Source organism: Balaenoptera acutorostrata, chromosome 9 (genome assembly GCF_949987535.1).
Source record: "Balaenoptera acutorostrata chromosome 9, mBalAcu1.1, whole genome shotgun sequence".
NCBI classification, from domain to species: domain Eukaryota; kingdom Metazoa; phylum Chordata; class Mammalia; order Artiodactyla; family Balaenopteridae; genus Balaenoptera; species Balaenoptera acutorostrata.
The window spans coordinates 101,255,727-101,544,084 of record NC_080072.1 but is presented as its reverse complement, the minus strand read 5'-3'; the positions used below and the strand labels follow the sequence as shown (position 1 = coordinate 101,544,084).

At 44.9% G+C, this 288,358-nt stretch overlaps 1 protein-coding gene across 3 annotated transcripts; it reads right to left on the bottom strand.

The window, feature by feature from the left end:
- Window positions 1–93,788: 93,788 nt before the first annotated feature.
- Window positions 93,789–255,924, bottom strand: SORL1 (sortilin related receptor 1). 3 transcript variants are annotated; one of them, XM_057553490.1, is made up of 48 exons: window positions 255,584–255,924; window positions 239,145–239,261; window positions 232,858–232,983; window positions 225,377–225,538; window positions 223,906–223,973; window positions 218,110–218,290; window positions 208,655–208,756; window positions 207,457–207,626; window positions 201,606–201,798; window positions 198,538–198,655; window positions 198,254–198,327; window positions 184,658–184,746; window positions 175,028–175,206; window positions 173,348–173,534; window positions 169,533–169,661; window positions 168,610–168,695; window positions 164,876–165,048; window positions 163,662–163,793; window positions 161,722–161,813; window positions 160,239–160,485; window positions 159,104–159,242; window positions 153,876–154,049; window positions 152,395–152,508; window positions 148,138–148,260; window positions 145,712–145,831; window positions 139,905–140,030; window positions 136,678–136,785; window positions 135,288–135,419; window positions 134,137–134,268; window positions 133,393–133,527; window positions 132,401–132,556; window positions 128,878–129,027; window positions 124,149–124,280; window positions 122,663–122,789; window positions 122,333–122,502; window positions 118,797–118,909; window positions 118,452–118,556; window positions 117,697–117,769; window positions 114,872–114,954; window positions 113,420–113,516; window positions 111,186–111,370; window positions 108,062–108,181; window positions 107,000–107,164; window positions 105,720–105,894; window positions 104,588–104,694; window positions 101,825–102,017; window positions 99,374–99,586; window positions 93,789–97,959 (listed from the first exon to the last, which is right to left on the bottom strand). In XM_057553490.1, the coding sequence occupies exons 1-48, from the start codon at window positions 255,857–255,859 to the stop codon at window positions 97,892–97,894; spliced, it is 6,636 nt and encodes a 2,211-aa protein (XP_057409473.1). In that variant the 5' UTR covers window positions 255,860–255,924; the 3' UTR covers window positions 93,789–97,891. The 3 variants fall into 3 exon arrangements, with proteins under 3 accessions (XP_057409473.1, XP_007196759.2, XP_007196760.2); XM_007196697.3 differs by lacking the exon at window positions 255,584–255,924 and adding an exon at window positions 241,927–241,975; XM_007196698.2 differs by lacking the exon at window positions 169,533–169,661.
- Window positions 255,925–288,358: the final 32,434 nt, after the last annotated feature.

Genomic DNA, 288,358 nt, shown 5'->3' with positions numbered 1-288,358 from the left:
GAGTGTACTTTGAAAAACTGGGAGAATTGTAATCAGTGGAGACACAAGGGAAGGCAATTTCATAAGGGGGATCATAATCAAAGGTGCAGAATCAGAAAAGCACCAAGCATGTTGGGGAAATAAAAAGGATGAATGATAACTACTATTTGAATATCTTTGCTTTGCCACCAATAGATGTAAGCAGTTATTTCCTTCTGTAAACTTCAGGACAACTCGTCATTACACAGATGAGAAGAGGAGGACAGAGGGGAACCAGGGAACTTCCTCAACAAATGCAGAGTTGGACTTTGACTCCTGGTTCATAGCTCACGTACATGCAAACTACACCAAAACGCCATTGCCTGGGTCCATGGAGATGAGGCTGCAATAGGGGTCTTCAGGCCTTTGTAGTAAAAGGAAGGATATCAATTAACTAGTTAATTAAAACAGTGCTGAGAGGTTGTTTAGAAATATTTAGATGCTATAGATTGAAAAGTTGGGGGACCAGAACATAGAAAACCTTGAGTAACGAGTTTAGGAGTATCCATTTTCTTACAGGTACAGAGAAATCATTTAAGTTCTTGGAGCAAAACCATGAGAATGTGGAAGAAGATGGTTCTGGCTGCGATGAACAGGTCGAGCTAGGCAGGACCAACAGCAGGAAAAACAGGTAAGAGGATATCAGAATACTGTGCTAGTTCAAACAAGGGACCATTTCATGGTCTATATTAAGGGACAGTAATGAGAAGGGGAAAAAAAAGTATTCAAGAGACATCATAAAAGAAATATGGTCAAGGCCTGGTGTCTAATAGGATGAAGGGCTGAGCAAAATGAGCTAGGAAAAGAGAAGAGGGGTCTAGGGGTCAAGCCTTGGTCCCAGGAAAATATCATCTCTGTTACGGAAATCAGGAAGGAGAGCTGCACGGAGGGGAGAGTGATCAGCTCATCAGGAAATTTAGGGTTTGAGATCTGGTGGGACCCACAGACAAGGTGAGGTTTGCCTGTCAGTGGTAGACGAAGGGGGATTGAGATCAGAAAACCAAGCCTTGGGCCTTAGAGCCACCTGCTTAAGTGCTCAGACTCAAGTCAGACAGAGCAGACCAGGATTTGACACCTACCAGCTCTCTTAGCCTCAGTTCTTCCTATAACAATGAAATAATGAATGTACCTGTTTCACAGGGTTGATGGGAGGATTAAAATGCATAATAAGGGGACTTCCCTCGTGGTGCAGTGGTTGGGAATCCACCTGCCAAGGCAGGGGACATGGGTTCAATCCCTGAGCTGGGAAGATCCCACATGCCGTGGAGCAACTAAGCCCGTGCGCCACAACTAGTGATCCTGCGCTCTAGAGCCCACGAGCCACAACTACTGAGCCCATGTGCTGCAACTACTGAAGCCCGCATGCCTAGAGCCCATGGTCTGCAACAAGAGAAGCCACCCAATGAGAAGCCCGCGCACCGCAACGAAGAGTAATCCCTGCTTGCCGCAACTAGAGAAAGCCTGCGCGCAGCAACAAAGACCCAACGCGGGCAAAAAAAAAAAAAAAGCATAGTAAGTACTCCATAAATGTCAGCTCTGGTTATGGAGGCATGCATATATTTGGGGAGAAAGAAGAGGAAGGGAGGCCTGGAAGACCCAGAGGAGGAAGAAATCAGAGAAATTTGGAAAAGACTTAGCGCCATGTGACATATGCCCAGAGGGTCTTAAGGAGAGGTTGATAAACAAAGGAGGGTGGGGTCAGAATGGACTACTGACACTGGCAATCAGGAGACTGAAGGAAGCAAAAATCAGGCTTCAGGGGATTCAAAGGACACTGGATAATGTCCCAGTGGAGACAAATCAGAAGGGCAGGAAAAGGAAAGAGAGACCTAGAAAAGATACTAGAAAAAGAGCAAAGTCAAGTGAAGATTTATTTTCAATATCAAGAAGACTGGACTATGAATGAAAGCAGAAGTAAACCAAGTAAAGTCCAGTAAAAAAGGAATATAAAATATACTTAGGAGAGGGACTTCCCTGGTGGTCCAGTGGCTAAGACTCCGCACTCCCAATGCAGAGGGCCCGGGTTCGATCCGTGGTCAGGGAACTAGATCCCACACGCCGCAACTAAAAGATCCTACGCACCACAACTAAAGAGCTTGCATGTGGCAACAAATATCCTGCATGCTGCAACTAAGACCCGGTGCAGGCAAATATTAAATATATATATATATATATATATACACACACACACACACACACACACACACACACACTTAGGAGAAAAATGATAATGAAGGGACAAAACTCCAGATAGAGGCAGAGTGTAATGCAGTCAAGAAGAGACATGGGTGAATTAGCCTGGGAGATAAAGAGGGAAATCTCTTATCTGCAGAGGATGTAGAAGAGACAAAGAGAGAATGAGGTGTAAGAAGGAAAAAAGACTTTGGTGCTCTGGGGTTGTGTGGATGGTGGAAGAAGATTTGACCCCAAGGTTAAACCACACCAGTCCTTTGGATTCCCCTGTGATAAGCAAAGCTAGTGGCTTCAGGCCACACGGAAGGAAGCCAGCCACACTCCTCATTCCCACTGGACCCCAACTTGAATACATACGCATGGTCTTACTGTCTAAGGGAGAACATATTTGTTCCATACCAGTGCATGGAATCCACACAGGCTGTTGTTCTAGGAGCTTCTCTCCATTGTCACCTCTCTAAAGTATTGTTCCAGATGCCTAACAACAAGGATTGCCAAGCAGTCCCATAACACCACAGTAGAAGTTGAAAAGTGGAGATTGTAGACTTGGTGAGGGATCTGCCTCCAATGAGCTCCCTCTGGATCAATGATTTCTGTGGAAATTGTAAATGCCCCCGTTCTCTGATGTATGTGGCTTTGAAGCCTTAGTCTCACAGGGGCCTAATTCAACATTTGGCAATCCATTGGAGTATGTGGTACTTGGCATTTTCATGGCTTCATTATTTAAAGGGCAATTCATTATGTGCAATGGAAACAAATAAAACTCTATTTCTGACATTTCTAAATCTGAACCCTGAACTCTCAATAAACCTTCCAGTTTAAAAATAATTATTTAAGCAAAGCCCTGGTGTATTCACTCTAAACCATTGAGCAGTGCTCCTAATGGCTGGTGATGCAGTCTCCAATGCAGAGACTTGAGTATTGGAACTTCCCTGAAGAATATTAAATAGTCCCCTTCTCTGCAACCCATTAAAGGCAATCTTGTCCTCACAGGCCTCAATCAAATTTGCACAGCAATTAGTCCTGCACAGGGTCTGATACATTTCTTAATTATAAAACAACTTTGTACCCTATTGGCCCTTTCAGATGGGTTAAGAGAACGTTAATTACCTCCTCCTGAGACATCAAAGAGGTTTTTTTCCCTTAAATTCCCATCTTGGGGATGAATAAAGCAAGATGTAGAGAGGAGCTAACATCCATTGAACACCTACTACGTGTTAGGCTCTATTTGGGGTGATTTACACATGTGTGAATAAGCCCACGGGTAAACTATTAACCCTGTTTTGCCAATGAGAAAACACATTTAGAAAAGTTAGATTACCTGTCGTGGTCACACTGCTAGTAAGTCTGCCAGCCTGAAAGTCCAGTTGGGGATCATGGTGCCTCTGGAGGGTGATTCCCCTGATCTTTTCTTTCTTTTTTTTAAATTATTACCCATCAGGCACTTTTGAGAACCTTCTGTATACCAGACCGTGTGCTAGGTGCAGCGAAAAATAAATTAACTGGGTCCCAGAGCAAACAAGAAACAAACAACTGCTCTATGGTGCTTATGTGATCAAACCAGCCAGAGAGCTGGGGGCGGACAGAGCAGGGAGCCACGAGCTCAGCCTGGTGGGTGCAGCCCCGAGAGTTCACACGCTCCAAGGTGGGGCTCCTCGGGAGGGACCCAAATCCTCTGGGAATCGCCGCCTCTCCCTTTCTTCCCAGTCTTAGGCATCACACAGGGAAGGAAGTTGAAACACATAAAGAACCAGCCCCGCCAGCAAAAGCATCTAGGCATTCTCAGGCCACTGGCCTTGGCATCAGAACATGCCAATCGCTTTCTTCTCCTCCTCTGACTCAGGCAACCAACCCAGCCCCATGCCCTCCGCAGCCTCCCTCCCCCACCCTCCAGCCGATCTAGATTTTTTTCATCATAATCTTCCTAAATTGCACATTTCATAAGACCTTCAGGAAAAAGTCAGGAAATGAGGTTTAGAGGAAGACGGAGGAGGAGAGTAGGGGGCCTGGGGGGCGGAGGGAGGAGGGAAGCAAACTCTAGGAGAGCAAGTCTTTCATTATCACGACCTGTTAGGCGACGTCCTCCCCCTCGCCCTGCGGCACCCTCTTGCTGGATGCGCGCCATCCACGGGGCTAATGAGCAGAGCGCAGGAGATAACTAATCCTAATGCAATTACCGCTCGCTAGTACACTGATAGGTTTGAGGTGCTCCCCGCGTGCCCCACAGCCGGAGACAGGCTCGTGCAGATGTGCCTGAACCTCCCGTCTGAGACGCTTTGACAGCTGTATACAGTCGCGGGCCCCCTCCCCCCTGACAGCATCCCGGGAGAGTGATCTTTTCCCAGCGAGTCCCCAAGCAGCCTGTCGGAGGTGAAATGAAATCTTAGCAGCTTGGGGGAAGCCCGGGTCGGGCCGTGCACAATCGCTGCTATTTCCAGGGCGGTGATGGAAAGAGCCAGAGACGCAGGCCCCTGCTCTCGGCCGCTCCTCCACCGGCGCCGCTTCCTAAGAGCGTACGGGGAGTTTCAACTGCAGTGAAAAATTATAGCGCGCGGGCCGGGCCCTCTCCTGGCTGAGTTCCCGCTCCCGTGATAGGGGGATGGTGTGCAGCACACATGTTCCTTTGTTTGGCCCGACCACGTGCTCTGTTTGCACAGCAGCATGTGGTACCACTGGAGGAAATCGAACCAACACTGAAAGTTCAAGGAACAGCCAAGCTCTGCTGGGAAGCGGCTGGGCCGGGGCCGGGGTGAAATGATGGAGCAGGAGACAGGCCCGACTCTCTCCCCCTCCCCGGAGAAGCACCGGCCAGAGGCTGCGGAGGGGGGGGGGGGGGGCGGGTAAAGGCTCTTCTGGAAAAAAGGGACTGCAGGTTTCAGCGGACTCTGACGATGATAAGAATCTCTTGTATTTGAAAGAGCTTCATACTTGATAAAGCTTTCTCAGAACTTTTATCTCATTTAATCCTTACAAAAACATATGATGCTAAAGTGCCTCTCCTAATTGGGGTAAAGAGGGAGAAAGGAAGGGCTGGTGCCCCTGAACCCTTGACCGAGTGGTCTGAACTTCCACAAGGCCCAGCAGGGCAGCTCCAAACATGGCTGATGGCAAAATGCATGAAACAGAAACCGTCTCTCTGGCTGGCTGGCTGTCTCTCTCTCTTTCTCCATCCCTCTCACGCCCTCTCTCTATCCCATTTTTTTAAATTACAGAACAATACACACTTGTGGTTTTTAAAAAAAGCCAAACAACACAGAAACGTATGAAACATACATGTAGGATGCAGAAAGAGAATGTTTTCCAAAATCCAGGTTCCCAGATATAGACATGGTTAAGAATTTCAGTCATTTCCTTATTTTTTCATGCCTACCTGAACATATTTGTACAATTTATAAATACTTGCATCTTTATTTTTTTAAGGGGGGAATCTTAATACACATACCACTCAATTAAATCTGTTCAATTTAACAATATATCAAAGGATATCTTTACGAAACAGGATATACAAATCTACACCATTGTTCTTTTTAACAGCTGCATACTATTTCTTTGTATGAGTGTACGTTATTTAATTGCAAAATCAGATGGTTTCCAGTTTTTGTTTCTTAAAACAATGCCAAAATAAACATAAGCTATATGAATATACATCATATATTAATATATGAATATATTTTATATCCTTATGTAAATATATACTGTACATTGTGAAAGTATTATTTTAGGATGAATTCCTAAAATTGCTAATTCAAAGCAGTGTTGGGTCAAAGGTAAAGCACATTTTAAATTTCAATAGATATGGCCAAATTGTTCAACAAAAATGTTACACTAATTTACAACACATGTAAGAAAGTTAACTGTTAGTGTAGGACATTAATGTATAAAAGTTAACTGTTTCCACACACACCTGACCTGGGTATTTGTAAATCTTTGTAATTCTTGCTAATTCAACGGGATGAAAATCTCATGTTTTTAAGAGTAAGGTTGAGCATATTATGATATTTTTACTGACCATTTGTTATTTTGCTTTTATAAATCGTGTTTTTTTACGCATTTTTCTGTTGGTTTACTGATCTTTTCTTACTGATTTGAAGAAATTCCTTTGAGTAATTGATAAAAGATTTTTCTCAGTTTGTTTTCTACCTGTTAGTTCTGTAATACAAAAGTGCTAAATGCTAATGTAGATAAATCTGTCAATCTTTATAATTTCTTGGTTTCTTGTTATGCTTAGAAAAACTTTTTCAAACTTCCAGAAAAATCTAAATATTCTGCTATATTTTCTTCTAACACTTTCATGATTATTTATTATTATTATTATTATTAAGTAGATTTTTATTGAGCAGGTATCATGCCAGACACTATTTTAGAAGCTGGATATGTAGACACAGTTCCTGAATTCATGGAGCTTATTTTCTAGGGTGGGAGATAGACAATAAACAAACAAATGAATGAATAAGTAATTACAATTCAAAATACTCTGAAGAATTAATGGAAAATAACAGAGAAAACCTAGTTAGGGAGAATGATTACAGAAGGTGAGATTTAAACTAAGCTCTGAGGGATGAGAAATAGCCAGTCATGGAGGTAAAGAACATTCCAGGCAGAATGAACAGTATATTCAAAGGCCCTGAGAAGGAAAGTAATTTGGAGTATTTGAGAAACTTAAAGGAGATCAGTGTGACTGGAATATGGTGAGGAATGCAGTGAATCAGAAGATAAAGAGCCTTATAGACCAGGATGAGGGAGAACTTGGTAGGTGCCTTAACAGACACAGTGAGGTATCGATTTTACCCTAAATGCAGTGTGACACCACTGACTGTTTAAGGGAAAAAATTAATGATCTAATTTCTGTTTTTATGTTTTGAGTCATTTAAAAGAATGATCTGGCCTCCTTGAGAATAATGTAAAGAGGGTCATAGGGGGAGGATACCAGGAAGGATTCTGGGAAACAGTATGGTAGCTTGCTGGATAGCGGTCATGGGAGACAGAGAGAAGGGAAGTTCAAGATTCTTTCGGGAGGACATTGACATGATTTGCTGTTGGAGTGGATGTGGGTGATGAGGGAGAAGTAGGAATCCACATGATGTCTAGGCTCTAGTTTGAGTAACTGGGTGGATTATGGTATCATTTCCTGAGAAGTGCAGACTAGAGAGGATGTGGGGTAAGGGAGACTCTAGGAATCCTGTTCAACCCATTGAGTTTGAGATAATCATGAGATATCCAAGTAGGTAGCTGGCAGTACAAAACTGGAGCTCGGGGAGAAGACTAGGGTAGGAGGTAAAAATTCGGGAATGGCTGGCCATTAGCTATTTAAATCCAGGAAAAGAGTATACAGAGAAGAGCAGGGGGCCTGGCTACAAGCCATATTTCCATATAGAAACTTCCATATTTGGAGTTGAAAAGAGGAGGAGAAGTCAGCAAAGGAGACTGAGAAGCAGTCAAGGACATAAGGCAGAAAACTAGGAGAGATTGATATCTCAGAGATTAAGAGAGGGGGAAGAGTAAACAGCATCAAATGCTGAGGAGAGATGCCATAATATATGAAGACCAAAAAGAATCCATTAGAGTTGACAACAAAGAGTTTACTGATGATATGGACCGGAACAGTTTTAGTAGAAGGGGGAAATAGAAGCTATAATTTGAGAACCATGGCAACCTCCTGAAAGAAAACTTGAAATTTAATAGGGACTTCTGTAGATATAATGCCTTGATCTGGTGTTTTCAAGCTTTGTTGTGCATTAGACTCACCTAGTTAAAAATACAGCTGCCTGAGCCCCAACCTCAAAGAGTCTGACTCAGTAGTTCCAGGGTCAATATTTTATATAAATTCTTTAGGCGATTCTGATACATAGTAAAGTTTGAGAATCAGTGCCTTACCCATGGAGAGGTTTCTCAGAATGGAAATTCAGAGTCTATGTTTGAAAGAGGAAAGATGTGAGGAGGCCTTTCCATGCCTTTCAAATCCTGTCACATAAGCAGCTGCCTAGACTTTTATGAAAAGAGCGGCTGTACAGAAAAATACCTCCCTTGGCCTTATAGGCAAGTGTTTTTAACCTGAGCATAAATTGGATTTGCTGAATTTAAGCTGAACTCCCTACTTTTCCTGCCTGTTTGTATATAACCACAAGTAGGCTCAAATAACATTTCACAGGTGAAATTCATTTTTTTTTCCAGAAAAGGTCTCCCCAGAATTCAAAAATGCCTCTTTTCCATTGTTCTTCTAATTGACTAGATGGTCTAAGACTGAGACCATGTCCTTAAAAGCAAAACAACTCCTGGATTGGGAATTCAGAGGCAACTCCCTTTTATTTGATAACCACACTCTAGGCAAGCACTTTTACATACATTATCTCAGTGAATCCTCACATGACCCTTTTGAGGCAATGAGTTTTATTTCTATTTTATGTATGAGAAACTGTGACTGGCATAAGTCGTGGTGAAATAAGTCATTACAGATGTCTCAAAAATAGCATTCCTTGGCTATGTATAGATTTGACTGTATTATCCCAACTATAGAAAGAAAAATGGCTGGTTCATTGCCCAAATGGTTCTGACATTTGCTTTATCTTACCCTCCTGGCCTTGCTGTGTAGATCAGGTTGTTAACAGCCCAGGCTCCACTACCAGCTGGATATTTATTTTTTCCCAGCTTGGACGTGGAGCACAATGTAGTGGGATGTATATGCATGAGCTCTGGGGTTCAAATTCTGGCCCTGCCCCTTAGTAACTCTGTTGCCTTGGACAAGTTATTTAGCCTTTCTAAGCTTCATTTTCCTCATGTGTAAATCAAGGAGCTCTCAAACATATGTTCTATTACATGATACATGTTACAAACACAGTATGCTCAATACTCAGTAACTATTATTACTTTTACCAAACCCCATTACACCCCTCATTCAAATCTCAATTCCACCCCAAATCTCCTGTAAGATATATTTCTAAAATCCTTTTTTGAGAGGTACTACTAGTTCTTATTTTTCTTTAACCCCTGAAGGGGTTATTTCAACCACATCTGCCCCTCTCCTGAGTTCTACATAGCCACCACCCCTTCATAAGATCTTCTTTTGGATCCTGAGAGAGATGCTGTGTTCAGATTCATACTCTCTATTTCTTTCTAAATCCAGCATTAACATGGTCACAGTTACCCAGGAAAATTGAGGAAAGTGAAGAGCTTTGCCAAAATTAACAATTTCATAATGAATACATAGTCAAGTCTCTAGTATCTACAAATACAATATTTTCAAACAAAATGAGAAGACACAGGAATTTGTTTCAAATGAAAGAACAAGAAAACAAAACCCTGAAAAAACAGCTAATGAAACAGAGATAAATAGTTTACCAGATAAAGAGGTCAAAGAATTAGTAGTAAGAATGGTAAAGAAACAGACTCACAGATACAAAGAACAAGCTAGTGGTTACCAGTGGGAAGAAGGAAGAGGGGAGGGGCAAGATAGGCATAGGGGATTAAAAGGTACAAACTACTATGTATAAAATAAATGAACTACAAGAATATATTATACAATGCAGAGAACATAGCTAATTTTATAACAACTATAAATGGATAACCTTTATAAATTTTAAATCACTATGTTGTACACCTGAAACTTATATAATATTGTATATCAACTATACCTCTATAAAAAATAAAAAGAATGCTAACTGAACTTGAGTAAAGAATAGATGAGCCCAATGAGAATTTTAGCAAGGAACTAGAAAATATTAAAAAGAACCAGAGAGCTGAAGAATATATTAACTGAAATGAAAAACAAACTAGAAGGAATTAACAGCAGACTAGGTGATACAGAAGAATGCATAAGTGATCTGGAAGATAGAATAATGGAAATCACCCAATCAAAATGAAAAAACAAATTTTAAAAAATAAGGAGAGTTTAAGGAACCTCTGGGACAACATAATAGTACTCATATTCATAGAACACGCCCTCTCATCATACACAAAAATAAACTCAAATGGCTTAAGGACTTAAACATAAGACATGACACCATAAAACTCCTAGAAGAAAACATAGGCAAACCATTCTCTGACATAAATCGTACCAATGTTTTCTTAGGTCAGTCTCCCAAGGCAATAGAAATAAAAATGAAAATAAACAAATGGGACCTAATCAAACTTACAAGCTTCTGCACAGCAAAGGAAACCATAAACAAAATGAAAAGACAGGGAGCTTCCCTGGTGGCGCAGTGGTTGAGAATCTGCCTGCCAATGCAGGGGACACGGGTTCGAGCCCTGGTCTGGGAAGATCCCACATGCCGTGGAGCAACTAGGCCCATGAGCCACAACTACTGAGCCTGCACGTCTGGAGCCTGTGCTCCGCAACAAGAGAGGCCACGATAGTGAGAGTCCCGCGCACGCGATGAAGAGTGGCCCCCGCTTGCCGCAACTAGAGAAAGCCCTCGCACAGAAATGAAGACCCAACACAGCCATAAATTAATTAATTAATTAATTAATTATTTTAAAAAATGAAAAGACAACCTACAGAATGGGAGAAAATATTTGCAAATGAAACGACCAACAAGGGCTTAACTTCCAAAATATACAAACAGCTCATACAACTTGACAGCAAAAAAACAAACCCAATCAAAGAGTGGGCAGAAGACCCAAAGAGACATTTATGCAAAGAAGAAATACAGCTGGCCAACAGGCACATGAAAAGAAGTTCAACATCGTTAATTATTAGAGAAATGCTCATCAAAAGTACAATGAGGTACCACCTCACACCAGTCAGAACAGCCACCACTAAAAAGTCTACAAATAACAAATGCTGGAGAGGGTGTGGAGAAAAGGGAACCTTCCTACACTGTTGGTGGGAATGTAAGTTGGTGCAGCCACTGTGGAAAACAGTGTAGAGGTTCCTCAGAAAACTAAAAAGAGAATTACCATATGATCCAGCAACACCCGCCCTGGGCATATATCCAGACACAACTATAATTCAAAAAGATATGTGCACCCCTATGTTCATAGCAGTACTATTCACAATAGCCAAGACAGGGAAACAACCTAAATGTCCACTGACACATGAATAGATAAAGAAGATGTGGTACATACATACAATGGAATACTACTCAGCCATAAAAAAAGAACAAAATAATGCCATTTGCAGCAACATGGATGCAACTAGAGATTATCATACTAAGTGAAGTAAGTCAGGAAGACAAAGATAAATACCATATGATATCACTTATATGTGGAATCTAAAATATGACACAAATGAACCTATCTATGAAACAGAAACAAAATCAGGGGCATAGAGAATAGACTGGTTGTGGCCAAGGGGGAGAGGGGTAGGAGAGGGATGGATTGGGAGTTTGGTATTAGCAGATGCAAACCGGTATATATAGAATGGATAAACAACAAGGTCCTACTTGTTGGGAACTATATTCAATATCCTGTGATTAAACCAATGGAAAACAACATGAAAAAGAATGTGTATATATATATATATAACTGAGTCACTTTGCTGTACAGCAGTAATTAACACATCACTGTAATTCAACTATACTTCAATTAAAAAAATTTTTTTAAATAGTACTAACATTCGCATTATAGGGGTCCCATAAGGAGAAGAGGGAGACAAAGGGGTCAAAAATGTATCTGATGAAATTACGGCTGAGAACTTCCTAAACATAAAGAAGCAAACAGATATTCAGGTACAAGAACGACAGAGTCCCAAAGAAGATGAACCCAGACACACACCAAGACATGCCATAATTAAAATGGCAAAAGTTAAAGATAAAGAGAGAATTCTAAGTTAATTGGTCCAAGATGGCAGAGTAGAAGGACATGCTCTCACTCCCTCTTGCAAGAGCACCAGAATCACAATTAACTGCTGAACAATCATTGACAGGAAGACACTGAACTCACCAAAAAAGATACCCCACATCCAAAGACAAAGACAAAGCCACAATGAGATGGTAGGAGGGGCGCAATCACAATAAAATCAAATCCCATAACTGCTAAGTGGGTGACTCACAAACTGGAGAACACTTATACCACAGAAGTCCACTCACTGGAGTGAAAGTTCTGAGCCCCACATCAGGCTTCCCAACCTGGGGGTCCGGCAACGGGAGGAGGAATTCCCAGAGAATCAGACTTTGAAGGCTAGCGGGATTTGACTGCAGGACTTCAACAGGACTGAGGGAAACAGATACTCCACTCTTGGAGGGCACAGACAAAGTAGTGTGCACACTGGGACCCAGGGGAAGGAGCAGTGACCCCATAGGAGACTGAACCAGACCTACCTGCTAGGGTTGGAGGGTCTCCTGCAGAGGCGCGGTGTGGCTGTGTCCCACCATGAGGACAAGGACACTGGCAGCAGAAATTCTGGGAAGTACACCTTGGCATGAGCCTTCCCAGAGTCCACCATTAGCCCCACCAAAGAGCCCAGTAGGCTCCAGTGTTGGGTCGCCTCAGACCAAACAACCAACAGGGAGGGAACCCAGCCCCACCCATCAGCAGTCAAATGGATTAAAGTTTTACTGAGCTCTGCCCACTTGAGGAACAGCCAGCTCTACCCACCACCCGTCCCTCCCATCAGGAAACTTGCTCAAGCCTCTTAGATAGCCTAATCCACCAGAGGGCAGACAGCAGAAGCAAGAAGAACTACAATCCTGCAGCCTGTGGAACAAAAACCAAATTCACAGAAAGATAGACAAGATGAAAAGGCAGAGGGCTATGTACCAGATGAAGGAACAAGATAAAACCCCAGAAAAACAGCCAAACGAAATGGAGATAGGCAACCTTCCAGAAAAATAATTCAGAATAATGATAGTGAAGATGATCCAGGACCTCAGAAAAAGAATGGAGGCAAAGATCGAGAAGATGCAAGAAATGTTTAACAAAGACCTAGAAGAATTAAAGAACAAACAAACAGAGATGAACAATACAATAACTGAAATGAAAACTACACTAGAAGGAATCAATAGCAGAATAACTGAGGCAGAAGAACAGAGAAGTGACCTGGAAGACAGAATGGTGGACTATACTGTTGCGGAACAGAATAAAGAAAAAAGAATGAAAAGAAATGAAGACAGCCTAAGAGACTTCTGGGACAACATTAAACGCAACAACATTCACATTATAGGGGTCCCAGAAGGAGAAGAGAGAGAGAGAAAGGACCCGAGAAAGTATTAGAAGAGATTATAGTCGAAAACTTCCCTAACATGGGAAAGGAAATAGCCACCCAAGTCCAGGAAGCACAGAGAGTCCCATACAGGATAAACCCAAGGAGAAACACGCCGAGACACATAGTAATCAAATTGGCAAAAATTAAAGACAAAGAAAAATTATTGAAAGCAGCAAGGGAAAAACGACAAATAAAATACAAGGGAACTCCCATAAGGTTAACAGCTGATTTCTCAGCAGAAACTCTACAAGCCAAAAGGGAGTGGCATGACATATTTAAAGTGATGAAAGGGAAGAACCTGCAACCAAGATTACTCTACCCAGCAAGGATCTCATTCAGATTCGATGGAGAAATCAAAAGCTTTACAGACAAGCAAAAGCTAAGAGAATTCAGCACCACCAAACCAGCTCTACAACAAATGCTAAAGGAACTTCTCTAAGTGGGAAACACAAAAGAAAAGGACCTACAAAAACAAACCCAAAACAATTAAGAAAATGGTAATAGGAACATACATATCGATAATTACCTTAAACGTAAATGGATTAAATGCTCTAACCAAAAGACACGGGCTCGCTGAATGGATACAAAAACAAGACCCATATATATGCTGTCTACAGGAGACCCACTTCAGACCTAGGCACACATACAGACTGAAAGTGAGGGGATGAAAAAAGATATTCCATGCAAATGGAAATTAAAAGAAAGCTGGAGTAGCAATACTCATAGCAGATAAAATACGTATATACAATGGAATATTACTCAGCCATATACAGGAACGAAATTTGGTCATTTGTAGAGATATGGATGAATCTAGAGACTGTCATACAGAGTGAAGTAAGTCAGAAAGAGAAAAACAAATATCGTATATTAATGCATATATGTGGAACCTAGAAAAATGGTACAGTTGAACCGGTTTGCAGGGCAGAAATTGAGACACAGATGTAGTGAACAAACGTATGGACACCAAGGGGGGAAAGCAGCAGGGGGCGGTGGTGGTGCTGTGGTGAATTGGAAGATTGGGATTGACATATATACACTAATGTGTATAAAATGGATAACTAATAAGAACCTGCTCTATAAAAAAATAAAATTAAATTAAGAAAAGCAGAGATAATTCTAAAAACAAGAGAAAAACAAAGAGTCACATACAAGGGAACCCTCATAAGGCTATCAGCTGATTTTTCTACAGAAACTTTGTAGGTCAGAAGTGAGTGGAATGATATATTTAAAGTGCTGAAAGGGAAAAACCTATAACCTAGGATTCTCTACCCAGCAAATTTACCATTCAGAATTGAAAGAAAAAGAACTTTTCAGACAAACAAACAAACAAACAACTAAGAGTTCATCAATATTAAACTGACCCTAAACATGTGTTAAAGGTGTTCTCTAAGTGGAAGAGAAAAGCCTACAACAAAAAGGAAGAATTTACAGGAAAGGAATAATCCCATTAGTAAAGGCAAATACAGTATACAGTAAAGGCTGTGGATCAACCACTTAAATAAACTAGTACAAAGATTAAAAGACAAAAATTTTGTAAAATCAGGGGCTTCCCTGGTGGCGCAGTGGTTGAGAATCTGCCTGCTAATGCAGGAGACACGGGTTCGAGCCCTGGTCTGGGAAGATCCCACATGCCACGGAGCAGCTGGGCCCGTGAGCCACAACTGCTGAGCCTGCGCGTCTGGAGCCTGTGCCCCGCAACGGGAGGGGCCGCGATAGTGAAAGGCCCGCGCACCGCGATGAAGAGCGGTCCCCGCACCGCGATGAAGAGTGGCCCCCACTTGCCGCAACTAGAGAAAGCCCTCGCACGAACCGAAGACCCAGCACAGCCAAAAATAAATAAATAAAATAAATTTAAAATAAATAAATAAATAAAAGGCTAAAAAAAAAAAAAAAAAGAAAGAAAAAAAAAAAAAAAAAAAATTTTGTAAAATCAACTATAACTACAATAAACAGTTCAGGGATAAACATGAAGATGTAACATATGACATCAAAAATACAAAATGTGGGGGATTTCCCTGGTGGCGCAGTGGTTAAGCATCTGCCTGCCAATGCAGGGGACACGGGTTCGGGCCCTGGTCCAGGAAGATCCCACATGCCACGGAGCAACTAAGCTCTAGAGCCCGCAAGCCACAACTACTGAAGCCTGTGCGCCTAGGGCCCATGCTCCGCAACAAAGAGAAGCCAGCACAATGAGAAGCCCTTGCACCGCAACGAAGAGTAGCCCCGGCTCGCTGCAACTAGAGAAAGCCTGTGCACAGCAACGAAGACCCAACACAGCCAAAAATTAATTAATTAATTAATGTAAAAAAATACAAAATGTGGGGGAGGGGAGTAAAAATACAATATTTTCCGCAACATTCCTATCACCTGGTCATGTAAACGATGGTTGGGTACTTCAAGAGATGGAGCACTCCAGAGCAGCCCAATCATTCCATAGATTTTATTAGTAGAAGCTTTTTCCTTTGTCCATTAAAATCTAACTCCTATAGCTTTCATCCTACCCTTAAGGACCATAAAGAACTAGGCTTTCAAATACCTAGCAAAACTTGGCAGAACCTTTTCTCTCCTAGCTACATATTCCCAGATCCTTCAGTTATTCCTTACATAATATATTTTTTGGTTTCTTCATCCTCATGTCCACCATCTCCCAAATACATTATTTATCTTTTTCCCTTTTGGGGAGGCAGGAGAGTACCCAAAACTAAATGCAAAGATGAGGTTTAACCAGCACAGACAGCAAGCTTATCCCCACCTCTGTTCTAAACACTGTTCCTTTCACCCAATTAACATTGTATGCATTTAGATACACCCAAGATTTGGAAGGTGGAAGCGAGATGAAGTCCACTTCCCTGAATTCTGCTACTGCCACTGGTAAGTCCAATTGTGGAGACTTTGCTTTTTCCACAGCAGATGAAAGTTTCCGAATCACCGGCTTTATGGGCGATTAAAGACAATTGTGGAGACCTCCGAAGTGGCTTCCCGATTCCTGTTTTGAAGTCAGTGGTTCCAGAGTGGCCTCCCAATACCTCTCCTTGCTGATCCCGGCAGAAGTAGAAGCTCCCCTGGCAGAGCAATTCCACCGTGTTGTTCTAAGAGGCATTCCTAGAGGCCCAACCTACAGTCCGCTGCTCCAGCGCATGCGCCAACTGTGTAATTACCTCATTCCTTACATTAAATCTCTTGCTGCTTAAAACAGATAGAGTGCTTTCTATTCCCTGCAACTGTATGCTAACCATTTTGAACAATGAGTAGGATTTCACAACACAGAAAACTTCTAGCAATTGAAAGTATTGCTGTATATTCACATGTATGTAACATCCGTGGGGCTGGAGTCTGGATGGACAGATGGATGGACTCGTGGATGGATGGACGCGGGAAACACTATCTTCCTGTCTCCGTATGTTTAACCCACAGAGTCACAGTGTAGACACACTGGCTGGCGTCTATATTCCTGATCAAAATATGTAGTTTGGCTACAATTATAAATCCCACTGTATTGATCAGGATTCTTGGTTACAAGGGACAGAAACACACCTCAAAACAATTCAAGCAAAAGAGGGGGATTAATAATAACTGAACAGCAGAAAGGGCAGGAATGGATATGGTCTTAGGGACAACGAAACCAAGCATCCAATGTTGTTAAGGAGTCTCTTTCTTCACCTCTCATCTCTGCATCTCTCTAAATGTTAGATATATTCTCCCAAACTAGCTTACCTAACAGAGTGGGGTACATGGCTGCCAGTTACTCCAGATTTATATCCCAAATGCTCCAAAACCATAGAGGAAAATGAAGGCCCGCTTCTCTCAACTGAAATTTGGGGAAAAAAAATAGATAAAAATTCTGAACATGGTTTGAATCTTATGCCCATCCCTTGGACCAAGCACTATGGCCTGGGAGTGAGGCACTATCACTAGCCCAGCCTGGACCACAGATCATCCCCGAGCCTGGGGAGTGGAGTCTATTAGCAGGATGAGGCAGGAGAACAGACACTGAGCACACAGAGCAAGACTCACCCCCAAACATGAAGATGTTCTGAATGATTCACTAATTGTAGCTGTTAGGCTTTTAGATGTTCACTCTTCTCAGAGGATTTAAAACCACTCACATGACCCCTACACTGAGAAATCTGCCTCAGTATTATTACTCTGGTGAACATGTTTCTGAAAGATTTCATCCGTGGAGGATTATTGTCATAAGGTACTTATCTCAAGGTTAGCTATTTGTCTACATCAACCGTTTAGAATCTAGAAATAAGAAAAAGTAGCCTTTGAATAGGTAGAAGTGGCATTTAAAAAATCAAATTATAGGGATGATGAAAAAGTCTGGAAATAAACACTAGTCATGGTTACACAACATTATGAATATACTTAATGCTACTGAATTGTACACTTAAAAATGGTTGAAATATTAAATCTTATGCATATCTTACCATAATAAAAAATTTTTAATAAAGCTATGCATCTTATTTATCCATTTATGAATTCATTTATTTTACTTTAATCTCAAAGGAAATCTAGAATGTACAGACATATCCATGGAATAATGGGATCCAAAATGCTAGCACTGGAAAGATCTCAATGCACTCAGCTCTGCAGGTGGAAATCCATGATGCCATAGAATTCTTGGGCTAAAAGTGTTAGCAGAGATCATCTAGTTAATTCTCCACTTGTCACTAAAGAGCATTTCACTCCATCCATCCAGGACACCTAATTCATCCTAGACACAGATGCTCAACTGGTTTAGAAATACCACTGATGGTAATTGCCCTCTCTAGGCTTCATAAGCAAAACTTAGGTACAGCCCAGACTGGAAAGAAATTCTTATGGGGAGGATGCTGGTACAATGCCCCCACCCCCTGCCACGTCATCATGAGCCAGTAGGCGTTTTCCTCCCAACCCACAGAAACATTATTAGAAGAAAAATGGAGCCTTCCATGTTCTGAACCTTAAGGACGTGAGACTGTTCTATAAGAGGAAAGAGGAGGCATAATGTTTTTCTTCCCTAAATAACAGGGAATGACGAGCTCAGAGAAGGCTGAACTGACCTGGTGAAGTTGTCTGTGATCATTTGAGGTTGTAGAAACAGAGAGATTAAAAATTCAATGCTATGGTCCTATTTCCCTCTGTCAGGGCATTAGGCTTTTAGATAACTATTCATGTCTCCAATGAGACAAAGGCTGTTATGGAGAAGCCAGCCTTCCAGAAAGAATTAAGGACATCTACAGAATTGGGTTAAGTCAGACATACTCTCTGGTCAATTGGCCATAATGTGTCATCTTTCATGTCCTTCTCATTTTTAGCTCTCCTGGAACCTCTTTCTTTTGTAAAAAAATTTTTTTTGGTTTATTATTTATACACATTACATTACAGAGAACTAAGAAAGTAACTAGGAAAAAAAGAAAAAGAAAGTAAAAATTCCCATTACGCATTCCTTTGACAGATACTTATTGAAGGCTCACTACATGCCAGGCTGATATTACAGTTACCTATCACTGTAACAAACTACCTCAAAACTTAGTTGCTTAAACAACCATTTAATCTTGCTCATAAATTTTGTGGGTCAAGAACTGGGGAATGACTCAGCTGGATACACTTGGTGCTTGTTGGGCTGGTGGGCTGGACAGGTGACTTTCAAGATGTCTAGAACCTCAGCGCTCCTTGGCCATTCTGCCTCTCTGTCTCTCTCTTCCCTTCCCTCCCTCCCTCTCTCCCTCCCCATAATGTCCCGTTCTCTGGGCCTCCTCCACTTTGTTTGGATTTCTCACAGCGTGGTTGTCTCTCAGTAGTCGTACTCCTTAGGTGATGACTACCTTCTCCACAGGTAGTATTCTAAGAAACCCAAGTGAAAGCCTTAGTACTCTCTGAACCTCACTTCTGCCACATTTTATTGGTCAAAGTGAGTCATTAAGACCAACCCAGATCCAAGGTGAGAGAAGGAACAGACTCTACCTCTCTGTGGGGCTGTGGAATGCAGACCCAGGGAGGGAAGGACTTTATGGTGGCCATCTTGGAGAGAGGCTACCACACAGGGTGCTGTAAGAACCTAGATATAGTCTCTTCTCACAGAAAAAACAGGCGACGCAAACAAGTCAACAGGTCATCCCAGGGATACAAGAGGTAAGCCGTGGAATAGGAGCACATGGAAGGAGAACCCAACACCGACTTGAGAGGTCAAGAAAGAATTTCTGGAGTAGAAAATACTGAACATGAGACCTGGGCCAAACTTGAAGGGATTGTGTGACTAGGAGAACAGCAGAGACAGTGTTCTAAAAGTTGGGAACAATATTCTATAAGACCCAGGAGAAAAAGAGAGAGAAAGAGCATTTGCATCCAAAAACCTGAAATAATTCCAATGTCAGAATAGTAGGGTGAAAGGGTATGAATGTTGAGAGATGACATTGAAGAGAAGAGACCAGAACATAAATCCCCACTCTTTTCTATGTAAGGGTAGATGTGCATTAAAAAAATATTTTGTGTAGAAAGGTGGGTTCATGCCATTCATAAGGTTTTGTGGTCCACATTTCATCACTTTATGTTGTTAACATCTTTTCCTTCTCAATAAATGCACTTCTAAAATATCACTTTAAATAAATGTATAGTATTCCTTTATTAGCTCTATGTTACTTTATTTAACCAATCTCTTATTGCAGGATATTTAGAGTATTTCCAGTTTCTTTTTACACTTATCCTCATAGCTAAATCTTAACATTTTTTTTTTTAATTTATTTATTTATGGCTGTGTTGGGTCTTCGTTTCTGTGCGAGGGCTTTCTCTAGTTGCGGCAAGTGGGGGCCACTCTTCATCGCGGTGCGCGGGCCTCTCACTATCGCGGCCTCTCTTGTTGCGGAGCACAGGCTCCAGACGCGCAAGCTCAGTAATTGTGGCTCACGGGCCCAGTTGCTCTGCGGCATGTGGGATCTTCCCAGACCAGGGCTCGAACCCGTGTCCCCTGCATTGGCAGGCAGACTCTCAACCACTGCGCCACCAGGGAAGCCCAATCTTAACATTTTTAATGATAACTTCCTAGATACAGAATTTCTGGTTCAACATATATGAATACTTTTTAAAGGTTTTTGATACATGGTTCCAACTCATTTTCCAGAAATTTATTAATGTTTAAAATCCCACCAGAAATGTAAGAGAGTACCTATTTCCCTATATGCTTTCCATCAATAGGAAAAGTCATTTTGTTTCCATTTTTTTACCAATTTGATAAGTTTCCGTCTACATTTCTGTAATTACTGAGGAAATGGAATTTTTTGTATGCGGGTAGTTCTTTTTTTGTAGACTTCTGAAGATAATAAACTTATCAAAAATAGATAAGTGGCTAGACTTCAAACTTTAAAATGTTATGAAAAATTTAATCTGCTAGTAAATTTAAACTGTAGTTTGACAACACCTCTGTCTTTCTTTCCTCTTAAGAACTTCTCTGTTTGACCTGTTCTGAAATTGTCCCAGTGACTTGGTGTAGAAGGAGGAGAGAAAGTCAAGGGTTGTGACAGATCAGAGACCCAGGCTAAGTTCAATTCCAGTTAAATAGGTGAAGTGGGGTGAGTGGGGGGCCTTATTTCATTCACAATAACTCACTGGCTCCCTCTTTTAATGCATTTAATGATCCTGTGAGCTTAATGACTGTTGCAATTAAAGTCACCCTACTTAAGCATTGTGAATTACATTATGCTTGTCAGAGGCTGCCTTTGATAAAACATAATAGCAAGTCATCTCTTTTACATCATAACTCATTTTAAATATTGCTTTTCCATATCTGTCCTTGCCCAGTTGATTTATTACCCAGTACTCCCAAGAAGTGTAATAAAAAGAAAGTTAGGATTTGAGCGATTCTTCCAGTGTCTGGATAAGGAGGCAGCTAAGGGGGAGTGGCCTTCTGATTGGTTAGCCTGAAAATGGGGATGGAAGTGAGAGTGGCAATCAGGAATTAAAGTAGACTAGTTACACAAAAGGAAAATATTAGCTTTCTGTGGCCTCTTTGCCCTTCCTCCCTTTGGATAGAAAATCAACAAAAGCCAGGTCTCCACTAGGAAGACTTGAGAGATTTACTTATCCAGATAAACCAGGGGAATACATCTAAGAGCCAGGACAGGGGACAGGGGCTGGGAAATATTGCAGGTCTCCTTTTGTCTACTTAACTTTACCAAGGAAAATTTTAACATGGATATTTGAAATCAAAATAATAATCTGGTGAAATTGACCAGTGTTGATTATTTGAGGCAAAGAAAAAAAAAAAAAACTCAAAATCTTCGTAATGCCTTTTCAGTTACCCTCCGCCCTCATCCCCAAATCACAGGAATTGTTGTTCTCATGCATTTCTTCATTTTGCTGCAGAAAGCCAAGAACCAGCCCCCCGGCCATTCAGTCCAAATTTTTCTTAGAGACAAGCCAACTAATGCTAATGTTATTTTAATGTGAATCCACAACCTTTTATCCAACATCTTTGTCCTTACTTGTAACATTCACAAAGGATGCATTTGGAGTTGGTATTAGTTGTATTAGCTATAACAAAGCTCAATGATTCACCATGATTTCACTCTGATTAGGCTCCAAAGACAACATATATAGGTGGAAAAAATGTCGACTGGGGTACACCACCAAGTTCTTGGGAACCAGTGGAGTATTCTCCCCTTGAATTGTTTTGGTGCTTCCTTGTCAACTACAGCTCTCTCCTCTGTGATGTCTCCATAAATAATAGAATAAAAGATGATCCATTTCACACACCCAGCACAAGTTCTTGAGCCGACAGATAGAAAGAAGAGTTCACAAATCTCTGTGCAATTCCATCTGCTGACAAAATTACTTTTTGAGACACAGAGTGGTTTAGTAGAAAATGCACTAAACCAGGGCTTCCCTGGTGGCGCAGTGGTTGAGAATCTGCCTGCTAATGCAGGGGACACGGGTTCGAGCCCTGGTCTGGGAAGATCGCACATGCCGCGGAGCAACTGGGCCCGTGAGCCACAACTACTGAGCCTGCGCGTCTGGAGCCTGTGCTCCGCAACAAGAGAGGCCGCGATAGTGAGAGGCCCGCGCACCATGATGAAGAATGGCCCCCACTTGCCGCAACTGGAGAGAGCCCTCGCACAGAAACGAAGACCCAACACAACCATAAATTAATTAATTAATTAATTAATTAATTTTTAAGAATGCACTAAACCACAAACAAGACCTGTATTGGAGACCCATTTCTGGCACCGCCCTGCTATCTCTCCTTAGAATTATTTTAACTTCAACAAACCTCAGTTTCCTCATCTATAAAAAGGAAGACTCAACTATAACATCTCTAATCCCTTTGAGCTCTTAATGACTGATTCCACCCTGCTGTTCTGATCACTTCTGATGGGTTTTGTAATATATATTTAGTCATTTTTCCTTTCAAGATATTCTCCCATGAAGACACTCATTCTGAAAGTATTTGTCCTCTTACTACCTTAGAAAAAGAAAAGCTGTAAAAGCTTTAGAAGAAAGTCAAATAATAATAATGTATGTGTATGTATTCTCACCCGCACACGTGCGTGCACACACACACACACACACACACACATTTAACTTAGCTTTGAGTTTCTCATTCACCTCAGGAACAAAAAAATTGGTAATATAGTAACACACTGGACCTAGATTTCCTTTTCCATTTAAATGTAAACTTGACTTATTCTTCAGTTTCAATATATCAATACTTCCTTACATTACTGTGGTCTGCAGAAGACTATTTCTCTCTTAAATTGCTGTAGTAGACATCTTAGATATGTCAGTTGCCTAAATCCTATTGTTTCTTGGGAAATAATAGTAATAATAACAACAGCTCACACTTTTATACCACTTGTAGTTTGTATGATTTAAAATTAATGTCATTGTCATCAGGATTATATTAGTGGCACTAGATCATCCTTTCAGAGTATAGCACCTCTAATTTCATTGCACCAAAACCTCTAGAAATAAGTTACTAACATTAAATAAGTATCTGTGTCAAAATAAGGTTGATCCAAAAACACCTTCTGTAGAAAAAAGTAAAATCAGCCAAACAGTTTAAGTTATAAAATTTAGAGTGAATACAAAGGGCACTCTAATACTCATTAATGAAAATATATATAATTGGTATAATCATTCCGGAAATAAATTTGGGAAAATGCATCCAGAGCCTTAAAAATATTTGTACCTTAGTGATTCCTCTTTTATTAATATATCCTAAGGAAAAATCTGAAATGCAAATAATATTTTAAATAAAGATCTTCATGTATGAATTCTTTATAATAAAGGAAAATTAGATCCAATCTAAATGACCAGTACAAGATAATGGTTTAGTAAATTATGATGTATCCATATGATGGAACACTTTGTAGTCGCTAAAAATGTATTTCGTCAGAATTTTTTTTTTTTTTTTTTTTTTTTTAATAGCTACTTTATTTATTTATTTATTTATTTTTTTGGCTGTGTTGGGTCTTCGGTTCGTGCGAGGGCTTTCTCTGGTTACGGCAAGTGGGGGCCACTCTTCATTGCGGTGCGGGGACCGCTCTTCATCGCGGTGCGCGGGCCTTTCACTATCGCGGCCCTTCCCGTTGCGGGGCACAGGCTCCAGACGCGCAGGCTCAGTAGTTGTGGTTCACGGGCCCAGCTGCTCCGTGGCATGTGGGATCTTCCCAGACCAGGGCTCGAACCCGTGTCCCCTGCATTAGCAGGCAGATTCTCAACCACTGCGCCACCAGGGAAGCCCCAGAATTTTTAATGACATGGAAAATGCCTCTGATGTTCCATTAAGTGAAAAATGTCATAAAGTTATATGCTAAAATTTAATCTCAAAATTATATACCCAATAAAAATAGAACAAAGTATCTCAATATTGTATTATTATTATTTTCTTCTTTAATTTTTTTGCAGTTTCCAAATTTTCCACAGTGGGCATCTGCTACTTTTCAAATCAGAAAAAAAGCACCCATAGAAATAAAAAACTAAAATTAAAAACAGCTTGTACGGTGAGACCTTGAGTAGCCAAAATGCTCAGAGGGCTGAAATGTTTCAGTGGATTTCATGTTGTGACAAACTAGAGATTAATTAGGAATACTTTCTGAATCTCTTTGCTGAAAATCAAGTCATCAGCCAACAGTTATTTTCCAAATACCTATTACATACTTCCTTCAGGGCCCTGCAGGCTATTCTTGCTCAGCTCAACCCAGGCACCTTGGGGAGATTCCAGACCACTACTACTCAGTGAGTGCAAACATGTATCTGTGCAACGGAGAAACCAGGGGAAATACACCAGGTACCCTGCCTGGCAGGACTACAATTCTAGAAGAAGAGGTCTATGAAAATTCACTCTGAAATATAGGTGCAAATGTTTAAAAAAGGGGGATGAGTTTCTGAAGAATAATTGCAGAAGAAGTAACTTTCCCTGGAGAGCTCAAGAAATGACGTCACAGGACAAGAGAAAAGGGAGCCTTGCAGAATGGGCAGGATTCTAACAGAAAATAAGAGAACCACCCCCATCCCCTCCCCAGGCTGGAGAGCCAAGATGGACAAAAGCACAGGGGCAGAAAGAAAGTCAGGGCATGTCTGGGCTCAAGAAGAGGTCTTCGTAGCAAGAGCAAGGGGTATCTTGGGGAGTGGTGGGGCATGACTTCTCAAGGGCATTTAATTCACCTTCTAAATAGGTAACTGATGGACACAACTGAGTCTTTGCTCAATTATTATAGACGTTTTGGTGCCTCAAGCATCCATGGGAACATTAAAAACCACGATACACTTCCATAAATGCACATGTCAAAGGCATAAGATACTGTTCTAAATAATAACTGTAATCCTTTACCTTTGTATAGCACCTTTCAATTTACAAAGCTTTTCCCTATGGTTTATCTCATTTGCTCTTCACAGCCACCCAGTGAGACAAGCATTATTATCACCACTTTACCGATAAGGAAACACTCAAAGAGATCTGATGAGTCATCCCCAGTGGGTGACAGAAGCAGTAAGTGACAGTTGGGTGGTTTCAAACCTTCCAGCTCCATTGCATTGCTTTCCGTACTGCAGCTGCCTTTGAACCAGAGACACAGCCTAGAAGTCCAGTTCTCTTTTACCTCATTCGGAACTTCACCGTAATCACTGTCATCATCTTCTTACTTCTTGGATTATAGAGTACAGAGAGTTCTGTTTAGACTGGGTTTGGATTCTTCAAAGCAATTCTCTACTTTCAAAGTGCTTTCACACCTCATTTATCCTTACAACTTTTCAGGTAATTCAGACAAATTGAAAACTTTAGTCTAAATACACTAACGACAGAATGGGACGCAGAGGAGGTAGGAACCAGGAGGGAGAGGAGTTGCAAGCAGGAAGGAGCAGCCCATCTACTCAACTTTTTGACTCACTCTGTGCTACACAGACTTGGGCAGAAAAAGGCCTTACCCCCACTGAGGATGTTAAAAAGTACTTGTACTTTTGTCCTTCCCAGGTTGACAGACTCCCGGAAATATAAGAGATACAAAATCCCTCTTTACGAGTTCCATTTCTGTTGCACCACTTTCATTACTGAAACCTTTTTCAACGTTTGGCTCCATAAGAAAAACAGTTCTGTCACGTGGTTTCAAGTAATCCTCACACTTCGAAAATTGAATATGGCTGCCAATATCACAAGAACTAAATAGATGACATCTGGAAAGGAGGAGTTTAAAACCCACTGTTTCATTACCCCCACCTGTGCCTTTATAGGCAGCGTGAAAAGGAGAGGTGAGGCCGCAAAGGGATTCTCTGAAACTTACTTTGGAGGAAAATATCAGGGAAGGGTACATGTTAAAAATCAGATTTATCATCTGTCCACGTTGTCCTGATTTACCAAATGCATTTCCACCAGGGTGGATGAAGCAGAAGGTTGCATATTAAGCCAGTGAGTTCAGGATGTCTTTACAGCCAATCATCTCCCCCCAGTACAAATCCTATCGCTCAAAACATCAGGCTGGCTGTGGAATTGAGCTGGAATTTAATGAACAGATAAATCAACGATACTTGCTAAGCATCTCCAATGTCCCTGCTCTGTGAAAATCATGGTTCAGTGTAACTTTGGGAAAGCCATTTAATATTTCTTACACCAGATCTCCCCATGTGAGAAATTAGGATACTAATAATACCAGGTCTTCCAAACTGACAGCATTATTGTGAAGCTTAAATAAGGTAATATATGTGGAAGGGATTTATAAGTGCTAATGCGCCAGGGAGATGCAAAGTCACGTGATAATACGATGAAGCATGTGATCTGAGCTTTGCTCATGAGGAGCTCGCTGCCGATTTGGAGGAACAAAGCATAAACATATCAAATGTAAGTAACAGTGTAAGGATTAAACTATAGAAAAGACAACATGACAAGTAGTTTGGCAAGATAATGTGTAATTATTTGCAAGGGAGAGGTACAGACGATGAGATTTATGAATGTAAAACAGGTAACAATCTCAGCGAGCTGGAGCGATGTGGACAGGCTTTGTGGAAGAAGCAACTCTGGATCTGGCCTTGGAGGGTGGGTAGGTTGAGCAAGAAGCATAGAATACCATCCCCACAGTGAACTTCCCCAGAACCAGGGGGGAAGAACACACTGAGATGGTATTCACAAACCACTCCCGCAAGTGGTCTACTCTCTGAGAGCAATCAAGTAAGGTTCCATCATCATCAAGACCCAGAGTGAGCTTTAAAAGAAGCCCCTACGAGTTACCATAGAGGTCCAACTTGGAATTATTTGGCTGCCCCATAACCAAAAACCACCCAGACCCTCAAGCTCCTCTTCACCGTGCCCCTCCCGCCTTTTTTTTAATGAATACAGCTGTGATTTTTCTTTAGTTTTTTAAACTTTTTATTTTATATTGGAGTATAGTTGATTAACAATATTGTGTTACTTTCAGGTGTACGACAAAGTGATTCAGTTATACATATACATGTATCTATTCTTTTTCAAATTCTTTTCCCAGTTAGGTTGTCACATAATATTGAGCAGTGTTCCCTGTGCTATACAGTAGGTCTTTGTTTGTTATCCATTTTAAATATAGCAATGTGTATATGTCAATCCCATCACTGCGCCCTTATTCACACTCACCTCACCCTGTTAAACTGTAGAGTGTCTTCCAGGAAGAGAATATAGTCACCCAGCATGGCATTCCCTACCTGAGGCAATCACAGCGTGTTCCACTGTGGTTAGCAAACTAAATTCCAAGTGGGAAACACAGAAGCAAAGACAAAGAGAGAGAAAACAAAAGATGTGTCTCCTTTCAAAACCATTCACTTAGCGACGGCTGTGTTAGAAAAGTCTTCTTATTTATCAAGAGAGGTACTAGGTCACAGGCTGAAGTGAGGAGGCTGGGAGTGTCTCTGAGTTGCCTAGGGCAAGGCGCTAATGCGGCCGAGTTCAGAGGCTCAATCTCCTGCCCATTTCATTTCACAGACCAAAAAGCAGTTAACTGTCAGCGTTTGCTGGACACCATCAGTAGAATCCCATCCAATCATCCCACTGGTGCAAAGTGTGGGTCATGACACAGTTCAGAACAAGGTGCAAATGGCTTCGTCCAACACGTGGCCGTGCCTAGATGCCTGGAAAGCAAGTCGAAGTCCAGGACACGATTCAATCCCTCCTTCCTCCCTCCCAAACGCTTTTCACCGCTGGTCTAGTCACTGTCACCCAATATGTCAAAGATGTATCCACTCCACATCTTCACTCAAGCTCTGCACCCCCCCCCCCACCCTTTTGGCCTTGCATCTCTCACACAGAGCATTGGTTCAAACCTGCTCCATTCTTCAGGACTTGAATAGTAACTCTGGACTCCTCTGCGGGGCTGGCCTGACGCCCCAGTCCCCGTGGTGCCCCACTATCTGAACTCTTGACGCACCCACACTGCCTTTCCTTTGTGCCCTGGGATGACTCCCTTGAATTGGCACAGTGCTTTGTACACAGTAAGCTCTTTTTAAATGTTTAAGAAATAAATTCCGATTGCAAATGGTAGGAATAGGGGGTGGCTAGAAAGAGCAGAATACAACTTTGTTTTGAGCTTATCTGTTTGGGGTATAACTGCCTTACCGCCCCGAATAGTACATCAGTAGCAGCGTCAGTAATAGTAGTGGTAGTGGTAACAGTAGGAGGTGGCAGAGTAATAGCGTGTTAGCCCTTGGTTTCTTAATAATACTAGACAGGAGGAAAACACCTGGCTTTACCAGTACAGAGAAGGAGAACTAGCTATGGAACTGAAGCCCTTACCTAAGAAATTTGAATAAACACACTGGACAGGGAAACATAGATCTTCGAGGCATAAAAGTGAAAGAATCATCATTTCCTCACATATTTTTTTCTCTTCTCCAAGATCCAGTTAGTCACAGGTCTTGTTGATTCTCCCTTTAAAATGTCCCCCACATCTATCCCCAATCTTAGATCATCCTCAGCCCTTACTCTACCTTCTCTGGACTATTCCAGAAACTCTTGCCTGGTCTCCACCCCTCTAGCTTTTCGTCTTGCTTAATACATCATTTCAAGGCTGACGATGACTTTATAACTCTCCTGTCTGAGCACGTCACTCTGGGCTTCTAAACCATGAATGCTTCCCCTCCCAATCCCCTAAGGATAAAGGCTGTACTCCTTAACACGGCTTCCTAACTTGGCCCCAAACCACATTTCCAGTTTTATTTCTCCCAATGGTCCCTCACATCCTACTTTCTAGACACATCCAACTGGTCCCCAAGCCCCAAACATAGGGTATTTTTTTTTTAATCCCCTTGTCTTTGTATATGGTGCTTTCTCTGCTTTGCTACCTCCCAACAAACTCCCAATCATCCAGGGAAGATCAGCTTAAAAGTTACTTCTCCTGGGATGCTTCTCCAACCACGGCTCCATCCTGCCCCCTGACTCCTTCCTCAGCTTCCTCACAGAAGACGATCACGGTTGTCTGCTCATATGACTGTACAATCCCACCAGACTGAGCTCCTGCAGAGGTGGGGCTGGGTTTTATTTCTCTCCACATCCCGAGTGCCTGGTATACAGAAGGTGCTCAACAAAATGCTTGTTGTGTATTAAATGAATTAACCCAGGTGGGCTGTCCACTCCCATCAAATCCATATCCTACTCTGCTTTGTCCCTGCAACTGTATTCTTTGCCTTCCCCGTATTTCACTGTGATGCATTAATAAGGAATGAGAAACGAATGAAAGTTAGACAGTGGGTATGAACAGAGAGTACCAGGTCATTAGCAATCATTTTTTTGCAGTCAAAGCATTTCTAGATCAAATCTATGTGTTCTGATTCATTGTCCTTTTTCCTCTTTTCCAAAAATCCAATAAGTCCCAGACCTTATTGGTTCTCCCTCTAAAATGTCTCCCACGTTTTAGATCACTCTCAAGCCCCAGCCATATCTTCTCTGGGACAAACCAGGAGAACTCTTTTAGCCTGAAACTCCTGGAAATGTATTCTGATTCATAGTCTTCCATATTTTAGAAACAGTACCTGGAATACTTTCTTGCCTCTTAGGTCTCTTTTAATGTCCCCACGGTACCTTCAAGGCAACAGGATAAGAGAGAGGGACACCGATTATGTATCCAGACAAAGCACTTTTAAGTTCCGCCTCATCTGCTAATTCACTGTGTGACTTTGGTCAACACATTTTCCCTCTCTGGGCCTCAGTTTCCTTTTCCAGTGTCTACTTGAAAAAAAGCCTCCAAACTAAGCAAACTTTGAGCTGGTCTTCTACCAGAAGGCGCTCTCTGAGGAGTTTTCTAGCTCAAACACTCGGGCTCCCAAATTCTGTCCCTCTCCCTTTCCTGCTTGCTTGCTTTCTTCCTCTGCCCCACACTTGCCAGTACCAAGTCTGACCAAGGCCTCAACATTTTATTAGACTTTATTTCCATGATTACCTTTGTGTCAAGACCTCCTACCAGAAATAGGAAGGGTGAATATAAAAGACCTATTTCCTTCCCATTGTGTTTCCTCCTCCCCTCTGTAGTGAAAATGACCTATGTGGACAAGCCAAAATGCTTTTGAATTGAATTCACCAAAGTAATATACACAAGGTTTTAATTTACAGTTTGGGGTCTCCAGGCCCCTGCATATGAGTTCTATAAATGAGACATGTTGCTACAATAAGTCCCATTGGGAGAGGCTGGCCTTAGAATGAGAACAGCTGTAGAGCTATAATCCAACAAAGTCAGCTTCTGAATCAGATATGAATTATTGGTTCAGTCACAAAGCTATGGGTACGCTTTCCCTCACAAGCATTCACATATGGCCTTTGGCAGAAATGAAAATATCTTTCCCTCCATTACTGGGTTTGGTTAATAATGAACCTTTATTCTGAATACTTTCTTTTGCCTTAACTTCCTTTCTCTTTGTTCTCATTCTAATTTCCTCTAAGACCTCCAATAACCAGCTACACAAGGTGAGGCTGAGAGCTCCTGGGAACATTTTAGAGCTAAGGGAAGCCAAGGCAGCTGAGAGAATTGTTCTCAGCCTTGTTTGTACACCGGGAACACATGAGGATCTTTCAAAAATCCCAGCACTAAAGTGATTCCAGTGTGTAGTCAACATTGAAACCACTATTTTAAAGTCAATTATGTCTAAAACCACCAGAGCCTTTCTCCCCATCCCCAAACAATATGTAGGAAATATGGGTACGAAAGACTTCCTTCTTGAAGCCGACACGTCTGAAAGCTTCAGGTCCGAAGGCAAAGGCTTGTCTTCTAAACCAAGGTATGTAGCCAAAACTGCAAAAAAATTTACCCAACTACCATAACTTCTGGAGTGTCAGCTTTCTGATCCTTGAAGCATTTGGTTGTGAAGTCCCAAGGCTAACAGGGAACAATAAAAAATGTAAAAGAGCAAAAAGGGTTAGGAATGGGAACGTGTGTTTCTAATACTACTGCTACGGAAGGGTGTGCTTCAGAAGAGATGTCTGAGGACAGGCAAGCAAGGGAGGGGGTACCCACTTAGCCAGCCAGTCAATTTATGCGGAGAGGGGAAAACCACATCTCCTTTACATCATTGTCCAGACGTTTGTCATGTCTTCCCTGGACAGCTGCAGCAGGCTCCTGATTGGCCCATTGTCCACTACCACCCCCTGTCCTTCTTGAACAAATGATGTACGTGAAGCACCGTGCTTGGTGCCAGGACTCAGAGAGAAATCACCCTGGTCCTCCCTTCAAGGAACTCTGAATCTAGCAGATGAGATACAAGTAAGGACCTCATTTGCCACAGTTAGGTAAGTTTTTTGGCTAGGGTATCCAAGGAGAGGATGCAGCAACTTCTGGCTAGAAAAATCAGAGAAGGTTCCAGAACAGAGGTGATGTCTGAGTTGAGAGACATTCCAGAAAAAAGGCATAGCATGTGCAAAGACCCAGAGGTAGGAAAGATTCCGATTTATTATTGAAATCGAAAGGACTTCAGTGCAGATAACAAAGTAGCTGGCAGGCAGATAAAAGCCTGTCAGGACCAAGGGCTGAAAAATGAGGCAGGAACCTAATCGTGAAAAGCTACAGATCCACGGTGCAGTGAGGAATTTGGATTTCGTCCCATAGTCGATGAAGTACCATTGGAGGAATCTGAGCAGGGAACTCGCATGATTGTCCCTTAGTTTTAGAAGGCTCTCTTCGATAGCAGGCTGGAGGATGCCCTGAAAGAGACCAACCTTGGAGGCAGGTGAAGTTGATAGAGAACGTTGCCAAAGTCCAGGTGAGAAGATGAGGCCCAAATTCAGGTGGTAACAGTGGGACTAGAGAGGGAGGAAACTTTAAATGATTTGAATATTTATCCTGATTTCCTCCTGGACGTTGAATCTTGGTTTTTGCTTGTTTGGTTAGCTGTTACGTTGGGTTTTCTTTCTTAAACATGAATTGAGTACTCCCATGCTTCCCCTTGTATCAAGCCTCACCACACCCCCTGAAATATAGGTATCAGTATCTCACTTTTACCAAAGAGGAAACTGACTCAGAGAGGCTAAGTAACTTGCCCAAAGCCACACAGCTAAAGGCAGCAGCTAGCCTGGTGCCCAGATTTTCTGGCTCCAAGTCAAGTGCTCTTCCAACTGCACCTCCACAAAGTAGCCCCAGACTCATTCTTGTTCTATTTCTTTCCTATGTCAGACTGAAGGCTGGCAGACAGACAATTTGTCCGGGCGTAACTTCAGTGGCTCAGAAGGCAGCTGAAGTAGAGCCTGGCTTTGTAGTCTGAGCAACCTGGGTCTGATTCCCGGCCTTGAACAAGAACACTGGAGCCTCGGTCTCCCCATCGGTCACAGCACCGTCCTGCAGGGCTGCTGTAAGATTGTTGTAAATAAGATCAGAGCCGCCAGTACTATGCCTAGTACATAGTTTGTTCTCAAGAAATGGTACCAATTTTTCCCCAGAATAGTCAGGAAAGAGTCAAGCCATCACCAGAAAAGATGTCATATATTTGATTTAGGAATATGGTAGTAAGGGCAGGAAAGAGACATAAACTAGGTTATGAAAAAAAATTTTTTTGTGTGGTTTTACTATCTCTCCTGTCACCTCTAAGGCAATTCTTTCCCCTTCCATTTGTGTCACTGAGGTAGCTGGTGAAAACACCCCGTAACCCCCTCCCCAAGCAAGCATACTAGCAAGCCCAGGAGATTCTTGTGCTGCTAAGCTACTTTACAGGGGTTTTCTGTTCTCTTTTTTTCCTCTCTCCTTTCACGCTAGAATTAAGGAACCTGTAACTTGCTGCTTATCTCATTATCTCCCGCCTTGCATTTTAATGTGTCGCTTCTAAAAAGACCTCATTGATATTCCAGTTATGCATGTGTTTGTTTGTGTCTCTTGGGAAAATTTGCTACCCATCTTCCAAGTTGAGCACCCGTGTACTCACAGCTCAAAGGTGGAGCTCTCTTTTGTAAAAGAATAAATAAATAAATAAATAAATAAATAAATAAATAAATAAATAAATAAATAAAATGGAGACCGTTTGACGATTCTGCATCTACAAGAAGCTGCAAATAGAGCAGCTCAAGAGTCTCTCAATCCAAAACCATGCACAAAAAGGCAGGTGAAGAATTGGGTGTCTTCCCGGGATGCTGGGTTATGCTGATGAATAATTCAAGCCTAAAGGCTCTTAAAAGGACACAGTTACCTGGTTTTCCAGATAATTAGAGACCACCCCTGACAAAAAAGGTTTTAACTTAATTTAACCAGATAATTAACCAGATCATCCAGAAAAGAGCAAGCTTTTTATCCTGCCTGAATTATCCTGAGTTTCATCGTTATTAGGTAACCGACAACCTTCTCCACTTGGGGCTATGCTGAGTCTACGCTGTGGACGGAGCTAAATCAAGCCTCGAGTTAGCAGGTGACATGAACAGGATAATAAGAAATCATCTTACAAAATCTAGTTGTCCTTTTCAAGCATTACAGATCCCGGCTACCTCCACACAAATTACAATGGGAGGCTTAGGGAATTATCTGTAACAAAACAAAAAAAATCCTACCATGAGGACAACCTAGACGGGGTTGAGACCTGGTTTTACTGACTTTTGGCACAGATCGAATTACTTAAATAATGGCTTGCTTCCTATTACTTTGCTATGTATTATCATTAGGAGATAGAAGTCGATGTAGCATTTTTGTGATGTTACTGCAACCGATGAAATTTTCTCATTTTATTCATCAGCTTCTTCTTCCCCAGGACAATGCATTGAGATCTTCAAGGAGCTGGCCACTGCTGATACTAATGACATATTTACTGAATGCCAAACATGTGCATTTATTCAGCATTTATTATTTCATTTAAACATGGAAAAGGCCCTTCAAGGTAGGTTAAGCTTCCCCCACCTTTCAGGGCAGTGATATATACGGAAATTCTGACTGTAATTTCTTAGGTTCAACCATTTGCTGTTGCTTCCCTTGTGCTAGTTGAATCGATAGCAAGAGACAAAAAAATTTTTCTACGTAACCACGGATTCTAGCCACCCATGGGGTTGAGACAGGATATTCACAAGGGAACTTACTTTGCCTTGACAAGAAGTCGTGGAACAGAGCCAGATGTCCCATTAAAAGTCCTTTCGAACCTAAATGAGTTTGTGACGATGTGTGTTTATACGTGTGAGGATAAAACATACTGTGAGCATCCCTTCTCCTAGCGTATAAGCTGTTATCTGAGAATGAGGCACTTCAGGAGGCTAATTGAGCACTGGAGGCTGTCTACACAGGCAGAGCAGAGGGGAGATCTGGAACCCTCCCGATTCCCCACCTCACACGCACACATAAGCAAAACCCTGACAAATTATCCAGGAGAGCCAATTTCATCTGATAACGCATCAACATCAACTTCATGTTGCCTCTATAGACAAAATATTTTTACATTTTTGGGAGCCTGGGCTTGCAGATGCCCAGATACATCTTAGCTTATTCTGTGAAATGGTCCTCACGGTACTTCCGAGCGTACCTCTGGCTCTGCCTGGTCTGCTCAGACAGACTCAGCCACGATGTTCCAGCACTGATTTTCAGAGCCTTCCTGTGCTGGCCGCAGCCACTGTGTCATTTAATAACAAGCATTTAAAAGAAAAAATAAAGGTGAAAAAGAATCACGTTAAAAGTCGACTCCGTATTTTATATAAAGATGTTATTTTTTTTTAATGGTTACTTATGATCGTTGGCCTTTTCAGATTAATTATGACACCGTTTTTGCGAGTCGCAGAAGCAATCTGTCCCCCAGAATTACACAGAAGGCCACCCAAGCTCCGTGTTTCCTGTTATCCGGCTGTAAATCAGTGTAACTTGCGGGAAAGCATGCCACAACACACGGATGGCCGGCCCGGCCTCTGTCACAATCAATGCCGTGCCCACCACTCCCCTCTTCTCGCTCCCCAAAGGGTCCTGAAAGAGGATTTGTCCAGGACCGCCGCAGCCCCGCAGCCTGCTGACTTTATAAAGAGACGAGGTGAAGTAACACTTTTCTTTTTAATACCCCGCGGTGTGGAACTGAAATTGCAGCCTGCTTCTATTTTCAGAGGCCTCCTTGGTAAGAGAATGTTTTTATCTGGAGATACAATGACCGTGGCCCATACTCTGCCGTTCCCATGAAGGCCTTGCCAAAGTCCATGAATGCTCGCTTTATGAATTGGTCTTGCAGGTGTTCAGGGGGGTATGTAATCACGAATGAATGGTCGAAAAACACAGAAAGTCTCGGCAGCCTCTGGCACCGAGAGCTGCTGGGCTTTATAATTCTGTGAGAAAACACACATGCGTCGAGAGCATTCCCTGGGCTCCAGTGTTGCCTCAGGCCAAGTATTCGCCACAGTCCATCCCTGGGCTGGTGGTACATTCCAGAAGAGAAGGGATCTGTATAAGTCGCCCTGTGGACCAAGAAGCTGGTAGCTCTTAATACGATTTTCCTGCTCTGACTTGCTACCGGCATGATTTGGGCCAAGGTACTATTTTTCTGCACACATGTAACCCAGCAGGCTAGAGTGTCTGGAGATTTTATGAAGACCTCATGGATGCCGGCACAGGTGGGCTGGTCGCCCAGGCAAAGAAGGCATCAGGAGGTGGAGACCAAATGCCCTCGGATAACCTGCACATATCCTCGGGCAGGGGCAGGCCTAAAACTGCGGTGAGGAGTCAAGAATAGAGTGTTTTCTCAAGCAGGCTGCCTAAGGGGGAGGGGACTGGGAAAGACAGTCCTGCTATTGGAGGTCCAGAGAGCCCTTAGGCCTTAATTCTAAGTTGAATCTACTGTATCCCCTCCACCCAAGAAAAGCTACCTGAGAATCAGTGATGATGGAAAGAGGGTCACTATTAGCTAATCTAGCTTGTCCTTCCCAGCCTCAGCCCCAGGAAGATAGCAAAGATGTGGAAGAAAATCTTTGTCCTTTTTCTCACTCTCCCCACCTGCCCTTCCTCTCTACCCTGGGCTCCCTCCGAGCTGGTAAGTGGAAAAAAATCTCTGAGGGGGAACTCCATCAGCTCTCCAGCACTCTGGAAGGATGCAAAACATGCAAGGGCTTTGCTGAGAGATTTCCAACTTTTTACCAGTACAGACTCAGGGCCATAGAGAAAGACAGGAGCCCAGCCTGGGAAAAACAGGACATTGGGTGGTAATAGGTGATACCTCCCAGAGGCCCTCATGGCCAGGAGCAGCCCAAACCCCTGGCACCAAGTGCCTCCAGAGGTGCTGGTGATGCTGAGAAAGAAAGTGGGAGCTGACAGCATGACAAGGTGCTAGCCCGGAGAGGGAGGCTGCTATTGTTCCAGCACCTGGAACTGAGAGCTCTCTCATATCCAGAGCTGACAGGAGTGGCCCCAGAGCACAGCTACAATTGGAGTTCAGAAGCTGAGCTGTCAAGGCCACTCATAAACATTGGGAAAAAGAAAACCTCCTGTACTTCAGGGATTAAAGAATTTTCAGGGCTTCCCTGGTGGCGCAGTGGTTGAGAATCTGCCTGCCAATGCAGGGGACACGGGTTCGAGCCCTGGTCTGGGAAGATCCCACATGCCGCGGAGCAACTGGGCCCGTGAGCCACAGTTACTGAGCCTGCGCGTCTGGAGTCTGTGCTCCGCAACAAGAGAGGCCGCGATAGTGAGAGGCCCGCGCACTGCCATGAAGAGTGGCCCCCACTTGCTGCAACTAGAGAAAGCCCTCGTACAGAAACGAAGACCCAACACAGCCAAAAAAAAAAAAAAAAATCAATCAATCAATCAGTAAATAATTTAAAAAAAAAAAGAATTTTCAGATGTGGGAGCTACAAAGATAGTAGGCTCTCACCAAATACCCACCTTCCCTGGCTCTTCATACCTCTCCTAATTCATGTAACACCAGCATTTCCTATCACCTACACTGACACCCAAGATGCCAAAAGTATCCCATAGGTTAGCCTACTAGCTATAGTTAAGTGGAAGAGGAAGTCTTTGAATTAGTTAAATTTCAGAGGCACAAATGAAGACATTCTATTTCCAAAAATATTCCCAACTTGGCTCCCTGACACCAGAAATTCCACAATTTGAAATGTATTCCTTTGGTTTAATCCAACGTTAAGCTACCATAAACATTAATTTATTCAGCAAATATCTACTGAATACCTTCTTCATTGCCATGCCCTTTACTGGGCATTAGATAAATGGGGGAAATAACATAGACAAAGTTTCTGCTCTCATGGCACTTAATCTCCATCAGTCATTTAAGAATGAGTTTATCTAATCATTTCCTGAAAGCACATTTCAATAGAAGAAGGTGACTAAGTGAGACCACCTAAAGGAGAGCAAGATGGAGATGGGCTACCCCTGAACAGAAAGGTAAAAGGATGAAAAAGTGGTGGAACAAGAGCCACTGAGAATAAATTTCATTCATTCATTCATTCATCCATTCCACAAATACATTTTAAGCATCTCCTTAGAGCCAGATACTGAGGGCAGATAACTGAACAAGGACACAGCCCCTGCCCTCAGGGAGCTTATGTCGGGTGTAGTCAGACACAAATCTGACTAGTGCTAGTCAGGGTGGGCACAGGGCACTAAAAGGGCACACATTCGGGGCACATAAAGCAGACTCGGAGAAAGGGGTGGATCAGGGAAAGCTTCTTGAAGGGGGTGAAATCCCAGGAGTGAGGGTGGGGCTTCAGTATTCCTGAGAAAGGGAATTCCTTATGCAAAGTCCCTAGAGAGAACCACTGTGCTCCCTGCTCCACTGTTGAAAGGTGGAACATCAAAGTATAGGTGAGGTGAGAGTGCAGGTCACCTGCGGGTCTAAGGCAGAAGTTGGCTATGTTTCCTGTAAAGGGCCAGATAGTAAATATTGCAGGCTCTGTGGCCCATGTGGTCTGTTGCAACTACTCAACTCTGCCATTGGAAGACGAATTCGCCACAGGTAGGCGATATGCAAAAAAACGAATGCAACAGTGTTTCAATGATTAATTTATAAGATGAGGCATCCTTATAAGTTTGGTCCACGAGCCATAGTCTTTCAACCCCTGGTTTAACCAGGACTTGGAGCCAAACAGAGGCAGCTAAGGAAGCTTCACCCACTGGGGTGGGCCTCTCTGCAGAGGGTAAAATTTCTGGCAAAAGAGTAACCAGGCAGGGAGCTGGGACATCTGAACTTGGGTCTTAGTCAGCGCACAAACTCTAGGATAATGTCTTCCTCATCTGTAAAATGAAAGAGTAGAATAAGGTGGTCTTTAGGGCCTCTTCTCTGAAAGTACTTAACCTGGGGCACAGGGATACCCCAAGGAGTCTATGGATAATACTGAACAATCCATGAACTTAGATGAAAAAAAAACCCCACATTTTTAGTTTCATTATTTTCCAACTGAAATGCAGTGTTTGTTTCAATGACAAGTGTAGTCAACCAACCACAGTCATGTTAGCAGTACCTATGATTTTGTGTCCAAGAGGAATCACAGCGATTTTCCTATCATGCTACGGTTGTAGCATATATATTGAAATATCATCTGTATCCATCACTTCTTTGAATTTAGGGTAGCTACTGGATCTGCAACTAAACTGTGTTATTTAAAATGTGAGTAGATATACATATAATATCTATGGGGTTTTTTGATATTTAAAAACTATATTTCAATATAATTAGTTTTCTTTGTAATCTTATGTAATTTATTTTGCCCTTCAGAAAACAGTGTTCTGAGGAGTACATCTTCCCCAAAATAGTTAACAACTCCTAGTCTAGAGTTAATGAATTATATTAATTTATATCCATCCTGCTGGCAAAATATTCTTTCTAAAAAAGCACCCTTTTCAGGGGAAGATGTGGCAAAGGAGTACATTCTCAAGTAGTTGAAAAAAAATGAGAATTGTAACAGCCTTTTTAGAAAGTAATGTGGCAATATTTCTTAAAAATTTCAAAATGCATATATACACTGTAATCTCATTCCTGGGAATTTAGCTAATATAAATAAAAACACCCATACAAAAAAAAAGTAGAGGGCTTCCCTGGTGGCGCAGTGGTTGAGAATCTGCCTGCCAATGCAGGGGACATGGGTTCGAGCCCTGGTCTGGGAAGATCCCACATGCCGCGGAGCAACTAGGCCCGTGAGCCACAATTACTGAGTCTGCGTGTCTGGAGCGTGTGCTCCGCAAGAGAGGCCACGATAGTGAGAGGCCCGCGCACCACGATGAAGAGTGGCCCCCACTTGCCGCAACTAGAGAAAGCCCTTGCACAGAAACGAAGACCCAACACAGCCATAAAATAAAAATAAATAAATAAATAAATAAATAAATAAGCAAATATGGTTAAGAAAAAAAAAAAAAGTAGATTGGCAAGTATTGTTCAAAAGGCCAAAAATAAGCAAACAAACCTGGAAACAAAGTGAATGCCTATTGCTAAGGGGAAAGTTAGGAAGTGATGATCTATCCACACTCTGGAATATTATATAGTCATTCAAAAGAATGATTCAGAGCTCTAAGAGCTGCCCTGGCGGGATTTCCTGGAAGAATCATTGAATGAGGAAAGTGATACAATTTTATTTCATTTAAGTAAAATCCACCCTGACAAAGGAATGTTGTATGTGTATGATGTGTGTGTGATTACATGAGCATGGAGAAAAGAAAAGTGAGGAAAGAAAGATAGTAGGGTATTCACGTGAGTTACGTGGGAGAAGGTGATATGAATGGAGGCGGGGTGGGGAGGAAGGAGCTAAGAAAAACGGAAAAGAAAGACCACACAACAAAGTGTATTATAATTGCATTTTGTGTTTATATAAAATTATGTTTGTAGGGTTAAAAGAGAGATCATTCCATCCACCCCTCTGAAAAATCTATGATATCAGATAAATGTAGGCTGAGTTCAGCCTCTCTGGTTAACTGTCAACATACTGAGTATCTTTTGAATCCTGCTTTGCTCTCAGCCGATGCCTGACATCTTCTGGCCGCGTACTCGGGGGTTGAAAAGATAAATCGCAACACCCAACATGGTTTTATTTCACAAAGGAATACGTCTATTTCGATACAAACAACTCATTCACTCACTCATTCATTCACTTACAGAGAACCATTAATAAGCGCCAGGGACGATGCTACACTCTGAGGATAAAAAGGATGGAAAGGACAGGAAGGGAGGAATCTTTGATATTCTTTTCTGTTTCTAGTTTGTTTCTTTATTGTTGTTGTTCACTAAGGTCAAACATGTATTTTTTTCTCATTTCCTCTCCTTATGCCTTTGCCGGCTCACCAAACTCTCATAAAGATATAAGATTGATGCCCACGATATCACAGATACCAGCAGAGGCTCGCAGAGCAATGAATGCAAGTCCACTTGTGGCTCCTTTCAAGGTCAGGAGGGCGTGGTGTTGGCTCCGGCCAGTCGCCATGCTGCCCAGTGACCTACAAGCTCAGGAATCTGATCAGGCCACTTTGCAGAGGCCGTCCACGCCACCGACTGCCCATCACTTTCTGTTCTGACGGCCAAGAGGGAGAACAAAAGAAGTGAAATGCCAGCAGCTTTCGGTCTCCTCACTCAATTCGATGGCCTTTTTGTTTTTTTACCTCCCCAGATCTATTCTGGGAACTGTTAACCAAAAGATAGACCGACTCTCTCAAACTGCCTCTTCTTAACTCTTAGGAAGACAAAGGCTCTCACCGTCTTCTCCTTGCACAGAGTGGAGGATGAGAAATAACTCGAGACATCCTGGGTTCTCTAGTACAGGTGGCAGGCACTACCGCCTAATAATCATTACAATTCCTTACGGCCAGGGCCACACATTTCAAAGTGTTTCCATCTGCACATAACATTTCACAAGAGACAGGAAGCACAGGCGGTATAATTGGCAGGAGGCGAAGACGCTGAATCTAGGTATAGATAAGCAACTTGCAGGAGATGATAAACTAGGAATACTGGAATTAGGGGTCCAACCCAGGTGTTTCAAACAGCGACACGGGCGCAATCAACACTTTCCAGAAATTGGTGTAGATCAGTACTGCCCAGCAGGAATAGAATGTGAGGCGCACGTGTAAGTTACACATTTTCCAGTAGCCACATAACAAACTAAAAAGAAACAGGGGAAATTAATTTTAATGTTTTTATGTAACCCAGTATCCTTTCAATATTGTCATTTCATCATGCAATCAATATAAAAATTTTGATGAGCTTTTTTTGTACTAAGTCTTAGAAATCTAGTGTATATTTTATACTTAGAAGACATCTGAATTCGGACTAGCCCCATTTCAAGTATGTAATAACCACATGTGTCTGATGACTACCATATAGGACATACGGCTCGTAGACATAGAAAAAGGGAGAAAACTAAGACGATAGGTTGTATTGCAAATCCAGCCCTCCCTGCCTACTTCCCACTCCAAACCCCCTCCTCAGACCCATGAAACTTGAGCTGTTTGGAAGCTTGTGCTCAGCTCTCTGGAGAGTAAGAGAGGGAAGACACACAGAGAGGCCGTGAGAGCTCTGACAGCCCAAGCCACAAGCCCTAGGTCACCTGTCTGAGAGCAAGTACCGGCGTGTGCACTCGGCAGCGGGGGTTAATCCTGATTTGCTGCGTGTCTCTGAGCTGGTTGGTTCCCCTCTCTGACCTCTTAGCTGCCCAATCAGAAAATGGCCATCATAATGCCTGGTCACCTGGGACTACATCCGTTCAGGTGGCGATTTCCTCAGGTAGCGGAAGTCCATTCGTTGCCATAATATGTAAACTACCTTTGGATAAAGTGGCCTGCGGTGGTCACGCTGGAATCCTTGGCACTTGATTCCTGGCAAGGAGGCCAGAGGGACCCAGGAAGAATGACTGGGAAATGAAAATCATAATATAAAAGTCTAAAGCTTGGGACCTTCTGGGAAAATAGATTTGGGAGGCCTCAGCAAGCCAAGTGGGTGAGAAATAGCCTCTGGGGCTGGAATTTACTCCACCTCCATCTTCTGTGTAGACAGGAAGCCTGTGCTCCTGCTTGAGGGTTATAAACAACACACCGTAAACTCAGACAAAAGTGGTGTCAAATCAGTCTTGAAATAGGGCACTTGGAATTATTGAAACAGCATGAACCTGCTTAGCCTGGAGCGGTCCCAGCACCTCTCTGAGCCCCATTATGTATCTACAACACAAGTCAAGACGTCTTCAGCCTCCAGTGTCATCTGAGTCTTTTTCTGAGCCCTCTGTACATTCTGCCTGTACCACATGCTCTTAAACACGCACCGAAAGGATAAGTCAGTGCTTTCCATGCAGGACAATAAGGGGGCTCTGTTATCACTCCGTCCTTATGCTCGCTCAAAACGCCAAGGTGCTAGAGATCCATCCTGTGGGAAGGACCCGGAAGGCAGGCGCATGTTGGGGCAGCGCAGAGCCGAAGAGGAGCCCCATCATTTAGGGAGCTCCCGAGCCTTTGCCAACCCAGGTATGGCTCCCCCACTTCTACCTGCACCTGTGTCCTAAGCGCCAGCGCTGGGCCCCTTCCAGTCAATTTTTGTCCCCTCAGTCTGCAGACTTTCTCAAATGCTCCAGATTTTCTGGCTGGTTTAACAGCCTTATGGAGGGGTTAAAATCTCAAATTTAAACTGTCAAAGCTGTTTACGGTCAAACAAAGCCTCAGTGATCTAACTGAATCCAGGTTCCTCTCAAAGATGCAACTGAACGCCATCATCATTTGGTTTTTGCAAATTCCCCCTTTTCTACTGATGTTAAGAAACCTCGACATCATCCTAGAAGACAACTCAACATGCAATGAAAATAAAGGCAATTTCTTCGCAATACCTTACGCTCTAATTCATATCAGTCAGGGAAACTCAAACCAGTGATTTCTAAAGAGAGCGGCTCTAACATAAACTGCTGGTACCAGGCTGGGAGAGGCTGTCAAGACACCCGCATTTCTCCTGTGTCTTCACCCTGATTTCTGATATAAAACTGAGCAGTTTTCTTGAATCTCTGAGCCTCAGTTTCACTACCTGTAAAATGGAGATAGCCACTAATTTTCTACCTAACAACATGTATCAATAACATAATATTGGAAAAACTTGAATTGAGAGGAAAAAAACAGCAGAATAATAAAAAGGACTGTGTTATACATATATATATGTTCTTTTTAATATTCTTTTCTATTATGGTTTATCACAGGATATTGAATATAGTTCCCTGTACTGTACAGTAGGATCTTGTTCATCCATCCTATATAGGATAGTTTGTACCTGCTAATCCCAACTCCCAATCTTTGCTGTACAGCAGAATTTAAACACTACATTGTAAATCAACTCTACTTCACTAAAATGTTAAATAAATAAATAAATAAAAATAATAAGAAGGACTGTGTTAGGATTACAGATGGATTTTTTTCTATCCCTTATTTTCCAACAGTTTTGAAATCTGATTACGTTAAAGAAAAAATTTTAATTTATTGTAACATTTAACATAATGTAACTTGAAATTGATGAACTCCATGTGAGGGCAAATCGAAGTCAATTCTTAATTATCCATGTGCCACTGAATTCACAAAGTATTTTGTCTACACTCATTTTTTAAAATCCAAATGGGACTCCCCTGGTCACTAAGAACCCCTCTGTGGCTACCTCGATCAATCCATCCATCAAAAAATGTAAATGTATGTGTTTATTTGGAACTGTGGATTCAGCATTGTGGAAAACGCTTGGGTGATATGAAGGGCTCCGGTCCTGCCCTGTCACAATGATGTTAGGAAAACAAGACTAACATGTGACAAAATACAAGTGACAAAACTGTGGCTATGACTAAAGGGCCAAACTGTAGGGAACAAACTCTAGAGATGAACGAATACCCAGGGTGACCAGTGACAATGTTATAGCAAATTGGGACTAAGTGAAACCTTGAAAAATGGATAACATCTCTCTGTGAGATAGAAGGGAGAAAGGAGAGCCCTGCAGGAGCAGAAACAACAAAGCAGGAAAGAGAAACTAATATTTCCTGACACCTACTATTCAAAGGGCATTGTTGTAGGTACTTCACTAAGTAATCTTCTGGACTCCTTACAGCCAGCATGGGAGGGAGTCATTCTTAGTAACCCCATTGGACAGACAAGCAAACTGAGCCTCCACTATTGTGCTGTGTTCATGGGGTAATACAGGAACCTGTCTGATTATAGGTGGCAGGAGTGGCTGGTGACATAATGAAGCATGACCTAGAATAAAGAGGGACCAGATGATAGAGTTATGCCTTTCAATACGGCAGCCACAAGCCAATATGCCTATTGACGACTGGAGACGTATCTGCTGTGACTAAGGAATTGAAACAGGGCGAAACATTTTTCTGTTAAACAAAACTTTACTGTCTGGTACGACTACATTTTCCTTTAACCACTGAAAATGTAGCTTCCAAATTGAGATGTGTAATAAGTATAAAATACATGCTGAATTTCAAACACTTCATGTGAAAAAGGAATGTAAAATAATTCATGAATAATTTTTAAGATAGATTAAATGTTAAAATGAGAATGTTTTATATATATATAGGTAAAATAATATATGGTAATAAAAATATTTCATTTATTTCTTTTCATGTTTTTAATGTGGCTGCTAGAAAATTTTAAGTTACAAATGGGGCTCTCATATGTCATTGGGCAGTATGGATGTAGAGCTTTGAAACTCTGGGCATCGGTAAAATATAAGTTAGATGCCACAAGACATTCTTTTCTAATGTTAGCCTGAACTAATATTCCCTTGGATTATAAATTAAAATATATTCCCAGTGATTTAATTGCCTGATGTTTAGGATCATATATAATCTTTTTCATACATTACACTTTGCAAAGCACTTTCACATATATTATGTGAACCCCTACATCTCTGTGATGAGACAGAGTGAGTGTAATTACCCCATTTTACAGAGCAGGACACCAAGGCCAGTTAATCCAATTGCTAGTTAGGGGCAGAGAGGGTTTCAGCCAGTTTTTCAGCTCCAATCTCTCATCCTTCCTTGGCCAGAGGCTGCCTCAGTACACCCTTGTCCCTGTCACTCTTGCTTGCACATCCCTGGGAGGCCTCCCCATGCAGCAATATTGCTCAACAAAGAAGTCCAGATGGATCTCTAGGACGTCTTCTATCGACACACAACCATAGCACTATATCAACTCTTGGTACACAAGAATAGTGTTACAGCCTCTGTGACCCCGGTGCAGGCCTTCTGGATGCTTGTATGTGGATATATATCCAGCTGCACTCCCATCCCCTTTTCCAGCAGGCGTTGGGAACTGGCTGTATGGCTCCAACAGGCTGTTCAAGCAAGTATCTCCAGACAGCAAGAAACCACCAGCAAAACATGTCTCTGCTCTCGCGCTAAGTAAATTGGCTACTTACCCAAGGCCCACTCAGCTATGTGCACCAGCTTCCTGAGTACGGAAGCACTGCTTGCTTGCTCAGCTCTCTGCCTCGACAGCACCCTATCAGTAATTCCTGGCACAAGGGACAGGCTTAACAAAGGTCCACCTTGACAGGTAGACAGAGTCAGCAGCTTCTTTCTAATGTTAACCCAGAGAAGGTTAAGAGTGGCCGTGTTGCCTGGTGCTAAGTGTGTGTGTTCTGAAGCTAGACAGAGGCTTGAGGCAAGGTTCTGATTCAGCTGTTTGGTGCATATGTGACCTTGGGCAGGTTGCATAACCTTTCTGAGCTTCATTTCCCCGTTTTTAAAATGGGGATGATGGTAATGGTGGGAGTTGGTACCTATGGCTGAGGAGGTGAGGTGGGGCTCCAGTCTAGCTGGTACTCTTATCACCAGGCCACAAAACATGGTTTGAGGCAGTGTGTGCCAGAAAAGAGGGCCACCATTCTCGAAACCACACAGAGATGCTATCTACCCACCGAGCCTGTGCCCGCAAAGCCAAGTCTGCCCAGACAGGAGGTCTTTTCTTGTTGTAAAGATTCATTGTGCTAGATAATGCATGGAGTACTCAGTCAGAAATGACGGTCTTTCCGCATGCCATCGTTTAGGATCTGACGAAGCATTTTCTATCTTCATGGAACTTTCTGTACTTGATGTCATGGAAAGATGACAGCCTGGGCTCATAGCCTGGTTCACCCCTTTCATTTGTGTCTGCTGAGCCTCCGTTTCTCATTTGTAAAACCAGAACAAGAATAACAGGACTTTCGTGAGAAATCAAGGAAAGGGTATACGGTACAGTGGTGGGCATGTGGCAGTCTCATGATAATTCTGAATGACCTTCACACTTGCTGAGAGAGAGGGAGAGAGAAGGCACATAAGGAGAGGGGCCTGAACATCACACTGATTTCCCTGACTTTGTCTCCTTTACTGATTCTCAGTTCCTACCCTACACCCCAGCTATGGACAGCGGAGAGGCCTACCACCTTGTATTTGTCTATTAGAGAATTCATCCACTAGCAGGGCTTCAATCTCCACGTCTTTGCACATGACACCCAACTTTTTCCTTGACTGTAACCACCCAAGTTGTAATCACATTGCTCTAACTGCCTGCTAGGTATTTTCATCTGTGAGATCAATCAGTTCATTAAGTTCAACTCAGGCAGAAACAAACTGACCATCTTTCCTTCCAAAACCTCCAACATCTTCTCCCCTCTTCTCTATCCACTGGTGACCTTGCTCCTTATTTCACTGAGGTAGCAGCGATCAGAAGAGAACTTCTACGAGGCCCACCACCAAATCTAATAACCTAGTTGTACCTGTATCCACATCACTGCCTTGACAGCAGTTCCCCCCTTATCTGCAGGGTACACTTTCCAAGACTCACAGTGGATGCCTGAAACCATGAATTCTACCAAACCCTATATATACTATGTTTTTTCCTATACATACATACCAATGATAAAATTTAATTTACAGATTAGGCACAGTAAGAGATGAACAACAATAACTAATAATAAAATAGAAAACGTATAACAATATACTACAATAAAAGTTATGTGAATGTAGTCTCTCTCTCTCTCTCAGAATATCTTATTGGACTGTACTCACCCTTCCTGTGATGATGTGAGATGATAAAACGCCTATGTGATGAGATGAAGTGAGGTGAATGATGTAGGTGTTGTGAAGTAGCATTAGGCTGCTCCTGACCTGAGGATACATCAGAAGAAGGACCATCTCCTTGGATCATCAGCCATGACAATGCTGAGTTTGGATGTCAAGAGCAGACTGTGTCAATGGTCGGGGATCCCAGGCGGGATGGAGTAGGATAACATGAGATTCCATCAAACTACTCAGAACAGTGTGCAACTTAAAACTTATGAATTGTTTATTTCTGGAATTTTTCCATTTAATATTTCCAGACCATGGTTGACTGGGGATAACTAAAACCATGAAAAGCAAAACCACAGATAAGGGGGGCCTCCGGTATCCCTATTACCATAGTGAACTGCCTCTGCTCCTGTCTCCCAGGCCAACCCCTTCAGTTCTCATCCTCACTTAATCAATCCTGTCCTCTCTCCTTAATATTTCCTTCTCAAATGGACTATTCTCATCCCATCAACCTACAAACTTACCAACAAATCCCCTTCCCATTAAAAAATTCCCTTGACACCCACATCACCCCCATTCCTCTGCTTACTTTCCTAACAGACATCCTCAGAATAATTATGATACTTGTTGTCTCTATTCTTCTCTCATTTTTCCCAGGATCAACTTCTGTTAGGCTTTTCGGTCACTATCAGCCAAAGGAAATATTCTTGTCACCAGAGACCTCCAGGTTGTCAAATCTAGTAGCTACTTCTGGTCCTCATATTAATCAATTTAAGATCAGCATTTGACGTGGTTCATTGCTCTTTCTTGAAACACTTTTTTCATCTGGCTTCTACCATGGTCATCTTCCTTGGATCTCTCCCCAGCTATTGCCTATTCTTACCCAATCTCCTTTGCTGGTTCTTTATCATCTTCTCAACCTCTAAATCTTGGAACATATGGTCCTTTTTCTCTTCTCACTCCCCTGGTGTTCTCACCCAGTCTCATGGATTTAAAGGATATCCAGACACTGAAAACTCCAAAAACTACATCTTCAGGCAAGAGTGCTTCTCTAAACTTCACAGATCCATATATACAACTGCCTACTTGATATTTCTTCTTACAAGTCTCAAATTTAATATGTCCATTTTAGACACAACTTCCAGCACACACACATACACCAGCCTGCTTTTCCCTGAAATATCTCCATTTCAGTTTCTCAGGCCAAAAATCTTAGAGACAACCTTGACATCTCTCTATCTCTTATACTTCAAATCCAAATCATCAGGTCTACCTTCAAAACAGGTAATTCAGAAGGTAATTCGCACCACTTCTTCCATTATCACCCTAATCTAAGCCACCATCCTGTCTTCCTGTCTGCACATTAGTGTAATAATTTCCAATAAGATCCCCTGCTTCTCCCACTAAAGTTTATCCTCTACACAGTGGGCAGAGTGATACTGTCAAAATAAGTCAGCTCATAACACTTTTCCATTCAAACCTTCCAATGGCTTCCCATTTCAGAGCAAAATTGAAGGCCCTTTCCATGACTTACTGGCTCCCACCTCATCTCCAGAAGAGTCCCTGCCCCACCTCTCTGATCTCATTGCCATGACTATTCCCTTGCCCACTCTACAACTTCCTTGCCACATATATGATCTCCTTGCTGTTCTACAAATTTGCCATACCCACTCCTACCTCAGATCCATCCTATTTGCAGTTCTCACTCCCTGCATGGTCCCCAGAAAGTTGTATGGCCTGTCCCCTCCCTGATTTCTCTTCCCAAATGCCAAGTTGTCAGAGAGGTCCCCCTTGATTACTTTATACAAATAACACCATCTCACCATCACTCTTTTATGCCTTACTGAGCTTTATTCTCCATCACACACCCACCACCATTTGACATGTTATATATGTATGTGTTTATTGTCAGTCGGTCTTCTCCTACTAGAATATAAGCTCCATGAGAGTAGAGGCTTTGTTTCTGTTCACTGCTGTATCCTCACACCTATTAACTAACTAACTAATTAGTAATTAATTAGAATTGTAGGGACTTCCCTGGTGGCACAGTGGTTAAGAATCTGTCGAGAAATTGTTTCTGGGGTTCAAGATGGCGGAGTACAAGGACATGTGCTCACTCCCTCTTGTGAGAGCACTGGAATCACAACTGCTGAACAGTCATCAACAGGAAGACACTGGAACTCACCAAAAAAGATACCCCACATCCAAAGACAAAGGAGAAGCCGCAGTGAGACGGTAGGAGGGGTGCAATCACAATAAAATCAAATCCCATAACCACTGGGTAGGTGGCTCACAAACTGGAGAACACTTATACCACAGAAGTCCACCCACTGGAGTGAAGGTTCTGAGCCCCACGTCAGGCTTCCCAACCTGGGGGTCTGGCAACGGGAGGAGGAATTCCCAGAGAATCAGATTATGAAGGCTAGCGTTATTTGACTGCAGGACTTCAACAGGACTGGGGGAAACAGAGACTCCACTCTTGGAGGGCACACACAAAGTAGTGTGTGCATCAGGACCCAGGGGGAAGGAGTAGTGACTCCATAGGAGACTGAACCAGACGTACCTGCTAGTGTTGGAGGGTCTCCTGTAGAGGTGGGGGGGTGCCTGTGGCTCACCGTGCGGACAAGGACACTGGCAGCAGAAGTTCTGGGAAGTACTCCTTGGCATGAGGCCTCCTGGAGTCTGCCATTAGCCCCACCAAAGAGCCTGTAGACTCCAGTGCTGGGTGGTCTCAGGCCACACAACCAGCAGGTAGGGAACTCAGCCCCACCCATCAGCAGACAGGCAGATTAAAGTTTTACTGAGCTCTGCTCACCAGAGCAACACCCAGCTCTACCCACCATCCGTCCCTCCCATCAGGCAGCTTCCATAAGCCTCTTAGATAGCCTCATCCACCAGAGGGCAGACAGCAGAAGCAAGAAGAACTACAATTTTGCAGCCTGTGGAACGAAAACCACATTCACAGAAAGATAGACAAAATGAAAAGGCAGAGGGCTATGTATGAGATGAAGGAACAAGATAAAACCCCAGAAAAACAATTAAATGAAGTGGAGATACGCAACCTTCCAGAAAAAGAATTCAGAATAATGATAGTGAAGATGATCCAGGACCTCAGAAAAAGAACACAGGCAAAGATTGAGAAGATGCAAGAAATGTTTAACAAAGACCTAGAAGAATGAAAGAACAAAACACCTAGAAGAATTAAAGAACAGACAAACAGAGATGAACAATACAATAACTGAAATGAAAAATACACTAGAAGGAATCAATAGCAGAATAACTGAGGAAGAAGAACAGAGAAGTGACCTGGAAAACAGAATGGTGGAATTCACTGCCATGGAACAGAATAAAGAAAAAAGAATGAAAAGAAATGAAGACAGCCTAAGAGACCTCTGGGACAACATTAAATGCTACAACATTCGCATTATACAGATCCAAGAAGGAGAAGAGAGAGAAAGGACCCAAGAAAATATCTGAAGAGATTATAGTCGAAAACTTCCCTAACATGGGAAAGGAAACAGCCACCCAAGTCCAGGAAGCACAGAGAGTCCCAGACAGGAAAAATCCAAGGAGAAACACACCAGGACACAAAGTAATCAAATAGACAAAAATGAAAGACAAAGAAAAATTATTAAAAACAACAAGGGAAAAATGACAAATAACATACAAGGGAACTCCCATAAGGTTAACAGCTGATTTCTCAGCAGAAACTCTACAAGCCAAAATGGAGTGGCATGATACATTTAAAGTGATGAAAGGGAAGAACCTACAACCAAGATTACTCTACCTGGCAAGGGTCCCATTCAGATTTGATGGAGAAATCAAAAGCTTTACAGACAAGCAAAAGCTAAGAGAATTCAGCACCACAAAACCAGCTCTACAACAAATGCTAAAGGAACTTCTCTAAGTGGGAAACACATGAGAAGAAAAGGACCTACAAAAACAAACCCAAACAATTAAGAAAATGGTAATAGGGACATACATATCGATAATTACCTTAAACGTGAATGGATTAAATGCTCCAACCAAAAGACATAGGCTCGCTGAATGGATACAAAAACAAGACCTATGTATATGCTGTCTACAAGACACCCACTTCAGACCTAGGGACACATACAGACTGAAAGTGAGGGGATGGAAAAAGATATTCCATGCAAATGGAAATCAAAAGAAAGCTGTAGTAGCAATACTCATAGCAGATAAAATAGACTTTAAAATAAAGACTGTTACAAGAGACAAGGAAGGACACTACATAATGATCAAGGGATCAATCCAAGAAGAAGTAGCAATTATAAATATATATGCACCCAACATAAAGCACCTCAATACATAAGGCAAATGCTAACAGCTATAAAAGAGGAAACCGACAGTAACACAATAATAGTGGGGGAATTTAACACCTCACTTACACCAATGGACAGATCATCCAGACAGAAAATTACTAAGGAAAAACAAGCTTTAAATGATACAATAGACCACATAGATTTAATTGATATTTATAGGACATTCCATCCAAAAACAGCAGATTATACTTTCTTCTCAAGTGCACACAAAACATTCTCCAGGATAGATCACATCTTGGGTCACAAATCAAGCCTCGGTAAATTTAAGAAAATTGAAATCATATCAAGCATCTTTTCCAACCACAATGCTATGATATTAGAAATAAATTAGAGGGGAAAAAATGTAAAAAACACAAACACATGGAGGCTAAACAGTACGTTACCAAATAAGCAAGAGATCACTGAAGAAATCAAAGAGGAAATCAAAAAATACCTAGAGACAAATGAGAATTAAAACACGATGATCCAAAACCTACGGGGCACAGCAAAAGGAGTTCTAAGAGGGAAGTTTATAGCAATACAATCTTTCCTCAAGAAACAAGAAAAATCTCAAATCTAAACTTACATCTAAAGGAAAGAAAGAAAGAAGAACAAACAAAGCCCAAAGTTAGTAGAAGGAAAGAAATCATCAAGATCAGAGCAGAAATAAGTGAAATACAAAGAAAGAAAACATAGCAAAGAACAATAAAACTAAAAGCCGGTTCTTTGAGAAGATAAACAAAATTGATAAACCTTTAGCCAGGCTCAACAAGAAAAAGAGAGGGAGGACTCAAATCAATAAAATCAGAAATGAAACAGGAGAAGTTACAATGGACGCGGCAGAAATACAAAGCATCATAAGAGACTACCACAAGCAACTCTATGCAAATAAAATGGACAACCTGGAAGAAATGGACAAATTCTTAGAAAGGTATAAGCTTCCAAGACTGAACCAGGAAGAAATAGAAAATATGAACAGACAAATCACAAGTAATGAAATTGAAACTGTGATTAAAAATCTCCCAAAAAACAAAAGTCCAGGACCAGTTGGCTTCACAGGTCAATTCTATCAAACATTTAGAGAAGAGCTAACACCCATCCTTCTCAAACTCTTCCAAAAAATTGCAGAGGAAGGAACACTCCCAAACTCATTGTACAAGGCCACCATCACCCTGATACCAAAACCAGACAAAGATACTACAAAAAAAGAAAATTACAACCAATATCACTGATGAAAATAGATGCAGAAATCCTCAACAAAATACTAGCAAACAGAATCCAACAACACATTAAAAGGATCATACACCATGATCAAGTGGGATTTATCCCAGGGATACAAGGATTATTCAATATCCTCAAATCAATCAGTGTGATACACCACATTAACAAACTAAAGAATAAAAACTATATGATCATCTCAACAGATGCAGAAAAAGCTTTTGACACAATTCAACACCCATTTATGATAAAAACTCTCCAGAAAGTGGGCATAGAGGGAACCTACCTCAACATAATAAAGATCATATATGAGAAACCCACAGCAAACATCATTCTCAATGGTGAAAAACTGAAAGCATTTCCTCTAAGATCAGGAACAAGACAAGGATGTCCACTCTCACCATTATTATTCAACATAGTTTTGGAAGTCCTAGCCACAGCAATCAGAGAAGAAAGAGAAATAAAAAGAATATAAACTGGAAAAGAGGTAAAACTGTCACTGTTTGCAGATGACATGATACTATACATAGAGAATCCTAAAGATGTCACCAGAAAACTTCTAGAGTTCTTCAATGAATTTGGGTAAAGTTGCAGGATACAAAATTAATGCACAGAAATCTCTTGCATTCCTATACACTAACAATGAAAGATCAGAAATAAGGAAACAATCTCATTCACCATTGCAACAAAAAGAATAAAATACCTAGGGGTAAACCTGTCTAAGGAGGTAAAAGACCTGTACTCAGAAAACTATAAGACACTGATGAAAGAAATCAAAGATGACACAAACGGATGGAGAGATATACCATGTTTTTGGATTGGAAGAATCAATATTGTGAAAATGACTATACTACTCAAAGCAATCTGCAGATTCAATGCAATCCCTATCAAATTACCAATGGCATTTTTTAGAGAACTAGAACAAAAAATCTTAAAATTTGTATGGAGATACAAAAGACCCCGAATGGCCAAAGCAATCTTGAGGGGAAAAAACGAAGCAGGAGGAATCAGACTCCTTGACTTCAGATTATACTACAAAGCTACAGTAATAAAGACAATATGGTATTGGCACAAAAATAGAAATATAGCTCAATGGAACAGAATAGAAAGCCCAGAGATAAAACCACACACCTATGGTCAACTAATCTATGACAAAGAAGGCAAGGATATACAATGGAGAAAAGACAGTCTCTTCAATAAGTGGTGCTGGGAAAACTGGACAGCTACATGTAAAAGAATGAAATTAGGGCTTCCCTGGTGACACAGTGGTTAAGAATCTGCCTGCCAATGCAGGGGACATGGGCTCAACCCTGGTCTGGGAAGATCCCACGTGCTACGGAGCAACTAAGCCAGTGCACCACAACTACTGAGCCTGCACTCTAGAGCCTGCCAACCACAACTACTGAAGCCCATGTACCCAGAGCCTGTGCTCTGCAACAAGAGAAGCCACCGCAATAAGAAGCCCACGCACTGCAACAAAGAGTAGCCCCCACTGGCTGCAACTAGAGAAAGCCTGCATGCAGCAACAAAGACCCAACACAGCCAAAAATAAAATAATAAATAAATGTATTTTAAAAAAAAGAATGAAATTAAAACACTCCCTAACACCATACACAAAAATAAACTCAAAATGTGTTAAAGACCCAAATGTAAGACTGGACACTATAAAACTCTTAGAGGAAAACATAGGAAGAACGCTCTTTGACATAAATTACAGCAAGATCTTTTATGATCCACCTCCTAGAGTGATGGAAATAAAAACAAAAATAAACAAATGGGACCTACTGAAACTTAAAAGCTTTTCCACAGCAAAGGAAACTATAAACATGACGAAAAGACAACCCTCAGAATGGGAGAAAATATTTGCAAATGAATCAACGGACAAAGGATTAATCTCCAAAATATATAAACAGCTCATGCAGCTCAGTATCAAAAAAACAAACAACCTAATCAAAAAATGGGCAGAAGATCTAAATAGACATTTCTCCAAAGAAGACATACAGATGGCCAAGAGGCACATGAAAAGCTGCTCAACATCACTAATTATTAGAGAAATGCAAATCAAAACTACAATGAGGTATCACCTCACACCAGTTAGAATGGGCATCAATCAGAAAATCCACAAACAACAAAGCCTGGAGAGGGTGTGGAGAAAAGGGAACCCTCTTGCACTGTTGGTGGGAATGTAAATTGATACAGCCACCATGGAGAACAGCATGGAGGGTCCTTAAAAAACTAAAAATAGAATTACCATATGACCCAGCAATCCCACTACTGGGCATATACCTAGAGAAAACCGTAATTCAAAAAGACACATGCACCCCAATGTTCATTGCAGCACTATTTACAATAGCCAGGTCATGAAGCAACCTAAATGCCCATTGACAGACAAATGGATAAAGAAGATGTGGTACGTATACACAATGGAATATTACTCAGCCATAAAAAGGAACGAAATTGGGTCATTTGTAGAGACGTCAATGGACCCAGAGACATCGATGGACCCAGAGACTGTCATACAGAGTGAAGTACGTCAGAAAAAGAAAAACAAATATCATATATTAACGCATATACGTGGAATCTAGAAAAATGGTACAGATGAACCAGTTTGCTGAAATTGAGACACAGATGTAGAGAATGAACGTATGGACACCAAGGAGTGATAAAGGGGGGGTGGTGGTGGCGGGATGAATTGAGAGATTGGGATTGACATATATACACTAATATGTATAAAATAGATAACTAATAAGAACCTGCTGTATAAAAAAAGTAAAATAAAATAAAATTTTTTAAAAAATTGTTTCGAATTTTGCCTTTATCACCAATGGTCACATAAACTTGTTTTGTAATTATGTCAGGATGATGTAAAGATTAATCTGTTTTTGATGATAAAAAAAGTGAAGTAGAACTTTAAAAAAAAAAAAGAATCTGCCTATCAATGCAGGGGACACGGGTTCAATCCCTGGTCCGGGAAGATCCCACATGCTGTGGAGCAACTAAGCCCGTGCGCCACAACTACTGAGCCCGCGCTCTAGAGTCCATGAGTCACAACTACTAAGACCACGTGCCACAACTACTGAAGCCCGCATGCTCTGGGGACCACGTGCCACAACAAGAGAAGTCACTGCAATGAGAAGCCCGTGTACCTCAACAAAGAGTAGCACCCACTCACCACAAATAGAGAGAGCCTGCACACAGCAATGGAGACCCAGCACAGCCATAAATAAATAAATAATTTTAATATTTTAAAAAATAAATAAAAGTACAACTTGGGCCTTTAAAAAAAATTGTAAGAGATCTTTTTTGATGTGTCTAATTATTTATAACTCACCCTAATCCATGAATGCTAAGGTTGCTTTTATCCTTGCCCATAACCCTTTAAGGATCCCCCACAAACTACAGGACAAAGTCCAAGCTCAACTTGGCATTCATGCCCCACCATCATCTGGTGATTCCTACCTCATGGTCTCCCCCTTCTCTACATGCATCCCTCCCTATGAATATGCCTTTCTCCTGCTTGCTTCTGCTTATACTGTTCTTCACCCTCCTGGGATACCTTCTCTCATCTATTTACCAAACTCTACTCACCCTTCAAAATCTGGATCAAGACCCACTTCTCCTTCAAGGACTCTCCTAATCATGCCACCCAAAAATGAACATCCTCTGCTCTGTCTTCCCATAGGTCTCACTGTTGGTGTTAGTCATTTGGCATGTAGCACACCCTGATATTTATTGATCATTCATTCATTCATTTTACAGATATTTATCTCATCAGGCCTCTATCATATATTAGCAATATTCTCTTTCCATACTTACACTTGATCTATTTGTTTATGTTATAAATTCTTCAGGGGAGAAAACTAAGATTTTAACCTTATTTCAATGGTCTACCAAAAAATATATATATAACAATCAAAGAAAATGTGGCCTGTTTCATGCCTCTGTATTGTTAAACATATTGTCCCATTAGCCTGGAATGCCCTCTCCCCAGCTCTTATTATTCTCATCTGTCAGGCAAATTCTTCCTACTCTTTAAATAGAAGACCTAGGCTGATCTGTCCTTCCTCTGGGTCTCCTCTACCTCTAACATATTGCTCTTATCTGGCTCTCATGGTTTTCTTGTCTGTCTTGTTTGGTGAATGATTTCCCCTCCTAAAACCACTAACAATGATATCCATGGTATATTTAAGTACTTATGCACAAGAAAAGCACTAATTAAATCCATGCAGGTGTTATAGTCATTGTTTTGCCCAATATATCTATGAACTTTAAATGCACATTCTCATGATTAGTTCCTTATGTATCTAAAATGTGTTTCTTCCTTTTTTACCCTCACAACATCCATGTGAAGTTGCTATAAAACATCCCCATATTGCATTTGAATTAACGAGTCCCACAGTTTTGTGTCTCTATTTTGTTTTACATTTTGTTCCACTTGCCCACAATGCCCTAAGAGTAGAAAGAGATGAAGTGAATTAATCAGTAGAACATACTCAATACACACTGAAGGTCCCTATATTATTGCTCATATCTCCCATTCCTTGGGTATCACAAGTGATATTTAGAAGCAAAGAGGAATTAAGAAGCTTGATTATAATACAAATTCTGAGAAATCTTGAAGATTGAGAAAGGTGATGCTAAGGATAGATAGCCTATAGTGGTTAAACTGGCATTTTCTAAGCAAACTACCTTGACTCAAATTCCAGCTCCACCTTTTTCTAGTTGAGTGTCCTTAGGTGTTATTTTATATCTTTTATTCTCAATTCCTTCGTCTATCTAGTGAAGATAATAGAAGAAACTAACTGATAGTATTGTGATGACTCAAAAAGAAACATACATAAAATAATTAGCATGCTGCCTGGCACAAAGTAAGCATTCTATAAGTAACTAGATGCTATTTATAAATATTATTGCGTCAAAAGACCAGAAATAGACATATATCTTCATACTTAAAAAGAAAAATAAATTCTGGAAACAGCTTAATAGTGAACATGATATAGACAGAATCCTAGAAAATATTATTAAACAATGACTTATGAAAAGAAAGAAGTGATCCCTTTAGGTTAGTATGTGTTCATTATGACTAAGTCAAATCCACCAATCTTATTTCCTATTTGAAAAGGATTATTAGAGTGATTATACCTAATGAAGGTAGTGTATCTTCATTTTTTTTTTTAAGATTTTTTATTCATTGATTGATTGATTGCTATGTTGGGTCTTCGTTTCTGTGCAAGGGCTTTCTCTAGTTGCGGCAAGTGGGGGCCACTCTTCATCGCGGTGCGCGGGCCTCTCACCATCGTGGCCTCTCTTGTTGCGGAGCACAGGCTCCAGACGCGCAGGCTCAGTAGTTGTGGCTCACGGGCCTAGTTGCTCCGCGGCATGTGGGATCTTCCCAGACCAGGGCTCGAACCCGTGTCCCCTGCATTAGCAGGCAGATTCTCAACCACTGTGCCACCAGGGAAGCCCCTGTATCTTCATTTTTTGTAATGTTTTATACTCTTTGGTAATTTCTTTAGAAGAATATATACAAAATGATAATTCTGTTAGGTAAGCTGGTTAAAAATATATCACTGGCCATGATATCAGGTTTGTCCTCCTACAGTAAATAACTAGGAAACTAGACAAAAGCAGTGAAACTATCATTTTCAGACATTAGAAAACAGGCAGTGCTTGATTGTGATCCCTAAGAGATGCAAACTAGATGAGACCTGTGGTAGGTGAGGCATTCTGTCTGAAAGCATTTCCAAGGCCATGGTACAGAGAGAAGCAGCCCAACCAAAGCATAGTAGTCTTGCTGAATTGAGGAGGTAGAGATCAGTGTTTGAGTAGGCTGAGGCAGCTGGAATTTGTGGAATAGAATACCATAGAAAAGGAATCTACACAAGAAAAGAGATCCAGAAATTTGCATAGTGATCCTCGAGTCTTTGATTAAGTACTAAGCTTCATATCCTCAAGAAGAAGTGCTATGAGGCCAGGCAAAGAACAAATACCGAGGAGACGTAAACTAAACATTTCTAGAGCTCACATGAGGCTGGGAGACAGTCAAGTTCCAACCAGCCCCCATGGAGAGAATTTGTTGATCCTTGGGGCATTCAACAGAGACTGAGAAGGGTCACACCTTAAAAATATGGTAAAACTATCCCATGGGTAAATTTAGTTTAAAATAAATAAACCTACTTTTTAAAATTATTGAAGCAAGTCTCAAAAGGATCAGGCTGTTCCACAAGTAACCTAACAGCTTGCCACAAGAAAATTCATCACTCCTTAAAAGAAAACAACACAATCTAGACACTAAACTAATGTTATAATCACAATCTCCAACACCAATTGGACACCCAACACCAAGAATTGCTTGATATGTAACCCATAACCAGTAAAAAGTTTTAAAATAATACAAGAAAAACAACAACAGAACACATAGAAACAATGAAGGTAGCAGATGAAGACTTTTAAATAGCTAATATAAATATGTTTGAAGATTTAAAGGAAAACATAAAAGGAATGAAATAAATTAAAGAGATGAAAAAGAAGCATAATGAAACTTCCAGAGCTGAAAAATATTATATCTGAAATTAAAAATTTACTAAATGTACTTACTTAATAGCAGATTAAGTACCACAGGGAAAAAAAACAAGCAAACAAAAGAAAACAGTGAGCTTTTAGGCAAGCAACAGAAAGAGAAAAAAAATTGAAAACAAATGCTCAACTCTTAAGACAATATAAATCAGTCTAATACGTGTGTTAAGTGGAGCCCCAGAAAGGGAAGCATAAAAGAATATTTAAATGAATAAGTCAAAAATTTATCCAACTTGGTAAAAATTATAAACCCACAGATCGAAAACACCCAACAGAGGGCAAGTAGAAAGAAAAAAATTAGAATCATCATAGTGAAACTGCTATAAATCATAGGTAAAGAGAAAACTGTAAACATATCCAGAGGAAAAAGACATATCCAAAGAAGTAAAGTAAAAATGACTGCAGACTTCCCCCAGAAATAATGCAAGCTAGAAGGGAATTGAATGACACCGTTAAAGAAAAACAGTCAACCCCAAATTCTATATTTATTGAGAATATTCCTCAAAAATAGAAGCAAAATAAAGACATTTTTAAAAAAGCTGAAAGAATGTCACCAGCATATCTGCACTCCAAAAGAAAAAAAATGTTAATGAAATTCAGGCTGAAGAAAAATGACACCAGATGGGAACTCAGATCTACATGAAGAAATGAAGAACGCCGAAATAGTAAATGTATGAGTAAATACAAAATATATTTAAATATATTGAATTTGTAAATTAAAACATTCCTCCAAATAAACTCCAACCTCAGATGATTTCACTGGTGAGTTCTAACAAACCTATAAGGAAGAAATAATATCCATCTCACAAAAACTTTTTCAGAAAACAGAAAAATGCCAACTCATTTCACAGGACAGCAATATTATGATACCAAAACCAAATAATGAAATTACAAGAAAAGAAAATTTCAAACCAATATCCTTCAAAAATATAGACACAAAAATCTTAAAATATTAGCAAATTAAATTCAGCAATGTATAAAAATAACAGTGCATCATTACTAAATGAGGTTTATACCAAGAATGCAATATTGGTTTAACATTTTAAATTCAACCACTGAAATATACCTTAGTAGCAAAATAAAGGAGAAAATTTTATAATTATCTACATTTCTTATAGAATTTGACAAGCAGATTCTAAAATTTATATGGAAATGCCAAGGGTCTTTAATATATATAGTGTAATTTTAGATAAAGAACAAAATTGGAAGATTTATACTATCTGATTTCAGATTCACTATAAAGCTACACTAACAATGCAGTGTGGGATTGGTGTGAGGGTAGCTATACAAATCAGTGGAGAGTACAGAGGGTCCAGAAACAGACCCACACATTATTTGGTCTGTTGGTTGTTCAACCTTTTGGTCAGTTAATTCAAACAGTTGAATTACCAAGGTAATTCAATGGAGGAAACAAACAGACTTTTCAAAAAAGTGGTGTTAGAATAACTGGAATTTGTGGGGGAAGCCATAAATCTTGACTTTTACTTTACATCACACACAAAAAGTAACTCAAAATCAATCATCAAACTGAACCTAAATTTACAACTACAAAACTTCTAGGAGGAAACATGGGAGAAAAATCCTATCAACCTTTGGGCAGCAAAAATTTCTTAGGGCAAATAAAGCATTAACCATAAAAGAAAAAATGATAAATTAAACCCATCAATATTTAAAACTTCTGTTCTGTTCTTTGAAAGACACTGTTAAGAAAATAAAAAGGAAAGCCACACACTGGGAGGAAGAAAGGAAAGGAGGGAGGGAGGGAGGGAGGAATAGATTTCTCTTTCTCTCTCTCTCTCTTACAATTTGATTATGAGAAGATGAATACAAACAACCCAATTTAAAAATGGAGAGAAGTCAGGTCAAGCCACATGTGACAAAGCAAAGCAGAAACTGTGGCAGAGGGAATAGGGGATGGGTTTTTTTTCTTTGGGGGTTCTGCTCTACAACATCAGTGATAGAAAAAAATTTTTTTAAATAAAAATGAACACAAAAGATTTGAACAGCCACTTCACAAATGATGATATATAAATGGCCAGTAAGCTTATGAAAAAAAGCTCAAAATTATTAGTCATCATCAAAATAAAAATCCATTGCACAATGAGATACCACTACACACAATAACAGGTGTTGGTAAGTATGCAGAACAACTAGAACTCTCATACATCCCTGATGGAAGGACAAAATAGGACAACTCTCTGGAAAACCGTTTGACAGTTTCAAATAAAGTTAGCATATATTTAACTTATACCCTAACAATTCCACTCTTAGGCATTTACCCAAGAGAAGTGCAAGATAATGTTCATACAAAGACTTGTACAGAAATGTCTGAGACTGATTTAACCACAATACCCAAATGTGGTAATGAGATAACCCAAATGTCCATCAACAGATGAATGAATAAAGGAATTGTGATAGATTCATATAATGGAATACTCCTCAGCAATAAGAAGAACAAACTACCAAACTACTAATATAGGCTGTCACATGAATGAATCTCAAATATATAACACTGAGTAAAAATAGCCAGACACAAACAGTACACACTGGATGATTCCATTTATATGAAATTCTAGAAAAGGCAACACTGTACTAATCAATAGTGACAGAAAACAGGGTTGTGGTTGCCTGGGTCCAAAAGCAGTGAAGATTGCCTGCAAAGAGACATGTTAGGTAATGAAAATGTTCTATATCTTGATTGTGGTGGTGCTACATGGGTCCATACATATGTCAAAACTCATAAAAGTGTCCACTTAAAATGAGTTCATTTTAATGTATGTAATGTATATGTAAGTTATACCTCAATAATGTTGATTTTAAGTAATAAGATTATATAAATTGGATTAAAAGTATTGGGTTTTGTCCTCAACCTTGCCTGCTTCTGCACTCTTATATAGCAAGGTATCATGTTTTGTTTTGTTTTCTCCAAATTTGTATTGTGAAAAATTTAAATACACTGGAAAGTTGACAAAAAATCCAGTACAGTGAGTACCAGTATAACACCTAGCTTATGTACTGTCCTTTTTTTCTTTTTTTTCTTTGGATAGAACACTTGAAAGTAAGTTGTAGACATTTTTTCATTTCACCCCTAAAGGCTTCAGCATACATCTCTTACCAATAAAGATTCTCTCCTACATAAGCACAATGCCAATAAAGAAATCATGTTTACCAGATGGATTGGTGACACATAGTTGGGGGAATGTCTTATTTGTTTATTCAGCAAATATTCTTTAAGCACCTACTGTGTGCTAAGTATTTAAGGCTATAATGGTGAAGAAAAAAAGTGAGGTCTCTATTCTCATGGCATAATCGTCTTATGGGTGAGACAGATATTAATCAAATAAGTGGAATGCACAATTCTAAGATGAAGGAAACCAAACAGCTCTGTGAGATAGATCATATAGAAAGGAATCCTACTGGGTGCCTAATGATGAGTGGGTAGGATTTATCTAATGGAGGGGTCCATTTTGCATTAGGAAGTCTGAGTTGGGGTGGGAAGCATTTTGAAGAGGCTAAAGGAATATCCGAGTTCGGAGCTCTAAGAACAAGGCAGAGAGTGCAACAAGATGAAGCATGAAAGACAGGAAGCCATGTCCAAGTACATCCTGAGAGCAACGAGAGCCCCCAGAGGGGTCCTGGGCAGGAGCGATGAGGTCAGACCCTCTGGTGGTGGTCCAGCGCTGATACAACCGTCCAGGTGAGAAGATTGGCTGCTTATACTAGGCCAATGGCCATGGAGAGGCAGAGAAGTGGATGTATTTGTTAAATAGGAGGTAAAATGGGTAGCTCTTGGTGAAGGTTGGACATGGGGGATGAGGGAGAAGGAGGGGTCCAGGATTCCAGCCAGGTTTCCGCCTGGGACACCTCCATGGGTGGAAGCATTCTTCACTGAGACAACTACACAAAGGTGTAAAAGCAAATTGAGAGGAGGGTGGAGAAGATGGGAGATGTATGGAATCTAAAGTACCTGGAGGACCCTGATACGGGAAGTCCCAATTACAGGCACCACCTGAAGTTTGGGAGAGCTGGGCTGGAGCTGTACTACAGTCACCATCAGGACAGAACAAATCTTCAAAACCTCTGGGAGTAACACATATACATGGAATCTAAAAAAAAAAGGTTCTGAAGAACCTAGGGGCAGGACAGGAATAAAGACACAGATGTAGAGCATGGACTTGAGGACCCGGGGAGGTGGAAGGGGAAGCTGGGGCGAAGTGAGAGAGTGGCATGGATTTATAAATACTACCAAATGTAAAACAGATAGCTAGTGGGAAGCAGCCGCATAGCACAGGGAGATCAGCTCGGTGCTTTGTGACCACCTGGAGGGGTGGGATAGGGAGGGTGGGAGGGAGACACAAGAGGGAGGAGATATGGGGATATATGTATACATATAGCTGACTCACTTTGTTATAAAGCAGCAACTAACACAACATTGTAAAGCAATTATACTCCAATAAAGATGTTAAAAAAAAAAAAACCTCTGGGAGGATGAGATCACAAAAGCACATCTGCGCAGGGAGTAGGGCCCAGGACAGAGCCCAGAAGAGAACCGGTAGATAAGGCCCCGCCAGAGGAAGCAGGTTCCACAAAGAACAGTGATAGAAGGAGAGCCCAAGAGGTGGGAGAACAGGCAAATGTTATACCACAGGGGCCAAGGGAGGGAAGAGAGCATTTCAAACAGGATACAACTGCAGACGGCACCCCTTCTAACTCAATGTTCCAGACCCACGCAGGAGGCCAGTGGGAGGGTAGTGATAACGTCTCACCCGATCGAGTACTTACTGTACGTTCTAGACACTGTTCTAAGCACCTTCCGAGAATCCTCCTCTGATTTGATCTCTGCAACAGCCGCAGTGGGTAAGAACGGAAATAGCACTGCTCTAGCTCTCCTGCCAGAGCCGGAACTAATACAGGACTCCTGGCTCCCATTCCAGTGCCCCTTCCCCTACGCCTTTTCCTTGGCCCAGACCATCTAGCCATCGATTTCTCCCAACTGCTCCCCTCCCCCCACCCATTCTCTGCACCACGGAACGTGGTGTGCACCAAGATAGCTGAGACTTTGGACCTCTGGGTCTCCGTCCTGGCCCACCCTGAAGCCAGCTCACTCTCAGGCCAGAAGAAGAGGCAGCTGTCGAGTAGCTTCCAGGGGAAGAGCATCTATTCCTGCAGACACCGGCGCAGCGCCCCTCCCAGCCCCACCTCCATGATGCAGTTATTATTCCACAGCTGGTGGCAGAACTTCTGCAGGAGTTATTATCTCTGCAACCTGAGGCGGGGGGGTGGGGGGAGGGATGGACAAGGGGGGCAGCTCTAGCTCTGTCCCCTGCACTTCTTCCTCTCCCTCGCCATCCCATCCCTCAGATTGGCATCTTTCTCTTTCCTTCCCGGGCCTTATATAGTCATGCGCTTTCACAAGTCCCAAGGCAGACTGTCTGCCAACCCCTCTAACCACTCCGCTGCCAAGGCGATGGCAGAGGCGAGTTGCAAACTCCGCGTCGGAGCCAGACACCGAATGTATCTATTTTCTGCTTCTCCAGCAAGGCACCCGAGACGGCCTGGGGACCCTGGGTCCCTTCCCAGCTCGTGCCACAGGCACTCCACAGATGCTTACAGGGACACCAGGATGTCGGGGGCGGGGGGGGGGGCGCGGGCAGGGGCCTTGGTGCCCAGGACTGAGGGAGTCGGGGGCGGGCTGGCTCTGCCCGGTGCACTGGGACGCGGGCAGGTGCGAACCACCGCGCGGCTCTCTCTCCCCGCAGTGCGCGCAGGGCTGCGGCTCTTTGTGTCTGCGGCTCGGCTCGCAGTCTGCGCTAGACTGGGTGGGGTGGGGAAGCCGGAAGCGGCAAATCAGCATCTGGGTCTTGAAAAATGCCTAGAAGTGTGGACATTTTCATTAGAAACCCTCGCACATTTGGGGAGAACAAGTCTGCCTGGCCAGCGGCCTTCCCTTCCCGGGCCCCCTCCCTCCCCCACGCCCACTCCCTATCGCCCGGCCTCCCCCCTCCCCGGTCATCTGGATCTCGTTGTTCTTGCACTTCCCCAGCTGCCCTTCTGCATTTGCAGCCCTGCACGTGCACAGACACACCCGTGCTCATGGCCCCCACCCTGCGGCCCCCTTTACCGCGACCACCTCACGCTGCCACTCACAGATCCGTAAGGCAAGGATTCCTTCCCTGGCTCCAATCCCCTTAACAGAATGAGCCCTTTATTCCAAACGAGGAAGAGAAAGGGCCTTGGGTGTAGTTAACAGGAGCAAGAGAAGCTACCAGGAAGGCTTTTTATATGGGAGAGTGCGTGGGCAGTTCCTGTGGTTTGGGATGTTTTAATCATTTCTCCCCAAAATATACTATATGAGCAATCTATTTCTCCACTTTGGGGGCTTCCCTGAAAGAAGACTGTTAAAAGGAAAGTTCAGAGAACACAGTTAATAGTATGTTTTCCCCTCACTTCACGTAAAGGCCTTTTGCTACATTCAGTTACTGTTCATTTTTTATTTTATAAATGTTAACCGATGTGCTGAAAAAACAGAGGCAAAAAATCTAGGACATTGTCGCTTTAAGAATCTAGACTAAAACACCTTAAATGAACTCTGCAGCAGACAGATGAAAAAAAAAAAAAAAAAAAGGCCCTTCTCTGGTCCTTGCTGCTTTTGCCATTATTCATGATGTAATTTTTCAGGTGTTAGTTTGGCAGAGAAAGATTGGAACAGGGCTTGTTGCTAGGACATGAATGAAGGAGAGGAACCCCATTGGTTCTCTGGGACTTCACGGGAGCCAATGGGAATGAAGGGGATGTAGGTGGAGGGGGCGGGGAGTCAAAAACAAAAAAGACTCTCAGGCTGGACTGTTCTTGTATTTGCTAGGCTGAAGTGGGGTACTGTAAATTTATGGGGGTTTTTTTAGGTCTGTGTGTAAGGTGTGGGTGGGTAGTGTTGTCCGAGGGACTAATGCTGAAGAGTGAGCAATTCAGAGGCAGCTTTGTTCACACGGTCCTGCGTTTCACTAATAGCTCACTGTCACCAGCAGTCTGGAGCAGTCTGCAAACGAGGTTGGGCACATTTCACACCCTTACCCTGCAGAGCCACACACCGTTCTGGGGATGCAATTATGCTACAGCTGAGTTGGGAGGTGGGAGTGTGGGTGGAGCGGGGCCGGAAGATTTCCCTGGTCTTAATCACCATACGTGAACCCCAAACAACCTTTGGCAACGTAAGTGAAACAGTTTTGTGTAACGTAAACCGGGGGCTCATCACGTTCCCTGCCCAAGGCTTCAGAACCGCCTCCCGACTCGCTTCCCCTGGCCTCTCAAGGGGTCACGGCAAGATCTGGCCCAGCAAAAGCTCCAGTTCTGATAACAACCACGTGTAGGCACAGTTCGGCCGAGAATGTCACCCGGCTGCCAGACCCGGGCTATAAAACATTCACCCACTTAAGCCGTTTGAGTCTCAGTCTCCTGGCTAGCAAAGTAAGCAGTTTTGTGTGCCAGTCATGGTCAGCGGCTCGATTCTAGGCAGTTCCTTGCAAACCTAGGCAGGAAGAGAAGCTTTGATCCCTGCAGGGCCCCTTCTTTCCCTCCATTGACTGCATAGACTTGACAAGCATCCACCTTCCTTGCCATATTCCATTGTCTGGGCTCCGGTTGTAGCCCACACCTTTTCTTTAATAAACGTGCGGTGTGTGTGCTGTTGGGTGACTTGAAACACGCATGCAATAAATTCACTTCTTATTGGGTTATAGACCTAGCCAGTTTATTTACACCCTGGAGGGGGCCCTACCTCTGCCAGATTCCTAACTTCAGAGATTCTGTGGCTGGAATCCAGCAATATAAAAGGATTTCTCCTTGTAATCAGAGCACTTCCTAAGACCACAGGCAGTTTCAACCAATTAACATCTCTGATTGCAACAGAACATTTTAGGAGACTCAGAAGGACCAGGAGGGTTTTCAACCATAAGCCTTTATTGGATCCATGGCAGGAATTGATCTGATTATTGATTTCTTTCTTGTGGATTTCTACGACTTCTCACGATTTGGGGGGAAAGAGGGTGGGACATGAGCGGTAAATGGGAAGAGACAAAAAACAAAAAGGGAGATTTTTAGATAGGTCTTTCTTATTCTTTCAGTCGCACAAAGCCCAGGCTCCGCTCACATCCACCCCTCCGCATTGATAGAGAACACAACTCCAAGTGCAGACCCTAATTGCAGTCCTTCAGGTGACAGGTAGCTTGTGTGCTTCAGTTCAAAGCCAAAGTGGAGGTTGAGTAAATCTGATTTCAGACAGTCAGCATTTCAAAATAAAAGCATTCAACCTTAAGCCCCAAACAGGAGGCCTCCTTGCAGCCTTTTACCAGGAATCCTGTGAGATGTACTTCAGTCAAGGTCTCCACTCAAACCTCACTTTGTTCTCAGTCCTCGTAAAACCTCAGACTGCTTACAAAGCTGCCCCGCCTGAACCAAGCAGAGGCTCCAGAGACTAGTGCCAGGGAGTGTGAAATGCATGGGAACGATGTTGCAGCCAGCCCGCTCTGAGGGGTGGGGGGCCGGCAGCCTCTGAGGGGGACAAGGAAGGTTACATGGTGTCTTCCTTCCCTATATCTCAATGCATTAATTAATCAGGGGCCCTTTTATGTATATTAGGGAAACGGGTAAAAATCATAAGATCTGAGCTCTCCCTTTCATGGAAAAAAGAGAGAGAGAAAAATATGGGTCCAGTTAAACAATCAATATTAGAGCTCTCTCATTTAAGTAATACAGATTGTATTCAAGGCCGGGCTCCAACTTCAAGCCTCTAACATAACCAGTTTATGTATTATTAACCCTGTACAAAAGCATTGTCATTCCTTGGTGCAAAGAACTAACAAAGGCCCCCGAAAGTTAAGAGATCTGCTTGGTGATCCCCAGGCTGCCGGGGTCAGAGCCAGGAGGGGACACCTCCACTCTGAGCAGGAAAGGACCCTCCACCCACAAACTTCAGAAAGGAACACATTTTCATTGTCTCTGTGTGAACTGTAAGCTAATTATGTTTTCCTGCAAGGGAAGCAAATTATATTGATTGTACAATAAAAGCTATTGTCATTCTCAGTATATTCACCATGACTCAGAAAGATGCAAAAATATTGACTTGCTCTAAATAGCATTTTACTTTTCTCTCCACACAGCAGTTTTTAAGACACAGAATGACCAGAGATAGTTTTGTTAACCAGTCACAGGGAGGGAATGTGTCAGCAGAGATGGGAGTTATGGGTATAACCTAAGCCACCATTTGTGAATGACAGAGCACCCTCGGGGGAAGGATACACATCTCAGACTTCCCGAAAGAGTTAACCTGGACTATTCCATATATTTTTTTTAAATTCCTTAAAACTCTCAGTAGTACCTACAGTAACAAGAAATTAACAAAGCCCACTGACATGTCTGAAAGGAAGGTGATTAATTAAAGTAATTAGGCTGCACTGAATTATTAAAATATGAAATCTTCTGTACGGATGACCAAAAAAGGCAGAACATTTTTGCAGTTCAGAAATTAAAACCATACTCCGATTCATTAGCTGAGATGGGAACTCACACGTTTTAGCCTACAGTCTTATTCACAGATGTGTAAGTGACTAATATTGCACACCTTTGTAATGGTTCTTGTAAAAAGAAAAAAAAAGGGAAAGAAAAGAAGAAAAACAACAACCTGACTTCAATTATTTGATTGCTTGTAGGACAGAGGAGATCTTTTGAAAGAATGACAACCAGCCTTTCGGGTTTACTTTGAAAATGCCCCCAGGCTTTGAAATGCCAGGTGTGTTGGGGCTTGTGACAAAAGTCAGGCTGGGGACAGTGAAGGGCAGAGAAGCACCTCTTGACACATTCCTCAGCTGTGTCTTCAAAGCAGTCGATGTCTCCTTCCTTCATACTAAATCAAATCGAACTCCTTGGCTTGACATTAAAATCCCTAACTGTGATGCTCTTCCCCAGCCGTCCTGACCGTAGGAGACCAGCTCCAGGTCAGTCAGGCAAATCCCACTCCCTTGTTCCAAACCATACTCACTTCTTCTACATCCCCAGGCAGCTTGTCCCCTGCCTGGAATATCCTTTATTTCTCTCTGATCCACCCTAGTCGCCCCACCTCTCAGAACCCAGCTTCAGATCCCCACAAAGCCTTCTGCTTTCTTCTCCCAGATCTTCACATGCAGGACCTAAGCTGTCTATGATTTAATTGCAAATCTGATCATGTCTCTCCCTGCTTTAAAACCTTCTATGGCACTCTCTGCCTTCAGAATAGATGCTCAGACAAATTCGCTCCTCTGGAATCTGGCCCTAGCCTGTTCCCCCAACCAGTGGGTAGTGGTGGTTAACCCACTTTGGAGCCAGACCGCCTGGGTGAGAACCCAGCTTTGCCATACCCGGGTGCGACCTTGGGCGATTACTTCACGTCCCTGAGCCTCAGTTTTGACAAAGGATTATTGAGATGATTACAGAGTTAATATATGTGAAGCACTTAGAATGGTGCCTGGCATATTCTTGGCACTGGATGTGTATTTCTTATTACCATTATCATTAATATTATTTCTCCTCATCACAATCCTGCCCTCCAGCAAACTATTCACTATTCTATTTGGCTTTTCCACCAACATCCATTGTTTAAAGTCCATCAAAACCTACTAATCCCCAGGCCCCACTCTAATACCACATTCTCCAAAATTCTGTCCTGGATTCAGCCCCACTAATCTACCCAGGGCTAGACTTCCTTAGCACATGATCTGTTTCTCTGATGAGGCTTAACATCTCCTGCTTTATAACACAGCTTTGCACAGTAATTGAGGGGAGGGGCTATATCTATCTTTATATCTACTCTCCACTTGTAGCAGAAACTGTTAGTGCTCAAACATTCCAGGTGTTCTATATTTTCCAGCCTCTCTTGCATGACTTTGGGGTCATATGACTAGTTTAGGTCAACAGACTATAAGCAAAAGTGGTAGATGTCACTTCTGGGCTGCAGGTTGAAAGCCAATGTGCCTCATCCATCCTTCTCTTCCCTTCTTTGGAAACCTTAGAGGTCACATGTCTCCCCAGAGTGCAACTAGAAGATGGCAAGCTGCCATCCATATGGATCCCTGAATGACTGCGTGGAGGTGATCCTCCTGACGACCCTTGTTGGTTGTGTTACCTGAGCTAGAAATGTGTTGTGTTAAAGCTCTGAAATGTGTGCACTGTTGTTACTTCAGCATAGCCTAGCTTATCCTATTATACCCCACCCACCACTTTTCAACACTCAGGGAACTTAGCACATAGGGAGTATTAAATATTCAAATGCTGAATGAATAATGTACAAAATAACTCTTTGAAAAATGTCTTTTAGTTTAATGTTGCTCAATCCAACTTCAAGCATTTTATTTTGACTCCTTACTTAGAATGCATACCCTTTGTGGGTTTTCTCTATTGGCCAAAGGACCTACCATAGCACTGAACATGTGCTCAGTAGGACCTGGTGATTAATGAAGGGTCAGCTTCTGTTCACCAGCTCACAAGAATCCACTCCATCTGAGACCAGGGCTTGGTAGTAAGAGCTGTTTCCTCCAGAGCTACTTCTGACTCTATGCCCTACCAGGGTTTAGTGTGATGATGACCTCCAGAGCTACTTCTGACTCTATGCCCTACCAGGGTTTAGTGAGATGATGACCTCCAGAGCTACTTCTGACTCTATGCCCCACCAGGGTTTAGTGAGATGATGACCTCCACAGCTACTTCTGACTCTATGCCCTACCAGGGTTTAGTGAGATGATGACCTCCAGAGCTACTTCTGACTCTACGCCCTACCAGGGTTTAGTGAGATGATGACTGAGCCGTGCAGTGACTGCCCAGCTCCAGGGACCACAGTTCTTCAGTTGAGAGGACAAAAGAGATAAAGCTGTTTTTCAACACTTTTTAACCCATACCTCATTAAGCCAAGATTTTATTAGGGCTTTTGCTAAGCAGTTTATAGTATAAACATTCACTTTCTAAACATGAAAGTATAAGGAATATATTTCTGAAGAGTACCCCTTTTTTCCCCTCCTCTGTCTACTCTAAAGATTCTGATACACACTGGATGGGTAGAGATGTAGCTCAGCCCCTGTAACAGTGCAGTTTTCTACCATCTTCATCCCAGAAGGATGAACCGGGAATCACATGTGATTCCCTCACCCTCAAAGAGCCTCTGACTTTGGTGGAATCTAAAGAACCAGGTTCAAGTCCCAGATCCACCCAGTGGGTAACTCATCACTTCTATGTCTCAGTTACCATCTGTAAAAAGGGAGGGGGGAAAAAAAGGGTCCTCTTTCCTTCCCTCCCCCTTAGGATAGCAAGGGATGCAATGAGAAAATGTGTTTTCCTGTTGGTTTCTTAATAAAAGCCCCTATTCCCTAGAACATTCATGTAACTATACGGGACAAAATCTACCTTTTAGGGCTGTCACATATATCTGGAGTGTATGTTTTAGCTGTCAATGAGAATACAACACTCAGAAATCTAGGCATCAAGCTCCTCTTCACTGTCAGGGTCATGGGAAGTTTTCCCACACAAGGAAAGACTGAAATAAAATAGAATAGAGGCAACTCAATTCAGAAGAAGGGTAAACTTTGGGGTTTCTCTATTGACTGGGGTTTAAGAAAAAGCATTAGTTAAGAGGAGGAATATTTGGTCAACTCAGCTGGGGAAAGCTTTCCACTCTGGGGTCACGCCATAAAACCAAGATGCCATAAACTCAAAGCCACCTCTTACACTTGAAAAAGAAAAAACAATCTGAAATTCTTTAGAGGGAGGATAATTCAAGAATAGACATCATCTGGGGTGAGATAACCCAACTAAACCTGGCTCCCTTCCAGAATATCAGAAGCTTATACAGAGCATCCAGGATTCAGGTAATTACCATCATACTGACTTGGACAATCCACCATTGGTAGATTACGCCATGGGGCCCAGGCACCTCTCAACTATCCTCTTAATTGGTTTTCTCCTGTTCCAGCTGCTCTCAGAGCCTCTAAATGCCAGTTTGTCCTGTGGGGCATTGCCCCCGAGTGGACAGAACTAGCTCAGAGTTGCCAGGGCCACCAGGATGTCCAACTGCTCTAAACCCCTAAATGTGCAAGTTCAGGACATCTCAGAGGGGAAGGGCTGGCTGAAGGTAAGCCCTCTCAGCCAGGAGAGATGGGCTCATCAGGTCACTGCTTAAAATGTAACAGGGAAGCAAAGTTGGTCTCTTGAGCCAGGTGGGAGCCAAGGCTGGTAATTAAGAGGTAAGTGACACTGGAGCCAGTGGGCTGGGAATTAACCAAGCAGATGGTGGAGGTGGAAGTGCAGTTGCTCCCCAGCCGAGTGCCCTTGTGCACAAATGACATTGCTGGTTAAGTGTCCTGCCAAGGCTCTAGCTCTTCGACATGGCAATGCAACCGCCCTGCCTCCTGCTGTATGGTGACAAGGCAGACCCACTCCTCCATCTCCCCCAAAGCATGTCAGAAGCAGTGCCTATCTCAGCCATAGAGGTCTCTGCTTGGGGGACATCTTATTCTCCTACTTGATCTTTGAGATTTCTTTCCCATTCATTAGACAATGAGCAAGTACCAATCATGTGTCTGGCTTTGTGCTATACCCTGGGGACTCTAAAATAAATAAGACATGATTCTTACATTCAAGACATTCAGACTAGTAAACTGCATCATGCGGGTGATACAGTTTCCAGGAGAGAAGCCTGGCATGTTGATAACCGATTTCCTCTGAACACTGTCTTCTCTGGCTCTGAGGATCCCACACTCACCTGGTTTTACTCCTCAATCAGTGGTTTCTCCATTTCAGTTTCCTTTGCTGAATCCTCCTCCTCCATATCTCTACATTTCAGAAAGTCCCAGGGCTCCTTTCCTGGCCCTCTCCTCCCCTGGGTGATGTCTGACCTGGTGGCTTTAGGTTCCATCTACTGACAGTTCCCGAATTTCTATCTCCAGCCCAGACTTCTCCCCTGAGCTCTATTTCATGCCTGCAATTGCTCCCTGCCATCTGTGCTTGGCTGCCTAATAGACATCTCAAGCTTTCTTATTATTTACCTATTGATTTCCCTCTTCCCCAAATCTGCTCCCACCTCCACCACCAAACAATCGCTCCCTCAGTACATGGCAAGACTCAAGTTGCTCAAATAGAAAACCCCAAAGTTATATCTGCTTCTGCCACTACTCTCATGTTCTTTCTCCAGTCCGTCAATAAATCCAGAATATAATCTAGCATCCGCTGCTTCTCACCACCTCTTCTACTCTTATTCTCATAGTGGTTGTGGATCCTATCCCCAGAATATGCATGTATGCAACCTTTTCCATATAATTTCAGTGATTTCATAGGGGGAGGGGTTTAATCAATAGATTCCAGGTTAGGAACCCAGGTCATTGGCCACTATAAATGAGTGTTTCCATCTGTTTAACAGTTTTAGATGTTAAGCTACTTAGGGACAGGAATCCTTCATGTGATTATCTCAGTAGGGCACCTGGCACAGTGCCTCATACAGCTAATCCCTTAATTAAGTCTTTTTGAATATAATATGGAGAAGAAAACTAAGCATTCATCCAATAAATATTTATTGAACACATACCACGTGCAGGGCCTGTGCTGGTTGTCGTGGGGTTTACAAAGATTCAGACAAAACATAGGAAGCAAGTGAGTCAACAACACAAGAGTGGCATGCACAGAAAGGAGAAGTCAGTTCTAGCTTCAGGGTCCAGCATTAGCAGAGATGCAGGGGTGAATAGGACAAGATAGGTTTGTTGAAAAGTAAGGCAACCCAACCTGGCTAGAACAAAGGGATCGTACAGGGACTCAGTGGGGCCGAAGTTGAGAGGTAAAGAGCAGTGGAAATAGCTCTCAAGCGAAACCTTCCTGCGGCTGAGCTGGCAGGAAGAATAATTTGTCACTATTCAAAAACCATCAAATCACTGAAAGGTGTGGAGCAGCCTTCTTTATTGCCCGATTTTCATTTGGAAGAAGGAATATGGTTTAGGTCAAACCACTTAGAGGGCAGTGGGGCACTGGGGTCCTTACAGAGGGCACTGGGGTATTGATGTGCTTAGACATGTACTATGTGTACCATAGGTGTGTGCCACGGCCTTCTAGCATGACCGTAAGCTCTCTGAGGGTGACTATAATAATAAGCTCTCATTATGGCAGTAGTTAAGAGCTTACAAGACACTATAACATGCATTATCTTTTCTTAATCTTTAAAACCTCCCACTGAAAGAGCTGTTACTCTATCCACATTTTGCAATGAAGAAATTCAGATTTAAAGAAAGGGAGAAGGAATTCAGGTTATTGAGTATCTACCAAGTACCAGAGTTTGTCAAAAATATTTCATTTATTCTTCACTGAAATGCCACAAAATAGTATGAATATTCCTAATTTACAGGTGCAGAAACCAAGGTTCAGAAGAGTTGAATAACTTGCTGATACACAACAAGGAAGTAATACAACCGGTCTATGAGAATGGGGCTGGCCCCCTTACCACTAGCAATGAGGACAGTGCCAGACAGGTGGCAGATGTTTAATAAATACAACTTGAATTGGTGGATTAATGGACGGCAGGATGGATAGTGGGACGAAATGGCTAGTGGGGAGCCCCTTCATTATGACACAGAACACAGAACCTTCTAGAGTCACAGTAACTCAAGAAAAGGTCCCTGCAGGAAAAAATCTGGGAAATTTGAGCAAAATTAACTTCAAACTTATCACTCTCTTTCATCTAGGGACACTGGAGCTCCCATACACAAAGCTTACCTAGCATTTTCTTTTAGCCACTTTGAGAATCCTGCTTGTCTATCTTTTAATGGGTCTTTACCCTGTGCCCACGGTTCCAGCTCTCTGTTCCTGATGACGGTGGACCCACGGCATCCAAGCCAAGGGAAGAGGAATGTCCCAAAATAATGAAAGTAGACCATTTATAGCTTTCTTATCAACGGACCTCTAAGTGGCAGGCAGAAGGATGGCTGTTTCAGAAGCCAGAGAATTTACAGATAATATTTCTAAGGTCTTGGTAAATCGAATTTACAACCAGACTCTTCTTTTGCATAGCACCTTTCCTTTAAGATATTCAGCTGGTTATAATCACTCTCACTCCACCCATACTCCTACTTCCTGGGATCTCCTTCTCTATACCAATTTATCTGATAGCATCTGAGGATGAAATCAGTTCTGTGGTCCTACAAGAAGTGGGAGCAGAGATGAGATCTAGATCTAGAGGGCCTCGAGGAGCAGGATCAACGTATAATGTATAATTTTGTGCTCCCATAGTGCCTGGTACAGTGTCTCATTCATGAGAGTTGCTCAATAAATAATCACTGAATTTCATGGAAGTGAACCAAAATGGTTCTATGAATAGTGTTCAGAAGAGGGTATGGTATGTGATTCTTTGGTCAGAGACTTAGTCCCTTGTAGGGGGAGGACTCTTGTGCTTCTAGTTTAGGAAGGTGGATAAAGGGATGAGAAGCTCTCTCTATCACAAGGTGGTGTCCCTAAGCCCAATCAAGTTGCTAGGTGTCCATTCTTGGTCAATGGAATCAGTCACCAAAGCCACCTCACGTTGTCCTACATGGGATTTAAGCTGCTATTCGATCCAGCATGAGACTTATTTTCTACGAGAATCCCACAGACACGGTCAGCTTAGTCCTGAATTCAGAAAGCACTGGAGACTCATTTCCTACCCTACAGAGATAGAGCCTAGGAGTGGGGGGCAGGGACAGAGGATACTTTGAAAAGAGTAATCAAGGAAACATTGTCCGGACAAAACATATAAGCCAACATAATTACCCGCCATCTGTTATATGGACTAAGGATGGTTATTTAGTGATCAGAACAGACCTCATGTTTCCTGGACAAGGCTCTTCATGGAAACTGCTTTGTGTTCTGAAGTTGGTTCTTTTGACTCTCTGCACACAATTGACTGGTATGTGAAAGAGAGGTGAAATGGCCATGCTTCTGTACATGTGATGACAATGCACTTCCCATATAGACTGGACAGGAATACAACTCTAGCAATCTTTTGATTTTAATTAGTATTTGCTGCATATTTGGTTGACCTGATAGTGCAAAGGGCCACATGTAAGAGCAAAGTCTGATTACTATGGTTTATGACTCAACTCCTTTCCCAAGCTCTGTGTTGACACAATTTAAAATCCCACTGCAATTTCAAAGGCAGAGCTGATCTCTTTTACATGTATCAGGAAAGCAGCTTCCCAGAAGAACACAACTGGAGATTCTCACTGTCTTAGGAGCCATACTTAAAACTCACACTGATACAAATAAACCCAGAGATGGAGCTTCAATAAGGTAGACTCTCTGTGACCTGTTTATGGCTGGTGGTTCCTACACAAGTAGTCAATTCTCAATTATGCACTCAAATAAGGGACTAATAGTGCAGAAATCTAAAGGGATGTCAATGAAAAGATACTCCTCTTTGTCCACTGCTTTATCCACTCACTCTTTCAATAAGCATTTATTGAGGACCTACTAAGTACCAGGCAATGTGCTAAGTCCTGGAGATTCAAAGCTGACTAAGACATGGTACTTGCCCTTTAGGAACTCATGATCTAGTAGGGGAAATGGACAAAGAAAATAATCACAGCACAGTATGATGAATACTATATACAATAAAGGCACACAGATTTGCTGAGAACATGAAAGAGGAATGCTCTCATCTTCTGCCCTGGTGATGCCCCACTGAGTCTAATCCAGCTGAGGTGGGTCCCTGGCATGAGCTGAGCAGCAGCCAGGCCACTTTCCTGCAGCCATGATCCATGGAGCCAGCAAACCAAGCTCATTTGAGGAAACCAATGAACCTGAGAACACTGACTGGTTACCGTAGCAAGCAGAGCTTGAGGCAAGGATTGAGAGCTGAATTGTGGAGCCTAAGGGCTGGAACTCCAAAAAGGAGATGAATAAGGAGCAGTGGGGTAATTCTAGAGAAAGGTGTAACTGGCTGTTGTCAAGAGTGGCCTTCCATGCTACTCACTACATGCACGATGAGCACGAGTGAGTGTCAGGAACAGGAATGCAAAAGGAAAGAGTGACTAATTCTATCTGCAGAGGTTGGAGAAAACTTTAGGGTTGAGTCGCGTATGCTGGTTTTGAAGCATCAGTACAAGTTTGCCATAGAAAATTCACTAATTAGGTAACAGTGTTGACGCTTATACGGCAAAGAGTTGTGGATGTAAGATGAAGAATACATTTGGTTTATCTTAAGGTCAGATTTTGAAAATTTCTCCTACGGCATTCAAGGCCACGCATCATCTGACATCAATCGATATTTAAATCCCAGGGCATCCCTTCACATACCTATTATCTTCCAGATACATTGGACAACTTCTGGCTCTGTAACTTTGCTTCTACTGTCCCCTCAGCCTAAAATCCCCTGCCTTGCCCTTTTCCTACTGAAATTGTACACATCTTTCTATACCTAACTCAAATATTGCCCCATCTAGGGAGACTTCCCTCACTACCACCAACGCCCCCCCACCCCCCAGGCCCCAGGGAAAATGAGCCATTCTTTATTCTGGGCTTCCAAGACTTACTACTTATACCTCCACTGGCCATCCATTCTATTCTGTCTCTAATTCAACATAGTGATTCACATGGCTTCTTGCCCTTGATAAAGAATAAATGGTAAGTAAATGGTAAAATCCTTGAGGACAGAGGCACTTCTTTTTCGTCTTGCTTTTTTATTTTGAAAATTTTTCATCTACAGAAAAATTGAATAACTAGTCAATGAACATCCAATACACTCCATCCTTGATTTACCAATTGCTAACATTCTGGCACATTTGCCTTTTTTTTCCTGAATCATTGGAAGATAAGTTGCCAACATCATGGCGTTCATCCTGAAATGCCTCTAAGGATGAGGAGTGCCTCCTATACAAACGTGATACTATTATCACATCCAAAAAATTAGCAATAATCCCATTATGCAGTCTATACTCAGGCTTCCCTAACTATCTCAAAAATGTCTTTTAGGGCTTCGCTGGTGGCGCAGTGATTGAGAATCCGCCTGCCAATGCAGGGGACACGGGTTCGAGCCCTGGTCTGGGAAGATCCCACATGCCGCGGAGCAACTGGGCCCGTGAGCCACAACTACTGAGCCTGCGCGTCTGGAGCCTGTGCTCCGCAACAAGAGAGGCCGTGATAGTGGGAGGCCCGCGCACCGCGATGAAGAGTGGCCCCCGCTTGCCACAACTAGAGAAAGCCCTCGCACAGAAACGAAGACCCAACACAGCCAAAAAAATTAATAAATAAAATAAAACAAAATTTAAAAAAAAAAATGTCTTTTACAATCTTTCCCCCTTGGATCTAGGATCCAGTCAAGGTTCACACACTGCATTTCGTTATAATGCTTCTTCGGTCTCTTTTAATCTGGAAGAGTTGCTCCTGGGTATAAGCTTTTCTTACTCATCTTTTTTTTTTTTTTTTTTTAACGTAGTAGGTATTTAATAAATGTTTAATGATGGAAGAAACAGGTGGATGGACAAATGAACCCCAGTGATGCAAGATCCCTGGACAGTTCGTCCAAGAAGGGACAGAATCCTACCGAAGGGACTTACAAGTGTCCTTTGTGAGACCACCAGGCACCGGGTAGGGGACCAAGTCATCGTCTGCCCGTAGCTGCTGCTCTTCAGATGTCCACTTTAATCGTCATGAACTAGTCCTTAGGCCACTGGGGAAATGGCTCTAGAGTAATTGATTTAAGGAGAGAAAAGAATTTCTTCCCTCACATCTGACCAAAGATGGGGAGGTCCCAGAGAGCAGGGACTCATTGCGGAATGTCAGAGTGAGAAGAGGCCTCAGAGGTCATGTCCAGGAGAGAGAACTCAGGCCCAGAGAAGTACAAGGGCTCCTTCAAGGCCACGCAGGGAACCTTTGCCCCTGACTCCCATCTAGCTTCCTTTCTACTTGACCTGGTCACCTCGATGATATCCAGGATCTTTGCCTCTCTTGTTCCCAGTGACTTATGGCCATTCACTCAACCTGTAAGCATCACAGATCTATTCTCTGAAACCCTACCTCAAGGGATGAGCCAGTGACTATTCCTTACCCCCGCAGGATGGAGTTATTTCAGAGGGTGCTTGTTGACCCCAGTGGGGAAAGACGAGAAGCAAACAGCATCTTAAACAGTCACAGGGAAGGCTGGCGAGAACCAAGCCCGCGGTCTCACCAGCCTGAGAGGGGGGATGGCTCCGCGTTCACTTGGCCTCTGTCATCTACTTAATCCTAAACATGATGCTGAAATTTTCTAGGGCCCTCTTGCCTCACTCATAAAAACAGATCACTGCAGAGCTGTTATTACATGATGGCCTTGTGCAGGCATGAATCCCATTTGGAAACAGAAGTGATAAATCACGGACATCAGGGTGCGGGGTGATTCTCGTTTCTGAGTGTATGCATTTATTTAAACCAGCAAAACTGAAAATTCCTCAGGAAGTATTTGCTCTTTCCAAATTTCTTAGAAACAACAGTGACACAGGTTTGTGGTCATTGGAGAGTTTCACTGAACAGGGAAAAGTGATAGTAAAAGAGGTGATTGGCTCAGTGATTGGAGGAAGAGGTTCGACCATCACTGAGGAGCTAGAGCTCTTATACAGAAATTCCAGGCTTGGACTCGAACTTGAGTGGCTTTGGCAAAACCCCTTAACTTTTAGGAACCTCATCTTGTTGGGATAGAAGCTCATCAAGTTGGGATAGAATCACAGTGATTTTTTTTTAACTTCCGGATGTACATTAAAATCATCTGGGGGCAGGGGGACTGCGGATTAAAATTACGATGCCTGTCTCCCACCCTATTTCCATTCTGATTTCAGCATCTCTGGGGAAGCATCCAGGTGATTCTTAAGTAGCCAGGGTTGAATAGCCTGGATTATAGAATCTCTAAAAGCTGATTCTCAGAAGGGAATAAAGTTATTGTGGCAGTGGAGAGGAATACTGGAATTTCTCAGCTATTCTTGGTGTACAAAGACTGTGGTAAGTATCGTGCTCACTTGTCTGCTGACCAGATAATTTCCCCAAGCGGAGCTTCTGCTAGGATGGAGGTGCAGCTCTTACCACTGACCATCAGCATCTCCCCAGCAACGTGTAGGGACACATGCATTTTCCAAACTGAGAGGAAAACAGTCTGCAGCTTGGACCCCTAAACATTATGGAAGTGTTCAGCTAGCCGTGTGGAGGTCCCATCACCCTTCCTATGTCTAATCCAGGCAGTGGGGTGGCCGCTGGAGTGGGGAGGGGGGAGTGCGAGGTCCCAACCACATCTAACAAGATGGCCGATCAGCCTGCTTGCCTGCCCGATGCCAGCACCCGCCACCAGCTCCTGACACACAGGACACGAAGCATCTGCCAGACGGGTGCCGGCTTTTGATCAGGAGCATGTTGAGCCAGAGACCCGCAGAGAGACAGCCAGGCTCCCCGTGGTCGGCTAGCAGGAATCCCTCTGCAACCTCGAGGGAGGTGCTTGAAGAATCTGAGCACAGATGGGAAAGTGGGGTGCAGGCAGGAGGAGGGCGGCCTCATGACGGAGGCTGTCTCCTAATGCCAGGCTACTCCGTCGCCGCTAAGGGAAGCAAGGCACCCTTTCCTGTCTGATGATCGGAGCAGGATTCCTGGGCTGCCTGAGCACACGTGTTACTCTTCCCCGGGGCTCGGCGAGTCTCTTAGCCTCAGCTGACACGTCTGTAAAACCCGAGGCCAGCAGAGTGGGTGCCCGGTTTCCTGGGTGTCAAGCACCAGGGTGTGGCAGTGACCGACTGCAGCAGGGCTGTTTACAAGACACTGGAGGCCTCCAGCAGGTCCCCTGGCCAGACGACTTCACGATGTCCTGCGTTTTCTAACTGGGTCCTCCAGGGCCTTCTGCTGGTGTCCTTAGGAAACCCAGTCTGTGTCCCTAGCTGGAGACTAGGGGGACCCCTCACAGCTGTGTTAAAATACTGGCCCCTCCTCCCCGGCCCCCTTCCTGAGCTGCCAGGCCAAGTGTGAGCAGAGGCCCATCCACAGGCAGATAGCATTTTGTGTCTCACAATAGCAGCTACATGACTTGAAGGGCTCTTCTCTTAGAAAACCAAATGCTCACCGGTTCTGCTTATTTGCTCTAACCTTCAAAGAGCCCAGAGGTCCCTTCCTAGTTCAACAAATAAATCCAGTTCCATTCTAGCAGACTTCGACCTACAAAGTTCTATTGTTACGCCTTCCCTGAATTTCCCCCTGTTCTGTCCCTCTCGGGCACCTCAGCCCCAGGCGGCTCGCCCTTCTTTCGTTTGGGGGATAAATCAACCTCTGGGTTTTTGTGCGCATTTTTTTTTTTTTTAATTCTTTCAAAGGGTAAGGAATGTTGACACCCCCTGAAACATGCCTCTGATGTCTGGTTGGACTTCAGACGGCTGTATTTGAACATGTGCTGACGCAATCGGGCAGATTGGGTTAAACCAAATATTACAATTGCAAGAACTCATCTGGAACTAATAATTTTGAGGCCACCAAAAGTAAAAGGGCCCGGCTTTGGGCCTGGCCAGCGGCAGAGGCCAGGCCGGGCCGATGCTGCCACCTGCCGGGAGCGTGGGGAACAGGGCGCGCCGTCCTGGCCTTCCTGTTTTGTTGGGGACGCACTGGCTCCCACGCACACACGGTCCCCAGCCTGCCAGACCAGGGCTATTTTAAAAAGCTAGCGCCTCTCCCCAGCCCTCGGTGTAAAGATAGCTAGTCTGGCCGCCCTGGCTTTGCTCTGGGGAAGAAAAAAAAAAAATCCTCCCAATTATAGAGCCAGGGCTGGCTACAAAGGCAGTTTGCACTTGGCTCCCGATGAGACATGTGCCCTCGGATTAAACAGATCACGCGTCAGTGGCTCACTTAGGAGGAAGGCTCGTTCAAGTAAGAATTTTTATTTTGCGGGGGATGAAGCGAACGCACATCTCTGGGTTATGTTGGCACACTGCTGAACTGCAAGTCACATGCCGGATCCAGAAATGATGAAAACATCTGTTTTCGCTTTAGACCAGCGAGGCTCCGGCTGCGGTGCGGAGGGGCGGGGCAGGGAAGGGAAGGGCTTTGCTCCCCAGCGCCATCTGCTGAGCCTGGTGTAGAAGCGCGTGCGTCCCAAGCACACTGCGGCTTGACGTTCACCCCGGGAAGGGGGAGATCAACAGGTGCGGGGGGAAGGGGAGGGTCTGTGCCCCGGCGATCACTCTCCTTGGAGGACAGCCCTGATTTTGCCCTGGAGACTGTCCAAGTCCGTATTGCCTCGGAGTGTTCACAACAAAGAGCTTTGTCCCTGGGGACCGCTCTGGGGCAGAGGAGGAGGAGGAGGGAGAAGCAGCAAATGAATTCCCAGGTTGGGAGGGAAGGAGGTAAAGGGGGAGGGGAGTAGCTGGTTGGTGGTTTGCAGACACTAAAATTTGCTGTTCCTTCTGGCTGAAATCTACCAGAACAAAGGAACCGCACCTCGTCTCTAGGAAAACTCCCAGCTGCACTTCCCCCAGCCGTCCCTCTTTCCTGCCATGGTGGCTTTTACTCTAAATGTTCCAGTATTCACAGCGACTATTCTGGTGAGGCTGGGCTTGATCAACCCTTGGACAGAAAATCCACCCAGCCCGGTGTGAATGGAGCGCTGGTGATGGGTTCTGAATAGGAGCTATACTGACAGCCAAGCCACCGCATTTTTTCAACGTTCAGCAAATATTTACTGCCTGCCTGCTAGGTGCCCAGCACTCACTCAGCACAACTATCTGTCATACAGGTTTTAAAACAATACAGATATGTCAGAAGAAAATGTATGTTTAATGTCCAGTCAGTGTCCATGACAAATGACAGCTGTGAGTTCAGAGGCAGGGAGGGGATTCCAGACCCTCAGTCGACCTTTTTCTCAGTGTTTGGGGGCAATTCTGAGAAGTTTGATTCTCCCAATCATCGCTTGTGTAGTCTAATCCACTAAATAACTGATTTCAGTCAACCCGTGTCAGCCTTGACCTCCATTCCTCCAGCTTTAAAGTCAAATCCTTCTCTCCAGTTCCTGGGGAGCTCATTGCCAGAGGACAGCCCTGCTAGGGGACCATTCAAACTGCATCCTATCACCCCAAATCAGAATTGGGTGGGTCCTAGACTTGACCCCCAGGCGTCATCCTTGGGAGAAGCAAAATTCCAAGATACAGCTATGTGAACAGAGCTTCCCAACAAGACACAGGCTGTGAGGGGTTAATCTACAGGGGAAAGAACTGTGGTCGAAAGTAAAGGTCCAGGCTCGCAGATCTCACTCAGTCCCTTTACCTCCCTTGACACGCATCTGCTGAACACACCCTCAGTTCTCTGCTGCCTACTTTTGAGGTTCCCAGAAGAGGAAAGTCTGCTACTACGGACTGGAGTCAATCTGTCTGCTCATCTTTTCCCACCTTACCTATAAACTCCCCAGCTCAAAGGGAAACGGAGGTTCTCTACTGGGGCTCAGTCCTTCCCATTCTTCCATTTCACCCCCAAATAAATATAGAAAGAGCTGTCCTCTGCATGAGTCTTTTGAGCATGAGCCCTTCTCCTTGCTTGGTGCCCTGCAACAAACACTGTACTTTCCTTCACCACAATCTGTGTCAGTAAATTGGCTTTGCTGCATGACAGGCGAGTGGACCTCAGTTCAGTTCAGTAACACCACCATCTAAGGGATGAGTCAGAAAGAGTTTCATTTCCATTTCACAGCTGGACAAATAATATGAGAACCAGCTCAGTCTTCACAGATCTTGCCCTCCTCTAGCTGTATCTCCAGTGGCCTTATCTGTTTCCATAGAAACCCAGTTCTTCAATGGCTGGGGCCCAAATTCATCCTCAAAGCTGCTTACAAGTCAAGCCTGCCCTGCTCTAGTGGTGGAAAATTACTAGTCCAGGGGAACCATGCAAATCAATACAATCAACTTCAGTTTTTGTTGCAGGCCTTAAGAGATTAGAACATGAGACTTTGTTTTAGTCTGGTTTGATATTGATCTGCCCTGGAGAGTTCTGACCAATTTTCTTTGTTTTGTAAACTGAGGAAACCTGGTCGCCGGCCCCTATTTCTTTTCTGGACTCTTCCCTTGACTTTTTCTCATTTGCAACAGGTGTGTGTTTTGATCCATGGGGGGCTGGATCTGGAATTTTTCATGCCACAGGGACATCTTTGAGCCCAGAAGTTAGGGTGTTTTGGCAACATTCAGCAAACTACAATCTCTGAACTAGACTCAAAGAATAAAGTAGAAAACTGCGGGTGAAAAGATGCGGCCTGAAAATAAACAGTAGTCACTTTGTGCTTTACCAGGTGTAAGGTGCCAGCCTCCCAAACTATTCTTCCAGTCCTATCTAAACTCTCTCTTCCTCCTTATAAAAATAAATTCTATGGCCCTACTTCACTCCATACACCTTGGTGTGATTCTCTTCACGCAGAGAAATAACCTTTGTTCAAAGCTCCGCTTTTCTAAGCTGTGCTGAATTCTGCATGATCACTCGCCGCACATAAGATTAACACCTCCTTTCCAGCTCCAGATAGACTATAATCCAAAAGCTGCTCTTTTAAATAAGAGGTTTCTCTTATGCTTAAATTCCTAAATAAAAGAAACATCAATGCTACTGCTACTCTCCCCAGTTAAATCCCATTGGCAAGATGTGCTGCCTGCTCAAAAATCTGGGTGTGAGCTGGAGCCTGGGCTCAGGAACACATTTGGGATTCTCCAGTCATCCTCTATCTGGAGGGCCCTCCAGTGGCCAAAATAATACCTGATATAAACAAAGACCACCAAAGCGAGTGGTTACAACAAAGGCGGGGGATGGACGTTTGCCTGCGTTGAAAATGCTGCCTGTAAGCCCCCCCATTTTGCCCCATAGAGGTGTGTGTCGTTTAAAGAAAGTTAAGACAGAATCACAGCTCACCAAGGGCAGACATTTGCATTACAAAAGGACCCTTCATTTGATAGAGAGGCAGGTTTGAACTCCATGAAATGACAGCTCCCTCTAATTTCTTTAAGATTCTATTGAATTTGCAGAAAACAGATTGACACATTCCAGAATGCATCTGGGGCATAAAACATGGTAGATTTGAACTCGATCTGCACTACTCAACCCACCTCACCCACATTTCCATCTCTGAAAACCTCATAAGCACCCTGACCATGAGACACAGGAGAAAGTGGAAGTCAGGTCACCTGGTAAGATCTGAATGCTCAGTGCAAGTTCAAGGTCCTCTGAGCCCAGAGCTGCCTTTCTGGAGCACTGTGAGAAAAACAGGAGGTTGCTCCAATATGCTTCCCTCTGGACTTAGAGGATACTGCTGGTATTCCAGAAGAAGACTCCAGAAGGTTTTCCAGAAGAAGCTCTGCCGTGTATTAGAATGTCATTGAAACCGAGCACCCTCCCGGGTACAAAAGCCCCTCCATGCTATACACACACACACACACACACACACGCACGCACACGCACACACACCTGTTTCTTGTTTGTAGAAAAAACGCTTTAGTCTCCTAAGCCTTCCCTGAGTTCCAAAGAGCAGATTCAAACAATTACGAATTAGGGAAGTGTAGGAATGGAGAAACAAAGGGAAAGCAGCCAGGAGACGGTTAAATCAGCGATAAAACAGAGTCCTAGTTCCTCCTCAAGGGATACACACAACAATCTGCTGCAAGTCTTTGAGTTGTTCTGCAGGAACTAAGGCCCCCCTCCACCCCGCCCAGGTGGAGGATGGCGACGACATGCTGACCACAAGCACGCAGACTCCAGACTGTTTGGCACCAGAGGGCTGATTAAGATTCCTGGAACACCGCCCTGTTACCTCACCACCGGCCAATCAGAAGAAAGTCATGCCCCCTGCAGCTCTCACCCCAAATGTTGTCTTTAAAAACCCTTCCCTGAAAGCCACCAGGGAGTGTGGGTCTTTTGAGCACGAGTTGCCTGTTCTCCTTGCTTGGTGTCCTGCCATAAACCGTCCTCTGCTGCAAACGCCAGCGTTTCAGATCAGCCTTGCTCTGCTCTGAGCACACGAACTCGGGTTCGGCCACGTGCCCCTCACCCGGAACCACCCCCAGCACGGCCCACAGCAGCCACACCCAACTGACTTCCCTCCACAGACCACAGCCTTCACACACCTGCCCTCACCCCACCCCCCATGGGGCAAACTCCTACTCATCCCGCAAGGCCCCGGTCAAGTGCCAACTCCACGCTGGCACCTTCCCCAACTTCCCCAAATGTACGGCTGTTCCATCCCCTTCAGCCTCCATAGCATGGTGTCCCTGCCTCTGCCAGGGCGCTTGGCAGTGCTGGGCCCTCCAGCCTGTGGATGGCAGGGAACCTGGCCCTTCCTTTGTCTTTGCATCCCAAGTGCTTAGCGTGGGGACTGCTGAGTGGAGTGGAGTAAGGGGGCTGGGGTTGGGGCCAGCATCCCCCCTCCCAGGCCACTGCACGCCACTGCCAGGTGCTGGGGGAGGTGGAGTGGGGGGCCCCTCCCCCCAGTGCAGTGTGCTGGTGATGGAGGAGGCATTCTCCCCTCTCCATCCCCTCCTTCCAGGTCAGGCACCCAGCATCAACCAGTCCCCCTCTGCAGCCCAGTGACCTGGGTTCTCTCTTTGCGCTTTCAGCAGCAGCAGCAAACATGGAGCAGCAAGTGTTACCAAATCTAACTTGAGTCCACTCACCTGCCATGCCGTGAAGCCCATTTGCTGATGCCCGGTTGTGGTGAAATTAAGTGCAGCGCTTATTGCAGGCGCCGAGCAAGGAGAACGTATGACTCATGCTCGGAAGAGCTGAACGCCAAGGAAAGGTTTTTTAAAGGCAAAATTTGGGGGTGGGGCTGCAGGGGGCACGACTTTCTTCTGATTGGTTAGTGGTGAGGTAACAGCGTGGTATTCACGGAATCTTAATCATTAACCTCCTGGTTTCAATCAGTCTGGGGTCTCCTGCTCGTGGTCAGCATGTAATCACCATCCTCCACCTGGATGGGCGTCTTAGTGCCTGTTTACTCAAAGATATGCATCAGATTGTATATTCCTTCAGGAGGAATTAGAACTCTCATTGCCGAACTATTACCTTATTTTTCTCGCATAACTGCTTTTCCTTTGTTTCTGCATTACCTCACTTCCCTAATTAGTAACTGCTTGAATCTGCTCTTTGGAACTCAGGGAGGCCTAGGAGACTAAAGCCTTTTTCTACAAACAAGAAGCAGGGAACACGGACGGCCCTGCAGGTTCCTGCTCAGTTTCAATCCCCCCTTTTTTGATACCCCTCAACCTTGAGTGGAACAGAGATGGGACAAGAAAGGGAATAAAGTTTTGTGCAGAGAGGTTAATCATGAACTCGGCAGGGGAACTTGGTTTTGGGGGGGACTCAGTTTCACGAGTATCTGTCTGGATGCTGTGCTAGGCTGGGTCCGGCTCGCACTAGGTCTCTCTGGGAAGTATAGAAGGAGGAGCCTGAAGACGGCTCCTCCGCACCCTCCACGCCCTGCTCAGCCTGCGCTAAGCTAGCGTCCACACATCATGCCCCAAAAGCCCTCTTGTGAGGACACCACCGGTCTCATCTAAAATCAGGGTCCGCCTCGCAGGGCTGTGGGGAGGACAAGAGTCGCTCTCCTAGACAGCGTTCATAGTCGCGGCATTTCATAGGCGTTACCTAATGTATCTAATGATCTAATTTCACCCTCACAGCAACCCTATGAGGTAGGTGCTAAAGGATCCTTATTTACAGGTGAGGGAACAGCAGGGCAAAAAGGGGCAAGACACCGAGAGTCACCAGCTCCCCAGGCAGGGTTCCAACTCAGGCCATCTGAGCCCAGACCCTTGACCACATGCAACTCTGCATGAAGGGCTGCCAGGCACAGAGGAAGTGCCCCGCAGACGCTGGTCATGGTTCCTTGAGGCATTTGCCAGGACTGAATACTCCCTCCTCCCAGGGCACCTGAGGGCTCCAATCTGGCTTGTCCCAGGCTCCTCGGCTTTGGGTGTTACTTTGAGATCTCTTTTCACTCCCAACATCTCTCTCTCTCTCTCCAGGCTTTTATCTCCACCGACCCCTCTAACTCTGACCATTCTAGATGTACCTCTCCAGCAAACATCTCCAGCCCAGCTCGGTCTCTGAGCTCCAAAAACTGCCTAAACCTACGGCATCTTCCAGCTTCAAAGCTCCTGCACATCTGTTTCTTTAGACCTCCCAACACCCTGTGGTGTCAGCTTTGGTATCACTCCATTTGATGGACAAGAAAACTACGGCACTAGGGAGACTTGACAAATGGTCTCTGTAGTCACATGGCAAGAACTGCAGCACCAGGATGTCACCATGCTCTCTCCCTGAGTTGGACCTATCGAAGTGGGCTAGTAGTCTTCCATTCATCCTGCCTTCCATTGAGGAAATCTACATATAAAAAGCAATAGCTCAAAGGAAACAAGGTATGACATTATTAATAAAATGTGGATACACAGCCAATGATGCACTCTTCTCCTCCAAGTAGGGTTTCACTGTTTCTCTTAGAAGCTGAACTGGAGCCTCCTTCCTCCCCCAGTGTAATCATGGGATACCCCAGCACAGGCTTGACCACAGGCTTTGAGAATTAAGATGGGTTAACTCCCTAATTAGCTGAGCTCTTAAGCAAGTCGTGTAACATCCTTAGCCTCCGTTTCCCCTTTTATGAAATCACATACACCATCTACACAAGACTCATAAGTGACTTGCCAACCCTGAGGTTTATTCTCTGCTGTTCCAGAGGGCAAGCATCCTATCTGTCTTCTTTTACATTATTCTCCCAGAGGCTAATGCAGGACCTGGTACAGAGGAAGTGCTCAAAAAATATTTCTTAAATGAATGTTGCTCTGGGGTCCAGGAATCAGGTGCCTGACTGACAGGGAGTTTTGAGTCTTGCCAGCCTTGAGCTTGACACCTGACATTAATCTTTGATTTATTTGGGAACTGCCCAAATCCTTGGAATTCTCTCTTTTTCTGCCTGATACCTACCTTAGACCTGCAGACATTTATAAGAGATTCCAATGGGGGCTCAGCATCTATTCACATAAAATCCACATGTCCTACCTTCCAGCTCTTGCAAAGCTAGATGCTGCAGTTTAATATTTAGGGAAACTATTTTGCCACTTAACACCTCCCCTGCCCAGTTGAAATGGAGAACATGTTCACCATCCAACACTAAATATTAATACCTCCAAAGCTCCTTCCAAGTGCTTCTTTTCCCTCCTACTCCATCACCCAGAAACACGCAAAGTGATCCCACCACCTTGCTTTAGACCATTCCCTTCTCTTCCTCAGAACTCAGACACATCCCTCTTGACGAGTCAGGTTACTCTGGGACCAAACACATTCATATGACAACCATGTTTGCAAAGCACCTTCTGTTTATGCATCTGTCTTACGCTCTCATGTCTACTTAACGCTGTCCATTTTCTTTGATGGGATGCATTGAAAGCTGTTCCTCCCATATTTCCGAGCAGCAAAACACTCAATAGGGAAAAATTAGTGAGCCAGAGATAACGAAGTGACTCAAATAAATCTTCCTATGAGTTTCACTAGTACAGAAGATGAGTCAAAGTACTTCACTGTGATGATAGGTAGAAATGCAGCTGATGGCATGGTGGTCCTCTGGTTCCACTGGTCCTCAGAATAAGTCTATAACAAAACTGTTTATAGGGACAAAGGGAAAGAGGGTATCAGGCCGCTTTTGAGATCTGCATTCAGGTTCGCCTTTGTGGTGGAACCAGGACAGACAGAAGTAGCAGAGCTTTGGGAAACTCTCCCACGTGAACTTGGTCATATTCACGACAATAGAACTGTAACCAGATGCAATTGCTCATATAAAATAAAGTGACAAAGGGACACACACCACATGTTAACAGTGGTAGTCTCTGGGATTACCAGGAAGTCTCATTGTCTTCTTGGTGCTTCTTTCATTTTTCCCAAATTTCTATAGTGGATACAAACTCCTTTTATAATCCAAAAAAATAAAACGTTTAAAAAGGTAAACTGGTTAAAATAAATTCCAAATGTATACACCCAAATCAGGCTCTCAAAGGGTCACTTGGAGTGTCTGTGTGAAAGAATTAAAAGCACAGACTCTGAAATCGGGATGCTTGTGTTCAAATCTCAGCCCTGCCTCTTACTAACTGTTGTGTACTTGGGCAAATTTCTTAACCTTTCTGTGCATCAGTTTCCTTATCTATAACATGAGGATAATAATATCTTCCTTACAGGATTATTGTGAGGATTAAATTAGTTAATACACAAGAAACCCCCAGAACAATGCCTGGCATAAAACAAATACTTATTTGCTATTATGACTTATTGCCATAGGACTACTACTGCCATAGGACTACTATTGCTCAAAATGTTTAGGGACCATCTTTTGGGAGTATTGTATTCAGGGTCTTAAACACATTCCCTTGAATCATTTCAATGGGATTAAAATCTCCTCCTTTGAAGATGTGCCAATTCTTGGGAGCAGTCAAGCTGTTTGGGGTTCGAAGTAAGGTGTGTTTATGAAATCAAGGGCTCGATGTTCTTGTATTGCTTATCTACCGCCTATGAAGAATTCCATAAAACACACAGGCACACATACCCCCAGGTAATTCAGCACCACCTAGGGTGTGATCAATCCCTGAGTAACTAATAGGTTCTGCTTCTGCTAGAGAGAGATTGAAAACTAAAGTTTAATTATGAGACCTCTTCATTCAATTGATCTTGAAGGCTTTATGTACTAGCATACAACCAAAGGGCAAATTTCATAAAAGGCTGATGTACATTTAAATTCGAGCCTTTTTTTTCTTCCTCAAAGTTTGCTGATGCTGAGTTTTAAGTATGATATGTCATTGTTTTCACACAAATATTCCCAAACATTACCAGTTGTCATCTGGCGTTAAATAGGGTTGCGACATGACAATGATAACATTAGCATTTTTAAAAGCATAACATCATTGTTCTTCTGTAAATTGTTGCAGGCTCAAATTACCCTACACATAATCTTTTTGAAAAAATTAATGGGGCACTGGCATCAAAGCCAGTTAGGGTTGTATAAAAAGAATGGCAGCCACCTCCTTTTGCTGGGACCCTACTGGTCTTGTGTGAGCCCAACTGGCGCCCTAATGGGACATGGTGCAATTGTATGCTCCACCGTGTACATAAATAAAGGTGAGTAAAATGTGCACTGGACATCTTTTCCCAAAATGCAAAGGATTTTGATAAAATCTAACTGGGTGGTTGCAAAGCAAAAGAATCCTTCGTGTTTCTGATTACAGAATTCTTAAAAAAAAAAAATTCCAATTTAAAAAAAAGGCTTCATTGATCTAGCATCAGTAGGAAATATCGTGTTCCACATAAATGATTTTGCAAAGCAATTGAAGTTTACCTCTTTCTGTCTCCAAATGTCATTTTTAATCTTTCTGGTGGAAATCTTTTAAAAATGTATTACCTCTACCCTTGAATTCCCTAAACAGTATTACTATTACAGACATCTAATATTGTACCAAAAGGGCAAAGTAGCATGGCGAATAAGAACACAAACTTAAGAATGGAATAACTCTAGGTTTGAGTCTAGATTCTACCACTTCCTACATGTGACATCTTGGAGGTGTCACTCAGCCTCTCTTACGAGCAATTGTCTCCTCATCTCTTAAAACAAAGGTTAATTATCTAAATCACAGGATCACCTTTAGAATTTTAAAAAAACTTTATAAAGAGTTTAGCACAGCAACTGGTAAAGAACAGGGGCCAAACGGAAGAGAACCATTATTATTTTAATCAAGTGGGTAATGTAACTTGTAGGACTCTGTACCTTTGGGGCCCGATAGGGTCTATACTAAATGGCCCCAACAAACTGTTGAATTCCTTTATCTCTAACAGATGTTTCTGATAGTCTATATTTTCTGATAGCTTTTCGTTTGTTGCTGTCGGGGCTTCTGCCTTAATAGTCTTTTTCAATTTTTAATTTACTGTGGGCTAGAGAGCCAGAGACTCATAGCTGACACATGTAGGCAGAGTTTGAGGGCCACATTGTCACCCCAAGGTCTCATAAAACAGTATCCTCCCAGGGATAAACTTTAAAATCGACACATAATAGGCAGAATAATCTTACAGAAACACGGCTCTCAAGCCAGGAAGATATTATTATAGCCCAGTCTGAATGCATTGTTAACATCAGCTACAGAACGTTTTGGTGCAGGGAGGAGTGAACTCACCCACAAAACAAAAAGATGACTCAGGGTGCCAGACATGGGCAGTGCCCAAGCCCTGTCCAGGGGAAACTGGCAAAGGGACTTCAAGGATTAAGATCCCATTGGCAAGACCTTCTTAAATAGAAATGGATACAGGGAGTATCTATATCCTGCAGGTTTCAAATACTAAGTTCGTATGGAGTAGATTATTCTTCTAGTGGAACGTCAATCATTCGTTGTCCGTTCAGTATTTATTGGGCAACCACTATGCACGTCCGGACCCCTCCCACTTTTACTCTGCGCCCAAGCTCAACAAGCAACCTTCTCGTCGTAACTGGCTTCTTACGTAGAGCTCCCTACACGGGAGAATGTACTGGCTACGTTAACCTGCTAAGAGACAGGGCGATTTCCCGAGGTGAATTAATAAATGGGGGTTATTTTGTTGCATATCAGTCTCAGGAGCTTGGTTAAGGTGCGTCTGCCATCGAGAGAGAACTCTCTATCGTATGTTGACAAAACCCGCTATCTAAGCCTGGAACCTAAGGGCTAGGCCATGACTGGATGGTAGGTATCCCCTTGGGATTTTTCTGGGCACAAGGCACTGGATTGAGGGTGTTCACCCTGACACTGAATGGTGACAGGAGGCAGGGTGGCACAGTGATACAGAACAGGAGCACTGTTCTACTGAAGGCTGGTTTTGCCATTTACTTGTCGATTTCCCTTAAGCAAATTACTTAACTCCTCTGAGCCTCTTTTTCCTCATCTACCAAATGGGCTGATAAAACTTCAGAGATTGATTCTGGCTCAATATTTAAACAAAAGCAACATCCCGGAAGATGCTACACCAAAGCACCTGCCCTCTCCCACCCGTTCCATACTCTCCAGTCCTGACTTTGTAGGTCCACCTGCCTTTCATCACTGATCAGAGGCAAGCGTGGCATCCCTCACAGACTTCATCGCCTCCAGAAGCCTCCCGAAAGCGCTCTTTGACACAGAGCTCATCATATCGCTGTGCTTTCTTCTCTCAGATTTGAAAATTGCCTTCTTAGCAAATTGTCTCTTAGCAAAGGTAGTTACAGCTTTAAGGTAGGCACTTAGCTGTCGTCCTGGCAGAATAACTTTATTTACTTCAAAACAGCCACGATACCTCCCCTCTCCTCAGCCAACGCAAGTAGACATCGTGTTCTTCGAGGATCCACCATCTGAGACCAGCTTGTTAATAACAAAATCATTCCAGGTCTTAGTGTTCTCTTCTCGATGAAATAAACATGCCTTTAAAACAGACAAATCAAATGGTGTTCGGAGACTGTATTAACCATCTTTATTGCACTCCAAAGAACAACTCGAGACACGCGTAGAGAGTGGATTTTCAAAGAGGTGTTTTCTTGACCCAGTTAAATTTTTATTCAGTGAAAAAAGTTGACATTGAGACAAAAATGATTTAAAACTGTGCGACAATATAGTAAAATCTTCAGCATAAACCAGTGATTTGGAAACTTACTGAGGCAACTGAAATGATAAATATCTAATTCCACTTTGGAGAGAAGCAAGTATACAGTGTTTCACTTTAAGAGCAGAGTAGGCCTTTATTTTGCTGCAAATACTTTTGATTTTTGCCTGTAGGTTCTAATAATTCATAACAAGAGTCTTTAATTGAGAAATGACATGGAATATCAGAGAATAATGTTCTATTCCAGCATTCGTACTTGTCCCATTTGAGCTATTACACATGAAACTAATACCGTTCTTGGGTTACTTGGCTCTGATGATTTAATTCAAAATATGGCTGCTCAAAATTAGTGGGCAGAAACATATACACAACCCATCCTCCCTCAACCCATGTTTGCTGGGGGTACCCCTTCTGAAAACATGCTTGCCATCTGTGTACCCAACAACACACATAATCTCTCACTATCTGCTCCATACCTCAGTCTTGCATAGAAAGTAGTCTATATAAACTTAATGCACTGGTTTTTATTACATAAAAATTGTACCTGAAAGGCAGCACACGCTTCCTTTAAGAAAAATAATGCAATAGGAACGTCAAGATACAATTATCAACACGAGTGAAGATTCTGCACAGCATTTTGGAGTCAATCCCTAAAATCAATATGGAAGTGGTATCCGGTTTGCTGACTTCCCTGGATCCTTTCTTTGAGGGACCCCCAATTCTCTGCAAGGAAGAGAAACGTCTCAGGGATTCACTGTGACATTCTTAGTGGGAAAGCGACCAACCAAACCCGACAGCATGGGGTTTCTGCCCTTAAGGAAGTACTGAGAACATGACCTCACTAGACGGAGAGTTACCACTAGGTGAATATTTGAAGGCAGGATTGGCCAGTCCCCCTGCCCAAAAATGTCCACTGGTCTGAGAAGTTCCTTAAATTGTTGGAGAGCTGCATCTAGTGGGTCACACATGTTGGGCAGAGAGAACATATAGCTGTGTGTTGCACATCTGTCCCCCACAAATATCCCCAGTGAAACTACCAGAGATGGAACCCCAGGAACCCCTCTTCCCAAAGTCAGAAGTTTCAACCAGTTACCCAGCTTCGTACCTATTTACCCAGCTTGCCAGGGCAGCCAGCGGTCGCGGGAGCGTCTCACCTGTCTGGAAAAGGGTCTGCATAGGCATGCCCTCTCCCTGGATTCCTCTGCAGAACTCTACTCTCTGTTATTTTATCCACACGGACCCACATCTCATAAGGCTTGAGGGGCATTCAATCCATCAAGGGGCAAAACCAACTTCCAGAGGAAATTTATACACAATCCCCCGCCCGCCAAACTGTAGTGGTCCACTCGTGGTCCATCGACCACATGAATGTGGGCTTCTGAAATTCTAATGCATCCTGGAAGAAAATAAAGCCCTTTCCCTGTACAGTGTGAACTTTGGAGGTGGCATCTCCAACGAGGTACAAAAGCCCCTTCTTCAAAGGCTCCAATTGGTCACAGTGAAGACAATTATCTGGTCACCTGCAAAGGCTCCACGGAGTTTCTGTTCTCATTTGCTCTTGTCGCTCCCACCTCGGGACTCTTGCAGACGGCGTATATACATCAAACCTCACAAAGCTATGCAGAGGGAGGTGAGAGTGCGTGCTTCAAAAGTTCATAAAAATAGACAATTTCCACATAGCTCCATCTATCTAGCCTAGTCTTCGCGAACTTAGCTCTTCTGTTTATATAAAATACTCTAGCCCTAAAAGGCTGCTTTTTTTCCAACAGCCCAGTAGCATTTTCCAAGGAGAGGGGTGATGGCCAGTCTATACAGTACGGTGCACTAAGCATTGGCAGGCACTGGGAACAAGACTCGGAAGCTCAGAAATATCTCAAGTTGCCAACTGGAGACATGTGCTCTGTAGAAAGGCTTGCCTATGGAAAAACTGAATATAAAGTCTCGGAGCCTTTGATATCAGCTTTCACAAATGCCACCAAAAAGTTGGCAGAAAAAGAAAAGAAGAAAATAGACTTCCTAGTGGTTCGATTAAATGACTTGCCTCCCACCAGATCATTCATCTTTCAGTTACTTAAAGTGCGTATTTATAAAAAGGGGAGGTGGTAGGGCTCGGAATTTTGAATGAAACTCCACGGTAAGACAAGATAAAGCCAAAGAAATTCCAGTCTTTAAAAACATAACACAGGAAAGAGATAGAAGAAAAACATGCTGGAAGAAGGTTTGTCATTTACCACCACTCACGACATACTAAACGTCTACAATTGAAAACACTCCTCAAACAATATATATATACACAAATAAAATGTTTTAACTAAAAAAAACTTTAATTGGCTCTTTGTTTCCCAAACACTCCCCAGGTAGAACAAAACTATGTTATCAGCCAAGAATGATACTTCTGGTTAAAAGGAAGCAAATACTTGTGAGAAGGTGATGCATTGCATCTAAGAGGAGATGGGGTTTTGACAAAGCTTGCAGATGAGGGACACATATGCAGAAGCATGACTCTGGAATATCCCCAGAGCTCACTGCTTCTCGTTCAGGAAGAAGTTCTGCAGTGAGGTGCATACGATAGGCGTCACAACAATGCTAGACACTGCTGCTGACGAAACTAGGTCTCCAGAGTGGGCACCAGTCCCCAGTGGACTTCACACACCTGCCAAGTGGCCACGGTTTGAATACAGGGGAGGCATTGAAAGGCAGAAGCATACAGCCCAGCTTATTTTACAGAGCACATCAACTCTAGCGTTGCCACTACCATGAACTGGATCAAACGGTCTCAAATTCACACATCTCCTGTCTCTCTGTAAGAGTGAAGAGCATTTTCTCTTTAAACTGGGTGGGGGTACAGGTGAGGCAGGGGGAAGAAGAGAAGAAAAGAGAAGGCACTGACCCAATTCAAAACGACTGCATATATCAGAATGGATTTTTAAGGACAGTAAGCGGCCACCTCAACACAAACACAAAACTTTACATTCGACATTCTTCAGCGGTAAGTAAAAACAAAACGAAACAAAAAATCCCAAAAGGAAAAATTAGGTACTATATCTGCCAGTGTAGCTATCATGGCACAAATCTAGAACTCTCTCCCACAACCAGAGCAATGTTTTGCGATGACAATGACACCAGTGTATAATAAAGCAGTGTTATCATTTTGTAGCTTTCAAAGCTACATCTTGTACAGAGGCGTGTACAGTAAGAATCCATCCATTAATACGAGAGAGGAAGTTGTTGCTTGCAGGGCTTCCCGAGCTGCAGCTCTGTTTAACTGAAATGGAGCAATGACTCAATGTGCTCTCCTGCCAAACACCGTCGTGTGACACACGAGTTAATAAAAATGGATTGTTTCTGGAATGGCAACAAAACTGCTTCTGTTCCCCACCCCTCAACCCTATAGGCGAGGGGCTCATAACATGTGTGGTGTCAGATGACCACTAAAGCCTTGCCCTATACAGAGTTCCAATAAATTAACAAAATAACACAAAAGAACCTTCCCCTGTCATACGCCCAAACACTTTCATAGCAACTAAATGCAAAAAAAATTTTAAATTTGAGCATACTTTCGAGGAGGAGGGATTCTACCCGTCACTCTCGAAGTTTTTATTAAATACATTTCTGTGTCTTAGAAAAATAAAAAGAATGGCCAATTTATTGAACCAAAATTATCTCACAGACTTAAAAAGCATGCCCAGTAAGCACAGCCCTGTAAGACTACACTAATATCAACTCAAAGCAATTTGGTTACTAAAATCAACCTGGTTTGAAGTTCACAGTTGATTACGACAAAGTTTATTCATTCCTTTCTTTCCCCCTTTTTTTTTGTTTTGTTTTGTTTTGTTTTTTTTGGCCCATATAAAAATAACATATTGCAACTCAAAGTGCATCTTTTAAAATAAACCATCAACTATCTTTATCAAATAAAATATTTACACCATTTGGTTTCTAGTGAGGAAAGCTCTTTTAGGCGATCACCATGGGGACGTCGTCGGAAAATCCAGTTATCATTGGAGCATCTTCATCGTCGTCCCCTAAAGGCAAGACAGTCAGTCCTTGGTGAGTTCCGGGGCACTTCCGCCCAACCCCACACCCCGCCACTGACCCTCCATCCCTACAGCACAAGCCCCAGCTGGAAAAGTCAGCAGCAGAGCCAGCCAGGCACAAGAATCGATGCTGAAACCCAGCCCAGCTTCTCTCGGACACTCTTGGGTCACCTGTTCCCCATCAACGGGTGGCCAAGCTTATTTTCATGGTACTTGAAATTAACCAAATAAGAAAAGTAAATCTTCGACGACAGAGGATCTTATTCCCTACCCCAAAGTCCAGTGGGTGGCTTAGGTGCCCCAATTTGAGTTGTCCACACCCTATGCTAGCACAGTGAACGTCACTGTCTGTTTTCTCCTTTGAACCCACACTGCTCATGAAGAAAAGGATCTTAGAGGGGTTTAAGCATTTAACCAGACTCATGGTTGTCCCCTCGTGGGCCCTGGTACCATCCTGAGCAACTAAGTGCTGATCTGCTTTCAGTGATCACTGCATTGCACCATGATGGGTGGATTCCTCTTGCCCCCAATAACAGAAGCAAAGAACCCACCAAAGAACCCACCCTATTCACGCAAGGCAGTCCAAGCGCCTGTGATAAAACAAGAAAGGAAACTGGGAAGAAAAGGGAGAAGACCTAATAACGAATGTTCAGTGAGCAGGGAATACGTAAATGTCTGCATAAACAAAACAAAACTGTAACTAGTTGACAGAAAAAAATAAATACGTAAACTCACATTCAGCAGTCTGAGTTTGGACAAGCCCAAGTCTGGGGAAGGCCCCAAAACACACCTATTTAATTACATTTATTAAGTGGTCTACTTGCTCAATTAGCATTTAGGAATTTGAGCACACGGACATTTATAAAAGGAACATTTCCTTCTCTTCGCCATGCCATATGCCACCGATACGTAAAAGAAGAATGGCCAGTGAGGTTGTGCTAGCCATCAGAAAGAGAAACAGCAAGATGGGAAGGGCTTCTTTGGACAGAAGCCAATGGGGAAAGCATGGCTTTTTGTCTAGACTAACATCTCCAGAGACATCAGGCCTCCAGGTCTGTGAAGGATGAGAGGGGTCGGAAATTCTTAAGAATTTGCCAATACTTTGGGAATACCGAAAGCCCAGGGTCTGCCCATCCTTCCTGTAAAAGGCAAGCTCCTATCTGTTCTTTCACAGAACTCCCTGTCTCGGGCACACTATTTAAGAGAATACTGGTATTTTAATTTAGGAGCAACTTCAAAGCAAAGGGCTCCAACTGTTGCAACCCAAAGCAGTGGGATCACTGGTTAGTAAAGCACTCTGCTAGCGTCAAAAGACGAGCTCGAGGCAGGCGCTTCCTCAGCAAGCCCCTGGCTTTGTGGGGTCTGCCCTGGGAGGAAGAACCCCGCGCCCTGCCGCACTCACCCAGGTCATCCCCCGAGGAGAAGACGGCCGAGCCCAGCCTGGAGCTGTAGTGGCTGTTGGCAAAAGCGGTGAAGCTGCTCTGCAGCCTCCGATGCTTCGTGTACAGGACGGCAAACCCGACGCCCAGGCTCAGCAGTATCAGGAACAAGATGGGCACCACCACGGCAGCAACGTCGGTAGATCTGGCAGCCTGGATCGCGGATGCATCCCCACCTGCCAAGGCAAGAGGCCAACCCGTAAGCCTCCCACGTAAGGGCGGGAGAACGGACTGGGCAACCCCTCACTGCCCCACCCACCCCAAAACGCCAAGGGCTTGCAACACCTCCCCGAACCGCCTGCCTGGTGTGGCACGTTCCTGCACGTGACGCCTGAATGTTTCCCGACTCCTTGTCGTGAGTGATGGAGGACAGGCCTTGTGCGTGCAAATACGGTAATTACATTAGGCTCCTAATCACGGCCTCGTTGGTTATTTAGATAATCTCTTGGAAGGGAGACCTTTGTTGGGGTACCAACACTGATTTCATTAGCGTTATTACTTAAGACCGCTTGCTTGCCTTACATAAGAGGACGTGAAATCAGACCACTAATTAACGAGATTGCAATTATTTCCCCCTACTTGGCACCAAAGTCACTCTGAACTGCAATTACCTGAAGCTCCATTAAGTGATACAAATGAGATTCCTTTACTGCAATACTGACTTAACAGCTCGTGAAGTTTTATGAGGTTTTTTAACTTAAATAAGAGAGAGAGAGAGAATCTTTCCATATACATTTAACATTTTTTAAAAGCTCTTTGCAAAGCCATTTGGGTCTCTATAACCTAACAGTAATGCTCCCTTCCCACTGTTTTAAACAAATACTAGCTTTATCATGATGTACTGACAAAGTTGTAGCAACAGGGCTCTGGGGCAAAGCCATCTCCCTGTTGGGTTAGAGCCAGCCTTCCTGGAAGGGGTAGATTTTTATGTCATAAATCCTGGGGAAAGTCTGAACCTGAGGCAGGAACATGGCTTACAGGAGTCAGTTTTAGCTAAGGAAGCAAAGTGGACTTCCTCGGTCTCCATGAGGAGCTTCATCAGGCTTGAGGTTGTTCCCTGGTGCAGGGCGAGGTGGTGCGGGCCAGGGCTCTGCCTTGTGGAGAGAGCTCAGGAGCTGCCCAGGGCTTCATCCCAACAGGTCCTCGTAAAGATGGGCCAGAGAGCAGCCATTTCCTGTGAGCCTGATCTAACAATTCAATAGCCGCGTCGTTAATTTCCTGCACTATTGACTTACTGGAAAAAACTCTCCCAAATCTCGGTTCACGTGTCCCAACCTAATCCCAGCTGTGAAGTGGTAAATTGGGGGAAAGCTCTGGGCTGGAGCAGTTAAGAGGAAGCCAGCGCGGTGGAGGCGGCAGGAATGAGTGAGCTCCCGTCCTCACCCCGCCTCCGAGGGGACGTGAACATCAAGGGGCAGGACGTGGCCCGAGAGGTCTACCTGAGAGATTCTCCCACCTGACAGTCTTGGATTTACAAAGGTAGCTGGCAGATGTCTTCACAGCAGTTTTCCCCAAAGTCTATTTCACAGGTTGCTAATAGGTTTAACTTAAAAAGGAGACTCTATTTAAAAAACACTAGGACAAGAAGAGTTTGGTTGTTTGTTTCCTGTAGAAACTTCTCAAAACCTCAAACATGCGACAGTTCTCCAAGGGATGTGGTGTGCAAGGTTTCCCTCTTTTAGGGAGATGCCAAGGATAAGGATTCCACCAGAAGCCATGCCGGGAAGTGTGATGGAACATAGAACAAGTCTAACATAAGATTCTGAGCTTAAGCACTGGTTAGTTCTTGGCTGGGAATAAATGGAACTACAAAGGCCAGTGGCAAAACATTTGTTGAAATCCTGGCTAAGCTATTACAATCTGAGCAGAATTTCCATGTAAATGGAAGGTTCCTCTCCCCTGCCATCAGCATGGCCCGACGCTGCTGTCTGTGAGTGTTCAGAAGACAGAGATCCCAGGTCAACTTCAGGCTTTGACCTGAGGCTGACGGTGAAGATGAAGGGGAAGGCTGGGAAATCAGGGAGTCTGTGATGAGATAATCTACTGACTTGCAGAATCCTAGGGAATATTAGCATATTAGAAGCTCTGAACAGTCCTCCAAAGAATAAAAACAAAACTCATTAAGCCAGTGCTTCCCAAGCAGAATCTCCTTTTTAAACAAAACCTCCCTTTCTTCTGCTTTACATTCAGAATATGGTCACCTTATAATCCCAGCTCCTCACACCATGCCTGACTCAGGAAGTATTTGTTAAATATATCAGTGTCTGATTAAACTGATGCATAAATGATTTTCCTTTGAGCTGCAAGAATATTTTAAATGTGTTTTAGAAAGACACATGTTCACCAAGCCGTGCTACATCCTTGATATATTTCCCCGGAATTGAAGATGGAAATGGGCAGCAACAGCAACTTACCAGATCCCAACTCATCATAGAGCAGGACAGCAGGTTCCCCACAAATCTGGCTGCCAAAAAGGCATCGTGCTTGGACAGTGAAAGTATAATTATGACCCAATTTCAGGTTGGAGATTTTAAAGAAATTGTCAGTAGTATTCCCAAGGTAAGCTGTGATATTCATGGCACTATCAAACATGTGTATCTCGTAGCCCTGAAAACAAACACAGGAGGGATTGCTCAGGAAGTTAAATAAGGAATCTGACAGCTGCTATTACTGGTTCCAATTTTGTGAGCTCCTTATTGCAGACATTTATAGATGCTAAAGCAGTGTGTGTTTCATACCAGTTCTTTGTACATTAGCACTGAGATATTAGATTCAGAAAATGGGAACTTTCTCATCCCCAACATCTCAGATAACTACCCACTTCTGAGCCACACAGTAGAAATGAAAAGCACAGACCTAACAAAAGCCATTTTAACAAATACTTCAGTACAGAATTCAGAGTTCTGGTCAGCAATCCACTTATCTCAAGGAATATTAAATGAAACAAAGAATCCAGACAATACAGCAACAGGTCACTGAAATGAGATTGGACCAATAATAAATCCAAGTTGCAGTGGACTCCAGGCACAGGGTAAAAAATAAAAACAAGACATTTCTCCTTAGAACAGCCTATACAAACTCCATTGCTGGCTTGCAGCTCACTTCCTATCTCCGTGCATTCTAGCTCATCCAAGCTGATCTCAGCCCCAGACCAGCCTGGCCTTGAACTAAGCAGCACTGCAGCAGCTCAGGCTCTGTTCACTGGGGGAGTGTGAAATAAGCATCCTACTTAGACCGGCTTGGGGAGAGTCTTGGACTCCTGTGCTGGAAAAATCCCTCTTGGAACAGCCCTAACCCAGCATGCTGGCTGGGATCAGGATTGACTCCCAGACTTCTCGGTTGATCTCCAAGTCTTCCAGTGTCATAGCTACCAGCACCTCCCCCCGGCAAACCCCCTCCCGTCTTATTTCTACCCACATATTGGGCCCCACTGCATAATCATGGTCTCCTGGTTCTCATTCTGTTGACCTGCCTCTTCTTTGAACTCTTAAGTCAGGAGGAAGGAAGAAGGACCCATTAAGCTTATGCTGGAACGCTCCACTGGGAATGGAATACTGACTGCAAGCCCAACCTTTATAAAGCCGGGCTCCTGCCACGCTGATGACAATCGGCTGCCCAACTGGGTCTCCCAATAGTACCTGCCTGGAGTCCTACTCCTGCCTTCTTTTTTATAAACTAGTAACTAGCATTTATTACTTTCTATCTAATATATACGTGGTGTAGGACATTTGCAAAATACATAAGGGGGATAAAGAAAAAACATGTAAATGATACAAACATCAGCCACCCATGATTTACTTGACCAATCCTCTTCGAGTGGGCATTTAGGGTGTGTCCTCTTTCTTACTGTCATAAATCAAGTTCTTTATGCACACTGTTTCCTTAGAGTAAAATCCTAGAAGAATTGCTAGATCAAATGATGTAATACTTTCAACGTTTCTGATACCTATTGCCAAAGTGCCTTACAGAAGGTTGAACCCATTCATATTCCCAGAGCACTCCTCTCCCCAACTATGACTCATATTGGTACTACCCTCCCCCAAAACTTTTGCCAATTTAATGTGAAAGTGCTGTATCTGTGCCGTTTAGATTACTAGTGAGGCTGAAACTTTATTTTCTTTTGCTCACTGCTGCTTGAAAATTTTTACCTTGTTACCTGTTCCTTATTCAATATTATAACACAGTTGACCCCTGAACAATGCAGGGGTTGGGGCCCTGACCCTCTGAGCAGTCAAAAATCCGAGAATAACTTAGAGTGGACCCTCTGTATCCTCGGTTCTGCATCCTTGCATTCAACCAACCAGATGGTGTGGTACCGTGGGTTCCACATATAAGTGGACCTGCACAATTCAAATCTGCGTTTTTCAGGGGTCAATGTGTTTCTGTTTTGAATTGATCTGAAAGCTTTCTTTACACTTAAATATATTAACCATTTATATGTCACAGTTGTGAGAGCTGTGAGAATTTTCAAATTTTAATTTAGCTTTGCTTCTGGCATCACACTGGGACGACTTAGAACTGTAGGCCTCTTTGCCAGCGCTCTACCCCGAGGTAGCCACGGTTGATTTACTGTGTATCTATTTAGCTCACGCTTTGCTGACAATGGGGCCAACCCAGCTCCACTGGAGAATCCGTCCACCCTTGGATGGCAAATCTATTCCCAGGTGCCACTCTCCTCCTCCTCCTGTCTCCTGCTGTGAATACAGTAATTGGTCTGCTAATCACAAAATGAAACAAGGTGTTTTTCATATGTCAACAGACTATCTTCAAGCACTTCCTGCTCACTGGAAAGAAACTGGTAAGATTCCAGGTGGACAGTGCAGCTCGGTTCCCCAGTACTGAAGCCACAGCCCCGCCCTCAGGCTGTTTGGGAAAAGACGGGGCCCCAGTCCAGCCTCAGGAAGCACAGTGACGACTCCAGCCCAATTCCCTATCTTTCAGGGAACGACAAGTTCAGGATTGAAAAGTGCTTAGTGCAGAGATTCACATCTTTAATGGGCAGTATAAACATTTCACTAATTAGCAATCCCACAGAAAATGGTCCTTTAATTCTCAAGTTCACTCCCCTGCCCTCTTCTTTCTTTTTATTCTGTGCCAACATGCTGTTAACGAGCTCATCTCCAAAATGGCATTTCAATTGGATTTCCAGAGTCACTGAGAAGGAGGGAGGCACTTACCCTGCTTTCATTAAAATGCTTTTCCTTCAAAGCTAGGCTTTTCCAAAACAGAAGAACATGGTCATTTTCTGTTATGATTTTTAAGGCATCAGGTGCTGATAATGAAACTGAAAATTAAAGATGAAGTAGGATGCAGTTAGTGGCTCAACATCTGAGTCTCCGTTTTCTTGTCTGTCAAAGGTTGATTAAATAATGCTAACCTTGAAGGGATAGGTTAAGGAAGGAATAATACACATATACCGCTTAGTATACAGCCTAGCACACTGTAGACACTCTTTAACTGGCATCTCTTTTGTTGTTATAATATCTTTAGCCAAGAAATTTGGACATTACCTAGACTCAAGGATGGCCAAAAACAAATGGGGTAGGGGGAGGAAGGGATGGAACCGTGTTCAGAGTTTACCTGGACTTCTGCTCTGGTTCCAGTCTGCTTTCGTGCTCCAAATGCCAGAGGCCTTAGAGCTCAGTGAGGGGCTAGGGAGCTCGGTCTGAAGACAGAGCCCTGGAATGACCACAGAGCATGGCCCAGGCCCACGGTTCACAATGCCAGCCTCCGTTACTGACACTCCTGATATTGTCTGCTGCTGTCCGAATAACTGAGCTTGTTACTTGCTCTCTGAACTTGAGCCTGACTGCTGAGCCAGCCTGGAGCTGGCAGCAAATCCCCCTTTAATCTGCTGCCCAGTTACTGGTCTCCGTCCATTTCTGCATATGATGTTGCCACAAGGAACCATGACGACTTCAGTCCAGGTGCCCAGATGCAATGCTTGGCTTTAAGTGGCAAATATTCAGTTTTGTTTCCTAACTCTCTTGGAAATGTCAAAACCAGCTAGGGGAGGGGAGACTAAAGGAGATGGAGAATATGAAAACGACAGCCCCTCCCCAGCCCACAGTGCCCTGGCCACCACCCTGCAGCCCAGATCCTGGGACCCCTGCACGGCTCTGCCCCAGCATGGACACTGCGGCTCGTCTTGGCACTTCCTCTGCAATTACTGATAGAAATCCCATGTCTTCAAAAAAGTAAAAAATAAAAAAGGAAAAAAAGAAATCCCATACCTAGAGGCGTGCTAGCGGCACTGGGACTGGGAGTGCCTTGCTGGGTGAGGAGGCCTCCAATCGCTCGTCTGCTTACCTGTGGTAATTTTGATACTGGAGTCTTTGCTCATGTTCCCCAGCTGGACAATGACGTGGTATTTCCCTCCAGGCTCCAGTTTGTTAAGGGTGTATTCCACGGTACTGTTGTGGGATTTTACCTTGTAGCTCCTGTCACTCTTCCTTATTAGATCTTTAACTGCAATTGCATACAGCTAGGACAAGAAAAAGACATTTTAATGGCAATCAGGAAACTGGAGTTTTTTTTTTACTCTTTGTAGTTCAATGGTGGCCCACGTAACATAAGTATGTCAGTGGCTGTGACCCCCGGCAACAATATTTCGAGCCCCAGTGTCTGACTCTGTTCTTCGGAAAGCCTCTGGGGTAGTCATGTCCAACCTTATAACAAGTATTCACTCCCAGATTTGTGCCGAGAATTGTCAGTTTGATCCACCTACCCCCCTCCCCCCAAAAAAACAACTCTAGGGAAAACCACATTTGTGGTGGCAGCAGCAGGTAGGTTGGAACATGCAAGAAAAACCCCAGTTCAGTGTTCAAATTCTCTATCTCCCCCACTGCCATAGTGTCGGGATGTCATCAGAGGGGAACAATGAATGAAAGTGTTCAATCCCAGCTCTAAGAGACAAAAAAACCCCATTTACTTTCTCCCAGGTTGCTGCTTACATCTATGGGGACAGGGAGAAAATAACAGGACAGCAAGTAAGCACAGGCAACTCAATCATCAGGAAGAAGCTGAGAGTCCAGAGGATTCTTTGTGACCAAGCATTTAAAACCACCCACCCCTGGGACGGCAGGAAGGGCAGAGGGCATGGAGGTCAGAGCAGCCTGGGCAAGGAAAAATGGGAGATTTTTTCTAGAATCAATGCCTCTTCCTTTAGGGCACGGGCCAGCAAACTTTTTTGTAAAGGTTCAGAGAGCAAATATCTTCGGCCTTGAAGAACAGATGGTCTCTACCACAATTACTCAACTCTCTTGTTTGTAGCATGAAAGCAGCTGTAGATAATGTGTAAACGAATGGGTGTAACTTGGTTCTAATAAAACTTTATTTAGAAAAATAGGCAGTGGGCTAGATTTAGATTTGTTAGTGAAGGCAGAGAAAGCAGAGAAGGAGGGACAAACCAGTATGGCAGCCAGGAATACTGGAGATGTGACAATGAAGAAGAGGCACCTGTAAGGACCCCGTCTTTGACCAGGCAGCAATAGGGGGAGACCTCCTGCTGGGCTCCAAGCTCCAGGCCTAGGTTTCTTGCCCCATTACAGGACCCACCCGCCCCCGAACCAGACCATGCGTCCCCTCACCAGGTCCTGGTCAGGAGAATCGTATGGGGATTCCCACTTGATGACGGCGGAGGTTTTGCCCGTATGAACCACGTGCAGGTGACGGGGAGGAAGCCTGCTATCCGGGATCATCCTCACCACGACGTAGTCAGAGGACGGCCCCTGGTAGGGCACCACCGCCCGGACCTGAAACAAACACCACTCGAACTCATGCAGTTGTCACCAAACCACTGTTTCAACAAAATAGTGACATATGGATACAAGTAAAATTCAATGCATACAAAAAGATGTAGAATAATTCCCTACCTACCCCAGATCTCTAATCCATTTTCCCAGAGGTAGTACTAGTAATGATTTTATGTGCTTCCTTCCAGAAATGTCCTACGCAAATATAAGCCCAAATATACGGGTATGTGTGTATAAATACGTACTTATATATGTGTGTACTTATGCATGCATGTATATGTGTAGCCTACTGTTCTTAATTTTTTTTTACACAAATGCGAAAACATTACACATATTATTACGTTCTTCGCTTCTTTTACTTAATAATACAGCGTGGAGATTTTTCCAAATCAGTACATTTGGAGTTTGTTGTATTTGTGTTGGATGGTTGCACTATACTCCATCACAAAGATAAGCCATAATCCTTTTAACCAGTCTTCTCTTGATAGAAATTTGTTCCAAATCTTTTGTTTTCACAAGCAACAGTATACCAAACATGTTTTTCCATATACCTTGGCACACATGTAAAAGCATGTAAGCTAAATTCCTAGAAGTGGAATCTGACAAAAGCTTTTATTTATTCCTGTGACCCATTCGCCAAGTTCTCAATCCTGCACAAGGGAGCTGTAGTTGGTTAAGTGGCCGTTCATTCTGTGTTTCAAGTAAAAACCTCTCTCTCACACCCCCTCTCTCTCGCACAAATACATACACACACGCGCACGCACACATGCATCGCACGTGGATCCTGGAATCCACATCTCCAGCTCCCCAGGTCCTGGGTCTGAGCTAGGAGGCCAGCAATTAAGACATCCTCAAAAAATAAAACCTTCTTCTGTACTCCTGGCACAGGAAACTTACCAGAAACAAATACTGCTCTTCCCCACTGACAAGGACTGTTTTGTTGTGCTGTGATGTAGTCAAGCTCTTGGGGTTGCGATAGAGGTCAAGAAAGGACGTGGCATAGAAGATGCCGTAAACCTGGTAAAAGGAGAGAACAGAAAAGGACACCAGTTCAGTGGCCAGTGACCTCACTCTCATGAAAGCCCCAATTTAAGACCCGGGGAACCGCTTCAAATGAGCTCACAAAGAATTCTTCATTCAACATCTACTTCATCAGCATTTACAGAGAAGGCACCCTGGGCCAGGCAGTGGCTTCCCACCTACAAAGATAAATACGGTGCGGACTCTCCTCAGAGCTTGCTTTTTTGAGGCGAGCCAGGCAGAGAAGAAAAACAGAATTACCAATAACAAGATGCAAATGTGGAAGGTTAGATGCTACACTAGAAGACTGCATAATAAACTGGGGAAAAGAGGGGGTGACCAAGGTGCGAAGGGGATAGCAAGTGTGCAAGCTCGTGGAGGGGGCATGGGGAGGGCGGGCGGGCACTGCCGGCTGCCTAGGACGTTCCCATCCTCCCCTCCTCCCTCAGTAGAATCCTGGTTCTTAGTGAGAACTACTACCTGGAAACATGCCTACACCCACACCTCCCTCCAAGCAGCAGAGGCCACGTGACAGGGCTGGTCAACAAGATGTCAGCAGATGTTCCAGGCAGGACCTCGGTGAGGACACACTGAAATGCAGGGAGCGGTGCCCATCTTCTGCCCTCCCGCTGCCTGGAATATGCAGGGTGATGTGGTCCAGGAGGCCCCCCTGGACTGCAAGGGTGGAGGTGGCAGGGCCTGGGGCCCAGATCAAACTGTGCTGCGGCTGTAGAAGCTCCCAGATGGCTGAACTCCCAACGCTGACCGACTTGTAATTAGGAGGGAAATAAACTGTTGAAAGCCACGGTTACTCGCCATTCCTGTTCTATGCGCCCATTCTTAACCCTAATTGGTACACGTGGAGTTTAAAGCAGGAGGTGGGAGTCTGATGGCCTCGTAGAGGGGAAAGTGGAAGCTGAGAGCGTGTTTGTAATGGGGGAAGCATGAGGAAGCTTCCTTTGTAAGGTAGAAACAAAGGGCATTTTCTCCAAGAGCATATGAGCAGGCAAGAAAGGGGACTTGAAAACCGTACAAGTTTGGAGAAGCTGTGGGGATGAAAGGAACCCATCAGGGACATGCAAAAGCACTTGTGTGTCTCAGATGAGCAAATGGGAATGGAACAGGAATAGGGGAAGGAGAGAGCTCAGATGGGATGGCAGAGGGGGACCCAAGGTGCAGGCAGGCCTGACCCCAGAGAGGACAGGCCCGTGGCCACCATGGGGTGGAGGCTTCAACCAGGAGCCAGGAAAGGGGTCCCTGGAGCCACGGGAGCCAGGATGTAAGAAGGCCCCACGCAGACAGTGATGGGGGCGGCTCTTGCGGTGCCGACGGCAGCCCTGAGTGAGACCCCAGCGTCCGCAGTGAGATGAGGACGGGTGGAAGCTGAGAGCTTCGTCCAGAGGACTCCACCGGCCCCTGACCCTCGGAAGGCTACCATGAGTGTAAGGGGTCTCTCTGCAAGGAGGAGGCCAGGCTAGGCTCCTTCTCCAAGTTCACGTGTGGTGAGACACTAAAAACGAGTCACGGGCCAATGTTCTGTACACGACGCCCCACTCTGTGCAGACAGCTGGGGGTGACAGGTGGGCAGGCTGTGAGTTGGGGACTTAAACAGAGACAAAGGCCCCTCTGTGATAAGGGTCTACTTCCAGGTAAAATGGAGACCAGGGGGTGGCTCTGGGCACTCTCATCTCTGTCCCTGCCCCAGAGTCAGGTTCTGGAGCGACAGAAGAGCCCAGGCTGTTAAATCAGCTGGACCTGAGCTCTAACTCAGCCTGCTGCTTACTGACCCTCGACTTTGGCCAGTTACTTCGCCCCTCTGAGCCACGGCACCTCACTGGTGGAGCGGGAACATTTACCCCACAGAGCTGATGAGAGGAGTAAGTGCGAGGCCATGGATGAAGGGCGGGCATCGTGCCTGGCACACAGTGGGTGCTCAGTTAACTCCTGCCTCTCCTTCCTTCTTCACGGCTGATCTCACAGACACTTACTTGCAAACCCTGGTTCTTTCCCCATGAACCAGTCCTGCCCCCAACGCACACTGAGGATGCCCTCAGAAGACAAGACGCACGCCAGTTCCCCCTCACCAGCCACTGAGGATTCACTAAGGCTCAATTACAGATTTAGTTCCATAGGCTTTTCCATTGGGAAAACCCAGAAAACGATCCTTCCCTTCAAGACCTTACAAACTAGTTAGGGAGATGAGAGTAGACAGAAGATATCAAATCGGATACGTAGTATCTAATGAAACATTATGCTGTATGGCATCAACTCTAAAGATTTAGGAGCTCGTAAGGGAAAGAGATCCAGTAGAAGAGCTAGGATTTGACTACACAGCAGGAGGAGGAGGAAGGATTCCAGGGAAGAGAGAGCAGACGCCATGGTGCAGAGGCAGGAGGGGCATGAAAAGAGGCTTGGGAAGGTGCACCTAAAAGCAAAGGAGGGTGCACACTGTGGAAGGTGGGAAATCAAAACCAGGCTCAAACAGAAGCACAGATCTAATTCCAGTGAGTCAAAATGCATACATGAAAACAAAAGGCCTATATACAAGTAGAGCCAGCATCCTGGAATGAACTGGGGCGGGGCGTGTTTGGGGGGACAGAGAAAGCAACCTGTGGGTGGGGGATTCCGTACGTGAGGAGGGGCTAGAGGAGCCTGAGGCATGGTCCTCAGGTGCGATACTCATTGTCCCTGCAGGTGACTTCTCACCCATCCCTAGGTGAGACTCCCAGCTCAGGAATGTGCCCCCTCCTCACACTAGGTCTATTCAGCAAACAGCAGGGGGCTCTTTGTCTTGGATGCCAGGCCAGGATGCAGAAAGGGATGCTGGGGCAGGATGTCAGGCGCCTCTAGAAGGTAATCCAGAACTGACTACAAGGGTAGCTTGTATTTGGGGTGAGAAGAAAAACAACAGCAACAGAGGGGGAAGCCCTGGGGGTGTCTGGTGGCTTAGTGCTGGGGACAGTCCATCCCTACTCTGCAAGGGTCATCCTGGCTGACTTACCACATTCCTGGGGCCGGTCCAGGTGCATTCCACCGCCGTCTGATTGATGGCCTTGGCTTTGAGGCTCGGGGCGGGTGGGCGGACTCCTCTGGTCGTGACATGCTCAAATGCCAGAGGACTGTCCCCCAAGTCAGTCTTGGCCCAGGCAGAAATCTCGTAGGTTGTATGAGCTGTCAGGTTGCCAACTGGGGAAACAGGGACAAAGGGCTGGGGGCGGCAGTCAGGAATACATATCTTTATATGCACACCCTATTTTTTTTAATGTAATCTCTCCATTTAAGTGAGCCCCACATGCTGTAGAATTTTTATTACTTTACAAATTCACTCGGCGTGATTTATTAATGACTACTGCAAGCAACACACTGCATGGGCATGGGAAAATTCCTATTAAAGCTGCCCATCTGGGGATATAAATTGGTAGGACCCTCCTGGAGAGCCATTTGGCCTTGTGAGAGTCTTGAAATCCTTCATAACCTTCAACGCAGTTAAATGAGAGGGATCCAAAAATTTGTGCAACCAGGATGCCTGTCACAGTGTTTGTTATGGTAGAAAAAAGTATAATCATCTGACTGCCCAGCAACAAGGCAATAGTTAAAATGTGCATCCATGAGCTTCACGTGCATTCCGTGAACTATTACGTGGCCACTAAAGGTTGTTTCCAAGAATATATAATGAAATTAGAAAATTCTGTTATTTACATTCAGTGAAAAAGGCAGGATATAAAATTATATATAGTATTATTCAAATTTTATTTAAGAAGATATAAAGAAATCAATGAGGAGGAAAAGTATTAACTTGGGAAATACCCAAAATGTACAAGTGGTTTCCCTGGGAAGTGAAATGATAGGAAATTAAAAATTTGATTGTACCTTTTTTGTTTTCTAAATTTTCTGTAATAAACATGTGCCCCCTTTCTAATTAGGGGAAACGTTATTAAAAACTAAAAGAGCAGTGAACCAAACGGAGGATTTGCTAAGAGGACAGCCTTTGGAATCAGAAGGACTTGGGTTCAAGGCCCAACTCTACCCTTTGTACTTGTACAAGCAAGAATGAAGTATTCAAACTCTCTAAGTTCATTTCCTTGTTGGTAAGATGGAGGAAAGTGACAGCACTTATACCAGCTGGCTGTTGCTGGGAACAAAAAAAAGAAAATGCCTGTAAAGTGCTTGGCATGACGCCTGCCGTGGAGCGAGCCCTTCGTGTGTTTCAGGCAAAGGCTGGTAAGACTTTTGTTCCCGACTCTGCCAATTTCTACTGGTGTAATGTTGAGGCGATGAGACCACAGCCTTTGGAATTAGAGAGGTGTGACTTCCCATCCTGGCTCTGCCACCTTCTGAGGGAATCACTCAGTCCCTGAACCTTGTTTCCTCGTCCATAAAATGAGTAGATCCCACCGCACTATTCTGGAGGTGTTATGTAGAACAGCACACACAGAGTGCCTGGGTAAATGCCTGTATACAGTAAGTGCTCAATGTTAGCTATACTCCTGCACAACCCCCTTAGGCAGCCTTCGGTTCCCTCCCGCCAAAAAAATATATTGTATATAACAGAACGCCTGTTAGGATTGAAAGTACTTTGCAAACAGACTAGAAGGGAAGAGTAGAAGCTCCCATGTCCTCTTCAGCATTCACAAGCAGCCTTGGCCAATGAGGGTTTTGTCTTAGAAATAAATTAAAATCCTTCCTTTAGTCCATTTTCAGGTGTGAGGATTTTAATTGAGACTCACTATCTGTACAGATACAAGAGGAACTGGACCCTCTTCCTTCCTTCTCTCCTTCCTTCCTTCACTCAGTCTGTTGGTCCATTCGTTCAACAAATGTTTACTGAATGCCAATTATGCAGCAGGCCCTGCGCTACCTTGTATCAGCAAAGAAGGAGCAAACCAGGGCAGTAAAAAGAGAGACAGGTAACTAAACCCAGGAACTCTCTCTTTTGGGAGGCAAAAAGCATCTGTAGAAGGTTAAGCTGGCTTCTTTCCAGTGTTTCCCCCTTTTTAAGCCTCCAACTTCCATGAAGAGACAACAGGTTAGAAGGGGATTTGGGGAACCACCCAATGGATCCCTCACCTGGACTCAGGAGTCACTGACAGCATCCTCAATGGACAACACCTGCCCACTCAGAACGGCTGCAGAGAAGACCCCCCCACCTGTCCCGGCGCCCCACACAAGCTCTACTGCCAGGAAAGCACCGGTCTAGCCTTCCCCCTTACACACCGACCAGCTCCAGGGCGCTACCTTTGTGTGACAGTATGCTTCCTCGGAAGTTCAACGTTCTCTTCTCCTGTCTGTGGGTGTCGAACGCCCAAAAGAGGTTCACCACATAGCCATTCACCTGCCAAGGAGCAAGAGCCATGTTACACGAACAGTACACACTCACAGAGCTCACCGGACACTAAAGGAGGATCTTTTCTGTTGTTCCTCGGGTATCTCCCTTCTTACAATGGACGGGCTAGTCCTTTGGATTCTTAAACCAGTTCCATTTGTGCTATCATTGAATACTTATACTCCCTCCCACTTCTAAAAACAAATGTGAGACCATTTATAATACAACATATAGATTCAATGACACAAAAAATTTAACAAATAATAAAAGGACAAGAACCAATTTAAAAAAGGCAGAAAGAAGGGAATTCCCTGGCGGTCCACTGGTTAGGACTCTGAGCTCTCACTGCTGAGGGCCCGGGTTCAATCCCTGGTCAGGGAACTAAGATCCTATAAGCTGCGTGGCACAGCCAAAAAAAAAAGAAAAGAAAAGGCAGAAAGGATAAAAATTGAAAAGGTAATTAGATTACAGTAACTAAGGATCAATCTTAGCTCAGGTGGTCCTTGCAGTCAAGGCCAAGAGGTCAATACAAAGGGGGCTTGCTTAGATCTCTTTTGTCTAATAGGAGCAAACATGTCCATGGGTCAGGAAAGACTACCTTTTCCAAGTTCTGACCTCACAGAAGGATTTGATGTAAAGGTCTTTAAAAATATTGGCCAATGCACCAAATTAAAACGTTTTCAAGAGCAAAGACTATAGAGACAAGGTCTACACAAGGTCATTTCTGGCATCAGCTGTCCCTGAAGCCAAGGGCATGACACCAAACTGTAGTTCAGTCAGTGGCACAGGCTGTTGCTCCCACCACAGCTTCACAGACAGGGAGGGATGTGAGGAGAGACAGACAAGAACGAACCCCATGAAAGGTGTGTGGCCACCTGAGAAACCAAAGGGACACAGATAATCACGGTGAAGCTGGTCAAGCAGACGGACCACGCGGAGGGGAGGAAGGTGCTAGAAGGGGAGAATATTAGGTGGATCTAAGTGGATGTGCTTCCGAGGTATCTGACTCTCTCCTAAGACTCACTCTTGGGAACCTCTGCATTAGCGCTCAGCACCAGGAAATCCAATAAAGCTGAAAATTACAGGGCATACATATTCTGTTAACACCGACTCTTTATTTGCACTGTAGCTGTGAACCATTTAATTATATGGTAAAAAAAAAAAAAAGGCATCAGGCTGAGGCAGAATAATTACATGTGAAGACTCAAGTTGTTCTTCGTGGGGGGAGGAACCAACCTAGGAGCGGTATTTTAGCTTCGCTGGATCAAGTCATTCATTTTTCTTAATCTTCCCGTCCTCTGCCATATTGGTTCCCATGCAAAGTTAAGCCCCACCCAACCGCTGGTTTGAAACCTCCACGTTACCTTGATGTCAGTGTGCACGGACAGGGTAAAGCTTAGAGAATTTTCACCATAGCTGTCAATGTGGATGTCTGGGGGTGGGATCACTGAGAACAAAAAAGGGGTTCAAAAAGAGAAACCAGGTGATGAAAAGGGAAGAAGGCAGGACTTCACAGTTTTCAACTCAAGAGACAAAGCAATCTTTCAGTTGGGGGAGAAAGGGCATCTCTTTGGCTGCTTCTACTCTTCCCTTTTACCGCTGTTGTCCTGAAGCTGAGGTTGGGTCCACAGTTACCTGGTGAACACATAACTATCTTGGCTCGGTCGGCTATCCTGGCAATTAGGTCGAGCAGAAAAGTTCCATTATGTAAACGTCCCTCATTAACCCAGCTTCAGCCTGGTTCTGGAAGGTACAGGGATCACACTGAGAGCCACCTGTATTGGCACCAACAAATTCCCAGAGGGCTCAAGTCCTTTTTGAAGGTTGACGGCAAGCTGAATCTGAAGTCCTAACTTGTAAATGCGCGTGTGGCAAAATGGAAAGAATCTGGGCTCTGGAGTCTCACAAACTGGGGTTCAAATTCCTGTTGAGACACTTAGCACCGTGTAACCTGGGGCAAGTTACCTGTCCTCGTTAAGCCTGGAGATGCCCTCTGTACTTCTCAGAGGTGGGAAAATTCACTAAAATAATGCATGTCAAGTGCCTGGCACTCAACTACAGTTCCCTTTCTCTCCCGTTCCCATGACAGATTAAAGAGCTGATGAGCCACTGGCATTCTCAAAAAGATCAGAGCTCAAGCTGGGAGCTGAGGGGACGAGGAGAGGGCAGCAGAGAGAAAAGACCCCTCTTGGCTCAAGTGGTGAGCATGATGGTGGTCACTGTGAAGGTCTACCCACCAGAAACCTGACAGTGTGCTGCCAGGCATAACCTAAGAGGGCTGGATGCAATCAGCGTCATCAGAAGATAAGATTTAAATGGCTGCTCGCGTATTAGACTCTCAGCACATATGCCTCTTATACTGGCAAGGCAAGAGAGACTCAAAGGAGTGCCTAAGACTTGGTGGCAAAGAGAGGTATCAAAATCTGGAGGAGTCTCTCCAGATGATCAATGAAAGTGGGCTTGAGGAAAACACAGTAACCAGAAGAAGAAAAGACATTAGGAGCTTCAGGCAGCCAGCTCAGAGCAAAATGGTTCGGGTGCTGCTGTAAAGCTGACCCGGATTATAATCGTGGTGGCTGGGGACAGATCACAATCCTCTCCAAGTTCCCTCAGCTACAAAATGAGCATAAGAATACTCATAGTGTTGATACGGATTAAGAGAGATCAGTTCATGTAAAACAACCCACTCGGTGCTTACTACACAAGCAGTGCTCAAATAATGGTGGCTTTTCTCACTGCTGTTATAATTAATCCACTGTGTTCACCAATGAAGGTGGTGATTCTGGGTGACGCCACCACTGTTTTGTACCCCGTCTTCTTACCTTATTAGGACACGAGGTCACAGACAGATCACAACTCACACTTTTTGACTTGGCACACAGTTGCCTAACACATGCCCTAACCAACACACATATGAGGAGTTGGGGTTCATCCTCAAACTCATATTAAGGAAGTTTAAGAGAAGCAACCCCCCCACTAAGATTTTCAAATGCAGGTGTGACTTATGACGAGGAATTCAAGGTACTACCTGTTTTTCTGATGACCTTCCAATGTCCCTCCTTTTCAGTGTGTATGGTCAGCCTGTTCTGACTGACTTTGTAGAGGAAAATAATACCACAATCAAAACTCTCGGGGAGTGTGAACTCGGTACACTTTTCCCAATACCCACACACTCCCTGCTCCGCAGACTGGCTGGCTTCACTACGTTTAGCTGCCCCTGTCCTGATCTCAACGACACCATATTTTACAGGCGACCAGATAGTGACTCTCCATGACCCAGAGCCTATTTCTCACAGGCTCAGATTAAAGTAAAATCCCCCAAGCACGTTCCAGGCGATACTTCTGGCTTTAACACCTGCCAATCCAAAAACGAAAGCCCTAAGCGCCAAAGCTACAATCAGGAAGACGAGCTGGTCCGTCTCCCATAGAGTGCCAGAGCCTTCGTTTCACTTGCTTCAATTCACTCACTCATCCACTATTTCATCAGCTCCTACCCGACACCACCCTCGAGGCACGTGTGCAAGGCAAGGAGCCCCGCCCGGCAAGCAGGTGGTACAGTGGTTCAGGGCACAGGCTCTGGACTCAGGAGATCAGGTTCCAATCCCAGCTCTGTCACTTGACTGACTGCGTGCAAGTGATATAACCTTTCCAGTCCTTTATCTGTTCTTATAGTCGTTCTGAGGGTTCAACGAGATGAGTTGGTGTATGCAGAGCAGGTCCATGGCAAGTCGTAAGCCACAATTCTTATCAGCTCAAGCGCCAGAAACTACCACCTAAGCATTGTCGGTCGGTGCCCCTGGGGCAGTAACAAGTGTCAGCATGGCACTCTCTTAAAAACACCACAAATAAACATGGACAAGATCATCTTTATCTTGGCTGGGAAGGAAGGACTCCTTCTATTTTGGCTACTGTGCCTGAGAACAAGGGCATGAAGGCCTCTGGAAATCCCTTTGTATGTTTTTATTATAACAAATGCTCAGTTCTAGAAGGAGGAATACCTTCAACAGTCACCCCAAAAGACTTCGTGTGTAAAGCACTATGGAGATGCCCACAAAAGTGCGTGTGTCGGGGAGAGGGAGGCTGTGTGAAGTTTTCTGATCTCTGCTTCTTCATTTTCCAGTCACACTGAAAGTTATTTCCAAAGGGTTATTCTATCTTCTCTAAATCTGCAGACGCTGGAATCACTTACCTTTTCCTTTTATGGTGGTAATGGATTTAGAATCGCTCCAGTTTCCTATTCCACGACTGGTCACTGCAGCCACCTTTCAAATCAGAGCACGAATTAGTATGAAATAAAGGCAACATACCACACAGTAAGAATCCCGACTGAGCGAAAGTGGTGAGGCTTTGGCTATAAGGGTGGAAGAAATTATACACAGAGGGATTCAGGATAGTCAGAGGCCCCAGCCACTGAAATAAGACAGGGAAAGAGACAATGGGAGGGAACCTGGGTAAAGGGAATTGTGATAGCACTGAAATTATGAGGGAGTCTGTGTATACACTTAATGGTCTCAAAACATGTTTTGCACAAAATCTCTTTTCTACTGAAGATGTTGATAATATATTTCATAAGAACCCCACAATATCATTTTCTAAATGCTACTTATCATAGCTCTGCATCTCCCTGCAGCTAAAAATAAGCAGAAAAGAGGTGGGTGCAAAAGTAATTGGAGCTGGAACATTAGCAGAATATCTGGGTTAAAAGCAGGTAAAGCTGCATTACCATCAATTGTTGGTTATCTGAGCAAAGTCTGATTTCAAGTTCTCTGTGGCCTTGGTTTACGGGACTGAAAGAAATGACAAGCTTCCAGAGCAACAGGTTGGGTACTGAGCACACCACGAGTAAGCATCTCATAAAGGTAGGCACGGAGTTCTCATGAAAGGCCAACCATCTCCCCATGTTCCAAGACCACCTGGACACCTAAAACGCGTGCGAACACTCACTCTGACAGTGTACTGAGCGTTGACCAGTAGGTCCCTTATTTCTGTCAAGTTGCTAAGAGCTCTCTGGGAGGCCCACATCTTGGAACCACTCCTGCTGTACTCGACCTGAAGTGAGGAGAAAAAAGATACTATGGACAGGTAACCAAACGTCTGAGCATCCCGACATCTTGCAAGGAGGCAGGCGGAGAGAGGGGAAGGCGAGATGCCAAACGCTCCAGAGGATGGATGATTATTTACAAGGCGACAGCAAACCACGCCCTTGTCACACAGAGCATGTCTCTGCTCTACCAGCCCCGGCAGTCTCCCGCACTCACCCGCGCACAACCCGCTGCTACAGGGACTTACGATGTACTCCCGAATGAGGCCGTGGCTGTGGGCGGGAGGGGCCCAGCGGCCCACGATCACTCCTTCCACTTCCCTGTGGAGCGACAGCTGGAGGCTCTGAGGGGCGTCTGGCACTGGAAGAGAGGCAATTCAGGGTTAAAATCCATCTGCATACTCATCAACTGGAGGAACTTCCCTGAGCTTAAAAACTCGGACGAGAAAGAATCCAGAGCTGGCAGTGGGACCTATCCACTAGAAAGCGCTGTTAGCTGACAGAACACCTTTCCTCTCTTCCAGAATGCAAGACCTGCTTGCATTCATCACACATCTAATGACTGCACATATCGGACCACGGCTCAGCGAGTCTGACGCAGGCCGGGGGCTCACAAGGGCTGCAGGACAGAATCACTTGGGCGGGCTAAGTCACCACTGGCCCTGGGCTTTGATGCTGAGATCTTAATTGTCAAGGACGGCGTCTGCTGTCCTGAACTCTCGTACAACCAGAGAGCCACTGGCGTGGCTACAAAGAAATAAAACTTACTTTCTCTCTTTTTTTTTTGGCCACGCCGTGCAGCATGCAGGATCTTAGTTCCCCAACCAGAGAGCAAACCCATGATCTCTGCAGTGGCAGCCCGGGGTCTTAACCACCGGACCGCCAGGGAAGTCCCAAGACTTACTTTCTAATAGCACGGAACTTCTAAATTCAAATGAAGAGACCTCCTTCAAAGTAGGCTCCTTAATAACTTCAGTGCTGGCATTTCTAAGACCTTTCGGGATCTTCCCTTTTGCAACTGCCTTCAGGGCCTAATTAGAAACCACACAGAAACCAGCTACAGTGCTTTCCAGTCAAACTTCATTTTGACCGCACAGTAGTTATTCATGTTGATAATCCGCTGAAGATGAATATTAAGGGTTGAACTGTATCACCTCCAGCCCCAAATTCAGGTGTTGAAGTCTTAACCCCCAGTACCTCAGAATGTGTATTTGGAAATAAGGTCTTCAAAAAAGTCATTAAGTTAAAATGAGGTCATTGACCCTTACCCAATATGACTGGTGTCCCTATAAGAAGAGGAAATTAGGACACAGACACACACAGAGGGCAGACCACGTGAAGACGGCTGTCTGCAAGCCAAGGAGGCCTCAGAATGAAACCGACCCTTGACCTTGGACTCCCAGCCTCCAGAACTGGAAGAAAATAAATGCCTGTGGTTTAAGCCACCCAATCTGGGGTACTTCGTTATGGCAGCAAGTGAATACAGTGAATGTTCATCAACAAGTCATGGCCTGCAAGCCCTTGGAGGGCAGGAACTGTGTCTTATTCATCTGATTCTCCAGTGTCTAACCTAATTCCTGAGCAGTAGTAGGGACTCAGCTACCATCTGTGGAAAGAAGATCAATGAATGGGATATTTCAAAAATGGTTCCACTTAGAGTTTAGCTAAGCTAGCCCATGGTATTGCTGCCTCAGCATCCATTTTGTTTAGACAAATAGGCTAAGGGGGCCTTAAATTGACATGAGCCCCCAAGCAAGCCCTGGATCACAGCCCAAAGAGTCACAAGCAAATGCAAATCCCTAACACGACTTCCCCAAGGGCCCTTGTGATTAAGTCTCTCCACCTCCCAGGACCTTCCCCCTTGTGCTCCTTAGGTAAGACTCCCAAGAAGTTTACCAAAACCCCCTTTTTTTGGTGTGAATTGGCCAATCCAGCCCTAGCCCAGGAACTCCACAGCACTCCACCCACAAATCCTAAAAAAGGCGTGTGCCCCAGGTCCTGCTGCCTGCACCCTGCCTTGACCTCCTGCGTGGCCCCTTGAGGCACGCGTATACCACCTTCAGAACCTGGGAGTAATAAACTTCTCTATTTCACTTCCCCTGGTGGGCTCTTGCTGACTCCCTGACACTCTCTCTGCTCTACTGAACAAATGTTACTCTAACAAAGTCATAACTCATAGATTCTTTTTTGCTTGTTTTGTTTAGCACTTCCTTAATTTCTTTTTTTTTTTTTTTGAACTGAAGTATAGTTAATTTACAATGTTGTTTTAGTTTCAGGTGTAAAGCAAAGTGATTCAGTTTTTATATTTATATATATATATATATAGATATATATATATTGTTTTTCAGATTCTTTTCCACTGTATATTAAGCATAGTTCCCTGTACCATACAGTAGGTCCTTGTTGTTTATCTATTTTATATCTAGTAGTGTGTATCTGTTAATCCCCATCTCCTAATGTATCCCTCCCCCCCAATTTCCCTTTGGTAACTATATGTTTGTTTTCTATGTCTGTGAGTCTATTTCTGTTTTGTAAATAAGTTTGTTTGTATCACTTTTCTAGATTCCACATATAAGTGATATCATGTGATATTTGTCTTTCTCTTTCTGACTTACTTCACTTAGTAAGCACTTCCTTACACTCTGGCACTACCAGATGCTCCAGGCTTATCTTGTAGATCTCCTGCCCCAGGTCTGGATTTGACCATTTCTTCAAGGAGCCCTGTGTCCTTTTATTGAAGAAGGCATTAGAAACCTAAATCTGAATGATAGGTATGCTCAAGGCTATTAAAGTTTTTCTGGGCCTTCTCAGCTGACAAAGCAAGGAAAAGTATGTGTGTGTACTAACCTGTGCACATACACATATCTATACATATTTTACGTGTACCCATCTACAGGCACATTAAGATAAACATGAGTTCATATTAACATCTCCAAATGTAAACATGGTTCTGATGGCAACTGCAAATGAAAAGTTCACAAAACCTGGGGAGCAAAGATCACGGGAATAAGCACAGTCACCCAATGTCAACTACTGTGAAGGGGAAAGAACTAGGGAACTCTCTATGACCAAAGGGTTTTGGTAAATTTCCTTAAAATGAACCCACAATACTTCTGACAAGTCTCATACGTTAACAATGATGATCTCCTAAGTACCAAATACTGGGAAATACCTAGAGACGGAAGGTAGAGGTAGAAAGAGGGCAATGGTGGGCAGAAAAACATTATGTGTGGTGATCATTTTGTAATTATAGAAATATCAAATCACTATGTCATACACCTGCAACTAACACGGTGTTGTAGGTCAATTATACTTCAATTAAAAGAAATCGTGTCAAGACATCGAAAACAAACGTATGATTACCAGAGAGAAACGGGGGAGAAGGATAAATTAGGAATTTGGGATTAACAGATACACACTACAATATATAAAATAAATAAACAACAAGGACCTACTGCACAGCACAGGGAACTATATTCAATATCTTGTAATAACCTATAATGGAAAAGAATCTGAAAAAGAATACATATATATATGTGTATAACTGGATCACTTTGCTGTACCCCTAAAACAATGTAAATCAACTATACTTCAATAAAAAGAATTGTATTGGAAAAAAAAAAAACAAAACGTGACATAAGAACAACTCAGCCAGGACCATAAAGCTTAGCCACGTAGGAAGCACAAGTACTTTTATTCCCACTCTCCTGAGTATCCTGGGAAACTCTCTGAAAATCCCACATAAGGTCCTGTCCCTGCCATAAAAATAAGCTGTTGCACTTACATCCTTCTGGAGTCCTCAGGGTCACGAAGTCATTGGTGCTGTGCACCTTGCTCAGACACTGGACCTGGACTTTGACCTGATACGTGGTGTCTGGCTTCAAGACTTTCAATATTGTGTTCGTTTTATTGCTGTGGGTTTCCAGAGTCTTCCATATGCTCTCTCCAACCACCCTGGCCAAGAGAACAAAGATAGCATCACATCAAAGCAGCATGGGGTGGCTGAGATGTCTGAATCCGTCAAAAAAGAGCTGCTCTGTGCACACACAGAGTTTATGGAACATCCAGTGGCGATAAAAACATCATTTTCTCCCACGGCAAAGATGGGACCCACCTGTAGTAGACGTTATACACACAAGAAGCAGAGGGCATTTTCTTGGGCCGCATCCAGGTCAAAGTTACATCCCCAGAGAAGTCAGCTGTCCACTGAAGATTCTGTATTTTGTATACATTTAATTCCTCTAGAGAGAGTAAGGGGAAAAAAGAGAAATTGATATTTTATAAATCTTGGATTTCAAAGGACCCAAGAGGTTCCTTGGTTTCAGGCAGACCTACTGTGATGTGGTCAGGCCACCACCATTATCTTAAGACACCCCAGAAAAAAAAGAGTTCAGACCTTCCTATATAACCTTTCCCAAGGTCTCCTAAATTTCCAAGCATGGCATTTCTCCTTGCATTTCACCTCTTGTCTGCACTGATTTAAGCCTGATTCTCAACAGAGAATGCTACAAATCCAAAGACAATGCCATGGCAGGATCCATTACTGCTACAGATTGAAACGTTTGTGTCCCCCAAAATCCATATGCTGAAACCTCATCCCCCATGTGATGGTATTAGGGGGTGGGGCCCTTGGGAGATGATTAGGTCATAAGGATGGAGTCCCTGAAAATGAGATTAGTGTCCTTGTAAAAGAGGCCCGAGAGAGCTCCCTCACACCTTCCACAGTGGGAGGACAGAGAACAGACAGGCTGTCTATGGACCAGGAAGTGGGCCCTCACCAGACACTGAATCTGCTTCAATCTCCGACTTTCCAGCCTCCAGAACTGTGAGAAATGAGTTTCTGTTGCTTCTAAGCCACTCAGTCTGTGGTACTGTTATAGCAGCCCCCAAATGATTGCTAAATGCATTCCAGACAGAAGGATGGCGTTCACCCCACCACAAAGCCTGACGCTCTGTGGGAGCAATGACGCCTCAACACGAGGGATGTCCTTCCAAAGCCAATCTAATATACTCCAATATGAAATAAAAACTAAAAGAAACTCCTATGAGAGATCAAGTTAAATTGTTTTATTTGCATAATAGAATGCACTACTGTAATTAAGCAAATCATAATTCTAAAACACTACCTAATTTTTCATAAGTAGTATCTTTTGATTAAAATTATCATTATTTAAACTAAAAAAAAAAACCCATTCTAAGATGTAACTATTATATATAGGATGAATAAACAACAAGGTCCTACTGTATAGCACAGGGAACTATATTCAATATCTTATGATAAAGCATAATGGAAAAGAATATTTAAAAAATAAATAAATAAAAGGATCCAAGTACCAATACAAGGACTAAAGCAAAAGAAAACAGAACAAAAAAACAAAAAAAACCAAAAACACCCAATCTAAGACCAACATTTCCCTGAGAGGGGCGAGGTGAGCTGACGCTGCATCAGAGGCGGGACTGGGCCTCGCCTCACCTGCAGCTCCAACAGTGAGCAAGAACCTTTCCATTTTCAGACTGAGGAAGAGCTCGAGAGGGTTCGACCTCAGGGCCCACCCAGCAGGGCCGAGGGTGAGCCCGGGGTCCTGGGGGGCCACACTCACCGCTGCAGGCGTGCTCGTCGCTCTCGTCCGAGCAGTCCAGGAAGCCGTCGCAGCGCTCGGACAGCACGATGCAGGCCTCGCCGTCCTCGCACCGGAACTCCTGGCCCGTGCAGGTCAGGGTGCTGCGCGTGGCTGCAACACACGAGGGGCCACGGTCACCAGAGGTTTCTCGTGTTCGGGAAAAGGGAACTCATCAGCTTCTGCTTCAGAAGACCCTCGGGGATGGGGGTGGCGGGGACCCCACGCTGGCTCGCTAATCCCTCTTCATCTGACATTGACCAGGGGAATGTGCCTTCCGGAAGGGCCAGAGCTTTGGCGTCAAACCAGGGTTTACATCCTGCTCTGTATGAGCCTGAGCTAACTGTTTAATTCAGGCGCACCTCGTTTTATTGTGCTCAGCTTTATCATATTTTGTAGATAATTTCATTTTTTAACACATTGAGGGTTTGTGGCAGAGCAAGTACCATTTTTCTAACTGCATTTGCTCACTTCATGTCTCTGTGTCACATTTTGGTAATTCTCACACTATTGCAAACTCTTTCATTATTATTGTATTTATTATGTTGCTCTGTGATGAGTGATCTTTGATGCTACAAAAGTGTGGCAGAAAGATTACAAGTCACTGAAGGCGCAGGTGATGGTTAGCATTTTTTAGCAATAAACTATTTTAAAATTAAGGCATGTACATTATTTTTTAAACATATGCTATTGCACGCTTAACAGACTACAATATAGTGTAAACATAACTTTCATATGCACCAGGAAACCAAAAAATTCATGTGACTCGCTTTATTGCAGTGGTCTGGAACGGAAGCCGCAAAATCTCCGAGGTCTGCCTCTAGTGCCCAAGTTCAGTTCCCCAGTATAAAACTGGGGTGACAACTCCATCCCTATTGTGTCTACAAGGACCCAGTGAGATCAAGCACCTGGAATACACCTGGCTGAGAGCAGGCATCCACAAGGTGCAGCTCTTCCTCTACGGTACTTATTCCCGATCATCTGCTCCTATTGTTAATCTGCAGTCCAGAAGGACCCTCTGATTTCTGGTTTGAGTGAGACTAATAATAATGAGATGAATCACAATAGTAAGAGGCATGTCTATTGTATGTAGTCTTTTTAATTGTTTAGCTTTTCAAAGTATTTCTGCAGACAATGAAATAACGCAAATAAAGAACACTGATGAGTTAAGAGTTACGCAACTCGTTGGCTAGAAACCATAATTTGATGTTCTCTCCAGTTTGGAAAGTAGATTTAAACTGCATGAGAGGCTCTAAAAAGGAAGCAATGACAATGTAACTGCAAATGATCCTAAAAAGAAGAAAGACGAGAATGGCTACAGAAACCGAATCTGCCACCCCAGGTAGGTCTGCACCGGGTCCTGGCTCAGGTACCTTGGGCCTTCATTGTAGAGACTCACACATGCCTGCTCAACCCTGGACAGGGAGAGTTATATCAGTACCCAACCCCACCAGTAAAGAGGGTCTAAAATTACTCTTGCTCCTCCACATCAAATATGTCCATGTTCAAATCCCTGGAACATGTTAAAGTCACCTTATAAGGCAAAAGGGACTCTGCAGATGTGATTGAGATAAAGACCTTGACATAGGACTTAAGCCTGGGTTACCCGGGCAGGTCCATCCAATCACACAGGCCCTTAAAAGCAGAGACCCCGGGGCTTCCCTGGTGGCACAGTGGTTGAGAATCTGCCTGCCAATGCAGGGGACACGGGTTCGAGCCCTGGTCTGGGAAGATCCCACATGCCGCGGAGCGACTGGGCCCGTGAGCCACAATTACTGAGCCTGCACGTCTGGAGCCTGTGCTCCGCAACAAGAGAGGCCGCGATAGTGAGAGGCCCGCGCACCGCGATGAAGAGTGGCCCCCGCTTGCCGCAACTGGAGAAAGCCCTCACACAGAAACGAAGACCCAACACAGCCAAAAATAAATAAATTAAAAAAAAAAAAAAAAAAAAGCAGAGACCCTTTCCCAGCTGTGGTCAAAGAGGAAGATGTGAAGACCAAAGAAGGATCAGAGAGAGGGAATGTTGCTGGCTTTGAAAATGGAGGAAGGAAGCCTCTAGAAGCTGAGAAAAGCAAGGAAACGGATTCTGCCCTGGAGCCTTCAGAGGACCCAGCCATGCCTTCATCTTGGTTTCAGCCAGTGAGATGTCTATCAGATTTCTGACCTACAGAACTGTAAGATAATAAATGTGTGTTATTTTAGGGCATTAAGTTTGTGGTAATTTATTACAGTGGCCATAGGAAACTAATACACACTTGAAACATTGTAATTTGCCCAGATCTTACATTGGGGATTCTACCTCGGTTTCCTGAGTTCAAACTGCAATTTCTCCACTGGGACTCAGAATCAGACTCCTCCTAGCTTGTGCTCCCCACCCCATGCAAATATACACACAATGTTCCATACAACGACTCTATCCGTACTAGAAGAAATCCAAACAGACCGCTAAATCATGGTGGTTATCCGACAGTAGAGAATCTACAACAGTGGTTCTTAATAGTCTTCTGGGGAACGTCTAAAACATACAGATTCCTAGGACCTGCCCCAAAGCTACTGAGGCAGAAACACGACACTGGACGTGTGTCGTATTTACAAGCTCCACAGTGATTCATCAGAATTGGCCAGCACTGAGGACTTCTGTTCTAGAACAAGGTGATCCTGTTTTCTATCTGAAGCACTGCATCCACTTCTGAAAATCACACTTTGAGATGTAGGTAGAGAAACTGGATAATGTTCTCACGAGAGCAACCAGGATGGTCAAGAGGAACAGGTAAAGGATCCTGGGAGCTTTTACTAGAGATGAAAAGATACAGGGTTTGGAAGTGGGAGGTGGGGGCAGAATACTATAACAGCTGTCCTCAACTGATGAGTTTCCTTGTGAAAGAAGGATTAAGACTTCTCTGAATGTCTCTAGGATGGAGGTACAGAATTCAGTTTTTTAAAAGAATGCTCTAATATAGTAACTCTCAATGGGAGAAGGAAAATATCGAAACCACTTGTGAGGCTTTTTGCAAATCATAATCCCCCATTCCCTGGAGAATCCTTGTATCATACAGTTCTGTCATTTGTTGAGCAAAAATTGGTTTGCCTGGGGGAGCTTGGATGGGGGGCTCGGTTACATATAAAACTGCATTAGAACATCTACAAAAGGTTTGAGAACTACTAGTGAACAGTCTCAGAAGCTCAAGATGGAATTCATCCATCCATCCATCCAGTGAACATTTATGGAGGTCCTACCATGAATCAGCTGCTATTCAAGATGTTAAGGATATGGTGATGTGTCAAACAGACAAAGGACCTACCCTCATAGAGTTTACCTTCTATTGAGAGAAACAGCAAAAGAGTAAACAAACAAATATGTTACTTTAGATAGTGATAAGAGCTACAAAGAAACATAAAGACAGTAATAGTAAGAGAGTGATGGGGCCTTTATACAGGAGAGTCAGGGAAGGACTCCACGCTCAGAAGGGGATTGTTTTGGAAAATACCAAGATCCCCATCACAGAATTACTCCACTTGGTAAGAATGTGGTAAAATATAATCAAAGGGCTTCCCTGGTGGCGCAGTGGTTGGGAGTCTGCCTGCCAGTGCGGGGGACGCGGGTTCGAGCCCTGGTCTGGGAAGATCCCACATGCCGTGGAGCGACTAGGCCCATGAGCCACAATTACTGAGCCTGCGCATCTGGAGCCTGTGCTCCGCAACAAGAGAGGCCTTGATAATGAGAGGCCCACGCAATGCAATGAAGAGTGGCCCCCACTTGCCGCAACTAGAGAAAGCCCTCGCACAGAAACGAAGACGCAACACAGCCATAAACAAAAATAAATAAATAAATAAAATTTAAAATATAATCAAAGAACAGCTGAACAGTAAAGCTGGAGGATGTTTGAGGTTTCTTTATGAAACATGTCTCAATATGTTAAAAGGGAGAAAACATAGTTTTTAGAAACTGGGAATAAGGCTGTCATTAATCTCCAAAAATTCTTAAACTGATTATTAAACAAATGATTAATGGGCACTTAGAATAGAATGTAGTGGCCTTCAGGGGCCAGCTTCTCTAAGAAGAGGCATGTCACGCTAATCCCATTTCCTTTGCTGATAGGGTTATCCGATTAATGGATTGAGGAAAATTGTAGATAGAGTACACCTTGATTTTAAGACCCTTAACCAAGCAACATCCTTATGTATAAGGCAGATTTGAAACAGGCTAAAGAAACTTATTTAAAGAATACCCATTAATGAATTAATCCCACCCAGGAGGAAGGTCCTATTTCATTTCCTCTTTGTTAATTATGTTTAATGTTCTTCTTACTATACTTATCTGGCTCAGATGTTCCTACTATTATTTTGGTAAGTGTTGGATCAATCTGCCCTGTTATTTTAATGTCCCAAAGGCCCACTTTGTTCACTCTTTTAATGTACATGCAGGATTTTACACTAATCCCCATTTAATTTCTCCGTGTTATTTTGGAGTATTCCTCCCTACAAGAACTTTCAACACGGTTTGATGAAAAGATCACAATTTTGTACAAAAAAATACTGAATAAATGCCCCAGTCTGTTACTGACGAGGTGACCCTCTTTGAAGCTTAACTTCCCTATCTCTAAAATGGAGATAATACCAGAATTATTATTATGAGAAACAAAGCAGAAGCACAAGACATCCTGCTCTCCAGAAGTCTTCCCTGGGGGAGACGGCCCCGCCGATGACTCACGGCAGTTGGCCTCGTCCTGGCCGTCCTGGCAATCCTGATGGCCATCACAGCGCCTCCAGCTGGGGATACACTTCTTTGGTTGCCGGCACTCGAACTCAAATCGGTCACATCGCCCGAGCTGGGTGGGAGTGGAGGCAGCAGTGACATTTGCTAGAAGAAAAGATTTTTAAAATTCACTTTTTAGTACTGAGGGGCTGGCCAGCAATAGCAACCTATTGGGTGTGTTGGAGATCTCGGTGCTTTAGGAATTACGACGGGGATCTGAACAGAAATGTGAGCTCTGGTGAAAGACGGCAGGTTGACGAGACACAGGGATCTCATCCTTCTCTCTCTCTCAGGCCCAAACTTAGTTGAAGACTTTGAAGACAGAGGTGAGTAAATCTTGCAGAAAGTAGAAAAAGAAAATATTAAAGAAACATTTTTTAAAGTTTTAAAAAAGTAAGCGGACTAGATCAGGAGATTCAACATGTTACTGACGAGAGTTCCAGGAAGAAAAAGAAAAGAGAGAAGAAAATACTAAGGGATATTTCAAGAAAATTTTCCAAAACTAAAATACGTAAATTTCCAGAATAAAAGAGGACATCAGTGTCCACCACATTAGATAGAAAGAGACCCACAGCTGTGGGTCACACTGTGTAATCACTGTGTAATTTCAACACTGGTACCAAAAGGAAGATTCTACAAGCTTCCAGACAGTAAAAACAGATTACATATAAAAGATTCAAATCAAAATGGCTTTGGATTTTCCAAGAGCTGCTTTCTGAAGACAGAAATTCGAATGTCTTTGAATTTCTGAAGGATATATATATATATATTTTTTACAACCTAGAATTCCAAACCCAGCCCAATTACCAATCAGGTCTGAACACGGAAGAAAAACACTTTCAGACAAGCAAGGCCTCAAATATACCTCCCATGTGCTCTTTCTCAGGAAATTTCTGGAAAATGTGCTCTACCAAAATGTGGGATTAAACTAAAAACCAAGAGGAAAGACCTGGGATATAGAAAAAAGGAGCTGCAACGTGAGACAAGTAAAGCGAGTCCTAAGGATGGAGAAGCAACCTCCCAGAAGATACCTGTGCCCCAGACAACCTGCACAAACCAGAGAAACTCAAGAGATAAACACCTTGAATGCAGGCCATCATCACCGTGTCCTCGGGCACCATATCATCATATCCACCTGACAAAGCTACCAGAGGGTGTGCTCCACCAAAGAAAGGGAGCAAACCAAGAAAAAGCAAGACACAAGGTCCAGGAAAACGGGGAATCTAAATCAGGAGAAAGGCAAAGAGAATTCCAGGGAGGGCAGTGAAGCCCCAGGGTAAGGACCGGCAGCAGGCTGGGAGAACAGTCAGCCCAGATAGGAGAAGCCAAGCTCCTCTTCGAAGGGAGATCTCCAAGGGAAACAATGGAGCTGAGAAATCACCTGATACGGTGACCGTGTGGAAAGTTACACCAAGAGGCTGCTGAAAGGGAGGAAGCACCAGCAAAAGATACAAAATAACCTGAGCCAACAAACAACAACAGAAAGCAATGATTAGCTTTGGGATACTGTTTGTATTCCATAGTTGGATAACTGGATTTTCAAAGGGCCGCTCCAACCCCCAGAAGCACTCTGCTAAAACAAAGTGCATGGAGAAGAGTGGGGTGGGGGGTGGAAATGAGGCCAGAGGACCGGGCCAGGGCACATCATGGCGCTTACACCTGGACAGTAAGGGCACCGTCGGGGGGTCCAGGCTGGGAGAGGATATAATTACGTATTAGTATGTATTAGGCTTCTTGGAAGATAAATCGCAAAGGGGGAGACATGAGGCAGAGAACCCAGTTCAGAGACTTATCCAGTGAAGAAATAAGATCTGAGAGCTAGATGGCAATTTAACTTTACATGGGCAACATACATAAAAAAGAATTCAAAAAAGCTGAATGCAGCATCTAAACAGGAATCTGCTCATTGAATTAAGTCTGCATTTGCTAGAGTTGGTTAATGTCCTGCTCGGTTTCAGTAACCAACAGGCAATTTTGAGAGAGGGACAATCAAGTTACTTCATAGAAAGATGGGCCTTGGGGGAAAAGGGCAGAGATAGAAGGGTTTTTTTTCATTTGTTTTAATCTGAGAAGCACTTATGGGGCACTGGCTATTTGCCTATTTTTGTGGTAGGCAGAGTGGGAGATTCAGACTAAAACACGAGGTCCGGCACAATCGCCATGGAAAGGAAAGATTTATACACATGCAATGACCAAGAAGCAACATGTGGCTGTTCGTAGTTAAGCGCCAAAAGGACAACAGGGCAAAGTTCAATGACACCAGAAAAGGGGTGGACATCAGCTAAAGAACTCAATGAAAGCTCTGTGGGGGTGGGTCTTGAGAGGGGGAATAAAACCCTACCTGCCTGAAAGAGGAGCCTCAATCTTTAGGCAACCTACCATTCACACGGGGAGCTCCCGGGCTCCAGGCAGAAATTCTGATTCTATAATTTTATAAACACCCCAAGTGATTCCATTACAGGTGGGCTTCATGCTGTACTTCGAGAAATACTGACAACATATTGAGGTCTCCTTTAACTATGAAACCTGTGTTTCTGTCTGCCCTGACCGACAGTGGGTTTCACAGAGAGGGAAAGTAGGGGGACGAGGTCGGGTCCGATAACGGCAAAAACCCTACTGGAGGAATCTAGGCAGAGAAGAAGCAGGTGTGTCCAGGGTGGGTGAGGAGCCCAGCTTGCAGAAGTGAAAAGTAATGGCAAGCAAGGAAAGGTCAGCTCAAACAGGGCCTTGAAAATAGGACTCAGGGGTTAGGGTCTATCTTCTGGACAAAAGGACAAGTGGAAACCAGTGATGATTTTAAACAGGGAAGAGATGGGATGAAAACAAGTCTTAAAGGAGGAAAATCAGACTATTGACCTATAAGTTTGCTGAAAAGAATTATGTAAACCATGGCAAGCAACGATCTATTATTTTATTACAACTGAGTTTGAAATGGAAGCCTGTTTAGGAAAGGATACAATTCTGCCTGCAGTTAAGGGTGTGCCCTAGGCGGCGGTCTCACGGTTCACCAAGACCTCCGGCAATACGGTCACTCACAGACTTCCAGAGCCTCTCTGTGTTCAGCCACTAGATGGCAGTGCTTACCCTTCTTTTAATAGGATGGCCGCCAACTAGCAAGCCAGACACTCGGGTTCTGTACCCCGCCCGCCCCTCCCCGAGAGTTTAATACACGCAGACACCTCCCCTATAATTCCCATGGTAACCTCCTGTGGAGAGGAAGCAAAGGAGACCCAACCACAGCCAAGGAGGAAAGCAGGGCGGCTGGCCTTTCCCTGCAGGAAGATCAGAGGGCAGTGATAGAAGATGACTTCTGAGTTCCCTGGGGTCTCCCTGCTCTGGAGGTGAGAAGGGGCCTGGCCACAGAGCAGAGTCCCAGAGGGCAGGATTCTGCCCTCAGCCAGGCTGTGCCCAGGGTGTAGCCCCAGAGGTCCTGTCCTTAAAGCAGGTGCCAAGGGCCAGGGCCGGGTCCAGCACTCACCAGGCGAGGGGCAGCCTTCCTCATCCGAGCCGTCTGCACAATCTCGGTACCCGTCACACACCCAGCTGTCCATCACGCAGGCCCCACTGCTGCAGCGGTAGTAATTGGGCAGACACGTGGAGGGCCCGGGAGTAGGGGAGGGAAGAATATGTGAATCTGAGGAAAACACCAAGCAAGGAAACCCAAAATGTTACAGGAAGCTTGATCTCAGACCCAAATGTGTCCCAAAACCTAGTATGGATGTCCCAGATTTAGCTGCACCAGCCCAGGGCGGCCGGTGTCAGGCACAGTTCTGAACAGCGAAAAATCACTTATGATGGGGTGTCAGAACAGACTGTATTCTCTTCCCTTCTCTGGAGCGGATTCACCTTACCTATTTGATTTGATTTGGGCTAACATTCGGATGAGTTAGTTTTCGCAGGGGCTCATGCAGGCTGGTGGAAGGACTCGGAACGCACAGGCTGGGTGGGAGAATTAATTCCTACGGAGGATAAACCCTGTTCCACTTAACTTAACCCCAACCATCCCGAGACCAGCTCCGCGACAAGAACACCAAGAAGGAGAGGGACGGGCACGCCGCCCACACCAGTGCTGCCCTGGCGTGTGTCACGTACACATAAATGTGTCACGGCCCGTGCATCACCCAGAACGCTCGTTACAACGCATACGCTGAGTCAGGAGCGAGGCCTCGGGCGGGGTCAGAGGCCACGATTCTAACAAGGAGCTGTGGGTCTGCAGGCCACACTCCGGGTAGCCAGGCTCTGAAGTCCTCACTGTGCCCTGGAAAGCGTAACCCTCCGAACAGGAGAAATCAACTGGGCTGATTTCACAGTGGGAGGGGGAGAGAAAAGAACTCAGAGAGTTACCCCCCGTCCCCGCCCCCCAAAAAAATCCCTGCCTAAGCCAGGCACCAAAGAGACAGAGCTGGATTCTGTGTGAACGGGTGGGAGGACGCTGGATGTCTCAGCGACGGGGCGGCCCCGGACCCTCACCTGCACAGACCGTCTCATCAGACCAGTCCCCGCAGTCGTTCTCCCTGTCGCATTTCCACCTGCTGGGGATGCAGTGCCCATTCTCGCACTGGAATTGGAAGTAGTGGGAGCAGTTGGGGGCCTCCGTGGGGTTTTCTGGGGGGTGAACCGCATGGTCAGTCGTCTGCACCGCACGGTGTGAGCACAGAGCTCCAAGGACACACAGGCCCCTCACCCAAGGCAGCCCACCCGACCCTCCCAGAGAAGGAGCATATCCACAAACAAAAGCCCACCTTCCTGGATTCCATCTCACATTCCCTGACCTACGCCTCTATGTCTTGCTAATGATACCCGAGTTTTAATTTTGACACTTCACCAAAGGAATGACCTAACTACGGATGATAACGTGACGGTGACAGTGATTTCTATTACGTTGTGGCATCTGTAACCTTTACAGGGGAGGGGGAAGCACATTCCAAAATATTTATCTTAATTCCTCTATCGTATTCCTTATATATAATGTGAACTTCCTAACTGGGGAAAGAAAAGAAAATGGAGTAAATACTCCCTAACCCCTGCTAGGGGGTAGGTTCTCACTTGAAGACTCAATTCCTTACACGCAGATTCAAGAACTGGCAGGAACTGTGGCTGAGGAAGGAGATGGCAAAGCCGGTGGCGGAGTGGGCCGAGCGCCCCCTCCTTAACTTCAGGCGCCTTCAACCCGGAGATCAGGGACGCGGGGAGGCAGATCCCAGGTCTCCTTACCACAGCTGGCTTCATCAGAGTCATCACCGCAGTCGTCCATCCCGTCGCATTTCCAGATCAAACTGATGCACACTCCATTCTGACACTGGAAACTGAACTCATCACACACCTTGTGGAACTCGGGGCCTGGGGCTAGGGAAGGAACAAACACCCGAAAAATCCAGATTGCTTCTACACCGAAGAGCTCAATATAACACTGCTGTTTGGAAACGAGAGGAAAGAACAAATGTCCTCCACCAAGAGATTGCACGGCTGAAGGATCCCTCGAAAGTAAGTCAGTTGAAGGCCTGGCCCCAGCAACTCAGAACGCAACTGTATTTGGAGATAAGGTCTTGAAAGGGGTAATTAAGTTAAAGTGAGGTCATGAGGGTGGAGCCCTAATCTCACAGGACTGGTGTCCTTATAAGAAGAGTAAATGAGGACACAGACAGGCACAGCAGGAAGACCAGGTGCAGACACAGGGAGAGGACGGCCGTCCACAAGCCAAGGAGAGGGGCCTCAGAGGAAGCCAACCCTGCCGCCATCTTCACCCTGGATGTACATCCTCCAGAACTGTGAGAGATTACCTTTCTGTTGTTGAAGGACCCCAGTCTGTGGTCCTCTGTTTTGGCATCCCAAGCAGACTGACGCCAAGTACCTACCATTGAGTTGGCCAAAAAGTTCGTTCGGGTTTGCCCGTGGCATTACAGAAAACCCCGAACGAACTTTTTGGCCAAGCCAATGTAACACGCGCAGGGCAGTGCTGGGGACAGGGCTGCAGCAGTGAACGAGACCAAGACCTGCTCTCACGCGCACACATTCCAGCTGGGGGAGGCAGTCCACAAAATAAGTGTACAGCGTGCGAAGTGGAAGCGAGCGCGGTGAAGACACTGCGGCAAGGCAAGGGGGCCACTCAGTGATGGGGGCGCAAGAAAGCCTGTGGGTGAAGTTGACGTGTGGGCCAAGGTCTCGGTCATCCTCTGTCCTCCCCTTTATCTGTACAACTAACAAGCAAGTTTCCGAAGCAACAAAGGTGAGCTTTCTCAGAAAAGGCAAGACTGGACCCTCAATCGAGACCTTGTAAACTAGACGGAGGCAGGTCCCCAGGCAGCCCACCACCGCTTAGTCTCTCCAGTGCCCGCGAACGACCCCCCTCCCCCCGCGCCACTCACAGCATCCCGCAAACACCGCATCCTCGTCCGAGCCGTCGCGGCACTGGATGATGCCGTCACACACCATGGACTGGAAGAGGCACTGCTGGCGGTTCTTACACACAAAGTCCATGAAGCGAGTACAGAGGGGCTCTGGAAGGGTTCAGCAAGGGAAGGAGGCCGTGAGCCCCCGGGGCTGGAGGCCTCGTGGGCCCTGGGAGGATGCACCCTGGCCAGATGCGCATTCGGGAGACGGGAGTAACAGGCACAGTCACCGAGCGCTTGCTTTGCGCAAACCCTGAGCTTTAGTACATCGTTAAACTCTCAGGACAATACGATGAGAGGTTTTACTCTCCTGTTTTCCAAATGAAGCACAGGGGATGGCAGTGCTAAGTATTTTGCCAAGAGCGCACAGTGGATGAGGGTGGAGCCAAACCTGAATCCCAGAGCTGCCTGACGTCAAAGCCCATGATCTTAACCACTATTAATAAAATATTGACTCTCCAATATGGGGCTTGGCAAACGGTTACTATGAAGGACCGATGTTACAGATTGAATTGTGCCCCCCCAATTTATTGATTGATTGATTGATTTCTTTCCTTTTTTGTTTTTTTTTGGCCATGCCGCGCAGCTTGCAGGATCCTAGTTCCCCGACCAGGGATCGAACCTGAGCCCTTGGCAGTGAAAGCACGGAGTCCTAACCACTGGACCGCAAGGGAATTCCCCGGCCCCCAATTTATATTATGTTGAAGCCCTAATCCCCAGTGTGACTGTATTTGGAGACAGGACTTTACAGAGGTAATCCAGGTTAAGGGAGGTAAATCAATTGATCAATTGATCAAAAGGATCAATAGGAGCGGTGTCCATATAAGAGGCACCCGAGATGCAGGCACAGAGGAGGTCACGTGAAGACACGGCGAGAAGGCGGCCTTCAGACCTGAACTGCCACACTGGCTTGTCCCTGGGTCTCCAGCCTGCTCTTCCCTAGGATGGGCACCACTGACTCCAGACAACCTTTCCAGGTCCAAAAAAACTGGGCATAAAAAGGGTCACTGGGCCTAAAACTGTTACCCGAGTGATAGTCAGCAACTAGGAAAACCAATGAAGTAGGAGAAGTAAGTGTCCAATTCCAAACCATCGGTCCATTCACAGGACATACTGCAGCTGAACAAAGATGATCATGGACCATGACGTAATTCCACAGTCACCCACCACGGCTCCCTCCCTGCTCTCCTTCCCCCAAACCGCCACCTCCCCAACTCCATCCCTCTCAGAGCCCTGGTCGAGAACCTGGGGTCACCGCATTTACAAGCTAACTGCAGGCAGGTACTGAGGAAATGAAAGCACTTAGTCCAACGTGTGCCCTTCGCTCACAGCCACAAGGCGGCCCCCGGGCAGGGTGAGGACTCACCACAGTGCTGTTCGTCTGAGCCATCCGAGCAGTCGTGCAGACCATCGCAGTGTTTGCTGGACGGGATGCAGGTGCCATTCGGGCAGCGGAATCCGTTGCACTTCTTCTCTGGAATGTGATTCAAGAAGCAGCAGAATAAGGAAACAGGCAGGCACTCACATCGTTGTTTGGCCGGGGGGCCTGGGGAGGGTGCGGGTATAAATTTGTGCCGCCCGACGGAGGGCTATCGCTATTACAGACGTATACACACGGTGACCCAGCGATGGCATTAAGAAAAGTAATCTACCTACACGAGTGAAAAATAACGGAGGCACAAGGTTATTCATGGCAGCACTGTTTGTAATAGATTGAAAACCACCTATGTATCTGTCAATAGGGGACTGTGTAATAAATTACTGTACAAAGCCTGTTACAAAGAGAATGAAGAAGCACTACGTAAAAACAAGTCCTAGATATACAGTTATGTGGAAAACCAAGGTACGTGGCATACCACATGTGTAAAACAGGACAAGAACATGTAGTATATTTAAATTTGCATATATGCACAAAAATATTCTGAAAGGATACACAACAAAGGGAGGGAACTGAGCAGATGATTCTGAAAGGATACACAACAAAGGAAGGGAACTGAGCAGATTTTTCTTACCTACTCAAAAAAAATTTTTTTTTTTGTTTTATGAAAAGTAAAAGAAAAGCTTCAAGTGGATGGAAAAAAGGAGGACACTCTTAAATCACTCACTGTCTTAATTCTTCAGGAATTGTAAACCAAAGCCCTTTTGGAGAAAGTTTGTCCCAGAAATGTTAAGGATCTTAGGTTTCGCACTTAGCATAGAATTCTTAGCACTAGGTCACCCCTTCTCCTGAACAGAGAGCTACCGCCAGACATGTAGCTTAAAAGTCACTTCCAGCAGGTCAGTTGCAAACCCATCTCTTGGTGGAATGGTCCCAGGAGGATCAGGGATAAGGCAAGAAAATGTGTTTTAATCCTGTAAAAAGTCATCATTCTTAGGAGACTGTTCAAAGGACATCAAACAGAAACAGTAAAGGAGTACCATGAGTTGGGGAAATAGTTAATGTCACTCAGCATAAAAAGGTTTTTCAAAAGTATAAATTTTAAACTGTACAAGACAAATGCCCACTCACTAAATTAGTGAAAACAACTCAAAAGATAAAATCAAGGGAGGCTTGGGGAAACATACGCTATATTACTGATGGAGAGCCTTTCAGTATAATCACTTGGAAATAAAATCTGGAAACGCTTAATGAGAACCATGGAAATCGATCAGAACCTTTGACCCAGCACTTCCATATTGAGGGACATAACCCAGGAAGTACCTCAAAGGAAAATGAAGCCTTCATTTCCAAGGACACGAACAGTTTTACTATGCATGACAGTATGAAACTGAAATTACTCAACCAGGGAGGGACTAAGTAAAACTACGTTATAGCAATACAAAGAGAAAAGGCATCTGCCATGAAAATGCTAACCACAGAAAAATACAGCCGTATGGAAACATCTTTGTTTAATATTGCGCCATGAAAGGAGAATATATAGAACAGCATGCAGACAATGATTACAACCCCATGAAAATTAGGGATGTATGGTATGAAATAACAGAAAAGATGTATATTGGTCTCTGCCCCTGGTTACTGGCATCAAGCTCCTAAAACCCTTATAATTTCCTGGGTGACAGGAGTGTCTTTTGTTCTAATGAGGTGACTGGGGGGGCTGGTCATCAGAAAAGCCACGCCATGATTAGAGGCTTGGAGCTTTCCAGCCCATCCCCACTCCAGGAAGAGGAGAGATCTGGAGACTGAGTTCATGATGGATCATGCCTAAGTGATGAAGCCCCACCCCCAAATCCCAAAAGTAGGCGGTCCAGACCGCTTCCAGGCTGTTGAACACGTGGAGGTGCTTGGAGGGTGGTGGGGCTTGGAGAGGGCATGGAAGGCCCATGGCCTTCCCCATACCTTGCCCTGGGCTCTGGGCTCTCTTCCGTCTGGCTGTTCACCTCTCTCCTTTATCATAACCTTTTATAATAAACTGAAAAATGTTGTTTCCCTGAGTACTCTGAGCCATTCTAGCAAATTATCAAACCCAAAGAAGAGGTTGTAGGAACCCAGATTTATAGCTGGTTGATCAGAAGAACATGTGACAACATAGGACTAGTGATTGGCATCTGAAGTGGGGGAATGTCTCGTGGGACTGAGCCCTTCCCTGTGGGATGTGACACTGTCTTGAGGAAGACAGCGTCAGGACTGAGTTAAATTGTAGGACACGCTGGTGTCGGGGAATTGCTTGGTATGGAAAACACACATTTGGTGGCCAAGAAGTGTCAGAACTATTGTGTGAGCAGAGTACTGAGACTATAAGGACAAAACAGGGAGTCCTTCCCACAGACACACGGCAAGAGGATAAGGAGAGAGAGCTTTAAAACTATTTGGTGTGAAAGGGGAAAGGTTGGGGGGAGGGATAAATTAGGAGGTTGGGATTAACATGTACACACTACTATATATAAAATAATCAACAAGGACCTACTGTATAGCACAGGGAACTCTATTCAATACACTGTAATAATCTACATGGGAAAAGAATCTGAAAAAGAATAGATACATGTGTATGTGTAACTGAATCACTTTGCTGTACACCTGAAACTAACACAACATTGTAAATCAGCTATACTCCAATATAAAACAAAATTTTTTAAAAATTTGGTGTGAAAAAGCATTTTAAGTATTGTGTTTGTATGGCAGCTATTTTGTGGTAAATTTCGAATGATTATCTCAGAATCCTTTTTTAAATAGATCTTATTGAAAAAGTTCTGCCTTAACGAGTGGTAAGCCACTTTCCCAAGAGGCCATAACAGAGACCTCTTAGCCATAAAATATGCCATTTATATAGGAACTGTTGGCTAATTTCTGGCAGAACACTGGTAATGTGACTGCATTTAGTGCTCCGGGTGGGTTAGTGGGTTTCTATTTCTTTTCTTCAAAGTTGTTATGGACAAGCAGTGAGGCAACCTGCTTGCCCAAGAATTAAAACTACATAACCCAGGCCTACACATTGCACGGCAGTGCCACACAGAAATTGCAGGCTCACTAGTGGTCAGAGTGGGTACCCGGGCACAGCGGGACACTATTCCATTTCCTGGCCTGTCTGTTGTCTATTTTCCTGAACAGCAGACATGGGAAATGCTCTGGGTGGGGGCCAAAGCATTTGCATTTACCACAGTTGACTGGATCTTCGTCAGAACCATCTTGGCAATCCATGTCACCGTCACACGCCCACCGCTGGGGGATGCAGTGCCCGTTGTGACACTGGAAGTTGGAGGCCTCACAGGTGTGATAGACGGCTGCCAGCGAAAGAGAAGAGAGAAATGGTCAAGACGTCCCTCACCTCCGTGCTCCCATCACCATCAGGGGCCAAGTGGAGAGAAGGCTTGTACTAGATCACAGGTATGACCTGGGGCTGCCCTTAAGGTGGAATGCAGCCTCCTGAATGGGCAACAGCTTGAGGCTCTGAGTTTATCAGTGTTACAAGCACAGATATACATGTTAAAAAATCAGTCACTTTCACAAGAACTTATGAGGTAAGAAGGATTCCCCCTTTTACAGATGAGAAACAGGCTTAGGACACTAAGAAGCTCGCCCACATTCACAAAGATAATGAAGTCATAGCACCAGGGCTGTCCAAATTCAAAGCCTGTGCTTTCTCCACTCTACCTGGCTACTTTATCTTCTCACTCATCCAGATTCTGCAGGATAAGGACAGGCAGTGTGTGCTCAGGGGGCTGCGTCCTAAAGCTGGTCCCCACTGTGTGGAGGCCTCAATTTCATCATCTAGATTCATACCTAAGGACCCCTGTAACTTCTGAAACGCCATGATTTTATAATTCTAAATAAACCACCCAATTTGAAATGTGGAAAACCTCAGGTCTGAGGAGAATAAAAGATGTATCCAAAACCTAGAATTATCTAACTTTCTGGACAGTTGAGAGAGACATCTACCAGCCAATAATACGTGGTGTTCTCTACAGTCATTAAAAGAAAAAAAAAAAAAGGCAAGTGAAACAGAGCCACTGTTATAAATTAACAGGTTCATCTGCATACATGGGCTGAGGCCACCTGGAAGTCGTTTAGAAAACGTCCCAAAACCTCGGTCAAAGACTATTTCAAATGCATAGTATCTGCCTCAACCCCAACCAACACAACTAAACGCCTTCTGCATCAGATTTCCCTTTCCTCCTCTGACACAGAGAGCAGTTTGTGTCTGTCTGTTGCTGAAAGCCAGGGCTGGCCTTGTTTACGACTGGCATAAAATAATATAACCAAGACAGACGGGCTCTCTTGGTTTAACTGTGCGGACAGGACGTTCTAGCAACAGAAGGAGGCAAAACAAACAAAAGTGGGTTGTTGAGTGCACACCATAGTTATTTATTCAATCGAGATGGTTGGTAATAGTGACTCAAGGGTTGGGAAAACGGGCTTCCAATGCCCTCTAGAATTTCTACTGCCTTTGAGGCTATTTTTTTGCAATAGCCTGAAATACAAAGCACCTGATTTTTCAAACCACTTTACAACAAACGGTTGTCCATCATCTGTTGTCTTATCTCCTCAAAGACCAAGGCTATATCCGGTAGCATGCAAATAAGTCTACAGGAAGTTTCAATATTTTACAGCCTTTGGCGATCAGAATCCATTAAACATCTCTTTAAAATATACTTATCTCTGATAAGAGGAATAAGTGTATCATGCATGTTACATGAGCTTTGCCCCAGTAACAGCCATTGCCTGGAATACTTCTGATTTATTGGTTTTACAAATCTGACAGCCCTTTAAAAAGTTCCTCACCAAAGCCTTGCTCACTTTCATAAAAGATACTGTCACCTAAACTCATTGCCATACTGATGTACTTGTTATTATTCAGCCTATGCATTTCAATTCCAGTTGAAAACAACTTCAGAGCGTTAATGGAGTTTCCAAATGACAATTCTGGGAGGCATGTTTGAGATCTCCAGATTCCATCACAGAAGCTGAGCCAAGAAAGACTAATTAATTTGCAAGAAAGACTAATTAATTTCATTCAAGTGGCCAGGTAGGGCTGGAATGCTTAACATATTCCCTTTTTCTGAATTTTTCTGTCTTCTGAGTAACTTACTAGCTCTCTGACATTGAGTGCCTGATGAATGATACATGCTCAATCGATAATATTTTTTAATTACAAGGATGAAAGAGATGGACTTTAATACAGACTAAAGAATTTGGGGAAGATGAAGAATCCTTTGCATAGCAGGATTCATTGTGACTCTAAGAATAGAAAGGCTAATGGGGCAAATGATCATGAAATTAGAATACCAGGGTTTCTAATAGAGGCCATTATCCTCCTACCTATTCTCTGACTTGGGCAGATCTCTCCTGACTCAGCAAGACCCTCTGTGACACCTGATCAAAAGCATTAGCCAAATAAAAGTGGGGCAGAAGAGATGAATTAATTACTGTGACAACAAAAGCACTGCCTCATTATAAAGCACTGGACTATTAGGAATGAATGAGGAAAAAGAAATGCTAATATCAACACAACTTGAATGATTAATAATGTAAAAAAATAACATAAAGCATAAAGAAAAGCGCACTGAAAAATAAAAGGCAGAATTTGAAAAAGAATCAAATAGAGGGACTTCCCTGGTGGCGCAGTGGTTAAGAATCCACCTGCCAATGCAGGGGACATGGGTTCGATCCCTGGTCCGGGAAGATCTCACATGCCACGGAGCAACTAAGCCCGTATGCCACAACTACTGAGCCTGCACTCTAGAGCCCACAAGCCACAACTACTGAGCCCGTGTGCCACAACTACTGAAGCCCGTGTGCCTAGAGCCCATGCTCCACAACAAAGAGAAGCCACTGCAATGAGAAGCCTGCACACTACAACGAAGAGTAGCCCCCACTCACTGCAACTAGAGAAAGCCCACGTGCAGCAACGAAGACCCAATGCAGCCAAAAATAAATAAATAAATAAATAAATTTAAAGCACACATATAGTACACCAAAAATTATATATATAAAAAAAGAACCAAATTGAAATTCTAGTTATAAAAAACATAGCCATGGAAATAAAAACAGCTCAGTGGGTGTGTGAAACAGCAGATTAGATCCAGCTGAAAAGAGAATTGTTGAACTGGAAGAGAAATCTGAGGAAGTAACTCAGAGTCTAGCACAGGGTCATAAGGAGACAGCAAATATGAAAACCAGAGGCATGAACACCAGAATGAGACAGTCCAGCAAATGGCTGATAGTTGCTGCTGAAGACAAGAGTAGACAAAGTAGCAAATAGATATAGCTGAAAAGATAGTGGCTGTAATTTCCCAGAATTGATGAAAAAGATTAAATCCTCAGATTTTAGAAGGAAAACAAATAGGATAAATAAAAATACTCCCACACCTAGGTAGGTGAAACTGAATAAGAAAGACACAAAATGCAAAAAACCTAGAGACAACTGGAGAGAAAAGAATGTCAGACTGTTGTTTGAACAGATAATCTGAGAGGAGTATTTAAATCAATACAAAAGAGGCCAGAAAGAAAGGGAATAATTCCATCAAAATACTTAGGGAAAATTACTACAAATCTAGAAACCCAGATCCATCAGAATTCAGCTTTGAGATCAAAATAAAGACATGTTTCTATAAACAAAAACTTGAAGTTTACTACTCACAGATTAAGAAACACTGCTATAAGAAACACTGAAGGATGTGCACAGAAAGGAAGCATTAGGTACAAGAAGCAGAAGTGGTAGACAGGTAGGTACCTATAGATAAGTTTGGTTACTAAAAAATAATGATGACTAATTTTAGGATTTTTAAAGTGTAAAACTAAAATACAAAGTATTTCGTGTTTTAAAATACTAAATATATACTAAGTATGTCAGTATTGAAACTGTGGTCAAAGACTGGAATCAAAGCAGGTCTAGGGGAGGGGAAAGATATTAGGAATATGCATAAGATGTCTAGGGCAACAGCTAAAAGAACAGAAATGAAACGTTTACATTCAAAATCAATGCGGGGGGCAGGGCGGGGGGGCGAGGGATAAAGGAAACTCAATTCCATGGAAAGCAAAACAGGGGGAGGGGAAGAGCCAAGAAAATGCCCGGCACAGACCATGCATGAGAGCTGAGGCCCACAGGAAGTCAGTCGACCCATTTTCTTTGGCTCTGCAGGTGACTTAATTTACTAGGCCAGGAAATGAAGTAACCCGCCACACATCAAAATGAGCTGACATCTGACCCCTGACTATTCTGAGATGACGAACAAGGAGATTCATCTTTAAAAGGTTTGGAAGCACAGCCATTGGAACAAGGCTGCAGTTGTGGTGCAAGCACTCTACACTTCCCCAGGTAGCCCTGCCAGAGAAAACCAGAGATAAGACGAGGAGTCTGCGACAAGCCCACCCACAGAAATGAAGCTGTTCATTCTCTGTGGAGGATCGACACATGCACCTAAAACACAAGTTTGACTAACGTGCTTGTGCTAACAAGATGTTCAGTCTCGTTCAATACCGCAATTTACAAACGGAAATGCCCAGGTGCACGCCTCTAATTTATTAACCAACTATCTGGCCAACTCAAAGCTTCCGAACAGCACTCATACGCTTCCTGGGCTGATGGCAGTTCCTCTGCGGACCTTGGTTATTCCTCCTTCTGCAGGCCAGGCTTGCACCCGAAGAGAAGCAATCGCCTGCAGTCCTTCCAGAAGCAGAGGCGCAGACACCGAGACTGCGCCAGAAAAGATATTGGGGTGGGGGGGGAAGTTTACGAGGGAGTGGAATCTGGTAACATCACAGATCAGCCGGTGTGATGTACCTGGCCTTTGAGGAGCTCCGTTTACTCGTTAAAGCCACGTAAGGTCACCTCTAAAGTAAAATGAATGGAGAGTTACAGTTGTGTACAATTACCCAACCAACAGAGGTTCTCTGAACTGGGCACTGGGAGAATATAGAGGAGTAAAAGATCATTTCTGCCCTTCACAAACCAAATCTAAAGCAAAGCATAACACACTGATATGTAAGTGTGGGACATGATAACAGAACTACTTTTTATTTGCTTTTACAAATTAGGAGGCATGCTCTGAGCTCCCGGATGCTGGGCAGTGTGTAAGAACTGCTGGGGTACTGTGGGGGAAAGGGAGATGAAGACACGGGACTTAAGGGATTTAATTCGCGAGAGTGAAGATCCATTGACAGTGGATGGCAAAATGAAGCCTGAATGACCAGATCTGCCCTCGCCACAAAAGGGTTAAAGGAAACATCTTTACCTCCATCACTGGAGCGATTTAGGGTAGAACTGAATGACAATTTCTAGAGGAGGCTGCAGAGAAAATTTACTCATCAGAAGTGGGCTTTGTTTTCCTGCCTCCACAACTTCCCCAACTCCTTGCTCTCCCCGAGTCCACCATGATGTATACGGCCCTCGTTCATTCGTTCATTCACAAAAAGCAGTGGAGTGAATGTGAGTGAACTTAACACCCAACAGGAGAATTACAACATTACTTCTACCTTACACCACCCAGCCTTCCTCTCATACTCTAATGTTGTTCCCAAATTTATTTTCAATAAAATCTTACCCAAAACAGGTGCAAGCACAATTTAAGCTTTCACTGTTTAGGGAACCCCTTGATGCTGCATTCCAAAACATGAGCTAGTTCAATGCTACTCAGTGTATGGTCCCCAGACCAGGGGTCAGTCTGTAAACTCTGTTACTGGTCCTAAGGAAATAAGCTTGAGTCAAAATGTAAATCAACTCTATCACTCAGGAGACTGTTCAGGTGAACATGTTTTCATGGCAAGACCTTCTCAATGAAGGAGGCAGAGAGTTGGTTAAATTTTCGGCACAAGCTTATCGCAGACCAGCTCTCTGAGAAGCACTGATCTCGTTGGTCTCTAAGGTCCATTTCTTAGAGCCTAGATTCTGCGATCACGTAGGGCTGCAGTGCTACCCAGCACACGAGCAGGTAAGTGCCGCTCAGGGAGTCCAGGGAACACTGACCAGTACAGTTGGCTTCGTCGGACCAGTCTCTGCAATCGTTGTCCCCGTCACACACCCAGGAGGAGCGGATGCACATGCCAGAGCTGCAGCTGTATTCGTCAATCCGGCACTGGTGCATTTCTGCAGGTGAGACCACAGACAAGGATGTGAGCACAAAAGCTTGCCTGGAATTCTGTCTCTGAGGTCAAAGCTCCTAAGGGTTAGAGATGCACCCAATATCCCTATTATCGCTGATGATCCAGGATGCACGCGTGAAGACTTTAACCAGGGATGGGAAGTCCTCGAGGATGGTGCCCAAGTACAGTTGACCCTCTGGATATTCAGGTTTTGCATCCACAGATTCAGCCAACTGTGCATTATGTACTATGTTTACGATCCATGGTTGGTTGAATCCGTGGATGCGGAATCCGTGGATATGGAGGGCCGACTATGGGACTTGAGCATCTGTGGATTCTGGAACCCACGGTGGGTCCTGGAACTGATCCCCTGTGGATACCCAGGGACGACTGGAGTGCGCTGCAGATGGGGCACAGGTGTGCTGAGATCCTGACACCTCACACGCTGGCCACCCGTTGCCTCTAGGCAACAGCGGCCTTGGCCATTTATCTTGGTTCACTTTACAAATATCATTTTCTATGCTTCCTATGTTGGGAAGAAGGTTGGGAAGCAATGCTCCGGCTGCCCAGAAAGCCAAATTTTCAAGAAACAGAAGACTTCCAGAGATAGAGCCTGTGGTTTCAGAACAGGAGTAATGAGAATGTCGAGCGTGCTGATCAATGTGAGATGCTCAGCTCAGGGAAAGAGAGATCAGTGCTGAGCTCCCGAAACAGAAAAGCTGGTGACTTCCTGTGGGCAGAGCTCCTGGGATGCTGGCCGGTGGGGCTGTCTCAAGAAGGGTGGGGGCCGGAGACAAATGAACCAGGGCAGTCTGACCAGGACAGGAGAGGCAACTACACTGACAGCATCTTTTGTAGGCCCTGGGGATACTAACAAAACAGAATTTTCACATGGAATTGGAAAGATTCTAGGAAAACAGGAGTAGCCAAGCCCAGGGGCCCGGGGATGGCTGCCTCAGTGAGAGAGGTTGATGGTGAACTGGGAAGCAGATATTCACGAGGAAACAGTCTGGAGACTCACGAAGAGGACCTGGATCTGAGGTAGGGACCACCTGAGTCCTTGAGGTGGACTCAGGCGCACCAACGTGAATGGACCATGAACAGAGAATCTGAGGGACGGACACCGTTTAATGGTCCAACATGTGTCCAGTGAGTGGGTGAGAGGACACATGAGAAACAGATAACCACGTGGCGATTCCTCCCGACGAGAGCAAAACTGGCTGCACACGTTAACCCTCTGAGTGCAGAGGGGAACGTGGGAGGAATGAAGGGAAAACAGTGCAAACCCCAAGGACTGTTTCCTGGAACTTCGTATTTTTACAAATATGAAGGAAAATTATGTAACCACTCCCCCCCCCAGAAAAGTGCTCTGAGATCCAGTCTAGGAGCATTTCCCCCACGCTCCTTATTTGAGTCCCAGTGAGTCAAACCCCCCGCTCGTGATGATGCAGGCCCTGTCCGGAAGCACACGCACAGCTGGACTGGACCTGCTCCCGTGTACAGGCAGGGAGCCCACGGGGCCTCACCGACCCCTCGCAGTGGCGGGGTCAGCATCCGGCCCCCACACGCACTCCCCTCCAGGCCGGGGCACTCTGTGTATTGTTCCCTCCCGTGACAGTCAGCAGCTACGAGTTTGGTACCCAGAGCCCATCAACGGAGGACAGGGCTTGTGAAACTGACAGGGGAGGATTATGCAAGAAGAAGGGCGTGGGAAACACGGTCCCAGTTCCCTTTTCTGACACAAACTAACTGTGTCACCTTGAATAAGCCCCCTGACCTCTATGGACCTCACGTGTTTCATCTGGAAATCAAAAGGACTGAACTAGAGAATTCCCATCACTCCTTCAATTCCAACACATTATTTTCCTAAATAAAAATTTCCATTCAGAAAACAGATGCTAAAACAACGTTTGCACCATCCACTGACTTCTAACAGGGTTTACTGAATTAGATCAGTTAAAAGAAAAAAGAAAAAAACAGTTCACAAAGGTATAGCTCTGAGTCTTCAGGACGCTAATGTCACAGCTGCCCAGAGGCGTGAGTGGGCCAAGGCTGTATAGCTGTTAATAACTGCCTGAATTCATTTAGATATCTTCCTAATTCTCACACTCATGCATACAGCATCTCTGCAAGGAAGCAGGGTCCATCACTTTATGAATGAATCAGTCCTACCATGTGAATGGAGGTGGCCATGCAGCTGATGTCATAAATCCCACAATGGCTTTCAGAAATCCTCCATTTCCAACCCGTCCCATGAGCCAGGGTGCTGCCCCCTCTGGAAGAGGAGTCCTGGACATCACGTCCCCTTACCACAGTGACTTTCATCGCTATTGTCGCCACAGTCATCCTCAAGGTCACATTTGTAGGAGAGTGGGATACAGGTCCCAGACTCCTGGCAGCGGAACTGGGTGTCCAGATCACAGATGGTAGTAGCTAGGATGGGAAAGAGAGACAACATGCTCATTAGGTCCAGTCAACTCCCCCCAAATACAAACATCCCACTGGAAAGCCAACTGAAAAAGAGAAGGAAGCAGATTTTAATTGTAATATGAATTTCAACAATAGAATTGAAACCTAGACTTACAGGAAAAATAAACTGTGTGAGAACCTGAAATTTACAACCAAGGGAGACAAGGGCCTATCTTTCCATGGACGGCTTCCAGATCCGAACAGGGCTGGGAAGAGTGAGAAACCGTCATTGAGCTGGGAGACAGCATGATGCAGTTACATCAGGGGTCCCTGGTACCAGGCCACACAGCAGGAGGTGAGCAGTGGGTAAGCGAGTGAAGCTTCATGTGTATTTACAGCCGCTCCCCATCGCTCACATTACCGCCCGAGCTCCGCCTCCTGTCAGATCAGCAGTGGCATTAGATTCTCATAGGAGCGCGAACCCTACTGTGAACTAGGCATGAGAGGGATCTAGGTTGCGCGTTCCTTATGAGAACCTAATGCCTGACGATCTGAGGTGGAGCTGAGGCAGTGAGGCTAGCGCTGGGGAGCAGCTGCAAATACAGATTATTGTTAGCAGAGAGGTTTGACTGCACAGACACCATAATAAATCAATGTGCTTGAATCACCCCGAAACCAGCCCCCCGCCCCCTGTCCGTGGAAAAATTGTCTTCCACGAAACCGGTCCCTGGTGCAAAAAGGTTGGGGACCGCTCCACTAGATAACCTCCTAAGATCCCCTCAGAAGCGACGGTGTCTTCCTAAATAAATGGCAGAAATACCTTCATCTGGGAAACTACCATTAGGGGGCCCAGTTTCACACACGAAGCTGGGTCCTCACCATACAGATGACAGAGGGAGGGTGAGGTGAAATTCTGCAGCAGGAACCGGGGCCCTGCAGTCAGGCGAGACAGGGTTTCAAATCCTGGCTCTGCCTCTTCCTCTAGCAGTTAATTTTAACCTTCCTGAGCCTCAGTTTTCGCCACAGCAAAAGGAAGATAAGGTAACGTGGGCAAGCGCTTGTGATGACAGACACAAAGACCTGACAGGGGACTTAATTCCACCAGCCACAACTTACTTCACCCAACCCCCCTGGGCTTCCGTTCCCGCTACTGTAAAATGGAGATAATACCTACCCTCCTGGCATTATTATGAAGGTCAAGAAGAAAACAAGTTTGGGACCAGCACCCATCCTTAGGATGTGAATATAATGAATGGGCTCTAAACAAATGTCACTTCTGCTCCCATCCTTCCTCTCGCCCTTCTGCCTCAGAATGGGAACATAATTCGATTTTTCTCCCCCTTCTAAACAGAAATTATCTGGGTTTAAGCATAAGCCCTAGAACCTTCCAGAAAAGGCTTTGGGAAAGAAGGCTGCTCCTAGAGCAGCCAATCCACAAGGAATTGCGTGATAGAACAGAATCCTGGGATGAGGGTGGGGAGCACCAGGAAGTAAGAGGCGGGCGGCAACCCTGCAGTCAGACGTGCCCGGCCGCTTTTATTTGCGGCTCTGTTTCTTCTCCGTAATTGAATTCACGGTGGGAGGCAGGGGATGAACGCAGACGTGACAAGACTGCAGGGGATTCATGTCAAAACCCCCCGCGGCTGACAGCCACCCAGGGCAGGGGTCTGCTGAAGAGGAAGGGAGATCTGCCGACAGCATCCCTCCCACGTCTGCCCTTGTTGCCACGCCTCTCCTCTTCCCTGGCAGCTGACGGGATGCCTCGTTTAACTCCCAGACAGCATTGCCCAGCCACGGCCTGCCCCCTCCTGCAGCCCTGCCCAGAAACAGGGTGCCTGCCCCCTCCTCCTTGATAAGGGAGACCCTCAGGAAGGCTCAGATAAGCACCACCCTCCTGGCTCCCAGGCTCCACGTTTTATACCCTGCACCCCTCACCTCCTCATCTCTGCCACATCTGACTAGTCCAGGACCCGAGCCACCGGGAATTGCAAGAAAGCAGAGCAGAAAGCAAGTCTCAGGGGCTCGGGAGGGTCAATCTCGGCTGACATTTGCACCAAACCAGGAGGAGCGCAGAGCCAGCTGCATACTTCACTCCGAGGAGAAGCTTAAACTCTGCATGGAAACCTGTGAGGCCACAGCCCAGGGGCTGTGGGGAAGGAGATGGAGGGAGGTCTTCCTCGCAAAACACTGAACCAACGTGAGACCCCAGCTCGTCCATCTAGTAGAAACCAAAGCCCAGGAACCCAAGGAGGAATCCCGAGCTACTGGACACGAGGTCATCTAGTTTACAGTTCTCTGCTTCAGCTACGCCTCATTACGTCTGGGCAGTTTTCTTGCAACGTGTTAATTCTAAGAAGTGTCTCCTCGCCCACCCTCTTCCGTAACAAACTCCTTTGCAGAATATGCTCCAATGATGTTAATATCAATTAATGTTTGTAAGGAGCTTTGGCTATTCCCTCACAAATATCACACCTTCCTGAGACCCTGGTAGGTACAGGAGGTTTGATCAGTGTCCCTTTTGCAGAAAAGAAAAACACACGGAGAGGCTCGTGCTCTCCCAAATCTGCTGTTGGTAAGCTCCCCTCCCTCCGTGTGAAAGGCAGCCACCAAGGAAACCGAGGAAAAATGATTAAGGTCTGGTAATAACCTCCTATGAGCCAGAAAAGGCAGTACATAGGACAGCAGGGCCCAGATGAGTTAACGAGTTGACTGTTTCTGAAGTTGCTTTCTGGGAGGAGGGGCATAGGAACCGGCACGTGCTCTACAGATGGCTGGCAAAATATCTTCGCCAGAGGCAAGGTGGGTACACAGAGACGGGACACACCCATTAATCTGTCCTTATAGCACAAAATGATAAATGAGCTTCTGGATTTCCAAAGGCAAAATATTTGAAAGAAGAGAAGCCTTCAGACTGGTCTCTGGCTCCCCTGCTCTGGCCTTTCTCCCACCTCATTCATTCTGCCCATGCCTTTATCTTTCCAAAGGCAAAATCTTATCCTGTCATTTCAACGGTTCCAAACTGTTCTTCTGATAAAGTCCAAAGGTCCTTGCTACTCTGGGCCCCCGTACCAGTCCACCGTCCCCTTACCCCATGGCTCCCACGCAAGTTCTCAGTAACCCACGCTGCTTTCCTGCCCATGCAGCACACACCGGCCTCAGGGCTTTCGTCCATGCTGCTCCCTTGCCCGGAACTTTCCTCCCTCCACCTCTGCTTGGTTCACCTCTGCCCCCCCTTCCTAAGGACCTCCCCAAGTCTGATGGGGGCGCCCTTCCTGAAGCTCATGGCGCTGCCCCATCACAGCGCTCGTGGCTCGAATATACCTGGCTGGTTACTTCTCTGACCCCCGCTTCAGACTGTAAACGCTGTGTCCACTTTGATCACCAGTTTATCCCCAGGCCTATCACACAGCCTGGAACACATGGTCCTCAATAAACACGTGTTGAGTGAACGGGTGAACACATTACTGACTGACCCCTCCTTAGGAGAGGATGTCAAAGCTACTAAAAATTAACTGAAGAAAGATGGCCAACTTTGCGGTAAATAGATTATCCATTATAAGTAGTTATTATTTGTTTGTCCTTAAACCCTGCTAAACAGAATCACATACTTTCGTAGTTGGACCTTAGAGATTACATAGTCCAAAGATGACATCTACGTGCACACATACCAATGTTCCCACAACCCAGGCCAAAGCTGGCATCACCAATTAGAACAACCTCTCCTGAGCCTGGCAGGTAGCCGGCACCAACTGATTGGAGGTAACAAGGTAAAGCCTGTTTCCCATCTCCGAAAAGGCTAAACAATAAATTTATAAATCAAGGACTATCACCTGGTCACCTGCCCCAGGTCGCCAGCTCTATTCACAGTGGAAGAGCCACAGTCAGAGCCCAGACTGCCCGACTCCCAAATCAGCTCAGTTCCAACCATGCGACGCTTATTTGTAAATCTCCTGCAATGAGTAGCTAGCTTACTTAAGTGGGTTTGCTTTAATTAATAATAAATATCTAATATGGAAATGTGTTTTCTCCAGCTGCTTCAATGGGCATCACTGATCATGGGGGCCCCAGACTGCAGGCCCCACCCAGGAGGCGCGGACCAGCCTTCCGAGTAATGGGAAATGCCTATCATCCCGAAAACTCGGCCAAGCGGGGACTCACGGCAGTTCCTCTCGTCGCTCATGTCCCCGCAGTCGTTGTCAAAATCACACCACCAGATGCTGTTGATACAGTTCCCATTGCTGCACCGATACTGGTTGCGGAGACAGGTGTTCTCTGGCCATCGGGGGAGACAGAGGAGGAAACGAAACCAATATCATTCTTCCTGCTGGACCACAAGGCTTTCTCTTTTGAGTGTCCATTTGTCTCACTCAAATAACATGCCTTAGACGGCAAAGGGGAAGGGAGATGCCGCACACACGTGCCCGCCGGGAAGCAAGCATCCAAGGAGGCCCCCTTCTCTCCTCTTTTAATTAAAATTGGAGAAGAGGCAGCTAGGAGCGTCAGAGGGGGTTACGATGATGAAAAAGGAGAGTGATGGTGCCAGGTGGGTCTAGTATCAATGTTATAAAATACTAATTTCACAAGGAACTCCTGAAGGGACTGTGTACAAAGATCCAAACATATGTTCAGTGTATCTATATAGTTTATACATACTATTGTCATACATATTCACATATATTCCATTTATTAACCAGGAGGGTTATGGAGATTTGCTTTACATATTCTTGAGGATTTGTTTTCTACCCCATGACTTCTTCAAAGCAAGCAGTTACAATTCCTCACACTGAAAAAAAGGCACTGTTTGGTCGACTGGGTCGAGAACACGTGATGACTGGCCTCCTGTTTGGATAACCAAAGGCATTCTGACAGGGATATAGAGAGGCCCTCTTCTTCCCCTGCTGGAATTCAGTGTCCACTCCATTTCTTTCCAAACAACTTTAAGATGATGTCGAGAGCCTGAAAGAGAGTCCCCTGTGTCTTAGAAGAAAAGGTTCATTTTCTTTCCGTTTGTATTGCTTAAGAGAGCCCAGAAGGCCACTTTGGGTAAACGGAAAAACTAGACAGGAAAGAAAGATTTAGCAGGTTTTCAGGGGGAAAATGTTAGAATCCGTGTTGAAAGGGGGAGTGAGATGAGGCCGCGGCAGCCACTTGGCCAGGGCTTGGGAGGAAAGACTCGAAGTCCTCTGCACTATTGGCTGGAAAGTTCAGACGTTTCCAGGCTGGCAGGGGGCGGGAAGCTGCTGGATGAGACGTGGTGAACTCTGAAGGAGTCCGACCAGACCCTTGCCCAAGTCAGGGTGGTCCGACTTACGGAAGCTGGAGAAGATAGATGTGGGGTGTGGATGAGAAGAGGAAGAGGTGGAAAAAAAAAAGAAAGGGGCACTCAGAGGAAAGCCTGCATCTCCTGACATTAATCCTAAAAGCAATTTTTTTTTTTATTTTTAAAAGAATAGCATGGGCCTGTTCTGGATGAGGACTGAGGGATCACGGGCCTTGGAACCTGAACCAGGATGTCTGTATCTAGGGGGGTTTAATTTCTACCTTGGGCATTTTTAATAACCCCAAACATGAGTGCATCGAGGACACCCGGAGCGGGGACAGAAGGGAAGGGAGATGGTGGGAAAAGGAAAGGGACGCACCTTCTTTGACACACGTTTGGTTCTTCAGCTGATAGCCGTGAGGACACTCACACATCAGGTCCCCGGACGGGAGGATGCTGCCGGACACACCCTCTGGACACCTGCAGCTCCTAGTGTTGTTGGCCTTGGGCAGACACAGCAGGCTGCACGGCCTGGACGCACAGGTGGTGCTTCCTGGAAAGGAGACAGATGGCGGTGGCCAGGTTAGTAAACACCAGGGTGCACCAAACGCAGGCCTGAGACCCAGGGCGACCTCCTCCTTTTACAGACCCAGCAACACGAAGCTCAGGAAGAGAAAGAAGTGGCGAGTGTGAGCCGGGCCCCGGCTGGATCAGATGGCCCCAGGCACCCACGGGTCCTCCTGGGAATCTGAAATCGGGATGCTGAGACACCACAGGGTAGGTGGGGAGCTGGATCCGGGAGGAGAGTCATGCCCCATGGGTGTCACAGGTGCTGCAGGGCATCACAGGTGCTGCAGGGCAAGCCAAAACCTGTACAAGTCAGAGCCGTGCAGGTAAGATCAGTCTGCAGCGTCAGGAGGGTAAAGCCGACTTATGGAGAGAAGAAAGGATGACACCAGGACGAGGGAAGAGGGAGGGCGAGGGAGGACGGCTTTGCCAGGCGCAGCCCCAGTCCCCACTGGTGCACCTGCACCTCCTATATTGGGTTCCTTCCTATCCCCCTTCATTCTTTCCACAGCACTTTTTACTTGAGTTAGTTTGAGTGAGTTTACTATACCTTGTGACCCAAAAGCCCTTAATTAGAACATACACCTGAGAAACGACAGGGCTCGGACAAAAATCTGGGCCTGCCCTTCTCAGTTCCTTTGTGCCAGGGCACAGCTGCTGAGCTCAATGAGGAACCAACCAGAGACCCATTAGGCAATAAAGCCACATGCAATGAACCCACATAAGGACCAGTTCCTGTTGATCTAGCCCACTGTTTCCAATCTTTTCTCTGGTTCAGCTTTCCAAAGAGAGAGCCAGCTGGAGTCCATACAATCCTCCACTGCACTCTCAAGAGAGGACTTCTGTGGATGCACAGCGATGGAAGAGGTGTTTTGTACCCTCCACGTCTTTCTGGGAAGGAGAGAGAGGACCCATAACCATTTCCTAACAACTGAAAATATGATGCAACTATAAAGCAACGTGAAAGCCACGTAAATTAAGAAATGTATTTTCTCCTTTTGCCTGTGACTACTCATGACCAAAACTGGGAAAAATAAACACAAATGCTTGGATAAAACTCAACTGATAAAGATTCTTCAGCTGTGCCATCTCATGGACAGAGAACCCCACCAGAATCAAATCCAAGAACTCGGTTTCCAGCCAGCCAAGATCTGAGCTCTGCCACGCCTCTGCTGGCCTGCTGGTTGGGAAACAGGGTTCATTAATGACAATCAGTACTCAGATGGGTGATGACACACTCAGAAGCCTTGGATGTGCTGGCACCTCATCGGTGTTTAACTGGCATTACACATAAGAATTAAAACCCCCATGGTACAGCAACAGTATTGCTTTCATGCTAAGGATCCAAGAGCACAAGGCATTACCAAGTAGATAAAATACACACATCCACAGGGGGAGATCTGTATGACGAAACATTCAGAAGGGGTTTGCAAGTGACTCCATCAACCTATAGGCTGGATTATCATAGTGAATAACCTGCTGACTGGAGCAGAAATGCCAGAAACCAGCTCCCCCTCATCTGTTCCGTGGGCAGACACTGTCCCTTTATCTCAAATACACCTGCCGTGGGCTGCAGGAGGGAATGTTGAGCTGCCAGTAACGAAAACAACCCCATCTGGGGTTCTGGAACATGTTCTTTGTATTCAAAGGATGCTGTACTGTTTGACGTTCCAAGAAATGGAACAATAATAGAATATTTGAAAAATACTCAACGACAGGAGTATTTTCACATGGGTCGTGTCTGTAAAATAACACAACTGACATTTTCACATGCAGGGCAAATGTTCCCACCCAAAGAAGCAAGAGGCGAGAGTACAGTGCCCAAAGGGAGATGCAGTAATTCAGGAGACTGGTCTCAACAGACTTGAATGAATCTGCAGCCTGAGAGGCGGGGCCAGGGACAAACCCCAACCTAGGCAGCCAAGTCACCGACCCCAAGAGTTAGGCAGGGCAGGAGCGTGTGGGCAGGTCCAAAGCCACAGTACAGAAAATGGGAGTGCTAGTTACAGAGAAGCCGGGAGAGCACGGAAGGAGGATTCAGCAGAGTTCCACCACAACACAGCTAGAGACCCCTCACCCAGGATGCCACAGCCTTTTGCAGGCAAGGTGGGCAATGTGAAGAGTGGACAGCTGACAGCCTTCATCTCCAAAGATGTTCCTTTCGAAGACCAAACACTTAGCCCCACAGTGTCTTCACTAGGCATAGTCAGAACATTTTTAGATTTCCTCTTTGGAAAATTCCCCCAGAACCAGTTTAGGAGCCAAAATTGCTATGATCTTGCTTAACTATCTACATACTTGACAATTACCAAAATCAAATCCACCCCACATAATAAATATCTGCCTTCATTATAGATATTGAAAAGCATGTGCTTACTGCAGGCTCTGAAGGAGAATTCCAAGAACTCCAAAATATTTTAACCCATTACAGCATCAGTTGCATACATTAATAGCCTTGCAAAGTAAGCTGCTTTAAGGAAAAAACACTCTCTATGAAGAGTTAATTCCAGTAACGCTGTGTAAAAAACAGCCAGGTATAAAGACAAAAAATGCATCTGTTTATAACCAAATATCCCAAAGAGGCACTTTGCAAGTGAACAAAATTCTTATCCTAAACAAGAATCAATCAAAATCTAGTACTTCTCGATCACTGTTGTATCCCACGGCACTGCTAATCCAACAACAGATCTTAAGACGGAACAGAGCCTGATGGTTTTACTGAAGTTCAAGCTTTGAAGTCAACTAGGCCATGGTTCAAATTTTCACCACTTACTAAATGTGTGATGGAAAAAAGGTATGGAACCTGACTTCCACATTCTCATCTATAAAATGGGAATAATAACACACATGGACTTGGGAAAGGTTAACTGAGGTTATATAAGCCCACTGAGCAAGTCAGTGTGGGGCTTATGACACAGCAAAATCCCTTAGAGTAAATGTCGTTATCACTTTACACATGGCTAGTACAAAGTCCTGTGTGTGTTAGGAGCAGACAACAAAGTTAATAAAGCTTGCCTGGCACCAGGGATTGCCAGTGCCCATCGTGAACGTGCAATGCTCTCAGCGTCTGACAAAGCAGGCAGGACCGAGCAAACAAGTTTAAGGCCAAGAGGCACCCACAGCACACAGGCAGTGCTGGCAGCCAAGTGCCACCGCAAATGCTTTGATTTAACCCAAACCGGCCTGAGAGATGACAAACTGGCTTCACTGGCCCTGTGTCTGCGGGCAGGAGGTTCCCGGGAAGCAGGAGACAGGCCATGATTTCTCCTTTATGTCTCAAAGAGTCACCTTCCTTTAAACTAGCCAGAGTAGCTCCGGGGTCACAGCGGTGACCGCATGGCAGCTGGGATGAAGTGACCGGCCAAGACTCGGGGTGGGGAATCGGGGTTTACAGGTTCATCGGGACACAGTGTTGCAGGAGCTGAGACTGTGTGCTCAGCCAACACATGCTGACAAGCACATGTCAAAATGCAGACCTGCTTTTCTGGATGGGGAGGTAACTTTAAGAAATGCTGAGAATTCCCTCGGCTTCCCAGCGGGGCGGATCAGTAGGGCTCGGTGTCCTCCGTCAAAGGCCCTGAGACTTCAGCCCCTGGAGCTGGAAAGCATGATTCCTTTCTCTCTCCTTACTTCATTCTTTTTTCATCTTTTTCTTTTTTTTGTCTCTGCATGTGCGTGTGTGTGTGTGTGTGTGTGTGTGCGTGTGTGTGCGTGTGTGTGTGGTGTGTGTGTGCTTTTTTTGTGTTTTGTCTCTCTGCCCTATTTCAAAACAGGCACCTCCTCTAAGAAAGAATGTGACTTCTTCGTCTTGTGGCAGAACTGGAACAAAAGCCCAGCTCCTAAACAAGGGAGGGGTCTTTGGGAAAGCTAATTCACATCTGAGATTTTGTTCCCTAATCTAGAAACCATGGATCATAATACCAGCCCTGCCCACCTCACGGGTCAGCTGTGAAGACATAACAATAATGCAGACTTCCATTTCTAGGATACTTTAGAGTTTTCTAAGCGTGTTCTCATGCTCTCTTCATTAGTCCCCAAAGGATAGCAATGATATCTATAACAGTATTATTTCCCCTTGTCAATTTTCTCTTAGCACAGGGCCAGCCAAAAACCACAAGACAATATCAACGCTCTAGTTCAAAACAGGAAACCTAGCAGTCTGTCAATAAAGGAGAGTCAGCAGACCCACGATGCTACTTAACCCTGCTGAGATAAAGAGGGCTCTTCTTAAAGGGGCTGTTCTTCTGGGAGCGCCCAGATCCCCCTCCTCTAGAATCAACAGTATGGTCGGGAGATAAACAAGGGGCAAGGGCAGTGCAGTAAGGAAGAAGGTATCCTACTGAATAGCCTCGGACCCCAGGACCAGCCAGTCAGAGCCTTGCAGCAGTCCTTGAAGCCTCAGTCCACAATCTTTCATACACCCATTCTCCACACCCACCAGCAACGCTCCCCACCCCCATCCCTTCTTCTTTCAACAAGTATGAATTGAGCAGCTACTGAGTGCTGGTCATTGGTAAGATTACTGAGCGAAAACAAAGATAGAATCTCCTTCTTCAAGGGGTTTAGAGTTTCACAGTGGGGACAAGCGAATTAAGTCATCATATAACTAGATCTCGCATTGCGAGGGAAGTAGGGCTCAATGAGCAATTGGTCATCTGAGCAACCAGAGAAGACGGGACTCCTGTCGGAAGCTATGCACCCAGCACAGCGTCGCTCCCTGTCAGGGTGCCAAGAGGGGATTAAGTGCACACTGGGCCTCTCCAGCTGCAACAGAAGCCACACCACCCATCAGTCTGGGGCCAAAGGCAGGAGGAGGGTGTAATTTACCCACCGAGCACCAGCGTTCCAGGCAGGCAAAAACATGCTGTCTTCCAGCTCTTTGGGTATCATCAGAAAAGAAATTAAGATGTCATAGGAAGAAGTTAAATAATGCACATGCTGTCATGACAGGCTGCCAGATGCTGCTGCCAGAGACGGCCCACACCCAGCCCCTTTCAAGAGATCAACTCGATAGAGATTAAGGAGGAGATGCTGCCTTACCGGTTGTTTTTCCTCGGTAGAAAATCTTCAGGTCCATGGGCCCCGTGAGCCGGCTTGCCAGAATCGCCATCTCAGACCCGCTGTATTTGGAAGCTCGGAATATGCTGAGCTGTGACCAGTCATCCCAGTAGATCTCATTCTAAAAAGAAAACCTTTGTTAGTCAGCTCTTCTGCCTTTTTTTTTCTGGACCCTCATTCAGAACAAGAGCTCCATCGTGCAGCGGACACTAACATTCACTGGCTGAATGATCAGCCTGATAAAGATCTGACTTAAGTGCAAGAGTCAGTGATTTCATCCAAACCTTACCAAATAACCACACTGAAGGAACCACCCAAAAGAAACTATCCAATAAGCATCCAATAAGTTTGACCACAAGTTGAACCCTTCCGTAGAAAATCTGAACAACCATCTTGTGTTCTAGAGTCGAAGCACAAGTGACAGACCATCCCCCAGGAGGCAGAGGTGGGACAGGGCTCATCTCAAGACATCAGGGAATGAAGAGAGGAAACCTCACAACAGACCAAGACACAGAGCCAGGGACTTCCCTGGGGGCGCAGTGGTTAAGAATCTGCCTGCCAATGCAGGGGACACGGGTTTGATGCCTGGTCCAGGAAGATCCCACATGCTGCATAGCAACTAAGCCCACATGCCGCAACTACTGAGCCCACGTGCTGCAACTACTGAAGCCTGCGCACCTAGAGCCCGTGTTCCGCAACAAGAGAAGCCACCGCAATGAGAAGCCCGCGTACTGCAATGACGAGTAGCCCCGGCTCACCGCAACTAGAGAAAGCCCGCGCGCAGCAACAAAGACCCAATGCAGCCAAACAATAAAAAATTTAAAAGGAAAACACAGAGCCAAAATGAGGCTACTGACCCTGAAAGGCAAGCCAGGAATTTTCATGGGATGCAACCTCAAACTTTGAAAGGTGAACAGTGAGTACCCTGGACCCCTGGCAGCTCTGTCTGGCATCCCTCCCGATGGGCAGAAAGAAACCGCCTCCAATTCAGAAATGAGCTGATTTTCCAAGTTACATAAGCATCTCTGCAGAAACCCGGAGACAGCAGGCTCTACAACTCAGTCTGCTCCTCACCTACACTGACAGGTCACCCAGTGCTGGGACAGGTGAGGCCCACCTTAAAGACAGCAATGGCGTAGGGGTGTGGGAGGTTGTCCAGGATGACGGAGCGCTGCCGGCCGCCGAAAGTGATCCGCTCGATGCAGTCCAGGTAGGCGTCCGTCCAGTAGATCCACCGCTCGTCAACGGCGATGCCGTTGGGCCACTTCACGTCCTCCGACACAAGACGATAGGCAGCCGAACCATCCATGTTGCTCCGGTAAATGCCAGGCCTCAGGTCCCCCCAGTCGGTCCAGAACATCACCCTGGCCAAAACCGGGGAAGAGCACACATCCCATCAGAACTGGGGAAGTGGGAGCCCAAAAACTGCTCCGAAGAGATAAGAATTCAGCCACTTAGTTCAGCATTGTTATTATAATCTCTAATTCTAATACGTAAAGCCACTTAATTACTTGACCCCCAAGTTCTTTTATTGGAATTTATCTATGGATATAATCAAGTTATGCAAAGACAATGTACAAAGATGCTCATACTAGCCAAAAAACTATATATATAGGTGTGTATACACATATATATTTAGGTATATATACATGTATACACACAAAAATGTTAATCTATAAAGTGATACATTATGGTACACACAAAAGAATATTATGATGTCTAAAGAGCTACATGTGCTCACATAAAACAATCTTCAAACCATATTAAATATTTTTAAAACATGCAGAATAGTAAATATCCTATAATCCTTTCTGATACGTGTGTGTGTGTGTGTGTGTGTGTGTGTGTGTGTGTGTGTGTGTGCGTGTGTCTGTGTTTAAAGGGCATATACGTGTACATGGGTAAAAATAAACTGAATGATAACTGTTAACCAAGAAACTGTCAACAATGATTACTCCTAGGAAATGTGAGGGTGAAGAGTTAAGAGAATGGAGGAAACAAATATTTTTCATTTCATAAACTTCTACTCTCTTTTAATATTTTTAATCAAATGCATATCTTATTTTCAGAATTTTCTTTTAAAAATCGATCTAACTCTCAATCATAAATGCTAGAAAGCCTCATCCAGAATTTCCCTTTTAGCTCTGTTTCCTTAAGTTAATAATAAATTAATAAAAATCACCTCTGCATTTCCCAAGTGCATACAAATTGCTGGTAAGAAAACACAAGCTGGGGGGCAGAGAAAAGAAGCAAGGGGTTAAATGTGTGCATCACACGTTAAACTCAAGATAAAGACTCCCTACAATATCCAACCAGGCCTGACTATGTCCAGAGAGACTTTTAATACTACCTTTTGTTAGAGAAACACCCCACAGCTGTGAGACATCTGGGTGCCTACAGAGATTCTGATGCTTGCTAATGGAAAGGGGATGGAGTTAGCTGCCCAGGATGACTAAGCCTTGGTTCCAAGACTTGCAGGTCATAGATTATTTCAACCACAATCATTAGAAACAAGTTTTTGTAAAGCAGTTTGCCTTTCCATGAGAATCTGTCTGTTGCAGCATTGGACACCCATCGATTTCCTTTGGGACCACACTTACCCGTCTTGGGGCACGAGGACCAGAGCCCTGGGCCGATCAAGCACAGAGGAATTGACGATCGTGAGTCGGAAGTCGCCATCTGGATTCCCCACCTGACAAAGAAAGGAGGGGAAAAGGCCAAGATGGGTCTGAGCTCCTTAAAAGACCCACATTGCAAAGTTTCCTACTTGGCTCCCGCCTACAGATGGGTCCTTTTATGGCCACCTGATTCCCCTACAGACTGACCTGGAAACCTGCCCTGATCTCCAGCCAGAATGAGTTCTTCCCTCCTCTGGCTCAGGTGACAATTCTCACACCGTGTGACAGCGGAGCCAGCGCCACCTGTGCCCCCAGTTCCGGGGACTTGATGACCTGCACGAAGTAAGTGCTCACTGTGTGTTTACTAACTCCACCCGCCTCCGGGGCTCCAAGCTCCAAAGCCACCAATGGCTCTGCTTTGTCCACAAAACAAATTCTCAACGTCACCGCCTTGCCGTTTAAGAGTCTCCACAGACTCTGCTCTCTCCACATTCTCTCCTCCACACAGGCTCCTACACCTTCAGGGAGGCTGGTCTTCTCATGGCTCCCCAAGCCTGACATACCTGTCCCCGTCTGCTCCCGCCATATCCGCCCCCAGGCCCACCTCCTCTGCTGACCCTTCCGAGCCGCCTCGATCAAGGGGCAGCCACTCTTCTTACACCATTGCACACACAGTGTTTGAGTTGTACACTGTGAGCGTGTGGACACTGAAGCTTTACCTGCACCTTTCTAGCAGAGCGCTGACCACACTCAATTAAAAAAAGGAGTGGAAGAGTAATAACAAGACCACCGACGCACCGCTCAGTGTGTGCCCAGCGCTGTCCATCTTTCCACGCCCTTCTCTCAACCGCCCCGTGAGGGGAACATTCCAATGATCCCCTCCTCGATCAGGGCGCAGCTCAGATGTCCCTTCCAAGACACTTCCTCTCCCCAGTCACACAGTCACATTGCCCCATCTGACGTTCTTTGCAGCACGTGGCACCAATAGGACGGATGGACTTATTTCTTCATGATTTTGCTTCCTCCACTAAAATCTAATCTCTCTCAGCACAGGGACCTGTGTGTCTTGCCTCCTGCTGTATCATCATGACCTAAAACCGTACCTGGCACAAAGCGTGCCCGAAAACAGCACTTGTCAAATGACTGAGTGGATAAAGGAATCCTCATCTTACAGATGAAGAAACTGAAGCTTAGAGGGGATAAGAAACTTGCCCAAGTCACTTAGCTACTAGAATAAAGACTGAACCCAGGTCTGTCTCTCGAGTTTGTGGCTTCTGTCATGCAACTTCTCCCATCTCTCTGGGTCTCTCTTCTTCTACTGTGCCTTCTAGTAAACCACAAGTCATGTCTCCCCATGAAATCAGTATAAAGAGGTGCGGAGGCAGCGCCCCACTGCCTCAGCAGGAACATGCAGGAGTTGAGCATGCCTAGGAGACCATGACTTCTTACCTTCCTAGTGCCCTGCGGAGCTCAGGTGCAGACAGGTGAAGTGAGGATACGAGAGCACCTACCTTACTGGGGTGGCTGTGAGAAGTGAATCAAATAATTCATGCAAAGTGGTTCCAACAGGGCTCCTCATCATTAACAACAATGATGAGGATGGCAATCATGATATTATCTTCATTATGCTAATTGATGGCATAATACTCGAGTGTGGATGTCATGGCATTATAATAACGCTACGGTATTATTATCATCATTACTGTTACTACTCTATGCTTCTGCTAGCCCAAATATAAGTATTCAGGTATCTTAATGAAATCTCTGTTTGACAGATTCAGGCACCCTGTTCGCACACGGGACCTCCATGCTCTGCATTTCTCAGGCAATCTCCAGAGGAATTAGACACACTGGCTCCTGCTTCTGTGTCAAATCTGGCTCACAGCCCAGGGGCTCCCCTGCTTGCATAATTAAGGACATACCTCAATCTTTTTGAAGCCAGAATCCACCCAGTAAAGTAACTGGCTGAGGGGTTCAAAAGCCAAGGCTTCTACTGTCTCCAGGCCAGAACTGATGATCACCTCTTGCCCTGTACTCCCGTTCAAACAGAGGCGCTGATGAGAAAGAAAGAAGAAGAAACAGTGTGAAATGTTCAAATGACCTCCAGCCAAATCAGTCCCTTCGATGGGAACCCACTTATTCAATTGGCTTGAATGGTGAGGGCGGAGATGTTTTTATATTTGTAAGTGTTCCAGATGCACGAAGCTGGTTTTTAATAAAAGCATTTCTAAAATGGATTATGGCTTCCTGTTTGAAGCAGAATAACTAAACAGAACTGAATCTTTTCTATCACCTTGCATTATCATCGTGAACACCGGTCACTGAGCTGTGCTGTATCACAATAATGAGGTGGAGATGACCGAAATGCATGAGTCTGTCTGCTTTTAAAATAAACGAAACCAGACTGCTGTTATTTTTAAAATCCTGTGTCTGCTTTTTATAAAAAGTCTTTCCTCCCTCGGGAGGCTCCATCAGGTGCTATCGCTGGGACAGTAAAGGGCAGTAGTCACTGCCACCCCTCCACCAAACCCCTCGGATACCCGGGCCCTGTAAAATTTCTGTTGGGTTGGAAGTCCAGATAAAACTTGCTGGAATTGCTTTTCTAAAAGGATTAAATAGGCAATGAATAAATATCAAATAGCTCTCCTTTAAAATGCATGGGTCTGAGTGTACGGCCATCTATCTGGCCTGCATGGTGACCTTTACAGCTTATTTCCTGGTTCTTGACTGTGCTCAGAACAGCTGAAATGGATAATTACGTGAACTATGGAGAAGTCAAGTGTTACTATATCATGGCTTGGAAAGAAGGATGTTAACGAGGCAGCGGGTACGATAGGGAGGGACTAATAGTGCTACATACCGAGTCCTAAAATCTTCCCAGCAGGTAAAGGGAGGCCTCACTTATAAGCAAGACCGCAGACTGGGGGCTCCCTCTGTCCTTCCTACAAGGACAGAGGTAGGTAGGGAAAGAACATACTAAAACAGAAAACTGAAAAGTGTCATCTGTTGGCCCTGAGAGGAGTAACGACTTTAAAACCTCCAATACGCATCTCCTTAGGCCACTCTGAAAGAAGCTTACCAGGGCCGGGCAGTCACAAGGCACAGCTCCCCCCGAGCAGACCCAGAGTGGACGCACCTGGATGATGTCCAAGGCCAGGTCAGACCAATACAAGCAGTTGCGCTCATAGTCAAAATCCAGGGCCACCGCTGCCCGCAGGCCGGTGAGAGGCAGCTGCTCGGTGTCTCCGGAGGTCAAGTCATAGCGGTGGATGGACTTGCGCATGGCGTACAGGATGAACTCGTTCTCCTCTGCACAGACACACAAAGACGACAGGGGGCTGGACCTGGGGATGCTGAACGGGTCCTCACACGCCTGACCCTCTTTCTTCTCACCCATAAACCTCAGAGCCACTGCACATGGCGTGGGTCAAGTGAGAACGTAGGAATCCAGACTCAGAAGGTGGGTAAAGGAATCACATTTCTGCCTTGGGCAAGTTTCTTAAACTCCCGTGAATCTCTGTTCCCTTCGCAAAGTGTCTACTTGCTACATTTTTAAAAAATCTAGATTCCCTCCAGTAATCATGCTCCAATAGCTATTCTTCAGAGCTCGGCCTAAAAGTTTTGGTCACACTTGACAAAGTAATTACACAGATCAGCACATTCCTCCTCGTCACAGGACTGCATCACGTGGCATCGTAATCTTGTTGACTAGAGACCCCAAGTCGCTGAAGGCTTACAGCTAAGTTTCCTAATTCATTTACTCACCCATTCAATATTGTTCACAATGACATAGAGCAATTATATCACCCTACGATATTTTCAAAGCAATAATACATTCTTGGCCACCTACAAAATGTTTTACAACACAATCATCACAAAGATTCTATTTCTACTTAAATACTTACACAACGTACATACTATGTACCAGGCACTGTTTGATCCCAGTAACAACTGTATAATGGAAGAGCTACTATTAACTTGATTTTACAAATGAGAAAACTGAGAGCAGAGAGGTTAAGTAACCCACTCAAGGTCACACAACTAGTAAGTGGCAGAACCAAGACTTGAACTCAGATGGTCTGGATCCAGAGTCTATGTTTTAACACCCAATGGTGTAACACCAATGGTGCCACTTTTCAAGACATAGAAATAGAAGCCCAGAGTGCTTACGAGACTGACTTAACGTCAGACAACTAGGAACGTGAAGAGCTGGTGCTCTATCTCTTCCACTTAGGGAACAGCCTGGAAAACATCCAGATTCTTCCAAAGGAATGGAGATGAGCAACACACCTGCATCCATATCTGAGGCATCCGTTGTGACAATATGTTGCATCTGGGACCAAGTTGCAAATCTGGATCCCTCTGCTGCATGCCTGCACGGTGACTGTGGTTGTTTCTCTCATCCCATTCATGCAACGAGTTAACATGTCTTAGCCACCTCTGCTTTATAAAGGCTTCAATATAGATAATGCACCCCCAAAATATAAGTCTACCTACAATTTTTTACCAAAGGTAAATTTGCCTTCTTTTCCTTCAGTATTACTTCACTTCAAAAGTATCTAAGCTACCACCACATGATAACAAACCCCTCCCTTTGGTTTGCAAGAAAACCTTCCCACTGTAATTCCCAGGGGATGGAATAGTCGAGATGAAAAGTGCCGAGCTTGTAAATGACGTTGGAATCAAGGATTCTCGTGGCAGTTGCCACGTGGGGACGCGGAGACACATTCACAGCAGCAAGCCCTTCACCCCACATCTCTCTACCATCTAGAAACCTCATTCTGTTGCTTTGGTTGTTTTTTTTTTTTCTTCTTCTAACCAACTAGTGCCTTTTGAGTAGAGTCTGAGTCCTGAAACACCTGCCTTAGGATTGGGTGTAGAGGAACAGACAGCATTTTGTGTGCAATTCTTAACTTAGAAAAGAAATAGAATTCTTGGTTAATCCCAGCCATACATGAGCCCAGCCTAGAGATGTGCGTTATTATCCTAATCTCAAAGGAAGAAAAATTACTTCATTTTTAAAAATCTTTCCAGATGACCAGATTATCTCATCTTTGCAAACATATTATGGTTCCACATTAGTCCTATAAAACCATCTTTTCCTTTCTTGGTACAGCCCTGCTTTCTGTTCCATGCTTTAAAAAAAAACATTTAGGAGGTGGCCTACACTACAAATGAGATTTTTCCACTTCATTCCCTATTCTATCTTCTCCTATCAGAAGAGAAAATAGCTTTCCTACCAGTTTAGACAGTTTTAAACAAACTGTTTTGTCCCTCGCTGAATTATCTTCAGAAATATTTATTACCGAAGTACCTACTCCAGCCCCTTAAGAGCTATCACTCAAACCCTGCTCACCCAAGCCCTCATCAATAACAGCTCTCGTGAGGGGACTGTCTGAATATTATCTGCTCACTTGGGGGAATCTGCTGAAGCCGTGTTCTTTTTAAGTCTCCACAGTGAGGGATGTTAATTACTCGGTAATGATGGAAGATTAAATTAAGGGACTAATGAGCTTCGCATGAAAAACACCAGGGCAAACTGGCGAGCGGTGAGCGAAGGAGAGGGCTGCTCTCCCCTGCCCGCGGAGGACAAGGCTGCTTGCTCATGCTTCCTCCGGCGCTGATGGCTCTTCCATCGGACGCCACCACCACCAGAGGAGCCAGCTCGAGTCAGCACCTTCCCCGAGAGGCATGAGCAGGAGGGAGCGCTCCACGGGAAGAGAAGCCCTACGTGAAAAAGACTAGAAACAGAGCAAAGAAAGGAAAGACGCTAAGAGATTAGCTCTTTGTTAAGGTATCATAATTTCACGGCTATATTATACCTTTATAGCATGTGCACCTGCTCCAAAAGTTTCCCCCAATGAGCATGCATATGATCACCTCAAAGAACGGGAATGACGCTCATCTGCCACTTGAGTGATGGCCAAGGAAGAGCGTGAGGCTTAGAGTCTGAATTTTAGCTTTGTCACTTACCAGGTGTGTGACCTCAGATAAATTGTTTAACTCTCTCCTCTGAACACGCTTCCTCATATTTAAAAAAAAAAAAAAAAAAAAAATGGAGCTAATAATAATATCTGCTTCACTGGGTAGTTCTAAGGACTAAACTGATAACGCATGGAAAAGTACATTAAAATGTGTAAAATTCCCTTAAAATATTAGTCATAATTATTGTTATAAAAATTAAGATAGGGCTTCCCTGGTGGCGCAGTGGTTGAGAGTCTGCCTGCCAATGCAGGGCACACGGGTTCGAGCCCTGGTCTGGGAGGATCCCACATGCCGCGGAGCAACTGGGCCCGTGAGCCGCAATGACTGAGCCTGCGCGTCTGGAGCCTGTGCTCCCAACAAGAGAGGCCGCGATAATGAGAGGCCTGCGCACCGCGATGAAGAGTGGCCCCCGCTTGCCACAACTAGAGAAAGCCCTCACACAGAAACGAAGACCCAACACAGCCATAAATAAATAAATAAATAAAAATTAAACTTTAAAAAAAAAAAAAAAAAAAAATTAAGATAGATCACTTAACTATTTCCCAGAAAGCCATGAGTCTCTTTCTATGACAAACAAACAGATCAAGGAACACACACAGAAGGCCTAAGGGTGCCCTCAGCCCCCCAAGCCTAGAATACAACAGATGCCAAATAAATATTTTTCAATGAACAAAAGGGATGTCCCTCTGAAAATGTCTTCCATTCCTATAAAAACATAAGGTTATAAATAAATGTTGTTTGGATACCATGCTTAGGGGGAAACGGGAGCTCTGAGATGCCCATAACTTCTATTCTTTCTCTCCAGGAAGTCTGAAGAGCCGGGTGAGATCACGGGAATGCTTCAACAATGTCTCGACAAGACAAAGGGAAGAAACCACGTCTCACCTGCCAAAGGACACGGCACCAGCTCTCCTTCCAGGCGTACTTCAACATCTCCTCCACTGCAGGTGTCCCCAGAAATCTTCCGATAGCTGTCACCGCCCCCCACCAAGAGCAAGAGGTCAGAAACATCAAAGAATAGTCATAAAGGAACATTTTCCCATCCATGGACAATACAGCTTATCTATTCATTTGCCTATAGCGCAAGAAGAAGGAAGTTGAATCATTCTGAATTGTTTCTGCCTGTAAATAAATTAGGCAGCCCAGACAATTTGGAGCACTGTCCCAGGCGAGAGTTTCGCATATACCGTTGACCCTTGAACAACTCCAGGGTTAGGGGCACTGACCTACCCCCCCCCCACTGTAGGTAAAAATCCATGTAGTACTGCTACCTCTACCTCAAAATCAAAGGAATTCATAAATGACTCACCCAAAGGCAGGAACTCCAATAGTCTGAATAGAATCAGGACTAGAGCTCTAGTTCTTTTGAGTCTACATATTGTGATCTCTCATCGAACACAAACTTTCCCCCACCTTAACTTAAAGATCTGTACAATGAAAATACAGGTATTATATTTACTGAAGGAAATCCACATGTAAGTGGACCTTATATGCATTTCAAACGTGTACTGTTCAAGAGTCAACTGTATCTCTTCAACACAATGCTCTGAAGATGTGCACTGGCTGAAGTTTATGACTTAAGAAACAACTGGAGAAGCTTACAGACTTGCATTTTTTTCCACGGGGGCTAGGGTGGGGAGACAAGTTTGCAAACATAACAGTTTTAAATATTCCCCAAGCTACCTGAAACCTGCTACCTTGGAATTCTGGCATTTAGAGTATGAAAGGAACCCAGGTGGTCCTCTGTGCCCTCCATGCCAAGTGCAGACCCACTGTGTCCCAGACATGGCAACCTCTGTGAGACGTACCCTCTGGTTCTCCTGTAAGCAGAACCCACAGGACAAGGCACAGGAGGGGAGTATGACTTCCCAGAAAACTCAGGATCCGGAACACAAACCTCTAATAAAAAATCTTCACTCATCTTGAAGCCGAAGTCACTGAAAAGGCAATTGGGGCTCGGTAAGGCCGCTGGTTGACACACTTCAGGTATTTTGGGACCCTCCCTTGCGACGTCCACCCTATTGCCCACCACCTGTATTGTAAGTTACTCAACATGTCCCTTTAACGAATACTCACTATTTTACACTAATGCATTTTCAAAAGAAACTTTATAACAGAGCCGTAACTGGAAAACCATTATCATATGCCATAAATAGACAAAAACGAGACAGATCATGATGCCAAAGACAAAATAATATTGAATTTTTTTAGCTGGACCCATTTCCCTGCCCAGAGACTCCGGGCCTGCCCTCTCTTTGTTAAAAGCAATTGGCAAATGTGAAGAATTACTAGCACCCAGTGGGACTTTCTCCTTGACATGACTGGAGGGATTAAAAGAGAAATTTAAAGGAACCGTCTTTTTTCTAAACCAAGGATTCAATATTATTTAAGAGCATGTCCACCTACTCCCTAAAATCACCGCGGGGGCCTCCTCGTGCACTTTGGGACCTAGACCTTGAGGCCACAGACCTTCTGCAATTTGGGGACCACATCTCTTCCACACTGGCCAGCTAACCAGGCAGAGCCCTGGGGCAGGAAGCAGGGGTCCCAGGTCTAGTCTTGGCCCTGCCCTTGTCTGCGTGAGTTGACAGCTCTAAAACAGGGCAGCTGTACTTGCCAAGGTCTGGCCCAAACCATAAACTCGTAATCCAACGGGACTTTCCATGTTGATGTGCTTTACCCAAAAGCCTTCACTTACTCTATCAAGTATAACACCTACTACAGGAAACGTATTAACAGGTACAGGGCAAAGTGGTTCATGTACATACTACATCACAGTCTACATTTAGCACCCTGTAGAGCATTTTTCAGAAGGGAGCAGTTTTATTACTGTACCAAACACGTTCCATTCATTAAATCCGGTAAATTTTTACAGAATGGCTGCTTTAAACCTTTTGGGGGACCAGGCAGAGCATTAATTACTCCAGTGGCAAGGTACTCTTCTTGGGCAGTTTTTTCAAACTATAGGTCATGACCTAGTGGGCTGTGAAAGCATATTGGAGGGTCCAGACCTGCTTCCTCCCCTCCCCGCAAAGAAATTGCAAAATTCATTGCACTTGAAAGTAAATCTTACCTCATAAAACTTCTGTTTACATAGATGTGTGTACGTGTCTACATACACAAATATGTGTAGGTACAGGATCACACTATAAAATACATTGCTTACTAGGAGTTGCAGTCAAGAGTTTGAAAACCACTCTTATTGGCAACCTGGGGGAATATAAAGATGTAAAAGAAACTACTCCTGAAATCAGGGAACATACAGGCAAGTAACTGTGCTTCCCAGGGAGGCCCGAAAGGACTCCTGGAAGTAAGTACAGCTGTCCCTCAGGAGCAGGACAAATGGAGAGACACCGGGAGCTCGCCGAGTCTCACCTCCTCTCTTCACGTCCATGTCCAGACCCTGCCCTCCCCACTGCCACAGGCCAGTGCCACCAAACCTTTCCAAGAGCCATGCAGTCAGGCTGGTTCCTTTCTAGAAGCTACAGCAAACAGAGGAACTACAGGATGCCCGAAACACACCCTTCACCATTTGCATGGTCATCACCCCACAATCCCATCTGGCCCAAAGCCCAAGTCCAAGAGGGGCAGGGCAGGCCATTTCCTGGTCTCAGCCCCCAGTGGGTTTTAGCTGAGTGGGTATGGTAGACCCATGGGGGCCGGGCCCCTGGCTTTTGCTTTTGGTTGTTGCTATAGCTGTTTTGGGGGGATTTTAGAGAAAAACGATGATGATTTTAGAGAAAAACGATGATGATTTTAGAGAAAAAGCATAATAGTGGTCATCAAAAACAAAAATCAAGATTTGTTAGATTTTCTCACATATTTTTCATTTTGTCTTATTTTCAAGTATTTAACGGGGGTAAAAGAGGGAGGAGAGAGGGCTCGTAATCTTTTCCATGATCAGGGCCCCCAAAGTCTCAATCCAGTCGGCAGGGATACCACAGACCAGCAAAATCCCTCCGATTAGCATTACCATTTAGGGTTCTCTAAGGGAGGGCAGAAGGCAGCAGAGGGGCACTGAGCGGGCATCACTGGGAACATTGGACAGCTCTGCGCTTCTGCCATGAAAGCGTCTACGTTGTTATCTTAGGACCACACAGCTTTCGGAGAGGATGCTCGTCTTCAGCTGTCTAAAGCCCTGCTGCTCTGAGGGCAGCTTTGCAGAGAAGCAGCCTTGGGGTCACCTGGAGCCTGGGTGACTGCAGGGCCCCAGGACAACCAAGTCAGGACTTGCATTTTAATGAGATCCAAGATGATTCACATGCACCTTCAAGTTTCAGAAGCACTGGTCTAGGACCGGAATTGCCCGAATCTGGTTTGCTGCTTTGTAAATAAAGCTTTATCGGGTCACGGCCATGCCCATTCATCTAGGCGGCAATCTCGATACATAGGCAGAGCTGAGTAGCTGCAACGGAGACCACATGGCCTGCAAAGCCTAAAACGTTTACTCTATGGCCCTGTTCCCACCTCTGGACTAGAACACACCCGAGGTTTCTGGCTTTAGTCAAGATAAGTGTGGCTTCCCAAAGCAACCTTTGGTTTCTTTATGCTTCGGCAACCACTGAAAAATGAGTTATGTGCTTATGATCAGTGCCCACGCTCTACTGAGAGCCCTGCAAATCTGGAATGATTTCACGTTGGATCACAGACTTGGGGGATTGTCTACGGGCTCTGAGACCCTATGTCTCTACTGCTAGCATCATCTTCCTAAAGCTAAGCTCTGTTCCAGTCATCAACTCTCCTCAAAAGCCTCCAAAGACACCCTCCTGCTTACAGAATATGGTCCACGCCCGAGTCTCCACCCCACCGTATTCTCTCTCTTTTCAGCCTCATCTCCACTCACTGACCCCCAGTCATACACCCAACAAGGCATCCAAACTAAACCACCAACTACACTTTCCTGTGTCCACACCTTCACGCTGCCGCTGCATCTTCCTAGAACGCTCCAGTCACGTATCCAGATGCTTCTTCCTTAAAGCCCATCTCAAACAGTGTTGCCTCCAGAGATTTCCTGATTCCCCAGCAGCAAATCACAGTCTCCTCTTTCCTATCAATAATCCCAGTAAAAGCACCCGTTCCTCCTCCAAGGTACCTGCATCTTCCCGTCTCCTGTTACAATGATTTGTGTGCATGTCATTACTTCCACAATGTCAAGCAGTGCCTTGGATATTTTACTCAAGGACTAATGAATATACAAATATATATATATATAAATATATATAAAACACTAACCCCCCCCCACTCGTTTCAGATAAAGAAACAAATTCCCTCTAGAATAGGACTCCTAACAAAAAGGAGTTACCTACAATCGAACCTTCAGTGTGTTCCTTTCTTGGGTTGCCCTCGTAGAAACAAATCCCAGAGTGATCTATTCCTGCATAAATCACTGCAACTTGCCTGGGTGTCACACCTCCACCATATCACACGGCTGTAACAACTAAATGGAATAACCTACATAAACAATGCCTAGTACGGTTCCGGGCTCATAAGAGATGCTTAATAAATATTTGTTTCCTATGATTCCCTCCCTTTCTTCAGGGGAAGGGACCACGCCCTAGTCTGTTTCCCACACCGGTGAGTGACCAGAATAGAACTCAGTCCCTGGCATGGAGGTAGAACCCACCATTCATAGTCCTGTCGGGTACAGGAGCAGTTGGACAGGACCACCGGCCGGTCGAAGTCTTCTCCGTTAAAGCACGTGGCGTGGGGGATCCTTCGTTTGAAAACAGTCTTGTGCCCTAGCAGACACTCGCTGCCCCGCTCATCAGATGGGGACCACAGCTTGTAGTCGTTCTCTGTGCAGGGGACCCCTGAGGAGAAGGAAATGCAGAATTACAGGCAGACCCACGCAGGGTTTCCTGCCCTGCCCGCCCCGCAGCCCAGCCACCCACTTCCCAGGCCTCCTGTTACTGCCCAGCAGGTGTGCAGGCCTCCGGAGCCAGCCCGCCCCTCTAATCAGCCGGCTCTGAGGCCGGTCAGCAGCCCCCAGGTGTCTCCTGAAACATGGATATCCATCTGATAAAGCTGGGAAGAAGCAAGCATCTTTGGTGTTCGCTGTCTACACTTCTGAAAGATTTTAGCAGATTCTGCAGTTTCCTTTAGAAATAGGTGCCTAGAGGCGTTTATCTCCAGGGAGTTAGGTAGAGGCTGAATCCCTGAGAGATGGTATCTCTCAGGAGTACTGTCCCCTGCCTGCTTCCCGAGGCAGCATGGATGCATCTGGTAGTATGGCCCACGAGCAAGAGAATTCGCTGTCACTGCTCGGAAGGTATGGGATCTTCATGAAAGGAGGCTGAGAATTGGTCAGACAACCTGGATAGTCACTCCATCTACCCACATCCACTCGAAATTTAAGTAGAGTGGTTTCTACAGGAATTCCAAAGTACACCAATGTCTGTACTGGTAGTTTATGTCTTTTTCATATGTGTGTCTTTGGTCAGATTAAATGCTGCCTGAAATTGATGAACTACTGTCAACTCAACACCATTCCAATCAGCAAGCATTCATTAAACCCTTACTGACAATAAGGTTATCAGGCCGTCCAGTGGGTAGAATATAAATATGCACAGGGCAGGTTCTTGTGTCTAAAGATCTATGATCTAGTTGATGGGAGAGGACACACCCAGAGTGACAGACACAAATTTGTAATTCAAGGTGTGATGAGTACACGCACGCTAGGGACACAGAGAAGAGGGGAGCGATCTTTTGGTTGGGATTAGCAGTCAAGTGCATTGGATCCTGATCCATGAGAAGGATTTCAACGAGTGGAAATTGAACTCAAGGGTCCTTCCAGGCATCTGGAATAACGTCAGCCAAGGCAGAGAAGTTGCAGAGGGCAGGGTTATGTGGGGGTGAGGAAGGAAGAAGTATGTTGAGGAGGTTCACTCTCCCTGCTCACTTATTTACAGGTCCTGGGTCTGGGCTAGCAGATGGTGATGAGACCCCAGACAGCTCTGAGAGGACCCTGCATCACTCACTAGGAGTAGTTACCCACTGAATTGGCCAAACTGGAACTGCTAATTTGGAAGAACGTTTTCCAAGCATTCATTCATCCACATGTTCAGCACACATATACGTAAACCCGCCCTGTGCCCGTGCACGCACAGGAAATGAGGATACAAAAGACAACACGTGGCCCTATTAACAGCTGCCCAAGCAACCGCCTCTGAATCTCTCATTCACTTACTGCATACGTGCCCATCTTCTTCAATGGATCACAAACTCTTCCCAGGGCACAGTATCTACGCTGATGCTTTGGTCAATAGGTATTTCCATGCAAAGGGCCGAGGAGGCAGCAGCTTACCCAAGGCATCCGTGGCATTGACCTGGAGGATCAGCCAGCTGTGGATGTTCTCTTTGTTGGAGCCAAAGATGGTGAAGACAGTGCTCTTCTCGCCAGGCTCCGTGAGGAGCCCGTACACAAACACCGGCTTCTCGGAGAAGACGAATGTTTTCCAGGTCTCCCCTTCGTTGGTGCTGTACCTGCCCAGATGCAAGTGAAAGGATCCTTGCGGTTAAAGTCTCTGGGGCAAGAGCTTGGTTTCCAGATAACATTCATCTGTAAGAGGAACCAGGGCTCCTTGGAGAAGTGGCTGATCCTGGGCTAAAGCCGGGCAAGTTTAAGGTTGTGCCAGAAAGGGGGGAAGTGCTCACAGATGGATGCCGATGACCCAAAAGGGCGTGGGAGCCACCCTGACGGGGCGCCAACTGGCCAGTCTGGGAAAGTATGAACTTAACAAAGAGAAACGATGGTAACAGATAATGCACTGAATGAAAATAGGGCGTGGGTCTCTAAATGGTACCAAAAGGGAAGAGAAAGGGAGGAGGGATTTTTTTTTTTTTATTATACTACAGTGCTACCTAATAAATGTTGAAAACAATGACAGAATGAGAAAAGTGACTGTACTCTAACCCCCCACGGTAACAACCGAGGCAGACAAGAGGACCAGAGTGTTCACACGGTCTAAAGATATCAACTCACACTCACTGCAAAGGGGGAAATGTAATTTACAGCGGACAATCTGAGTTACAACCCGCGGCAAACTTAGCATCACTCACAGTGGTTCAACCTGACATCGTGTACCTCCTGGATAAAGCACTGAGGATACCACATCATCTAGGCACCACTATTCCATGCGACTGGACAAATTCAGAATGTGGAACTTTCTACATGACAACTGGTCTGGATTCTTCAAAACACCAAGGCCATTAAAAACAAACCAACCAACCAAAGAGGCAGGGAGCTTGTTATAGATTAAAAGAGACTAAAGAGGTATAATAACCAAATGCGATATGTAAACATGGACTGAATCCTGGATTAGAAAAAAAAACAGCAGCTACAAATAGTAAAGGACAACTGAGAAAATATAATAGTCTGTAAGTAATACTGAGTTCATGATCATTTTCTTAGGTGTGATAATGGCATTCTGATTGTGTAGGAAAATACCCTTACTTCCTGGAGATACGTATATGTTTAAGTATTTAGCTATAAAGGGGCACAATAGCTGCAACTTTTCAAATGATTCCCAAAAAAAAGGGTGGCTGGACAGATAGATGGATGGCTGGACGGATGGAAGGATAGAAAGATGACAGACAGGATAAACAGATGGCAAAAGCAGAGCAAACGGACAAAATGTTAACAACTGGTGATTGTTATGGGAGCTGTAGGGGAAGGTTACATGAGTAATTTTTATACAATTTTTCCAACTTTTCCCATAGTCTTAAAAATTAAAAAGTTGGAGGAAAGTGTGTCCTGAGAAAAGTCTCCAAGACAGACTACATCAGAATGAGAGAGCAAGCCCTTGAGAAAAAAAAAAAAGCAGCACTGAAGTAACTGTATTGATTTCAAATTATCTTTTGTATTGAAGAGGAGAAGGAGGAGAAGGCGAGGAAAGTGTGCCTGATATTTGCTTCATCACCCAGTAAGCTGGTGAGATGTTCACCACGAGAAACCACTCTATTAAGAGGGGGTTCATTAGGGTCACAGAGCTACTGGGTCTCTCGAATCCAAATTATATACAAAACTTTTCTTTCACTTTTCCCATGTTTTTGAGATATCAGTTTTACTCACTCAGGATCTTAATACTTGATGTAATTCTTTTTACAACATCATTCAATCCAAACACTTCCTCTTATCTTGAGATTACTAAAATTGGTACTTCTGCAAGAAGTGCTATGGGTTAAACCTAGTGGTGGGGCTACAGGGCAATGGGGACTAAGCAATCTCCTCCACAGATCTTCCTAAGAGGAGAAATTCTCTTCTGGCTGATATGCTTTTGGTTTCAGCTAACTCTGAAGCAGCTACGGTGATAAGGTAACTCATTCAATCTCTTTCTTGTAGCAGGGTGATGAGCTAAAGGCTTAGCGCCATCTTTAAAGCAAACCGAACCAGCAGAGTCAGACTATTAACCAGACATGATGGGAGCTATCCGTGTGATAATGCTGGAAGTCTGCCTATTTGCACATTGCCTAGGTAATTCTACTTAAAAGCTCCTTGAACCCAAGAGAACCTCAGGAAATGAATCATCCCATTTCTTGAGAAGTTCCCAGCAGACTCTGACCATAACATACTAACGAGACTAAAAAGCAGGTGCATGGCCGAGTACAGCCCTGAACCTAAGAATAAACTGTGCATTTAAAAAACAGTGCTTTTTCAAAATTTTGGAGACATGGTAGTCACCTTATCAACTGCCAACAGTTAAGGGAACATCTGTTCTGGACCGAATTCTGACCTCCAAAGGAGAACTTGTGCTGGTGAAGTGAAAGTGACAAGAACCTTGCAAGAAAACAAACCAAGCCATCTTTATATGCCTAATAGTCGTGAAAGAGGACGTAGGGCCCCAGCCCTTAGGAACGGAGAATTCAAAATGTTCAAACAGAAGTATAGACATAATCTCATGGCCAAAGCTCTCAAGAAGATGGGACTATAATATAATAATAACATAATACAACCAAAGATACACTAACTAAGTGAAGCAGTGGTAGACACTCAATTTAAAACACCAATGTGTGGCTGGAGAGAAAGGTCCTTGATGAGCTCAGACTTTTAAAAAAACATATTCAAGATGAGCAAAGAGTCATATTAACCAAGGGCAAAAACTTACAGAGCAGTAGCGATCTGCTAATTAATTCTAGCTGTCATTCTTACAGCTAGTAATCTGCAGAAACAGTGGCCAAACTCCTCAAACTCAAAATAAGTCAAGGATTATGCTTCAAATTACCAAAATAATTGGGAGATCAGTGGGCAGTGAGACGTGGGTTGGTTACCCAGCAAGTTCTATAAAGAATTAGAAATGGAATAGGCTCATCCATCTGATGGTTAATGGTATAAATAGGAAAGACAGAAAAAGAGGCAGAAGTAGTTAGTCAATTTCTATTTTGGTTTTGTCTTTATTAAAGAGAATGATCTTCAAACTGGACAAAGCAGAAAAAAACACGGAAGTCAAAGGAAAATGAATGCAAAATAAAGCACATTCTAGGGAACTGAAAGATTTAAAGGTATGATTGCAGAGCTCCTTTTAATAATCTCTAAAAGAACCATGAGAACAGATAAAGATCTCAAGACTAGATGAGAAAAAGTAACTTTATTTCCCTTAAGAAAAAGTTGTTTCAAGAATGGAGTATGAAACAGTTGATTGGAGAGAACTTACATGAAGGAAGTCGGAGCTGGGAGCTCAAACTGTTTCACACACAAGTCACAATAAATGAAACCCGTTTCCTTTTCTCAGGGTAACTCTTGATTTCAGAACAGGGTAATGATATAGGGCAAAAAAAAAACTGTCTTAGGGTTTTTATTAACAGAAATTGAGTGTCTAGGATCATGCTGGTATCAACGCCAATGTGATGCATGTTTCAGGCTGCTGGGGATAGATCTGGGCTCCACATCTTAAAGCTCTGACATTGTGAGGAGGGCCCAAAGGAGAAGCTAGAGGGTGTAGATTCAGGATGCTACAGCACAGGAGGGAAGGAACGGGGGCTGTTTGCCATGGAATAGGAGATGCTCTCAAGAGGAGAGGGAAGGGTCCTCATGCATCTGAAAGGCTTTCAGGCAGAAGAGAAAATATCTGCTGGATGTATCTCCTGGAAGCTGAGCCCGCTGCATAGCAACGGGAGTGAGGAGAATTTGGGCTCTCTGACCTGAGAACTTTCATTCATAAAGGAATGGATGAATAAATACTTAGTGCATGAACAAATGAACAACAAATTGTCCAAAGTGAAATGGAAGCTCCTTTTGATTTGGCAAAGTCCCCATCACTAGAATTATTTAAGCAAAGACTTGGGTGATCATCCATCACAGATGACAGAGAGAAAATTCCTGCAACGGGCAGTGGAAGACAGAACCAGATGATGTAATATGTCCAGATCCCTGCTGGGGATCTCCCCGTGGACATCCCACAGCCACTTCAGTTCAACTTGTCCACATCTGCACTCATCCTATGGCCCTTCAGGCCAACTCCTTTTCCTCTGCTTTTCTATGAGTGATACAATCATCTTGCCCTGTCACCCCCCCATCCCCCCGACACCGTCTAGTCAAAAAGCAAGTCCTGAACACTTAGTCCTCAAAATGCTTGGTTCCCACCTAAGCAGCACCTCTCACCTCCAGCCTTGGTCCTTTTAAATTCATGCTCCTGAACTTGCCAGAGCCATCTTTCTACACTAGCCGTGTCATTCCCCTATTTTTAAACCCTCAGAGGGACCCTATCATTTCAAAAGCAAAGTCTAATGTCTCTGGTGTGGCGTGTAAGGTCCTCAGGGGACCTGGCCCCTGACCACACAGCTACTGCAAGCCTCATTCCTCACCCCCCACCACCCTGAGATTTACATTCTGTCAATACTAAAGAGCTGCACCTTGCACTCTGATTCATGCTGGTCTCTGCTCAAGCTCTTTCTAAACCTGGGGTGGCATTCCAACATTGCTTTTTACCCTTGAAGTCTCAGCTCAAGTTTCCTCTCCTCCCAGAAGCCTTCTCCTGTCTCGCAGATAGCATTACTGGCCCTCCTTCTGTGGCCGCCCCGCACCCTGTGCTCACCTCTATCTTACACCTATAACGGAGCAGGGCCCTATGGGACAGACCCCTCCCCTAGGTCCTCTGCTATAGCTCCTCTCTGACATACCTAGATAACAGTATATGATGCACATTTCCTGAGTTGTTTTATAGATGCTAAAACCACCACCAACTGGAAGACGCTAACTACTTGATGACCATGAGCACGGAGTCTACTGGAGCCTAAGGATTGATAATGTTAACCCCTGTGGTACCATCCTGTTACCTCATCATCAACCAATCAGAGAACTGTGCAGGGCTGATCACATACCCTGCGACGCCCCTCCCTCACCTGGCCTTTAAAAATGCTTTGCTAGGGCTTCCCTGGTGGCGCAGTGGTTGAGAATCTGCCTGCCAATGCAGGGGACACGGGTTTGAGCCCTGGTCTGGGAACATCCCACATGCCGCGGAGCGACTAGGCCCGTGAGCCACAACTACTGAGCCTGCGCAACTGGAGCCTATGCTCTGCAACAAGAGAGGCCGCGACAGTGAGAGGCCCGCGCACCGCGATGAAGAGTGGCCCCCGCTCGCCGCAACTAGAGAAAGCCCTAGCACAGAAACGAAGACCCAACATAGCAATCAATCAATCAATCAATCAATCAATCTTTAAAAAAAAAAAAATGCTTTGCTAAAACCCATCAGGGAGTTCGGGCTTTTTGAGCACTAGCTGTCCCGGACTCCTTGATTGGTGCCTTACCATAAACGCTGCACTTTCCTTCACTACAACCCGGTGTCAGTAGATGGTCAAGTGGACCCAAGTTTGGTTCAGTAACATACCTACTATATTTAAATGACCTGATTTTGCGAGCATCTTCTACTAGGGCTGCCGTTCATCAGGAATAAGACCTCTTACTCACTTTTCTGCCCCTGGCACACAGAGGGGCATTAATTAATGCTTTTTTGTTAAAGGAAATTAAATGAACTGCACTGTATTTTCTTTTTTTTTCTAACCCTATCTCTCAGTTTCTCAACAGTTAAAGGTTGATAAGAATACCTGTTCCTCTATAACTCACAGGGCCAAAGACACCACACGGGGGTGAGAACGAAGTGGGGGCGGGGCTGGCTCTCTCTGCAACCAGCCAGGTAAGTTACTAGGAGAGGAGGTTCCGCAGCCACGAGGACAGGTTAACCGTCATCTCCCACGTTCCAGAACTGTGAAGCTGCTTCCAGAACTCAGGTCCAGAAAAGACAGCTGCTCTGCTGGGTCTAGTCTTCGCAGTGGCTTTTCAGGACTCCCCGGAGGGAAGCCCTATGAAATCTGAAATCTACTACGAGGAAAGATGCTTTGGGGAAAGTCCAAGGTATTATTAGTAACTACCAATATCATTATGCTGACAGGCAAACCGCCAGGAAGAAACGGAAACTGATCTCATCCCTCACTATCAAGCCGACAAGCTTGGGTTTGGGTCCGTTTTTGGTCAGAGTGCGAAAACACAACAGCCCCTTCTCTGAAAAACACTGATTCTAAACAAGAATGACCTGCATCCCCTGAGCAGGTTCACGGTGACAGCATGCTGAACGAAGGGGTAAGTCACTCCCAGAAGAGGTTTCTTGTTTATTCATTTCACACATGTAGAAAACAGGAGCAAAACAAAGCGTTCCACTTCTTACTCTCAATTTCAATTAACAGCAACAAAGAAAACAGCCTCAGTGGAGAATCAAGGCAGAAGCTGAAACAAGTAATCATGAACTCTTAGTTAACTATGCTAATCAGGGAGAGAAAGACATGAATTATTTAAAAGAACAACCAGGGACTTCCCTGGTGGTGCAGCGGTTGAGAATCCGCCTGCCAATGCAGGGGACAGGGGTTTGAGCCCTGGTCCGGGAAGATCCCGCATGCCACAGAGCAACTAAGCCCGTGAGCCACAACTACTGAGCCTGTGCTCTACAGCCCGTGAGCCACAACTACTGAAGCCCGCGTGCCTAGAGCCCATGCTCTGCAGCCTACAACAAAGAATAGCCCCTGCTTGCCACAACTAGAGAAAGCCCGCACGCAGCAACGAAGACCCAATGCAGCCTAAATAAATAAATAAATTTTTAAAAAAAGAAAAAGAACAACCAAAAAAAAAACCACCCCAAAACTTAACTCTTACGTTAAGCAATGTTCCACCCTCTGTCCCCACTAAACCTCTCACTAGGGTTACTGTTGTTACGGTTTCCTCCCTAAGGCTGGATAAGCTTTGGGTCGGAAAGCTCTTCCCCCGGCCTCTCCTTCCAGCTGGCTCAGAAACATCTCAGAGCCACAGTGGGGCTGGACAGCTCCCAAAGGATGCCTCATTCACCTCTGCATCCTCGGTTCCTAGAACAACATCTGGCTCCTTGCGGATATTCAACAAATGTTTGCGTAATTGACCTGAAATGATGCTTAACAGAAATATGTTCCATTTCCATCCAGCGTGGACCTGAACTCTTGACAGTCACATTCTCACCAGATTGCACACATCCGGGGACCCCTACTCACGTTTGAGCTCCAGGGACTATCATTTACAACAGAGCATAACGGAAGTGCCCCCACCCTCGGGGGCTGTGTGATTGCCACGCTACCCCATCCTTTCCAGTTTTATAAACCAGGAAAAAAATAAGCAATCTTGGAAGACTAAGTGTGCATGACCTATTTATTTGAACAATCAAATATTTACTAAGTGACTGCTAGCCTGCATAGAATAGAAATCCTTGTCTACAAAGACCTTGTTAATGAGTTGAGGAAACCAGGCATATAATGAAAAGGTAACTAACAAAAGGAGGCAGCATGCAATGAGTGCCAAATCAATGAGACAGCCGCCAATAAATACTATGAGACTCAAAGGAGGGAGCCATGGCCATGGCTGGGGAGACCAGACTTAGATGTGTCTGAAGTCCTAGACCAGCAATAGAAATCCAAGTGAGTCAGAAGCAGCTTTCACTCATGTGGTTTAAGGATCTGAACTAATTACAATATTTATTTCCTGCTTCTCTTCTGATGAAGCTGATAGCACACAGGTCAAAAGCAGAGCAGCAGGAGAAGCAAGAAAAAAAAAAAAAACAACTCTGTGAGCAATATACAAATGCCAGGTGGCTAGACTACACAGATTTTGGGTAAGCTCAGACTGATATTTGGGACACACGCACCTGTCAATAGGAGGCCTGAACATATTCTCATATTTGCAAATGTTTTATTTGAACCATACCTACAGACACCTCCACATGACCTGTGCAAATAGAGGGATGCTAGAGGGTCCATATCCTTAAAGTCTACCACCCCAAAATCATTGTTCAATGTCTGCCGAGGGCACTGTGATTTTCTGGCAGCAGGTCTATTTTCCTGATCATGTTTTCCTGCAGCTAGCTAGCAATGACGCTGCATTCCCCAAGCACATATGCACCGACAGATGGTGTAAGAGGACCAGAATCACATTAACTACTCCAGAGAAGCCAGCTTGGAATGCAAATGTAATCTGGAGGAGAGTTTAACAGGGAAAATCAGGAACTGTCTCTGCAGTCTGACTGCCACACACAGAATGAAATGTATTCCTAGGGAGCCAAACTACGTCCCCTACCGTACTTCTCAAGGAGCGTCCCGAACATCGCATTGTGTACTTGTGTATCTCACCACTAGAGGATGGACTCCTTGACAGTGAAGGAAAACATCCTCTGTCTCTTTAGATACACATCACCAGGCACCATCAGTGCTCGCGAGATGTGTGAGATGGGAATTAATAAATTAATGGATAAATAAATGACAACACGAATGTGGGAAGCATGTACCCTGTGACTGTCCTCATTTGAGCAAACGTCAATCTGAATGGGGACACAGTCTGTTGCGTACAAACAGGACTTCTTCTGACTCTTGGCTCTAAAGCAGCCGCTGACCAGAGCTGCACAGACCAGAGACCAGCCAGGTGGAGAGCAGAACACCAGGATTTTGCTTCTCTCTGCTTCTTGGAGGCCAGGTCGCTCAGCACATGTCCAATTAACCACAGGGGAAACCAGCTAAGAGCTCTTTTTTCAAACCACCCACCTCTCTCTCTTGCTGCTGGCCCTGTTTCTAAAAGGAGCCAAGGAAAAGAAAGCTTTCTCCCTTGCATTAAACAAGATGATTATAGGAGCCCTCTCCCCTTCCTTTAGCAATCTGTCTCATGGGTTCAGCCCAAAAACAAGAAGTGAGAGATAGTCTATCCCGATCGAATGTTAACAAAATTAACTGCTGTCCTAACTCAGACAAAAATAATGAAAGAATTGGTTCTGATAAAAATCAGACTCAAGAAAGCAGAGGTTACTAACTGTTGACATTTTTGCTTTTCAGAGGAATATACTGCAAAGAGTACGGAACGTAATTTAAAGACCTGAGTGCTAGTCTTGTCTGTTATTAACAAAGGGGAGGATCTTGGGCAAGTTACTTTACCTTTCTGAGCCTCAGTTTTCTCATCTAGAAAATGAAGTCATTAACCCCAAATGTCCTTTCCAGGTCTATCTGCAAGAACCCCAAAACCAAAGGTATCACAGTAAAAGTCACTTGGCTATCAAGTAATATGTATTCTGAAATTGCTACTCACGTATCATTATTATTTATTATTATTCTTACTCATTCTATGAGTAATTCTGTGTGTCACACACAAAGCAAAGAAAGACAAGTTGAAGAGCCTCTAGTTAATTTTTAAGTCATTATTAATTTATATTTATATAGAGTTGTGCTTTTTCAAATCAGTAAAATTATTTCATTTGTTCCTCTCTGAGATAGGAAGGGCAGATTATCATTCCCACTTAATAAACAAGAAAAATTTAAGTAATTTCCCAAGGCACAAATTGTGCTGTCAATAACCTAGTGCTACAGAGATAATCCACTTATAATCACAGAGTTAAATTTCTGGGAGAACAGTGTGATGTTAAAAAGCTTCATCAGAGACACTTACTTCAGCTCATTGGTTTCCATGCCTTGGGCGATGGCCATGATGATCCCGCCATGGTCTCCCCATGTGTAGTAGTGAGGTCCAGGAAGAGCCTGAAGAGAGAGAGCCAGTGCTGATGTCACTGCCATGGAGATGGCCGGGCATAAATGGTACACACCACACACACACGTGAACAGACACTCAGGCACACACATGCACACACACAGCAGGGATATCAACCACCTGAATACGAATTTTCCGTTTCCAGAGCACTTCACAGCCATTATCTCATCTGATCCACACATCCCTGGGGCTGGGCAGAGCAAGTTCTCACGTCCCAATATTTTTTTGCCAAATGAAGAAACTGGAGTTCCTATTAAAGTGGCAGACTGTAAACTGCAGAGGCAGGAGTCAAACCCACATCTCTGACCCTCACCAAGCAGCTATTAAAAATTAACCAACTCGAGTTCTGGTTTGACTGTGACAGTATAAGCCCACTACAGCCCATCCTTCTTGTTAATTACAACTAAAAAATTTGGACAAAATATTCAATACAAAAAGACAGCTACCCAAGGATGCTGAAAAGTAAACAAAATAAGGCAGCTTATGAAGGGGATTTAAAACCTGGAGAAACTACCCAAACAATTGGGGTTTCCTGGTACACCTGTGCCCTGAGGGAATGCCCCAGCCTAGAATACGTTAGTCCCAGCCAGGCAGCTAAATCTTCAAAGGAAAATTTCTGCCTAAGGAGTCAGGAAAAGAAGCCCCTGCATGATGGAGAGAATGTAGATGGAATCCCAGAGGGGAGAGCATGAGGAAGTAAACCCTCTAATTCTGTGGATGGACTCACATATGTTTCAGCCTAACCCCTAAACTGTATGTTCGTGGAACAGACCCAAACTAGCACAGAAAAGACTTAGCAATCTGAACTGAGATCTCCAAAGAATGCAAGACAGAAGTTACAGTCCGAATCTGCACAGGTTCATTACATGCTAAAACAAAAACAGCAACATCCTCCAGAAGATTTCATTTCATGTCCAGGATGCAATCCAAAATTACTCAACATACAAACGGATCGGTAAAAAGTTTCCAATTCTCCAGGGAAAAGACAATCAATGGGTGCCAATTCCAAGATGATCCAAACGCTGAAATTACCAAAGACTTTAAAACAGTTCTTATAACTGTGTTCCATGAGGTAAAGGAAAACACACCTGAAATGAGCAAAAGACAAGAATTCTTCCCAGAGAAGTGGAAACTATTTTTTTTAAAGGAATGAATTCTAGAACAGGAAAATAAAATATTTGAAATAGGAAATTCACTGATGGGCTCAATGACAGAATAGAGATGACAAAGGAATTAGTGAATTTAAAGATAAATACAGAACAGTAGAAATGATCTATTCTGGGACTTCCCCGGTGGTCCAGTAGTTAAGAATCTGCCTTCTCAACCTCAGTGTCCATCATCAGATGAATGGATAAAGAAGATGTGGCACATATATACAATGGAATATTACTCAGCCATAAAAAGAAACAAAATTGAGTTATTTGTAGTGAGGTGGATGGAGTTAGAGTCTGTCATACAGAGTGAAGTAAGTCAGAAAGAGAAAAACAAATACAGTATGCTAACACATATATATGGAATCTAAGGGGGGAAAAAAAAAAAAGGTCATGAAGAACCTAGTGGCAAGACGGGAATAAAGGCACAGACCTACTAGAGAATGGACTTGAGGATATGGGGAGGGGGAAGGGTAAGATGTGACAAAGTGAGAGAGTGGCATGGACATATATACACTACCAAACATAAAATAGATAGCCAGTGGGAAGCAACCGCATAGCACAGGGAGATCAGCTCTGTGCTATGTGATCACCTAGAGGGGTGGGATAGGGAGGGTGGGAGGGAGGGAGATGCAAGAGGGAAGAGATATGGGAACATATGTATATGTATAACTGATTCACTTTGTTATAAAGCAGAAACTAACCCACCATTGTAAAGCAATTGTACTGTAATAAAGATGTTAAAAAAAAAAAAAAAAAGAATCCGCCTTCTAATGCAGGGGACAAGGGTTCAATCCCTGGTTGGGGAACTAAGATCCCACATGCCGCAGGACAACTAAGCCCACATGCCACAACTAGAGAGCCTGTGTGCTGCAACTACAGAGCCCACGCGCTCTGAAGCCTGCATGCCACACTAGAGAGAAGCTTGAGCGCCACAACAAAGAGCCCTCACATCTCAACAAAAGATCTCACGTGCCACAACTAAGACCCGACACAGCCAAAAATAAATAAATAAATAAATATTTTTTTAAAAAAATGATCTATTCTAAAGAACACACAGAATAAAAGACTTAAAGGAAAAATGCCCCAAGAAACTGTGGGACAATAACAAAAGGTCTATGTGTAATTGGAGGCCAAGATGAACAAGAGAAAGGGACTGAAGCAGAAAAAACATTTGAAAAAATAATGGCTGAAAATTTCCCAAATTTGGTGAAAAAGATAAATTTATAGATTCAAGAGATCAGTGTCCCCAGAAACAATCATCACAAAGAAAACCACACCTAGAGACATCAGAACAAAACTGCTGAAAACCAAAGATAAGGAAAAAATATCAAAGCGTCTTAAGGAAAATGACACAATACATACCAGAAAGTGGTAACAAATGATTATAGATTTCCCATCGGAAGATAGCACATCTTTAAGGTATAGACACACCTTGGAGATATTGTGGTTCAGACCACCACAATAAAGCAAATACCAAAATGAAGTGAATCATATGAATTTTTTGATTTCTCAGTGCTTATGAAAGTTATGTTTGCACTATCCTGTGGTCTATTAAGTGTGCAATAGCATTATGTCTAAATAAAACAATGTACATACCTTAATTAAAAGTGCTTTACTGCTATTTAAAAAAAAGCTAAGCGTCATCTGAGCCTCCAGCAAGTCACAGTAGTAACATCAAAGATCACTGAACATATATCACCATAACAAATATAATAATAATAATGAAAAAGTTTGCAATATTGCAAGAATCACTAAAATGTGACACAGACACAAAGCAAGCAAATGCTGTTGGAAAAATGGCACCAATGGACATGCTTGATGCAGGGTTGCCACAAACCTTCAATTTGTAAAAAATACAATATCTACAAAGCACAATACAATGAGGTATGCCTCTATGGAAAGAAAATTACTATCAATCCAGTATACAATATCAAACAAACACATCCCCCAGGAATGAAGGTGAATTACCGGGATTCTCAAATGAAGGAAAATCAAGAAAAGGAAAACCAAGAGAACACATAGCTAGTAGATCTGCTCAACAACAAATGCTAAAGGCATATCGTCAGGCTGCTGTGAAATTTACCGAGGGAAACAGGGATCTTCAGGAAGGAAGGAAGAGCAAGGGAAATGGTAAATATCTGGGTGAATATAAAAGACTGCTATTCCTCTTAAGCTCTTTAAAATCCATATGATGATTAAAGCAAAAACAAAGACATTGCTGAGTTTTTCAATATGTGTCAATGTGATAAAAAATGAAAACAAAAAAGTTGGGAGAAGAGAAAAGGGATTTATTTGGTTGCAAGGTTTCTAAATTTTATGTTAAGTGTAATATTATGTTAAATGCAGTATCAATTCAAAAAAGACTATGAAAGATTAAATATATATGCTGTAATCCTTAGAGCAACCACTAAAAAAATAATAATACAAAGAAATATAATCAAAAAGATAATATTTAAATAAAAATAGAATACTAAAAATACCTAAATAATACAAAAGGAGGCCATAAAGGAGGAACAGAATAATTTAAAAAAACGAAATTTAAATAAACAAATACATAAAATATTAAATCTAAATCCAACCATATCAATAATTATATTAAATGTTAATGGTCTAAGCATTTAGTTAAAAAGCAGAGCTTATCAGAATAAATTAAAAAGACCCTCACTATATGCTGCCTATAAGAAACACTTCAATGTAAAGACACAGATGGGTAGAAAGTAAACGGATAGTAAAAGATATATTATCCAAACAGTAAACATAAGACGGTTAAAGTGACTTTCAATATCAGATAAAAAAGACTTCCAGACAAAGGGTATTACCATAGATAAAGAGGAATATTCCATAACGATAAAAGGGACAATAAATCAGAAAAAATAATTATAAATATGTACATAATAACAGAGCGTAAAAATACATGAAGCAATATTGATAGGATTTAAAGGAAAAAAAGACAATTCCACAATCATAGCTGGAGATTTTACCACCAACAATTTACAGAACTGTAATATATAGCAATTTATGGAACTAGCCCCCCCCCAAACTGCAATATATAGCAATTTATAGAACTAGCCCCAAATTATGTAGAAGGTCTGAACAAGTATCAACCGCCTTCATATAAATAACATCTGTTGAACACTGCATCCAACAACTGCAGAATATACATTCCTTGCTAATGCACATGACATATTCACCAAGACAAACCACATGCTGGATCACAAAACAAGTTCCATTAAGTTTAAAGGACTTGAAATCATACAAAATGTATTATCTGACTACAAGGAAATTAAGATATCTATGAAAATATCAAATATCTGAAAACTAAACAACCCTTTTCTAAATAACTTATCAGACAAAGATAAAAAGCAAAAGGGACATTATGAAGTGATAAAAATGTTCTGGAATTAGATAGTGGTGATGGCTGCACATCACATCATTTGTGAATATACCTAAAACCACTGAACCATATACTTTAAAATGGTACATTTTATTGCATGTGAATTACATCTCAATTTTAAAGGGAGACATTAAAAAATATTCTGAACTGAATGACAACAAAAATACAACACATCTAAATTTGTGGCATACAGCTAAAGTAGTATTTACAGGGAAAATCAGAGCTGCAAATGCCTACATAAGAAAAGATCTAAAAATCAATAACCTAAAGTTATACCTTAACAAGCTACAAATAGAAAAGCAAAGTAAATCCAAAGTATACAAGGATAAGGGAAAGGTAATACTACAGAGGAGAAATCAACAAAATAGAAAACAGACAAACAGAAAATTAAAGCCAAAAGCAGGTTCTTTGAAAAGATCAATAATATTGACAAACCACTAACTAAACTAATCAAGAAAAATAGAAGAAAAAAATACAAATCACCAATAACAGGAATGAAAACGGGTTATTACCACAAATCCTACAGACATTTTAAAACATTAGAAAATACCTTGAGTAATTTTAAGCCAACAAATTCAATAACTTTAGATGAAAGGACAAATGTCTAAAAATATACAACTCACCAAAATGGACATAAGTAGCAGAAAATCTGAATAGTTCTCTATCTGCCCGAGAAACAATTTCTAAACAAAAACATTCCCAAGAAGAAAACTCCAGGTCCAGATAGCTTCACTGGTAGATGATTCAAGAAAAAAAAAACACCACTCTTACACAAACTTTATCAGAACATAAAAGAGGAAGAATTGCTGCTCAGTTTGTTTTACCCTAACACCAAAGCCTGACAAAGACGTTACCAAAAAAAAAAAAAAATTACCGAGCAATATCTCTCATAAGTAACACAAAAACCTTTTAAAAACTACTAGCAAATCAAAACTAACCTTACAGGGGCTTCCCTGGTGGCACAGTGGTTAAGAATCCGCCTGCCAATGCAGGGGAAACGGGTTCGAGCCCTGGTCTGGGAAGATCCCACATGCCACAGAGCAACTGAGCCCGTGCGCCACAACTACTGAGCCCGCGTGCCACAACTACTGAGCCTGCGCTCTAGAGCCTGTGAGCCACAACTACTGAGCTTGTGAGCCACAACTACTGAAGCTTGCGCACCTAGAGCCCGTGCTCTGCAACAAGAAAAGCCACCGCAATGAGAAGCCCGCGCACCACAACGAAGAGTAGCCCCCGCTCGCCGCAACTAGAGAAAACCTGTGTGTGGCAACAAAGACCCGACACAGCCAAAAATAAATAAATTAAATTAATTAATTAAAAAAATACTAACCTTATATTAAAAGGATAATATATTGTAACTAAGTAGGGTTCAAGAATTATTCCAGTAATTCCAGGATAGTTTAATATTCAAGAACCAATTAATGTACACCATATTACATATTACATTTGTGATACTGTGATATAAGAAGAAATATAAACTTTGGTCTTTGTCTGGGCTCCTGGTGAGAGGTCCTAAAATCTTTGTAATTTCCTAAGTGATGAAGAGCAATAGGAGCACCTTTTCTTTTAATATTTGGTCTTGGACCCCAGTTCCCGACACAGAGCTCCTAAAACCGTTGTAATGTGTGTCTTAAGGACGTTGTAAGGAGTGTGTCTTAAACAGAGCTCCTACAGCCCTCCTGGGTGATAGGAGAGTCTCTTGTCCTAATGAGGAGACTCCTGGTGGGCTCCTGGACAGTATGGGGGCTGGTCAACAGAAAGACTAAGCATGATTAGAAGCTTGAAATTTTCAGCCCCACCTCCATCCTCCCAGGAGGACAGAGGGGCTGGAGAGTGAGTTAATAATTAATCATGCCTATGTGATGAAACCTCCATTAAAATAGATAAATAACAAGGACCTACTGTATAGCACAGGGAACTATATTCAATATCCTGTAATAAATCATAATGGAAAAGAATATGAAAAAGAATATATATATATATATATAAAACTGAATCACTTTGCTGTACACCAGAAACTAACACATTGTAAATCAACTATACTTCAATTTAAAAAATAAATACATAAAGTCAAATGATTAGTAAAAAAAAAAATCCCTAAACTGCAGGATTCAGAGAGCTTCCAAGTTGGTGAACACATCCATCCACATGCTGGAAGAACAGCACACCCCAACTCTACGGGGACAGAAGCTCCATGGTTGGGACCCTTCTGGACCCTGTCCTATGTACCTCTTCATCTGGCTGTTCATCTGTATCCTTTGAAATATCCTTTATAATAAATGGGTAAATGTAAATAAATATTTCCCTGAGTTCTGTCAGCCATTCTAGCAAATTACTGAACCCGAAGAGTGGGTCGTGGGAACCCCCAGTTTATAGCTGGTCAGTCAGAAGTACAGGTGACAACCTGAGACTTGCAACTGGCGTCTGAAGTGGGGTCAGGTGGGGCAGTCTTGTGAGACTGAGCCCTTAGACTCTGGGTCTGTGCCAACTCCAGCTAGCATGTGTCCTGACTGAATTGTAGGACATCCAGTGGATGTCTGGAGAGTTGGAGTACTGCTTGCTGTGATGGGAAAACTCCCACACATTTGGTATCAGAAGTATTCTGAGAGTAAGGGAAAAGAGTTTTTCCTTTAACATAATACACCATGTTACATATTACCATATTATTACATATTAGGGAAGGGAAGAGAAGGAAGAGAGAAAAGGAGAAATAAAATAAGTAAAGATCAGAAAGGAAGAAATAAAACTGTCCCTATTTGCAGATGATACGACTGCTTGCTTATACTGAATCTACAAAACAACTACTAACACTAATGAATTATTTTAGCAAGGTTGCAGAATATAAGGTTAATATATAAAAATCAATTGTCTTCTTATATACTATAGCAAAAACTGAAAAATGAACTTTAAAGAAAGTCCCATTTACAGTAATACCAAAAAATAAAAAAATCTCTAGGAGTAAAGCTAACAAAAAGAAAGTATACAAGACCTCCATATTGAAAACTATAAAATATTGCTAAGAGAAATTTTTTTAAAAATGGCATAACACACCACATTCATGGATCAGAAGACCCAGTAGTGTTATGATGTCAATTTTCCCCAAATTGATCTATAATTCAATGTGATCCCAGTAAAAATCCCAACAGGATTTATAGAAATTGACAAGCTGATTCTAAAGTGTTATGTGGCAACAAAAAGAAAAATATACCTAGGAATTAACCTACCTAAGGAGGTAAAAGACCTGTACGAAGAAAACTATAAGATACTGATGAAAGAAATCAGACGACACAAAAAGATGGAGAGATATACCATGTTCTTGGATTGGAAGAATCAATACTGTGAAAATGACTATACTACCCAAAGTAATCTACAGATTCAATGCAATCCCTATCAAATTACCAATGGCTTTCTTCACAGAACTAGAACAGAAAATTTCACAATTTGTATGGAAACACAAAAGACCTCGAACAGTCAAAGCAATCTTGAGAAAGAAAAACGGAGCTGGAGGAATCAGGCTCCCTGACTTCAGACTATACTACAAAGCTACAGTAATCAAGACAGTATGGTACTGGCACAAATATAGAAATATAGATCAATGGAACAGGATAGAAAGCCCAGAGTTAAACCCATGCACAAATGGTCACCTTATTTTTGATAAAGGAGGCAAGAATATACAATGGAGAAAAGACAGCCTCTTCAATAAGTGGTGCTGGGAAAACTGGACAGCTACATGTGAAAGAATGAAATTAGAACACTCCCTAACACCATACACAAAAATAAACTCAAAATGGATTAAAGACCTGAATGTAAGGCCAGACACTATAAAACTTAGAGGAAAACACAGGCAGAACACTCTTTGACATAAATTGCAGCAAGATCTTTTTTGACCCACCTCCTAGAGTAATGGAAATAAAAACAAAAATAAACAAATGGGACCTAATTAACGTTAAAAGCTTTTGCACAGCAAAGGAAACCATAAACAAGATGAAAAGACAACCTTCAGAATGGGAGGAAATATTTGCAAACGAAGTAACTGACAAAGGATTAATCTCCAAAATATACAAACAGCTCATGCAGCTCAATATCAAAAAAACAAACAACCCAATCAAAAAATGGGTGGAAGACCTAAATAGACATTTCTCCAAAGAAGACATACAGATGGCCAAGAGGCACTTGAAAAGATGTTCAACATCACTAATTATTAGAGAAATGCAAATCAAAACTACAGTGAGGTATCACCTCACACTGGTCAGAATGGCCATCATAAAAAAAATCTACAGACCGTAAATGCTGGAGAGGGTGTGGAGAAAAGGGAACCCTCATGCATTGTTGGTGCGAATGTAAATTGGTACAGCCACTATGGAGAACAGTGGGGAGGTTCCTTAAAAAACTAAAATTAGAACTACCATATGACACAGTAATCCCACTACTGGACATATACCCAGAGAAAACCATAATTCAAAAAGACACATGCACCCCAATGTTCATTGCAGCACTATTTACAATAGCTGGGACATGCAAGCAACCTAAATGTCCATCAACAGAGGACTGGATAAAGAGGATGTGGTACACATATATGATAGAACATTACTCAGCCATAAAAAGGAACGAAACTGGGTCATTTGTAGAGACGTGGATGGACCCAGAGACTGTCATACAGAGTGAAGTTAAGTCAGAAAAAGAAAAACAAATATCATATATTAATGCATATATGTGGAATGTGAAAAAATCGGTACAGATGATCTTACTTACAAAGCAGAAATAAAGACACAGACATAGAGAACAAACATATGGATACCAAGTGGGAAGGGGGGGGTGGGTGAATTAGGAGATTGGGATTGACATATATACACTATTGATACTATGTATAAAATAGACAACTAATAAGAACCTACTGTATAGCACAGGGAACTCTACTCAATGCTCTGTGGTGACCAAAATGGGAAGGAAATCCAAAAAAGAGGGGATATATGTATATGTATAGCTGATTCACTTTGCTGTACAGTGGAAACTAACACAATATTGCAAAGCAACTATACTCCAATAAAAATTTTTTTAAAAAGACACATGCACCCCAATGTTCAGTGTAGCACTATTTACAACAGCCAGGACATGGAAGCAAACTAAATGTCCATCGACAGAGGAATGGATAAAGAAGATGTGGTACATATATACAATGGAATTATTACTCAGCCATAATAAGGAATGAAATTGGGTCATCTGTAGAGATGTGGATGGACCTAGAGACTGTCATAGAGTGAAGAAGGTCAGAAAGAGAAAAACAAATATCATATATTAATGCATATATGTGGAATCTAGAAAAATGGTATAAATGATCTTACCTGCAAAGCAGAAATAGAGACACAGACGTAGAGAACAAACGTATGGATGCCAAGGGGGAAGGAGGGTGGGATGAATTGGGGGATTGGGATTGACATATATACACTGTTGATACTATATATAAAATAGATAACTAATGAGAACCTACTGTAGAGCTCAGGGAACTCTACTCAATGCTCTGTGGTGACCTAAATGGGAAGGAAATCCAAAACAGAGGGAATATATGTATACATATAGCTGATTCACTTTGCTATACAGTAGAAACTAACACAACATTGTAAAGCAACTATACTCCAATAAAAATTAATTTAAAAAAAATTTTAAAAATAAAATGTTATGCAGATAGACAAAGGACCTAGAATAAGTCAACATAATTTTTAAAAAGAAGAAAATTGCAAGACTTACCACACTTGATCTCAACCCTTACTCTAAGTCTTCAGTAATCAAGACAATTTGGTTTTGGTGAAGAGACAGGCATATAGATCAATGGAGCAGAACAGAAAGTCTTGAAAGAGACCCACACATATGGCCAATTGATTTTCAAACAGGTACCAAGGCAATTTGATGTGGAAAAGAGAAGTCTTTTCAACAAGTGGTGCTTGACCAATAGCATGTTTATAAGGAAAAAATGAGTATCAACCCTTCCCTCACACCAGATATACAAATTAACTCAAATTGATCATAAACCTAAACCTAAAGCCTAAAACTATAAAACCTGTAAAAGAATACATAGGGGACAATCTCTGCTAACTTGGGAAGGACAAACATTTCTCAGAACAACAAAGCACATAAAACATAGAAGAAAAGAACTGATAAATTAGACTTCACCAAAATTAAAAACATTTGCTCTTCAAAAGACACCATTAAGAAAACAAAAAAGCAAGACACAGACTAGGAGAAAAAACTTATAACACACCTAAAAGACTTAAATTCAGAATATATTAAAAAAAAAAAAACCTCTTACAGCTCAATAAGAAGACAAACACAACTCTAAAATATATAAAAGATCTGAACAGACACTTCACAAAAGTTTTAAATGACCAATGAACACATGAAAAGAAGCTCAACATCAAAAAGAAAAAAAAAAAAACCAGAAGCTCAACATCATTAGTCATCAAAGAAATGCCAATTAAAACCACAATGAAATATCATATGCAGTTAATAAAATGTCTAAAATTTAAAAGACTGACCATATCAAGTGTTGGCATGCACCTGAAGCAATCAGAGCTCACACACTGCTGGTGGAAACATGAAACAGTACATCCACTTTGGAAAACAATTTGATACTTTAAAATAATCTAGTAATTCCTTTAAAAGCTAGACATATCTACCAGGTTGCCCACTCATTCCTTCCTACAGTATCTACCCAAGAGAAATAAAAATATATGTCCACCTAAAAACCATGCAATTAAATGTTTATAACAACTATATTTGTAATCAGCAAAAACTAGAATGTCCATCAATCAATGAATGGATAAAGAAATTGTGGAATATCCCCACAATGGGATATGGATCAACAATGAAAAAGGAAAGAATCACTGATAAATGAAACAACATGAATGAACCTCAAAGCCAAAAGACTGCATCTGTATGAGTCCATTTACACAGATTTCTAGAAAATGCTAATAATCTGGAGGGATGAGGGTAGAGACCGGAATGAATTACAAAGGGACACAAAGAAACTTTGATGGGTGATGCAGCTGTCTTAATTTTGGTGTGGGTGAAGGTGTAGTGATGGTGATCAATCCTGATCAAATTATATACTTTAACTATGTGCAGTTTACTGTACCTCAACAAAGTTTTTTTTTTTTTTTAAGTGCAAAAAAGGAACTCTGTGGATCTGAGAATTTGCACAATTTATTAGTAGGAGAAGGGGAACAAGAATTCTAGTCATCAGTTTTCTAGGCAGCATCTGTCAACTGAATCCCATTTCCTCTTCCCTGGCCACCATCTATCCCCGTCACACACCCGAGACTGTCCCTCTAAAGAGAAGGTTGCCCATGGGGACTCAGATGCCTGCTCACACAGACAGTCTCAACTTTTTCATCCCCTAGTTAGTCCCTGCTAGCTCCAAAACTAAGGTCCCTGGTGCGATGGCTGCCTCTTGGCGGCATGGGGCGTGCCTGGCGGGAGGTGCTGACAGCTGCCCCAGCATTAGCCAGACACCACTTCACTGGAGGAGCAGCAAGACACTGCCTTCTCCCCAGAGGGAAATCACTTGCAGACGTTCAAACCCCAGATTACACCAACATCAGAAGGTACAAACAAACCACCGGCCTATCCGCAGAGGAGAGGACACCCAATTTCAAAAGGAATGTCCAGCTCCAGGGAAGAGGGAAGCCGCTGCTTAATCTTTCCCATGGAAGCTGGACAAGGATGCCCCGAAAATTCCAGAGTGTTCACACTTTTTGACTACTCTGGCCTTAACGATCTCCCTCATCCGAATACGTAATTATGTTCCCTACCATACTGTACAGCTGTGTAGTCCTTACACACACACACACACACACACACACACACGCATGCACATACACGCACGCACACACACACAATCTATGGAGGGACAGAGAGCCCTACCTCGAACGAGATAAGGTATGTGACAGGCCAAGACCCAAACAAACGTTGGGTATTACTACTGCTTCACATACTATGTATTTCACTCTGAAAGTGTACGTATTGCATTCCCAGGAAGGGCACCATGAGGACGGGAGCTGTCTGCTGGTTCTCCCGAGAATCCCACAGCCCTCCTGACGTCACGTCTGGCCCGCGAGAGATCCGGTGAGTTCTACCCCAGCAGTTCCCTGCACACACAGCACAGCGTCCCTGACAGCGGCCCCTACAGAATGAGACCAGATGCCTGTCTCCCTCATGGCAGACTGGTGAAAAACACTTTTTTTTTTTTTTTTAACAAGTTTGGGAATTCTCTAATGTCCAAGGCTGAGTTAGCATCTGGGGACTAGAGAACTGGCCCCACCTTCAGAATTGGTACAATCAGTTCCTAAGGATCCAAATTAGTCACACAACCTTCAGGCAAAAACAGGCTCCTTCCACAGCACAGAGTCTGCCATAGCACGGAGCGAGATGGAGGACCCCTGCCCAGTACAGCCAGTCAGGGAAGAGGGCGGGGCAGGGGCTTGGCTTTAACCTCGCTAATATACAAAAATAAGTAAGTAACCAGGGTCAGACCTGACGCCGCTACAAATGCATTACAATCTGCTGATGGATTCAGCAAACAGTTACTGAGCACCATGTGTCCGTGCCAGACGCTGCTAGGTCCCAGGAGTAAAGAAGGGACAAAACAGACACTGCCTTATCCTTACGAAACTTATTATCTTGGGATATTTACACAAATTCACAGCTGTTTTTTAAAAAGTCTGTTTCAGATTCAAAGTAACATTTTTAGCAAAATCACAAGCCCACATCACAGGGTGTGAATACACATCAGTGCAGCCGACCCTGTCAGTGTGACTCCGGGTACCTCTCTTTATTTTATAACCATACTTGGCGTCGTTGGCGTCCACCACCAGCCATGTGTGTCCTTGAAATGTCAAGGCACAGTCCACATTCTCCCACAAACAAGGGCAGGGGTTGTGGAGGGAGGGGGCTGACCTCTCGCCACCGGGCTCCAGCACTGCTGGAGATGTACACGTTTGTCTTGCTTGCCAAGTTCTTTCCCACCGAACCTAAAATGCAAGCAGAGTAATTATTTTTAATGTCAAGAATACGTCAGATAATCACCTTGCTCAACCAGAAATTCTGAGTCATCTAGCAGCTAAGATGTCTCAGAACCACGAACAGCCAGTATTGCCCTAGGTGGCAGCGGTCACTGTGTATTTGGCTGCACGTAAGCCAATAGCTTAACCCGTCAGTGAGAACAGGCCAAGCCAACTTACCCGTGGCGATGACGAGACCGGGCGCCGACTCCTTGGACAGGATGGGCATCCTTCGGAGCTGGAGGCTGAGTAGCTGGCTGAGCCGCTGGGCCAGGTGGAGGGAGCAGCCCTGGGAGAGCTACAGGACGCAAGTTCAGGAGCCGTCAGCACGCGACACGACACGGAGGCCTCCTGGGCCCATGCTGCCGTCGGCACAGAGGAAGGAGATCTGGCCCAAAGGAGACCCGAGCCACAGCCTGGCTGTCCCCACACTCCCCCAGGTGGACGTGATCGTCTGAACCACGTAAATGCCTCTCATGGAAGAAAAGAGAAAAATCCTAAGAAAAAACTCCTTCTGAGGCTCTCAGAGAATAGCAATTAGAAATCAGTGCCATATATAAAATAGATAACCTACAAGGACCTTCTGTATAGCACAGGGACCTTCTGTATAGCACTCAATATCTTGTAATAACCTATAATGGAAAAGAATCTAAAAAAGTGCATGTGTGTGTGTGTATATATACATATATATATATATATATATATATATACACACACACACACATATATATACACACACATATATATATATATAACTGAATCACTTAGCTGTACACCAGAAACTAACACAACATTGTGAATCAACTATATTTCAATCAAAATTAAAAAAGAAATCAGTGCCAACTCAAGTAGATAGGAAAGCTATCACTCTCTCATGTTACCTAGAATTTCTCTCATGTCATTCAAATGAATGAAAGAGAATGAAATGATTTCACGGTACTTATTTTCTAAGTCAGTGAAGATGTATTTCAAATGTGATTTAAGCAACTCTGTCAGAAAAAACACTAAGACTCAGAAGTCAGAAAGTCTCACTGATAAGCTCCCAGATGTACAACACGTATGAGATATAAACACCAAAAGAGTCACCTTAAACTTTTTTAAGCAGTCTGCATTTGTACAACAAGTCTTCAGGTGTCCTCTGCAAGACTTCAGGTTATTCAAACTGGCCTCCATCACTTATGTTCAGATTTTAATAGTTCTGCAAACAATGCCTTTTGCTGTAGGGTCATACCTGATTCTCCTGGCCAGAAAGTGACTGTCAAATGTTACTTAGCCTTGTCTGGTGTTCTAGATAGGGTATCTCTATGTGTGCTTATGTTACAGGTAAAAACTGACATGATTTGCTAGATATACTTATTTTTATAACAAAAGGATCTCTCTAACAAATATCTGTCTTGCTAGCATCAAAGTTCAGCAAATGAAAACTGGAGCAAATTAGGTTGAGTCTCAAAGAAATATCTGCCAACTCACCTTTCCTGTCACCACCTAAAATCAGAAGCAGAAACTAAAAGCTGATTACTAATTGTTGTACAGTTCATAAAAAAATTGATCAGTCAGGGAAATAAGCAGCTGGATTTTAACAATACTATTCATTTTATTTAACCAAGGTTTGGACCCCTACCACATGCTCCAAAACCTATATCGTGCAGTGAAACAACACCTAGGTGTTTATCTGCACCTACTTATAACCTGCCTCTCTCCAAAGCTAGACTCGATGTGGTAAGTCCAGACCTGTTGCCAAATACGGAAGAAAAATCAAGTACAAAAAAAAAGGAAAAGAAAAAAAAAATCTAGAGGTACATTCTAGAACAAGAGTCTGCAAAATAATTTTCCCAAGGACCACGGATACAGCATACAAGAGAGTCAATATATTTAACCATGGACAAATGAAATTCAAAAATCCAAAAGACCAGGTAATTGTCTAACTAAAATGTTTTGGTTTCTCCAAAAATGAGTACTACTGTTTTTTTCCGAGTTCGTTTTGCCTGCCTACTTTACACACCCTAGATCCCCTAGAGAAATGAAAACGGAGGTGTGGGGTGTCACGTGAAGCCGAGGACCAGGATCACAGACTTCTCCCCAGGGAAAAGGAAGGAGCCACTTAAGCAAATGGTAACACTGAATGGGATCAAATAGCACATTTTAGTATCATGAGCTTTTCAGATGAAGCCACAGGTAGGGAAAACTGTAGAATCCTAAATTATATTCAGGGAGGAATTTTAAAAGACGTTCCCCAGCAAATCACTTTGCTGTACAGCACAGGTCCCCAGACTTTCTTGGTTCCCAGCACAACTGGTATCTCAGTAATTTTTTTTATAACAGCCTCAGGTCAGAAGAAATCCAATGTTTGTTTTTTAACATAGTTAAGTCCAAAAACTTAATAAGTATATGTCCTAATAACTTAGCAGCAGTTTGAAATAATATTGTGTGTGTGTGTATAAATGGAAAGAAAACATAAAATTTTATTTCATTCTTAAATAACCAAAATTACTTAATAATAGTATATAGACACCTTTTGGGCACTGCACATCTTCTCAAACGTTGGAATCTAATCAGATATCACTACCATCATTTCCTGTGCCAACCTGATTTTCTTACTTGCTTTTTATCACATCAACTGCCAAAAATCCAGCTTCACAAAGATACGTCAGCAAAAGACATATAGCATGAGCTAATGTTGAAGCCGTGAACTAACTCAAGATGGTAATTCACAGGGTGACCAACAGACGTCAAGTATCACAGTTTTTCCCTCGAAAACTTAAACTATCCGGGCTTCCCTGGTGGCGCAGTGGTTGAGAATCTGCCTGCCAATGCAGGGGACACGGGTTCGAGCCCTGGTCTGGGAAGATCCCACATGCCGCGGAGCAACTAGGCCCGTGAGCCACAATTACTGAGCCTGCGCGTCTGGAGCCTGTGCTCCGCAACAAGAGAGGCCGCGATAGTGAGAGGCCCGCGCACCGCGATGAAGAGCGGCCCCCGCTCGCCGCAACTAGAGAAAGCCCTCGCACAGAAACGAAGACCCAACACAGCCATAAAATAAAAAATTAATTAATTTAAAAAAAATTAAAAAAAAAAGAATCAGAAGAAACATTAAAAAAAAAAAAAAAAAACTTAAACTATCCCACGGTCCCCCCGTGCGTTCACTGTGGCACCCCAAGGCATCTTGATGCGGAGTTCGGGAACTGTAAGAGTAGAACTACAGTTAAAAGTGTGTATTAACAGTCCAAACGAGAGCAAAGCATCTATACCTCACAGTTGATTTTCTCTCCATATCCCGTGAAGGCTGGGGCCTGAAGGAATTCCCAGGTCCCCCCTTTGTCAAAGGTGATGACTGATCTCATGTTCTCTTCATTCATGGAACCATTCATCAGAGTAGCAATGTAGACTCCCTGTAACCCCTCCACGCGGTGGAAGTCAGCAAATGGTTCATTTGCAAAATACCTACATTAAGAGAAAATAAACAGCTGTGAGCATGAATTCATCATTTGCTTGGCATGTTCTTATTTTAAATAACATAAAATTTAACCATTTTAAAGTACACAATTCAGTGGCATTAAGTACCTTCCCAATGTTATGCAACCATCATCACTATGTAGTCCCAGAATATTTTCATCTTCCCAAAGGGAATCCCTGTACCCACTGGCAGTCATGCCCCACTTTCCCTTTCCATCCCAGATGCTGGCAACCACTGATCAGTTTTCTGTCTCTATGGATTTGCCTCTTCTGGATATTTCATATAAATGGAATTATACAACTTGTGGCCTTTTGTATCTGGTTACTCTCTCTTAGCATAATGTTTTCAAGGTCCATCCATGTTGTATCAGTACTTCATCCCTTCTTATGGCTGAATAATCTGCCCTTTTTAAAAAGTGATGTTTTGTAATTTTGAAGGCCAAGATGCTCATCTGACCTATCCCTCCTCACGTGGGGTTCAGAATGATGAATACAACACGGAAAAGTTGATGTCAGAGTCACATTTATTTCTCCACTAATGAAATTGACCCCAAATCCTCTAGTGAGCCCTGACAAACAGGAAACGTTAAACCAAACTCACCAGGTACTAATTATAGTGCTGGCCTATTCACAATAGCCAAGACATGGAAACAACTAAAATGTCCATCAACAGAGGAATGGATAAAGAAGACATGGTACGCATATACAATGGAATACTACTCAGCCATAAAAAACGAAATAATGCCATTTGCAGCAACATGGATGGACCTAGAGATTATCATACTAAGTGAAGTAAGTCAGAAAGAGAATGACAAATACCATATGATATTACTTATATGTGGAATCTAAAATATGACACAAAGGAACCTATCTATGAAACAGAAACAGACTCACAGACATAGAGAAGAGACTTACAGTTGCCAAGGGAGAGGGGGTGGTGGGAGAGGGAAGGATTGAGAGTTTAGGGTTAGCAGATGCAAACTATTATATATAGAATGGATAAACAACAAGGTCCTACTGTATAGCACAGGGAACTATATTTGACATACTATGATAAACCGTAATGGAACTGAATATAAACAAGAATGTATATATATGTATAACTGAATCACTTTGCTGTACAGCAGAAATTAATACAACGTTGTAAATCAACTATTCTTCAATTTAAAAAATTATAGTGTTGAGGCTTACAATCTAACCCAATCTATAGGAATATAGCTAAGGGGTTACACAGCCACTATCCAGATACTTACAACTAATTAGCCAAAACCCTGATCAGACAGAAGCCGATAGGATTTGTCAGGGAGCAAAGCAGAACCCCCTTCCCAAAGGCGTGGTATATCCAACAAGGATGGCTCTGGAAACCTTGAGGTTATGCTCATTAACAGTGAAGCGGAGAAGAAGACCCTCCGCGGCCTTAACTGCTAGCCCAGATACTGTAATTTCCCTATGAAGAAGTTTTGTTCTGACATGGTACACACGTTACAAACAGATCTCTCAGAAAGGGTAGCCACGGTTCACACGTGGCTTGTAAAACTGGAAGCGGGTCCTTTATTTGGAGGGTTCTGAGCCACTGGGCTTTGTAAAAAAGCACAGAACTGCGCTTTCCCTTCATCTGTCATACAAATCTCGAGCTGGATGACTGCTGGCCACCTCAGACAGAAAGACGCACACAGAAGTGGCAGGGCCACCCCAGCTGAGAGACGGAACAAGGTCCTCCAGATAACACCAGCGCTGAGACCACATGTTCTGACGCGTGGTTTCCTTAGGTCTCTTTTAGTTGCTTTTCAGTTGCTTCCTTAGGAATGGGCCCCAAGTCTGTTCCCCGCTGCCCTCCATTCACCTCGGCTATCCTGCCTGTGATCCTAGCATCGTGAGGTCCCCGTATTGGCTTCTTTCGATTTATCTGAGAGGTCTGAATTTCTCTCGTTTTCAGGAGCCCTGTTTCTCCCCCTGGTCTCTCTCCTGGTGTTTTATTTTTTTAATCCAAGCAGAAGCCTGTCCTCTGTACGTCCCACGCTCCTCCAAGTCCCAGCCCACCCTGTCATCTCCTGCTCTGACACCTTGCACCCTACAACTACCTGACTCACCCAAGCATCTCCCCCGGAGAGTCCGTTTTCTTTCCGTTTTCTCTCCCTGGCTCTCACCACTTGCTCTTCCCCTCGCCAGGCAGCTCACCAGGTCCCCCTCGACCACCCTCAGCCCAAACCCAGTACATCCTCCTCAAGATGCCCTGTGGGCCCACCACGTCCGTCCCTCCATCTAGACGCTGCCTCCACCTGGCACTTCTCACAAGGTCAGGGTCACCCCTGGTGAGAATTCCTTCTCCCGGTCTCTAAGTAAAGAGATCCAGGTCCTCGGCACCACACTTTCCCACTGAGCTCAAAGAATAGCTCGTTTGGTTTGGTGTGGTTTTCTTTTTTTTAAGTTAAGCCAGCCTGCCCACATAATCTGCTCCTTCGCCCTTGTCCCATGTCATCGTGCTGAGACGGAGACGCAGCTGACAAAGGTCATTCAAGTGAGTACATCTGAACGTCTCCAGTCCCGAGATAAAATCTGAAGAAAAAAAATAAGAAGGCCAAGGAGGATGTCAGTCTATGAATCTTGACGTAAATCTATTTTCATTTTCCTAACTAGACCGAGTGGTCAGGCAGGGCAGGGAGTCGGAGGGGGGGGAACGTTTGTAACTGCATAAAAGGCCATCTGTCTGTGCGCAGTGGCCGTATGGCCACGTCACTGAGGTTCCCACTTCCTGGGGAGCCGCTCTCTGCAGCTTTGGGCTCCTGCTCTGCCCTGCCATCTCTATCCTGAAGAGCTCACAAATGCAGAAGTCAAGGAAACCTTGGCCAAGCCGAGACTTATCAGCCCCATAGCTGGAGGCTCTCAAAGGTGACAAAAAAAGAGTCGGCAAAAGGCCAGAGAGAGAGTGGTTCATGGCTTTAGTTATAAAAAAGTAAGGCCACTATGACTCACCCATACAGAGAAATGAAGTATTGATTGACACGTGTTCCATGTGGATAAACCCTGAAAACATTACACAAAGTGAAGCAGACACAAAGGCAGACACAAAGGTCAGGTGTTACGGCATGATTCCATTTATATGAAATAGCCAGAACAGGCAACTCCGTAGAGACAGAAAGTAGCCTGGGGGCTGCCAGGGGCTGGAGGAGGGGAGAGTGGAGAGAAACTGCTGAACGGGTAAGGGGTTTTCTTTGGGGGAAATACAAATGTCAATGTTTGGGAATTAGATAAAGCTGGTGGTTGCACAACACTGTGAATGTGCTATATGCCACTGAGTTGTTTACTTTAATAAAATGGTTAAGATAACATCATGAGAATTTCACTTCAATTAAAAAAAAAAAAAAAAAAAGCCACAGGAGCCAGCTGGAAGGGGCAGTGACTGACCACACCAGAACAACCTGAGGATGAATCACGGCAGGAATGGTTTGTAACACATTATAAGACACTGAATAATAAATAACCTGTGTGGGGGGGAAAAAACAGGAATAAATAGATAAATAAATAACCTGTGAATCTACACTGGGGAAAAAAAAAGTAAGGAGTAAAAGATGACAGCACCTCCAAAGGAGAAGAAACAGGGTGTAGAAAAGCATATCAGAGACCACACAGAAAGTTCTCTGCTTGGATATCTAATAGGCATCTCCAAACCAGAACTCTTGATCTTCTCCCCACACCTGCACCTCGCCCAGCCCTCTCCGTGTCTGAAACCATCACTGCACCAGCTACTCCGGTCAAGCAGTGGTGGGGCCCTGATTCCTCCTTCTCTCATACGCCATGTCCAATCCATCAGCAAATGGTCAGAATTTGACCATTTCCAGCATTTCCACTGCTACCGCCCCGGGGTCCGGCTAACCTCCATCTCCACTGGCCTGGATTCCGGCAGTGCTCTCACAGCTGGGGTTCCCCCCCAGACACATCAAAGTCCGCTTTCACTCACGTCCCCACCAGACACATGAAAGTCCACTGTCTAATTTCCACACAGCATCCAGGATGGCTTCTTTAAAAGATAAGTCACATGAGCGTTCACTGAAAGTTATTTATTAACAATAGCCATTTATGTTTTATGCACTTTTCTTTACATAATGCAATTCACAGTTTTTAAAATGGTGTCCAAAAAATGTAACAGGTTAAATCAAATAACGTCCAGCTTCTGGTCAAAACCCTCCATCGTGCTTAGAAGAAAAAATAGGGAATTCGCTGGCGGTCCAGTGGTTAGGACACCACACAAAAAAGAAAAAAAGAAGAAAAGGAGAAAAAGATAAAGTTCTTTCTCCGCCCTTGAGGGCTCTACACAACCTGAACCCCGTGCTCTTGGTTCCTGTGTCTTGGGGATGTTCTCTCCCCTCCACCAGCTGTTTGATCCACCCTGGCCTCCTCACTGCTCCTAAAATAAACCAACAAAGTCCCACCTCGGAACCCCTGTGTCTCCTGTTCCCTCCGCCTGCCATGCTCTTCCCCGGGGTACGTGCCCGGCTCCCTCCCTCGTGTAATTCAGGCACCTGCTGGAATGTCACCCTCCTGAAACAGCCTTCCACGACCAGCCAATATAAAGTAACACCCTCGTAACCCTCTGTCCTCTTATCTCGCTTTATTTTTTTTCTCAGCACTCACCATTATCAGCAGATCACATATTTGTTTATATTCTGTCTTCCCCCAGTTAGAACAAAAGCTCCATAGAATGGGGGCCTCGTCCTGAGTTTTCCTTGCTGGATACAATATTTCATGGCTGTACACGCAACATCACCAGGCACCAAGCAGCAGCATACCTGCTGAATGACCTGATGACTGAATGAACTGGCAACGTGAAGAGGGACAGCGGGCAGCAAGGACGTGCCCTCTGACCTGCTGGTCACGGCCTTTGGGCCAGACCTCACTGCAGACCAGCCAGTCAGCTCCGCTGGATGGCTCTTCCCAAGAGCAGAGAGTAAACGCAATCACAGTCAGACACACACAAGTCTGGGTTGTCACACGATAAGTGAGAATACATGGCCCTGTGGCACTGATGGATCACAGTGCCACCCACAGATTCGTGGCATCCACCCCTCCCAAACCCCGGACTCCTCCACGACCCAGAGAACACCCGTCACTGCAGGACCACTCCAGGCATGTGATTTGCTGACAAAGGATCAGTGATGCTGGTGTCTCTCCACAGACACCACAGAACAATACCTTGCAATTACTGAAAAAAAGAGTAATGATGTCAATTAACCAGAGTCACACAGAAGCAGGGCCTTGCGGCCACTTATACCAGCTGGTCCGCAGTGGATGATATTTTGCAAGTGCTCTTTCCCACTGGCTCTGAGACCACAAAACCAGGTAACTGAATGAAGGGAACCCAAAGGAGTGGCTGACACTGTGGCGGTGCCCCCAAGTGCCACCCAGGCAGCGGTGCTCAGCCTGTGCTTCACACAAACGTCACCTGGGGAGCTTTTTAAAAATCCTCACACACCCATCACACCCCAAACCAGATAAAATATAATTTCTAACAAGGTGAGCCAGGCATAGTCGGAGTTTCTGAAACCTCCCTGCCGAGGTGAATCCAAATGTGCAGCTAATGTTGAAAACCACCCAACGAGAGGTCGTGCGGGGGGTAAGAAAGCAGGGAGGGCCTCCCGGTCTCCTTACCTCACCAAGGTGTCACTGCCTGCCCCTCCTGGGCTGTAATAGAGCACGTTCTCCAAGGACATCGAGAACTTCAGCCCCTCTGCCTCCGAGATGTACAGGTCGGTGCGGTTGTTACTGTGACTGACACACACGAACACCTGGTCCTCGGACGCGTCCGCAATGTAATATTCCTTCGGCGTCAGAAGTCAAAAAAGACACAAGTCAAAAAAAACCACATAGGCCCTGTGGACTGTCCCAGTGCACACTAAAAGCAATGACTTCCAAATGTCCCAGTGAGGAGTGTGGGCTCGGAGCCCACGGAAAGCCTCCCAGTGTCGGGAAAGAAGCTTGGCCGACTCTCTCTTTGGAGACCCTGAGGCTGCCTTACGGCCGGAGCAAACCCCTTCTTGGCAAGTGGGACACAGAATAAGAATGGGCCCTGAACTCCAAAAATGACCCAGAAATCGCTTTTAGTTAAGAATGTCTCCCTATCGTTAGTACAAAGTACAATATGGATTAAGGTGCATTTCCTTCCCTGTCATTTTCTCTAAGGTGACTACAGGAAGGCAGAACCCAGAGAAAGCAAAGAACGGACAAGCGTGTTCTCCGTCACATCCTCCTCTTAGCTACTAACCTTCCATCACACCAACGCCTGGCATCAAGGCCTCCAAATGCCACCTCCTCCCCGCGGTCACTCCTCTGATGACCCAGCCCACGCTGACTTTCCCTATCGCTCTCTATGTTCTAACACGTACTGCATAGTCAAGCCTTTGACTGTACATGGTTTCTTCCTCTGCTCTGCTCCCAGGCTCTCCAACCCATCTGTTTCTAAAAGGGTGAGACTCAAATCCTATCCCCTTTCGGAACCTCACCATCTGCGAGCAGCACAGCAGGTACTTAATAAATAACTACTGCTGTCACTAACCTCCCATTCCTTCAGCACTAGCACACTGAGACCATTGACTCTGGTTCCAAACCTCTCTGCCAATCCTTCTCCACTTAAAGCAAATTAAGGCTCCCATTCAGCTCCACTTCAAAAAGTGAAGAGGGAGAAAACAGACCAAGATGCCCAAAGCATAATGGTTCTCTCTCTCTCGAGACCAATCTAGAAAGTGACTTCAGGGAGCCTCCATCAGGTATCCACCCCCCATCACCCTCCCTCTAACCTCTACGTGAGGACAACGGCACTCCTTCCCACCCCGGCGTGGACCCCACTCACATTAATAGGATATCTTGTGACAAACTGGGCTGCTCGCATGGGCTTGCGGCCACAGGAGACCCAGAGCTGGACAGAGGATGGCTGCAGACCGCCGAAGAGATGCTGCCAAGGAAGAGGAAAAAAAATCAACTGTACTATGTTATCGCCACTCAGGATGAGCGAAGAAGGAAGCAGAAAAGTCAGACCCCTCTGATCCAACTAAAAACACAAAATAGAGAGTGTGACCGCAAATGCACATTTTTGCAACGTTTGCTGTCACTGGGCAGCTTGGGCTTTACCACTTTATCCTAGATACCTGGTCTGCAGTAAATATTAGATACTCCAGATACCATATGAAGAGGAAGGACAATGGTATGATGGGAGCACTTGAGCTTGGGGAGGGGGGCAGTGGCTGCCAAAACTTAAGCAGAGAGCGAAAAGGGAGAGAACTGTCTGATGGAGAGACAGACGGGGCGGAGGAGCCTACAGCCCCCAAACCACCACAGGGTGAGGTCAGTCACACATCTGATACGCATAAAAACATACCCTCTTCCTCCTTCTACTCTTATTTGCAGATCGCTAGGATCCCCAAGTCACAGGGCTTTAATTTGTACCAAGAGTTGAAGGGGATTTTCATTGATTCTATTTTTCAATCTTTTAAGACTTCTCAATGATTAAGGTCTTTTGCTAGAATATGCTTTCTTTGGTAGCATACACAGTACTCCACATGATGCTGACCACATCACGTTGCATTTTAGAGATATTAAACCACAGCTGGGAGCTTGAAAATGTATATAAAAGCACTAGATTCGGAGCTAGCTCTAAATTTCTCTAGGTCCTAGTTTATTCATCTATAAAATGAGAAGCTGATTTGAATCAGGACTTTGGGTATGGGTTTAAGTGGTCCTGGAACCCCAGAAATATATATGCCAATTTTCTGTGTGGATGTACTCACTCGTTTTGCTAGGGAGAACGTCTCACCAGGTTCTCAAAAGGGTCAATGATTCAAAAAAGGATAAGAAACACTGTAAAGGCTCTATGTGGCTTTTTCCAGCTCTACAAGTCTGTGACCGGGAGCTGAAGGCAAATGCTGCACATCTACGAACACAGTCAGGGAGGCCCATCCTCACGTGGACATCCTCGCAAGCATGACTATCACCCAACTGATTAGAATGTTGGGATCCCCAGCCAGAAGGCTTCACTTATCCTTGGCTATGTTGCTACTGTTTATTATAGATTTTAAATTCTTATAGAGTATGGAAGATGCCAATTTCTCTTAACTGTAATACAACAACTACTAATACATATGCTCATGCATGTCCAATAAATACTGTGAAGAGCAAGCTGATGAACATGAAGTTATTTTCTATTCATTTGAGCAGCAGAATGTGTGTGTGTGTGTACACACACACACACACACACACAATTTTTTTTCAAGCCACCACTGAACACTGGTTAAAAGTAGTCTGTTTTAAAGAAGCCAGGTAGAGAAGTAGAGAAGACTGCCTTTTCAAAATGGTACCCTGAAAACCACATAATAGCTTGTCCTCAGTATGGGGCTATAGAAATGATGGATTGATTAAAAACACAAAATGTATCACCTGAATGAGAGAAGAGTTCCCAGCAAAACTGCTCTGTATAAATTCCAAAAGCCCACCTTAAGTCAATAAAGTTTTACAACTATGTATAAAGGTCAGATGATTTAAGTCACCCTATATAAATTCTTATGAATATATATAAATACACAGATATCAGTGAAACACATATTTTTTATGCTTTATGTTTTGTCACTACTTCCTACTGCAGTTATACCTGAGAAGGGAGCCACTTTTCTCAGTGACATTCAGGCCCATCATTAGTTAAATGTTCTTAATGATGGCTGCTGGGAGGCTTGAGAATTGAGAATGGATAGCAAGGCATAAATGCAAAAATCACAGAATACTAAGGTCATGAAAAACCTCTAAACACATCCATCCCACTTCCTTCCGAGAGAATTATTCCTAAATCTGGATAATCAGGTTCATTCCTAAAGCATTTGTAGACGAGTTATTGTGATATTTTACTACCACCAAGAAAAGTACTAACAATGAAACTATGACACACTATTGATTGTAAGATGTATTTCTTAATAAACCATGGGTTTTTGTTGATGTTGGGTTTTCCTTTACCATTATTATAAAAGTAAAACATACTCATGAAAAACATCTCACAATACAGACAGGTATAAGGTAAAATGCAGAAGACCTGTTTCCGCTCTGCTCCCGAGTGCTCACTGGTAACAGGCTCTGGGCCATTCCTTCAGAAATGTTCTGTGCAATCACCTATGAGCATATTCAGAGAGTGACAGACACTGCTACATTTACCCCAACATCCATTAATCCCTTTCATCCTTGGCAAAAGGACCCTGATGGCCACCTGAGTAAAAGACTAAGGCTCTCTTCCTTTTGTACAACTCTGTGTGGTCATGCGACTGAGTACCAGTCAATGAGATGTAAACAGACTATTGTGTTGGGTTTCAAGGAAAGCTGCTTAAAGAGACTGAATCAGCTAGGAGGGACGTCCTATTTTGACCTTTCTGTCTGTCCTTAATTCTTCTTAACTCCAATAGACTCGAAGGCTAGTACAAGTGTTGTGGACCATGAGGGAACTTTGAGAATGGAAATCATTTGTTTGGATGGTAGAACAACAAGATAGAGGCCTGCGACCCCAATAACACCAGGGCACCAACATGCCAGCCCTAGATTGCCTACCTCCGGCAGCACTGATGAGGAAAAAATAAACCTCCGTCTTGGCTAAGCTGCTTTTATTTCTAGTCTGCTAGCCAAACACAGTGCCAAACTGTACATCCAAATTTCTTTTTCACATACAAATTAGATCATGATAGAAATACTGTTGTGCAACTCAATTTTTTTCATGAACAGAGTACTGTTCTACCGTTAAACTTTTTCCATCAACGGTGTATCTTAGACATCTTTGATTTAACAGCTATTAATGGCCATTTAGGTTATTTCCAGAAGTACCCTTCAATGAACGTACTTGTATGTATTACCTTTTTCACAGCTACACAAGAATATTCGTAGGATGCATTCTTAGAACTCCTAGGTCAAATTTTCCATTTTTGATCTATAGTATAAATGGCCTTCCTGAAAGGCTATTCCATTAATACATCAACCAGCACACATACCTTCACCAAAGACTTGGAATTATTTAAATGTTTTAATTTACACCAATATTATAGGGTCTGAGAATTTATAAGATTTTTTTTCCATTTGGTATTTTCATTGCTGATAAGTAAAAAATAAATTAATATAAGATTCTGAATAATCTGAATTTCAGAGAGTGAGTGTACATTTATGCTTGAGATTCTGTCAATAGCAAAAAGAAATGGGAGGGCAGGAGAAAAGAGCAGAGAGGAACTAAATAAATGACATATTCTTGCCAAGTGAAGGTCAAACGATGTCACAATGAACATTCAACTGAAAGTTTCACAGAGAAAATTGGTGGGAGAAATGAGGGACCCAAGGCACGTGGTGGACAAAGACATTGGTTCAGAAGCACCTGGGCTGTAAGATTCCCTGCCACCTTCTCCTTCAAAGCAGTAACAAAGTTTCAGCTAAATATCATCCACATTCATGTTGTTTATACCCAATTTATGGATAAAATGATATATCTGCATTTGCTTTAAAACAGTCCAGGAAAAAAATAAGTAGTGCGTAGACAGCTGAAAAGAGATTAGCAAACGTAGATACTATTGAGACTGAATGAAGGCACAAGGGGAGGTCATATCAGTACAAACTATTCTTTTACGTAGATGTGAAAAGGTCCATAATAAAAAGTTTGCAAAGTTAATATTAATTGAAAGCACTTCTGGAACGGCGAAGTAAGGAACTCTAAAAAACCCACTCATCTGTGAAAACAACAAGAACACTGACAAAAATTCTCAAAATCAACTTTTTCAGAATCCTGAAAATGAAATAAAAGCTTGCAAAAACTCAAGGAGCATTTATTCAAGACAACGACTGAAGCCCGGCAAGAATAGCTAACTTGGTGATGTTTTAACTTGTTCTAATCCCATCCCTGTTCTCTCTAGCTCTGTGGTAGCCTGGGAAACCCACAGCTTCACAGCTACAACAGCTGTGAAAACCAGCAGCCCAGCAGCCACTGCAGAGGACAGAACAGGTTTGGAGCTTCCCAAATGCCCCACAGCCAGAGGACTGTCAGATCTGATCTGCCTGGTGACTCGCTTGAAAGCTGCATTCTCAGGTCTTCTCTTTATATAACATGACTCAGCTCCCTGTACACACAGACCTGTAGCCAGGGCATTTACGGGGAACAGTGACAAGTGGCAAATGTTTTAACACCACAGCTGCTGGAGAAACATTATCGCTTGGAACTGCAAAAGGTGAACTAAAAAGCGTAAAAGGAAAAACTGGGGAAGAAGATGTCCGTAAGAAGCTTTGATAAGCTCTGAAATATTCCAAGACATTTACAAGGGCACACACAAAAGGGCTGTGCTATGCTCAGGAAAGAACCGAAAGGGCCTAATCTCTCACATCCAGCTAACAACCTTGGGTCTCTACACAAACAAGAAGCAGAGGCGAAGGCAGGGTTATAGAAGGCATGCCACCAACACACACTCAGAGGCCCTCAGCAAAGGCTGCCGGACGAATGGCTCAAAGTACTTAAGGAAATCTCTGTTCGGTCATTAGCTGACCACTAATGGTCAGTACTTTACCAGCCATACCCAACGAGGGATGCAGACTTTACAAAATGAATGCAGGAAACTCACAAAACAAAGGCAACAATAATACCAACAAAAGGCAACAAAAAGCCCCCCCTGGGAATGGGTTACTCTGATATGAGGCATTGTCACATTATATCACTTAAAATGTCTGGTTTTCCACCAAAACAATGGCAAGCAAACAGCAACGTATCACCCATACACATGACACACACAAACACAAACACACACACACACACACACACACACACACACACACACACACACACACACACACACACACACACACACCAGTCAATAGAAACTGTTCCTGAGGCAGGCCAGATATCGGACTTATCGGCCAAGAAATTTAAATCCCCTATCCTAAACACATTCAAAGAACTAAAGGAAATCATGTCTCAAGAATTAAAAAGGAACGTATAAGAACACTGTCTCACCAAATAGAGGATATCTATAAAGAAAACAGAAATTATTTTAGAAAAAAGGAAACAAATAGAAATTCTTGAGTTGAAAAGTACAATAACTCAAAACAACAATTTGCTAGAGGGGTTCAACCAGAGATTTGATCTGGCAGGAGAAAGAAGCAGCGAACGTAAAACTACGTTGACCCTGATGATCCCTGTTTCAACATGCATGAAACTCGAAAACACGATACTACGAAAGACAACAGTGACGAAAGGTCGCATATCATATGATTCCCTTTACATAAAATGTCCAGAATAGGCAAATCCATAAGGCAGAAAGTAGATTCCTGGTTGCAAGGGGCTGGAAGGAGAGGGGAGTGGAAAGTATTGCTAATGTGTATGAAGTTTCCTTTGGGGGTGACCACAATGCTCTGGATTTAGATCGTGGTGAGCATTACGTGACCTCGTGAAATAAACCACTGAATTGTGTACTTTACAAGGGTGAATGTTATGCTGTACAAATTATATCTCAATACTGGTGTTATAAAAAATTAATTTTAAACATATTGGTATTATAGTTTTATTTTTAATCCGTAAAAACATTTGAGCATTACTGTTGTATGAGTTATAAGCAGTGAGTGCATATACCTAGGTCTATGTTTGGAGACATTTAAGTGATGTCATAATTAAAATAATTCATCAATAGCCAGATTTTGGGCAGTTATCCTAAAAGTCGCATCCCAACCGTGGTCAGCTAACCTCCCGTGTAGAAGCCCATAGTTCTGAGGCAATAACTAAGTTTTTCCATTATCTCTATTAGAGACTTTAAATTAGCATAATGATGGTTAGAAATTGGCTTCCAATAGTGAAATTAGTGGTTGGTTGGTCAGAATAATGAAAGTCCAAATGAGTTCTCTCGGGAAATCTGCAGAATGCAAGGTATCTGAATTAACCATAATATCCTAAAGATAACACCCTGGCATGAAAAGGGCATAGCAATTTAGGGAGGCCTGTCACCTGAACTCTTGGGGGTTATGCCTCAGATTTATCAAGCTCTTGCATTGGAGGATTCTAGCTGCCCGATGTTGACTGAAAGGCGAACAGAATCCTGCCTCTAAAACAACAGTTGGCAAACTTTTTCTGTGAAGGTCTGTATAGAAATACTTTAGACTTTGTGGGCCATCCTGCCTCTATGTAATGATTCATTTCTGCCACTGTAACATGAAAGCAGCAACAGGTGACACAGAGCAAATGAGCATGGCTGTGTTTCAATAAAACTTCATTGACAAAAACAAGTGAAGGACCATGGTTTGCCAAGCCTGCTCTAGAACCCTGTGTCTGCATCATCCGTAAGAACGGAGAGGAGACTCCATCAAGCTCATGCATCAGGTGTTGGCTCACTGCTGCACGTCTGTGCAAGAAATGTCTGAGCCTGGCTTTCAGGAGGGGCTGGGAGTGCAGCTGGAGACCAGCAGCCAGCCCTCACCTCCCTCCAACTGTTCGGCAACTACTGTTATCCACCAGGAAGTACCTCGCAGCTGTGTCTCACCAAGTTCACACACTGATGTCGGTCCCTTTGCAGAGGTGCCTCCCTGTTGCGTTAATGGCCCTATGATGTGGACTATTAAGTAAGTGAATTTCATGTCAAAAACCAAGGAATAAAAATTAAACTTGGGTTAAAAAAAAATTGAAGGGCATCCGATACAAAGCACGTGTGAAGTTAAGAGCCAGGCCAGGAGGGCCCCAGAGAGTTAGGAAGACTTGAAAACCAGCTCCAGTCCAGAGCCCAGATGGCTGCCCAGACATGTTCCAAAGTACTAACTTGCAAAGAACTGGAATCATCCAGTGCCGGAAAAAAGCAAAAGAGTTAATCGCGCAAAATCAATTTTCTGTCGTTTTACAATTAGTTTCTTGACTTTCCTAATTTGATATGAATCCATTTAACATTAAAGTCACTCAGAACTCCCCAAAACCAGCAACCAGAGTGCTAGGCACACCCCAGGTAAGAAATGACACTTGCAGGCCTCAATACTCCTACTGGCAGGGTTATCCAACCAAGGCCAATGCTGTTTATCCTTATGGCTTAGGACTCTAGTGTATTAAGGAGAAAAATACCCATTTTATTACCCACTGCCAGTTGTGTTTCTTCTCTCATCAACCTATCCATTGAGAAACGTTCCTTTGATAATATAACTATCATTGAAAGCTTCTGCATATAGAAGGCTTTAGGGAAGAATGTCTCAAATTTTGGAGACTCTTGGGCATCCTAGGGATGCTCAGGGGAAAGAATGCATTTGGGCCCTGCCATCTGCATTTGTAACGAGGGCCCTTGCTGATGCTGCTGCAGGTGACCCTAGGACAACACTTCCAGGAGGTGGCCTAGCTCATCTCACCTGGAGCCTCTAGCTAACACCACTGACCTTGGAATCTGGTGGTCCATCCATGTGCTGAAGGAAGAAGCCAACACAACTACAATTTTGCCACCAATACCATATAAATCAATAAGCCACACACAGAGTTGAGAACTGACAATAAAAGAACTAATAATTGAATATCCCCCAATCCCATCCCCCCCCAAAGAAAACCCCAGTAGCCTAATCTTCCTAAATTAGGCAGACAAAGATTCATTCAACTCTACTGTACACCTGCTATGTATCAAGCATTGTGCAAGATACTGGGTACTGCATCAGTGATGATCAAACAGACACGGCCCCTGACCCTACCACTGGCCAGGAAGAGTAAAGAAATTACCACCGGCACTCTGCAAATCAGCTATGTCTACAGAACAGACATAGCTGTGATGGCAGAACAGAGGCACAGAAAGCTCCAAATGGGATAGAACTTATTCTCAGGTGTGAGATCTAGAAATAATAGGGATAAGGGAATGCACAAGTGCTCTCCACCTCAGACCCTCCCAGCTCAGTCAGTAAAAGAAATCTGGGAATCAGTCACTGGGCCTTAAAATTGAGAAATTAAAATCACAAAAAGCACAGGCCCAAGAGACTAAAACAAAAAAGACCTATGAGCACCAGAGGACTGGAGACAAGGTTTTAAACACAACTGGAACTTGGGGTCACCCAACCGGATGTCACAAGGTACCAGTCCTCAGGCCTGACCGCTCACCTCTGCACTCCCAGCACATCCCTGCCTGAAGCAACTCAAGGATGCTTGTGTCCTTGGGCTGTTCTGTGTGCACGCGTATGTGTAAGAGAAAGAGACAGACAGGCAAGGCAGGAAGCAAATGATCCAGGGAGTGACTCAAGGCAAACAGCCTGACAGAAGAAAACTTGTCATAGTTTGGTGGTTTTAAAAAACATTTTTCAAGATGTGTAATGGGGAACCCCTCTGGCCTTTAGCCTCTCGCATCTTCTCTTCTGATTCCAACCTCGCTGCCTGCTTTCCCTTTTGGGGAAGTCCTCTCTCCACCCTAGGATCCTACCAAGGGGGTTGGCCTGCTTCTGCCTGGCCAGCTACCAACATATAAATAAGTGAGAACCTGGAGGAAAACATGACATCTGATTTTAGTCCCTAAGGTTAACAACGACAGAAAAGGGCAACCGCCCAGGCACCAGAGACCTCCGTCAGACCTGAGGTCAAGGAGGCAATGGTCGCGTTATGAAAGCAAGCTTACGCCCCCCCGCAAGAGCAGCCCAACCTACTCTTGGCCAGGCCTGGTTTTTTCCTTTACCCAAGGGCAGTATGGTTGCAACTTGATACAGCGGCAAGGCAAGTCCTGTTAAATAATCAACTGTGGTTTTAAATGAGCAAGCCCTCCACTTCAGCACGTGGCTCCAACACATAAAATCAAGAAGATTTTCCCAAAGCCGGAGAGTTAAGCTACTTACTGACAGCTGGAAGCTTAAGTACTGCTTTTCTTAGAGCATTAACTCCCACTAGCCAATGACGACACACTCTATTAGCCATGTAAATGAACATGTGTCCAAACCTCCCCAAGAAATCGGCCTGAGCTGCAGGGAAATCAGGTAGTGGGATTAAAGAAAAACAGCCACTTAGCCCCACCCCTCCTTTCTGTGTTCTTTTCATTGGGATTTCAAAGAAATGTGTGTTGGTCAAGGATGCCTGGACCAGGAAAGGACCAAATTCCTAGCACCCAGAGACACTCTGAGTGGTTGTCTAAGCTTTTCTGCTCCTTGACCTCCCAGAACCTTCCAGGCCCCTTGGGAGTGTCCAGCTACATCCAGCACCTGCATCCAGTCAAGCTCCCCCAGGCTCGTGCATTCCGTCCCTGCTTGCGTGGACCCTCCATGCCTGATCACAGAACGCCCACCCTCAGAAAGGACACGCAAAAGCAGTTTACTCCTCGAACTTACCACCACCTTTGTGGCAAACATGTACTTGTCCCGCAGCTGGAAGTCCCTCACTTCCTCCAGGATCACCTCCAGGTTCTCCCGGGACTGGAAGAAGTCTGTACTTCGGAAAACTGTGGAGTAGCCAGAGGGTTCGTGCCGTTCAACGTAGATGGTGTTCGGCTTGTCGTAGGGATCGATTCCCCTGGAAGAAAAAAAAAAAAAAGCGGTTGTCATCATCTCCACATTGGGTCGCTGGAGGCGTGGAGGTCCTGCCATGCAGACCATCAGTGAGAACTCAGGGTCACCATGGCAGCAGCTACAAGTGATGCTCTCTCTCTGTGCCGCAAACACATCCCTTTGATGGCTCCTTGGCTCAGTAGAGAGGGAAAGGAATTGCCACTTGTCAAGTATTTTCTGCTGGTACTGTTGTTTACCATGCAGCCTGGGTTTCACTCCAGGCAAGCTCCGGTGGGGCTAGAGGACAGGTTAAAGAAGGAAAAGTGAAAGGCAAGTGTACTGATCCCCTTGACGTCCTTCAGAAACGCAGGGCTCAACTCTCCCTCTGTGCTTCTGTCCACACTACCCCCCTCTGCCTGGATGCCCTCTGCATATACTCTGATCTGCACATCCAAATCCTACTCGTCTTCTGAGATCAAGTGCAAGTCCCCCTCTTCCAGGAAGCCTTCCCCCATGCCCTTCTCCCATCACTAGCAATGCGTCTCAATTCCAAGCCTTTTTTATGAGTTCAAGAAAAGGGAGAAAACTGCCTTAAGTGGATTTTGGAATCAGTCTTCTCACTTTATACAATGGAGCTTCTTACCCACTATATTATACCGTTCACCATAATGTGTCTGTCTGAGCTTCCTAGACAGAGTACAGATTCCATCAAAGGCCGTGTCTTACATTTCTTTTTATCCTACAGAGTTCCTTGCTGCATTGATCTTTGCTGCATGGATCCATGGACATATTACAGAAGCTCTTCCAAACTGAAAACTGCAGTGATTAGATCAAACTACCTCAGAGAAGAATCTCTGCCCTGGTGTGTCCCCAAAGAAGGGCCCTAAGAGCAGCCTGGGAGGACACCTAACCTCCCCGAGGTTTCCTAACATGCACAAGAACACCAAGGCCAGGCGGACCATTCAGCAAGAGGGAAAAACAGTTGGAGAAATCTGGAGGAGAGCTTCACAGTGAGGGTACAGTGATGACCCAACGAGAAGCAGAAGGACTCATTAATGATTAATTCATACAAACCATCTTTGTACGGTTCTATAGACACAATGGCTCTCGGGATAATGAAGGCAATGATAGGAAATTCCTTCCAAGATGTATTGTCAGGAGCAAGTTCCAAGACAGAAGGGACAGGAAGGAAAAGAAAAGAAAGGAGGGAGGAAGGGAGGAAGAAGAAAAGAAGGGAGATAAGAAAGAGAAAAACAAAAGAGCCTCTTTTTGCAAAGGGGGAAGACTTGACTTTGGCCCTACAATCTGGAGTCTTGGTCGGACACTGGAGAAACCAGACTGTCCCAACGCGAGAAACTAATGTTCACCGTGAGATGTTCTGTGTGCAGAGCAGGGGAGGGGTGGGGAGGACGTGTTCTCTTCTCCACAATTAGAAGTACTGATTAAAGTACTTCCTCGGGCTTCCCTGGTGGCGCAGTGGTTGAGAATCCGCCTGCCAATGCAGGGGACACGGGTTCGTGCCCCGGTCCGGGAAGATCCCACATGTCACGGAGCAACTAGGCCCGTGAGCCACAACTACTGAGCCTGCGCGTCTGGAGCCTGTGCTCCGCATCGGGAGAGGCCGCGACAGTGAGAGGCCCGCGCACCGCGATGAAGAGTGGCCCCCACTTGCCGCAACTGGAGAAAGCCCTCGCACAGAAACGAAGACCCAACAGAGTCAAAAATAAATAAATAAATAAAGTACTTCCTCTACCCTAGAGGATAGGCAAATTAAAACACACTGGATATTTTTAAAAAGGCAGAGAGGAAGGGACCTTTACCCAGATATTGAAGTGGAGCTCACCTCTACTATTCCTTCGTAACCAAAAGCAGCAGCCAACAGCTAGCAACAGAAAGAGCTGTGAGGGCTTCCCTGGTGGCGCAGTGGTTGAGAATCTGCCTGCCAATGCAGGGGACATGGGTTCGAGCCCTGGTCTGGGAAGATCCCACATGCCGCGGAGCAACTAGGCCCTTGAGCCACAACTACTGAGCTTGCGCGTCTGGAGCCTGTGCTCCACAACAAGAGAGGCCGCAATAGTGAGAGGCCTGCGCACCGCGATGAAGACTGGCCCCCGCTTGCCGCAACTAGAGAAAGCCCTCACACAGAAACAAAGACCCAACACAGCCAAAAATAAATAAATAATAAAAAATAAATTAATTAAAAAAAATAGAATCTAGGCAATAAAATAAAGTCTAACCTTAAAAAAAAAAAAAAAAAGAAAGAAAGAAAGAGCTGTGACGTTCATCCCAATTCTCTTCTGTAATCCACATCTGAACCTTTCGTTCCTGAGAGCTGCTCCCCCAACAAATTCCTGTACTTGGCAATCGCTAGCCTCCCACTGTCCATGCTCACTGACACTGACTTCCTGTTCTCTTTACCCTCATTTGGAAGTTCCAAACCTTGCTCTGTCTCTGAGCACTGTCATTGGTCCTCACTTGGCCTCACCGACCTACCTCACTTACAGCCTTTCAGGGGTGCTCCACAGGGCATCCTTGAAACCCGCCCCCATGGCTCATCCTCTGTCCTGTCTTGCCAATCTCCAGCTCTGCATAACATAAATCACTGGTTTTCCTCAGCCCTGCTGCTCCTAGGCTGCCAAGCATCGTTGAACAAAGTGTGCCTTTATTCTCTGAGAGGTTAGATTACACTCTCACGTATTATGGGGGATCCTAGAAGAAATCCCCCAAATAGCCTGAAATTCCCTGACACCAGACATGTAATTATCTACAATAAGACAGGCCAGCCCTTTCCCCTAGGATATCTATCTGCATGTCTGCACAGAGACAGAAGGTACAACACACAAATTCCCAAACGTGAAGCTTCTTTATTTAGTAATCCTGCTGGTTTGCCCTGTTAATATATGATTCTCTAAACAGAAAAAAGAGAAATTTGACCCTTTAAAGTTCAAAAAAAGCAAAAAATAAAAAGTTCTAATGGTATTCCCTGGGTAGAGGTTGTACTTGGATGAGAGTGTGGTTTTAATCTCTCTAAGACTCTACAACCTCTGCCCAAGGAAAATAATGAAAGTCAGAAAGAGCTGCCCTCTACAAAAAGGAAGTCCACTGGAGCCTGAAGATACTCAGCTGTAAGGCCCCTCTCTGCTCCATCCTTTACTGTCCTTAATTACTAAGGAAGCAATATGAACTCAAAGACATTCCTCTTCAAACAGACGGCTAAAAGACGTACAGACAGGACCTACATCTTGTGGGGCCACTACATTTAATGAGGACTAAAACCACATGTAAAAGTCAAAAAACAAATGACAAACTGGAAAATATAAATATAAATGAACATACACATACAAGCTCTTTCATATCACAAAGGACCAATCTCAAATATATAAAGAGCTCCTGGAAATCAGTAATAAAGAGATGAACAATCTAATAGAAAAAGGGCAAAGGGCAAGAAGAAACATGTCCCCAAAAAAGAAGTAAAAATGACCCTTAGGTTAAAAGATGTTCAAACTCATTCATAATAAGAAAAATGCAAATTAAAACTATACTGAGGGACTTACCTGGTGGCACAGTGGTTGCTCCCAATGCAGGGGGCCCAGGTTTGACCCCTGGTCAGGGAACTAGAGCCCACATACATGCCACAACTAAGAGTTCACATGCCACAACTAAGGAGCCCACGTGCCACAACTAAGGAGCCTGCGAGCCGCAACAAAGACCCGGCGCAACCACGTAAGTAAATAAATAAATAAAACAAAATAAAAAATGACAACTATACTGAGATACTAACACATTGGCTGTGGAAAAAGGCACAATTCTATGTTGTTGAGAATGAGTGCAAAATTTGACACTTTCTATAGAAAATTTGGCAAAGTTACAATTTCAATGCTTTAGTCACTAGGGATATATCAGTGCAAAACTGAAAAAAGTCCATGCCCTCGTGTAGTTTTATTCTATTGAAGAAAGACAAATAATAAGCATAATAAGAGTATATTAGGATGTGATGAGTGCTGTGCAAAAAAAGAACAGATCAGGCTACAGCAGATTGGGAATGACAGGAATAATTGCAATTTTAATGGGATCCTTAGGATAGGCCCCATCTGGAAGATGTTATTTGAGCAGACTTGAATGAGGTAAAGGAGCAAGCCACAAATATATCTTTAGTGAAAGCATTCTAGGCAGGGAAAATAGCAAGTGCAAAGGCCCTGTGGTAGGAATGTAGCTGGCATTTAATCTGAGAAAAATAATGATGCATGTGAAAGGGTTCAAAGCAGAAGAACAACATGATCTGATCTGCTTTTAACAGGATCAATACGGCCATGCTGAGAATCAGTTGTAGAAGGACAAGAGTAGAAGTAGAAAGACCAGTTGGATGATTAATGAGTGACAGCAGTGACTTGGAGTAAAGCAGTAGCTGAGTAGTGGATCCTGGGTATATACTGAAGGTAGAGCCAAAGGGATTTCCTGATGGACTGAACGTGAAGCATGAAACAAACACGGAATCAGTCATGACTCAGAGTTTTTCACCTGAGCAACTAGAAACTGAAATGGGGAAGATTACGTATGGGTAGAGCTGATCCAGGGTGGTGAACATCAAGAGGTATCAAGTTTGGTGGGTGTGAATGGTTTAACTTTTTCCCACTGACCCACCAAGTCCACTCCTGGGAGTCTGCTCTACACATTCGTCTGCGTATGTACAAATTCAAGATTATAAACATCATCCCCATAACAGTAAGAGACCAGAAGTGACTAAGACCAGAAACAATCTCTGAAAGGTTAGCCCTGTTGATTTCACTTTCCTTCTCAAAAACCTACAATGGCTCCCCATTGCTTTCAGAATTCAGTCCAAATTCCTTTATCAAGCACTGCAGATTGTGACACCAACACCCCTTTCCAAATTTCACCAAATACACTGTCCAAGGATAAGACTCAGGGCTCTCCACCCCAGCACCATGATGCCTGGTCTCTGCCTTCTGTTCCCATCTGGAATTCCCAGCCTGCACACCTCCAAACAGCCACACCCTACCTGGTGTGCACATCCTGGATCAACAGTAACCGCCTCCATGGAGCTGCCTATGACCCACCTGGAAGGAGCGTGGCCCTCCTCTGGCTTCTTATGCTATGTCCGTGGGCCTTCGTGCTTCTTTCATGATGTATGTTACATGCACAAAATGTCTTTTCTTCTCTCCTAAACTGCAATCTCCTTAATAACTATATCCATCAGTTATTCAACTTCTTACACCCTAAAGCATGTTTTATATTCAGCAGACATTCAAAAAAAATATGTTATGAATGAACAAATGAACGAATTTTAGAGAAAAATCCCCACTTCTGATATGGTGCTCTAAAAATGAAGGTCTTTTAGAAATTCTAATACATGCAAGAGCTTCAAGATCCCCCTGGATTCCCTGACGGATTGAAAAATGCAAAAGCTCTGTCACTCCTCTCACAAGTTACCTTCCTTCCTCACCCCGCCCAGACCCCTGGGGAGTCTGTAATACCTGCAGCTCTCATTCCTGGGTCTGGAATGTGTCTTTCCTGAACCAGATGCTTCACATTTCAGGGGAGGGCAGATTTGCCCTGCATGAAGGAGCTAGAACTGAAGCAAGGGGATTATGTAACTCAAATTTCTCAGATGGCACGACTTACCAAGAAACGGACTTCACATGTTCCTGAATCATGATCCATGTCTGGCCAAAATCATCTGATTTCCATAGCTGCAAAGACCAAAGCGACAAGCGGTCATGATGCAAGAGGCGTGATGTAAGATCCCTGAATGGCATCACCAGCACACACCCATGGAAACCCCATCCTCAACAATACGTCACCTGTGAAGACAGGTGGGGAGATCACATTACCCAACTCGGTTACCCCACGTGCCAACAAGGGCAGGAAGGGCAGGACAGTTCACCTTTGCATTCCCCTCCATACAGTTACTCAGGTCTCAGTACCTCAGTATTGGAAGGAAGGAAAAACGATTGTGACTTGTCTTCCTTTTATGGATTATCAGAAATTATATTTTACTCAAGACTGACCCTCAAGTGGTGGTGAAAACAAGGATTATACTCAGTACTTCTCGCCTGGGAAACAGTGTCCTTGAAAACCCCTAATGGGACACAGTGATGAAAGCTGAATGGAGAGGACTTAGGGAATCCCCTGAATACACAGGGTGTGGCCATGAGTAATTAACTTGCTGATCTTTGCCCCTCAACTTCCAAAGACAAAACCTGAGGGTTCCTGTGGCCCTAGGGACCAGGGAGTAAGAAGCAGGAGACTAAAAACAACAATAATCCACCTACACTGGTAAACAGCCCATACTTGGGTTACTCCCTAAGGCAAGTGAAGATAAACAGGTCATGTTTTGGTTAAACAACCTGCAAAGAAAAAGAATCGTTCCAAGGTACATCTGAGCAAAGCCATTTGAAACTCATCATGAACCCAATCCTACAGGGCCAACAGGTTTCACAAGATTATGCCAGATCAATACTCTTGACTTGGCAAGTTTTAACCTTGAGATAGAAACTTACCTGGGCTCTCTCCCCATCTCTCACCTTTCCTTCAAATCCGGGTTAAAGGAAGAAAATGCACACATTTATATTATATTCACACACACACGTGCGCTCATGTGCACACGTGCACACACACACACACACACACACACAGAGCAAGAATATTTAAGTGAATGGTAACTTCAAATAAATGGTAGGCAAGGGCAGTATGTTTAAGGTGGAGGATGGGAAAGGTAGAACAGAAATTCGACAAGAGGTCCCAGCACGGCTCAGATGCCAGCCTTCCCTACCTGGCTCTCTTTGATTTAATTCCAGAGACCCGATTTACCCCCAGGACTAACAGAGGTGTCCCTGCAGCAAGAAGGGCCTGATGTGTAACTAACAGGGCCTGCCGGGGCTGGGTGTTGCTCCCTGGCTGGGATGCAGACCCAGGGTGCCAGGGGGATATAGTTTTCCGCCGCCGTGGGAAGTGAAATAGTAGCTACAAAGGCTCGGCCTGAGAGAGGAGGAGGGAGGGGCTGGGGGAGGTCACTCGAAGGACAGGCGATCCACTGAGGCAGAACAGAAATCTCAAGGAGCCCCAGCTGACCGTGTTCCGGAAGCTCTCTTACCTGCTTGTTGGGGTGAGACCTGTCAAAGCCCAGGAGGAGGTTGGAGGCCTTGCTGTGCAGGAGGAGGTCAGCTGCCCGGAATGGGATGGAGAAGCCTTCAATGGTGTTGCAGAAGTCAAACGTGGTCCAGAGGTACTGGGCATAAGCATCTGCAAAGATGTACTGCAGGGAAAGGAGGAGAGCTCAGGGCAGAGCCTGGCCGCGCCCCAAACACCCCTTCCCCAACAGAGTTTGAGCGCCCACGCATGCAGAGGCCAGGGACCGGCACCCTCGCACGTGGCTTTCTTGCCATCTCCCGGCAATGAAGAGACCCCAGTGCACACCACACGAGGCTCGGCGAAGGAAGGGTGCAGACGGGCTGCGCTGAAGCCAGATGGTGCTCTTGTTTACCCAGGTAATGAAGCGAGTCAAGCCTTTCTATTTTTTCTTTCAACTGACTTGGCCTTTCTCACTCCCTGGGGGGTCACCCGGTCACAATCAGAGGGTGGCTCTAGGAAGCCGGGCAGAGAAGGCCTGCTCTCCAGACTGGCTGCACACGGATGGGCCAGCTCACTACCCGTGCATCCTCCGACACACCTTTCCAGGAAGACCCCTGACATCGCCCACCCAGGAAGCTTAGCTTCCCCTTCTTGCCCCCGTGCCAGGTGACAGGGCAGCTCCAAGGACCCAGCTGCCACTGGGGCAGGCAGACTCACTCCGGGGCACAGCAGGCAAGCAGGGGCCTCAGCTTATTTTGCTTCCCCACGGGTGAGTGACTCTGAACAAGTCAGGCTGGAGAGTGACTGCCGGCCTGAAGAGTTCTCAAGGGGAAAGGATCAAAGCAGTTCAACTGAACAAATGCGCACCGAATATTCACCCTGGACCAGATGCCGAGGGTGCCCCAGAGAAAGCAGAGGATCCTTCCCCTTAAGCACCTTCCAGTCTAACGTGGGAGAAAGACGCGTCTACAGCCAACTACAATGCAAGGGGAAATGAGACTAACTGAGAAACCATGGACAGAGTCCTATGAGAGCACAGACTGTAGATCAGTTCCGGTTTGGGAGATGGGATATGACTCCACAGAAGATTTGGGTCTTGAAGGGCAGACAAGACTTCCACAGGGAAGGAACACGCCAAGTCGAGGGCAGTTTGAGTCTGGGAACAAAAGAGGAAGGAAAAAAAATACAGTATGGGTTTGATGGCAGTCTTGGGGCTTGAGGGAAATATCAGGAAAGAAGGCTGGAAAGCCAGGAAGGTGGCAAGCCTTGCGTGCACACAGAGAGCTGGAGGATGTCCCCTGCTCCCAGGAGTACAGGGTGACTCAGAGGACGACTGTGACCCAGAACCAGAGCCGGGGGGACCCAGCGCCACCAAAACTCAGCCACTGACATCCTAGAAATCAATGATGCAAAGGAATCAGTCCAAGGACGCTTTCCCTAATTGATTCCACCTGCTCCAGACCCAGCTTCAGCTCGGAACCCTTTCAGCACTAACAGCTTCAGCCTGCAGAAACAATTCGCACTTGTCTACACGTTGCTTTCTTACATTCCAGCTCCTTCTCCTTCACGCTCTCTCCCCACATCCAGTCTGTAAGCTTCCCAGGCGTGTGTTTTATGTGTTCTCTCTCCTCTGTTTCCTCCACAGCATCTAAGGTAAAACTCCAAACTCCGGAGAAGCCTAATTAAATCTAACTCTAAAGGCTAGTAAATGGTATGAAAGCAAAAACTAGCGGAACCAAAGGCAAAGTGATAAAAACAATTATGACCCTCAGAGGACCATCAGAATTTGGGGCATAAAAGTGTCCCCTAGAAATAACACAGCCCATCTTCCTGCTCTGAAACCGTCTTGGTTATTGGGGGAGAGAGTGTTCTCTCAGTTTGAAAAGTTTTCTCCAGAAACCCCTATCCCATGGCTGCCTGCAGTTTCACATTTGAGGACCTAGAAATCACATGTCCGGCCTCAGAACATATGATGTTCATGACAGTACCTATGATTTTTCTTTTTTCTTTTTTTTTCCTTTTGGCTGTGCCGCACAGCATGTGTGTCTTAGTTCCCCGACCAAGGATTGAACCCGTGCCCCCTGCACTGGAAGTGTGGAGCCTTAACTACTGGACCACCAGGGAAGTCCAATAGCTACAATTTTTCAAGAGGCACTTAGTATGCACCAGGCACTGGGCTGAACGTTTGCACACCTTGCCTCTTTTCACTCACAGCGTCCCCGCAGCAACTCCAGGCTATGACACTGTCATCTCCTCTCTTACTAACAAGGACACTGATGCTTAGACAGGTCGGCTGCCCAAGGTGACCAGGAAGAGGCAGCATTCGTATCAGCGTCTGGCTGGTTCATTAAACCTTACCTCTCTCCTTCCCACAAAAAGGCAGCCTTTCCCGAATTGAATCCATAGGTCTTGGCCTGGACTGCTGGGCTCAGTGAAGTGCCTCCTCTCCTAATCCAGTCCCTAAGCTTCCCTGGAAGCTCTCTTGCCTTCTGCGACACTGCCGCATTGACGCTCCACGCCCCACCCCTGACCATCTGTCTTTGACTCTCCCTTGCCAGCCCCTCTGTCTTCTTCAGCTCCTTGCCCTCAGGTGACCTTGGCTCCTCCATCCTCGGCTGCTACCGTGGTTTATGGCTCATCCTTCCAAAAGCTTCCACCACTGCCCCTCCAGGAGCACGCATTCCAACACTCTCAAATCTCCACGCCCACCCTGATGTCTTCCCAAGAGTCTAGTTTTCATGACCTTCTTTACCTTCTCAGTCAGCATCTCCACCCGGATGTGCCCAGATATTGCTCTCTGTCCAAAACTGAATTCTTCACCACCTGCTCCCCAAAACCCACTTCTCCCTCCCCATGTCCCAAGCCCTACCCACGTGACACCTTCCCCAGTCCCATTACTCACCATTAGGGTCTGGTTTCTACTCCACTGCCTTCCCTTACTTTCCATCGGCCACCTACCCTGTTAGGTTTTCCTCTAAAAGGTTTTTCACAATCAGTGCCTTCCTTTTTCTTCCCAGTGCTACTAGCGTGGCCCGTGGTCCTACTAGAGACTATGAGGAAATTGGGGTCGGCACTGGGTTTTACTCATCCTCCTGGCTTCTAGGACCAGCAGGGAGTGAGACCCTTAGAGGGTGGATATCAGGTTTGGTAAAGTGACTGTGCAACTTCATGCCTATAGTAACCCATGGGCTCCCTTTCTGACCGTTCTCGTTCTCTAACCTTGTCCTTTCCAGCCCATCCTGCATGCTGCCGGCAGACCAGACACAGGTCCCTAAGGGACAGTATTCACAGTAAGCCGCCAACTCAAAGGTTCTTCCGTGGCTCTCTCCAGTCCTCAAGGCAGGGGGCAAACTCCTCCCTCTTCAGGTGGGGCCCCACTGACATCATTAAGCCATTCAGTGCAAACCCTCCCCTCCCCGCCTGCAGAGAAAACACATTTGGCCCCCTGAAGCCTCTGCCCATGTCCTTCTCCTCCCTGATCCCCTAGGGTGCCCACCAGCTCTGCTCCAGCTACAGAAATCTGCCCACCTGTGAAGCTCCAGCCCTAGTCCCGAGCACCCACGAAGCCTTCACCTCTCTGATCCAGTGTTACCCTAATGACCTGCAGCTTCCATCCCACCCTTAGGCACGTGCTTCCTGCCGTTAAGTAACCTCCTCAAATGTGCACAGAGCAGGAAGGCATGGGACGTGCTACTCTGCTTTTAGTCCCGGGACGCCTGGCTGTCAAGTCTGCTCGAGGCGACCCTGCAGAGCTGACCTACTAGATGCTTCCTAACCTGGGCAATTTCAGGAGCATCTTCACTACCACCCCCCACCTCTCCAAGCATGTCTGCAATCTCTTAATATTCCAGATGTGCTTCATCTTTTCCTTTAGCTTAACGCTACGTTCCCTCCTAAAACACAAAGACCTCCGGAGAGATAACGAAAGTCGCTACAGAATTCACCTCCATGTTAGCCTAAATGACTCTCTCCAGTTTCGAGTGAAGAAGCCAAGAGTACCGTGAGAGGAGGCTGGGCAGACGAAGCAGTGAACGAACTCACCTCCAGGAGGTGGGAACCAAGGGAAAGAAGAGAGAGCGTTTCACCATCTCACCCGGGACCAGCCTCTGCCCGGAAAAAGGCAGGACCAGCTCTCGCATCTGTGGAGGCTGGGAAACCTGACCACACATCCAGTGACCTTCAAGGAGCCCAGACACGTCTGGACACGGCCGACCGATCTCGGGTGCGCTGCAAGGCTGGTGGAGCTGTCAGGCGGCTGGAGCCGCACGCCGCTCTACGCGGTGGCCCTCAGGGGACCACAAAGAAGGAAGTGGGATGGCGGGCTGATTCGAAAATAGACCCGAACTCTCACATGACCCCACAGCCGCTCCATTTACCTAAGCAGCACCTTCTTTCCCCTCCTGCAGGCCATGCCCCCCCCAGACTTCCACGTGGCCCTTTCATGACATCTTAGCCCTTCCGAGCTGCCGCGAACAGTCATTTCCACCATTTCCAATCGCCCTCCGTGGCAGCCATGCTAACATCTGTGCACAGGTGGTGTGCCTGGGCCCAGCACCCTGGTGTAGAGGGCAAAGCACTCAGCCATGGGGGATGTTTCTCAGGAAGTGGTAGGTCGAGTGGGGCAATCTGCCTTCCAAGGGACAAAGGCAAGAGTAACCAAAGTCATCGGCACAGTAAGAGTCACTTCCTTCCTGAGAAGTCTGAGGAGGGGTAACAGACAGCCTCCTCTGGGGAATTAACAAACCCAACAGGGAAGGCAGCAACCCTAACCTCACTCAGCCTGCTCCAGGCCCCAGGTCCAAGAGCCACCAAGTTCTCCAAGAAGGCAGCCCTATGCATCCTCCCACCAACTGCAAATCATCCCCAACTCAGCACTGAGAAATCAAAGCAGCCCTCCTCTTCAAGGTGACAGCGCTGAGGCCACGGGCCCGAGGCTCCCACCTCACCTGCAGCACCTAGAGCTCCTTTATTGCAACCATTTCCTGGTTCTCCTTCCTTCTTGCCCTAGCCCCTGCCTTGCTCCTTCACCTGCTCCAAAAGCCCCAGATCCTCTCCCTGCACTAAACCACCCCCCGCCGCAAGCCCCGAACTTCATCTTTCCTGTCTTCTGACTCTTCCGTCAGGCGGGTTTAGCAGCTGCTCACTGCAACCCGCGACAAGCAGGAAGGGAGACAGAGCCTGCTTACAGACATCTGTGCCCTGCGGTCAGAGGTGAGGAGGGGACGAGATGGGGCTGAAAGGGACAACAGAGCAGTTTCAAGACCACAACTTCAGCAAGAGTTAACTTCGGGACAATGTGCAATAGTACTACTACTACTAATGATAATGGATAGGTACAACCTGACATAGAGACTAATCCAAGGGTTGTTTGATTCTTGAGAGGCAGATCGATCCACAGGAGATGCAACACAGCCAGCAAGCTGCACCCCGGGGCAGGGCTCCCCAGTCACTCGAGGGACTGGGAGTCCCCAGTACCAGGCCTGACACTGCAGTGGTGTGGGGCGGGGGGGGGGGGCGTGGCGGGCCTGCTGTCCAGACTACAGAACCCATTCCAACCCCTTTTTTTTTTTTTTTTTTTAATTTATTTATTTATTTATTTTTGGCTGTGTTGGGTCTTCTGTTCGTGCGAGGGCTTTCTCCAGTTGCGGCAAGCGGGGGCCACTCTTCATCGCGGTGCGGGGACTGCTCTTCATCGCGGTGCGCGGGCCTTTCTCTATCGCGGCCCCTCCCGTCGCGGGGCACAGGCTCCAGACGCGCAGGCTCAGCAATTGTGGCTCACGGGCCCAGCTGCTCCGTGGCATGTGGGATCTTCCCAGACCAGGGCTCGAACCCGTGTCCCCTGCATTAGCAGGCAGATTCTCAACCACTGCGCCACCAGGGAAGCCCCCAACCCCTTTTTGTGCTTTTCTTCACAGAGGGAAGAACTGCTCGGTCACCTTGGAGTTAGGTTAGAGGAGAGTTTGTCCTAACTGCCCCTCCACTTTGAGACCATCGGACAGGGCTGATATTAACTAGTAGGTACCAGTAGCACCTATTCTAGTCGTTAAAAAAACAATTGCTTAGGGCTTCCTTGGTGGCTCAGTGGTTAGGAATCCGCCTGCCAATGCAGGGGACACGGGTTCGTGCCCCGGTCCGGGAAGATCCCACATGCCGCGGAGCGGCTAGGCCCATGAGCCACAACTACTGAGCCTGCGCATCTGGAGCCTGTGCTCTGCAACGGGAGAGGCCGCGACAGTGAGAGGCCCCGCGCACCGCGATGAAGAGTGGCCCCCGCTCGCCACAACTGGAGAAAGCCCTCGCACAGAAACGAAGACCCAACACAGCCAAAAATAAATAATAAATAAATAAATAAATTTATTAAAAAAAAAGAACAATTGCTTCTGTTAGTAAATAGCCAGTTTAAACCCATGAGTGGCCCCTCCTAAAGCTCCATTGGCCTGGTCCTCTCCCCAGGACCAGCCCACAATCCAGCAACTGAAAGGTTAATGCCTGCCTCAGCAGGGTGGCCTTCAATACCCAGCTCCCTCCAGATTGGGTCTGTTCTGATTGGTCAGGGCCATTCCAGTGGCTAAATATTTTGAATACAGCCCCTGCTAACAGACCACATGCAACCTGAGAAGCCAGCACTGTGGGGGGGTGGGGGGGACCTGGTCAGAGAACCATGTGGATTTCGCTCTCTCCTTCCTTTCTGGATGAGCAAAAAGCAGCAGCTACCCCGTACCTTCGCTTTTGCTTCTAAGGAGCTAGTTTTCGAGCATCCTTAGAAGCAGCCATCCTATCCTGGAAATGAGCGAGGGATCGCTAGAGTGGGGAAGAAGGCAACCAAATACAACTCTCCAAGCTGAAGCTACCTAACCAACAGGAAAGCCTTGCAGGCTGCCTGATTCCTGCACCCCCCTCTTCCTCCCTGGGGCCCAGGGCCATCTCAAGTCTAGGCTTTCTCCAAATCAAACTGCCCGGGTTCTACTGCAGAAACAAAGCCCCAGGGAAGACAGCTGGGAAAACAAATCAGGAGCTACAGCAGTATCAGCTGCCCTGGCTTTCCCTTCTAGACCGGTATAGGCTGGAGGGAAGGGGGGGTACACATGCACACGCAGGTACACACGTGTGCACACACACTGGTGATACCCATGAAACCAAGACTTCAGCAGCTGCCCTGGAAGACCCAGAGTAGACCCCAGTGCAAGCCCCAGTGGCCCTGGGTAACATTTTTGCCACCTATGAATCAGGCAACTTATTTGGCAGTTGGCAGATTCTTTGGGCTTTAACCTGCCCTTGTTTGTCTAGAAATCCTGCCTGGCCAGGACCTGGCCTGCTTGATGATGCACAGTTCTGCCCTGAGAATGACATTCTGTCACCGACTCCTAGGTAAGCAGAAAAACAGTCCCCGGCTGCCTGTCACGCTGCAAAGACGCCCAAGCGCTGCATCTCCCAGCCCTCCTGCAGCACAGCCATGGTCCCAAAAGACAGCCCCACGCAGTCAACGACAGGTGACGTCCTTACACGCCTGTTGTCCGCAGGACTGTGGTAGAACTGGGCGATCACAGCTTCGCTGCTGTTCCCCTCGCCAAAGTTCAACTTGTCTGAGATTCTCTTGAATGATCTTCCGTAGTCGTAAGACACGTAAACCTGGAAGATGGAGGTGGGAAAGAAGAAAAGGATCGGTGAGAAACGTGGCAGAAGGGCGGCTCCTTCCGCCTCCACTTGCAAACGCGTCCCCTGCATCCTGAATGTGGTTCCCAGCGGGTCCCTGATACCATGAAATTACAGGTGTGATGACAACCCACAAAGGAGAAGCAGGTCACCTCCGTGTCTGTCCCCAAGCCGGTGGCCTCTTTTCTGAGGCCACAACAATTCCCTGGAGGGGGAGACACGCAGACAGAAACCATGATGAGCTCCTCACCACGGCCGGGTTGAGTGTTTAACAAATTATATCCAGAGGCTGAGAAAATGGGATTGTCTGAGGGGAAGGGATTGAGAATTTGTTTTGCCATCTGTTGAAATGTCCCCAAAAGGTAATCTAATTCTCATCCCTCTGCTGGGGAGTTCTGTCCTTACAGCATTCCAGACGATTAAAAAAAAAAAAAAAAACCCTCATGGGTTTTCACAGAGTAGCCCCAGAGATGAAAAAGAGAGCAGTGCTAAGTGATTAAATATGCGCAGAGGCTGCACAGAGGGGTCCCAGAACCCCCCTCCTCCAGCACCCGACCCTGTAACATGGGAGATTCTGAGTTTAGAGGAACAGCAGCGGGGGGCCATGCAGTTGCCAATGGTATTTACTTCTCTCCTGCTTCCGGGTCTCTGGCTCCCCGGTAACCACAGGGATGAAACAGAAGAATAACTTGTGCACTGAGTGTCTACCAGGTGCCCGGAGGCTACCTGAAAGCCATCAAATCTCAAGAAAGGGATGGAAGAAATGGAAGCTGTCAGATAGTTTGTCCCTAGACTTTACTACCTAGACACTGTGAAATTAAGACAGTCAGTGGGTTAAAAATGAGCCTGACAGATGAATATCACACTATAATGTCAATACTATGAATATAATACTGAGTTAGAATTGGGGAAAGCGTTAAAGTAAAAGGACAGGTGAACGCCAAGAAGAATGGGAACTCGGGACGAATCCCATCGACTCAGCAGCAAACACATTCTGAGAGGTTCATGTGAGCCAGGTACTGCGCTAGACGCCAGGCATACAAAGACACAGCCCTTCACACAATGGGCATGTAAACACGTCACTGCTGGTAAACGATGCCCCCACGTGAACAATGAACTACACGACGTTTGTGCAGAGAAAACTGAGCGCACATGGGGGTTATTAATATTTATTAGATGTCGAGGTTGGAAGAGCACAGACAGAACCTCTGCCAATATCTGGAAGAATTCCTGTTACAAACACACACGCTTAAGCACAGCACGTGTTCCCCGACTACCAAACACATGGTAAGGGGCTGCCACAAAAACAGCTTCCTAAATTCAGCAGGTTGAGAGTTCACAGATCATTTGAGTGGTAGAAGACCAAGCGGTACTTTCTCACTTCCATCCTCCAGGCCAAGAACAGACATGAAGTGTTCCTTGTGACATTCAAAGTCACACGCAGCAAACTGACGGCTTCTCCAAAAGGGAGCTCAGGCCCCTTCCAGCCCTAGCATTCCCTACATGGATAATCCACTCCGAGTTACCGCCTCAGAGGCACAAGTGTGATAATAAGCTCACATTGGGGCAGCATTTTTCAGTAACAGTACTCTTTTGTATACATCAACTCTCTTCATCTTTAAAAACCCCGTGAGTGAGTCTCTCCTTTGCCACTTTCCGTGGACCTGGAACATAGCAGGTGCTCAGAAAAGAATTCTGAAATGAATAAATTTCATTATAAACCACAGCATGAGTAAATGCATGTGTTCTGTAAGTGAACAAAAGAGAGTGAAATGAATGGATCCGTGACTCAGTGAACAGCTGTTTACATTTAAGAGATAAAACTCAGAGAAATGAACGACTAGCCCAAGGTCATGCTGCTAGAAACTGACAAAACTAGGACGGGTTCCTCCAAGCCCAAGTTCAGCTGACTTTCCACTCTCTCAAGTCAACGTTCTGGGTGAATGTTTTCCTCTGCACGCTTACATTTCTCTGCTAAAAGAGGAAGATCACACACCAAAGCTACAGCCCAGGCACTGGAAGGGACACCGGATGGAGAGAGAAAACACCACCTTGAATGAAGCCCGGGGCCTTCCCCAGACACCCCGCCACACCTCTGCATCACCCACTGGTGGTGGAGGTGCGGCCACCCTCAAAACCAGAAACCTCCCCCTTAACGTTCTCGTCCGTAAGCAAACTCCATCCCTTTGGGGCTTGCACTACACAGAAGTGAGGAAGGCATGTGAGGGTCCATGCTACACCTGAGGCTCTCAAACTGCTCATCAGCCTACCTTGCTTCCCTTCTCCAGGCTGGACGACTCCAACATGGTATTTTGATCCTATCCTCACAATTCTTATCCCTATTCGATCAACAAATCAATAGGGCAAAGGCAAGCTCGGGGCTGTGCACAGCTACCCACCTTCCTCCACGGTGAAGAGCCCTGGAAGGGCCTCTTCCAGTGTTCAGACGAGGCCAAGTGGGCTGACGACCTCACGGCCTCCACACAGCACCCCCGTTGGTACATTCTGGGTCAGGGTTTCTTTCCCTAGCATGCTGCCTCACTCACTGCCCACAATGAGCTCCAGGTGAATTGAGGCAAACGCCCCCCAGGCTCACTCATCCTGTGCTTCTACCGTTTGCTTTGCATCCAGACACAGGTTTCCGCACTAATTAGTCTTCTCTGGCCTCCACAGGACACTACTCCCTTAACTAAATAAAGAAGGAAGGAGTTTTTTTTTTTAAATTAAAGTATAGTTGATCTACAATATTATATGAGTTTCAGGTAGACAACATAGTGATTCAATATTTTTATAGATTATACTCCATGTAAAGTTATTACAAAACAAGGGCTATATTTCCCTGTGCTGTACAATATATCCTTGTGGCTTATTTACTTTACATACAGTAGTCTGTATCTCTTAATTCCATACCCAGTTTCTAAACTGCCAAAAGTCGCTAGTTAGATCAGTCTTACCTCTAAAGATGGTCCTTCAAAGTGAACGGTTTTAAATTATTTCCCCTGTACTTCAAAACCATATAATAATAATGAGGAGGAGGAGGAGAGACGAGGGGGAGAAGGGTTAAAATGTCCAGAACACATCTCCGTGTCTGGTGCTGTTCTAAGTACTTTACACCCGTACTTCTCAAACTGTAACACGCCTACAAATCACCCAGCAGGACACAGGTCAAAATGCAGACTCAGATTCAGGAAGTCTGGGGTGAGATTAGAGATTCTGCATTTCTAACCACCTCCCATGAAACCCGCACACTGCCGGTCTGCAGACCACCCTTTGGGGAGCAAGATTTTACAAGGACGATCTCACTGATGGATGAGAAAACCAAGGGGAAATGAAGGAATTGGCTCAAGGTCAGACTGCTGATGGATGGTAGAGCCAGGATTCAAACCCACGCATTCTGCTCTCAGACCTGGGGCTCAGCTAGACTCCGGCTCCCACAGGCTACCAAGTTCTGCCCTGTCGGCGGGCGCGGGCCCTGCTCCCCTGCCAATCCCCAGGGGCACCAATCACACTGTCACACCACTCTGGGTACAAGGGCAGTGAGTCCTACCATTCTTGATGCCTCCCCTGGTTGATTCTGATCTTCCAGTAGACACTATCTCTGGAAAGCTCTTTGGTCAATTATGTGGCAACTGAGTACTTGGTAAAATACGTCAGGAGGGTGCAGAAAGGAAGAGGCGGGGACGGTCAAGATAAACACCACCTTCGCTTTCCTTTCATCTACAGACTTAGCACAGAAAAAGACAGGTCCTGCAGGAGCCATGCTTCATGGGCTCACACTGGCTACAAGTTCATCCGGATATTCTTTTTTTTTTTTTCTGTTTAAGAGCAAATCTTCCGGAATTCCAGCTTCCAGATCCATCCCTTTTTTATATATTGAATATGTGTGAGTTGGCCGTTCTCCAACTCACACAGTTCCTAATTTGTATAGGTTCTGTTCCTTTTGGATTGCTGACGGGGCCCTGTGAACCGTGCTTCCAGTCTTTAAAGAAAATTTAGATTGTTACTACTCCAGCACCACCTACTCCTGCCTCTGAGTCAGAATTTATTTTTGCATTAACTTTTCACATAAGAACATCTCGGTTTCATCTGCCAGTTCTTTAATGTAGCTTATGCATTGATGAGGGAAATCTCTGCCGTCCCAATTTATTATCTCCAAGCACGAAGTTTCCTTTCCACTTAATCTTAGCATATACTTCATTCCAGAATAGTTTATCGTTTCAAATGTTCAATGGGTCCTTAGTAAGAATCACCCAAATATTTAGGCAGAGTGAGAATTGGGTTTGGATAGACTGGCAATATCTGTAGGGTGACCAACCTTCCTGGTTCATCCAAGACTGAGGAGGGTCCCAGGATATAGGACTTTCAGTGCTAAAACTAATGTTGGTCACCGTGCCAACACTATACCCTCACGCACTGAGTACATGATGGGGTCTCAGCCCCAACCCTGCCCCAGACATGCTGAGTGACCCCATGCAAATCACTGAATGCCTCTGGGCTCCTGTTTGTACCACAAAACAGTAAAAAGATAGGTCTTCACCAAAAATACTATCTGCACAAAGAATTTTTAAAATACATAAAAACCCTGAGGATTTCTTAATACAGTAGGGCAGAGAGCTGTCTCCTGTGCTCAAAAGAGATGCCTCTGGATGGCGATGATGCTGAATACAGGGGCCTACGGACTCTCACAGGCCAACAGTCATCGATACACTGCCATCTGCGCTTGCCAACCCTGATCGCATTTATAACTGGGCCAAAGTCACGGCCCCAAACAAGCCTAGCCCTGCACCAGGTCACTGCACCCAGACTGGCTGTCAGCTGCAGTGGTTTCCCACCACCACTGCTCAGCACCCACCCTGGGCCAAGTTACACATCATGATGGCCAGCCCTTCGTCTGCCCTCCCCAACTGCCCCCATTCAGCCCACTAGAAAACAGCCCCTGGGGCGCCCTCTGGTCCCCTACCTTGGAGCACATCCAAACCAGATGGTGGATACAGAGTGAGGGGCCTCATGGAGACCAAATCTAGGCTCAAGAATTCCAAGTGTGTCCTCTAGGCTGATGGGACAGTGCTCGCCAAGTCATCAGGGGCTTTCCTCTGGCCAGAGTGCAGAGTGACCGAAGCTCCACAACGTGGTTTTCTGTCCACAGCCTCACCCTGACCCGAGGCAGGGGCTGTTCCTCTTCCCCACAAGGGGAGGTCTGGAGAAGGGGCCACAGACTTTGGACCCAAGGGCTCACTCTGGCCCTCATATATGTTTTACTTGGCCCACGCAGGGTTTGTAAAAGCTATATGTCAGCTGCCAACTTGTAAGACTCAGCAGTTTTCATGTAAAAATCCCCACCTCTGAGCTTCTCTCAAAAAATCAGATCCAGCAGCACTGGGCCCTGCATGGCAACCAGAGCTGAGAGTCAATAACAGCCCAGAAGCTCAAAGTCCCTCCACTTCCCAGTGTCTCGTACCCTGAGACCAAGTAGCATTCACCACCATGTTCAAATCAAGATACTGGTGAATGTTTCTTGAACCTGCATCTCTATCAAAAGTGGGAAGAAGTCCCACAGGGCCACATACTTCAAGAAGAATGGGAGAGACCCTTCCTCCTTGTGGAGGTGAAGAGTGTTATAAACGTGGAGGCAGCTTCGCCCCTGCCCGTTACCCACCTGGCCTCTATCACGGGTCTTTGAGTGTGTGACCCTTGGTCTAATGTCTTCAAAGCACCTAGGCTATTAAACACTGTCAGGTGCCAACTGTGGAAATTAAGAGTCTGAGCGATTCAGATTCAAGTGCTAACTGTGCTAACTGTAACGGGTTAGAAGAAATCAGCACATGGGAAAGACCCATTCGGTTCCATCGGGCTCCACTGCCGAACGACAGCTCTGCCCAGGAACGCACCTCTGGCATTCTGCTGAGCACATGCAACGATCCAGATCACACCCTACCACTGCACAAAAGTCACCACACAGCACATGGGTCTCTTGGCAACGCTGACTGCGCCACCCCGTGTTCAGCAGATAAGGGATATAAGTTATTTTCCAGATTCTCCCAATTACCCCATATTTCGTCTGGCATGATAACCCCGATGGATGAGAAAAGGGCGTCCTGGCCGCACAGAGGAACGCCCAGAGTGACACCAATACTTACATCGCTGCTCTTGGGCCTCGCCAACGCCAGGCTGTCCCGGGCCAAGGCCACGATGACGTTGCTCTTCTCTCCGGCCCAGTGCACCACCATCTGGTTGTGGGAATCATTCAGACTAACCTGAAAGAGATCAAACCAACACAGAAATTAGGACCCATGATGAGTGACGGCCACCGACTCGCTAAAGGAAGACTCTCTCCCCCTCTGTCATGACTAAGTGCTTACACCTGGAGCACCGGGCCAGGGTGGCCTGTTTTCCCCTCTCTGCAGATTCCACCAGACTCAACTTCCCCAAGAAGAAACACTAGCCCTCTGCTGTTTGGCATTAACCAGATTGCAAAAAGTCTTCTTCTCAGGCTCTCACTGGCATAACCAATAACATGACTTATTTTTGTCCTTTGTGAAATCAACCTCTGGTTATTCTCATCCTTACTCCATACATGGGACACGCACTCTTCAGATGTGAAACCAAAACACGGAAGCATCTTCCTCATTTAAAAAAGGGACACAAGCCAGAAAGACCACATGCTCTCAAACTTCTCTTCAAACTGGTTCTCTCTGGCCTCCAGGTGACGTTGCTTATCCTTAGCTCATAACAAGGAGGAACAAAAGGAAAACATCAGCTTTATTTAGTTACTTCTGAAGTATTCCAAGTAAGGAAATATTTTCCAGGACTCCACAGAAATGACCTTCGGTTTATTGCAAACAGTAGTTCCCAGGCTTCTGGGTTTTGTAAACCAGGAAAATGGAGATGAATTAGGCAGGCCAGCAGAGGATTGGTCGGCCACCTCTTCTCTGCCAGGTAAGAACATTAACGAAAACAGCCACCGTGTCAGAGCGTGGCTGGCTGTTCTCTGGATCTCTGTCCCCGGCCTCCTGAGGACACAGCAGGCTGGTGGCCCAGGCCTTACGATGGGGTGTGGCCCTACACGGCCCTGTTCTCTTTCCCTACCCGCAGGCTGCATTCAGGACCCCAGAGTCCCAGAGGAGAATGGGGCCACAGGACAGAAGCAGCCCGAGTCCCCGAGGAGAAGGGCCTCCACTTGTTTTGAACTTCTCATAATTGGGAGATGCATTCACACCACTGAGCTCCTGGGATTCACCTGTTACGTATCCACCCCCCTCCAAAGCCATACCGCCATCTAGAATCACCGTCATGTTTCAAAGAAAGGACGTTTTAACGCGGAAAACTGAGGAAAAGGAAAGACAGACTCTCAGAATCAAGAACAGTTCTTTCCGACAGGTTCTGCTTTATGAAAAGCTAACTCCATTCCTCTTATTTTTCCTTTCATTCGTCACGGACGGACAGTTCAGGGTCTGGCATCTTGGCACACCTGAGGCAACCGTTTCACCCCCCCCCCCGCCTCCGTGTGGGAAGAGCCAACTGATGACCACACTCACAAAAATTCTGAGAGCTGGTGTGAACGTTCAGGACAAGTCCCCCCCCCCCCCCAAAATCCGGAGCACAAGCAATGCCTGGGAGAAGCCTATTCCACCGGCCCCTTCAACCTCGGCTTGTCTCGCTAACAGGAGAAGGAAAGAGAGCTTCTGGACTCCCAGGAGCCTCTGCAGAGTCCACCTGCATGCTTCCCCACCCCCACCTTACCCCGCCCACCCCATCTCCCGGACCGATGCAAAGTACACACCTGAGCTGATAGGCCCTCAGAGCAGAAAACCCAACCCTCCCCTCCCCTCCCCCTCCCCTCCCCCTCCCCCCACAGCTGCTTTCTCCTTTCCCCTCCTCCTCCCGCCCACTCCTTGTAGTGCTCTCAGACCTCTGAAGGGAGAAGTGAAACACCTGTGCCACCAACCTGGCTGACAGAATAACAAAAGAGCTAATCCTTAACTACATTGCTTTGGGTCTTAAGCACCTGCACCTAATTTGATCCAGGACCCAAGCTCTTTAGGGAAACAGGTGAAATGAGGCCTCTTTAAACAAAAAGACCCTGGATTTTTTTTTTTTTTTTTAGGAAAATATGTCATTCCAAAACATTCCTTCTCACTCCCAGAGAGGTAAGTCCAGGCAGGCATCGACAGAGACGTGCAAATAAAAAATAGAAATAAGTAAATTATTTATTCCAGATGCTCAGGGGGAAAGCAGCTAAGGGAATCGCCACCAGCTGCGGAGCCGTCCTCCACCCTCCCTCTCCCCCCTCCTGCCGGCCCTCGCCCCTGGGAAGAAACTGGAAGCATCGACGGATCAGAAGCCCACCAGGCAAAGGTGCCCTGGGAATTCAGGCTAACAGCCTTCTCCCTCCAAAAGAGCCTCACCCTTAGAACCAGAGGGGAATAAATTGAGGATTTATGCAAATGTCAATCGATAAAGGATTTGGAACCTGGAAGAATCACTAAGTTCATCCAGGGTCTGGGATTTAAAGCCCAGCAATGCTGCACTCGGGCAACCTCACAACAGCCCCATGGGCAGGTTCACAATCAAATAACGCTCGGAGCAGGTTACAAAGCCTACAGTGATCAGAGCGGAAACAAGGACTGAACACAACTTGCTCAAGTCTTTCTATTCAGAGGACATGAGATTTATGGGGCCCCCTCAACCAATCCTAGGAGAGGTGAAGGGGTGAGAGCAGCACAAAGGAGGCATCCGAACATCCAAGGGCTTTTTTACAAAGCAAGCCCAGAAGGCGAGCTTGGTGAAACACCTTTAAAAAAAAAAAAAAAAGATTTTATTAGATGTCCCTTTCACTCCTAAAAGGGTAGCCCAGCGGGGAGAAAAAAAAAAAAATCTCAGGCAAGGAACGTCTGGTCCAAGGGCCACCAGGCAACTCACACGACAGCTCAGCTCCCTCCCTTGGCGGGGTGTCAGCGCCTGCACCTCCTGGCCAGGGAGTAACTCCCTGGGGAGCTGCCTGCCCGGCTGAGGCTGATCCCCACGAAAGCCCAGGTGCCCATCCCCCCAGAGCACAGTGCAGAGTCAGCTGTGGGAATCCAGCACGCACCAGGCAGGCTGGCAAGCTGTACGGTTTACTAAGGCAAAGACATCATCGTGCTCTCTGGCCTCACTTTCCGCCTCTCCATCCCCCCTTGGTCTCCATCCCCTCGTCCCCACCCCAGGAGAAAGGGAAGAAGGCAAAGCAGGCCCTCCATGGACGGGGACCAGGCAACCAGAGGTGCAAGAGCAGCTCCCAGCGATCATAACACCTGCAGGTGCCAGTGCTGGGTCCCTGCACTTTGTGGGTGGTTTCCGGTTCGTGTGGGTCCTCTTCCATCCCCAGGGATTTCCTCCCAGCTTCAGCCCCTAGCCTCCCCCATCACCAGCCCTCTTGGTGCAGCTGCAGGCTTCCCTATTTCCAGATCACTCCTATCAGCCTTGCTCACTCGGGTCCCAAAGACCGCATGGAGAGGAGTGGGCACACATGGACCCAGAAGACACCAGTCTGGGAGGGAGTGAGAGCCGATAGGAGGGTGGCTTTTCCAGAAACGTAACCTTGATGTGCAGTCAGTTGTAACTACAACCCCGGGGCGTGAACAACCTTCCCTCTCGGATCTCCAGCTCACAGGGCGTAGGTGGAGCTTGATAAATGAGCCACAATTAATTGGAGCTGTAAAAAAGCAGCAGGGAGGGGGCCCGATGCCTCCCCCTCAGAAGGCAAACGGGAAAATCACATGCCACAGCAGTCTCTGCACAGAGAAACTGCCTCATAAACAACAAACAGCATCGGGGTCGGAGGTTCAGGCCTCTGCTAAGATCACAGGCAGATCGTTAAGAGTCAAGGTAGCCCCCCAGAAGTCATCCGGTTCAGGGGTCCCAAACCCAGCTAACAACCAGAGTCCCCAGAGAGGCCCCACCCCAGCCCTATTGATTCAGAACCCTCTGACTGGAGCCCAGGAATGGGTATTTTTAAAGGACACGCCCCTGGTGTCTCTAATGTAGCTTATTTAGGGAACGATGAATCTAGTTCACTCCCTTCCTCCTGGCAGAACCTGGGGCTTGAATGACAGTGGCTGGAAGCCTCCCTCTTTCCGTGAGGGTTTGTCTTTGGGTGTCCCGGGTAGTTGTTAAAACCCTATGATCTCCTGATGTATGCCACAACGTGGATGAGCCTCAAAAACACTACGTTAAGGGAAGGAAGCCAGACACAAAAGTCACATGTTACATGATCCCACTTATATGAAATATCCAAAACAGGTAAATCCACAGAGACAGAAAGCAGATTGCTGGTTGCCAGGGGCTGGGGGGAGGGGGGAATAGGGAGTAACTGTTTAAAGGGTAAAAGGTGTTATTCTGGAGTGATGAAAATGGTTTGGAACGGGATAGAGATGGTGGTGGCATAACATCCGTGAATGTACTGAACGCCACCGGATTGAATTGTTCCCTTTAAGATGGTTACTTTCATGTTATGTGAATTTCATCTCAATTTTTTTAAAAGCCTCTGTCTATGACCTGCAAAGAACATTATGCTTCTCAATTGCTGATGCAATACCTAGGAGCTCCCACTCGTAAGAAATGCTTCTTTCCCCCACCTCGATCCTTCATGCTATCAAAATATGCAGCTCGGGTGAGTCATGGAGAAGGCAGGCTGAGGAGTGGGTCTCTGGTCAAAGCAATCCTTCAAAATGCTGTCAGCGGCATCTGCAAAGCCACAGCGTCCCTGCGGGGCTGGTCCCTGGTCCCTGGTCCCTGGTCCCTGGTCCCTGGTCCCTGGCTGGAGAAATGGCCACAGGCTCAGGGCTAGCGTCCACTTCCCAGCTCTCAACAGTCATCACCTGGGTCCCCGTCAACCCACACACTGTCTCAGTCTCCTGGCAGGCCCCGGCGTTCCAGAGAGGTTAAGTGTTTTGCTTCACTCTTCAGAGAGGGGGAAGAAGCTGCTGCCACCCAAGCTCCAAGCTCTGGGTTGTTAGAAATAGAAGGAGGACAAAGAAATTGCTCGTTGTGGGAAGGTGGTGATTGCTTATACACTGAGGCCCACTCAGGGCTAGGTACCCTTTGGGGCTCTTTACTCACTTCTCACCTGTCAAGAGTACACAGAGCGCTTCTGGGGGAAATCAGCGCGACAAGTCTGACAAGTAATAAGATATTCACAATAAAACCCACCAAAATCTGTAGAGTCATTGAGTCTTATTCAGAAGGATGGGGGCCCTTAATGGAACGGGTCTCATGCCATCTCCATTCATTTCTTCTGCCATTCCGTCTCTCAAATTGGTCAAACCCAAAGATCAGGATGTCCTAGACACCCACAGCCCGTAGCCCTCACCACTCCTTCTTTCCAGAACACAGGATGAGAAGGACAAATAAGGCAGCCTGGTTCATTCCTCTGTCTCACTAGCAGTGAAATACAAAGAAGCATTTTTAAAATTCTACAGTGAAGTATAAAACAAATATCCTGTCCTTCAGCTGCGAGGACAGAGGTAGCTGTTAAATCCTTGGTGCTACAGGACGGACCCGAGGAAACCAAAGACAGACACCCAAGGTCCAAGCATAACAAGGTTTCTCAACCATCTGTTTGCACGACCTAAATGCTGGTTATGCAAATCGCCCCGCCATGTCCCCTTTTGAGACTGTGTTCCCACTATATTTAGTAAGCTCATTTCCCTCCCTGGACTCTCCACCTCCGAAGGAGAGCTGAAATCTAGTTTAAGAGCTAGATTTCTCTCCCTGCAGAGAGGCCCTGTCCTGGCCTCTCCACTCACTCCTTTGACTTTTCTCACTGATGCTTCACCCAGAGAACTCGTTAACTACTTCTCTGATCAATGCAGGCTGCCCATTTCACAGACAAGGTAACAAAGGGAGAAAGACCTCCGACTAAAAAACTTAGCATTTCACTATAATCTCCTTAACTAATGAGCTCTCTTGAGATTTATTTATATGCCTCTTCCTGACTTAAAATATCAGCTCAGAGAGACTTTAGTTCTGATTAATCTTCGGCAAGTAGAATCCACCCGCCATTGACCTCTATCTGCCACTCCCTCCTGGTGAAGCCCACTTTGTCATTTAGCAAATAGCCTGCTCTGCTGTTCTGGGAGGGCTCCCTATAAAAAAAAAACAACTGTGAAAAATCTCTTTGTCATGAAAATAATCACCCCTTAATTCACCAGTTGGCAAGTAAGAAAAAGAAGAAAATATCTGGGCCAGAAGGAACCTCAGGGAACATCTAAACCACCTTCCACACCTTGCAGATGGGGTTAAACCCAAAGAAAGATCTAGAAGTGGGGTTTCCATCTGCCTTAAAACCCAGGACCGCAGAGTGGGGCACACAGCACTGAGAGCACAGCAAGCCCCTCACCGGTGTCTACTGGCTGCTGGACACCCTGAACCAGGACTAGCCTTAAATCACGATTCACCTGTGTAGGATGGTTCCAGAACATCCACTTTCCCTGACCCTCCACTTTGGCTCTGCAGCTCCACCATAAATAGCCCCCCACCTCATTCATTCAGCAGAGATTAACTGAGCACTTACTACATACCAGATGCTCTACTAGGTGTCAAAGAAACAGCAGACTTCTAGGTCCTGCCTCATGACTCTTAAATCAGCAGGGGAAACAAACGTTAAACAATTAATTTCATGAATAATGCTTACAGATGTTAAATGTGGGAGCCGGGGGGGCATAACCAAGTGCAGGGCTGCACTGAAGACAAGACCCCCAGTGGGTACCATAAGGATGAAGAGGGAGGAGTCCAGGGCAAAAGGGATGGAGAACAGAAAAGACAGATCCAGAGGAAGAACAGAGCGAAATCCAGGAACGGGGAGGGACCTGGAACTTGACAAATCTGAAAAGTTAAAAGTAAACTAGTGTAGCCAGGAGAGCCAAGGAAAGGGTGGCATTATATGAGATCTCTAGGTTTTGAAGGGGGAACAAAAGAGATCACAGCCACCGGACCCCTGGCTGAAAGCAAGACGTTCACTGGAATATTTACAAGAGGGAAAGGTGCCACCGTAAATCTGAGACAAGTCAGAGGCTTGGGTTTGAGTCCTGGTCTCGACGATTGATGGGCTGCACAACTTGGGGGACGTCCGTTTGCCTTTTGGAGCCTCAAGATACTCATCTGTGAACAGAGAATAATCTTACCTGAAGATGTGTGACACCACAGAGCCAGTGGAAAGTTCTGCTCGAACCATCACCACCCTATGAACAACATCCACACAATTCAGGGTCTTATCAACCAGAATGGCAGCAACATCCCAGCTGCCCACCAGCCTGGCCACAGAAGGTGCCCTGGATACTTCTGCTTTATTACTAAAGGAGGGAAAATTCACTGTGTTGACATGTACTGGAAAAGCTCTGCAGGGGGAAAGTTATTCTTTGGCAAAGTGGATTTCTTAGGGATGTCAAAAGGGGAGAGAGACAAAATTATTACAGAATTAAAACATGTGCTGGGATTTCTTTTAATGTATGGATGCCTCTTATTAAGATTTAGTCTTTAATAGTGATCCTGGCTACTAGTCCTCCCTAGAAAACAAATAAAGACTTCCTTTCACATTGCTAAAAAAAAAATTAAAAAATAAATAAACAAGGCTTACCTGCAAATCAAATGAGATCTTATCCGTGAATATATTTCATAAACTTCAAAATGCTAAAACGTTATTTCCTCTTGTTACTGGTATGGTCTTTATACCAAAATAAACCATTCTTCACAAAATGGCAGCACATAAAAAATTACCGTGAGCATCACCAGGATTGGAACACTGAGGCCTAAGAGCAGGAAGTAACAACATACATACATACACTGGTGAAACACTGCATGTCCGGGTCAAGCTCAGAAGCCAGTCATGGAGACTTCCCTAGTGGCGCAGTGGTTAAGAATCTGCCTGCCAATGCAGGGGACACGGGTCAGAGCCCTGGTCCGGGAAGATCCCACATGCCGTGGAGCAAGTAAGCCCGTGCGCCACAACTACTGAGCCTGTGTGCCACAACTACTGAGCCTGCGCTCTAGAGCCTGCGAGCCACAACTACTGAGGCCGTGTGCCACAACTACTGAGCCTGCGCTCTAGAGCCCGCAAGCCACAACTACTGAGGCCGTGTGCCACAACTACTGAGCCTGCACTTTAGAGCCCACGCTCCGCAACAAGAGAAGCCACAGCAATGAGAAGCCCGCGCACCGCAACGAAGAGTAGCCCCCGCTCCCTGCAACTAGAGAAAGCCCGTGCACAGCAACGAAGACCCAAGACAGCCAAAAATAAATAAATTAATAAATAAATTAATTTATTTAAAAAAAGAAGCCAGTTGTGGCCAAGCCCTGTGCTCAGGCAGCCTTCCCCTCCCTCCACACCCAAGATTCGAAACCTGGGGAAACCCAAGCTCCGGTTCCCAAGGCTCCAACGAACCAACCAACGCAGAGGTGGCACTGATTTCTAGCACTTCCCTTGCCCCAAGGGGAAAGTATTTACATGACATCCCAGAACCAAACGCCTCAAGACCTCACCTTACCAGTGGTTTAAGGCCAACCTTTCAGTCCTGTGAGATGCCTCTGCTGCCAGGAGGGCAGGAGAAGCCTCTCGGGCCCCCCCTCCAGCTTAACTCCCCAACCCTGTGATGACAGCCTTTCTCCTCCATCCAGCTCTCCACATCCACTCCTGAATTCTTCCCCTCTCCAGGTCCGAGGCTGGTTTCTGCAGGAACCCCTGCCTCACCTCCACAGCAGCACACCTCGTCCAATGCAGCAAACCACGTGCACAGTTAACTGCAGGATTTGTTTTAAAGAACTATTCAGAGAACTTCAGGGAACTAAATACATACAGATGAGGTAAGTTATAGGTATACAGTCTCATGTTACCCAATTAATGGAGCACAGCCTTAAAACATTTCAAGTCTCTTCCAAACCCTCCCACAGCCTCACAGGCCCCACCCAGCCACCTCTGTCCCCACTCCCTGCCATTGGCAGCTTCCTCTGCTGGGACCCTGGGGCAGGCCTTCTCCCCAGGCCCCTGGCGTAGACCCACATGGAAACGTCTTGCCTGTATCCTCTGGGCTAACAGAGAAATAGAGTCCTTTACTATCTGGGCCCCTCCCCCATACATGGCTCTTCTCAGATGCACCCACGCCAGGCTCCCCAGAGACAGTCCCTAAACTGGCTTTTACTCCCAGGGTTATTTTTAACCCCGGCCCTCCAAGCTCCATCAGATTATCCCAGCTTCTCCCAATTTCTTCTGGACGCAGAGGTTTCCTAAGAGTGAAGAATTTCACCCTGACACTATTCAGCTCCCCAGACCATCAAAGTAGACTGGATCTCACCTCAGTCCCAACTAACACATTAAAATCTCCATTCAGGACCCACCCATTGGCTCAAACCCTCATTTATTTATGTAAGAATCAACCCAGCCATCTTCCCCCCTTCGATCCAGTTATTTGGGGGCAGAGGGTTTCTATTCAACAGGCTAGTCTCTTTTCTAAATAAAAGATGCAATATTGGTTACTTTCCTCATTTAAAAAACAAAAACAAAGGGAGGGGGAGGGAAATAATAAACCATATGTTGGTCCCTACACGGCACAAAACACGAATATGATACAAGTACATCTTTTTATTGCCCTTGTCTGCCACTCCAATTTGGGACGTAATCACATCAGCCTGCCTTTCTGAGAATTTGTAGTGGTGTTTTGAATCTAATTCAGGGGACTGGAAATAAATCATGGTGAAGGGTCCCGATTTGCCGAGCCGAGCGCCTGCAGCGGCAGCGGCGTGCGGGGTTAGAGGGCCGGCGGGAGGCGGGGGTCCCAGGCGGTGATGAAGACCCCACGCCCACGCCCACGCCCACACTGTTTGTCTTCATGCCAGTCTGCAGGGCTGCAGGGACGGAAGACAGACCTGGCTGCACTAAGGGAAGACAAGGCGAGCCCAGGAAGCGGAGGGCAGGGGTGGGGAGGTGGCCCCCACGTTAAGGCACCAGGTACAGCTTTCTCGGCTAAACAGATGCGCAGGGTCTGCACACCGCCCGGGCCACGTGGGCTGTCTGGGCAAAGCCACATCAAAAGTGAAGGCACACAGGTCAGCCTCCAGTGCCCGGGTCCCTGATGGGAGGAGACAGCTGTGCAGAGGCAGCTGCTAAGATGAACAGGGCACCCACGGCACCCTCCACCACACCCCCTGATGCAGCCCTACCCGGGAAAGAAAGGCCAGGGTCTCCCCACACTCAACCTGGCAGCCAGCAGCCACCAAAGCCTCAGGTTCAGACAGCAGCCCTCAACGCTCGCTTTCCCTCCCCCGTTGGTGGTGGAAACCAAGACAGGCCTTGCTGTGGCTATACAAGCTTCTCCCCTGGGTGAAGCACCAGTTGCCACCACCGGGAAAGGGAACTTCACGCAACCGGTTAAAGCTGTGCTGTCCAAGGGCCACGTGGGGCCGTTTCAACTTAAATTTAACTCGATGAAAATTCAATGAAAGGAAAATAAATTCAATTCTTTGGTCATACCAGCCACATTTCAAGCCTCAACTGCCACAGATGGCTAGCGGACACCCTGGTCAGCACAGATCCAGAATATTTCCGTCATGGCGGGAAGATCCTTTGAAGAGAAGACCTGACACGACGTCAGGAAGATAAACCCTTCCAGCTCCTGACCAGAAGCAGTGACATGACCATGGATTACCATGGATGACCATGGATTACCATGACCATGGATGACCATGACCATGGATTACCATTATTATTAACAATTACGCAGTGGATAACAGAATTTTGTAATTATTTTTAACTCCCTGTTGTGGTCATGACTACAAAAGTCATGTAACTTATTAAGTCCTCTTTTTATGGAACCCAGCCCAAAACGCTCAAAGCATTCCGCAAGTTACAATAAAAAGTTGAGGGTCTCACAATAACACGGGAGGAAACCCAAATCTTGATCTTAATCAGCAGTCCACCCACCTTCTCTGATTTACGGCATCATCAGCCACTTGGATGCTAGAAGGCTGCCCATGCCACTTCTTCGAAGACCCAAGGTTCACAGGTCGATAAACCAGTAGATTAGGTCGAAATTAACTGCAGCTCATTTTAAACTCAGGGAAATTGATTTTTGCATTTACATGGCTGGACTGAACATGCCATGTGCCAACGGATTCCGGCATACCTAGGGAACGCACAGGAAGGTTTTGTGCTCGACAAAGATGCCTCAGCCCTGCAGCCCAGACCACTTCTGCTGAAATACTAATGAACATTCAAACCAAAATGCAGTGAGCTCTCCTTTATGTTCCATCACACCTGAACCTAAAAAAAATGGAGGAAAGGTTACTATAATACCTCGTTTTAATATATTTCTACATGGTCAACTCTCAAATTATCTACATCTGAATTATTATCAAAAATTCTAAACCCCAAACTGGCTTTCCCTTAACACATGTATGCCGGCCATTTTGCATATCAGCTGCTCAAAGAATGCAAACTCATTTTAATATTCACCTAAGCAAAATTTAATTAGGAAGGTAAACTGATCCTTAAAAAAAAAACCAAAAAAAAACAACACTAAATAAATACATAGCAAAGGCAAATAGGTTATTCTTTGGGTTACCTGCTCTCCAGATTATTTGCATGCTCCTGTGTCTGTCCATTACAGGGGACAGTACAAGCCTCGGCTCCATCCATCCTTGGCCCTGGGATTAAACAATGACACTACCAAGATGGCCGTCATCTCTAAGGAGGAACAGCCCAAAATACGACAATGAAATGTTCCTACAGCATCCATTTTTTGCTTTGGGATGTTCACTGCTGTCAGAATCTGCCTCCTGGATCCCAGGTCTCAAAGCAGTTTATTACGCATACTATTAACTCCACTTTACAGAATCTAAAGAAAACATTTTCGAAAAGAACATGAGTTAAAGCCAAGATCCGTGATCTCAGTATTCTGATGTTCTCACAAACCTGGGCTCTGCATCTCTAGGGAACTGCGCTCCAGCACCTTTCCAGGTGACAGGAGGGCTACATGATGCTGCTCTCCTGGCCCTGGCTGGCCGGCATCCTTGAAGTGGACTGGTATTTTCCACCCTGGCCCGGAGGAGAAGTAACAATCTATTTTATACTCTGACACTTCGGGTAGCTCCCTTCCTATTGACAGTAATTATGCCATAAATATATTTTGGAGCTGATGTCATTATTCATGATATCAGGGGCTAGGGATAATAGAAAGCCGCTGATATTTCAAGTTTCAAATTTTATGTCCATATATGTTACAAATGTGTAGAACGTTTTTGGAAGGACACACAAAAAACTGATGACCGTGGACACTGGGTGAATGGGGTCATGTAAGGGAGAGAAATTTACTTCTCACTACATACTCTTTTGTTCAAATATTGTTTTGCAAACATGCATTACCTACTGAAGGCTAAATAAACGGACTGGATGGCTTTCCATTTCATCCCTTTCATTCTCCATCTCCTCACTCCCCTTCCCTGTCCCTTTGCCTCCCATCCCTTCCACCTCTCAAAGCCTCCACCTGCCACGCCCCGAGACAGGGCCAGCTATTAAACAGTGGCCAGAGACCAAGCCAAGAACTGTGCCCAAGTAGAGATGCCAAGTGAGACCAGGAATTTTTTCAAGGTCACACCCCTGATCAAGCCAACCCAAAACGCCAAGGAATCCTTCACCTATGCAGAAGAAGTCAACTTGAAACCGCAAATGCTTTGCCTTCTCATCTTTTGGAAGCATACAGGTCAAACATCCTAACTTCAGAATCAACCAGCCAATTCCTTCCCAAGCAAGTGTATCATACAAGAATCTACCCCAAAGAGATCTAAAGCTACACAGTCTTCCACCCCCAAAGGAGGCTCTTTGTCTCAGGGCCTTGTGCTGTAACAGACACTTTATTTTCAGTCTCAAATCAGGACACTGAATACTCCCTGGACTCTAAAAAGCAGGAATTATGAAGAGAGAGCTCATTGGAAGGAAAATAAACCTGTAAATCCTGTTAGGCTTTGCGCTTCATTCCAAAGGATTTTTCCCCAAAACAATACCATTAGCAATACCATGATGGTCCTAAAAGAGAGCATTCTGTATGATAGAATCCCAGCTCTTCATTCAAAATAAACCCCAGAATAGCACAGGAAAATCAGGGCTCCCCGACCCACATCCTGAGCCAACTCATTTCCACTCTCCATTGTGGGCTCACGACAGTCCTCCTTATAAATACCTTTTCTATAACTTGGATGTGCTTCCTACCCTCTAGGCCGTTCTCTTTCCAGGTGGGCAGCTGGTCCACAAATATTCATTAAGGGCCTCCCAAGTGCCAGAGACACAGAGAAGAGACTTGATCCATGCCCTCAAGGAGCAAACAGGGAGATGAAACAGTTAAACAAGCAATCAGAACACCAGGCAGTCAGTGCTGTAACCAAGCTCAAAAGAACTCTTCCCACCAGAGCCTGGGAATACTAAGAGGTACTCCTTGGATGCTGAAAAATGGAATAGGGGTTTTGCAAGCAAAGAAAGAAACAGGGGAAAGACCATTTGAGGCAGAGGGAAAAGCAGGTGGCACAGAGGCATGGAGCTGACATAAAATCAGGAGGAAATCCAGTGTGACAAGAATTCTGGAATCCCCCTTCTTGGATCTGGCCTGTTTTAGAAGGGACACAACTAAGCCTAGTTTACTCCATAGGTTAGCAGAGCCACAGAAAAAGAACTGACACTGATTGCAACACAGGGCTCTTTCTCAGATGCAAAAGCCCTCCTGCTCCCCTCCCTGGAGCTGGTGGCCTGAACATCACCCCTGGGGCTTCTTCCGTCAGGCAGCTTCTGCTTCCAGCCCTAATCTGTGTTGCAAGGCATCCTCTTAACCTCACTCAAAGGTCAGAGAGCGAGAAGCTGCAGAGTGTCTGAGCCCACTGACCCTTTATCACTCCATCTCCCATGCCCTCCCATATCAAACAACCCACTCACACCCCACTGAAGAGTTGTGGCTGGTGTATCACGTCCATGTTTCCTTGCCCCTGTCTGGTACATTTCCATGCCTGTATATTTGCATCTGCTTTATCTCCTCCTTAAATTTTCAGTTTTCTGAAAGTAGGGATGAAAACTCTCCCCACCCCCTCATCTGCACCCCCATCCCTGTATAGAATCACACTGAATTCAAATGACACTATGGAAAAACATGGCAATTCCTTACATTTCAAAGTTAAAGGGCGGGGATTGGGGGGGAGTATAACGTGGGAATTGGCTTAGGGCTAGAAGCAGAATGGCCATCTAATTTATAGTCTGCATCCCGACACTTTTTTGAGTGAACACAGCACTTTTCATAACCATCAGGGACAATGTATAAACCAGGTCTGTCCCAGGGAAAACAGAGGCAAATGGACATCTTTGCTAGAAAGATTGTTCCAAATAGCTGGGCGGCCCTCCAGAGCTCCAAGAGGGGCAGGCCAGACCCCTTCAGTTACTGATTCCTGTGCTTGCAGTCTAAAGGGTCTGCACCAGACAGTATTTGTAGCAGAAAGCCCAGGACCAGGAAGTCCTTCCTTCTATCTAACTCAAATCCTTACAGATTCAAGTTAATCCCAGTTTTATTAACTTCAGGGCAACCAAGAACAATGGCACAGGGAGGAGGCCTCAGAGAAGAAAAAACACTGCTCTGGGTCCTCACCCTTGGTGGGAATTCCTCATTATGAGTCCGAGGGCTAGTTCTCCAACCTTCCACTGAACCAAACTCAATCTGGCTCAGAAATATAAAAGCCGAGGGTTTTTTAGTCCCTCCCAAGAAGAACACAGTTCATCTTTAACTGGCCCCAAATACCCAGGAGCTTTCACAAACCAAACCCAAGGAAGAAATGGCACCTGTGTGCATATTTTTGTGACCAGGAAGCTCCTCCCGTTCCCGCAGCCCAAACTATAGATGTTAGGGACCTGAGCTCCGGAAGGGATCATCTCCCGCGGCTCTCCACTCCCAGCCCCCAGAAAGCTGACTCAAGCCCACAGCAGAGCTGGGCTGATGGGGAAGCCTCAAGGAACAAGGGAGCCTCTCTTTCTCCCTCCCCCATCCTCCATCAGGATGCTGGCGTCCCTGTGGGGAGCAAGGACCTTGCTGACTTCTTTCAACAATACAAAAAAGAAGTTTCAGATGGGGGTGGGGAAGGGAACAAGGATCTGGACCCACGAGGGAGCCAAACAGGCAGGCCCCAGCAGCCCATGCCCACCAGCAGTTATATGCCCACTGGCACACGCTCTTGCCCAGGAGCTGATGGTGGACGGAAGGCAAATGCTCCCATCCTCTCACCTCCATCCCTATCCCCTCTCTTGCCAATACATTTTACTTTAGAAAAAAGTTATTTAAGAAGCACTGTATAAAGAGAGGGCGACGATTTGATCACTCGAAGGTCACTGAGACAATGCAGACAAAAACTAAAGAGCAGGCAACTCTGCCCCATGTGACCTTGGGCTAGTCACTTCACCTTTCCCAGCTCTGGTGGTCATCAACAAAATGGCATAATAGGGGAGACGGTTTATAACGTTCTTCCTGGCTCCAAGGGTTGAACATTTAACTCTGTGTATTTCCTGAAGAAATGGCTAAAGGAAAATCAGTGAAGAGATGCAGAATTCAGACTCATCTTTCCATTTCTACTTTGAAGGGAATATTTTGACTCTAGAAATCATGTAGTTGACCACCTCCACTGTTCCCACTTTTTCTCCCCCACCGACCTTCCAGTTTTGCCAATGTCAGTCTCAACCATAGGACTGTGAGTCTCATGAGGCAATAACACGGACAAATTAATTTTGCCAACGCTGATACTAACCCACAAACTCGCTTTGTAATGGCCAGAAGTAAGTCCTGCCATAAAAGTGAAATTCATGTTCCTTATGATCTAATTAAACCCATTGCCTAGATAGAAATAAATCACTTATTGAATAATAATGCCCACCAAATTCTTGCAGTCTTTCAAATTCCCAAGTGTCATGAGGGATATTCCTGTCCAAAATAAAGTCAATATTTTGAAAGGCGGGGAGGCGGAAGGGTGTGGAACGGATAGAACCTCACCCCTCACCACCAAAAAAAAAAAAAAAAAAATTCACACACACACACACACCTCTTGGTTTGACTATACCCAGAGAGTAAGCTTTCAGGTTTGCCCACCTTAATTGTGGTTAAAAACGGTAAGTGTGGAAACCCCTCCTCTGACTGTTCTGGGTAAACGTACTGCATCTGCAGGGTGCTCGCCTCGGCTGCTAACTGATGATACACGAAAGAAAGCCCGTCTTTTATCCACACGGAAAATGAAGCTGCACCCCTCCGATACCTGCCGGAAACTCCACCGGTGAGCACACACCCTGGGGAAACAGGCAGTGCACCCCGCGAGTGCCCTGGAATCCGTTTGCTAAAATCGACAGGAAAAAGGAAAGATCAAGGCGATTCAAGTGCTGACGGTTGTACTCCTATGTGAGGAGGGGAAAAAAACAAACGCCAGCCGGGAAGTCCCCAGCGGTGCCTGCACCTGGGAGGCGACAGCCAAGGATGGATGCGGGGGTGAGGCGGCGCAGGGAGAGGAGAGAGCCGGGGGATGGCGGGGGCCGACCGCTCACCTGTCCGTACACCTGGATAGGCTCGTGCTGCAGGGCAGCGCTCCGTCTCCTCCGGAGCGGCTTCTCGTCCGCCCCCCGGGGCGCCCCGCGCGCCCCACGCCGCAGCTCGAGCGGGTCGCCCCGCACCACGAGGAAGCCCCGATCCTGCGGCCCGGGCGCGCGGCCGCCGGGCAGCGTCTGCGGCCAGACCTCGCCGAGAGCCCCGGGCGGCAGCAGCGCTATCAGGGTGAAGAGGAAGGGGAGTCGCGACTCCCTCCTGCTGCTCCGTGTCGCCATGTTCGGGCGAACGCGACCGCAGGTGGCGCCGCCGCCAGGAGAGAATGTGCAGCGCGAGGCCGGGACGCCGGCCGGGCCGGGGCCGCGCGCGCCGCTCCCGGGGCTCCAGGCCGCCCTGCTGCGCCCGCCGCCGCCGGGTCCCGCTCTGCTCGGCGCGGCCCCGTCACGTGGGAGGCTCGCCGCCGCGGCCCCTTCGCGCACTTTCTTCGCTGCGGCCCCTCCCCCGCGAGGGGATGGGGAAGTCAAGGCAGCGGGCGCGCGGCCCGGTCCCCTGGTGGGCGCTACTCGTCGCCCGTGCGCCCTGCGGCAACCGGGAGTCGCGTGGGGCTCGCCCGTCCTCCCTGCAGTTCTCGCCTCCTCTGCCGGGTCGCGTCGAGGTCGTCCTCAACCGTGGCCAGTCTCCTCTCCCGACCGCACAGCCCCCTGTCCCGCCACACGACCACCTCGCCCGTCGCCTGTCGCATCCCCACCTCTGGGGGAGCGCGGACAGCCAGAGAAAATTAGCTCCGAGAACGCGGCGGGCACGTTAAAGTCCAGATGAACCCGCCCCCATGGTGCAACTCACACAGTTTCAATAACTCTGGGCACCAAAACTACCCTTGATCGAGCTGAACTGCCCCTGCCCGGAGCACAGTAAATATACATCCGGCACAGAGGCAGTAAAAGCAAGGGCACGTCCGACAAGGGACTCGCCACACCTCAACAATCACACAGTTATACAATGGTTCCTTGCACACAGAATACCCGCGCGGGACACATGGCCCCAGCACAGTGGCTTACTTGTGACCCCCTCCTGAGTGAACGAGCACTGAGCCACCCTACCTCACCCCCAAAACGGGCACACACACCAGTCCCTTCAGCCCACAGCCAATCCTGCTTGCTGCAAGTCCCCTTCCCAAGGGGGTAAAGCTTGCCACTGGGGGCAGTGGGGGCAGACACCCAAAGAGTGGGGAGGACGCACTTTAAATCAACCCTACATGCAGCTGGAAGATCCAGACCTTCTTTGAAACACAAGGAGATAAAACTGCTGTTGGAACTCCAGAGGCAAACCTAAGGTCAATATTTTTCTGCAGGTTTGTGGGAGCAGCCAAGGCCTGTCCTCTGTTTCATTTTATGTTTCACTGTGCTCTGGACTCAAACCCTGGTTTTTGATAAGACAGAGAAAGCAGGGCTGAAGGAGAGACTACTTCTAGAGTTGCATGCAAGCCTTTGGTTTAGAGGGAGGAGGGGATGGTCATTTCAGTGCCCCCAAAATGCTCCTCGTCCTACCCCTGCCCTCTAGGACTCTCCAGTTAGCTTAGCAGACCCCCTTCCCTTACCTAGCACCACCCCTGGTGACAACCTGACAAAGGAGGGACAGCCTTTCCTTGCCTCCCTAAATCCAGCCTTCTACCACCCTCCCGTACCCCATGCCAGACTTGCTGGGGACCTGGCGTCGCGTTCTGCAGTCCCCTACCTCCTCGCACCCCTGCTTTTCTCCCCCAGCTTTTCTGTCCATCTCACCAAAATCATAGAACCACCCGGTTCTCCCCACTAAGCAAATCACTTATCCTCTGGGAAAGCCACTGAGCCACTGCCAGCTCCCACTCCCCATCTGGACCAGCACTGCCTTGTCAGTATCACCTTACCAGGTGCGGACCACCCTGTGGCCTCCCCAGACCAGCAGCAAAGACACATGGACCCCTATTTAACCCCCAAGGGAAAATGAGGGGAACGTGGCTAGAGTCAGAACACCCTGCAGCTGGTTCAATTATTGTTTATTTCAACATATATTTAATGAGAACCTTTTCTACAAGAGCGAGTGTCAGAGTCCCAGCAGAAAACATGTGTCCCCTAAGTGTGGATTTGAAGATAGGGAGCTGCTTTTCCCACACAAACTGCTGGCTTGAGGTTCAGACGGCAATTTGTAGGGAAGGATTAGTAGGGCAGGACCAGCTACTTGCTGATTTTGATTTTGATTTGCACTGTGGATACTGGAGAACTGGCAAGAATGCTTAAACATGGTTAATTTACTCCTTGAAAGCCCTCCTCTGTAATCATTATCTACCTTCCAAGCTGTTCTAAGGTGGATAATCAGCAAACCCTGAGACTGTGGGAGCCTCATAACCAAACAATCTCTCCAAGCTTCAGTTTTCTCATCTGCAAAATAAGGATCTTAATTCCTGCCTATCGCACGGAACTGCTGAGAGTATCAGAGGAGAGGATGTGTGTAAAATAAAATTACCATGCAAATTGTGAAGGCCCCAGACAGAAGTATTGGACACAGGTGGCATTAGAGACATGGATTCTAGTCCTGCTCTGTTAACTAAGTAACTGTGTGATTTTTGCCCTTGATCGTCTGGTCTCTCTGGGCATTGGTTTCTTCCTACATGAAATAAAAAGAGAGTTTGCAGCCCTGACCATTCCCTGCCCCTTCAGGACCCCCACCTGGGCATGAGATGGGAGCAGGCACAGGCCAGGGCTGAATTGTGCAATTGAGCAGGATGTTCCTCCTACCTTCAAAACCGGATCTGGGTTGTAAACAAGCCGCCACTTCCTCCATGCCTCCAAAACATCGACACTGGGGTGGGAAGGTAGATCGAGAGAAGGCAGGATCCCCTCCCCCTCCACCCCAACTTGCATGGCCTTGTTCTTGATGCTGCCCAACACCAGGAGGAAAATCAAGATGCACGGGAATTTGACGCTAGACTCATAACTGTGTAAAAAACTGTCTTGAGCCTAGGGTCAGACTTTAAACTGCCCTCCTCTGTCCTTCTGCCCCATCTAAGACATCCTGAGCTAAAGCTAGAGATGGAGCTAAGGAAAAACCACCCAGAGGTTACCAGTGTCCCACATTTTTATCCAGATGGAGTCACAATTAAAATAGCAACAAGGACAGTCACAAAGAAGAAGGCAGAAGAAAAAATCCCAAAAGCCTAAGTGGACTTCTTTCTGTTCTCTCTCTCTCCCCTCCTGGCCTTCCCTAATGCTGGCATCTGTCTCCTCACCCTCCCTCCCTGCCCAGCCCCTGGCCTGGACAAATGCTATGCATCGTTCAGGTTCCAAGGGGCCTCCCTCTGCACCTAGCCTAGGTTACACCACCTTCCTCTAATGCCCTAGGTCCCCTGCAGTCTTTGATACTTTCTCTCTGGTCACATTACTTATTCAACCTCACTTTCCTCTTAAACTACAAGCAGCAAGAGGGCAAAACCAGGTTCAACCTGATCAAAGTCTATGCTTCCAGTGCTCAGCATGACCCTGGCACACAGTGGGTACCGAGTGACGTTTATGGAACATCTGTGTATGAATGAAGGGAGGGCAAGACACCCTATGCCTCGTGGTGAGGGTTGGGGAGTGGTCAAGGGGCAGATGTGCTTGAATCTCAGAGCTTGACCACCATCTGCCCTCCACCACTTCTTTCTCCCAAAGCTGCCCAACCTGAGTCACAACCAGACCTCTGAGTCGCTAAAGCAGAAAAGGGACTGCCCTGCCAACGCTTAGAGTGGTAAACTTTATTCCCTCTTCCACACCATTTTAGCCAAGTAACTACCATTTACCTCACCAGCCAGCGTGAGCTAGAAAAACCCTCCAGCCCCAAAGAAATAACTTTCTCCTGCTGTTGCTAAAAATGCCTCTAATTAAAGCAAAGTCCAGGATAACTGATGAGGTTTAAAATACAGATGCACCCAGAACATAGAACAAGTAGCTTAGATTCTCACTCTTGAATAATTAAATCCAAAGAGGGGGTTCTGAAAATAGTAGTAACTTACTTTCACACAGCAGTGATTTCTATTTGCATTATAACAGCGTTGTCTAACGGATTTCATCTCACAGCAACCCTTTAGAGGGGACCAAAGCGGGCATTATCAACAGCCCATTTTACAGATTTTGAGAATTAAGGCTCAGAAGGAAGGACTTGCCCAGAGTCATGTAGTTTGTAAGGTTTACATTCAAACCGGGGTCCTCTGACTTTTTCTACCACATCTGATATCTCCATTAGAAAGAGAGACGAGCTGGTGTTTCAAGTCCTGGGTGGGGTGGAGCAGTGAGAACCAGGACCGAAAGGAGAAGACAGTTGCCCAAGTCCTCACCTCTTGCACAGCTCAGCCCTGCCTTAACCCTCCGTAAACTAACACTGTCCACCTGGGCGCCTAGCCGAGGCGCGATGCTCAAGTAGAGAGTAATGTTACAGAGCTCACGAGTTAAATCCTGTTTTCCCTGCTCTGCTGGAAGATAAGTGGAATGAGGGACTTGGTTTCAAATTTTCAAAAGAGGGCTTTGGGTTCAAGACCTGTGAAGGAGGGCAGGTTTTAGAGGCTTCCCTCGAGTTCTGGCCTCTAGCTCTCAGAAACTCAAACTTTTTGAGCTTCTGTAAGAAGAAGGCATTTAGAACCTTCTCACAAAGCGTGTGAAACGAAAACCTGGAAATTTCCTGATTGTTATGTAGACTCCAGGACAAACCCTCCAGTCTGAAGACAATGGGAAGTTATCCTCTTCCCCAGGAATACAGAATAGGACTCACCCTCCTGGGTTTGGAGTGAATGGGAGGAACTAAAGCTGGAAATTCTTTGAAAACCCCTGAATAATTACATATCTGAGGCTCATGCATCCTTCCCTTGGAGCCTCTGCAATACAATAACAGGGCGAGCACAGCTTTAGGTGCTTGAGAGCCGAGGTACCACCGAGCCAATAGGAAAGGACTCGGTTTAATTGTGTGATGCTTTAGCTCAACAGATGCCCTGAAGCGGTTCCGGGGCCATCTAGACAAGGGAAAAAGGCAGGCTGTCTGGCCTTTTGGCCCACCTCTCATTCTAATAGGGACATAGGATCCCCAGAAACCCTCCTTCCATTTTCCTGCACCAGTCGAAATGAGATAAAAATGCCCCCCACCCCAGTCATTGCTCACTCTTCAAGTAAAAAGTCACTTCTTGATTCTGCCCAGATTCCCCTCAATCACCCCAAAGCCCTGCTACCTTGATTTATGCCTCTCTTGAGATGTTGATAATGTTCTACCTTTCATTACAGCAGCTATCTTGGTACTTAAACTTCCTTTTCTAAATGATAGTTGTGTCTTTTGACCTATTCTCCAGTCTTGCACTTAATAGATTATATCCTGCTGAGTTGAAATGAACAGCTGGGTGGGGATGAGGTGGCATTGCCCTCACCCCTGCTACTCACACCCATTGACAGTTGGTTCTGTACGGAAGAACAATTTTGTGTGTTTTTTATTTAATTTTATTTATTTATTTATTTAGGAAGAACAATTCTGAATTAAGTCTCTTGGGAGATGAATTTCCCATCCTAGGGTCCACATCAAAGGATACTGGAAAGATGGCTGAGGGTTCTCTCAGCACCAGGTGAGTCAGCATAGCAGAGAAGTGAGTCCTTCCCTTGACATAGTTATACATATGACCTTGTCATTACCTACTGCCCAAGGATGGGGATAATAGGGTATATGTGTCTGTAAAAATCCAGCCACCACTCCCAAGGAACTTGAAGAAAGCAAAGACACAAATAGCAGAAATGTGTAAAAACAGCGTTAAATTAATTAAACAAGGAGGCCATTAGGCTGAAGTGGCTCTAATGCTTTGGTCTAATGCTTTAGACCAAAGCCTAAGCCTGTACATGCCTTGAGGTTAAAAAATGGAAACCTAGGGACAACCAATCACGAACAGCCGACTAAGCTTTAGGCTGTAGCCAATCAATAATTTCCTTTCTTTGCTTCCTCACCTGCTCTATATGTCTTTCCAGGCTCCTGTGACGGAGCTCTCCTAACCGTTTCCAGTTGGGCGCTGCCTGATTTGAATCAAATTTTGCTCAAATAAACTCTTAAAATGTGTCACATGCCCCAGTTTATCATTTAATAAGAGAAAGAGCTCGGTTTTGAAAACAAAGACGATCGATGGATTTGGGGAGAGTGAACTGGGGAGAACTTTCTAGAGAACCAGACCTTTGGAGCCGTGGTCTCTAGTGTGTGTCTGCGGGTGGGGTGTGGAGAGGGAGAAGGCTGAAATTGCTGTGTCCAGGAGTAACAGGAGGTTATTTTATGTGCCTGAGGGGAATGAGGAAGAGCTTCAAAATAAGAGGATGATGGCAAGGGAGGGTATGGGAGCAAACAGGTAGGGTGGTGCCTGCTGCCAGAGGCTGTGAAGGCAAAGGTCAGAGAAACCAAGGAAAGCCCCATCTAACTGTGTCAGGACTGTGGTCCAGGGGATTTACGGATGTGGTGCAGGAAGGGCGGCTGTTTCACCAGGACCATAACCTATGCTCCACAATCACCGCTTTGTATACTTCCTGCTACCGGGAGGCACCTGTTTATCACACGTGGGATCCTTCGTGGGGCACCACGGATCATACCTCTCACTGTCTGCCATCTCGAAATCCATCACACTGGAGATTTTACATGGTGTCATCACCTGAGTTAGCACCTGTAAAAATGATCACTCCCATTGGACTTAAAACTGCAAGCGCTTTTAATGAGGCCCTGGATAAAGGAATACATTTTCTCAGAGCCCTTAAATAAATTCTATTAAATTCTGCACACCAAATAAATGACTGAAACGGTGATTAGGGTTTGGAGGCATACCATATGCATCATACCATGCCTCCACTCAGAGGCAAATACGTTCTCATCTGAGGTTTGACCCAATGCCAGAGTTAGTCCAGCCACCTAAGCTGAGCGCTAAGCGAAAAATCCTTTCCCTTTCAGTGGTTATTTCAACAAGAACTTCAATGCCAAATTAGCAGTGGATTTTGTGTATGAATTTTCTTTGCATTCTAACATTATGTAAATGAAAAACTCAACGAAGTGCAAATTGAGACTATTCTTAATTCTAAAAGGCTGCTATTCTGTGATAATGACGCCATGGAATATTTCACCGTCTGCCAAGCACGGTGTGTGCTTCCTGCTCCCCCATCTGCCTTATTTGCCTCCCAGCAGGGGGGCACCCACTGTGTCCTCAGTTTTTTCTGCCCACTAAAGTCAGATCTGGGGGACTTCCCTGGTGGTCCAATGGTTAAGACTCTGCACTCCCAGTGCAGGGGGCCCAGGTTCGATCCCTGGTCGGGGAACTAAGATCCCGCATACCACAACTACCAAGCCCAAGTGCCACAACTAGAGAAGCCTGCCCGCCACAGCGAAGACTCAGCACAGCCAAAATAAATAAATAAAATAAAGTAAAATAAAATAAAAAATAAAGTCAGATCTGGCCCTCTGTCCCTCTTCCTACTCATGGTCTAATCTTGCCAAGATCATTTAATCACATAAACGGAACAAGAGGTTGACATGGGAGCAGTGTGGAGAGACTAGAGGCCTGAGTTTAGACAGTGGGGAGGCAGCTCACCTGGGTTTATACCCCAGCTCTGCTGTGCACCTGCTGGATCTTCTCAGGTACCTTCTCAGAGCCTAACTTTCTTCATCTGTAAATGAGTTGCCTACCTCTGCAGGTTTAAAGGATTAAGTGAGATTGTATATGTCAAGGTTTCATGGTACATAAAACATGCTCACTAAATGATACCTACGGTTATTATGGAAAATTCAGATGAGAGATTGTTGCTAAATCAGTTGGCCATTCAGCAATTGTCAGGGTTTTATTCAGGTTTGTCTGTGTCCCATCCACCCAGGGACATGTGGCAAAACAAGCAAGTCCCACATCCGGTTCAGCCATACGCACAAGCATTTCTTAGCAAACAGGCACGGAGGCCTTCCTGCAGCCTGTTCCTGGAGGCTCAGGACGAGCCCTGCTCTCACCCCCCATGCCCCTTGCAGGAAAACAGGGACCCTAGGAAGATGTCGCAGTGTTCTGAGGCCAAGGATCCACCAAACTCCTGGTCAAATCAGTCAACAGAGTTTCCCATTAAGCAGAGGGACAAGAGACCAGATGAATGCCACCCAGTAATAAGCACAGCTCTGGAGGAGGAGTTGGCCTACCATTTTCTGGATTTTTACAGCTTGTCCACTCAGGCCCATTCCAGACAACCACGTTGCTTAAGCAGCATCAATTTCACCAATGAAAAATTATTCCTAGTATCCCTTATGCTAATTCCTGCATCGTCGGATTCAGGTTGAGATCATGATGCTGCAGGTTCTGGGTGGAGGGAGTCACCTCTGCAGCGTGGATTCACATGCAGACCCCACTTAGGGTGTAGATTCCTGACTAGGACCCTTTAAATGTTAACTGTATGCCCCCGGCAGGGATTAAAGTTAATTTATACACTCATACATGACACTGTTTATATTAAAGTAGTTAAAAGTCAATTACAGACAATAGAGCAACTATGAATAAGCAAAAGCTTCCATCAGCAACAGAATAGGAGACAGATGTAAACTATTGTGATTGATAATAAGAAATAACTATGTGGTCTTCATCCCATTTCTAACACAGAGCTTCTAAAACCCTTGCTCCTAAGCGAAAGGCTCAATAAAGTTGTCTTTTGTTATTCATAACAAGCCCCCTTCAGCTGCACCAGAGTTTATGAGGTGACTTTTAGAAAGCCCCTAAGGTTGGGGGCTGCTTTCCAGGGGAACCAACCTAGATTAGAGGGTTGGAACTATCAATCCCACCTCCCCGCCCCAATCTCTGGGGAGGGAAGAGGCGCTGGAGGTTAAATCAACTGTGGATGGCCAATGATTTAATCAACCATGCCTGTGTAATGAAGCCTCCAGAAAAACCCAGAAGGATGGGGTTCAGGCAGCTTCTAAGTTGGGGCACACGTAGAGATGTGGGTGTACCTAAAGAGGACATGAAATCTCCGTGCCCTTTCCCCATGCATTGCCCTAAGCATCTCTTCCATGGCCTGTTCCTGAGTTATATCCTTTTGTGATAAACTGGTAATCTAGTAAGTAAAATGTTTTCCTGAGTTCTGTGAGCCAATTAATCAATTTGTTTCATTTGTGTAGCAAAATTAACCAGACTTGAGGAGGGGGTTGTGGGAACCTCCAATCTACAGCCAGTTGGTCAGAAGCACACGTGACAACCTGGATTTGGGCTTGGCATCTGAAGTGGAGGAGGGCAGTCCGAACCCTGAACCTGGGGATCTGATGTGATCTCCAAGTAGACAGTGTCAAAATTGAGTTAAATTGTAGGACACCCAGCTGGTGTCACAGAATTGCTCAGTGTGTGGAAAACCCACGTATCTGGTATCAGAAGTGAAGGAGTATTGTAGCCGAGTGTGGAGTATAAAGTAACACACACGGGGAGAATGTTTTTCCTTTAGAGCCACGGATTCTCCTTCGGTGGGAATGCTCATGCCTGTTGTTTATTTAAGAGTCTCCAGCCTGAACAGTGAGATATTCAGTGTCATTTGGGCAGCACCCTAGGATAGTCATTTGCCCTGATCAGGAAGGCATGCCTCTGGGGTGGTCGGCTAGGCTCTCATCAGAAAGCCCACACTCCAGAGGCAGCTATTACAAGTGTTTTGGTTATTCGACTCTCAATCAATACACGTGATTTTCTTTTTTACTAACTAGCATAACAAATGTTAAAAATATTTTTTCATTAGTGGCTTGTTAATGAGCTTAATGAGTATTCGAAATGGGTTCCTGGTAGTGAATTCAGAAGTATTTAAGGCATATGGCTCGTCCAAAAGATTTCATAGACACACCCATTCATTGCGTGAACAGGTGTAAGAATATAACAAGTGCTCCAGCCTCAGAGCTGGCAGATTCTTGTTCTCTGACTCATCCTGTGTGCTTGGTCTGAGGATTCTGGTTGCCTGTTACCAACGTCTAGTAAAGCACATTCAAGTAAAGTGGGATGAGAGTACCTAAAAAGAGATGTCTCTTAACATGCCCTGTTACTCACAGATGCGTAATAAATGCCTGCGTGCGTGGCAGAACCAGCTGTGAGATTTCCTGTCGTTAAAACCTGGCAGTGAGGTTATGGGGAGTATATTTGTTTGCTAAGGCTGCCATAACAAAATACCACAGACAGGGTGGCTGAAACAACAGGAATGTACTCTCTCACAGTTCTGGAGACTGGAAGTGCAAAATCAAGGTGTCAGCAGGGTGGGTTTCTTCCGAGGCCTCTCTTGCTGGCTTGCAGATGACTGTCCTCTCGCTGGGTCCTCTTACGGTCATCCCTCTGTGCACGGCCACCCCTGGGGTCTCTGCCTCTTCTTATAAGGACACCAGTCAGGTTGGATTGGGGCTCACTCTAAAGGCCTCAGGTAACATAATCACCTCTTCAAAGACCCTATCTCCAAACATAGTTACCCTCCAAGGTGTTGAGGATTAGGATTTCAACATATAAATTGGTGGGTGGACACAATTCTGCCTGTAACAGGGAGTAAATAATCTGTACCTGCTCTAACTTGGTGGCTACCCTTATGGATCAAAAAAGCTAATGACTAAGCATAGCTAAACAGATTGAGACCAGTTTTCCCATGTGGCTCTAGAGTGGCCCTGTTGGGAAACTAAGCTGAGGTTGGAAGTAGCAGGTCCAAGGTTCTCAGGATCAGTGCACGAGCTGTGACAAAATTTCAGTTGCCTGTCACAGAGACCCAAAACTGATGGTGGCTCACACAAGACTACGGTGTATTCCTCTCTCTCTTAAACTGGTATCTCAGCCTCGCTTGGCGAAACTGCCAGGTGTTCAGGCTGCTTCTGTCTCACTGCTCTGCCGTCCCTGGGTACCTCCTTCAACTGCGTGGTCCACGATGGCTCCCAGGTACATCCTCCTTCCAGACAGTGGGGAGGAGAAAGGGCTCAAACCCAAAGTGCACACGTCGCTTCTGCTCACGTCCTCTTGGCCAGAACTTAGTTATATGTCCACACCCACCCACAGGGGATGTTGGGAGGTAGAGGCACTATTTTGAGCATCCCTGTGCCCACTTACAAATCAGGGGTTCTGTTCCCAAGGGGAAAACAATACCGGGGAACAACCAACAGTCACTTCCAAAATTAGAGCGTAGTAATGGAGAGAACACAGCTGAGAATCAGCAGGCAAGCTCCAGTACTGGTACCCTGCTTCTAAAAAACATCAAAATATTTGCGTATTTATTGGCAAATAGTCACTGCTCTAGCCCCTGAGTACCCCCTTCCCACTGCCCCTTACCATCCCAGTCCCCCTCCCCCTCCCCCAGGACACCATGGACTTCCCCTAGGACCCAGTAACTAAAAGATTAATGCGTGGTCCACAGGGGTCTCCCTGACCCTGATCCTGCCCAATGGCTTGTGCCCAACCTGATTGGTTCATGCCCTTGTCTTACTGATTTTTTAATATTTCAAATATAACTTGTGGGAGCAATGTCTGGAAACCAGATTTTATGAAAAAGTTAAAGAACTAGGGATATTTAACCTAAGATAGATTTGGCAGGGGGAACAGCTCAGTCATCATCTTTAAGCATTTATAATAATAGTCACTACCTTTAGATTTTCCTTTAAGTGTCTATTATGTGCCAAGACCTGAACTGGGCTCAGTGCTTTATATGTACTCTTTCAAATTCTCAAAGCAATCCTGTATAGTGGGAATTATTTTCATTTCATTGACAAAGGCACTGAAGATCAGAGACGTTGAGTTACTTGCAGAAGACATACAACCAGAGTCAAGATTCAAACCCCTGGATGTCTGGCTCCAAAGGGGAAGCTTTCTCCCCAGCACCATGTTGCTTTCTCTGTGAAAGAGGAAGTAGCCATATTCACATTTCTTTATAGAGCAGAACTAAGACGTTACAGGAGAGCCAGGAAAGATAAGTTCAAATAAAAATAGAACTTCTAACAATCGAGTTATTAAAAAATGAAATGTACTGGTGAGCTGATAGTATATAGAAATATAAAGGACCTAGAATAGTCAAAGCAATCTTGAAAAAGAACAAATTTGAAGGACTTATACTACATGATTTCAACACTTACTGTAAAGCTATAGTAATTAAGAAAGTGTGGTATTGGCATAAATAGATAAACAGATAGATGGGAAAAAATAGAGAGTCTAGAAACAGAATCATACACATAGAGTCAAATGATTTCTGACAAAGGCAATTCAGTGGGGGAAAAATCATTTTTAAGTGGTACTTGATTAATTCAATATTTATATGAAATCAATGAACCTCAACCCCTACTTCACATCATATACAAAAATTCATTTGAGATGGATCACAAACCTAAATGTAAAAACTAAACTATAAACCCTCTAGAAGAAAATATGGGAGAATATATATGCGAAGACTGGGGTGGGCAAAGATTTCTTAGGCCATGTAAAAACATAACAATAAAAGAAAAAATTGATTCGATGTACCTTATTAAAATTAAAATTTCTAATCATCAAAAAGCACTGTTAATAAAATGAATAGGCAAGCTACAGACAGAGATATGTCTCTGACAAAGGACTCATAAACAGAATGTACAAAGAACTCCTATAAATCAACAATAAGAAGACAAACAATATTTTTAAATGGGCAAAAAACTTGGACTAACGCTTCACAAAAAAGAACGTGTGTGTGGCCAATAAGCACATAAAAACGATTCTGAGCATCATTGTTCAACAGGAAAATGCAAATTAAAACCACAAAGGGATACCACTACACACCCACTGGAAGGGTTAAAATTGTTAAATTCTAACAATACCAAATGCTAGAGAAGCTGTGGAACAACTGGATCTCTTGTACGTTGATGCCGAAAGGATAAAATGGTACAGCCACTTTGGAAAACTGGCATTTTCTTATAAATATTCACCTCTCGTGATCCAGGAATTCCAAAAGAAATGAAATCATATGTCTACTAAAAAATTGTGTAAGAACGTTAATTGTGGCTTTATTTCTAATAGCCAGACCTTGGAAACAATGCAAGTGTTCATCAATAGGAGAGCGGATAAACAAATTGAGGTATATTTGTACAGTGGGATATTGTCCAGCAATAAAAAGGAATAAATTATTAATACATACAGCAACATAGATGAGTCTCAAAAATATTACGTTATGGGGAAAAAGCCAGACACGAGAAGAGTACGTACACTGAATGACTCCATTTATGTGAAGTCCAGGAACAGGCAAAACTCATCTATGGGAATGGAAATCAGAACTGTAGTTACCAGACTTCCCTGGTGGTCCAATGCTCCCACAGCGGGGGGCGTGGGTTCGATCCCTGGTCAGGGAACTAAGAAACTGCATGCCGCACAGGCTAAAAATAAATAAATAAAAGGTTTTCAAAGAGGAAAAAAAAGGACTTCCCTGGCAGCCCAGTGGTTAAGAATCCGCCTGCCAATGCAGAGGACACGGGTTCCAGCCCTGGTCTGGGAAGATCCCACACACCACGGAGCAACTATGCCCGCGTGCCACAACTACTGAAGCCCGCGTGCCTAGAGCCCGTGCTCCGCAACAAAAGAAGCCACCACAATGAGAAGCCTGCGCACCTCAACGAAGAGTAGCCCCTGCTCACCGCAACTAGAGAAAGCCCATGGGCAGCAACGAAGACCCAAAGCAGCCAAAAATAAATAAATAAATTAATTAATTAATTTTAAAAAAAGAATTGAGGTTACCTGTGGGAGGGTGTGGAGAGGGAGGGGGGACGAAGGGTGGTTGGATCATGGGGAAATTTTCTGTGTGATGGCAATTTTCTACATTTTGATTTAGCCATTGGAAACACAGGTATATTTGTCCAGACTCATCAAATTGTACACTTAAGGTCTGTGCATTTTACTGTATGTAATTATACTTCAATTTAAAATAAATTTAAATAAATGAAAGGATGAAATTACTTGCCTCTCCCAGTATTATGCTCCTCGGTATTGGAAGTATTCAAGCTAGAGTAAATGCTTGTCAGAGATATTGTGGAGGGTTCAGATTAAGTCATTTAAGAAAGAATAAACTCAGATTTTTAAGACCTTGGTATACATGATACCGTACTAATCATATATTTTGGAAAAGGCAGTACCTGTGTTTGTCTTCTATTTTCGAACAGTCAACATAGATAAGGAAATTTATGTTGCTAAAAACTTTAAAGCACTTTAAAATGTTTTTGTTTCTTTTTCTTTTCTGAAACTCTTCCCCTATCTGGCCTTATCTTTTCTTCCCTCCTGACACCCAAGCCCTTAGCCATGCTATGTTCCTATATCTTACAACCCGTGGTGTTTGCACATTTCCTTTGTTAAACATGTTCCCCACCCCCATTTCTCATCAACTTCTGCCTCTCCTTGAATATTTTTTGCAGAAGTCACCGCACCTGTAAGACTTCCCTGTAAAGACCACTCCCCACAGTTTGAGTTCTGTGCCCATGCTAGGTTTACCTGTAACATAGCGTTTACCCCAGGTTAAACGATGCCAAGGTTCCTCCCAGCTCAAAGATTCCAGCTTTTTTTTTTTAATAAATTTATTTATTTCTTTATTTTTAATTTATTTTTGGCTGTGTTGGGTCTTCGTTGCTGTGCGTGGGCTCTCTCTAGTTGTGGTGAGCGGGGGCTACTCTTCAATGTGGTGCGCGGGCTTCTCATTGTTGTGGCTTCTCTTGTTGCAGACCATGGGCTCTAGGCCTGCGGGCTTCAGGAGTTGTGGCACGTGGGCTCAGGAGTTGTGGCTTGCGGGCTCTAGAGCACAGGCTCGGTAGTTGTGGCGCATGGGCCTAGTTGCTCCGCAGCATGTGGGATCTTCCCGGACCAGGTATTGAACCCGTGTCCCCAGCATTGGCAGGTGGATGCTTAACCACTGAGCCATCAGGGAAGTCCCGATTCTAGCTCTTTGAACAAGCAATTCTAGACCTGAATGAAGAGAAACAGTCAAGCCACCAGCAGTAGCATCTTCATGAGGTTCTACAGGAGGTAGACGAATGAAAAAATAGGACCTGGGGACACTTGTCTATGGGAACTACAAGACAATGTTAGATCGGAAACTACAATCTCTGCTGACTGATAAGAGACTTGTAGCTTTGGGGCTGGATATGAAGGAACGAAGCTCTGTGCTTGCACAACAATGGGCCCGCATGGGTGCCATGGGCATGGGGGTTTGAAAGAAAAGGATGACTACAACTCAAGGCTAAATGCAGAAGCTAATGTTTGTGAAGTACCTTCTCTGGTGCCAGATTCTATACTAAACACTTTGTATCCATTAGTCTTATTTAATCCTCATTATAACTCTCTGCAGAGAAGTAAAGTAATGTGCCCAAGATTTCACAGCTAGTAAGTGATCGAACTGGGTCTCATTTCCAGGTATGTTTGACTCCAGAGTCCATGCTCTTAATCATCAGGCTCTCCTGTGTCCCGGGAAAAGAAGTGCCAAAATCATTTTGCCCTGTCTCTTGGCTCTAGGTACCTCAACCAGCCCAAATCACAATCTTTTTTCCCATTATTTTTAGGTTATCTGGGAAGAGGAGTCTACAGCATTCTTGTTCCAGTACTTCTCATGTCTCCAGCCAGGGAGCCCTTCTTTTATGTAATCTGAGTCCCCCCTACTTTCATTGCATCATGAATAGATGAGCTGAAGCCTCCACTATACTTATAATTTCAATGGAAGCAGAAACAGCTGCAGTAAGAACTTTAACTCTTCTTTATCTATTCTATTTGTCTGAGTTTTGTCAGGTTTCTATAGCGGGGTAGTCTAGAGCCATATGAAAGGAGACTGATGAGGGGACATGATAAGACAAGAAGCAAATGTTCATTAAAGAGATGGAGAAATGGATTTATTCTCATCAAGGTGGAAGCACTGTAGCCCATAGAGTAGATCTCATAAAGTGAAGCTATGGTCTAGCCAAGGGAAATGCAGGCATACTCTAGTAGGCATGGGAACCAGGAGCAGGAAACTGTAGCAATGTTATGCTGACATTTTGCAATAGTCTTTCCACCTTGGTCACTTGGTCTAAATAAACAAAAACCATGTCAAGTATATTCAGCACTTACTAGGAACTCATTTCTCCATCCTCACCTCTTCCTTCTCTTGAGCGCACGTGACCGTAGTAGGGGGAAATCTTTGCTTTCAAAAGAGCGCTGTGTGTACCCAGAATCTGGCTCTTCCTTGCTCAACAGCCTAACCTCAGTCCTCAGAATTGAAACCTAAGATGTCTCAGCCACTGAGCTGGGGAGTGGGAGGTTTTAAAGCTACGATCAAAAAGCTAGTATGGGGCAGAGCCCACATTGAGAACAACATCGCTAACTTAGCAACAGATAGTTGGTTAGTTTTCTCTTTTAATCTCTTCCCATTTTCTTCAACCCAATGTGAGAAATGATACTCGGGACAAGTACAGTTAACCCCTGAACAACACTGAGGTTTGGGAGGCCCACCCTCTGAGCAGGTGAAAATCCTCCTATAACTTAGAGTCAGCTCTCCATCCCCACGGGTCCCCCGTAGTTGATGTTCTGCATCTGCTGATTCAACCAGTGGCAATAGTATTTGCTATTGAAAAAAATCTGCCTTTGAGTGGACCCGTGCCATTCAAACCCATATTGTTCCAGGGTCCACTGTACATTTTTATAGAGACCAGAGCAGAGAGGAAGAACCAGTGCATCGAGTATCATCCAGGAAAGCAAAGCTGAGCCAAGCTTTAGAGTGGGGCATCCTGGTGGGGGTGAGCCATATGAGATCAGGTACCATTAAAGGAAAAAAGGATGAGTTATTCATGTGTAATACTTGCCTCAGGTGGTTTCTAAGTAAGGATCAAGAAGAGAAGCTGAGCTGGGCTAACATGTTGACACTTTCCCTCACCCGACGGCTTGAATAAATATACCACCTCCAGCATCTCTTCTGGTTGCCTGTGCAGCAACTACATGTGCTTTGCACAAGTCTGGGAACAGGGGCCAGGTTTTCTGGTTGTTGCTTAAGTTTGTAACCTTTCCAAGCTTACCTCAGGGCAGATATCTGTTGAGCAGACACAATTGTGAAATTTCCCTAGGAAGCCTTTGGCAAGAACAACAAACGGGGCCACCCCAGAGGTCAGATCAAAGTGTAAACACTGAGCTAGCATTTGAGCTCATTGGAGGGACCTTCAGAGCTCTACACCTCATTGTGCCAGCTGACTGGGAAGGACATGAAGGGGACCAAGGTGGGGGGCTGATCCAACTGGCATCAGAGGCCTTTTTGAATTTAAATGATAGAGAGGGGGATTGAGAGAGGATTACAATAGTCAGAGTGACCAATTAGTTAGGCCGGTACAGGGATCCACACTCGATAGAGATCCTCTAGATCCAGGAGCTGGTTCTTCATCTGGCATGCTAGGAAATTCAGTTTTAACAAAGCACATGTACCGAATTGGACCAATATCAATTTCCTGGATATGGCCCGTTGACCTTTAGGTCAGTCTCCATCCCTACTCACCCTGCTCAGTGCTCCCAGAGCCTGGCAGTATGGACCACTTCAACAGAACCCCTGACCCTCTGGCTCTCAGTTGTCTTTGGCCAATCGGAAGCGCTGGCAGCAGGTCATAGTGTGGTAAAGAAAGGCAGTCAGCATAGATATTCCCCCAATTTCCTACCCTCCGGGCAGCTGTGGATTAGCCTCGTCCCAGCTCCTGTCAGGCAGCTCTCCTCCATACAAGTCTAGGGAACATAAGAGTTTCCCCATGGTTATTAGCCCAGAATACTGCACTATTCCTTGCAAATTTTCCACACTTTGTAAATCAAAGCTTTATTAAACTCTCCTTAAAATACCGAATTGCATGTGTCAACTCAGAACACTTCTGATGTTCAATCAACCTGATATTTAATCAACATCTGTCAAACTGACAGCATAGAAATGAAGATCAGAATAACTGTCCCCAAGGCAAGTTTATATACCGACTATGATTTTATCCTCTAACCTTATGAGTTTGGCTTGTTGCAAAGAGAACTTTCAAAAGCTCTTCATTTTATCCTGCGTACTATGCCTCCAATTTGAATAAGCTGCCTTCAGATGGATGATAGTACTTGGTAATAATCTTGTTAAATATGTATTAGTGTTAGATATGCTTGCTTTTTAAAATCAATTATGTGAGAATATGAAACTAAGACTGTATGAAAACAGTAAAATGTTAAGAGTAACTGAGTATTAATAGGTATAGTACAGTAATTTAGAACACAGGCTTTAAAGTTAGATATTCAAATCTACCACCTATTAGCTGTGTGGCTTTTGGAAAGTTACTTAACCTCTGTTTTGTTTTTTTACCCATAAAATAGTCATAAAAATTGTACCTATTTCTTACAATTGTTGTAAAGTTAAATGAAATAATGTATATAAGGTATGAGTACAGTGAACACTCAAAAATACTAGCGATTATAATTATTACCATTAGTAAAATGTTGTTAAAATAATGACATGCTAACCTTAAGGTAAATGACCTCATCAGGTTGTTCTGAAGGTTAAATGAGTGAATATTTTTAAAGTGCTTAGAACAGTACCTGGCACATAGAGCTATATGGTGTTAATTAATATATAAATACTACTTAAGTACAAATACCTAGGTATAATCTGATTTCTTTCTCTCTGCCTTTTAATTATTCTCAGTCTCTTCTCAAACTACTTTTGGATTTCCCTCCAGGCTTAAATAGAAAAGAACTGTTTAACTTCATTCTGAAATTTTTCTTGGAGTCAAGTTCTGATTTTTTTTTTTTTTTTTTTGGCCATGCCACGCGGCTTGCGGTATCTCAGTTCACCAACCAGGGACTGAACCCGGGCCGCATCAGTAAAAGCCCAGAATCCTAACCACTAGGCCACCAGGGAACTCCCCAAGTTCTGATTTTAAGCATCAAGTCAGCTTAGGGTCAAAAGCAATTTTAAGCCAGTTTTCTTGAATATTTTATTCCTCACAATCCTGAAGGAGATCTTAGATAATCTTTTGCCACAATGGTAGAGAAACTGACATTTTTGTTCCCAGTCCAGCCTCTCAGCTTTACCTGCCCCAGAAATAGAACACGTGGTCTGGAAGGAGTGGTCTGGGCCCAGAGCTGATTAATGTCTGCTTATTCTGGGATTTGGGTCCATTAAAGTAAGATATAACTCAGGACAATAAAGGGATAAATGCTTTCTTCATAAAATGAAGCCAGGATTATCACTCTCCCAGTATCAAATTTATGATAATAGGTAAATATGCATTTCTTCGTGAGAGCAGATGAAGATTTTTATCTTGAATTAGTTCTTGAATCCACGACCTGTGTTTGGTTACAGATGCCCCAGGAGGAAGGCACCCATAGCCCAGTGTGGAATAGTGCCCTCCTGCTCCCACCCCTCGTCCTCAGAACTGATGCTAAGCTGCTTCCTTTCCTGGGGAAGCCAGGGAACCCTAAGTCTGGAACCTTCCCTCCTTGCTTCAGAGCAGTCCTACTGAGGGTACAAGCAAAACCACCCATAGCTGTAAAGACTGACGATGTGAAATTTACTATAATACAAAAAAAGCCTTGAAATTTAACTACTGCTCCTGGGAAGGTAGTGGAATCCAGGAGAAAAGGGGATTGGATGGGGAAGGAAGAGGAGAAAAGCATCAAAGGGTCAAGACTAATAAAAATGAGAGAGAAAGAGAGAGAGAGAAAATGAGGTTCAAGGGAATATCCACCAGGGACACCCTCTGAAAGCTTAAGCACTAAGGTCCTACTCTTTGTAGATAGTTGCTACAGACTGAATGTGTGTTGCAATTCATATATTGAACCCTAATCCCCAGTGTGATGGTATTAGGAGATGAGGCCTTTAGGAGGTGATTATGTCATGAAGGTGATTAGGTCAAGGGTAGAAGCCTTGTGAGAGATTAGTACCTTTATAAGAGGCCTCAGAGAGCTCTCTTGCCCCTTTCACCACATGAGGGCACAGCCAGAAGGCAGCGTCTGGAAGCCAGGGAGCTCTCACCAGACACTGAATCTGTTGGGGCCTTGACCTTGGACCTCCCGGCCTCCAGAACTGTGAGAAATAATAAGTGTTGTTTATAAGCCACCCAGTCTATGGGATTCTGTTATAGTTGCCTGATCAGACGAAGACAATTGCACACAGGAGCAAATTAGAATAAGCCCAATACTTGATCTCGTGCTGTCCCTTGCCCCTGGATGTAAGCCATAGAGCCGTAGAAACTGAAACTACCTTCAGTGTTAAAGGGCACTTATTGGCTTCTTTGTTTTGGCCGTGCCACTCAGCTTGTGGGATCCTAGTTCCCCAACCAGGGATGGAACCTGTGCCCCCTGCAGTGGAAGCGCGAAGTCCTAACCACTGGTCCGCCAGGGAAGTCCCCTTATTGGCTTCTGGCAAAGGAAAATCTCTGTGTTTTCCTCCCCTACTCACCCTGCTACCACATTTCCGGTCACTGAAAGTGGGAGGTGGTTTTCCCACACCAAGCAATTCTGAGAGCTCACCTGGGTGTCCTACAATTCAATTTAGTTCTGAACTATCTACCTGGAGATAGCGTTAGATCCCACAGGTTGAGGGCTCATCTCACAAGACCGCACCCCCATCCCTTCAGATGCCCTTGCAAATCCAGGTTATTATCTGTGTTTCTAACCGACTGGCTGTAAGTCAGAGGTTCCCATGACCACCTCCTCTGGTTTGTTTAATTTGCTAGAGCAGCTCACAGAACTCAGAAAAACAGTTTACTTGCTAGATTACCGGTTGATTAAAAAGGATGTTAAAGGATACAAATAAACAGCCAGAAGAAGAGATATATAGGGCAACGTATGGAAGGGTACTGAGCACAGGAGCTTCTGTCCCCATGGAGTTTGGGGTACACCACCCTCCAGGCACATTGATGAGTTCTTCCCCAACCCGGAAGCTCTCCAAGCTCCATCCTTTTGAGTTTTTATGGAGGCTTCATTACATAGGCATGATTGATTAAATCATTAATTGCTGGTGATTAATTCACTCTCCAGCCCCTCTCCCCTCCCCAGAGATCAGGGGGTTGGAGCTAAAAGTTCCAACCACCTAAAGACATGGTTTGTTCCCCTGGCAACAAACTCCTATCCTTAGGGGCTTTCCAAAATCACCTCATTAACATACACTTAGGCATGGTTGAAAGGAGCTTGTTATAAATGGCAAAATACACCTTTACCTCTCCTACCACTTAAGAAATTCCAAGGATTTTAGGAGTTCTGTGCCAGAAAAGGAAATGAAGACCAATTATATCTTATTATAAATCACGATACTACACTTCTATAAACAAGAAGTCCAAGAGGCGATCTAAGTTCAGGTCCAGCTGAACGCAGGGGCTCAAATTACAACATATGGACTATGGTTTTCACCACCCCTTAGTTCCACGGGCAGCTACTTCTGTTGGGTCCAGGCAAATTTTCTCCAGGTGACAGCGAAGATGATTGCGAGTTTTCCCTGGCTTGTATCATCCATATGCATAAAGAGAAAAGAGAGTACCTTCTCTCCCTAGCATAACATTCAGTCTGTATCAGTCCCTGAACAGGACCCCGATGAGGTCACATGCTCATTTTTCTCTATCCAGGAGGATGGGGTATTCCGATTGTTTAGTTTAGAGACACGTACCCACAATAATCACATAGTGTGATTTCTATGGGCATTTCTCAGAAGGAAGGCTTGGAAGACAGCTATCCACTATAGCCCCTAAGTCCATTTGGCTTGAACATTCTTCTAAACTCTCCAATATAAAGCTGTTTTCACACCCATGGAGTTTAGTGTGTATTCAGTTTGGAAAAAAGGAGCACTGCAGGTTTGATGGCATCAAGGACAGGTCAGAGGTCATCCTCTCTGCCCAGTCACCATGAGAACTCTTTGTACATCCTGGTGGACCACTGGTTGATGATGATCATCTAGCGATTACAATCTAGATTTTAAAAACTGGAAGGGTCTAGACTTCCCTGGTGGCTCAGTGGTTAAGAATCCGCCTGCCAATGCAGGGGATACGGGTTCGATCCCTGGTCTGGGAAGATCCCACATGCCGCGGAGCAACTAAGCCCGTGTGCCACAACTACTGAAGCCCGTGTGCCACAACTACTGAGCCTGTGCTCTAGAGCCCGCATGCCACAACTACTGAAGCCCGCGTGCCTAGAGCCCTCGCTCCACAACAAGAGAAACCACAGCAGTGAGAAGCCTGCGCACCGCAACGAAGAGTAGCCCCCGCTGGCGCAACTAGAGAAAGCGCATGCGCAGCAACGAAGACCCAGCGCAGCCAAAAATAAATAAATACAATAAATAAATTTATTTTTTTTTAAAAAGTAAAAAAGTAAAACTTATTAAAAAAAAACAACCAAAACTGGAAGGGTCACTCTGCTGCACCACCTCCCCAACTAACCCCCCCGCCTCCTCAGATAGTAACTAGAGACACACCTGTGAGACAGAAAAAGAAAGTGTCTTGGCACAGATTGGTCATGAACAACAGCCGTATTTATTCTTTCCTACTCTCAGTTCCTTAATCTGCATTTTCTTTCCATTGGGGTAAAGCCAAAAAGACAATGAAAAGAGAACACAGGCATATTATTCATCATTCTTCTGTGATAAATTCATGATTACCCCTTATTTTTCAGTGAGGGTGTTTTCTGACAGTTGACCTTTATAATTCATCTATTAGATAGTTTCAATTCAATGATCCATTTTAAAAAATAACTTTGGCAGGCCCCCTGGAGTTTCAGCCATTTAAACAAAACATAATAGAATTTTCCAAAAAAATAAAAGGTGATGCCTTTATACAGCTTCCAAACAGTCCATCTGGAAAACTAGAACTAATAAACTTATGAATGAGATTCTCATTTTCCTGTTCTCAGAATCCCTCCCCCCATTGTTTCATTACTCTTTCAAAACCCTAATACGAAATTATTCCCTCTAGGAAGTCTTCCTGATTAATCACTTCCAGATCTAATTACATGTTGTTCATCATATAAACAATAATTGTGGGTGCAGTTTCAATTAGGTTCACCTTCTCTGGTTTGTATATGGATTTAAAACTTCATAAGTCTTAGGATATGAGTGTACCTCCTGCTTTCCTAAGTGACGACTCATGCGCAGGGGATCTTCTCTTTTGTGTCTGTATAACTATCCCTTTACTCTCCCCTCATGCCCAGGACTGCTTTAAGCAAAGACAAAGGAGGAACTTATTTACTGGTGTAGTGAAAGATCTTGGGCTCTGCAAATCGCAGAGGTGAAATTCCAGCTCTACTATTTACAGCTGCTTGGAGGGAAAGAATCTATATTTAAAAGCTTAATTTTCTTACATGAAAACATGATAATAAGTTCTTGAGAGTTTGTGTGATGATTAAGTCAGATATGTGTTCAAAAGCACTTAAGGATGCCTGTAGATCCTTCAAAAAGTATTTGTTTCCTTAGCGATATGATTGTAGAAGCTACTGAATCTATGAGATGTATTTTTCTTTTGTTGGTGACATTTGAAATTTATTTCCAGAAGCAAAACCTTTTATGCCAGATTAGAAATAAGACTGAGGGAATTCCCTGGTGGTGCAGTGGTTAGGACTCTGTGCTTTCACTGACGAGGGTTCGGGTTCAATCCCCGGTCTGGGAACTAAGATCCCTCAAGCTTTGAGACACAGCCCCCGCCAAAAAAAAAAAAAAAAAAAAAAAAAGAAGTAAGATTGAAATTGTAAATAATGTTGGGGGCAAGGAACAATCAAGTCAAATATCTTCACTCTGCCAGGTCTGATAAATATATGGCCACATACCCCAACACTGCTCCTTCCCTAACCAGTGATGGACACTGCCCATTTGTCAAAGCAGAGTATCCCATTCAGCTTGTGACACATCTGAGAACTCTCAACACGGGACTCAAGACAGACACTGGCAATCAACTGGAGATCGTCCACTCATGCTAACATACACCCTTGACACCTGGCTACTTTCAGAAGTGCAGGATTTGATTAAAGGATTAGGGGACAATTGGAGGAAGAGAGTAAGGGAGAATTCATTGCTGAATGTAGAGGTGAGAATGAGCTCCAGGAGAGGAAAAAAGGTGCAAGTTCTCTGGCCTGATATATTTTCTAAGATGTTACCATTACCAACAGAGTTACTTCTCAGGGTCCAGTCGAAAGAATTGTCCCACGGACAACTAAATAAAATTATTGCTAATTATGAGGTGTTCAGCGGGGTGGTGTGGCAGAGAATAGCTTGAGGAGCCCTGCTGCAGACAGACTGGTCTGTTGAGGCCCCTCTAAGAAGGTGACATTCGGGCTGAGATGTAAACAATGATCTTCAGGAACCAGCCATTCACAAAGGAGCAGGAAGAAGCAAGTAAGAAAGTTTCAGGCCAGAATCAACTTGGGCTCCTCAAAAAGTCTGAAAACCAGGAGGTCTGGAGCAAAGTGAGCAAAGGAGAGTGACAAAGGATGAGTATAAAAGTGAGCAGGGCTGGATCATGCAGAATTCTGGGGCCCATAACAGGAAGCTTGTAGAGACACTGAAGGGCTTTTAGGGTAGTTATATGATCTTAGGTAGATTTAAAAAGCCCTCTCTGGTTACTGTGTACGAAAAGGATGGGAAGTGGGGATGGGTCAAGAGATGAAGAGAAGAGATAGGTTAGGAGACGAGGTGAAAGAGAATCAGGGTTTAGTCTGGAGAAGGGGATAGTAATATGTGTCCAAGAGGTTGCTACTCTAGGACTTGCTGATACACTGACAAAGGGGATGAGGAGAAAAGAGGAGTCATAGGTGACTCTGCATTCTCGGTGATGGTGCCCTTTACCCAGATGAAGGCTAATAGGAGGAGTAACTTGTGGGGCGGGAGGGCAGTGATTTTCTTGCAGAACAAGCTGTGTCATTCAGTAGCCACTTACTCTTACCCAATGGGAATTCTGGGCATGAAATTGAGGGAAAAAAAGAGAACAAGAGGGAATGTGTGCTCTTATTAGGGTCATTCTTTGATTCAACAGATATGTATCATGTGCCAGACCCTCTTCTAGGTTTGGGGATTGCCAAAGCTCTTGGTCTCATGGAATTTCTATTCTACTAGGTATGGGGTGTGTGTGTGTGTGTGTGTGTGTGTGTGTGTGTGTGTGGCACGTGCACACAAAAGCGTACATAATATACCAAATGGTGATGAGTGCTATGAATAAAGTGAAACAATATGAAGGATAAAAAAATTAAGTGTATGTGTGTGTAAGGGGGGTGGTTTGCTCTTTTATATATGGTGGTTGGGAAACCCTCTATGATAAGGTGACATTTGATTAGAAAGATGAAGGAGCTGACAAAGAGAGCTATGTGGCTATCTGGGGGCATTTCAGGCAAAGGCAGAGGAAATGCAAAGGCCCAGCTTGCTGTGGCCCAGGAGCTGCAAGGAGGCCTGAGTGACTAAGCAGAGTGATGGAGGGAGAGTGCACTGAGAGAGGAGCCAGAGAGGTAGTGGGGCCAGGTCTCATATGACCTGCCGTGGCCACTTTAAGAAACTTGGACTTGACTGTGAGTGACAGGAGGAGCCACCGCAGCATTTCTACCTTTATTGAGGACACACCAAATATTCCCATTTGCAGCCCCTATTCTTATTAAATGAGGAAACATTTTTTATATCTGGTCACTTTGTGGTGAAGCATAAAAAAATAGATCAAGAATAAAATGAGTACGGAGGTACCTTCTAGCAAAAATTGCCTAAACCAAAAAGATATCAACATTTCTCTGACCCAGGCCATTTCATCACTGAGCAACTTGGGATAAAATCTCTGCAGCTGGCAAATTCTGCTATAGGAGGGGCATGATTTAGGGAAAATAGGGAAGTTTCTCAACTACCAAAAACCTTATCCATCCATCCAACCAATCAACCAACCAATCAATATTTATCGATCTTCTACTCCATGTACAGTGGTGAACTAGGCACTATGAATATATGCGGATGGATAAGACTCCCATGTTCTGTGTTTTCTTAGATTCTGTTTGTCCTTTTGCATCCATTAATCACAGGGTCAAGCTAATAACCAAAGTAGTTTATGCCTCCCCTGTGATCCAGCTTACGTGGGTGCACAAAAATCATATTATGGGGCTTCCCTGGTGGCGCAGTGGTTGGGAGTCTGCCTGCCAATGCAGGGGGCGCGGGTTTGGGCCCTGGTCTGGGAAGATCCCACATGCCGCGGAGTGGCTGGGCCCATGAGCCACAACTACTGAGCCTGCGCGTCTGGAGCCTGTGCTCCGCAGCGGGAGAGGCCGCGATAGTGGGAGGCCCGCACACCGCGATGAAGAGTGGCCCCTGCTTGCCACAACTAGAGAAAGCCCTCGCACAGAAACGAAGACCCAACACAGCCATAAATAAATTAATTAATTAATTAAAAAAAAAATCATATTATGAACTAACCAACCAATCCTGAGGCCATACTACCAACCACCTCCTTTCTCTAACTCTCACACAGCAAACCAATATTTCCCCTGCCTTAAATCAACCCAGGGCCAGGTACCAGGAAACTAGGCACAGTCCCTCTGTTCCAGAACTTACGGGAATTATTCAAACTAGCCAATCCTCAAGCTGTTTACCTTGTCCAACCTCATCTTTCCCACAGAAACCCCAATAAAGACTGTGGCCTGTGCTTTCCCCTACATCCTGCTTCTGCCTTCTAACCAAACCTGGTGCTTCTCCATGTGACCCTGTGTGGCACGGGTGCCCCTGCTCTCAGGAATCGTAAGTAATTACACGTCTTTCAATGGCATTAACCTCTTCATGTCGTCACTCAGTCACCTTAAAACCTCCTTCCCGGAGAGACCTTCAAGATGGCGGAGGAGTGAGATGTGGAGATTACCTTCCTCCCCACAAATACATCAGAAATACATCTACATGTGGAACAACTCCTACAGAACACCTACTGAACGCTGGCAGAAGACCTCAGACATCCCAAAAGGCAAGAAATGTACCTGGGAAGGGCAAAAGAAAAAAGAAAAAGCAGAGACAAAAGAATAGGGACAGGATCTGCACCTCAGGGAGGGAGCTGTGAAGGAGGAAAAGTTTCCACAAATTAGGAAGCCCCTTCACTCTCAGAGACGGGGGAAGGGGGGGTGGCGGGTGGGGAACTTTGGAGCCACAGAGGAGAGCGCAGCAACACGGGTGCAGAGGGCAAAGCAGAGAGATTCCTGCACAGATGATGGGTGCCGACCAGCACTCACCAGCCCGAGAGGCTTGTCTGCTCACCTGCCGGGGCAGGCGGGGGCTGGGAGCTGAGGCTCTGGCTTCGGAGGTCAGATCCCAGGGAGAGGACTGGGGTTGGCTGCGTGAACACAGCCTGAAGGGGGCTAGTGCGCCACAGTTAGCCGGGAGGGAGTCCGGGAAAAAGTCTGCACTTGCCTAAGAGGCAAGAGACCATTGTTTCAAGGTGCACGAGGAAAGGGGATTCAGAACACCGCCTAAATGAGCTCCAGAGATGGTGTGAGCTGCAGTTATCAGCGCGGACACCAGAGACGGGCATGAAATGCTAAGGATGCTGCTGAAGCCACCAAGAAGCCTGTGTACAAGCACAGGTCACTGTCCCCACCTCTCATCCCGGGAGCCTGTGCAGCCCGCCACTGCCAGGGTCCCATGGTCCAGGGACAACTTCCCCGGGAGAACACACGGCGCGCCTCAGGCTGGTGCAACGTCACGCCGGCCTCTGCCGCCTGCAGGCTCACGCCGCATCCGGACCCCTCCCTCCCCTCCGGCCTGAGCGAGCCAGAGCCCCCAAAGCAGCTGCTCCTTTAACCCCGTCCTGTGTGAGCGAAGAACAGATGCCCTCAGGTGACCTACATGCAGAGGTGGGGACAAATCCAAAGCTGAACCCCAGGAGCTGTGTGAACAAAGAAGAGAAAGGGAAAGCTCTCCCTGCAGCCTCAGGAGCAGTGGATTAAATCTCCACAGTCAACTTGATGTACCCTGCATCTGTGGAATACCTGAATAGACAACGAATCATCCCAAAATTGAGGCGGTGGACTTTGGGAGCAACTGTAGATTTGGGGTTTGCTTTCTGCATCTAATCTGTTTCTGGTTTTATGTTTATCTTAGTTTAGTGTTTAGAGTTTATTATCATTGGTACATTTGTTTATCGATTTAGTTGCTCTCTTCCTTTTTTTATATATAGATATATATATATTTTTCCTTTTTCTCTTTTTGTGAGTGTGTATGTGTATGCTTCTTTGTGTGATTTTGTCTGTATAGCTTTGCTTTTACCATTTGTCCTAGGTTCTGTCTGCCCGTTTTTTTTTGTTCTTTTTTTTTTTTTAGTATAGTTTTCAGCTGTTGTCATTGGTGGATTTGTTTATTGGTTTGGTTGCTCTCTTCTTTCTTTTTTCTTTTTTTATGACTTTTTAATATTTTTATTTTTTTATTTTAATAACTTTATTTTATTATTATTTTTTTCTTTCTTTACTTTTCTCCCTTTTCTTCTGAGCCGTGTGGCTGACATGGTCTTTGTGCTCCGGCCGGGTGTCAGGCCTGTGCCTCTGAGGTGGGAGAGCCGAGTTCAGGACACTGGTCCACCAGAGACCTCCTGGCTCCACATAATACCAAGTGGCAAAAGCGCTCCCAGAGATCTCCATCTCAACACTAAGACCCAGCTCCACTCAATGACCAGCAAGCTCCAGTGCTGGACACCCTATGCCAAACAACTAGCAAGACAGGAACACAACACCACCCATTAGCAGAGAGGCTGCCTAAAATCATAATATGGTCACAGACACCTCAAAACACATCACCGGACACGGTCCTGCCCACCAGGAAGACAAGATCCAGCCTCATCCACCAGAACACAGGCACCAGTCCCCTCCACCAGGAAGCCTACACAACCCACTGAACCAACCTTACCTAATGGGGGCAGACAGCAGAAACAACAGGAACTAGGAACCTGCAGCCTGCGAAAAGGAGACCCCAAACACAGTAAGTTAAGCAAAATGAGAAGACAGAGAAACACACAGCAGATGCAGGAGCAAGGTAAAAACCCATCAGACCAAACAAATGAAGAGGAAATAGGCAGTCTATTAGGAGCACCTCAATACATAAGACAAATGCTAACAGCCATAAAAGGGGAAATTGACAGTAACACAATCATAGTAGGGGACTTTAACACCCCACTTTCACCAATGGACAGATCATCCAAAATGAAAATAAATAAGGAAACACAAGCTTTAAATGATACATTAAACAAGATGGACTTAATTGATATTTATAGGACATTACATCCAAAAACAACAGAATACACTTTCTTCTCAAGCGCTCATGGAACATTCTCCAGGATAGATCATATCTTGGGTCACAAATCAAGCCTTGGTAAATTTAAGAAGATTGAAATCGTATCAAGTATCTTTTCCAACCACAACGGTATGAGACTAGATATCAACTACAGGAAAAAAACTGTAAAAAATACAAACACATGGAGGCTAAACAATACACGACTTAATAACCAAGAGATCACTGAAGAAATCAAAGAGGAAATCCAAAAATACCTAGAGACAAATGACAATGAAAACACGACAACCCAAAACCTATGGGATGCAGCAAAAGCAGTTCTAAGAGGGAAGTTTATAGCAACACAATCCTACCCCAAGAAACAAGGAAAATCTCAAATAAACAACCTAACCTTACACCTAAAGCAATTAGAGAAAGAAGAACAAAAAAACCCCAAAGTTAGCAGAAGGAAAGAAATCATAAACATCAGATCAGAAATAAATGAAAAAGAAATTAAGGAAACAATAGCAAAGATCAATAAAACTAAAAGCTGGTTCTTTGAGAAGATAAACAAAATTGATAAACCATTAGGCAGACTCATCAAGAAAAAAAGGGAGAAGACTCAAATCAATAGAATTAGACATGGGGGGGGGGGGCTTCCCTGGTGGCACAGTTGTTAAGAATCCGCCTGCCAATGCAGGGACACGGGTTTAAGCCCTTGTCTGGGAAGAGCCCACAGGCTGCGGAGCAACTAAGCCCGTGCGCCACAACTACTGAGCCTGCACTCTAGAGCCCGTGAGCCACAACTACTGAGCCTGTGTGCTGCAACTACTGAAGCCTGCGTGCCTAGAGCCCATGCTCCACAACAAGAGAAGCCACTGCAATGAGAAGCCCGTGCACTGCAACAAAGAGTAGCCCCCACTCACCGCAACTAGAGAAAGCCCGCATGTAGTAACGATGACCCAATGCGCCAAAAAAAAAAAAAAAATAGAATTAGAAAGGAAAAAGGAGAAGTAACAACTGACACTGCAAAAATACAAAGGATCATGAGAGATTACTACAAGCAACTATATGCCAATAAAATGGACAACCTGGAAGAAATGGACAGATACTTAGAAAAGCACAACCTCCTGAGACTGAACCAGGAAGAAATAGAAAATATAAACAGAGCAATCACAAGCACTGAAATTGAGGCTGTGAATAAAAATCTTCCAACAAACAAAAGCCCAGGACCAGATGGCTTTACAGGCAAATTCTATCAAACATTTAGAGAAGAGCTAACACCTATCCTTCTTAAACTCTTCCAAAATATAGCAGAGGGAGGAACACTCCCAAACTCATTCCATGAGACCACCATCATCCTGATACCAAAACCAGACAAAGATGTCACAAAGAAAGAAAACTACAGGCCAATATCACTGATGAACACAGATGCAAAAAACCTCAACAAAATACTAGCAAACAGAACCCAACAGTACATTAAAAGGATCATACACCATGATCAAGTGGGGTTTATTCCAGGAATGCAAGGATTCTTCAATATATTCAAATCAATCAATGTGATACATCATATTAACAAACTGAAGGAGAAAAACCATATGATCATCTCAATAGATGCAGAAAAAGCTTTTGACAAAATTCAACACCCATTTATGATAAAAATCCTCCAGAAAGTAGGCATAGAGGGAACTTACCTCAACATAATAAAGGCCATATATGACAAACCCACAGCCAACATTGTACTCAGTGGTGAAAAACTGAAACCATTTCCTCTAAGATCAGGAACAAGACAAGGTTGTCCACTCTCACCACTACTATTCAACATAGTTTTGGAAGTTTTAGCCACAGCAATCAGAGAAGACAAAGAAATAAAAGGAATCCAAATCAGAAAAGAGGAAGTAAAGTTGTCACTGTTTGCAGATGACATGATACTATACATAGAGAATCCTAAAAATATTACCAGAAAACTACTAGAGCTAATCAGTGAATTTGGTAAAGTAGCAGGATACAAAATTAATGCACAGAAATCTCTTGCTTTCCTATACACTAATGATGAAAAATCTGAAAGAGAAATTAAGGAAACACTCCCATTTACCATTGCAACAAAAAGAATAAAATACCTAAGAATAAACCTACCTAATGAGACAAAAGACCTGTATGCAGAAAACTATAAGACACTTATGAAAGAAATTAAAGATGACACAAACAGATGGAGAGATATACCATCTTGGATGGTTCTTGGATTGCAAGAATCAACATTGTGAAAATGACTCTACTACCCAAAGCAATCTACAGATTCAATGCAATCCCTATCAAACTACCAATGGCATTTTTCACAGAGCTAGAACAAAAAATTTCACAACTTGTATGGAAACACAAAAGACCCTGAATAATCAAAGCAATCTTGAGAAAGAAAAACAGAGCTGGAGGAATCAGGCTCCCTGACTTCAGACTATACTACAAAGCTACAGTAATCAAGACAGTATGGTACTGGCACAAAAACAGAAATATAGATCAATGGAATAGGATAGAAAGCCCAGAGATAAACCCACGCAAAATAAGGTGGGTCAACTTATTTTTGGTAAAGGAGGCAAGGATATACAATGGAGAAAAGACAGCTTCTTCAATAAGTGGTGCTAGGAAAACTGGACAGCTACATGTAAAAGAATGAAATCAGAACACTCCCTACCACCATACTCGAAAATAAACTCAAAATGGATTAAAGACCTAAACGTAAGGCCAGGCACTATAAAACTCCTAGAGGAAAACATAGGCAGAACACTCTATGACATAAATCACAGCAAGATCCTTTTTGACCCACCTCCTAGAGAAATGGAAATAAAAACAAAAATAAACAAATGGGACCTAATAAAACTTAAAAGCTTTTGCATAGCAAAGGAAACCATAAACAAGACGAAAAGACAACCCTCAGAATAGGAGAAAATATTGGCAAATGAAGCAACTGACAAGGGATTAATCTCCAAAATTTACAAGCAGCTCATGCAGCTCAATATCAAAAAAAAAACAACCCAATCCAAAAATGGGCAGAAGACCTAAATAGACATTTCTCCACAGAAGATATACAATTTGCCAACAAACACATGAAAGGATGCTCAACATCACTAATCATTAGAGAAATGCAAATCAAAAGTACAATGAGGTATCACCTCACACCAGTCAGAATGGCCATCATCAAAAAATCTACAAACAATAAATGATGGAGAGGGTGTGGAGAAAAGGGAACACTCTTGCACTGTTGGTGGGAAGGTAAATTGATACAGCCACTATGGAGAACAGTATGGAGGTTCCTTAAAAAACTACAAATAAAACTACCATTCGACCCAGCAATCCCACTACTGGGCATATACCCTGAGAAAACCATAATTCAAAAAGAGGCATGTACCAAAATGTTCATTGCAGCTCTATTTACAATAGCCAGGACATGGAGGCAACCTAAGTGTCCATCATCGGATGAATGGATAAAGAAGATGTGGCACATATATACAATGGAATATTACTCAACCATAAAAAGAAATGAAATGGAGGTATTTGTAATGAGGTGGATGGAGTTAGAGTCTGTCA

What these genes read in the sequence shown, in the direction of transcription:
- SORL1 (XM_057553490.1), bottom strand. Translation starts at nt 255,859, where the DNA reads ATGGCGACACGGAGCAGCAGGAGGGAGTCGCGACTCCCCTTCCTCTTC. An exon ending in CATGTGAAGTCCGTTTCTTG is followed by an intron (nt 218,291 to 223,905) that starts GTAAGTCGTGCC and finishes TTTTTCTTCCAG; the next exon opens with GGGAATCGATCCCTACGACA. An exon ending in ACCCGACAGGACTATGAATG is followed by an intron (nt 169,662 to 173,347) that starts GTGGGTTCTACC and finishes TTGCCTTTTCAG; the next exon opens with TGACTTCGGCTTCAAGATGA.